Raw genomic sequence first — 263,588 nt, 5'->3', positions numbered from 1 at the left:
AAGCTGTGAACATTGTTGATCATGTACTCCAAGGTCACATTCCCCATGAATATAAGAGTTGGGAAAGTAGTTCTGTATTCCTATAGTAGTTCCCTATTTTCCAGCCATTACCCTGTCCCATCATGTTCAGCAATCTCCTCATGTTAAACCTCCACTGAGTTTGGCTTTGGCACTCGTTGGGCAGGTCTTAAGATGATGTTAACCAAAGTTTTTTCAAATTCCAATCCACTTTCCAGGTGTCGCTGCGTTGAACAACGTGCCTCAAATGCCTAACTGACCAATGATTCATCAGTGAACTTTGGCAGCTAAGATAGATAAGAATTTGATTGAAGAAATGAATGCGGTTTTGGACTGTTTGGCACAAGTCTCTTTGGTTTATGCCTGCCTATGTTTCTGAAAAGTATCACAATTATCTTTGTTGAGGCATATGTTGTTTAAATTTAAGTTGTTTGCCAACTTATTGAAACAAAGTTTGCAGGGAAGCACAAAGTCTCACAGGGAAAGATGAATTACAAGGAATTGCTTCAGAAACTAATTGCTTTCCCAAACACTCTACTTCATTCTTATATTCATGTGGATCTCACCTCATGTGTAAAAGCTACCAAAATAACTAGGAAAAATAGTTGGATTCTAAGCCTTTTTCAAACAACAAAAGCAAAAAATAGTTGGATTCTAAGATGTTCAAAACGATTGGCAATGGCTTACATTTTTACATCCAAATCCAGAATCTAATCCTTCACTAGCTAGCTACACAAACCCACCATCTCAAAAGTGCTTGAAAGAAGAAGATAAACTAAAAAAATTACAAGAAAATATTCAAAATAAAAAACAATGTGACAATCCCAAGTGTAAAAGACATCTCTCCCAATCCCAAGTACGATCAAGAAGGGAAAAGTTTAAATGCAAAAGTTAATAAGGACGACAAAATACATATTAGAGACATGTCGTAATTTTTGATATTAAGTGAATTTTATTTGAGAAGAAGATTTCATTCATAAGCCAAAAAGGCTTACTAAGACCGATACGAATACGTTAGTCTCATTAAAATCTTTTTAGGAAAATCACACAGGACAAACTCAGGGTAGAAAAGAGTGTCACACATATTACTAATAAGAGATTCCAATTCAAAACAATAAAAGACCCTAACAAACAAAGAAAAGAAAACCCCAATTAAAGACCAACACAGTATACCCACGACCGCAAAACATCCAAAGTGTCAAAAGAAGCCTGAGGTGGCGTACTGATGTTAAAGTCTCTATAAATTATTTCCCCAAAAAAATTGACATTAAAAACTATAAAATGAGTTTATTGTTTAAACTCTTATCCACCGTTGGATTTAATCCAATGGCAGTTGCCCAAGAATCTCTTGGTCCCCGTGTACCAGAGAACGGATGATAATATATGCACACGGCGCCGTTTCAAGCCTGTAACACGCCGCCGTTTCAGCCTGTAGAGTAATGCGGTGTGGATGAGTCAGATTCTCCCAAATCAGAATTGAAGCCCCTCACCTCTAACAACTAGCAAACCCTAATTGGCTCCTCCTGTTACTTCAAAATGTCTGAAATTCTTAACATTAGTTTCGTCGATGCGCTCTCTCTACAAGTTATCTTGATCAAAACGCAATTTTTTTTGGGCTCACTATCTCCATTTTTCTGGACCAAAGCGTACTGAATTTGGTAAAGTTTTTAATTTTATTTTCCCTAATTTCGTGCAATTTGCATTATTTTGCATTCTCTGTCAGTTGATATGGTTTAAACTTTCAAGTATGCATTTTCTAATTTATTTTTTGGTAAATTTTGTAAATGATAAAGCACGGGAAGTTTTGCTTTGCTTGTGGATTGTTTTTTGGTTTTGATCGATTTTGCTTGTGGATTGTGAGAATAGATATTTGAATTTTGTTGTTTCCCTCTCTGCACCACTGGCCATTGCATTAGATCAGTGATGTTTTCAACTACTTGAATATGTCAGGAGCAAAGAGAACCACCAAGTCCCGTGTCTGAAATCGGAGATGGAGTTGATAGAATTAGCAACTTACTAAGTGATGTTGTAGAACAAATTTTGTCACATTTGCCCAATAGAGAGGCAGTCAGGACAAGTGTTCTATCAAGCAACTGAGATACAGATCGGCTATGCTTCCTCATCTTGTGTTTGATTATCAGTGTTTCCCATTCACAAGTTTAAGCTTTCTCACTTTGGCTGTCTAGCCACTTGGGATATCGATCGATGGATTCTTCGTCTATCTAGAAACTCTATCAAAGAGCTCATACTTGTAATTTGGGAAGGGGCACTACAGAGTTCCTTCATATTTGTATCCGTTTAGAGTTATTTCGTTGTTTGCTAAAATCTCCGCCAACATTCAAAGGCTTCAGGAATTTGAAAAGCCTTGTTATTGACCATGTTACCCTGGCCCAAGATGTGTTCCACAATCTAATTGCTTGCTGTTCTCTGCTTGAAAAGTTGACTTTGTTAGGGTTCACTTTCACCCATCTCAAGATTGATGCACCAAATCTCCAATTCCTTCATGTCGAAGGTGATTTTGAGGATGTTACTTTGAGAATACCTTAAATCTGGCAGATGTTTGCATTTCTATGGACAATTATGTCGACCAAAGATGGGTTCGCAACAGTTCTAGCAATTTGGTCAAGTTTTTGGTTCACCTGCCTCATATTCAGAGGCTAAAAATTCAGGGATTCTTTTTACAGGTAACGGATTTTCTGGTGTCATACTTTCATTAAATGATCATTTACATGACCATGGAAATTTGAGCATGTTCATTGGGTCTGATGTTTTCTTGATGATACCTAGCGAGCTAAAAATGTAGACCAAAAAGAAAAAGTAGAGAAAGAGATGACTATTCAAAGAATTTTTTCATGATCACAATGATATGAGAATTGGTTATCATACGCAAAGATACATGTGTAAATTACTAAAGACAAATTTTTGAGAACTAGAGGATGCCATGGAAGAAAGAGGGGAGAGGAGATTCACGTTGGTGGGAACTAAAACCCACCTAAAAGGACCAATACACCCCTCATTTTGACAAAAAATAAGTAACATAAGTTAATCCATGACCTTTGCTACAAACGGAAGTGAAGTTAAGGGACCGTAGAGGCCATTTTGAAAAATGCGGCACTAAAGCTAAAGTCGATATAAAGTTCAGGGACCATAGCTCCTAAAAAGCCCGAAGTAAATCAATCCAATTCTAATGCGATCAACTTTGTTGTTTGACAAACTAACTAACTATTATTTTAATGATATTTCAACATGAGACTACTAGTTTGCAAGTCAAAGTTCATTTTCACTAAGTTAGATTTTGTTGGCTGTGTATTTGACGTTTACAAGTCATAAAATAGAGAGCTTTGACTATTTTGAAATAAAAGTTGTGAAGAATGACTATTTTAACTAATTTCTCAAATAGATATAAATTACACTATTAGTAATTCATGCATGTACACGACTAACATGGCATCTAAATTGTTTTGATTGGGGAAACAATACCTGGACTAGAAACGACAAAGAATTGATCAGTTGTTTGCTTGTCTCTACCGGCCATAGATACTTCTTCTAGTCTTATCTTCAATATGATAAATTAAAGAGTAAATTCTACTACACCTCCTCGAATTAGGACCCTAACCGAATTATCTTTAATATGATAAATTTAGCACTTGAATTCATTTAAATGGTCAATTTCACACTATGCCGTTCGATTGTAGCGGATTTCATCCAAAGGTAACTTATATTCGCACGTGAGGCTCATGTGAAACAGAATAGGAGGGCAATATAGTCCTTGATCCCTTTCCCTCCCAATCCTCACTCATCTTCCCTGATTGCTTGGCGCGAAAATGAAAACACAGCAGCCCTATTTAACACAATCGAAGAACCACAAACAATCTAAAAGACAAATCCAACCCATGGGGTATACAAGAGCTTGAGTTTTGAGGAAGACAAAACGGTGAAGAAAGAGAGAGGAAGAGAAAAAGTACCTGAGCTGGCGGTCGTATTTGGTATTGGGTTCAGCCATTGATACCTTTTATTTTCTCTCTGTAACCACACAAGCCATTGATGCTTGGTTTTGGACTATTACCAACAGATTCACACATGAAAATTCATTGCCCCACCATCGCCACTTTGTTCAGTCACAATCGATTACTCCAATGACTAAATTAATTTGGGTAAAAATGGTTTAATGGTTAAAACAGCGTGAAGGTAGGGGGTTCTGGCGCCATTGCTCTGTGGCTTGACATGCATGACATCAGAGATGTTTGACAGGACGATGCCGTTTGGGCAGTTTGGACGACACCACATTTGAAATTGAAACCCCAATGGGCTCTCTCACTCTCTGATCGCAAGCAGCAAACCCTAATTCGCTCCTTTGGTGGGTGGATGCGCTCCTCTTATCTCCATTTCTCTGGACCAAAGCGAAGGGAATATGGTAAGGTTCTTTTTCGCTCTAATTTCGTGCAATTTTCATTCCCAGTCAATTGATAAGGTTTCAACTGAGGCACTTTCTAAATGATTTTTTGATCAATTTTCTAACTGATAAAGTGTGTGAAGATTTTTTATTATTATAAAGAATGTGTTTTTCTCATTGTTAAGTGGAGGGGAATTGGGCAAAACCTCCTCTCCTTTCAAGTCCTTAATATTCACATCACAACAACAACTCATTTGCCTCTGGGAAATTGTACGACTTCTCTACTTCTGGCTAAACTCCACTTGTCTCTGCCCCTGACATGAAGATGGTAGCTCTATTTATTGTGTTGGTTATGGAAAGTAGAGATTTTTTCACATGGTAATCTTCCTTTATGGTAGTGAGCTTGACCCACCACAATCCAATGTTCCAAGTTCCAACTGAAATGGAACTCTACCGTACTAAACTAAGAAAGCTCACAAATTTGTAGTTTGTGTAATAACCATATACTGCGACTTGTTACGTATCTCCATGTGAAATGTGGTTACAATTCCTTAGTTGTGAACTTGTGACAATAGATATTTGAACTTTGTTGCTTGCTATTGATTCGCTCTCTCTACTCCACTATCCATTGCATTAGATCAGTGATGTTTTCAACTACTTGAATATGTCAGAAGCAAAGAAAACCACCCAAGTCCCGTTTGAAATTGGAGATGGAGGTGGACAGATTTAGCAACTTACCAAGTGATGTTATAGAAATTTTTTTGTCATGTTTGCCCATTAGAGGGGCAGTGAGGACAGGTGTTTTATCAACCAAGTGGAGATACAGATCGGCTATGCTTCCTCATCTTGTGTTTGATGATCAGTGTGTCTCAACACGAGAGAATATAACCTTTGTGAACATTGTTGATCATGTACTCCTAGGTCACATTGGCCCCATTCACAAGTTTGAGCTTTCTGGTGGAGATTGTCTAGACAATTGGGATATTGATTGATGGATTCTTCATCTGTCAAGAAACTCTATCAAAGAATTCATACTTAAAAATTGGGGAACTTGCCCCTACAGAATTCCTTCATATTTGTTTTCTTGTCAAGATATGATTCGTTTAGAGTTACTTATATGTGTGCTAAAACCTCCATCAACATTCAAAGGCTTCAGGAATTTGAAAAGCCTTCTTCTTAAGGGTGTTGCCGTGGACCAAGATGTGTTCCAAAATCTAATTGCTTGCTGTCCTCTGCTTGAAAAGTTGACTTTGTCAATTCCCACTTTCACCCATCTCAAGATTGATGCATCAAATCTCCAATTCCTTGACGTCGAAGGTGATTTTGGGGATGTTACTTTTGAGAATACCTTAAATCTGGCTGATGTTCGCGTTTATATCTATCCTCACGGAAGAACATGGGTTTGTGACAATAGCAATTTGGTCAAGTTTTTGGTTCAGCTGCCTCTTGTCCAGAGGCTAAAGATTGGGAGATATTTTTTGCAGGTAACAGATTTTCTGGTGTCATACTTTTATTAAATAATCATTTACATGACCGTGGAAATATGAGCATGTTCATTAGGTCTGATGTTTTCTTGATGATTTCTGGTCTAGATTTTGGTTGTTGGCTCCTTGTCACCAAAGCTTCCTAAACATGCCTATATTTGAAATTTCTTTCCGTAATGGTAAACTTTAATGATCCGGCGGAGGTTTTAACTGTCCTATGCCTCCTGAGAAGCTACCCTGCTGTCCAAGAACTAGAAATTTCTGTGAGTTTTATTCTATCGATGCGTGCAAATTTCTTCTGTTGAATTTAAAATGTCAATCCAATTCTACTCTGAAAATTGTAGTTGAGAGAGCTATTTTACAGTAGGTGATCAACATTCTGATGCCCATATATCTTGTGTAGGTATACCCTGCTCTCGTAGAAGAACAAGATTTTTATGTGAGTTTTATTCTATTAATGCATGTAAATATCTTTTATTGAATTTCAAATGTCAAACCAACTCTACACTGTTTAGAGAGATTCTGATGCATATATATCTTGTGTAGGCCCACCAAGAGGTTCAGGCTGCTTTGTCAGAAGTGAACTCTTTATATGGCAACTGTATTTTCCCATTCACCCAACTGCGACTTGTCAAAATATCCTACATCTTTGATCTCAAAACTGAATTAGATTTCATCAGATTTCTGCTTTTAAATTCTCCTGTGCTCGAGAAGATGATTGTTACACCTGATGATGCCAGTGATTCTCTGGAGCTCATTAAACAGTTTCTCCGGTTAGGGCGTGCCTCAGTGCATTCAGAGATAATCTTCTTGGACCCAGATTCATGAGGGAACTTTAGCAGCTAAGACAGGAGGACTTGCTTGAAGAAATGAATGTGGTTTGAACTGTTGGGAACAAGTCTTTTTGGTATATGCCTGCCTATGTTTCTTAACTGGATGTCGCATGCTTGTAATTCTCTTTGTGGAGGCATATGGTGTTCAAAGTTAACTCGCTTTGGGGATTAGGAATTAGATATATCTGAGTTCATTTGCCAATTTACATCCTTATTGAAACAAAGTTTGCAGGGCAGAACAATGTCTCACATGGAAATAATTAATTAAAGCAAACTTATTGTAACAGTGAAAATACGAGTATATGCTTCGGAAACTAATTGCTTTCCCAAACACTTTCCTCAACTTATATTATATCCATTGGTTTGCATTTTTACGTCCGCATCTAGAAATAATCTCTCATTCACTATACAAACCCACCATCTCAAAAGAGCTTGAAAGAAGATGACGAACTAAAAAATTATTACAAAGAAATTCTTCAAATGTTAGAGTTACTTTGAAGCGGAAAATAATGTAAAACTGCAACTTGTTATGTATCCCCCTGTGAAAATGAAATGTGGTAACAATTCCTTCAGTTGGGAGAATGGATGTTTGAACTTTGTTGCTTACTATCTCTTCCCCCTCTCTATACCACTGGCCAATGCATTAGATCCGTGATGTTTTCAACTACTTGAATTTTTCAGGGGCAAAGAGAACCACCTAAATCCCTTTTAAAATTGGAGATGGAGTTGGACAGAATTAGCAACTTACCAAGTGATGTTATAGCAAAACTTTTGTCACATTTGTGGGTTAGAGAGGCAGTGAGGACAAGTGTTTTATCAAGCAAGTGGAGATACAGATCGGCTATGCTTCCTCATCTTGTGTTTGATGATCAGTGTGTCTCATCACTAGAGCATATAAGCTTTGTGAACATTGTTGACCATGTTCTCCTAGGTCACATTGCCCCAATTCACAAGTTTAAGCTTTCTTCTCTAGGTTGTCTGCCACTTGGGATATTGATCGATGGATTCTTCGTCTATCAAGAAACTCTATCAAAGAGTTCATACTTGAGATTCGGCAAGGGTTCAACTATACAATTCCTTCATGTTTGTTTTCTTTTCAACATATGATGCATTTAGAGTTAATTATTGCATGTGGGAAAATAGGAGAAGTGAGTTGGAATAGCAGCACTCAAAATAAATCATGTGTAAATTATTGCATGTACTCCTTTAGCAAATGATGTCTGACACGTCTTGTTGTCAAGAAGCTAAAAGTCCTATTATTATTATTTTCATTTCCGTTGGTACCCTTAAGCAATTTGGATAACACCCAAGGAAAGACCAAAAGACATGTTTCTTTTTCTCTCATCAAAAGCACACGACAGAGAGAGTAGCCATTTTACTAGTACCAGAAATGAAGGTGGGAGGAGGGATTGACCCCAAAAAATGTAGAGGAAAACTCCAGAAACCATTCTACTAATTTCCGTCATCAAGAATTCTATAGTGAGAGCATTATATATGGCTCTTAGGTGAGATTCTATTTTTCAGCCATTAGAACAAATTGGTTAGGTGTTGGATTAAATTAATTAGCTTGATTTAACGATAAACAAATAAAACCTGGGCTAGCTTCATGTAGAAACTAGGCTCATCTCCATATGGAAAAATTACAGAGGCCAAGAATCAAATTAAGCCCATATAGCAAATTAGGCCCATCTCTTCTACCAAAATTCTCAGACGAGATGTGTCGGTTTGTTTTCTTTCTTATATATTGGGTTCAGAAGAGAAGGGTACAATAGGAAATTAAAATAAGAGCCGATGGTTTTTTAGCTTCTTGAAAACGCTGTCGTTAGTAATTGACGCACGAGTACAAATTACAAAATAATATGCACACAGAATGAGGCGGGAATGATTATGAAGACGCCGTTTGGACCTAGATTAGTACTAGTAATTTGTGACGAGTCATGTTCTCAAAACTCAGGCCTTCATTGCTATTTCCAACTTCACCAGATTTCAAACCCAATTGGTTCTCTCTCACTCTCTCACTCCATAACAAACCCCAATTGACTCCTTTGGTTTTGGATCGCTCCTAAACCAAAGCGAAGTGAATATGGTAAGGCTCTTTTTCTCCCCTAATTTCGTGTAATCTGCATTATTTTCCTTTCCCGGTCAATTGATAAGGGTTCAACTGAGGCATTTTCTAGTTGATAAAGTATGTAGATAGTGTTTTTCTCATTGTTAAGTGAAAGGGAATTAGGCAAATCCACTTCCTTTATGGCATTGTTGTTAAGTTGACACTAGCATTTTTTTCAGTAGTAAAATAGAATGTAAACCTGCAACTTGTTATGTATCCCCCCGTGAAATGTGGTGACAATTCATTCTGTTGTGAGAATAGATATTTGAACTTTGTTGCTTACTATCTCTTCTCCCTCCCTATACCACTGGCCATTGTATTAGATCAGTAATGTTTTCAACTACTTGAATATGTCAGGAGGAAAGAGAAACACCCAACTCCCGTTCGAAATCGGAGATGGAGTTGGATAGAATTAGCAACTTACCAAGTGATGTTATAGCAAAACTTTTGTCACATTTGTGGGTTAGAGAGGCAGTGAGGACAAGTGTTTTATCAAGAAAGTGGAGATACAGATCGGCTATGCTTCCTCATCTTGTGTTTGATCATCAGTGTGTCTCAACACAAGAGCATATAAGCTTTGTGAACATTGTTGATCATGTACTCCTAGGTCACATTGGCCCCATTCACAAGTTTAAGCTTTCTCATGTAGGTGGTGTAGCCACTTGGGATATTGATCGATGGATTCTTCATCTATCAAGAAACTCTATCAAAGAGTTTATACTTGAGATTCGGCAAGGGTTCAACTATACAATTGCTTCATGTTTGTTTTCTTGTCAAGATATGATCCATTTAGAGTTACTTGGATGTGTGCTAAAACCTCCATCAACATTCAAAGGCTTCAGGAATTTGAAAAGCCTTGTTTTTCAGCGTGTTACCTTGGCCCAAGTTGGGTTCCAAAATCTGATTGCTTGCTGTCCTCTGCTTGAAAGGTTGACTTTACTAGACTTCCCTTTCCCCATTCTCAAGATAGATGCTCCAAATCTCCAATTCCTTTATGTTCAAGGTGATTTTGAGGATGTTGTTTTTGAGAATACCTTAAATCTTGTGGATGTTTGCATTGATTCTGAAGTTGGCCGAAGATGGGTTTCTGACAGGTCTAGCAATTTGGTCAAGTTTTTGGTTCACCTGCCTCATATTCAGAAGCTTGATATTGTGGGATTCTCTTTACAGGTAATGGATTTTCTGGTGTCATACTTTCATTAAATAATCATTTAAATGACCGTGGAAATATGAGCATGTTCATTGAGTATGATGTTTCCTCGATGATTTATGTTCTGGATTTTGGCTGTTGGTGCCTTGTCAGCAAAGCTTCCTAAACCATGTCCATATTTGAAATTTCTTTCTATATGGGTAAACTTCAATGATCCGGTGCAAATTCTAACTGTCCTACGCCTCATGAGAAGCTCCCCTACTGTCCAAAAACTTGAAATTTTTGTGAGTGTTCTTGTGTTGTATTTAAAATGTCAAACCAGTTCTACTTTGAAAATTATAGTTTACAGAGCTTTTTTTTAACATTCTGATGCCTATATATTTTGTGTAGGGTGACCGTGGTATCGGAGTACTAGTATGGCCTGTGAGTTTTATTTTATTGATGCATGCAAATTTCTTCCGTTGAATTTAAAATGTCAAACCAACTCTACTCTGAAAATTGTAGTTCAGATTGATTCTGATGCCTATATCTTGTGTAGGCCGACCAAGAGAGTCGGGCTGCTTGGTCTGAAGTGAAATCTTTATATGGCAACCGGGTTTTCCCACTCACCCAACTGCGGCTTGTTAAAATATCCTACATCTATGACTGCAAACCTGAATTAGATTTCATCAGGTTTCTGCTTTTAAATTCTCCTGTGCTTGAGAAGATGATTGTTAAGCCTTCTTCTCCCGATGATTCTTGGGAGCTCGGTGCACAGTTGCTCCGGTTAGGGCGTGCCTCAGTGCATTCAGAGATAATCTACTTGGACCCATGATTCATCAGTGAACTTTGGCAGCTAAGACAAGAGGACTTGAAGAAAATGAATGTGGGTTGGGACTGTTGGGCACAAATCTTTATATTGTATGTCTGCCTATGTTTCTGAACGATGTTATGTTTCATATCGCAATCATCTTTGTGAAGGCATATGTTGTTTAAATTTAAGTCGTTTGGGGATTATGAATTAGATTTATTTGAGCTCGTTTGCCAATTTAATCATTTTTGAAACAAGTTTGCAGGGCAGAACAAAGTCTCACACGGAAAGAACGAATTAAAACAAACTCTTATAGCACTGAACAAATAGAGTATGCTTTAGAAACTAATTGCCCATTCGTCCATGATTTCATCAGATTTGCGCTTCTAGGATAGTGCCTTGGATCAAGAGGAGATATTCCACTTGGAGCCATGATTCATCAATGAATTTGGGTAGCTAAGGTTAGAGGATTTGCTTGCAGAGATGAGCATGGTAAGACGGTTACAAGTCTTTGTGATGAATGTCATGTTGTCATCCAAATCCAGAATGTTTTGTTTAGTACAAGCGAAAGTCTAACTACATGAGAGGGGTTTTCTACTGTGCTACACCATATTGGTCAAATCCAAAATTAATCCTTCATTAGCTATCATAAGAGGTTGAAAGAAGATGATGAACTAAAATACTTCAAGAAATTCTTCAAATTTTAGAGTTGAATTTGAGGATGGATTATTATTATTACTTTTTATTTTTTTTACATTTTATTTTTAAAAAGATAAAATGACCTTCCATTCTTTCTCTGGTAATGATCACAGTTTGACACATATTATGGAATAATTCAGCCAAATTATAAAAAATAAAAAATTATATATATATGTGTGTGTGTCAAATTGTGATTCACATACAAGTAAGAATGACAACTTTAAAATTTCCCTTGACAACATCTTAATTGCTCATGAATTATGTAAATCCTTGCCCTAAACTCCAATCTTTTGGTAGGATTTATAATCCTACTACATTTGGTCCTAGTAGGATTAGACATAATCCAATAAATGTTGTTTTTAAGACACCAAAAATTTTAGCAAGGATTTTGAATTCAAAAATCCTGCTACACGTTGATGTTCAAAAATTGATATACCAAAAATCTAGTAAAATGAATATTTATGACAAGGGAACTTCAGGCAAAATGAAATAGAAGTTTTTTATATGTCCATGATAATATGCACATTATAAAAGGGCGGGAATGAAATGAAGATACGCTATACGGCGCCGTTTCAGCCAGTAGTAAGTAAGTAATGCCGTGTGTGACGAGTCAAATTCTCACAATTCGGATTTGAAGCCCAAATTGGTTCTCTTTCGCTCTCCAATCCCTAGCAAACCCTAATTGGCTCCTCTTCAGAAAAAGGCAAACTTTTTGGCACACCATCTCCATTTTTCTGGACCAAAGCGAAGTGAATATGGTAAGGGTTTGTATTTTTTATTTCCTAATTTCGTGCAATTTACATTCTTTTGCATTCTCAGTCAATTGATAAGGTTTCAAGTAAGGCATTTTCTAATTGATTTTTGGGTCAATTTTATAATTGATAACGTAAGTGAAGTTTTTGCTTTGCTTATGAATTGTGTTTTTCTCGTTGTTAAGTGGAAACTCACACCTTTTCAGTTTCAACTGCGAGTATTGACACTTGCATTTTTGTAGTAAAAAAGAATCTAAAACTGCAAATTGTTACAATTCTTTAGTTGTGAGAATAGGTATTTGAACTTTGTTGCTTACCATTGGCCATTGCATTAGATTAGTGATGTTTTCAACTACTTGAATATGTCAGGAGCAAAGAGAACCACCTAAGTCCCGTTCGAAATCGGAGTCGGAGTTGGATAGAATTAGCAACTTACCAAGTGATGTTCTAGAACAAATTTTGTCACATTTGCCCATTAGAGAGGTAGCAAGGACAAGTGTTTTATCAAGCAAGTGGAGATACAGAACGGCTATGATTCGACATCTTGTGTTTGATAAACAGTGTGTCTCAACTAAAAAACGTATAACCTTTGTGGACATTGTTGATCATGTACTCCTAGGTCACATTGGCCCCATTCATAAGTTTAAGCTTTCTCATCTAGATCGCCTAGCCACTTGGGATATTGATCGATGGATTCTTCATCTATCAAGAAACTCTATCAAAGAGTTTGTACTTGAAATTGAGGAAGTTTGCTGCTACAGTATTCCTTCATATTTGTTTTCTTGTGAAGATATGATACATTTAGAGTTATTCAGTTGTCTGATAAAACCTCCGCCAACATTCAAAGGCTTCAGGAATTTGAAAAGCCTTGTTTTTCAGCGTGTTACCTTGGCCCAAGATGCCTTCCAAAATCTGATAGCTTGCTGTCCTCTGCTTGAAAGGTTGACTTTGAGAGAGTTCAATTTCACCCATCTCAAGATTGATGCACCAAATCTCAAATTCCTTGATGTTGAAGGTGATTTTGAGGATGTTATTTTTCAGAATACCTTAAATCTTGCTGATGTTTGCATTTGTACGGACACCAGTGTTGGCCAAAGATGGGCTTGTGACAGTACTCACAGCATGTTGGTCAAGTTTTTGGTTCACCTGCCTCATATTCAGAGGCTAAAAATTCAGGGATTCTTTTTACAGGTAATGGATTTCTTGGTGTCATACTTTCATTAAATGATCATTTACATGACCTTGGAAATTGGAGCATGTTCATGGAGTCTGAAGTTTTCTTGATGATTTCTGCTCTAGATTTTGGCTCTTGGTGCCTTGTCAGCAGAACTTCCAAAACCATGTCTATATCTGAACTTTCTTTCTATAAGCGTAAACTTTAATGATCTGAGGGAGATTTTAACTGCTCTATGCCTTCTGAGAAGTACCCCTGCTGTCCGAGAACTAGAAATTTCTGTGAGTTTTATTCTATGATGCATGAAAATTTCTACTGTTTAATTTAAAGCTTCAAACCAATTCTATTCTAAAAATTGTAGTTTAGAGAGCTGTTTTTCAGTAGGTGATCAATATTCTGATGCCCATATATCTTGTGTAGGCCGCCGGATCTGCTTTCCAAGAAATTTCTGTGAGTTTTATTCTATTGATGCATGCAAATTTCTTCTGTTGAATTTAAGATGTCAAACCAACTCTACTCTGTTTCGAGAATTTCTGATGCCTATATATCTTGTGTAGGCTGACAGAGAGGGTCATTCTGCTTTGTCAGAAGTGAACTCTTTATATGGCAACTGGATTTTCCCATTCTCCCAACTACGATTTGTCAAAATGTCCGACGTCTCTGATGTCAAAGCTGAATTAGATTTCATTAGATTTCTGCTTTTAAATTCCCCTGTGCTTGAGAAGATTATAATTAAGCCTGCTTATGCTGATGATTCTTGGGAGCTCGTTAAACAGTTGCTCCGATTAGGGCGTGCCTCAGTGCATTCAGAGATAATATTCTTGGACCCATGATTCATCCGTGAATTTTTGCAGCTAAGAAGAGGACTTGCTTGAAGAGATGACTCTGGGTTTGGACTGTTGGGCACAAGTCTTTGTGGTGTGTGTTTAAATTTAAGTCGGTTGGCACTTTACATGAGCTCGTTTGCCGCTTAACATTCTTGTTGAAACAAAGTTTGCAGGGCATAACAAGGTCTCACAGGTAAAGAATGAATTAAAGTAACAAGGCATCTGAAGTGGGTCTACTTCTACTCTATGCGGAGACGAGGAGAATACCTATCACACATGTTGTATGGGCAAGGGGAATTGCTTGCAGAGATGAACATGGATCAAGGCAGTTGGCTTCAACTTACAAGTCTTTGTGACAAATGCCATGTCGTCGTTTATCTGAAAAAACAATGTTTAATTAAAGTCATGTCTTGGACGCTTTCGTAAAATTTCCAACAATCGATTGGCAATGTAGTCCATAGAGAGAAATGGAATACTTTTTTACACCCAAATCCAGAAATTAATCCTTCACTAGCTATACGAACACTGTCTTAAAAGAGCTGGAAACAAGACGATGAACTAAGAAGTTACAATGGTATGGCTAATTACGACTAAAGTCAACCTTTTACTTGCAGCAAATTATATATATATATATATATATATATATTTTAATATTCAGTCAAATTGGTAACGTTGTCGCAGAGGGTTTTTGTTTGATGAAATATCTGTGAAATTTGCTGTGCTTGTGGATTTGGGTGGTTCTCATGGTGGATTGAAATTAGGGAAATGTCAATCCTTTCGAGTTCTTATTTTACTTGAATCAACGTTTACTTTTCTTGAGTTTTTAATCTACCCTCCTCTGCCCCCAATCTGATATATCTGTGAGTATTTTGGCTTGGATCTTAGTGGTAAAAACAAAACATAAAAGTGCTTTATTTTTAAGTGACTGAAATTTGGATATTACTTTTGAATGATCTTGGCAGCAGTGGCCATTGCATTAGATTAATGACTTTTGTTTACCATGTGAATATTTTAGAAGCAGAGGAACCCCTCCTCTGTCCCCAACCTGATATACTGTGAGTATTTTGGCTTGGAAGTGCTTATTTATTTATTTATTAAATTTAAATTGTAAAAACAAAACGTGGAAGTGCTTTTTTTGCAAGTGGCTGAATGAAATTTGGTTATTTCTTTTGAAAGTGAAAAGTTAAACTTTGTTTGCGCTAGCCAAGACATAGATTAAGCACTTTTGTTTACTATGTGAAGCAAAGGAATCCCTCCAAGTTATATGTTCAGAGAGAAATATGGAGGAGTTGGATAGAATTAGCAAATTTTGTCACGTTTACCTATTAAGGAGGCAGTGAAGACTAGTGTCTTTTCAAGCAAGTGGAGGTTCATGTCTGCTATGCTTCCACATCTTGTCTGAACATGGGAATTGGAGAATTTTCATCGAGTCTGCTGCTTTTTGCATCCATTCTGCTCCAGTATTTGGCTGTTGGTGCCTTGCCTGGAAAGCTGCCCAAACCTTGTCTATATCTGAGTTTTCTTTCTATAAACATTTCCTTCGGTGGTCCATGTGAAGTTTTAGCTGCTCAATGCCTTCTGAGAAGCTCCCCAGGTCTACAACAAGAACTGCTCTCAAGTTCACCATTGCTTGAGAGATTGACTATTAAGCCAGCTGCTTCTGTCGTGGATTCTTCGGAACTCTTAAAAAGGTTGATCCGGTTTAGGCGTGCCTCGGTGCTTTCAGAGATAGTCTATTTGGGACCATGATTCATCAATGAATTTCGGCAGGGCTGAAATATATTTTTGGGCGGGTCTTCTTTTTTCCTTTTTTTTTTCCCTGATGCATGTGTGTTTGTTCTTCTGAACGGTGTCCCATACTGGCAGTACCCTTTGTTGAGACAGGTTTTGGCCTTTTTGCATCAAAACTTTTTCACTCTCTCTTGTGCTTTCTTGGCTAAGAAAACGTTCTTACCCTCTTCATTGGCTCAAAACACATAACTTATCCACTCTGTGTGATAATACTATTAACAAAACTCATCATTGAATTGGTGTCACTACCTGCTACCACCACCTCCGCCGCTGCCCGTCATCACCATACTCACACCCCATTACCTCCTTAGCATCAGTAGCCTCACCATACACATCTATCAACTACCATAAGTTGTTTGGGTTTTTAGTTCTAATGGTCCCTAAATTTTGATAAGATTCTCATTTTGGATCCCTCAATTTCCAAAATCGTTCCCATGGTCTTTCAACTTCAGTTTCATTAGGACAAATGGTCCTACCATCAATTTTGTTATCTATTTCGTTAAATGTATGGATAAAATGGTAGTTTTATTAAAATTTCCACCATTTGAATATTCTATTCACCCAAAACAAATAAAACTAAAAAAGATTCTCCTATCCTTGCCACAAAAAGCCACAACCTCTCCAACCCAACCCAACCCCACCTAAACACACAACCCACAACAACAACCAAGCCTTCTTCACCCTCACCATCTCACCCAGTCTCAACCCCTCTTTCACCAGGATGAAATATTCAATTTTGTTTTTTCAATTTTTTTCATCAACAATCGAGGATATGATATTAGACTAAGGGGCAGAAGCCATCGCAGGGAGGGTGGTTATGGGGGTTTGGGTGGGGGTGTGGTTTGTGGGAGCATCATTAGTTGTTGCCGAGGTGGTGAAATAATTGGCTTGGTATCAGGTGGAGGTTGTCCATGGCTTTGTTAGGATTGGAGGAAGGGAGATATATCATTCCTCGACTGGGGGTGGGTTTTAATGGGCTTGGCTTGGGGAGAGTATCGGCTCGGTATCACATTTTTATCCCATATTTCTATACCACATGATGGTATGAGAATGTGTAAGAGAAGATTATTTAGGAGATATATAGATGGGAGAGTTACAGCGGTGGGGGAGTGGGTGTGGGATTTGGGTGCGCCACATGTACCCCAAGAGTGAAGCAATTTCCGATTTCAACTCTTAACAGTACACCGTGTATCATGCACATGCTCAAATTTAACAGAAAAAAATTAACAAAAGACGATATGACCATTTGTCTTAACAAAACTGAAGTTGAAGAACTACGGGAATAATTTTGGAAATTGAGGGACCAAAATACGAATCATGTTAAAAATCAGGGACCTAAAAACCCTTGTTGTATTTATAGTGATAAACCTTAAATTCCATATTTAAATTTCATTGTACTTTTAAATTAGACAAACAAGATGATGATTATACTATCCCGCATATAAAAATAACACCACGCCAGGCCATATTGTTATTATCTAATGATATTATTTTGAAGCAGAATTCCTATGACTTTGACATATAAATAAATAATTGATCATAAGTCATTTTATGTTGCTTTAACTTAATGATACATGTGATTTTGTAGGGGCTCATAACAAAATTCATTTGTCGGCCGGTCTAATAAGTTAATACGGTTTGACTTTGTGTCGCCATGGAAAAGGCTGCTCTTCTCTCTTTTCTAATGATAACCCCAAATCAATACTGGGAAAGGTTGCATTCTCTGCTCCCCTTAATTACTGGGAAGCTTGAATCCCCATGTTGAACTTTCCCTTTATTTTTTTATTTTTTTATTTTATATGTTTTGTTTTGTTAAAACTATATTGAAATTTTTAAAAATGTTTGAAAATGTTAGGTAGCTTCAGTGTTGGCCAAGGTAAACATTGTTAAGAGCAAAGCAAGATTTATGATCTCTTCTCGTTTTGAAGAATTTTTATTTATTCCATGTCGACAACAACCTTCCAAATCGATTTTTCAGTGAAGCAAACTTCTCACGTGTGATTTTGTTGGATTTTTCTTTGTCTTTTTTATGTTGTTGATGAAATAAGGGGAACAAACCCTAAAAAGAAACAACAACTAACTAGTACAGATCAAGCGAGACCTAACAACTCCTAAAAAATCATCCTCCAAAAAATAGCTAATTAACCTAAGCAAGGGCCTCATCCAAATAGCTAACCCCCAAATCCAAGTTAAAGCTCCAATTAGCCATACGATCAGCTACAACATTCTCGATTTTTTAGTGAAGCAAACTTCTGAGCATCCACAGTGAAGGGGTAAATTCGAGTGTAAAGTCACTTTTACATCCCCTTTACATTTACAGGTGTAAATATGTTTTTGCTCGTGGATGAGTGTAAATTGGAGTGTAGGTCTAACCTTTTACGTTGACTTTCTTCATTTTCTTCATTTTTCTCGTGGGTCCCACCAACAAGGGATGTAAAAATAGATGTAAATATACATTTTATTTTACATCCCCATGGTAGTGATGTATATTTAGATCCATTTACATCTCCCCAATGGATACGATTCTGTGACTCGGAGTATATATTTAACATACACCCCCATATACACCCCCCCAGTGTGAATGCTCTCACCTGTGATTTTGTTGGGTTTTTCTTTGTCTTCTTTCAACTACATGGTTTTCCTCATAGATCCACTCAATGGGGTTAGAGAATTATTTAGGGAAGAGTGGGCACAGTCCAATTTGTTTCGGTTTTTTCTCGAAACAGAAAACAACACTAAAAAATCTCTTTGGTTTGGTTCGATTTGGTTTTGACAAAAAATGGCCAGTAATATGTATTCATTATATTTTGAAGGCAAGAGAAGAGGATTAATTAGGATATATTGACCTAATACATGGTACAAAATCCAAACCAAGCTTAAGTAATGGAAATATTATTCACTCCTCCCTTTTCTTTTGAAGTCTTGCCATAATTTTCTTTTCTTTTTTTGCGTTTTTCCTTGTTTGGATTCATTTCAACTCACATTCTCTTTCACGCTCGAGCTGAAAGCTTAAAGTACAAATGAACTCAGACATTAGCATTACTGAAAAACAACCATGTTTCTAGTTTTAATCCACTTTCACAAAACATTACACATACAAAATAAATGATGTAAAAGTTCTTACACCCCATAAAAGAAGAAACCTAGAAAAAGGATTGTTCATTGTTGCTTTGAAGGCAATATTCCGAGCGGTTACAAAGCTTGACCCAAAACACAGAATCGGCAGCCAAAAGAAAAACAACAGAAGAGAAAATGAAGAAAGCAGAGAGAAACCCTTTTCATCCATCAGCCTACCTTGCTAGCTATGCCATTACAGATTTACATAAATACACGGGCAGACAGAAAATGTATATAAATTTGTCAAGGAATGGGACGCTTGCCAGGACGATCGGCAGCCTTGAGGGTTTTGTCGATGAGCTTGCGGGCCTTTTTGCTGCGGATCTCTACCTTCACACTTGAGCTCTTGTCCATCTTTATGTATGGCTTCTTTGAGTTTTTCTTCAGGGCTCGTACTTTTGACTTTATCGACTCCACCAGATTCTCCAACTGGTTCGTCATCTGAATTATAACCCTTATTTATGATTAATAGTTAATTCTAGTGCTCTTTTGATAATGAGTGAGAGATCCCAATGGAGATCTAGAGAAGAAGAGAAGATCTTGTTGTTGGCTTGGAAATTGGAGTTGGATGCGTTTTGTGCTCTTGGGTTTTACTGGTGTTTGCGTTCTGGTACACAACTATAGGTTTATATTGAGTCAAGTTTGGTGGGATTGAGAAGGTCTTGGTTTTAGAGATAATCACCAATTTGCCATTCTTGATTTCTGTTTTTCTTTATTTGTCTCAATGCGGGGAATAGAAAATTCAAACTTGAAACCTCTTTCGTCATTCCTGCTTTTGGATTACTTTTGTTTGTTAGTTTTGATAGTAGTGTGTACTTGAGGCGTACCCCATTTTGGAATTCGTAATTCAACAACATTTTTCTCTCTTCTTTTCTTCACTTTTGTCAACCGAAACAAGGTACACTTTGTTCAACTTCAATACAATTTCCATCCTGTCTTTTGTGTATCATACCCGGTTTTCTAAAATTGAATTCAAGTCTGAAATGAAGGAAAAAAAAATACAATAAGACAAAGTAGCATTTTTTTAATTTTAATTTTATACTTCCTCATTTTCAATGCGTGACATAGTTTGAAACTTATTCTATTTGTTATAATATATATATATATATATATATAAGTCAAAGATTATGAACTGAGACACATATGAGAAGTAAAATAAATTAAATATATATATATATATATTTCAAAATACCCTCATTTGCCATGATTTGATGACGAGTGCAGTCAGAGGATCACAGTAACGTTTTTCTATCAGAATGTGAAAAATCATAAATTTAAATTATACAGGGTGGTTGTCGTGTTATTTAGTCAATCAACTGGGGTTATTTTCGTACTTTGGAGTATGAAACGTTGTAGTCTCCGAGTCTGAGAGAATAGCTCAGCAGCGTAGCGTAGGCACTTAATGTGGCACGCTTTTCGTAGGAAAAAATTAGTTGGTCCATAAAGTCGTCGGAGAACAGTTTTTATCTACAATTAAATTCAATTCAAAACCCTCCACATTCTTTTTATAAAAATAAATAAAATTTCAAATCCTTCCTCAAATTACCACTTTATGGTAGGATGAATGAAGCATTTATACGTGTTAAATCCATGAGACTAGTCAAGGTGGTGTTGAGGTTGTCATGAACTCAAGAATTAGAGAAAGAAAAAAAAATTCGGATTAGAATAGGTTACAGGTTCGATTTGGAGTGTGACGTGCAAATATATATATATATATATATTTTAATAGAATTGTAAAAACATTCGTTCAATATGTCGTTAATTAATCATAATTGTAAAGATTAAACGTCACCAAAATTGCATTGAGTGGGGTTTCTATCTATAAATTCAACTAAATAAATCATACGTGTAGTTTTCGAGTGATTATAATTATTAGACATGGAAGAGAAGATGCATGCTATGACTGGGAAATGATACACGAAAGGGGCCTTTGTTGACCGTGGACTCTAGTTATATAAGTCTGAGGAGCAATCCATTTTCAATCTTGTGCGCATCAACCTGCACGGCACCCTCTTCTTCCTAATGAATGAGAAAGGCTGCCTGCCAGAATTTTGACTACAAAACAAATCCTTGTTTGTATGTTTTAACTTCTGAAGTTGACATTTTGAATTCTCTGCACAAACAAATTTGGCAACTCTTCGTAGTATCAATCCACATTTATACACTGGAGCTTTTGATTAGAAATGATGACAAAAAGGAAGACACAGAGAAAAAATGCTACGAGACTTCATTTACTTACATGAATCACACAGATTTTCGTCGACACAATTTACAAGTCAATCAAATAGTTTGAGTGGGAGTGTGACTACCCAATCTAAAATCGCACGCGTGTTGAAATCATGGGTGTTGTATTGCATATGATTAATTTTTATCTAATAGTAACACCATCACGTGATGTACATGTTACACTAATTCTACTCGTATTATAACAAGTGTGTCCTTTGAGATTAAGGATCAATTGTGTTTCATGAGCGTTGAAAATCAGTTGTTTTTTTGGATAAGTTCTAATCATTAATCCAAAATAATTGGACAAAAATGGCGTGAAATGACATTGTAGGAAAGTTGATGAGAAAATGAGAGGACGCACGTTGTAAGCCAGCGGAGGAAAAGGGAAAACAAACAAGTGCTGTAATCTTGATACATCTTTTGTTTCAGCTATTTACTTACTTTTTCGTGCACAACCTAAATCCACCATACATTCTTTCAAGTTTCGACATTTCCTACGAGCCCTGAACCAACAAACTTTTTTGGGCCGGCACCAACTAACTCTTTCAGGAATTCCTCCAGCGGCTGAAACACCAACCCTGCTTCCAAGTATTACAAGTTTAATTTTAAGTTCAAAATACTTAAAACTACAGCCATGTCAATATGGATAGAAAGCAGTCTGAAATTGGCTAAAATTACAGTGCTCTGTAAAAAGGTTTAATTTGAGAGAACTCTGTAACATGGTGATTGTGCTCTAGAAATTGGCTTAAATTACAGTGCTCAAATCCCTCGTTAAAATTAACCTTCATATGGTCAACAACAACAGCATGGGTGAAACAAACAGTCATCTACATATGACCAAAAGTAAGTGGTACACAAAAAAGTAATGTAGTTCAGTCTTATCCAAGAGATGACTAAAGAACACTTGCCTTGAGAGTGAGATCAAGTATCGCATGTATTTTGAGAATCAGACCACAACATGAGAGTTGCCAGAAGAGCCACAGTTGCAGTTTCAACCCGTAATCGATGTGGGCCAAGACCAACAGAGATAGCACCAGCTTGCATCAATTCATTCACCTCTTTCTCAGTGAAGTCTGAAGCAAGAACATGGAAAAATAGATCCACAACCCTAAGTAGTACTCTCAGTATTGAAAACTAAACTACATTAGCATATATGATATATTTACTGAGTGTACAAGAGGCATAGGATGAACATAATGAGAGACTGAATACTAAGCACCAAACATACTGGAAAATCAGAGCACACAAACAATTGTTGGTGGTTTATTCCAACATAAACCTTAATAGAAATTTGGGTAAATTTTACTCACATTTTGACCCAGACTTTTCTTCTTACCAATTTTGTTAACAATTTGCTGCATACCTTCTAATTGCCTGATATTCAATTGATATTAAAATTCTTATTAATTTTGGTTCGCCAATCAAACCTCCAATTTGTTTCCAAAACCCTTCATCAAGTCAAAGTCATAATTGGCCTAATCAATTTTGCATCAATCTGTCACCCTAAATCTCATTATTTGGGGATAAAAATTCAGGATTTTGGTGCTGTCCAGAAAACTAATTCAAAAGAAGAAAAGTTTCTGAATTTCAAGTTTTATTTATATGCAGGGTGATTGGTATGCAGCAAAAGTAATAAAAAGAAAACATTTACAGGATGCATACTTACCACCTTCAGGTCCAACCACAATCAACCCACTGGACTCCGTTCCTGATGAAGTTAATGCACTAACAAGAGGAGTACCTTCTGCAACTGCCAACAAAGCTAGCTTTGACTCTGCAACCTATGAAACAAAATTGTATATATGTAATTTAAAATAACAATGGAAAGGAAGTAAGTTCATATCCTGAACAGCATGAACATCAATGAGAAAAATATGTCAAAGAGCATATTATTAATGTGGAACTACAACTCTCTGCCGCAAGAAAATTGCATGTAACATTTTAAGTCCAAACGATACTAAAAGAATAACAACAGTTTGTCAGTGACCTATACTATAGAACGGGCCAGAATGCACATCAATAAACCAACCTTTGAAATGAAACAAAATAGGAAGAAAGCACTCACAAGAGGTAAAAGACCATTAATATTCGTTGGAGGATTCAAGATCATTTCATGCAGCCGTTGACCTGTGAAAAATTTGAATTTTATTATTTCGAATCAAAAGTTTTATAGGACATGTCTGTCAGCACTACATGTGTATTAGAATAAGGGTGAAGCTTCTTTTACATTGTTTAGCTGCTGCCATATTGACACGCTGCAACCTGTCCAGTCGATTTTCTGAGACAGTAGGAGACCGTTCTGTCAGCAGAGGAGTTAAACTACTAGCCCCCAGCTCCTAAGACAACAAATACAAAAACAATACAATTAGCAGCAATGGCGGTTATGCACTATTCCTATAGTCATCACAAAAACATGAATTATACCGTGCATTTCTCAACAAGCCAATCAGCTCGACCACCCTTTAAAGTACCTAAACAGGGGCAACATGTTAATATGTGACAACAATATTCCCCTATGCCTTAACAACTCTTACAAAACATTCCCCCCGAAATTGGAAATCTAATGAACTCACCAAAAGCTGCAAATACATGCCATTGTGTGCTCTGTGGAAGAACTGACTTTGGATCTTCCAATGCCAAAAAATCAAGTCCAGAGCGGTCGACGCTCTGTATTAAACCTTGTATCAAACCTCCTTTCCCATTGAAGAGCTCTACCCTTGCATGCATTATGTGGAAAATCATTAAAATACACAAGTGTAATGCAACAAACCCCAATTTCCTAAACAAAATTGAACCTTTCATAGTTTCAAATTCAACCTAATACAATTCCAGTTTGTTCATTTACCATGAAATCAAATTGATGGAGTTGATTAGGAGATAGGTACCTATCGTTTGTGCGCAATCTTAAAACTTTGGTCATGTGCCAGAACTCATCGCCTTGTACGCGAACTATGCCTCCCTGTATAGAGAACAAACAATAAGAGCCTACATTTACTCTGTGAGAGAGAGAGAGAGAGAGAGAGAGAGAGAGAGAGAGTGCCTTGGAAGTAGGGAGAAGCTCGGAGAAGAAGCGAGGGAGGCCACCGCGGGACTGGTTGGAGTAATCTGAAGAAGAAGAAGAAGAGAATGCTCGAGGGCTCAAGTTTCTGATAGAGAGCGACGAAGGATTCAAGCTCCACAGCCTGGCAAAACGAGGTCGTATTGGCGTTAGGGTTTGCATTTCCCACCAATTTCAGAGTGCTTGGAGTTGAGCTGTGCTTTTTCAAAGTTCTCCGCTCTGTTTTGGTGGGTGTTGTCTGGGAAAAGCATGCTATGTTGTTTATAAACGACAATCATATATATCTACGACATAGACGACATAAAAAAAAAAATTTGAATAGTTCGTTTTACTGGTAGTATTAAATTGATTTTGAACCTGACAAGAAACTCAAACGGATCCAATCAGAGAGTTCGTGTAATTACGAACAGATGCCACTCTGTTTTGGTGGGTCCTTGCTTGCTGGTTGAAATCCACATAATTAAGTATTTATAATCAGATAATTTGATTACATAAGAATAATTATGGATATTCTTCTAATACAGAGAGCTTATGAACTAAGGCAAGATAGACTTGTCAATTCGTACAACTTCTTTGGCCACATAAATCATATCTGGCCTTGCTTCAGTTTCCTCTTGGATGCACAACAATGCCAGTGCTAGTAAATCCTTCAGTTGCTTTTGTGCTTGCTCATCTCCCCCGACTTCCTCAAGGATTTTAGGGTCCGCAATTGTCTCTATTTGAATCTGTCCATCAGAAACATTAAGTTTCGGATCTTTAGTAAGTTCCTCATCTCCAGAGTCATCCACAGCTTCTCGTCGCATCAAGAATACAAGTAAAAGCACACCAAAGCTATAAACATCAGTTTTTTCTGAACTTTGACGAGACTTTAGGTAAGTAGGGTCTACGAACCCTGTTGGTCCTCGTGCGAAATTTTCTTGAACATACAATTGGTCAGGAGGAATGGTTATGGAGTCTGAAAAGTCGAAGAGTTTGGGAACATTGTCATCGTCCAATAAAATGCAGCAGGATGATACACCCCTATGAACGATGGGCCTTGGAAAGGCAGTATGTAGGTATGTGAGTGCACTAGCAAGCTGCTTTGCAATACGCAGTCTAGTTTTCCATGGTAATAATTCATTATCCGCTACTAAACTTCCATCAAAGTTGAGACCTCCTTTTCCTGCATTTTCAAACACCAAAGCTGGTCTATCGAACTCTAAGCAGCAGCCTAATAATTTCAAGGAATTCTTATGGGTGCTCATCTGCATTGATATGATAATATCACGAATAGCCCCGTCGACGTTATAATGCTGCTTAATGATAACTATACGGTCGTCTAGAATACCCCTGTAAATGTCGTAGCGTAATCCATCTATCATGCAAGAACGATCAAAGTTGTTGGTACCTCTGTTGAGCTCAGCAGCAGAGTAACAACGAATAGGATGAGATTTTCCATCACAAGAAGCAATTAGATCCTTTAGTAACATGCTTCCATTCTTCAAGAATGATCTCTTTCTTTCCTCCTTTTCCTCCTTTTCCTCCCTTCGCTTTACACATGGAATGATTGAGAACCTAGTATATATATACACACACGAGCGCACACAACGTGCAAAGGAATGAATAAGAAAATGATAAAATGATAAAATGAAAAAAAATTAATCTATCCCAATTCTCAAGAAAAGACAGCATTAGCACCCACACTTTGCTTTCATTTTGTTCTTTAGAACTTTACATGAAATCCAAACAGATCAAATCTCAGCTTTCATATGTTTCTTACAAACTGAGAAACAACAATAATACTCAGTTTTTTGGATGGAAGAAAAAAAAAAATACTTGTCCTGCCGCTTTCGTCATATTCATGGATTACTTCGATTTAATTACAACAAAATTTTGGGCTTCAGCCACACGAAAAACCTTGAAGGAAAGGAAAGCTATATATATATATATATATATATATATTAAAGGATTAAAACCCGGGAAGCAAAAAAACTTACAAGGATTTGGATGCCATTGTTCACACTTGAAATTTCTCCCTTTAGCACCGAGGCCCCTTAGAACAGGACTAAGATTGCCCCAAAGTAAAAAGTAATTTGTTTAATCAAATTGGGAAGATGCATGGCAGGCAGCTGCGCCCAACTGAAGGGTAGACCTGTTGACTTGACTTGACTCCACTCGAGTCTTTTGAGATTTATAACGCGTTTGCTTGGAGCGAAAAATCTACAGTGGGCCAGTGTATGGATGCGCCCAAATTTCAGCATTTAGATCACTTTGAAATTGAATCCCACCAACCTGTACAACCGGTGAAGAAGAAAGAGAAAAAGCAAATTAAAAAAGCTGACAGCCAACATAGGCCATATAAAAAAGACAAAACGCATGTTTATATATATATTATTTATTTTCTCCTCTTCTTTTTTTTGACAGAAATTTATTTCTCTTTTGGGTTGATGTAATGTATACGAATAGTAGACTTTTTTTATTTATTATTTATTAATTTCTCTTTTGGGTTGATGTTTATATTTATATATATGAAAACTTAAAGTAAGAATGTAATTAACTGAAAAAACCAGTAGAACTTAAAAAAAAATTACAATAAACAGAAAAGGTTAAATATATTTAGATTAACATAACAATAATAATAGGCATTAAAAATTTTGTTCCATGTTTTTCTTCCACTAATATTGTTCGCGCTAGAACTAAACAGATAGAATTAGGGCTAAAATTACAGGTGATGTGGATAGTTTTGACAAAAAGAGTCTTCGGGTGTTAGGTGATAGGGGTTGGTTCTAGGATACTTGTGTGTACTCGATAGATTAGGCTCTTAAAAATTTGAAAGTGTGACATTTCACGAAAGATATGGTGATTGTGTAACTTGTACTTGATGATATTGGAGATACCAAATTTTCTAGCACAAAATAGTCCAAATTTTAACAATTCCTCGGTAAGTAGTGGATGGAAGGCACAAAATTGAATTTTCTTGATCTTGTCTTTCAAAATGTTTCTTTAATTAAATTTTTATATTTTTTCTTTAATTTTACATCTCAAAGATTAATCTAATACTTTTATATATCTCTATTTTTAATCCGTCAAACTTAGATTTTTAATAAAAGAAAGTAACATAAGGAGTATAAATGAAATAAAAGAAACATGTAAGGTCTGATTGCAATTACACCGAACCTCATATAGTGTAACTGAAACTGTCCGTTTTATGTATTTGTTGGGAAGAAGATGCACGGAAGCTTCCCCCAATTCCTTGAATAGAAAGAAAATAGGTTGCCTTCCCCTCTATTCCCATGCCGATTGGGGATATCAAGAAAGGACCACACGCATTAGGAAGATAGTCTGAAAGAAGATAAGAGAATTGCTTGAAATGATGACTTCATTTTCCCTAATTTTAGTGTGAGTCATCTTCTTTTTTCCTTGTCCGTTTTTTTTTCCCCCTTACAAATGATGCTTTCAAGAAATGTTTTTTCCTCACAAAACAACTTTTGGGATTCAGCCACATGAAAATTTCGATTGAGAGCCTCTGTCGAAGTCTCTGAGGTTGATTAACACTTTATATAATATTGTCGAGCACACTAATCTATTTAGCATAGGATGCTTGCTTTCGTACACTATCAGAAATCGACACCAAGTAACCCAAAAAATCACGAGGTCAGGGTTTATAATTGAGAGAAAACTGTAAAATTGGTGTAATTATATATGCACTTTGAGGAGGACAAGTAAAAGCACACCAAAGCTATAAACATCAATTTTTTATGTAATGTAACCAGTTGCAAGGTAGTCGGGGTAAGTGTACCCAGATGCCCTTATTTTGTTATCGCCTTTGACATGGGATTGCTTAGGAGGATCACTTATGGAGAATGAAAAGTTGGAGAGTTTGGGAACATAGTCATCATCCAACAAAATGCAGGTGGATCTCAGATTCCTATGAATGATGGGCCTAGAAAAGGCGGTATGGAGATGTGTAAGTGCATTAGCAAGCTGCTTCGCAATATGCAATCTAGTTTTCCATGGTAACAAGGATTGAACTCCATTAGCTGCGCTTAAACTTCCATCATCCCTGAGAACTCCTTTTGCTGCATTTTCATGCACCAGAGAGCTGGTAGAGGGAACTCTAAGCAGCAACCTAATAATTTCAAAGCGTTCTTATGGGAGCTCATCTGCATTGATATCTTAATATCACGAATAGCACGAGACCTAACTTCCTCATTGTCCTTGTCATTCTTACGGATAATGTACTTCCTAATGATAATTGTTCGGTTGTCTAAAACACCCTTGAACATTTGGCAGTCTCCATCATCTTGTATGATGCGAGAAAGATCGAAGTTGTTTGTAGCCCTGACGAGCTCAGCAGCTGAGTAAGTGCGAATAGGATTAGATTTTCCATCACAAGAAGCATTGATATCCTCTAGTAAGATGCTTCCATTATCCAAGAATGATCTTTCTCTTTCCTTCTTGTTCTTGCTCGAACGTGGAAACAATGAGAACCTAATGCATATAGGTAAAACACAAACGCACAAGAATGAATACAAATTGATGAAATGGAAATAATTAATCAAGAAAAATACAGAACATCCACAGTTTGCTTTCATTTTGTTCTTTAGAACTTCACATGAAATCCAAAGACATCACATAAAATTTTGAATTTTTTTTAAATACAAGCAATAATCTTGGTGCCATGGTTATTCTCACCAATGTAACCCATAAAATAAAATAAAAAACAAAAAATAAACAAAAAATAACTTACAAGGCTTTGGATGTCATTGTTTAGCACCCAGGCCCTTAGAACTGGACTCAGATTGCCCTAAGTAAACAATTTTTATTTGTTTTAAAAATACAGTGGGACGCAAAGAAGAACCAACGTTTTACTTATTTATTTGTATGTTTATTAAATACTAGCATGCACATGTGATAGATTTTTATTTTTCATGTGCGGGATTGATTTTATTTATTTATTTTGCATCATGCATGTTCCATCAATTTAGAGGTTTATATGTTATTTTCCGCAATTGAAATAATCTTATAATTAAATCACAAGAAAATGTAGTGTACAAGAAAAATAAAATAAATAAAAATGAAGCGAGGTGGGCATGTGGAGATGAGCAGACAAAGGGACACACGGGTTGGCTCTTGGTTGGAGAGAAAAGAAGGTTGTTGGAGGATAAAATTGGATTGGGTGTAGGATATAAGAATAAGATGGGCAATTATTTTAATTTTTTTTAAAGGGATGGGCTGGGCTATATAGGCTGGGGAAGTTTTACAAAAAATTGGGTTAGGCTTCAGCCCTATCTACGACATGGACAACGTCAAATAAATATAAAAATAAAAATAAAACAACTTGAAAAGCCCATTTTCGTCTTACTGGTATTCAATTGATTTTGAACATGACATGAAACTCAAACGGATCTAATCAAATCAGAAGGCGGTCCTTGCTTGATGGTTGAAATCTACATAATTAAGTATTTATAATCAGATAATTTAATTAATGTTTGAGGGTGGTCAAAATTCACCTAATCTGCAAAGGAGGAATTTCTAGCGGCTGAAGAATTCCTTGGCGGCCGAGAATTCGTAGTAGTGCAAATACTAGCGGCAAGAATTCCTAGGCGGCTAAGAATTCCTAGTGGTGCAATTCCTAACGGCCGAAGAATTCCTAACAGCCGAGAATTCTTAGCATACGAGAATTCCTAGCGGCCGAGGAATTCTAGCGGCCGAGAAATCTTAGCGCCAAGATACCTTCTCAAAAGGTGGGCCGTAATCTTAAATACCTTGGTCGCCACTCTCTTGCAAAAGTTGGGTCGAGGTGGATACTCTCCTTGCGCAAGACCGAGAGCCCTCCCCGCAACACTTGGGCAAGCAAAGTTGGGCGAGGGAGTTGAAGTTCGGCATCGGTATTTCCGCCGAGGGATTTGAAGTTCGGCGAGAGGTTCCTCCGAGGGAGTTGAAGTTCGGCAAGAGGTATTTTCGCTAAGAGAGTTGAAGTTCAGCGGGAGGTATGTCCGCCGAGTTCCCAATATTCTAATATTTTGAGAACTCAAAGATTGTCCAACCTGAGGCCAAGCCCAACATTTAAATATTTGGAATTCTCATACCACCCACCTTGGCAAATGGTCAGCCAACTTTAGAATTCTAAAAACTCAAAGGGCACGAGGTTCCACCAAATGTCAAGATGAAATCTCGGATATCCAAGCCCAAGCCACAGATTCGGGCCTAAGATTTCCAAAGGTTAGTGTGCACATGACGGAGGCCTATCAAGGAAAAAAAATCAAGGAGGTTGATGACGATTCAGAATTTTCCAAAAACAAGATAAAATCAAGCAACCATAATATCTTCGCCGATGTGATCCAGGGATTTAGGGGGCCTCGAAAGGAAAGAAATTTTAAAAGAGTTAACATTTGGCCATTCAATGGCCAGCCCATGGCTCAATGGATGCCCTATATAAACCTCACCAAACGAAGACATCAGACACAACATTAGAAAGACAAACCTATTTTTCATCTCGCACTTTTCTTTTCCTAGACTTAGGATTTTACTTTTCATGCACCTAGTGTAGCGAGTTCTTCCTTTTCTTAGTGTAAGTTTAAATTCTCATTCAATTTATATTTTCTTGTCATTTAAATTCAAGTTTATTTCAATTGTTTTACTTTTCATTGTTATCGCACTTCAATTAAGTTTAATTTCAAGTTCATTTTACTTTATCGATCTTATCACTTTCATTTTCGTTCTTTCTTTATTTATCGCTTTGATTCATTTTATCGCACTTTAATTCTCGTTTTTACGTTATTTATCTTTCACACTTTACTTTACGCATTTGTCTTTAAATTATATTTAAGTTTAAGCACCTTTACTTTACGCACTTGTTCTTCATATTATTACGTTTCACCTTCAATCTTCATCTCCACCCACTTCACATCATTTGGTGACTCACATAAAGCCTTGACCCAGAGGTAGTGAAAGGGGCAAAATGAAAGTAAGGCCGAACAAACAACCATTGTATGAGTACTAAGATAGGTAGGAGAGGCCACGATATCAACCTGAGAGGAAAAATGAACATGCCCCTCTAAGATATGAAGACATTGATTCACCAAACTCGAGCCAGAATAGAAGCACGTGGATCTCGGTGGGCAAGGGCAAAAGCCAAGATGTGGCCTATGTATAAAGACCCCGCCCAATGGACGTTAGTGGTGTTCCAACTTTCAAGGTGCCGAACACTAAGGCGGGCCAATGGTATTGAAGCAAGAGTTCAAAACTCCCCCAGTAGCTTAGAGCAAGACTCAAACGAGAAATGCCCAAATGCAATATGCCACCACCTACAATGCAGAGTTGGAATGGGCGGACAAGAGGTAGGCTCAACTTGACTGACTGGTCGAGAGAAGCTTCGGTTGGAGGAATTGGAGCTAGCCAAGGCCAATGTCGTGGCTTTTAGAGGCGGCTGCGGCCGAGGAAATAAAATACGTTGTGAATGGGTGAATGGCCAAGTCGTGGTAACAACCCCGGAAGAACCAATCTTGGAGTTGGAAGCCCATTTGACTGGGCTTTTGAAGCAAATAACTCCAAGTTTGAAGTTAGTGAGCCAACTAAGATGAGGGTAGATAAACCTTTGAAGGGTGAGAAAACAAGGGTTGCTCGACCAAAAATACATTTGGTCGCCAAGACTCTGATAGTGACCAAGGGGGCTTAGCCCACCGAGGTTAAGAAGAAATGAGAAAACGACCAGAACATGGTCGAAGAAATTAGGGCTGGCCCCATATGAAAGAAAGTGTGCAAAGGCGGAGAAAGACTAAGTCATGGTAGAGGCCGAGGCCGAGGCTAATGGGATAGAACAAAAGACCAAACGTGCGGCTGAAGGAAGACAAAAGGCCGAATATACAACTAAATGGGAAGATAAAGAGCTATTAGAAAACCCTCAGCCCAATTTTGCGTCGGCCAAAGGTTTGATGGCCCAAGATGAAGAATATGGGAATGATGAGTACTTAGAGGAATTTTCGAATTAGGGTATAGAGCATCTTGAAAAGGAACACAAGGAAGAGATGACCAAATTCGAGAACGAACTAAAAGCGGGCAAGGTCAAAGTGAAGTTTGGAGATTTTGACAAAGTGAACGCTATGGTTGTTACACTCCCATTATTTTTCGAAGCTCGGCCGAATCAACCCAATTATATGTATGAAGATGTTTTCGATGAGGTTGAATCCATGGTCCAAATGGAAGGGGCCAAAGAAATTGAGATGACCAAAGAAGTTTCAAAGGAAGAGAGTGTCTAACCTTGCACCGTGGTGCCCAAAGCGGAGGAAAAATTGCCTGAGAATGTGTGCTATAAGATGCCCAATAAGAAAATGTTCTCCCACCTTAAGCCTTTATACATGGGCGCTCATTTTGATGGAGTCTTGGTAAGAAAAGTCCTTGTAGATACCGGGGCTACGGTCAACATCCTTCATACCTCAAACATGAGGAAATTGAAAAAGGGCTTGGATGAATTGATTTTGATCAAACAACGGTCAGTGGGTCTGGGGGATACACCACGACTTCAAAAGGGATCATCATACTCCAAGTTAGAATGGAGCATAAGGTTAGGATAACGGTTTTTTGTTGCAGTGAAGATAACGACCCATTTTAATGCTTTGTTAGACAAAGATTAGATCCACGGAAGCATGTGTGTGCCATTTTCACTTCATCAATTTTTTCAATTTTGGCATAAGGATGGAAGTGTAGAGATTGTTCAGGCTGATGCATGACACTTCATGACTCCCGCCAACGCAATGGAGGCAAAATTTTATGAGAATGATATCGGGCCTCTTTATTTTATGAGGTCAGACATGAACGGCCGACTTACAGGAGTCTCGGCCCAAAAGGTGATAGACATAAGGCACACGATGCCTAAGCAAATGGGGAGCGCCCCACGATAGCTGATTTCTTCTCTCTCAATGAGTGATGCAACCATAGAGGAATAAAAAAGGCAACGGTGAAAGATACTTTGAGACGGCTATATGGTTTTTGGTCCGAAAGAGCAGTCGAGCATTGGTCAACTGTTAAGTGGAATTGGCACCAAATGAGATGGATGATTCGAATGCGGAACTCCAAGATCCTATGTTGAAAATCAACTTTGGGACGAAAGACAACCATCGGCAAATCTACATCAGTGGCCTAATGAAGCCAGAACTTGGGGGCAAGATGGAAAAGCTTTTAAGAGAGTTTAGGATTGCTTCGCTTGGGATTACACTTAGATGTTTGGATTGAGACGTGACTTGGTCAAGCACCGTGTATGAATAACGAAAGATTTCAATCCCTTCAAGTAACCGCCCCGCCGAATGTCGGCGAAGTAGAATTACAAGTAAATGAAGAAATTGTAAAACTTGTGAAAGCCAAATTTATTAGGCCAAATTTACAAGTCATGACTTCGGGGTTTCTGTTGGGAATTTCATAAGATTCTTGGTGCACCAAAGGGGAATTCAAATTGATAAAAATGAGGCTAAGACTATCATTAACACGCCCCATTCAAAAAACAAGGTGTGCGAAGTTTGTTAGGCTAAATTAACTTTCTCCGAAGGTTCATAGCCAACTCTGTGGGAAAAGTTGAGTCATTCTCATCTTTGATAAAACTCAAGGATGAATAGGAATTTTGGTAGGAGGAAACACACCAAAAGTCATTCGACGCCATTAAGGAATATTTGGCCAAGTCTCCAGTGCTCATTCCACTAAAGCAGGGCCGACTCGAAATTGTATATTTCGGCAGCGGAGAACTCCATCGGAAGTTTGTTAGCCCAAGACAAAGATAAAAAGAAAGAGCAAGCAGTATATTACCTCAGCCAAATTCTAACGGCCATCGAGAAAGAATACTCGTCAGAGGAGAAACTTGGCTTAGCCTTGTACTTTACCGCAACCAAGTTGAGGCATTACATTTTGCCCTATGTGTGCATATAATCGCCAAGACTAATTTGAACCAAAATGATTAGGTCCATTTCTCTCCAATCAATGGTCGATTTTTGGAAAGGTTTGGGAAATAACGAAGAGATAGCCCGCCGCAAGGAAATATTGTCATAGTAAAATGAAGATTTTTATTGGAAGAATGGGCATCATAAAAAGATATCTTCCAAAAGTTATCATATATATACATGGGCAAAGTTCACTACAAAGGGGGCCAAGCAATGGCCTAGGCATTCAGTCAATTCAAAATTTAATAATGTGCAAGGCGAACAAATGTCTCAAACTTTAGAAATTGAGAGGTCTCGGGTTTTAATTTGCTTACCTCTACACCAATTCCGAGCTAAGCAAGTCGAGGGGGCAATGTTTGGGGGTGGTCAAAATTCTCCCAATTTTCCGAAGAGGAATTCTTAGGGCCGAAGAATTCCTAAGCGGCCGAGAATTACTAGTGGTGCAATTCCTAGCAGCCGAAAATTCCTAGTGGCCGAAGAATTTCTAGGCTGCAGAAAAATCCTAGCGGCCGATGAATTCCTAGTGGTCAAGAAATCCTAGAGGCCAAGATACCTTCTCAAAAAGGTGGGTCGGGCACTCCTTAAATACCTTGGTCGGTCACTCCTTTTGTAAAAAGTTGGGTCTAGGTGAATTTTCTCCTTGCACACCCGAGCGCCCTCCTTGCAACACTTGGGCAAGCAAAGTTGGGCCGAGGGAGTTGAAGTTCGACAGGAGGTATTTCTCGAAGGAGTTGAAGTTCGGCGGAGGTATTTCCTCGAGGAGTTGAAGTTCAGAGGGAGGTATTTCGCAGAGAGTTTTGAAGTTCGGCAGGAGGTATGTCCGTCGAGTTCCCAATATTCGAATATTTTGAGAACTCAAAGATTGTCCAACATGGGGCCAAGCCCAACATTTAAATATTTGGAGTTCTCATACCACCCACCTTGGCGAATGGTCAACCAACTCTAGAATTCTAAAAACTCAAAAGGCACAAGGTTCCACCAAATGTCAAGATGAAATGTCGGAGATCCAAGCCCAAGCCACAGATTCGGGCCCAAGATTTCCGGAGGTTAGTGTGCACATAACGGAGGCCTAACAAGGAAAAAAATCAAGGAGGTTGATGACGATTCAGAATTTTTCAAAAACGATATAAAATCAAGCAACCACAATATCTCCGCCGACATGATCCATGGATCTAGGAGAGCCTCGAAAGGAAAGAAATTTTAAAAGAGTTGACATTCGGCCATTCAATGGCCAGCCCATGGCCTAATAGATGCCCTATATAAACCTCACCAAACAAAGACATCATACACAACATCAGACAAACAAACCTATTTTTCGTCTCGCACTTTTCTTTTCCTAGACTTAGGGTTTTACTTTTCATGCACCTAGTGTAGCGAGTTCTTCCTTTTCTTAGTGTAAGTTTAAATTCTCGTTCAATTTCTATTTTCTTGTCATTTAAATTCAAGTTTATTTCAATTGCTTTACTTTTCATTGTTATCGCACTTCAATTAAGTTTAATTTCAAACTCATTTTACTTTATCGTTCATATCGCTTTCATTTCGTTCTTGATTTATTTATCGCTTTGATTCATTTTATCGCACTTTAATTCTTGTCTTTACGTTATTTATCTTTTGCACTTTACTTTACACATTTGTCTTTAAATTATATTTAAGTTTAAGCACCTTTACTTTACGCATTTGTTCTTCGTTTCATTACGTTTCAACTTCAATCTTCATCTCCACCCACTCCACATCATTTGGTCGCTCACATAAAGCCTTGACCCTGAGGTAGTGAAAAAACCTAGGTCGTGAGGAGGTTCCTTGCTCAGCCGAACAATCGTTTGATTAAAGTCAGATCTCATATGCAACATATCCATCTACTCACATTCCATTCAAGCCCAAATTCGGGGCTTAGTGGCGGCACACCCCGCACTCAAAAGAAGAAGGAACAAAAGTTTCTTTTGACTACCACCTCGGCCAAAAAGAGGAAAAAAAATAGATAATGATAATTATGGATATTCTTCTAATACAAAGAGCTTAGCATAGCATCAACCCATTGAACAGGTGAAAGACTGAGCTTAGCATAACAAATGCAGCGGATAAGTTAATTAAGCATCATATCTAGCTAAGGCAAGATAGACTTTTCAATTCGTACGAGTTCTTTGGCCACATCAATCATATCTGGCCTTGCTTCACTTTCGTCGTGGATGCACAACAATGCCAATGCTAGGAAATCCTGTAGTTGCTGTTGTGCTTGCTCATCTCCCCCGACTTCCTCAAGGATTTTAGGGTCCGCAATTGTCTCTATTTGAATCTGTCCATCAGAAACATCAAGTTTCGAATCTGCAGTAAGGAGTTCAATTTCTGCTCCCTGTTTTGTCATTGCAGCTCTTCGCGTCAAGAATACAAGTAAAAGCACACCAAAGCTATAAACATCAGTTGTTTCTGAACTTTGACAATACTTTAGGTAAGTAGGGTCCGTGTACCCCGGTGTCCGTGCTGAGAAATTTTCTTCAACATACAATTGGTCAGGAGGAATGGTTATGGAGAATGAAAAGTCGAAGAGTTTGGGAACATAGTCGGCGTCCAATAAAATGCAGCGGGATGTTACTCTCCTATGAACGATGGGCCTTGGAAAGGCAGTATGGAGATATGTAAGTGCACTAGCAAGCTGCTTTGCAATACGCAGTCTAGTTTTCCATGGTAATAATTCATTATCCACTACTAAACTCCCATCATAGGTGAGACCTCCTTTTCCTGCATTTTCAAGCACCAAAGCTGGTGTATCGAGCTCTAAGCAGCAGCCTAATAATTTCAAGGAATTCTTATGGGTGCTCATCTGCATTGATATGATAATATCACGAATAGCCCTGTCGACCCTATGTCTGTACTTCTTAATGATAACTGTTCGGTTATCTAGTATACCCCTGTACATGTCGCAGTGTAAGTCATCTATAATGCAAGAAGGATCGAAGTTGTTAGTAGCTCTGATGAGCTCAGCAGTAGAGTAACAACGAATAGGATTAGATTTTCCATCACAAGAAGCAATGAGATCCTCTAGTAAGATGCTTCCATTCTTCGAGAATGATCTCTTTCTTTCCTCCTTTGTCACACATGGAAGCAATGAGAACCTGATACACACACACACACATATATATATATATAGACATACACAAGAGCACACAAAGAATGGATAAGAAAACGATGAAATGAAAATAATTAATCTATCCCAATTCTAAAGAAAAGACGTAGCATATGCAAGACTATGTGGCACTGTATTGGCATCTCTAGAAACAAAACAAATCGAAGAATTATTTAGTTGCTCAAACAAAAAAACGACTGTCTTCCATCAATACTTCTATTGATGAGTTGTCTGCAATGTTGGATCATTATTAAAATACACTTGGGTTTGTGGTAATGTTGTCTGTATAGGTTAAGTCAATGGACATGTGTCAAAAAATTAGATACTTCTTAGAAGTCATTTTATAAATGGGTAAAGTAATCTTTAAAATTTTAAAAATAAGGTGGGTGAGGAAATAAGACACTTGAGTGGAAATAGCAGCACTATTAATTTATAATTTATTTTCATGCATGTCATTAACTACCTTAATTATAATTAATACTCTGTATTAATAGCATATCAATCACCCATTTATTTTGGTTGGCATGCCCTCTACACATCCCTAAAATAAACAAAAAAAAAATCCTTAAATTATATGTCCAATAAATAATGTACCTATAAAAAAAAGTACAAATATGTATATAATATAGGTACTTTATTTATATAAAAAAAAGGATCCGTTACTTTTGTAATTGAAATTTATGTAAATATTTTATAAATTAAAAATAAGTACATTATTTACACACACACAAAAAAAATTGTCAGAAAATTGGTATGTTGTGTAATTGAAATTTCTGCACATTTTTTATAAATTAAAAATAGGTATACTTACAAAAGATATGTAAAAAATAGGTACGAAAAATAGGTATATTATTCATTAAAAAAAAGGTGGAAAAAATAGTCAAATAATAGGTACATTATTTTATGCTAAAATGAGATAGGTATTTTAATGTTTCTTTATAAATTCAATGGGCCCTAAAGTGACTTTTTTAGATACTGAACATTATTTTTTAAAAGAGAAAAAAACTTACACTAAAAATTCCTAAATTTAAGCCAATTTAAAACACCATTTTCCTATCTAAAATAGACACCATTTGAATACTAATGACATTGAATTGCAGCAAATATGTTCAAAGTATATTCAGCACAATCAATGGAGAAAACAGCAATTACAAATACGTAGGGGTATTTTGGGAATCAGAAAATTACAATAAATTAAATCTTGAGCTTTATAAGGTAACTTGATGAGGTGGATCCTAGTCATGGGTTTTTACTCATTTTGCAGTTAAGGAAAATTCAATTTGAAGGGAGTAAGTCAAATTTACTAAAAGAAAGACAATAATTTTGGGCTTCAGCTGCACGAAAATTTTGACTTACCTAAAAAACCTTGAAGGAAAGAAAGGCTATATATTTTCGTTAAAGGATTAAAACCCGGAAAAAAAAAACTTACAAGGCTTTGAATGGCATTGTTTACACTTGAAATTTCTCTGTCTAGCACCCAGGCCCCTTAAACTCAGATTGCCCCAAAGCAAACAGCAAATTGTTGATATCTCCTCCTTGTATGCTGCAGATTTCGTACTCAAGCACCAGTTTAGCTCGTCAGATTCAGGTTCTTTGAAAATTATATAACAGTTTCCAAGTTTATTGGTCAACGCACTGGTAGGAATAACATGCAGTGGGACCCAAAAACCCAACGTTTTAAATTTATTTTAGAAATATATTTTTTAATTTAAATACAAGATATAGTTTACAAGGAGAAAAAAGTTTCTCACACAGTATACTAATGTGTCATGAGAGTTCAAACCTAATACCACTAGTCTGCTAGTGAATGCCGTAAGAGTTGAATCTAATACCACTAATCTGCCAATAAAGGCTATTTTCCACTTGGCTGCATTTTAAAAATATATATTTTTTCTTTTTGCTTGTCCAAAAACATTTGTTTAATTTTAGGCTTATTTATTGTTTCACCCCCTAAAATTTTCTCACTTTACCACTTTCATCCATTTCTATCCACAAAACCGTTAAGTATACTGACGTGGCATAGACATTCTAGTAATTTTAGCTCCTTATCTTCTCTCTTCTCTCTCCCTATGCCCCTCTCTTCTCTCTCATCCCGAACCCAACCTCTGTCGCACCCCACCCTCCTCCCTCCTCCCTCTTCTCTCTTCTCTTTCTCTTATCTGCCTCTCTCTTCTCTCCCCTCCCCTCCCTAGACCCAACCCCCAACGCACCTCCATTGCATCCCAACCCCTCCCTCCTCTCTAAACTCAAACCCCCAACACACCTCCATCGCATCCCAACCCCTCCCCCCTTCTGCTCTCTCTCTCTCTCTCTCTCTCTCTCTCTCTCAAGAGAAGATGGGAGTGGCTGTTGAGAAGTTTTTATAAAAAAAAAAGAGCAGTGGTGGTTTGGGTGTGTTTAGTAATTCCATGGAGGGTTAGGTTTGGGGGGTAGGTGTTGGGTCTGGTGAGGAGGGGAGAGAAAGAGAGGTAGAGGAAGAGAGAGAAGATGAGGAGCTAAAATTACTAGAATGCCCATGTCACGTCAACACAATTAACAGTTATGTGAATGGAAATGGACGAAAATGGTAAAGTGAGAAAATTTCAGTAATTTTTAGAAATTCAGGGGGCTAAGTGAGAACATTTCAGTTTAAGGGGGGTAAAGTCAGACCGAACGTTTATTCAAGGAGTAAAACAATAAATAAGCCTTAATTTTAATCAAAGTAGGAAGACGCATGGCAGCTGCGCAATTGAAGGGTGACTTGACTCCACTGTCCGCTCAGTGGTTTCAGATTTATAACGTGTTTGCTTGGAGATCAAGGGGCCCATTTGGGGGAGTTGGAATTTCCAAGTTGTAATTATCTAGAAACCACTCATTAATTATTCATTCAAAAAAGTATATATCATCACCCTTTTTCTAGTCATTGTCTTTACCGTGTTCCTTGCTTCCCCCAAAACAATCACCGTTTGACTTGAAAGAAAAATTGCAATTTCAAGAAAACCTCAAATAATGAGAAAAATCTACATGAACTTCCACTGAACTTCTAGGTAGATGCCGGTTCACTAGTAGCACAGTTAACTGAATTAGTTTTATGTGGCTCTTCTACTTTAACACATAGCTAATAAAGCACCTACTAAGAGCATTTCTACCCGTAAGCTCAGCCAGACAAAATGCCTCCTAAGCCTTCCAAAACTGGCTCCAGTGGTCAATTTTTGTCCTGGCAACACATGGGTTCAACCAAGCATGGACAAGGTCCAAGGTAAGATCAGTCCGAACTCCTGCCCACGGGCGATGACGTTAGCCTGACATCAGCAAATGAAAAAATTCTGAAAAATTACCAAAATAATTCATTTGAGAATGAGTATAGTTTTGAAGTTTATTGCTATGGTTAAGTCAACGATGCCATCGAATGATCAATGTCCAGTGGGGCCGACCAAAGCAATGTACATGAAATTACTATTTTCCCTTTTCATTATCAGACACAAAGAAAAACACAATTAGTCAATAACTTACAAAGAAAGAAACAAGAAGAACTTGCCTTGAAATTGCTAGAGCACCAAAAAAATGTACATCACAGCCCCACACAACCAACAGCTTCGGCTGAATAAACAGAGCTGTAGAAAATAGATTCTTTTCATATATACAATTCACGGGTACAGGCCTTATATACAGGCATAGGAGGTAGGTAAATGGTTTACAACGGTAGTGTAGTAATTATATCAAACCTAAATGCTGTAATTACAATACAATAAAGCTATAATTAAGATACAATAACAATGTAACGGAAATACTCCTTGAATAGGCATAACTATGATTGAATGTCATGATTGTGATGGTAACTCCCTAACAAGAGCAAATCCCTCTCCACTGCCTTCCTCATTTCCCCAACTGCCTTCACATCAATCATATCTGCCCTCACTCCTCCCAATGGATGTTACAAATGATAAAATAACAATTTCAAATACAATAAGACAAAGTAACATTTTTTAATCTTAATTTTATACCCCCACTTTCTTTTTATAAAATTTAAAAAAAAAATTCAAGGCCTTCCTCAAATTACCACTTTATGGTACGATGAATAAAACATTTATATGTGTTAAATCCGTGAGACTAGTCAAGGTGGTGTCGAGGTTGTCATGAACTCAAGAATTAGAGAAGAAAAAAATTCGGATTAGAATAGGTTACAGGTTTGATTTGGAGTGTGACATGCAAAAATATATATTTTTAATAAAATTGTAAACATATTCATTTAATAAGTCGTTAATTAATCATAATTGTATAGATTAAACGTCACCAAAATTGCATTGAGTGGAGGTTCTATCTATAAATTCAACTAAATAAATCATACGTGTAGTTTTCGAGTGATTATAATTATTAAACATGGAATAGAAGATGCATGCTATGAGTGGGAAATGATACTCGAAAAGGGCCTTTGTTGACCGTGGACTCTAGTTATTTGAGTCTGAGGAGCAATCTATTTTCAATCATGTGCGCATCAACCTGCACGGCACCCTCTTCTTCCTAATGAATGAGAAAGGCTGCCTGCCAGAATTTGGACTACAAAACAAATCTATATGATATCTCTACCAACGAACCACAGGCTTGTCTTTGTTTCTTGTATGTTTTAACTTCTGAAGTTGACATTTTGAATTCTCTGCCCAAACAAAAACCCAAAACCACTACTCTTCTTAGCCAAATTTTATGACATATGTATAACGTATGGAGCACCCATTAAATCCCCATTCATGCAGTGTAGAGTTTGATAGAAATGACAAGGGAAGAGAAGAGAGAGAGAGAGAGAGAGAGAGAGAGAGAGAGAGAGAGAGCACGACTTCATTGCTTACATGAATCACACATATAGTCTAGTCGATACATTTACAAGTCAATACATAATAATCACTATATGTAGGCCTAAATTTTCTATTTGATTTTAGCTTCAGGATTTGCGTGGAAAGAACTACACCATGTAAAACATCAGATCAGATGCTTTTTGACAAGGCAGCCAAAGTTGATTCTGTATTGTACTATGATATGTTTGAGCGGGAGTGGTGCACGCGTGTTGAAGTCATGGATTAACTTGTATTGCATATGATTAATTTTTATCGTAACACCATCATGTGATGTACATGTTACACTTTTGTTCTACTCGTATTATAATACGTGTGTGATTTGAGATCAAGAATCAGTTGTTTTCTGGATAATTTGGCTGTATGTTTAGAGCAGGTCCAGTAGGACCCAAATTGGAAAGGGCCCCCTGGCGTGTAACACCCGACTCAAATTTATCCCATGTTCTAATTAATTTGGCGAAATTAAGAATTTACAGTGGGATAGGTATTTAGTCATTTTCTTACCGGAAGAATTTGAATTCGGTTGTACCGTTGCGTAGAGCACGGTGAGATGAGTCCGTAGACACGTAGTGGGCTCGAATCAGTTGTAACGAAAGAGATATGATCAAATGAAGCTCGTGGCATAATCGTAAATATTTGGAAAATGGATTTTTGGTTAAAGGCGGATTGCCCCGTCTCTCTCTCACACTCTCTCTCTCCCGCGCGTCTCTCTCTCTCTCATTTGGTTCGGACGGCGGCTTGACGCCACGTTTTGGCGGCCGTGCTCTCGTCCGGCCACCAAACTTGAGGCGGTACCAAAATGGGGCGCCGTCCTCTTCCTACCCCAGCCAGTCTCGCCACCAGTCGGGATTTCTCCGAGGCGAGAGAAAAGCTCCGGTTTTGACAGAAACTTCACGCCGTTCTCCGTCGTCCGGCCACCGATTCCGGCAAGTGAGGTATGGTTTCTCACCTATTTTCCGAGCTCTAGCTGATGGTTGGGTAGGTTTGCATCGATTTTGAGTGTAGATCATCCGATTTTCGATTTAGGGTTCGGCGGTTTTGCGATCGCGATTCGGCCACCTCCGGTCAATTTTTGGGGTATGCCCAAGAACAAAAGTGACTCCAAATTAGGTGTATTACCTAGGGTAGGAGTCTTGGCTCTCGATTTGGAAGTTTTCCGGCATGCGATGTCGCTTTGACCCCACGCCGCCGTGCGTGTGGCGGCAACGTGGGCACCTTTATGCTGAGGCATTTTTGTCCCATTGCGATCCTCTCGATGTCACGAGCGTAGGTATGCTCGGATCTCATTTTGGATACCGTTAGAGTTCCGAGCGGATATCGCATATCGCGTATTTTTCGGGTTCGCTAGGTTTGGACCGTTGGATGGTCCGGAAGTTACAATATGTTGATCTAGGTATTACCAGAGATTGTATAGATTCTACGGTTGTAAAGCGGAGTCCCGGATACTCGAAAATGCCAACCCTAGTGTTAAGTTTATAGAAATTGTCCGGTCGTGCGATCGTGAGCGATCCGACCGTCGATCTGGACCAAACTTGCATGACGTGCATCCTAGAGCTTGTAGAACCTATAGGAACTTTCGGATCGAATCTAGAGGTCGTGGGCCCCGCGGGTCCGTTTGACCAACGGTGGGTAGTTTGACCCTGGGTTGACTGTGAGACCCTTGGGATAGTTCTACCTTCCCAGGAGGGTTAGAATGACCATAGAGACAAGTCCTGATGTTATGGGGATTATGGGGAATTATCGGATGCTAGTTGTTTATTAAGGTGTTTATATTATTAGAATTTAATGTATAAATTAAGTATGGATTTTATAATTGAATGTTAGTTTGCAGTGCTATATGCACTACCCTATGTACCTCCTCGGTGTTGACAGACCCATGCGTGGCGGTGCGTCACGTATGAGGAGATATGATTGTAAGGCTGGTGAGAATGTAGCGGCCTAGCGGTAGAGGTCGCACGCCGTCTTTGGATTAGCCAACATGTTGATGACTCCATCGTGGCCGAGTCGTCCCGGCGTATGAGGAGATATGATTGTGGGGGTGAGAATGTAGCGGCCCGAGGTCGACGCGTCTTTGGATTAGCCGTGTTGCACCCACGTGGCGTGCCCGACGTATGAGGAGATATGATTGTGGAGTGCTGGTGAGAATGTAGCCAGCCCGGAGGTCGCACGTCTTTGGATTAGCGGCGTGTTGATGAGACCATACGTGGCGGGTGCGTCCTGACGTATGAAGGAGATATGATTGTGTGATGGCTGGTGAGAATGTAGCCGGCCCGGCAGTAGTCGCACAGCGTCTTTGGATTAGCGGCGTTGAGACTCACGTGGCGCGTCCCGGCGTATGAGGAGATATGATTGTGTGATGGTGGTGAGAATGTAGCTGAGCTGGTGAGAATGTAGCAAAGCCTGTGATATGATTTTGGCGTAAAGTCTCGTGCTTTAATCCTCTTTGGTAAAAGAGGACATAGTTTAGGAGTGAACCGGCATGGGTGTGATCACCGGTCTCCGCAGGTTCTCGGGTTCCGGAAATTTGGGCTAGTCTGTCATGGCGAGCGAGATGGCTCCAAGGCAAGAGAAGCGGCCGTGTTTCGTGGTGGGTCCCACCCGAGCAAGCCCAAGGGCAACTTCGCTGGTGGAAGCCCGAGTTTTGTGGCGTCGGGCAGATCACATCGACGCAACAAGACAAGAAACATATTTTTTTATGTTGGCGCGTGAATTACACACGCCAACGGCAAAAATTTGATTTCCTCGACGTCGTATTGGCGAATCCAACGTAAAGTGCCACGTGTCGCGACGAGGGCTCGATCTTTTTCCGGAATCTGACGGTCCTCGCTTTTTGGCTAAAAAATTCTGAAAAATTCTGATTTTTTTAAATACCAAAAAATTCTGTATTTTTTCCCTATAAATACCTAACCATTTTATTCACTTTCTACACCAAATCTTCATAAAAACTCATCTCCTTCCAATATTTTTCACTTTCCACACCAAATTTTGTAGTACAAAATTTCATTTGTGCAAAAATACGAATGTCATCGTCCATCGAAGCCGGAGGTCGTGGACAAATGTTCGAAGAGGTCAAAATCTTGGCAACAAGGTTAAAAAAAAAAAAAAAAAATCTGTTTTATTCAATTTAATGTCTTTATATATATATATATATATATATATTTCTTGCATTTCCAATTTCTTTTTTTTAATAGATTAGTCAAGGCAAAACAAAAAAGAGGAAAACCATTACACATGGCTCCTCAAGTGAACAATGCCCGCAATCGCCTGCGTTCCGTGTCAGAAATAATGACACTATTACGTCCTCGAAGGAAAATACTCCCCCACGTCGTGATCCGGTGGAACCGCCTCCACCAATGATGGAGTTGTCCTTGTATTCCATTGTGTCGGACTATGAGGACCAAGAATATTTCAATTGTATGATGAGTGAGTAGGTATTTCAATTGTATGATGAGTGAGATGTGAATTTTATAATAAATATGGACACGTGGTAACCGAAAATTTTATCCAAAAATTTTATTTGAAAATTTTATTCGAAAAATGTTATCTTAAATTTTAAGTGAAAATTTTATAATAAATAGTGACACGTGACAACCGAAAATATAATCTAAAAAGCTTATCAAAATTAATGGTTTAAAGTATAAACAAATAGGAAATAAAGTACAATGAATAGTAATTGCCTTAAACTTGCCCTAGACTTTGCCCTCGAGCAACTCCAGCCTCACCCAAACTGGGCAAAAGGCCCCACAGCACCCTAACTCCCTCCAGCAGAAAGAGCTCGGGCAATGGCTGGGTCCCACCAGCCCGGCAAGCCCAAGGGCAACTTCGCTGCTTCACCGAGGGGCTGCGCGTGACAAAAAAAAAAATTCAAAAAATTATAGAAAATTCAATTTTTTTAAAAAATACCAAAAAATTATGGATATTTTCCCTATAAATACATAACAATTTTATTCACTTTCCCTATAAATACATAACAATTTTATATTTTGTTGCATATATATTTTTTTTTCTTGCCCTTGACTTGCCTTAGACTTTGCCCTCATGGGTGAAACTACAATGCAGGTGATACTATTCACGTGAATAGTTGCAGCCCTTGCTTGCCCTTGCCTTAGACTTAGCCCTTGTGGGTGGAGATGCTCTTAAAGTAAAGACTTAACTGACTTGCTTTCCTTTGGAATTTGCAAACCAGACTTAACTGGCTTACCAGACTTAACAATATATATATATATATATATATTGTTTTAATTCATTTACCATTTTACTTGTTAAAATTTTCTAATTTTGGTCGCAATATGATACTTGTGATAACAGAAGAGGTATTTGGCAAAAACAAAGGAAGAAGAAGATTGAAATCCAGAGAGAATATATTGAGATTTTTCTGTTTGGTTATTCACTGAATGAATATTACAAAGCACAGTTTAGCTTATATACAATTGTAAAGACTGAAGACTTAAGTAACTAACAGCTTAACAAACTAACACGTGAATAGCACGTGGGTATTCTAACTTGAGCTGATGTGTTCATCTATCAACTTGCAGATGTTTCAAAAGGTAGCCTATTCCGTGTGGACTTTTGTTTTAAAGGATATCGAACCCATCACATCCTTCTTAAGTGCTAATCCAGATAGCTTCTAGCTGTGCCCTATTAAATGGTAATCTGCTCTGGGTGTTGTTGCTTGCTTCAACAAGCAAGAAGTTTGAAATTTCAATTTTATTTTCGAAGATTAAATAAACATTAATCCAAAAATGGCGTGATATGACATCGTGGGAAAGTTGCTGAGAAAATGAGAGGACGATGTAAGCCAGAGGAGAGGAAAAGGAAACACAAACAAGTGATGTAATCTTGTTTTTCAAAATGTTTCTTTAATTAAATTTTTATATTTTTTCTTTAATTTTACATCTCAAAGATTAATCTAATACTTTTATATATCTCTATTTTTCATCCGTCCAACTTAGATTTTTAATATAAAAGAAAGTAACATAAGGAGTGTAAATGAAATAAAAGAAACCTGTAAGGTCTGATTGCAATTACACCAAACCTCATATAGTGTAACTGAAATTGTCCGTTTTATGTATTTGTTGGGAAGAAGATGCACGGAAGCTTCCTCCAAGTCCTTGAATAAGATAAAAACAAAGTAGATGTGAGATGAGAGAATTGCTTGAAATGATGACTTCATTTTCCCTCATTTTAGTGTGAGACATCTTCTTTTTTCTTTGTCCAATTTTTTTTCCCAGTTACACATGATGCTTTCAAGAAATGTTTTTTTCCTTACAAACAACTTTCGGGATTCAGCCACATGAAAATTTCGATTGAGAGCCTCTGTCGAAGTCTCTGAGGTTGATTAACACTTTATATAATATTGTCGAGCAGCAATGATATACACGAATCTATTTACCATAGGATGCTTGCTTTCGTACACTATCAGAAATCGACACCAAGTAACTGAAAAAATCACGAGGTCAGGGTTTATAATTGAGTGAAAACTGTGAAATTGGTGTAATTATATATGCACTTTGAGGACAAGACCAAATTGAGAAGATGCATAATGCCAAGGAAAATAGTAATTTGCTGATACTATAAGAAGATGCATGGCCTGATGGGATCCCCGGATAGCATGCTTCTATTCTTTAAGAATGATCTCGCCCTTTCCTCCTCTGTGAATCATGGAATCAATGAGAGCCTGATACGTATTTATACGTATAGGTCATCAAACACAATCACAAAGAATGAAATAAATTGATCACACATGGAGCCATTAATGTTCCTACACCCTACAGATAAGTTGAATTGTGTAGTAAAAACATTTTGAACTTCACAAGTGAAATTCAAACAGATCAAGTCAGAGCGTGGTGCTTTGCTTGAAAACTTTCATAATTTTTCACAATATAACTCAATTATTCAAGTGTATATATTCTTCTAATACAGATAGAATAGCATCAACTCTTCACCATTTGAAGGACTGAGTTTCCAAACTACAATTTGATACGGCATAACAAATGTAATGGATAATTATTTAAGCTAGCTAGCTAAGGGAAGATGGACTTCTCAATTCGAACAAGTTCTTTGGCCACATAAATCATTTTTGGCCTTTCTTCAGTTTGGTTTTGGATGCATGACAGTGCAAGTGCTAAAAAATCCTGCAGTTGCTGTTGTGCATGCCCATCTGCCCCTACCTCCTGTAATATTTTAGGATCCACAATTGTCTGAATTTGAGTCTCGCCATCAGAAACATGAAATTTCGGATTTGCAGTAATGTCCAGTCCTCCTGCTTGAGTGCTATATGCAGCTCTTTGCGTAAGGAGTACAAGGTAGTCGCGGTCAGTGTACCCAGATGCCCTTATTTTGTTATCGCCTTTGACATGGGATTGCTTAGGAGGATCCCTTACGGAGAATGAAAAGTTGGAGAGTTTGGGAACATAGTCATCATCCAACAAAATGCAGGTGGATCTCAGATTCCTATGAAAGATGTGTCTAGAAAAGGTGGTATGGAGATATGTAAGTGCATTAGCAAGCTGCTTCGCAATATGCAATCTAGTTTTCCATGGTAACACGGATTGACCTCCATTAGCCGCGCTTAAAGTTCCATCATCCCTGAGAACTCCTTTTGCTGAATTTTCATGCACCAGAGCTGGTAGAGGGAACTCTAAGCAGCAACCTAATAATTTCAAAGCATTCTTATGGGAGCTCATCTGCATTGATATCACGAATATCACGAATAGCACGAGACCTAACATCATCATTGTCCTTGTCATTCTTACGGATAATGTACTTCCTAATGATAATTGTTCGGTTGTCTAGAACACCCTTGAAAATTTGGCAGTCTCCATCATCTTGTATGATGCGAGAAAGATCGAAGTTGTTGGTAGCCCTGACGAGCTCAGCAGCTGAGTAAGAGCGAATAGGTATCCTCTAGTAAGATGCTTCCGTTATCCAAGAATGATCTCTCTCTTTCCTTGTTGTTCTTGCTCGAACGTGGAAACAATGAGAACCTAATACATACATATATAGGTAAAACACAAACGCACAAGAATGAATAATTACAACCACAGTTGCTTTCATTTTGTTCTTTAGAACTTCACATGAAATCCAAAGATATCACATAAAATTTTGATTTTGAATTTTAATACAAGCAATAGTCTAGGTGCCATGGTTATTCTTACCAGTGTAACCCATAAAATAAAATAAAATAATAAAAAAAACAGAACATAACTTACAAGGCTTTGGATGTCATTGTTTAGCACCCAGGCCCCTTAGAACTGGACTCAGATTGCCCCAAGTAAACAATTTTTATTTGTTTGAGAAATACAATGGGACGCAAAGAAGAACCAATGTTTTACTTATTTATTTATTTATTTATTAAATACTAGTACGCGCATGTGAGAGATTTTTATTTTTTACATGCGGGATCCATTTATTTATTTAGTATCATGCACGCTCCGCCAATTTATAGGTTCTTAGGTATTTTTCGCAATTGCATGTTTTTTTTTAAAAAAAAACCATAATTTCTTAAGTCATAAATCAAAAATTTTGAAATAATCTTATAATTAAATCACAAGAAAAAGAAAAAAGAAAAGAAAAAAAAAGAGCGGTGGGCACGTGAAGATGAGCAGACGAAGGGACACACGCGTTGGCTCTTGGTTGGAGAGAAAGGAAGTCTGAAAAAAAATTGGGTTGGGTTTCAGCCCCATCTACGACATGGACGACATAAAATAAAAACACACTTGAATAGCCTATTTTCGTCTTACAAACTACAAACTGGTAAGCTCTTCTAGATCCACATGCATAGTAAATGTAGTACATAAATTACTTAAGCTAGCTAGCTAAGACAAGATAGACTTGTCAATTCGTACAAGTTCTTTGGCAACATCAATCATATCTGGCCTTGCTTCTGTTTTCTCTTGGATGCACAACAATGCCAGTGCTAGGAAATCCTGCAGTTGCTGTTGTGCTTGTTCATCTCCCCCGACTTCCTTAAGGATTTTAGGGTCGGCTATTGTCTCTATTTGAATCTGTCCATCAGAAACATTAAGTTTCGGATTTTCAGTAAGGCATTCAAGCACATTTCGTGCCTCATTCCAATATGTAGCTCTTCGTCGCATCAAAAATACAAGTGAAAGCACACCAAAGCTATAAACATCAGTTTTTTCTGAACTTATATAATGTTTTTGGTAATAAGGGTCCCCGTACCCTACTGTCCATTTTGCGAAATTTTCTTGAACATACAATTGGTCAGGAGGAATGGTTATGGAGTCTGAAAAGTCGAAGAGTTTGGGAACATAGTCATCGTCCAACAAAATGCAGGTGGGACTCAGATTCCTATGAACGATGGGCCTTGGAAATGCAGTATGGAGGTATGTAAGTGCACTGGCAAGTTGCCTTGCAATACGCAGTCTGGTTTTCCAAGGTAATAATTCATTATCCACTACTAAACTCCCATGATTGTTGAGAAGTCCTTTTCCTGCATTTTCAAACACCAAAGCTGGTCCATCGAACTCTAAGCAGCAGCCTAATAATTTCAAGGAATTCTTATGGGTGCTCATCTGCATTGATATGATAATATCACGAATAGCCTTGTCGACATCATAATGCTTCTTAATGATAACTGTTCGGTCATCTAGAATACCCCTGTACATGTCTCTGTGGAATCCATCTATCACGCAAGAAGGATCAAAGTTGTTGGTAGCTCTGATGAGCTCAGAAGCAGAGTAACAACGAATAGGATGAGATTTTCCATCACAAGAAGCAATTAGATCCTCTAGTAAGATGCTTCCATTCTTCAAGAATGATCTCTTTCTTTCCTCCTTTTCCTCCTTTCGCTTTACACATGGAATGATTGAGAACCTGATATACACAAGAGCGCACACAACGCACAAAGGAATGAATAAGAAATGGATGAAATGAAAATAAATAATCTATCCCAAATCTCAAGAAAAGACATAGCATTAGCACCCAAACTTTGCTTTCATTTTGTTCTTTAGAACTTTACGTGAAATCCAAACAGATCAAATCTCAGCTTTCATATATTTCTTACAAACTGAGAAACAACAATAATACTCAGTTTTATGGATGGAAGAAAAAAAAAATACTTACTAAAATTCTGACTTACTAAAAAAACCTTGAAGGAAAGGAAAGCTATATATTTTTGTTAAACGATTAAAACCAGGGAAAAAAAACTTACAAGGTTTTGGATGCCATTGTTTACACTTGAAATTTCTGTGTTTAGCACACAGGCCCCTTAGAACTGGACTCGGATTGCCCCAAAGTAAACAGTAATTTGTTGATATCTCCTCCCTGTATGCCGCAGATTTCGTGGTCAAGCAACGGTAATTTGTATAATCAAATTGGGAAGATGCATGGCAGCTGCGCCCAACTGAAGGGTAGATCTCTTGACTTGACTTGACTCCACTTGCATGGCACCTGGTGTACCGATACACCCATATTTTTTTAAAAAAATGAAACCTGTTGTTCAAGTTGCGCGGTTCCAGCTTTTCTTCTTTTCTTTGTTGGAGTTCCAAGTTTTTTTTAATATTTAATCTTTGTCCTTTTTTTAAGGAAAGAAACTTTGTCTTATTCAAATTTTTTTTTTTGTCGAAATGTCTTATTTAATTTTAGATAAAGTAATCTTAACCCAACTAACCCAATCAAATTTTAAAACTTTATATAAATCCAATAAACCATTTTTTTTTTATTAACTTGTAACCAAAAATAATAATAACTACAAATTTTTTGGGTATAAAATAATTATGTTGGTTACACAGAAATTTAAAAAAACTAAAAGAACTTAAGAGAAACAAATAGAACGCCACTGCAACTGTTCATAGTCCCATGATGTTGTGGTTTTCCTCTGTTTTTTAAAACTAAAATACTGATTTTAAAACAATACTTTTATAATGAACAAACTTGTAATTTTTTTAATTTTTTTATTTTTAAAGAAACGCTGTGTTTTTTTTTTTGGGATAAAAGAAACATTTATTGTAGACCTATAAACGGGTTGGATTCGGATCAAATATACCTCGATCTAAATCCGAATTCATTTATAATCGAATTATCGGAATCGAATCATATTTGGACTATCGGATTGCACCTATCAATCCATATCCGTTACGCATCGGATTCATATCAAATTTGATTATTATCTGATTTATTTTGTGACGTACAAAAAATCAAAATTTCATTAGTAGTCTCGTTCTTTTATTGTATTTATCTACTTTTTATATCAATCTTTAATATTTTATCAAAAGAATTAGTTTTAAGTGTATCATTGGTGCATGTAAAACTAAAATTACCCATTTATAGATATAAAATATTAATATAAATCCAAGAAAAACTAAATTATAATTCTGCCATTTACAAAGTTAAGGATATGGTTTACAAGATTATGGAGGTCCATGTCCATAATAGTGTAAACGTTATCTTTAATGTTGTAACCCTTGTATTTACAATTACAAGCATAAGGACCAATTGTCCTTCTCCAAGGTCCACTTTGCAATTGCCATTCCACTTTGCAAATGATGACTGACTGATTGGCAATTGCCAAACTATCTTTGAGCATTCCCTAACATTGTAAATTTTATCCATAATCTTGTAATAACAAGGGTATACAATATTAAGGACTCATATTACAACACTTGAAACATAAACATTCCATACAATTGAAACGTCTATCGTTAATCTTGTAGATTACAAGATTCAGATTCGCATTTACAAGTTCTTGCACTGTGATTACAATGTTAAAGTTCACTTTAATCCATAATATTGTAATAGTCTAATTTACAATGAAAATGATGTCGATGACAATATTAAGGTTTGATTTGACCTTAAACAAGTAAAATTGTTTGTTATTCTTTTAAAAACTAGAATTTACAATATTATGACTCATGTTACAGTTTTTGGGACCTTAGAGTTCCATAAGATTGTAAAGGTTATCCCTAAGCTTGTAAAAACAATGGTTTACAACCTTAAGGATTCATATTAAAATGTTTGGCACATGAGTTCTCTAACATTTTAAATTTTACCCATAATCTTGTAATAACAGAGATTTACAACATTAAGGACTCATGTTGCAGTTTTTGGAACCTTAGAGTTCCATACAATTGTAAAGGTTATCCCTAAGCTTGTAAAAACAATGATTTACAACCTTAAGGAATCATATTAAAATGTTTGCCACATGAGAGTTCTCTAACATTTTAAATTTGATCCATAATCTTGTAATAACATATACAATTTCGATTGCATGGCACCTGGCGTACCGATACACCCAAATTAAAGATATCAAAGTCATGAAAATTTCGATTGAAACCTTGTGTCAAAGTCTCTGAGGTTGATTGAGCATAGGATGCTTGCTTTTGTAAACTATCAGAAATCGACACCAAGTAACCCAAAAAATCACAAGGTCAAAATTTTCTAATTTTGGTCGCAAATGATCCTTGTAGATGTTTCAAAAGGTGGCCTATTCCGCGTGGACCCTTGTTTTAAAGGATAACCAAACCATCACATCCTTCTTAAATGCTAATCCGGACAGCTTCTAGCCGAGCTCTATTAAATGCTAATCCGCTCTGGGTGTGGTTGCTGGCTTCAACAAGCAAGAAGTTTGAAATTTAAATTTTATTTTCGAAGATTAAATAAACATTAATCCAAAATAATTGGACAAAAATGGCGTGATATGACATTGTGGGAAAGTTGCTGAGAAAATGAGAGGACGATGTAAGCAAGTGATGTAATCTTGTTCTTCAAAACTTTAATTAAATTTTTATATATTTTCTTTAATTTTACATCTCAAAGATTAATCTAATACTTTTATTTATTATATATCTCTATTTTTCATCCGTCAAACTTAGATTTTTAATAAAAGAAAGTAACATAAGGAGTAAGGTCTGATTGCAATTACACCAAACCTCATATGGTGTAACTGAAATTGTCCTTTTTATGTATTTGTTGGGAAGAAGATGCACGGAAGCTTCCTCCAATTCCTTCGATAGAAAGAAAATAGGTTGCCTTCCCCTCTATTCCCATGCCGATTTGGGATATCAAGAAAGGACCACACGCATTGGGAAGATAGTCAGAAAGAAGATAAAAACAAAGTAGATGTGAGATCAGAGAATTGCTTGAAATGATGACTTCATTTTCCCTGATTTTAGTGTGAGTCATCTTCTTTTTTCTTTGTCCATTTTTTTTTCCCAGTTACACATGATGCTTTCAAGAAATGTTTTTTTCCTTACAAAACAACATGTGGATACTTATTAAAATAAAAATACAAACGTGTAATGTAACGCAACAAATCCCAATTTCCTAAACAAAATTAAACTTTTCATAGTTCCAAATTCAACGCAATCCAATTCCAATTAGTCCAAATAGCATGAAACATTTGAATAGTTCGTTTTACTGGTAGTATTAAATTCATTTTGAACTTGACATGAAACTCAAACGGATCTAATCAGAGGGTAGTTGCTTGCTTGTTGAAATCCACATAATTAAGTATTTATAATCAGATAATTTGATTACATAAGGATAATTATTGTTCTAATACAGAGAGCTTAGCATCGACTCTTTTAACAGGTGAAAGACTGAACTAAGGCAAGATAGACTTGTCAATTCGTACAAGCTCTTTGGCCACATCAATCATATCTGGCCTTGCTTCCGTTTCCTCTTGGATGCACAACAATGCCAGTGCTAGGAAATCCTGCAGTTGCTGTTGTGCTTGCTCATCTCCCCCGACTTCCTCAAGGATTTTAGGGTCTGCAATTGTCTCTATTTGAATCTGTCCATCAGAAACATTAAGTTTTGGATCTCTAGTAAGGTATTCCCACACATTTCCTGCATCATTCCAATATGCAGCTTGTCGTCGCATCAAGAATATAAGTAAAATCACACCAAAGCAATAAACATCAGTTTTTTCGGAAATTTGACAAGACTTTACGTAAGTAGGGTCCAGGTACCCCATTCTCCCTGTTGCGAAATCTTCTTGAACATACAATTGGTCAGGAGGAATGGTTAGGGACAATGAAAAGTCGAAGAGTTTGGGAACGTAGTCATCGTCCAATAAAATGCAGTGGGATGTTATACGCCTATGAATGATGGGCCTTGGAAAGGCAGTATGTAGGTATGTGAGTGCACTAGCAAGCTGCTTTGCAATACGCAGTCTAGTTTTCCATGGTAATAAGTCATTATCCGCTACTAAACTTCCATCAAAGTTGAGACCTCCTTTTCCTGCATTTTCAAACACCAAAGCTGGTCTATCGAACTCTAAGCAGCAGCCTAATAATTTCAAGGAATTCTTATGGGAGCTCATCTGCATTGATATGATAATATCACGAATAGCCCTGTCAGTGTCGACCCCATCTCTGTACTTCTTAATGATAACTGTTCGGTCATCTAGAATACCCCTGTACAGCTCTGCGAAGGGTGATCTATCTATAATGCAAGAAGGATAGTTGTTGGCAGCTCCGATGATCTCAGCAGCAGAGTAACAACGAATAGGATGAGATTTTCCATCACAAGAAGCAATTAGATCCTCTAGTAAGATGCTTCCATTATTCAAGAATGATCTCTTTCTTTTCTCCTTTTCCTCCTTTCGCTTTACACATGGAATGATTGAGAACCTGATATATATGTAGACGCACACAAGAGCGCACACAACGCACACATAAATGAATAAGAAATGGATGAAATGAAAATAAATAATCTATCCCAATTCTCAAGAAACGACATAGCATTAGCACTCACACTTTGCTTTCATTTTGTTCTTTAGAACTTTACATGAAATCCAAACAGTTCAAATCTCAGCTTTCATATATTTCTTAATAATACTCAGTTTTATGGATGGAAGAAACAAAAATACTTGTCCTGCCGCTTTCGTCATATTCATGGATTACTTTGATTTACAACAGAATTTTGGGCTTCAGCCGCATGAAAATTTTGACTTACCAAAAAAACCTTGAAGGAAAGGAAAGCTAAATATTTTTTAGACTTAAAAAAAAAACTTACGAGGCTTTGGATGCCATTGTTTACACTTGAAATTTCTGTGTTTAGCACACAGGCTCCTTAGAACTGGACTCGGATTGCCCCAAAGTAAACAGTAATTTGTTGATATCTCCTTCCCTGTATGCTGCAGATTTCGTGCTCAAGCACCAGTTTAGCTCGTGAGTTTCAGCTTCTCTGAGAATTCTGTAACAGTTTCCAAGTTTATTGATGAGCTTTGCGGGGCCAATGCCTTGTCATGATTGGTAGGAATAACATGCAGTGGGACCTAAAAACCCATCGTTTTAAATTTATTTTAGAAAGATATATACTAAGACGCCATGAGAGCCCAACTGAAGGGTAGACCTGTTGACTTGACTTGACTCCACTTGATTCTTTTTAGATTTATAACGCGTTCGGTGGAGTTGGAATTTCCCAAACAATCACCTTTTGAGTTGAAAGAAAAATTGTAATATCAAGAAAACCTCAAAAGGCCCATTATTAAAACCACTTCCACCCGCGAGCTCAGCCAGGCAAAAGGGCCCCTAAGCTTCCAAAATTGGCTCCAATGGTCGATTCCTGTTCCGGCAACATATGACGTTCACCAAGCCCAAGCAGGGTCCAAGGCAAAATCAGTCTAAGCTTCTGCTCATGGGAGATGACGTCAGCCTGACATCAGTGAATGATTTTTTTTTTTGAAAAATTACCAAAAAAATTCATTTGAGAAAGAGTGTAGTTTTGAAGTTTATTGCTATGGTTAAGTCAACGATGCCATTGCCATCGAATGATCAATGTCCAGTGGGGCCGACCAAAGCAATTTACATGAAATTACTATTTTCCCTTTTCATTATCAGACACAGAAACACACAATTATTCAATAACTTACAAAGAAAAAAACAAGAAATACCAAAAATATGCACAACAGAGCCCCACACAACCAACAGCTTCGGCTGAATAAACAGAGCAAAACGGGAAGGTGCATCGCAAATAAGTTGTCCCATGTCCACTTGACTTTGCATAGTTAATTAGAGAGAATTACTTGGAAATGATAGACTTCTCAATTCTCAGGAGTTCTTTCGCCACATCCATCATATCTGGCCTTACTTCACTTTCTTCTTGGGTGCATAACAATGCCAGTGCTAGGAAATCATGCAAGTGCCGTCGTGCTTGCTCATCACCCCCTACCTCCTCTAAGATTTTAGGGTCCGCAATTGTTTGAATCTGCCCAATATCTGAAGCTTTCACATATGCAATAATTGATTGGTATTCTCCTGCCTCATATGCATCCACAGCCTTTTGTCCCGTTAAGAATACAAGTAAATGCACACCAAAACTATAAACATCAGTTTTTTCTGAAATGTAACCAGACATAATGTAGGAAGGATCAAGGAAACCAACTGTCCCTTTCACGTCATCATCAGCATGTGATTTCATAGGAGGAATGGTTATGGAGAGTTCGAAGTTAGAGAGTTTCGGAGTATAGTCATGGTCCAAGAAAATAGAACTGGGTTTTAGATCCCTATGAATTATGGGTCTGGGAAAGGCGGTATGTAAATATGTGATTGCACTAGCAAGTTGAATTGCAATGCGCAGTCTAGTTTTCCATGGTAATGAGGATTGGTTTTCAGTAGTCGTTAAACCTCCTTGATCGTTGAGAGCTCCTTCTATTGCATATTCATGCACCAAAGCTGGTATAGGGATCTCTAAGCAGCAGCCCAAGAGTTTCAAAACATTCTTATGGTTGCTCATCTGCATCGATATTATAATGTCACGGATGGCCATGGATCTAGCTTCATCCCCAGTCCCCATGAACTTCTTAATGATGATTGATCGGCCGTCTAGGAAACCCCTGAACATTTTGTAACCGCCATAAACATGTATAGAATGATGAAATAATTTGTACTCCGGTGCTGAATAATCTTGTATAATGCGAGAAGGATCGAAGTTGTTGGTTGCCCTGATGACCTCAGCAGCAGAGTAACACCGAATAGGATTAGCTTTGCCATCACAAGAAGCAATGAGATCCTCTAGTAAGATGCTTCCATTATCCAAGAATGATCTCTCTCTTTCCTTCTTGTTATTGCTCAAACATGGAACCAATGGGAAGAACCTGATACAAATATATATACATATAGGAAAAACACAAAAAAGATGAATTAAATTATTATAATGATGAAAATGATTTGTCCACTGGCATAACACCTTCCAGATATTACCCCATTTCCTTTCATTTTTGCTTTTGAATTTGACATGACAGTCTACGAGATCAAATCTACGGATTTATTTCCTCACAAATGAACTTAACGCTTCAGCCTTCATAAATTTTTTGATCTAGCCTTCATTAATTTGATTAGTTTCACTAATATCAAGTATTAGAAGCAAGAATGAAAATAATTATAGGAATATCTCAAATTAGTTCTAAATCAAAATAATCCATATATAAGGATAAGAAATCAGAACTTACAAGGTTTTGGATGGCATTCTTCACTTTTGCTGTGCAGCACCAAGTCCCCTCAGAATCGGAATCAGATTGCTCAAAATAAATTGCAATTTGTTGATTCCTCCGCCTATATCCAGTGCAGATCTCATGTGCAAGCAGCTGTTTATTTCTTTAGTTTCATTTTCTTTTACAGAAATCTTGCATATGAGAAGGAAGACAGGTTTGAAGCCTTATTGGTATGTGTAGAATGGTCAACAATAACATCACATGCGCCGCTCTCATATATTTGACTTATAGGACGACTTACTAACCAAGTTAGCAAACTGCAAGCCATCTAGCCAAGTTGTATATCAACAAACCATTCATTATCCATATTATTTTAATTTATCTTGACCCTTTTCCTAGTCATTATGTTTTCTGTTTTTCATTCCTTCCTCCAAACCCCATACAATCACCATTTGATTTGAACAAAAGCACGCATGAAAGCAATAAAATTTGGGAATCAGATTAAATGTTAAAGCTAGCTACAAATCATCCATGAAAGCAATAACTTACAATTGCCAGAGTTTTGATGGCTTTGTTTTGGCTTTAGTAAACAGTAATTGATCGGTAGATGGATAGGGCTTCCATTTGAGAATGATTACAGTTTTGAAGTTATTGCTATGCTTTGCAAAGTCCACGATGCCATCAAATGAATAGCATATACTGGGGCCTACCAAAGCAATTTACATGAAATTACAATTGGTCAAGAAGAACTTCCCTGGAAATTGCTAGAGCACAAATACTGCCCCCACCCCACCTACCAATTGAAATATAACTTCGGTTGATTTGTAGTTCTGCTATGTAGTTTCTGTGTTTACATATATATATATATATATATATATATATTGCTTCGGCTGAATAAACAGAGCAAATCCATTCAGACTTCATCTCCTCAAATGCCTTCCTCTTTTCCCCAACTGCCTTTCACATAAACCATATCTGCCCTCACACCTTCCAAACGGATATTACAAATGATAACAGGACATTACAAATTTTCTTTTGGGAGGGCACCAACTAACTCTTTCGGGAATTCCTCCAGCGGCTGAAACACTTACCCTACTTCCAAGTACTACATGTTTAATTTTAATTCCATGTCAACATGGTTAGAAGAAGCAGGCTGGAAATTGACTAAAGTTATAGTGCTCTGTAACATTGTTAAATTTGAGAGAACTCTGTAACATGGCCATTTATTCTCTAGAAATTGGCTAAAATTACAGTGCTCAAATCCCTCATTTAAATTAACCTTCAGATGGTCAACAACACCTACATTGGCCAAAAGTAAGTGGTACACAAAACTTAATGTAGTCCTTATCCAAGGGATGACTAAAGAAGACTTGCCTTGAGAGAGAGATCAAGTATCACATGTTTTTTGAGAATCAGACCACAACATGAGAGTTGCCAGAAGAGCCACAGTTGCAGTTTCAACCCGCAATCGATGAGGGCCAAGACCAACAGAGATAGCACCAGCTTGCATCAGTTCATTAACCTCTTTCTCAGTGAAGTCTGAAACAAGAATACAGCAAAATAGATCCACAATCCTAATTAATATTCTCAGTATTGAAAACTGAAATATATTAGCATATAGTTATGAGGCATAGGATGAACATACTAACCACCAAACATACTGGAAAATCAGTACACACAAACAATTGTTGGTAGTTTAGTCCAACATAAACCTCAATAGCATTTGGGTAAACTTTTCTCATAGTTTGATTCAGACTCTTCCTCTTACCAATTTTGTTAACAATTTGCTGCATACCTTCTAATTGCCTGATATTCAATTGATGCTAAAATTCTTATTAATTCTGGTTCGTCAATCAAATTCTTATTAATTTGTTCCCAAAACCCTCCAGCTAGTCAAAATCTAATTGGCCTAATAAATTTTGCATCAATCTGTCACCCGCAATCTTATCATTTGGGGATATAAATGCAGGATTGTGCTGCTGTCTAGCACCATCAACTAATTCAAAAGGCGAAAAGTTTCTGGTTTTTAAGTTTTATTTATATGCTCGGTGATTGGTATGCCGCAAAAGTAAATGAAAGGAAAATATTGCCTGGATGCATACTCACCACCTTCTGGTCCAACCACAATCAACCCACTGGACTCCGTTCCTGATGAAGTTAATGCACTAACAAGAGGAGTACCTTCTGCAACTGCCAAAAAAGCTAGCTTTAAATTAAAAAGTAAGATACACCTTGTCACTGACCTATAATATAGAACAGGCCAGAATAAACGTCAATAAACAACCTCTAAAATAAAACAAAGCGGGAAGAAAAAACTCACAAGAGGTAAAAGACCATTAATATACTTTGGAGGGTTCAAGATCATTTCATGCAGCCGTTGACTCTGAAAATATCCATGGGGAAAAAGCTTTGAAGGTTAATATTTCAAATCAAAATTTTAATAGGACATAAGTCTGTCAGCCCCACAAGTACATTGAGAATGAGGGTTAAGCTTCTTTTACATTGTTTAGCTGCTGCCGTATTGACACGCTCTGCAACCTGTCCAGCCGATTTTCTGAGACAGTAGGAGACCGTTCTGTTAGCAGAGGAGTTAAACTACTAGCCCCTAGCTCCTAAGACAACAAATACAAAAACAATAAAATTAGCAGCAATGGCGGTTAAGCATTATCCTTGTAAAGTCATCACAAAAACATGAATTATACGGTGCATTTCTCAACAAGCCAATCAGCTCGACCACCCTTTAAAGTACCAAAACAGGGGCAACATGTTAATATGTGACAACAATATTCCCCTATGCCTTAACCACTCTTACAAAACATTCCTCCCGGAATTGGAAATCTCAAGAACTCACCAAAAGCTGCAAATACATGCCATTGTGTGCTCTGTGGAAGAACTAACTTTGGATCTTCCAATGCCACAACATCAAGTCCAGAGCTGTCTACACTATGTATTAAACCTTGCATCAACCCTCCTTTCCCATTGAAGAGCTCTACCCTTGCATGCAATATGTGTATAATTATTAAAATAAAAATACAAAAGTGTAATGTAACGCAACAAATCCCAATTTCCTAAACAAAATTGAACCTTTCATAGTTCCAAATTCAATGCAATCCAATTCCAATTAGTCCAGATAGCATGAAACATTTGAATAGTTCGTTTTACTGGTAGTATTAAATTCATTTTGAACTTGACATGAAACTTAAACGGATCTAATCAGAGGGTGGTCCTTGCTTGCTGGTTCAAATCCGCATAATTAAGTATTTATAATCAGATAATTTGATTACATAAGGATAATTATTCTTCTAATACAGAGAGCTTAGCATCGACTCTTTTAACAGGTGAAGGACTGAACTAAGGCAAGATAGACTTGTCAATTCGTACAAGTTCTTTGGCCACATCAATCATATCTGGCCTTGCTTCCGTTTCCTCTTGGATGCACAACAATGCCAGTGCTAGGAAATCCTGCAGTTGCTGTTGTGCTTGCTCATCTCCACCGACTTCCTCAAGGATTTTAGGGTCCGCAATTGTCTCTATTTGAATCTGTCCATCAGAAACATTAAGTTTTGGATCTCTAGTAAGCAGATTCTCGTCGCATCAAGAATATAAGTAAAATCACACCAAAGCAATAAACATCAGTTTTTTCGGAAATTTGACGAGACTTTTCGTAAGTAGGGTCCATGTACCCCACTCTCCCTGTTGCGTAAGCTTCTTGGACATACAATTGGTCAGGAGGACTGGTTATGGACAATGAAAAGTCGAAGAGTTTAGAACCGGACTCAGATTGCCCCAAGTAAACAAATTTGTTTGAGAAATACAGTGGGACACAAAGAAGGACCAACGTTTTACTTATTTATTTATTTGTTTATTAAATACTAGACTTGTCAATTCGTACAAGTTCTTTGGCCACATCAATCATATCTGGCCTTGCTTCAATTTTGGTTTGGATGCACAACAATGCCAGTGCTAGGAAATCCTTCAGTTGCTGTTGTGCTTGCTCATCTCCCACGACTTCCTCAAGGATTTTATGGTCCGCAATTGTCTCTATTTGAATCTGTCCATCAGAAACATTAAGTTTCGGATCTGCAGTAAGTTTCTCACGCCCTGAGTTTCTACCAAAAGCTTCTCGTCGCATCAAGAATACAAGTAAAAGCACACCGAAGCTATAAACATCAGTTTTTTCTGAACTTTGATAAGACTTCATGTAAGTAGGGTCCGCGTACCCCATTGTCCCTCTCACGAAATCTTCTTGAACATACAATTGGTCAGGAGGAATGGTTATGGAGAATGAAAAGTCGAAGAGTTTGGGAGCATAGTCATCGTCCAACAAAATGCAGGTGGGTCTCAGATTCCTATGAATGATGGGCCTTGGAAAGGCAGTATGTAGGTATGTAAGTGCACTAGCAAGCTGCTTTGCAATACGCAGTCTAGTTTTCCATGGTAATAATTCATTATCCGCTACTAAACTTCCATCGAAGTTGAGACCTCCTTTTCCTGCATTTTCAAACACCAAAGCTGGTCTATCGAACTCTAAGCAGCAGCCTAATAATTTCAAGGAATTCTTATGGGGGCTCATCTGCATTGATATGATAATATCACGAATAGCCTCATTATCATTGACCTTATAATGCTTCTTAATGATAACTGTTCGGTCATCTAGAATACCCCGGTACATGTCGTAGTATTCTCCCTCTATGATGCAAGAGCGATCAAAGTTGTTGGTAGCTCTGATGATCTCAGCAGCAGAGTAACAACGAATAGGATGAGATTTTCCATCACAAGAAGCAATTAGATCCTTTAGTAACATGCTTCCATTCTTCAAGAATGATCTCTTTCTTTGCTCCTTTCGGTTTACAAGTGGAATGATTGAGAACCTGATATATATATATATAGACACAAAAAAAAAAAAAAAAAAACGCACACAACGCACAAAGGAATGAATAAGAAATGGATGAAATGAAAATAAATAATGTATCCCAATTCTCAAGAAAAGACATAGCATTAGCACCCACACTTTGCTTTCATTTTGTTCTTTAGAACTTTACATGAAGTCCAAAGAGATCAAATCTCAGCTTTTATATATTTCTTACAAACTGAGAAACAACAATAATACTCAGTTTTACGGATGGAAGAAAAAAAAAATACTTGTCCTGCCGCTTTCGTCATATTCGTGGATTACTTCGATTTAATCACAACAGATTTTTGGGCTTCAGCCGCACAAAAATTTGGACTTACTAAAAAAACCTTGAAGGAAAGGAAAGCTATATATTTTTGTTTAAGGATTAAAGCCCTGGAAAAAAAAACTTACAAGGCTTTGGATGCCATTATTTACACTTGAAATTTCTGTGTTTAGCGCACAGGCCCCTTAGAACTGGACTCGGATTGCCCCAAAGTAAACTGTAATTTGTTGATATTTCCCTCCCTGTACGCTGCAGATTCCGTGCTCAAGCACCAGTTATGCTCGTGAGTTTCAGCTTCTCTGAGAATTCTGTAACAGTTTCCAAGTTTATTGATGAGCTTTGAGGGGTCAACGCCCTCTCATGATTGGTAGGAATAACATGCAGTGGGACCCAAAAACCCAACGTTTTAAATTTATTTTAGAAAGATATTTGTTTCTTTTTGCTTGTCCAAATCTATAATCATTTGTTTAATCAAATTGGGAAGATGCGTGGCAGCTGCGCCTAACTGAAGGGTAGACCTGTTGACTTGACTTGACTCCACTCAAACTCAAGTCTTTTCAGATTTATAACGCGTTTGCTTATAGTCATTCGGGGGAGTTGGAATTTCCAAAAACACTCATTAATTATTCATTCGTACTCTTAAAAAGAATATATCATCACCCTTCCCCAAAACAATCACAAGAAAAATTGCAATATCAAGAAAACCTCCAATAATGAGAAAAATTGCAATATCAAGAAAACTTCCACTGAATTTCTAGGTAGCTGCCGGTTGAATAGTAGCAAGCAAAGTTAAGTGAAATACTTCTTTGTGGCTCTTCTACTTTAACTCATAGCCAAGAAAGCACCTACTAAGAGCACTTCCAGAGCGCTGGGCCAACTTAGGCACGAGGGGGCCGGAGGCCCATTTCGTGCTTCTAGCGGCTAAATGCAGTCATGGCAATGCATGGTGGCTGTTAGGCTAATGTGGGGGATGCAGTGATGCCACATACAAAGTGAAGCAAGCACCTAACCTTCCGAAATGGTTCAGTCATTTTCATTTACCAAATATTTAGTAATTTTTCACAAAATCATTTTTTATTGTATTAAAAAACAAAAACAAAAACTATTTAATAATAAATTGTAATTTTTCATATAATCAGTGGTATTAATATTTGGTGGGTAAGTTAGGGCTTGGTTTGGTAGAAGTCAAAAATGAACCAACCCCTAACCCAACCGAACCCAGAAGGCAGCGACCAGTCGCAGCAGCCACCACCTCCTGTCCACACAGAAGTAGAAGATGATGATGAGAATGTAAAACAACTCAAAGATTGCTCTGTTATCTACCTATCCTTACAGGTAATATTTCCCTATTTTCTATTGAATTTTATATTCCTAAACCCTAAACCCTGAAAATCATGAAAAACCCATCTGATCTGTGGTTTGCAGGATTGCCTTGTTAAGACTGACAGGAATTGGAAATCTTGTCAAGTGGGTATGCATTTTTGTTCTCACTCTTTTTTCTCTTTCAGTTTTCTTTTTCCTGGGTTTTGCTCTTTTTTCATTTGGTGTTCCTGCAGGCTTGTATTTTGGGTTGTTGTTTTAATTAATTAATAATTACCTTCTTCTTCTTCTTCTTTTTTTTTTTTTTTTTTTTTAACTAAATACCTAGCCATATTCTTTACTTCCCACACCAAAACCCCAAATCCTATCAAAATTAATCGTTTATGTATACAAAATTAAAAATAATTTAAAGTGAATAGTAATTGTCATTTGTCATGGTAATGGGGGGAAACACACTTTACCTTTTGCAAGGGATGATACTGTCTATGTGAATAGTAATAGTTATCGCCTCTTTTTGCTCTTTGCCATGACAAATGGGTGGAAATGCTATGGGCTTTCAAAACTAGCTCTAATGGTCAATCTGGCAACACATAGGGTCCACCAAGCCCAGACAAGGTCCAAGGCAAGATCAGTTCAAGTTGGGCGATGATGTTAGCCTGACATCGGTGTACGAAATTTTTTTGAAAAATTACCAAAAAAATTCATTTGAGAATGAGTATAGATTTGAAGTTTATTGCTATGGTTAAGTCAATGAGGCCATCGAATGATCAACGTCCAGTGGGGCCGACCAAAGCAATTTACATGAAATTACTATTTTCCCTTTTCATTATCAGACACCGAAAAACACAATTAGTCAATAACTTACAAAGAAAGAAACAAGAAGAACTTGCCTCGAAATTGCTAGAGCACAAAAAATATGCACAGCACAGCCCCACACAACCAACAGCTTCGGCTGAATAAACAGAGCAAACCATATCTGCCCCCATTTGTGTAGCACCCAAGCCCTTTAGGATTTGATTCAGAAGTTTATTGGTATTCTTAGCAGAGGTCTTTGAGAGTTCCATTGAATTTTCAAAATAAATACAAGATAGGGAACTTTTACAAAATTTCATCAGTAACCCTTCATTACAGGAGGAGGCCATACAGAGAGAGTTTCAACATTAACATTTTTAAGTTTTGACAGAAAAGCTTCTAAGAACTAGCTAGTGTTTTTGCTGAGCCAATATAATCCTCTTCTGAAAACAAATGTAGCGGATAAAGCTAGCTGGGAAACATAGACTTCTCAATTTGTACAAGTTTTTTGGCCACATCGATCATATCTGGCCTTATATCACTTTCTTCTTTGGTGCATAACAATGCCATTGTTAGAAAATCATGCAACTGCTGTTGTGCTCCTTCCCCTACCTCCTCTAAGATTTTAGGATCCACAATTGTCCGAAAGTTGTCTAGCAAAGCATGTGATATCGCATATGTGACAACGTTTCCATATTGATCTCCTTCCGCCTGCTTCATAAACACAGCCTTTTGTCCAGTCAAGAATACAAGTAAAAGCACACCAAAGCCATAAACATCGGTTTTTTCTGAAATTTTACCAGACACTACGTAGGTAGGGTCAAGGTACCCAAATTTCCCTCTGACGTCATCTTCAACATACAATTGCTCAGGAGGAATGGTTATGGAGGATGAGAAGTCGAAGAGTTTGGGAACATAGTCATGGTCCAAGAAAAAACAATCGGCTGTTAGATCCCTATAAACGATGGGCCTGGGAAAGGAGGTATGGAGATATGTAAGTGCACTAGCAAGCTGCCTTGCAATACGCAGTCTAGTTTTCCATGGTAATAATATTAGTAAATTTGGCTTACACCCTTCAAATTCAATTTGCCGTACCTAAAACCCTTCACTTTTTATTCCTATAAATAATACCCAATTTGTATAAGTAAAAACCCATGACTAGGATCCAACTCAGCAAGTTACCTAATTAAGCATAAAATCTGATTTATTGTACTTTTCAGATTCCAAAAATACCCCCAACTAAACCATTATTGCATTTTGTATATTAATGTAGGAATCAATATGGAAACAGTTTTTAATTGGATTGTATATAATGACAGATGTTGAATTTGGAAAGATCTCCAAATGGTTGTAATGGATGTAGGAATTAATTTCGAAACATTTTTAAAAAAATTTAACAATAAATTAAAATTTAGGTAATCGGTTTGTTTAATAAAATGTTTATGTTATTTTCTTTTTATGAATTATACATGACTAATAATCCACTTTATAATTGTTTATGAATAAAACTGTACATACTAACTATGTTGAAAAAATAATGTACCTATTACTTGTTTGTTTTATGAAAAACATAATTTACCTAGTATGAAAAGTGTACATAATTATCTATTCTAAATAATGTACCTATACACATTTACAGGTATATTGTAAAATAATTTACCTGTGGATAAATAATGTACCTATATTTCATATAAATTATTGTGTACCTATTTTTAATTATGAAAAATATATGCAATTACAAAGTAACTGACTTTGTTTTTTTGTTTTTTTGGTAAATAATATACCTATATTTTATATGTATATATTTATATTATATTTTTCATAGGTACATTATTGGATATATAATTTACAGAATTTTTTGTTGTTGTTGTAATTTTAGGGGGCGAGATGTGAGAGGGAATGACAACTAAAAGAAATGGGGTGATTGATATGCTATTAATAGGGAGTATATTAATTACAATTATGGCAGTTAATGAAATGCTTGAAATAAATTATAAATAAAATATGAAGTTTGGTGGCAATAATGTAAAAACATAGAAATACTACGACCTCTTATATCTTACTAGTCATTTAAATTTGAAATTGGGTTTTACACATAGATTTATAGAGTAATGGGTATATGTCTAGGAAATAGAAAATGTAGGGATCTATATTGGACAACCCTTTAATCTTTTAACAAAGATATACAAAACTTTCCTTAACTTCAAGATTTTTTTACTAAGTCAAAATTTTCGTGAGGTTCAATCCCAAAATTCTGTTGTAATCAAAATAATCCATGAATACGACCAAAGCTGTAGGACTAGGAATTTTTTTCTTCCATACATAACTGAGTATTATTAGTGCTTTTCAGTTTGTAACAAATATATGAAAGCTGATATTTGATCTCTTTGGATTTCATGTGAAGTTCTAAAAACCAAAATGAAGGCAAAATGTGTCTTTTCTTGATATGTATACGTGTGTGTCAGGTTCTCATTGCTTCCATGTGTGAGAAAGCATGAAAGAAAGGGATCATTCTTGAAGAATGGAAGCATCTTACTGGAGGATCTCATTGCTTCTTGTGATGGCAAATCTAATCCTATTCGCTCTTACTCAGCTGCTGAGCTCGTCAGGGCTACCAATAACTTCGATACTTCTTGCATCGTATTCATGCAGTATGATGGAGACTACCAAATATTCAGGGGTATTCTAGATGACCAAACAGTTATGATTAAGAAGTACAACAACCACAGGGACAAAAAGGATCAAGCGTCTTGTGCTATTCGTGATATTATCATATCAATTCAGATGAGCGCCCATAAGAATGCTTTGAAATTATTAGGTTGCTGCTTGGAGTTCTCTATACCAGCTCTGGTGCTTGAAAAGCCAGCAAAAGGAGTTCTCCAAGGTGATGGAAGTTTAAGGGGGGATAATGAAGATGAATCCAAGATTAAACCCATAACCATAGGTAACCCGGGAAAAAAAAACACTTACAAGGCTTTGGATGCCATTGTTTACACTTGAAATATCTCTCACACACACTAAAAAAGAATGAGAGTTTCTCACACACATTACTAAGGTGGTATGAGAATTCAAGATTACTAGTTTACAAGTCACGATCCTTTTTCATTTCCCTAGACCCATTATCATTTTAAAAAGATATTTGTTTCTTTTTGCTTGTCCAAATCTATAAACATTTGTTTAATCAAATTGGGAAGATGCATGGCATCTGCGCCCAATTGAAGGGTAGACCTGTTGAGTTGACTTGACTCCACTCGAATCTTTTCAGATTTATAACGCGTTAGCTTGGAGATCATGGGGCCATTCATATCATTCGGGGGAGTTGGAATTTCCAAGTTGTATCTCTAGAAACCACTCATCCCCCTTTAAATGTAGGCTTTTTATCACTCCTTTAGATTTACAAATTGTCATAAATGGTCTTTGAGGGTTTTTTAAGTGTCACGTGGAAGTATAGCTCACATGTCCAATCACATTATAACATGTTGATTAAATAAATAAATAATTTTTTTTAATGAACATCCATTTTTTTCTGCAACTTCTCATCCCCTCCCTCTACTCTGTCTCTCTCCCCCTCTGCCCTCTCTCCACCCTATGCCCCCCTCTCTCCCTCTACTGCAACCAATAAGTCGATATCTTTTAAAGCTGTGACCTATAAGCATTATTTAGTTGAACAGATGTGGAAGAAGTCATCAAGGAGAATGAGATTTTGATAGCAAAATTTGTTGTCTGCAAAGGATTTTTCTTAGTAATAAACTGTTTATTGTATGTTAATCATTTGGCCAGTGAAAAAAAGGATTTTCTAAAGATTCTTTTGCACTGAATGGCTTAATCATTTGGATCAAACAGAACATTACAAATTTTCTCTTGGGAACTATGAATTACAGAAGAAGATTAGAGAGTGGGTTGAATATTCAAATATAGAGAGCTTAACATTAACACTTTAACAACGAGAGACCCAAATGAGCGAAGTGTAGCTCACATTCATTTTGTGCTTGTTAAAAGCCTACTAATTACATGCCAAGGTACAAGTTTTCCCTTTTCATGATCAAACAAAACCATGAAGTACAATCACTTAAAAAGTACTATTTCCCATTGACACTACCCAAAATAGTACAAGTCACTTAGGACATTGTGACATAATCACAAACACCTACCATGCAAGAAACAACACACAAAAAACCCTCAAAATCAATCGTCTTCTTCCTCACCAGATTCACCATCACTATCATGGCTCTCTAAAACAATACCATCACCTTGATACCCACCTCCCAAATCACAAACCCTAATCCACACATCCTCAGGAACCGGCACAACCGACAGCCTCGGCTGCCTAAACAGAGCAAAATCCTTGAGCCCCTTCTCCCCCTTCATCTCCTTTAAGTCCACCGGCCTCCTCATCTCCCCAACCGCCTTCACATCAACCACGCTATCGTCTCCGCCGTCCGAATACCATTCCCGAACAACCGTGACCACGCCAACTACGCGGCGGGCCTTGGCGCCAGAGTGGTAGAAGAAGCATAGGTCACCGAGTTTCATGGACTTGAGGTTCTTCTGGGCTTGCTTGTTTTTGACGCCATCCCACTTGGTTACGCCCCCATTGGCTGCTTGGTCCTCCCACGACCACTCTCCTGGCTCCGTCTTCAGAAGCCAGTAGTGTTTCTCTTCGCCCATCGATGGAAATTTTCTTCTCTGCTTCTTCTTTTTTACTTTTTGGTCAATGTCTGCTTTTCCTTTCTGTTGCAATATTGGGTTTTGTGTTGTGGCTTTTGGCGGGGAAAGTACGTGTTTTAGCGCCACGGGAGTGTTGTCATCTGTCAACTACCATTAAGATTTTCACTCATGTTGGTTACCTGATTTGGGCTAATTGCTTGGACCTTTTTTTTAATTTTGGGCCATAATACTGTCTGATCCAAGTTAGTAAATTCGCCCATAATGTGAATATATTATATACATATGTACATATTTTTTTTAAATACTTTCATTCCTCAGATACTTTAAAAATATGACAACATACACGTTCTTTTAAACTAAACTTACTATACACAAATATACATATATTTTTCACGTTTAATACATGTATTTTGTATCAATTTTTGAATAATAAAAATAAAATTCATGTATATTTTCAGATATTATTGAATAATAACACTATATACATTAAAAAATTTACATAAATAATATAAAATGAGCATTTTTATGTTGTCAGCCACACTAAATTTTTTACATAAATAATATAAAATGATCATTTTTAAGCTAGTGCGCAAGCAAGATGAGACTTGTGAATTCGTACGAGTTCTTTGGTTTGGCGACGTCAATCATATATGGCCTTGCTTCATTTTGGGTTTGGATGCATGACAATGCAAGTGCTAGGAAATCCCGCAATTGTTGTTGTTCTTTCTCAGCTTCCCCGACCTCCTCGAAGATTTTAGGGTCTACAATGTTGTGAATTTGAATTTGGCTATCAGAAACATGAAATTTCAAATTTGCAGTAATTGCAGTTCTTCCCGTCAAGAGTACAAGTAAAAGAACACCAAAACTATAAACATCAGTTTTTTCCGTAATGTAACCAGTTGCCAGGTAGTTGGGGTCAGCATACCCATGTCCATTTCAAGGTATCTTCTTCAACATGGGATTGCTTCGGAGGAATGGTTATGGAGAAAGAAAAGTTGGAGAGTTTTGGAACATAGTCGTCATCCAAAAAAATGCAGCTGGAACTTAGGCCCCTATGAATGATGGGTCTCGAAAAGGCAGGATGGAGATATGTAAGTGCACTAGCAAGCTGCTTTGCAATACGCAGTCTAGTTTTCCATGGTAACAAGGATTGACTTTCGTTATCCCCGCTTAAACTTCCATCATCCCTGAGAACTCCTTTTGCTGCACCTTCATGCACCAGAGCTGGGAGAGAAAACTCTAAGCAGCAACCTAATAATTTCAAGCATTCTTATGTGTGCTCATCTGCATTGATATGACAATATCACGAATAGCCCAAGACCTAGCTTCATCCTTGTCGGGCCAGTCCCTTGTAATGATGTACTTCTTAACGATAATTGTTTGGTCGTCCAGAATACCCCTGAACATCGTGTACGTAGTATAATGAAGCCTCTTCTACAATGCAACAAGGATTGAAGTTGTTGGTAGCCCTAACGAGCTCAGCAGCAGAGTAATAACGAATAGGAGTAGATTTGCCATCACAAGAAGCAACTAATAGCTGACCAGCCTCGTCAGCAATAGTTTGGGGTTAATTATTATTTTATTATTAGTTAGTTGTCATTGAGTTGCTATAAATAGCACCTTCCTCTTGTAATCACTTGAATCAAGAACAGATTCTTATTCTACTTCATTTCTCTTTTATCTTTCTTCTCTGGTTTCTCTCACTCACAAATTCTAGCTTTCTTCCTCTCTCATGGATTCTAACATGGCATCAGAGCCGTGCGGTTGACCTGTTCATCTTCTTTTAGCTCTCGTTCGCTTCCTCCTCCGCTGCTTCGTCAATTGCGCCGACTCAAGATTCTTCGCCGTCATCTCTCTTCGCTTCCGGCTAAGTTCCTTTCTTCGAGACTCGCCTTTTTGCAATCGGTTCATTACTTTCTGCGACAGCTTAATTCTTGGTGTTTCTGGCGCACATTTTGAAACCCTAATTTTTGCATTAATTTGGGATTTTGCTCTCTCTGTATCGACATTGTGTCAAGATTGGTGTGTTTTTTGGTGAAACCTTACCTATGGCTCCAGAAATTAATGTGATGGAATTGCTTCGTAGAGTCTGTGATTTCATGTCCCTCAAATTGGATGAAACCAATTATGTCATTTGGAGCTCGAAAATCCAGCATTTGTTGAAAGGATATCATTTACTAGGGTATATTGATGGTTCTGTGCCTTGCCCTGCTCGAACAGCAGATTCATATCAGACTTGGGTTGACAATGATATGGCCATTTTGAATATGCTCATTGCTACAATTTCAGAGGATGCATATACTGAGATAATGACTTGTACTAATTCTAAGGATGCTTGGGACATCTTACAAGACCGCTATGCTTCTATCTCAGAGGCCAATGTCATGCAACTAAAGACAAACCTTCAAACAATTCAAAAGGGTGTGGATGATATTGAGACCTATCTTTCTAAGATCAAAACTGCAAGACAGAGACTCAGCAGTGCTAAAATACAAGTTTCTGACAAGGATATATTACTAATTACCTTGACTGGTTTACCTGTTGAGTATAATCATTTTAAGTCCCACATTCGAGCTAGACCTATTTCCATTACCCTTGCTGAGTTGAGGTCTCTATTGTTGGCTGAAGAACAAGACATTGCAGCAGCTGCCTCACACTCTAATCCTCCTGTACTTACTGCTATGATGGCTAAATCCACTGCAGTTCCTGTGCATTAGTCGAACCAACAGTCTCTCAACTCTTCTCCTGCTGGAGGACACTGGCATAACAATCAGAGCGGCTATAATGGCTCTTCCAATTAGAATCATGGCTCTTCCCACTGGAATAATAGGGGGCATCACAGTGGTGGCCATAGAAACTATAGAGGTGGTCAGAACAGAAACTACAATGGTGGAAGGTATAATAATAGATTCAATGGAGGACGGTTTAATAATCGAGGCAACTTTAATGATGGTTACATTCCCTTTCAAGACCACAATTCCAACTACAATGGTGCTGGATTTTATCATCAAGGAGGATATAACAGTGGTGGTTTTCCAGCTGGATACAATGCTCAAGGAGGATATCACAGTGGTGGCTTTCAAGGAGGATACAATGGTTCTAGTTTTCAAAGTCCTTGTCCCTCAAATGGTGGTAGAGGATATCAACCAGGCAGCTATACTGGAGGCTACAACAGCTCACCTTTTAATCCACATGGATTCCCTCCTTCAGCACCACCACCTCCACAATACATTGTTCCCCCAAATCCTAGTCAAGGCATTCTTGGCTCTCCAACCACATCTGTCACCTCCCCTCTACAGGCTTGTCAATTGTGCAATGATCCTACACACACAGCAGCCTCTTGTCCTCAATTCCAACATGTGAAGAATCAAGCTCAAGCCTACACTGCATCATCCTCTTTTCAATTTGCTGATCCTAATGTTTGGTTGGCAGACAGTGGAGCTACACACCACGTTACCAATGACCTTGCAAATTTGAACTCAGCCAAGCCTTGCACTTCCAAAGAAGGTATTACTGTGGGTAATGAAGCTAGCTTATCTGTTGTTAATGCTGGTACTGCCTTCCTTAATTGTTGTGGCACTTCCTATAAGTTAGCCAATGTTCTGCATGTTCCCAAAATAGCACAGAATTTACTTTCTGTCTATCAATTTTGTCTTGAAAACAAGTGTCAAATGCTTTTTGATGCATTTTACTTCCTAATTCAGGACAAATTAGGGAGGATCCTATACAAGGGTCTCAGCAGTGATGGACTCTATCCAGTGCCACTAAAGTCAAAGCTGTTTACTTCACAAGGAAGGGCAGTTGCTTATCTTGGAAAAAAAGTGAGCTCTTCATTATGGCATAAGAGGCTTGGTCATCCGCCAATGAGGTGCTTGTTCATATGTTAAATAAATGTCATGAATCTTGTCACGTAGATCATGAGCCTTCTGTTTGTCAGTCCTGTTTAGAAGGAAAGATGAGTAGGTTGCCATTTTCTTTGTCAGAAACTAGGAGTTCAGAAGCTTTTCATCGAATACATTCAGATGTATGGGGTCCAAGTCCATGTCCTTCTATCTCTGGATATAGATATTATGTCATCTTTGTTGATGATTGTACAAGATATACATGGGTTTATCCTTTAATCAATAAATCTGATGTGTTTGGTATCTTTGTCAAGTTTCATGCTTATATTTCCACCTTCTTTAATAAGCATATCAAAATCTTTCAAAGTGATGGTGGTGGCGAGTTTGTGAACACAGCTATGAGAGATTTTTTGGCCAAACATGGGATTCTTCATTACAAATCTTGTCCTCACACCCCTCAGCAGAATGGATTAGCTGAGCGGAAGCATAGGCATCTTATAGACACTGCCTTGACTCTACTGTCCACAGCCTCTATGCCACTGAAATTCTGGTTTCATGTCTGTCTCTACAGCTAATTTTCTTATAAATAGGATGTGTACCAAAGTGTTGAACTGATTCTCCGTACAGCAAGTTATTTGGTGTTTCTCCTCAGTTGCAAGCTTTAAAAGTATTTGGTTGTGCCTGCTATCCCTATCTCAGACCTTATCAACCTCATAAGCTACACTTCAGATCATCTCAATGTGTCTTTGTTGGTTACACCTTTGGATTACAAGGGTTATTTGTGTTTTCACATTTCCACCTCCAGGTTGTACATTTCCAGGCATGTAATCTTTGATGAGAATGTCATCCCTTTTGCTACAATCAAGGCTAACACTATCAATCCTCTCACTATGCCCTTTCCTTCTTCCGTCACTCCTTTATATACTTCTCCAATAAGAGCTCCCTTGCCTCCAACAATTACTGCTTCTCTTCATGATCATGGTGAAAATATTAGTGACAGTGGTGGTACAAGTGGCAATGCAGAAATTGGGATTCATGGAAATGGCGGTGTAAGTGCTAGTGCAGGTAATGGTATTCATGGGGCAAGTGACCATCCAGATAATGGAACTGATGACCATGGTGTTGGTATTGGTAGCAGTGGTGTTGATGAAGGGAATACACACAAAGGAAGTCATGACAATTGTCACAATTTTGTTGACAATGGTATTTCCATACCTATGGAACTTCCATTGACCATTCCACATGCTGATACAAGTAGTAATTCTTTTCATGCAACCACTTCTAATGTGCATCCTATGATTACAAGGTCTAAGGTTGGGGTGTCCAAGAAGAAGAAAGCTTTTGCTGCCTCCAAGAAAGTGTTCTCTGTGATCTCAAGATCCAAGGATGATACAATCCCAGAGCCTAAGACTTACAAACAGGCTCTGCAAAGCCCTGAGTGGTTTGCTGCAATGAAAGAGGAGTTTGATGCCCTGCACAAACAAAAGACATGGTCTTTAGTTCCTTTGCCTTCTCACAGAACAGTGGTAGGATGCAAGTGGGTTTTTAAAGTAAAAAAGAATGCAGATGGATCAGTTGCAAGGTTTAAGGCTCGTTTAGTTGCAAAAGGATACCACCAAGAAGAAGGAATAGATTACACAGAGACCTTTAGTCCTGTTGTCAAGCACACCACAGTTAGATTAATTCTGGCATTGGCTACTCAATTCAAGTGGAAACTGAAACAATTAGATGTCAAAAATGCATTTTTGCATGGTGTACTCATAGAGGAGGTGTATATGGATCAACCACCTGGATTTGTTGACCAAGGCTCTCCTCGAATGGTTTGCAGGTTACATAAGTCATTATACGGTCTCAAACAGGCTCCTAGGGCATGGAATGAGAGATTTTCTACTCATTTGATTCATCTTGGTTTCACTCAGTCTTTTTCAGATCCAGCTCTCTTCATTTACAATAAAGGTTTTGTCTTGATGCTTTTATTGCTCTATGTAGATGATATTATTCTCACAGGAAACAATCCAGCTGCTATTGACAAGTTGATTCTTACTCTCAGTGCTGAATTTGACATGAAGGATCTAGGAAAGTTGTCTTATTTTCTGGGACTACAAATTCAACATACTTCCTCAGGCTTGTTTGTCAATCAGTCTAAATATGCTTCAGAGTTGCTTGCCAAGATGAACATGCAAACTTGTGCCACTGTCCCTACTCCAATGCTACCAGGAACAAAACTTTACAAGAATGATGGTGAGTTGTTGGACACTCCGTCTCTTTATAGAAGTATTGTCGGAGCTCTTCAATATCTTACTTTCAGCAGACCAGACATAGCATATGCAGTTAATTATGCTTGTCAATTCTTGCAACAACCTACGACCACACATCTCATTGCAGTCAAAAGAATTTTGAGATATATACAAGGCACTCTTGACTATGGGATTCAGTTTACTTCAGGATTCCTAGAGTTACAGTGCCTACACAGATGCTGATTAGGCAAGGTGACCCTAATGATCGCAGATCAACATCAGTTATGTAGTCTTTTAGGAGAAATCCCATTTCTTGGGGAGCAAAGAAACAAACGACAGTATCCAGGTCTTCCACAGAGGCAGAGTATCGATCTCTTGCAAATTCAGCGTGTGAGTTGGTTTGGCTCAAACAGTTATTGCAGGAAATCCACATCACTCTTCGTAAACCACCAGTTATCCGGTGCGACAATATTTCTGCTATTGCTCTTGCTCATAATCCAGTCTTTCATAGTAAGACTCGACATATGGAAATTGATGTTCATTTCGTTCGAGAGAGAGTTCAAAGGAAGGAAATGCAAGTCTGTCATCTATCTAGTACTGAGCAACTTGGAGATATTCTGACCAAAAGCTTAGCTGCTCCTCGCCAATATTCACAACAACCTCATGCTTGGTCAACCTCGCATGAGTTTGCAGGGGGGTAATAGCTGACCAGCCTCGTCAGCAATAGTTTGGGGTTAATTATTATTTTATTATTAGTTAGTTGTCATTGAGTTGCTATAAATAGCACCTTCCTCTTGTAATCACTTGAATCAAGAACAGATTCTTATTCTACTTCATTTCTCTTTTATCTTTCTTCTCTGGTTTCTCTCACTCACAAATTCTAGCTTTCTTCCTCTCTCATGGATTCTAACAGCAACAAGATCCTTTAGTAAGATGCTTCCATTCTTCAAGAATGATCTCTCTCTTCCACTTTTTCTCACACATTGGAGCAAAGAGAACCTAATAGATATAGACACACAACACCACACAAACACATAAATAATGAATTTTAAAAAATGATTAAATGATTCTCAAGAAAACATGAAACAAGCACACTTTGCTTTCATTTTATCATTTTGTTCTTCGGAACTTCACATGAAATCCAAAGATTTTTTTATTTTTTATTTTTGTCGAAAAATCCAAAGACATAAAATATCTCTTCAAGCGATAAGCCCTGCAAAGAGATGAAAAACAATAATAATACTTAGTTGCGAGCTTTCTTTTTCATCTTATGTGTGGAAGGATAAATTATTGTATGGTGTTATACTGTATGATCACGTGTCCGTTCAAGTGTTATAATATGGGTAGACGACATAGTTCATATTTTCTATTTTTAGGGTAATAAGTATACACTCATATTATAACACGTGGACAAGTTGTACCACATGCCCATACTTCAGACCACACGTGTGGACGAATTCTTATCCTACCACATCCAGTATATTGTCTCCAATATTCAAGGATTAAGGGCTGCTTTGGGACTATTTCTCTAAGAAGTACTTCTGTTTATAAGCGCTTTTAACAAAAGCAAGGGCAGAACTACAGCCACGACTACGGTGGGCTATAGCCCAGTAGGTTTTGAAGACAAAAATAAACCTATATCTATATGCTCATGTCTAGTTGGTTTAATTATTGTTCACTTCCTTCCACAAGTAGATCATCAAAACCCATATCTATAAACGTGTAAGCAACATGTTAGATTGTTTGCTTCTTTCCACAATACTTTTTTTTCCTTTCTTTTTTCTGTTTTTTTGCTAGACCTCCAGAAGAGGGAAATATTATTTGTTTTAAGTCTATTTTTATTCTTTTTCTCTTTTTTGCGGCGTTTAATAAAATATTCTTTTCTCCCTACCTTTTGGTGGGAAAAGGGTTTTAAAAAGGGCACAATATCTTAATCTAATTATTTATATTTTTGCACTTTGCATTTGTGAAGCTTATTCAATTGATGCGGAAAAAAAAACAGATATATTCCAACTGCAAATATTAGATTTAACATCATAATCAAGCAAGTAAAAGAGCACACAACCTATTCATATATTCATTTTGATAATATGTATTTTTTGTTATTGCATTTAATATGTATTTTTTTCTTTATGATAAAGCTTATTAGAAATTACTTAATGAAACTATGATTTATATGAATTAATTATACTTTTATTTATTAAAAACTGCAGAAACTGTAAATTTTTTAATTAAAATAATAATTAGATTTAAAATTTAAAATTTTAGCTAGCCCACCCGTTAAAAAAATTCTGGTTCCGCCCTTGAACAAAAGCACTTTTATAATAAAAAATTTGAATTTTCATTAAAAAAAAAATCCCAAGCGCTTCCTGGAAAAACACTTGGGATGAAGAAGCACGATCGATGCTTCTCCAGAAAGCGCTTACATGACCCAAAAGCACTTCTAAACTTTTATGTCAAACATTATCAGAAGCACTCCCAAACATGCCTAATTTGCTTACAAAAGAATTTTGGGCTTCAACCATTAAAGTTTTGATTTGGTAAAAATCCCTGAGTTGATTAAAATTTTATATAAATGTTGACAAAATGAAATGATATTTTTAATTTGATTAGCTTGCTTGCTTCCTTTATGCACTATCAAATATCAGCACCCATAAAAGAAATAAATTAAAGGAACATCTCAAATTATATTAAAATCATACCTTACAAGGTGAGCGAAGAAAAAACAAAAGAAAAAAGAGAAAAGAAAACTTACAAGACTTTGGATAACATTGTTCACAATTCAAATGCGTCTCTTTAGCACCTAGGCCCCTTGGAACTCTTAGAAGTACGTTAGAACTGGATTCAGATTGTTCCAAGTAAAACAGTAATTTGTTGATATCTCCTCCCACTACTGTAGATTTCTTCTTGTTTCTTGTTGGAGCTCCTTTTTTCTGTTAAAATGCAGCAGTTTAGCTCTTTATTACTTTCATTTTGTTTGAGAATTACTAGAGTTTCGAATTGATATGTTTTGCAGGGTCAACGCCATATTATGATAAGGTAGGAGGAAGGAATGGCATGCAGTGGGACCTGAAAAACCAACGTTTTATTTATTATTTTTCAAGGATATAAATTTTTTTAATGAACTGGGGAGGAAGTTTCAAGGATATTTGTTTCTTTTGGTTGTCCAAATGTTTAAACATTGGGAAGATGCATGGCACTTTCTAATCCTGACCTAATATATATGAGAAATGCAATTCCTAGTCGTCCAAAGTGATTTGACTCAACACTCGCCTTGTATGAATTTCCACGTTAAATTAATTTAAGAAAATCTGAAAACCACCAAAATCCAACTAAAACCAAGTCCACCCATAATCTAATCATTTATCAACCCCAACGTTAATATAATGCAAATTGTCTAATTTTTCTTTTCATAATGGGCCCATTTGATAGGGACATATAGGCTCCACCATCGGAAAGGCTATAATGAGGAGTTTATTTGAGGAGGTCAATCCCACCATCAATAAATGTGAGAAAATCAATGGACTTAAATATTTTAAATGGTTTGATGGTGAGATTGAACCCCTCAAATAAGCTCCTCACTCTAAACTCCTCATTGTAGATGAAAGGACCTAACCCAAATTCCACTTTGGAATCCGGGTCGAACCCTGTTTCTATCCGACACTTGGTGGGTGTGGGGTCCATATGACCAAACTGCCTTAGAAAACAATAACACAAACTGAAAGACTTCCACTCGTGGTTGCACCTTGTAACTCTAGGCTGCCTACATACCCTCGAGGGATCAAGCCACACATAGTTCTTTCCTCCTGCTCCTCGATCCACCAACTTCACACATCACTGCCTCCTCACAGATGGGGCCGCAATCCTCGCAGCCCTGAGATACTGCTTCTATCCGGCTGCAATCCTCACGTCCGCACCATTTAGAAGTCCCCTAAAGGTTCCAATATGCCTAGGATATAAATCCCAAAGTTTGGTCTCGGTCGAACGGTCGATTACGCACGATCGCAAGATCGAACAATTACTATAAACCTAGCCCTAAGGTTGGCATTTATGGAGTAACCAGAACTCCGTGTTATGATCCGCTGAATCATATACGATCCTGAGATTACCTAGATCAACATATCCGAAAATGACTACGATCCAACAGCTTTGAACGTGCTGAACACGAAAAACACACACTAGGCAGGATCCGTTCGGGGTTCAAACGTTATCCGAATTGGAATCCACGAGTACGCACACGCTAGTGAGGACCAAGGGATTATTCTAGAACCGAGAGTGGTCCCCACCATTTTGCCCACGTGCCGCCACAGCACAGCAGCGTGGTTCCTAAAGCGATAGTGCTTCACGGAAAATCTCCAACTCACGGCTCAAGACTCCTACCCTAGGTGTAACACCCTATTTGGAACCACTTTTGTTCTTGAACCTACCCCAAAACCTGGCCGGGATCTCAACCCGAAATTCGGCCAAACCTTGGGTCCAAGATCGAGTTATCTACGCTAGAAATTTCTGAAATCTTACCCAACCAGCAGTTAGGGCTCGAGAAATAGATGAGTTTCCATACCTGGATCGCCGAAAATGGTGGCCGGATGATGGAGAATGAGCCGGCAAAGGTTTATGAAAAACTGTCCAACACTGCCTATTTCTTGGCTGTTTCCGGCGACTACAAAGGTGGATCGGGGTGACAAAGAGCTGGGGCTGGAAGAGGGAAGTGTTGTGGTTCTAACGGGACTGGTCTTGCTTGAATTGGTGGTCGGAGTTGAGAGAAATCACCTCCGGAAGTCGACTGATCGAGCTCTCTCTCAAAATGCAGAAATTTTGGGTTTAAAAAAACTAAACTTCGAAATATTTACGGTTATGCCACTGAACTTCTTTTGATCACCATTTCTTCGTTACAACTCTGATTTAGTCCACTATGTGTCTACGGACTCGTTTCGACGCATCTAAGCAATGGTGAGATCGAAATTCCCAAATTCCTTGCCGATAAAAAATCAACTTTTAAACCATATGCAATATTTCAGGGGGTATTCTAGTCATTTATTTGAATAAAATAATAGTTAAAAATTAATTAAGGATCGGGTTATTACAGTAGAAACTCCCTCGACCATTGCCCCGAAATTTTTTAGCCCTTAGATAGAATCTGAGTTTTGCCTATTTGAGATAAGGCAGGTCTAGTCTAGCATGTGCAACCTTTAGGGTCGAAAAAGTCCGTAATTGGGTAGGACTTGACTTAAGGCCAATTTTACAGGCCTACCCTCTATTACATAATTACTATAGTACATTAGATAGTTAATTATATGGCGACTAAAATTATTTCAATTTAGCATAGCAAACTTTTTTTACCCAAAAAAAGAAAAAAGAAAAAAGGCAAACTAGCAAACTTTCACTTTAGAAATTCATTCCATTGGTATGTACTATGTTATCTTTGGTCATAAAAAACAATAGAGATATGCGCATTCTTTTGTATATCTAATTTTTTGGGTTTCTTTTTTTTTTTTTTTTTTTCACGAAGGGGGAAGCCATGAATCGGGAAATTTAGGTAAGGAAATCAAGGTATTTGAATCAGATCAACTTACTCCCCAAGTTGATCCCATTCCTGGTTTTGAGAGGGTATTCGAGTATAGATTTTAAGGTGGAAGTTTATCCCTTTCTTGGTTTTGAGAGGGTATCCACATAAATTTTTTTATTCCTTAAGTATTAGTGGATGTGGGGCAAGTTAGAAATTAGAATCATTCCAATAACCATGTGTTAGTAAACATTGAAGAAACATGAACTGGAATCATTCTAATACCCATTCTTAAGCTTATATCAAACCAACAATAATTTACCCCAAATTTTTACAATAGTATAAGGTGCACGCATAAACCTTCGGGTTTGGTTTGTTGCAAGCCGTGTGTAAGTCCTAGGCGCACCTCAATTTTTGGTTATTGTCGAAAATTTGCGAAAAATAAAAATACATAATTGCTATTTTCTAAAAAGAGATGGAATTAATTTGTGTTAATTTTGATCAATAAAGTTTTAAATTTTTCTGATTTGCATTATAATTTTTTTAGTTACCGGATCACTGACCACCTGGCAAGTGTCGATTGTGGTAACGTGAGAAAACAAGTAAAATTAAAATGAGGGACATGGCATGACACAAATTTTGTGTGAAGCCAAATTAAATTATGTAGCTATAGCTTGTTACCCAAAAAAATTTATGTAGCTATCCGCGATACTGCCAAATTAACTGATTTATATAAGCACAACTGCACTGCACAAGCTGAACGCCGGGCGCTGGAGGCAGTTGAACGTTGACTGTATTAAACAATGTTTCTCTAAAGAATGACCAATCAATTGATGCCACATATGTGGAGCGAGAAGAAAAATATGAATTCAAGATAGCAAGAAGCAGGCCAAACATATATATGGATGTGGATGGTTGGCCATTAATGGCTACAACAAACAAGCTCATGTCCAGTGGTGATCGCATAAACCACATGCATCATATTCATATACGTAGCACTCAATCCATTCATACCTTTCATTATTTTTCAACCAATATGACGGAAATGGGGTAGAGTAGAAACCATCCGTGTGTGATTAAAATTTAAATGACTCTTCATGATAATGATCGATTGAGTCAAGCCACCATTAAAAATTTTCAACCAATATTGGAGACGTACATGCAGCAGATGCTTGTTATGTCAATTAGATATGACGGTGTGCAAGGACGGAACTATGAATTTTTCAATGGGTGGGAAGCGAATAAATTAGCTAGCTATGGAAACATAGACTTCTCAATTCGCATGAGTTCCTTCGCCACATCGATCATATCTGGCCGTAATTCACTTCTGTATCGGGTGCATAACAATGCCAGTGCTGTGAAATCATGTAAGTCTTGTCGTGCTTTCTCATCTTCCCCTACCTCCTCAAAGATTTTAGGATCCACAGTTTCCTGAATTTGACCATCACTGGCACTAGCATATGGAATATTTTGTTCGTCTCCTGGGAGATAAAATTTCAGAGCTTCTCTTTGTCCCGTCAAGAATACAAGTAAAAGCATTCCCAAGCCATAAACATCAGTTTTCTCTGAAATGTGGAAATACATCCGGTAGGCAGGGTCCAAGTACCCCAGTGTCCCTCGCACAGTTGTAACATCCCGAGGAATGGTTACAGATAATGAGAAGTTGCTGAGTTTTGGAACAAAGTCATGGTCCAAGAAAATACAGCTCGGTGTTAGACTCCTATGGATGATGGTTCTGGGAAATGCAGTATGGAGATATGTGAGCACATTAGCAAGCTGCTTTGCAATACGCAGTCTAGTTTTCCATGGTAACAAGGATTGATCGTTAGGCCCCAAACCTCCTCGACTGTTGAGAACTCCTTTTGCTGCATTTTCATGCACCAGAGCTGGTACAGGGAACTCTAAGCAACAACCCAAGAGTTTCAAAACATTATTATGGTTGCTCACCTGCATTGAAATGATAATGTCACAAATAGCAAGGGACCTAGCTTCATCCTCATAATTCTCCCACATGAACTTCTTAACGACAATTGACCGGCCATCTAGAAAACCCCTGAACATTTGGTAATTTCTACCACCATCTATCATACAAGAAGGATCGAAGTTGTTGGTTGCCCTGATAAGCTCATCAGCAGAGTAAGTGCGAATAGGATTAGTAAATTTGGCACCACAAGAAGCAATGAGATTCTCTAATAACATGCTTCCATTCTTCAAGAATGATGATCCATTATCAGTATCTCTTTCCACCTTTCTCAAACACGGAAGCAATGAGAGCCTGATATAAGTGTCAACTTAGATAGTTTAAAAAAAAAAAATCAAAATAAAAAAGGAACACAAACACATTAGAATGAAAATAGACTGATGAAATGGAAAGTCAATTTTCCCAGGCAAGAAATTAAGAGCACCCTTCATCTTGCTTTTATACACCATCAAGTATCAATGTATCATCATCACCAAGAAAGAATAAAACTAAAGGAATATCTCAAATCAGGTATGAATTGAAGAAAGCTATATGTAAAGATTGAAACCACCAAACCTAAAAAAACAAAGAAGATTGAAAACATAACTTACAAGAATTGGCATGACATTCTCACTTCTTTCTGGGTAGAACCTGAGCCCCTTAAAAGTGGTAATTCAGATCAAGTATTGGGATGAGAGCAAGCTTGCACTTGAGGAGGAGCAGATCTTTGAAGTTTATTGATGTACTATATAACCCTCATTCATTGACCCATAAACTACGGCAACTGCAGGCCATCCAACCGAAGTTGCGTCTAAAGAAATAACTCATTATTTATATTCATTATAAAAAAAGCATCGCCCTTTTCGTAGTCATTTCCTTTCATTTTCTGTTTCCCTTCCTCCCCCCAAACCCCAATTGCGTATTTTCGTTCTACTTCTATTTTTAAGTAGTGTAATACAGAGAGCTTAAACAGAGAACGAAAATAAAAAGATGACATGGAAATAATTATACATCCTTGCTATATATAACTTGAATACGCCATGTTGAATATAAGCTCACATGAGAGATATAGTCTGCAAGCTTTAATATTTGCTACAAATTAACAGAAAAAAGAGATATAGTCCATTAACCCCACTTAAACTTCTCCTCCACTGGCTTCCTCATTTCCCCAACTGCTTTTCACATCAACCATATCTGCCCTCACTCACTCCTACCAAATGGATGTTACAAATGATAACAGAACATTACAAATTTTCTTTTGGGAACTATGAATTACAGAGGAAGCTTAGATAGTGGGTTGAATATTCAAATATAGAGAGCTTAACATTAACAGTTCAACAGTGACAGAGTCAATTGAGCAAAGTGTAGCTCACATTCATTTTGTGCCTGTTGCAAGCCTACTAATTACATGCCAAGGTACAAGTTTTCCCTTTCCATGATCAAACAAAACCATGAAGGACAATCACTTAAAAAGTACTATTTCCCATTGGCACTACCCAAAATACAAGTCACTTAGAACCTTGTGACATAATCACAAACACCTACCAAAATTAATCGTCTTCTTCATCACCAGATTCACCATCACTATCATTGTTCTCAAAAAGATTACCATCACCTTCATACCCACCTCCCAAATCACAAACCCTAATCCACACATCCTCAGGAACCGGCACAACCGACAGCCTCGGCTGCCTAAACAGAGCAAAACTTTTGAGCCCCTTCTCCCCCTTCATCTCCTTTAAGTCCACTGGCCTCCTCACCTCCCCAACCGCCTTCACATCCACCATCCCATCACCGCCGCCGTCCGAATACCATTCCCGAACAACAGTCACAACGCCGACTACACGGCGGGCCTTGGCGCCGGAGTGATAGAAGAAGCAGAGGTCACCGAGTTTCATGGACTTGAGGTGCTTCTGGGCTTGCTTATTTTTGACGCCATCCCACTTAGTTACGCCTCCGTTGGCTGCTTGGTCCTCCCACGACCACTCTCCTGGCTCTGTCTTCAGAAGCCAATACTGTTTCTCTTCACTCATTGATGGAAATTCTCTTCTCTGCTTCTTTTTTCTTTTTGGGTCAATGGCTCTTCCTTCAAAAAAAAATTAGGGAGAAAGGTATTGCGGGCTGCTATATTTTTTCTTTTCCAAAAATTATTAAAAAATTCCGAGTATTGCCCGTCAGTTTACTATTTCTTTTACAAAAAATAGAAAAACCAGGTATCGCCGCTCGGCTATAGTATTTCTGTTCAAAAAATTAGGAAAAACACAGTATAGCCGGGCGGCTATACTAAAATTAAGGGGAACGGCTGCACTGTTTTAATTTTAAAACAATTTGAAAAATTCCTGATATAGCCGCGCGGCTATACTATTTTTAAACAGTAACCCAGTATAGCCGGACGGCTATACTATTTCTTTACTAAAAATTAAAATACAGAGGATAGCCGCTCGGCTATATTATTTCTTTTTAAAAAAATAGGAAAAAGGGTTGAGCCGGTCGGCTGTACTATTTCTTTTTAATCTTCTTGAGCATCTTATGAAATTAACGTTTGATTACCTTAATTTATGTCTCTGATGTTCATGATGCAATGTGGTCCATTATTCTTGATGGGTTGTAGTTGTTAAGTGTTAATGTAGTTAATTTCCATGATATTAGTCAGTCTGAACAGAGCTGTGTAGTGCTGCGGACACTATGACCTTCATAAATTTGAACTCGACAGAACCAAAACTTGAATCTGGGACAAATGAGCCTGCAGATAGTGAGTTGGATGCTGAGGCAACTACGATTCAGAAATTCCATAGAAGTTACAGCAAAATACGAGGCCTTGTAGATTGTGCTGTTGTGGCTGACGAGCTATGGTTTGTACCTTAAGACTGTTACATTCTTTGCTGTACAGCTAGCCTTCGTTCATCATATTTGTGTAATTGGTCCTTTTAACTTTGAGAAACATAAAGCCGCTTTGCCATGGTTGGCAAGAGCTAGGACAAGGGCTGCTGCCAGTACTTTGGTGATAGGAATCAGACTAGAGAAGGGTTTTTCCAAGGACCAGAAGGCTCAGAAACTAGCCCTGTGGTACTGGCTTGAAGCTGTGCGTTTATATACTTCTAAATTCTGTTTATAGCTCTCTCCTTTGTGCTTTTGTGTTCTTCATCTTCATCCAATGGATGAAAGTAACAGCATTGTACTTTAACTAGAATAGCAAACATGCATTCGTTTTATAGAGTTCCATGTAAATTCAATGAGAAACTGAAAACCAATGAAGTTGCCAATCTTTTCGCAGATTGATCCACGACATCGGTATGGGCTCAATTTGCTATTCTACTACACTGTCTGCTCACATCGCAAGGATGCCCAACCTTTCTTCTACTGGTAAACGTGCAAATCCTTTTTTTAATATATACTATTTGTATTCAATAATATGTGAGAATTGTGTATAATACGTGTGTGTATTATTGAAAGTTTGTAAAAATACGTGCATTATGCATGAAAAATACATGCTATACTATTTCTTTTGAAAAAATTAGGGAAAACCAAGTGTAGCCGAGCGGCTGTCCTATTTATTTTTAAAAAAATTAAGGAGAAAGGTGTATAGCCGGGCGGCTATGCCTTTTTTATAAGTAAAAAAAAAAACGAAAAATTCCTAGATTAGAAAAACCTCCTATACCCGTGCGGCTATACTATTTCTTTTCAAAAAATTAGTTAAAACCCGCGTATCGCCGGGCGGCTATATTATTTCTTTAAAAAAAAAATAAGAAAAATTACGAGTATAGCCGAACGGCTAACCTAGTTCTTCTAAAAAATTAGGAAAACCTAGTTTAGCCGTGCGGCTATACGATTTATGTCCAAAAAATTAGTTAAAACCGTGTATAGCCGCACAGCTATACTAGTTCATTTAAAAACTACGCTTTTCATAACATTAGAAAAAAAAATCCTCGTATAACCGCATGGCTATACAATTTCTTCTTAAAAAAATTAAGAAAAAAGACCCTCCTGGTTGCATTAGTTTATATTTTGTATATATTAATTTCGTATAGCCGCGCGGCTATAAAAATAAAACATGTTCATGTTTTATTCTGCAAACTTTTGGCAAATTAAAAATTAAAATTTCGGTTATTATATAATATTTTGATATAATATATTTAAATTTTTAAATATATTATTTGTAATCAATAATGTGTGTATAATACTTGAAATTTGTGTGTATTATTGAAAAGTTTGTAAAAATATGTGCTAATAGGAAAAACCGAGTATAGCCGATCGGCTATACTATTTCTTTTGAAAAAATTAGGAAAAACCGAGTATAGCCGACCGGCTATACGATTTCCTTTTTAAAAAAAAAATTAGGAGAAAGGAGTATTGCCGGGCGGCTATACTTTTCCTTTTAAAACATTAGGAAAAATTCCGAGTATAGCCGGCCGGCTATACGATTTCTTTTTAAAAAAAATAGAAAAAGGGTTATAGCCGGCGGCTATACTGTTTTTAATAAAAAATAGGAAAAATTCCTGGTATAGCCGCACGGCGATACGATTTAAAAAATTTTAAAAACCCAGTATAGCCGTTCGGCTATACAATTTCTTTTCTAAAAATTAAGAAAACCCAAGTATAGCCGAGCGGCGATACTGTTTCTTTTCTAAAAAGTAGGATAAACCGAGGATAGCCGAACGGCGATACTATTTCTTCTAAAAAAATTAGAAAAAGAAGTAGAGCCGGTCGGCTGTACTATTTCTTTCTTTTAATCTTCTTGAGCATCGTATGAAATTAACATTTGATTACCTTGATTTATGTCTCTGATGTTCATGATGCAATGTGGTCCATTATTCTTGATGGGTTGTAGTTGTTAAGTGTTGATATTAGTCAGTTTGAATGCGGACACTACGACCTTCATAAATTTGAACTCCACAGAACTAAAACTTGAAGCATATGGGACAAACGAGCCTGCAGTTAGTTAGTGGGATGCTGCGGCAACTACGATTCAGAAATTCTATATAGGAGTTACAGCACTAGACGAGGCCTTGCAGATTGTGCTGTTGTGGCGGACGAACTATGATTTGTACCTTAAGTCTATGTTACATTCTTTGCTGTACAACTAGCCTTTGTTCATCACATATGAGTAATTGTTTTAGGTGGTTGGACTTCGCAGCTTTGAAAGGAGGCTCAAAGTCCTTTAACGTTGAGAAACATAAAGCTGCTTTGCCGGTTGGCACGGGCTAGGACAAGGGCTGCTGCCGGTACTTTGGTGATAGGAATCAGACTGACAAATTAACAGCGAAGTCCTTTTTATCTGCAAGCACGAAAGGGTTTTTCTAAGGACCAGAAGGCTCAGAAACTAGCCCTGCAGTACTGGCTTGAAGCTGTGAGTTTATGTACTTCTAAATTCTTGTTCAATTCTGTTTATAGCTCTCTCCTTTGTGTTTTTGTGTTTCTTCATCTTCACCCAATGGATGAAAGTAACAACATTGTACTTTAACTAGAACTGGCAAAATGCATTCATTGTATAGAGTTCCATATCGCAAACACCGTCGGGTTAATTTAACAAGAAACTGAAAATCAATGAACTTACCAATCTCTTCTCAGATTGATCTAAAATTAATATAGAGCTGTGAGGGGAAGAACTAATGCATAATGTATTTACTGATGTTCCTTCACTTTCCATTTCAGAAAGACCTGGAGGGATATGAAGTGACTGTAGAGAACGGAAAGCTTGTTCACAAGACAATCGGGGATGCTTGTTGACACAGTAAAAGGCTCTAAGTGGATGTTTGTGCTCAGCGCACCAAGGGCTTTATGTGTGGGGCAGAAAAGGAAAGGTGCTTTTCATGACTCAAGTTTTCTATCTGGAGGGGCTGCAGTTACAACTGGAAGACTAGTTGCCCACAATGGGGTTTTAAGGTACATTATGCATATGCATTAGTTTTCTCAAATGCTAGAATATAATTCTTTTGCAGTTCCAGTTTTGAGCTAAAATCTCCTAATCTTTTAATTGTTCAGGTATATGGCCATATAGTGGTTACTATCTCGCAACTGAAGACAATTTCAAGGAATTCATTAGCTTCCTGCTGGAGCACCAGTAGACCTAACCCATGTCCAGGTAGTTACATTCAGCTCTGGCCTTCATTTTGCACTTTAACTATGCACACAAGTAGAAAAAAGAAGAAGCTAAATTTGACTTCTCTATATGTGGCCTTTTACAGATGTTTGCAACAGATGATGAGACCGCGTCAATCCAAATTCCTGACAAGTTGTGCTTAGAGCCAGAGATGAATAAGAGCATGGAGTCCAATGGAAAAATCCCTAGATTAGAAAAGCCTACTATAGCCGTGTGGCTATACTCTTTCTTTAAAAAAATTAGGAAAACCTAGTATAGCCGGTCGGCTATACTATTTCGTTCCAAAAAATTAGTTAAAACCGCGTATAGCCGAACAGCTATACTACTTCATTTTTTAAAAACTACACTTTTCAAAACATTAGGAAAAAATCCTCGTATAACCGCATGGCTATGCAATTTCTTCTTAAAAAAATTAAGAAAAATAGACCCTCCTAGTTGCATTAGTTTATATTTTGTAGATATTAATTTCGTATAGCCGCGTGGTTATAACAATAAAATACGTACGTGTTTTATTCTGCAAACTTTTGGCAAATTAAAAATTAAAATTTCGGCTATTATATAATATTTTGATATAATATATTTCAATTTTTAAATATATTATTTGTAATCAATAATATGTGTATAATACTTGAATTTTGTGTGTATTATTGAAAAGTTTGTAAAAATATGTGCTATACTATTTCTTTTGAAAAAATTAGGAAAAACCGAGTATCGCCGAGCGGCTATACTATTTCTTTTAAAAAAAATTACGGAGAAAGGAGTATTGCCGGGTGGCTATATTTTTCTTTTAAAACATTAGGAAAATTCCGAGTCCGGCTATACTATTTCTTTAAAAAAAAAAATAGAAAAACCTTGTATAGCCGTTGGGCTATACAATTAAGAAAAAGAGTATAGCCGGGCGGCCATACTGTTGTTAATAAAAAATAGGGCAAATTCCTGGTATAGCCGCACGGCGATACGATTTGTTTTTATAAAAAATTTAAATACCCAGTATAGCCGTTCGGCTATAAGATTTCTTTGCTAAAAATTAAGAAAAACCAAGTATAGCCGAGCGGCGATACTGTTTCCTCTCTAAAAAGCGGAAAACTGAGTATAGCCGAACGGCGATACTATTTCTTTTTAAAAAAATTAAAAAAAAGTAGAGCCGGTCGGCTGTACTATTTCTTTTTAATCTTCTTGAGCATCCTATGAAATTAACATTTGATTACCTTGATTTATGTCTCTGATGTTCATGATGCAATGTGGTCCATTATTCTTGATGGGTTGTAGTTGTTAAGTGTTAATATAGTTAATTTGCATGATATTAGTCAGTTTGAATGCGGACACTACGACCTTCATAAATTTGAACTCCACAGAACTAAAACTTGAAGCATATGGGACAAACGAGCCTGCAGTTAGTTAGTGGGATGCTGCGGCAACTACGATTCAGAAATTCTATATAGGAGTTACAGCACTAGACGAGGCCTTGCAGATTGTGCTGTTGTGGCGGACGAACTATGGTTTGTACCTTAAGTCTATGTTACATTCTTTGCTGTACAACTAGCCTTTGTTCATCACATATGAGTAATTGTTTTAGGTGGTTGGACTTCGCAGCTTTGAAAGGAGGCTCAAAGTCCTTTAACGTTGAGAAACATAAAGCTGCTTTGCCGGTTGGCACGGGCTAGGACAAGGGCTGCTGCCAGTACTTTGGTGATAGGAATCAGACTGACAAATTAACAGCGAAGTCTTTTTTATCTGCAAGCACGAAAGGTTTTTCTAAGGACCAGAAGGCTCAGAAACTAGCCCTGCAGTTCCGGCTTGAAGCTGTGAGTTTATGTACTTCTAAATTCTTGTTCAATTCTGTTTATAGCTCTCTCCTTTGTGTTTGTGTTTCTTCATCTTCACCCAATGGATGAAAGTAACAACATTGTACTTTAACTAGAACTGGCAAAATGCATTCATTGTATAGAGTTCCATATCGCAAACACCTTCGGGTTAATTTAACAAGAAACTGAAAATCAATGAACTTACCAATCTCTTCTCAGATTGATCTAAAATTAATATAGAGCTGTGAGGGGAAGAACTAATGCATAATGTATTTACTGATGTTCCTTCACTTTCCATTTCAGAAAGACCTGGAGGGATATGAAGTGACTGTAGAGAACGGAAAGCTTGTTCACAAGACAATCGGGGATGCTTGTTGACACAGTAAAAGGCTCTAAGTGGATGTTTGTGCTCAGCGCACCAAGGGCTTTATGTGTGGGGCAGAAAAGGAAAGGTGCTTTTCATGACTCAAGTTTTCTATCTGGAGGGGCTGCAGTTACAACTGGAAGATTAGTTGCCCACAATGGGGTTTTAAGGTACATTATGCATATGCATTAGTTTTCTCAAATGCTAGAATATAATTCTTTTGCAGTTCCAGTTTTGAGCTAAAATCTCCTAATCTTTTAATTGTTCAGGTATATGGCCATATAGTGGTTACTATCTCGCAACTGAAGACAATTTCAAGGAATTCATTAGCTTCCTGCAGGAGCACCAGTAGACCTAACCCATGTCCAGGTAGTTACATTCAGCTCTGGCCTTCATTTTGCACTTTAACTATGCACACAAGTAGAAAAAAAGAAGAAGCTAAATTTGACTTCTCTATATGTGGTCTTTCACAGATGTTTGCAACAGATGATGAGACCGCGTCAATCCAAATTCCTGACAAGTTGTGCTTAGAGCCAGAGATGAATAAGAGCATGGAGTCCAATGGAGAAGCACCTATAATAAATGACCAGTCCAAGTGTTTGTCCTGCAAGTGGGCAACTGGGGTTGGTCCACGTATTGGGTGGGTAAGGGAATACCCATCAGAGCTACGACTCCGAGCGCTTGAGCAAGTCCGCCTATCAGCAGGACCACAACCAAAGCCAATGGTCCGGGTCTCACCTAGGCTTAGCCCAAAGGTGCCCTGTTTCCACTGCATTGATTTCTTGTTTTTGGGTTTTGGAATTATGTTGTAATTTTCTTCAAAGCGCGTCTGTCAGTTGATCCTTGTCTGTTCTTTTTGTATTTTGTCTCACAAAGTTAACAAAAATCTGAAATCCATAAATTTGGAACAAGATTGTTGACTTTAACCGAATTAATTACTAGTTTCTTTTGTAGGCTACTTCGGTAGAGTGGGCCTTCTTACTCACCGGCCTCTGCCTAGAGATTTTGTCGCTTTTGACCAGGCTTCCTCCCCAAGTAAGCCCCAATATGCACTGTTTGGTATGATATTGGCTATTGCTGCTGTACTCATTTGCATCTGGGAGCTCATTTACAAGGGTAAAAAGGAAAGAGTTGTATTCAGGCATTGGGGACGGTTGTGGTGGTTCTATTATCCACATTCCCAGCATAGGCTTTTTGGTACTCTTCCGGACTTTTATGGATTAGATGGGGGAATTTCCCAGTGCATTTGCTCGACTGTTCAATAAGTTTGCTTCCGTCACCTGCCATCTTTCTTATATGCTTAGGTGCTAAAAGATTAAATGAGAATCGAAATGAGATCCGTGATGAACACGGAGATTGAACGAAGACTAATTGAGAGAGTAGACCAAATGAGGGGATGGTTGAACGTATATACCAGAGTAGACATTGGCATTTAAGTCATTTGGTGTTGCGAGTTTTAGATTTCAATTTTAGTTATGTGGCTGGCTGTTTCTGTTGTAGAAGATTGTAGTTTTGATGGATATATGCTGCTTTTCCTTCTATATGGACTGAAGTGATCTTTGCTTTGCTGATAAGTTTTGTCTGTAAAATATTCCTGAATGTTGAAACTTTGTTCTTTAATTAAATAGCATTCATTTTTCTGGACTGTAAGACAAAGAGAAGACCATAAATACTTTCTTCAAGTCCTCAATAGAATCTGTGGAGTGCTGTTGTGCTAAGCTCCACTCATGCCCCGCCAAGGTTAGGAGAAACACTTGTGTGCAACGGGAATAACACTATTTTGCTATCTTCTACCAATTGCCACGAATGATAATTTTTATCCATTTGACATAGTGTGATTGGCCGGACATAGAAAAACAGTGCTATTTTCGTTTCATTTCTGCAAGTAGCCTGTTTTGGGCCCCAGTTTAATATCTTGGGATTTGTTAATTTTGATCAAAGTTATAGTTATAAACTTCTTGGTTTGCATTTGTTTTTTGTTTGTTTTTTTTTTTTGGAGTTACCTGGGGATCACCTCTCACATACACCTGGCTAGTGTCAGTTGTGGCAACGTGTGAAAACAAGTGAAAATAGGGCACATGACATGACACAAATTTTGTCTGAAGCCAAATAAAATTATGTAGCTAGCTGTAGTTATTAGTTCTTTGATAGAAGCATCCTTGGGATACTGCCAAATGAACTGATTTATATAAGCACAGCTGCACAAGCTGAACGCCGGCCACAGCAGGCAGTTGAACGTTGACTAATAAATAATGCCTCTCGAAACAATGACCAATCAATTGATTTCATTGACCCTATAGGATATATCCATACATATATGTGGAGCGAGAAGAAAAATATGAAAGATAGCGAAACGCAGGGCCATGCATATAAATAAATGTATCTATGGATGGCTGGCCATTGATGGCTACAAAAGAGAAGTAGAAATGGCTCTCACCTAGTTGCTGCCGTCTAAACCACAAGTAGCCACATGCATCATATACGTAACACTCAATGCATTCATACCTTTCATTATTTTTCAACCATATGGAAATGAGGTAGAGTAGAGGCCATTAGCGCGTGTGGGATTAAATGACTCTTAATGATGGATTGAGTCATCATGCCACCATTCACACTTTAGCTAATACTTGGAGACGTCTTGCAAATTACGGTTAGATCAGCTAGATGTGACAATGGGCATGGTCCATTGTGTCTGAGTTTGATGAATCACCATTTACATCGAGTGGTTTAGAGTAATTCAGAATATCGCAAATAATAATTATTAACAGTATTTATGACATTCTCTCTCTAAGGAGAAATGAGACGTATGTATATGGACAAGCTAGTTACATTGTGAATCATCCGTAATGTAGTTCAATTTTAAGGATTTTCTTTATAATAAAAAATTCTATAATTACAAAAAGAACCAGTGTAATCAAAATCCATGAAAAATAAAATTCAGCTAAAACATAATGTTTAACCATTTGATTAATCACATTTTTGTTTCCGTTTTATCTAACATACTATGTTTTTTCTTTCATACTTTTGATGACAAAAAAGCTTTCGATCTAGATGATGTTTTACAAAGATAATTTAAAATATAAACGGTCCAATCATTAAAATATATTGTTACATAACCCTAAGAAAGATGCATGCATTTTTCTTACAATAAGGTCGATCTTAAAACTATAAAATATATATGTGTTTTATATAGATTGAGAATCTGAACTCGGTCCAAATCTATGTACATAAAGAGAACTTTTGAAGTGGATTCAAGAAAGTATATGGCAGTACTTTGCACTTTTTATCAGGCAATGTGATGCCAAGTCACAACTTTTGCCCACCAAATCATATTAGGATGGGATCCACTTGGCACATTATAACACAGCATATAACGCTCCACTATGATAATTACCAATACCAAATATATTGCCATGCGTGTGTATATACATAAATATATATTATTCTCTTATTTCAATGTCCCCACGTTATTATTGTGCAGATATTATTGTAAACATTTAAGAAAGTAAAGATATATAATATAAAATACATGGTGCACGATAAGAACGTCCGGAAATAGGAGAATTTCTTCACATAGATTCAGCTTAATTCCAATTATATTTCACCTAAATGAGTAGGCAAAGTAGAAGTAGCAGAACTAAAGTAGATATGGGGAAGCATGCACATACATGATGAAAGTCTTCTGAGAGGAACCTCATCATGATTAATCTTGTCAATGCCCTATGATCAACATACAACTAAAATACAAACCTTCGATTATGCGCGCATGCTACAAACCAATCTAGTAGCTCTCATCTCTAGATTGATTAATGGTCGAGAATATGATTATGTCCCCAAATTTAATTATGTGGATTAAGATATACTCCTTATATATGTACCCACAAACAAGTTTAGTTTGGCTATAACATATTTGGGAAGAAAGAATCATTAGTTTAGAATATATTACATGTGTCACGCTTACGGGTTACATTATCAACCTTTGGTAAAGATAAAATCTATGTAATGATCAGTAAATTAAGGGTTGTTTATTCTTAGTTTTAATTCTCGATCGTCAATATTTTGTAAGAATTATGTAAAGAAAACAAAATGAACCAAGAATTGAAGAACTCTCCACAAAATTCATTCTATTATATATATATCATCTATACACTGGTCTGGTAGTACACAGAAAAACTTCCTAAAGTAGATGATCAGTACAGAAGAACTGCAAAATAAACAAATTGAAAGAAGAGAAAAAAGAAATTATGGGTTGTGCTTCTGTGTATAGATATAATCAATATGAGCCGCAAGCGTTCTTCTCATGAGGCACTCTTCTTCCCCAACTCCCTCACAGCTTTCCTCCACCATGGCCTTTTCTACTTCAACATCCTTCACCTGAAAAAAACAATAACATAAAGATAGCAAAAGATTAGCAAAAACCCAGAAATATTTCATCACAAAGTTACGAGTTTAGTTATAATATGATTTGGGCTGAAATAGCTTAATTAGTTGATTAATTATTAATTACCTCATCTTGAGCTTTCATTGCATTGGCATCAGAAGCTGAAGGCAGCGGCCGAGCTGCGGAGCAGCTTAATGAGAGGAAGAGGATGAGGGCTATGAAGCAGAGGCTGGTGAGCTTGGAAGCCATGTTTTTGCTTTGCACTTTGCAGATTCTAAGACGATGAGCTTTTGTAGTTTGTGAGAATGGGACGCTGTGGAAAACTATACATATATAGGAAGCTGAAGGTCATCACAAGGGCAAATGTAGAATTTTAAATGAATTGGATGATCGCTACAGCCCACTAGTCGTTGACCACTTTGATATCTAGAAGATTATTAGCCGCAATTGATTTAAGCGGATCAAATGTGGAATTGTATTTAAGTAAGTGGATTTTATGTCGTCTCAATTAAATTTTTATTCTTTCTTTCGTGATAACAGGACATTCGAATTTTAGACTTCTTCTTCTAACAAATTGAAGTGATTTATAGTATACACAAGTTTGTATTGCAATTTTTTTTCCCGATCTCGTTAACCTTGCTTTGCTTCGCTTAATAGGCAGGGATGAAGATAGCACTCCCCAACTTTATTCCCCATTTAAGCTTTGTATGATTATATGGTGCGTTTTATGTGATTGTGCGTTACATATACTAAATTATAATTATAATTATAATTTATTTTATTAAGGAAAATAAAATAGTTATCATGGGCCCGATTTGATCCCTGTTCCATAGGGATGGGAATAGTAATTGCAAATTCAGACCCAATTCGCGTCGTTATCATCCCTAATTCATTATCTAAAAACTTTATTTTTTGTCCCCATACTAACCCAATAGCTATTTTTTAAAAAATTAAAAATTAAAAATTATATTGAGTAGACTAATAGCTAATTGTTTTTTCAAATTCTTTTGATTTCTTCAGTAATTTACGCATGGCTAACAAAAGAAGTAATTAATATTGTTAAATTTATTAAATCCCCATGTTCGTAATAGGCATGGCCAGGTTCAGTGCAAATATACCTAGTACGGTGCGGTCAGCTAAGCTTAGCTAAGTGATGCCGTGTTGGCGTAGCACCCTGCATGTGAACATACAAATATTCTCCGCGGGGTGTCACGGTTTAACATTCACGCGTTGACAAAATCTAAAAACACGCAACAATGCCTCTAGAATTTGGATCTTGTCTTGATTTAAACTAATTAAGAAATTATGCCATAATTGGATTAGTCCAAAATTAGCGTACCTGTCCCTCCAATGTCACCTGGATTCTGGAGGAAACTTCCCAGCTGACATTGTTTTGTCACCTCCTGAATGTTTAATTAAATGATTAAAAAGTCTTGAGAGTATTTATCCCACGTTGAAAAATTAAGAGACTTAGCCTGAGTTTATAAGGAGTTATGCTATTTCTACCATTGCCAATTGGTTTTGGAATGAAACCTCAACTTCCTTCATAGTATCAAAGTAAGGGCTAACAGTCACACGTCACATAATATGTGTTGTCCACGTTTTAAGTTTGAAAATTCGTCACACGTGCAGGAGTGTTTAAAAATACACCCCCAATGTTCGGTTTTTAAAAGTCAACATCAACAAATCATAATTTGACACGTATTGATTGATTATCTTAAAAAGTGCAAGTCAAAATGTATGTGCACTATTATGATAACTCTCAGCATGCTCATTTGCTTATGGAATAGAACCCATGAGAAATTATGCGGGGGCCGCGGGGTGGGGGTGTTTAGTCAAATAAAAATTGTCTCCTTATAAAGTGTAGGCAATTTTTGTCAAATAAAAATGTAGACCATTCTTTTGGCATTAACTTTTAGTTGTTGGCTGTTGGTGGGGATTGGGGGTGGCTCGAAAATATAAAGAGAAAAGTAAAGAGTCCATAGGCATGACAATCGGTGGTAATGAAAGAAGCTTCTTTTTGTCATCTTTTCAAGCTTGCAGCAGCCTTTTAGCTTTAGGTGAATCTAAGCTGTTAGATCACTATCCAGACCTCAACATCTTCATGGCCTTTTTATTCTTTCAGAAGCATGGAGGTGAAAATTATAAAAAAATTTGTTTTTTTTGTTTAATACAATCGATATTAGGGGAGGGGAGAATCGAACTTAAGACCTCATTTGCAGGAGTAATTGTTTTTAACCGCTTGAGCTACAAGACCCATGCGAAAATTATAATTTAATTCTGAGCTTGGTGGAAATCACTTTGAATTTTGCTGGCTCACAAAAGCTCACCAATATGGGAGTGAATTATGAACCGTCCTAGTAAACTAGTGCGGAAACCATAAGCATGAGGGCTACATAAGTAATGGTTTTACTAAAATCTTCCAAAAAAAGTCAAAAACAATGAATTAACATTGACTAGACTAATTTCTGATCCATTGTATGAAGAATTCGCTTCTAGTACATTGTTGAAATAAGTAGCAAAACTATCATGCAATGCATAGCATAATTGCATGGAACATGTTGCAGCTATCATTTTCCCAATTTGTATTCTTTGAAATCATGCTTGCTGCATCTTTGTGAGTAAAGCTAATATTAATAAGTTTTCTTTTGTCTCCTAGCTTTTTCCCCAGTCCAATGGATGAGTTACAAAACATACGAATATCCGTCGTATGTTTATCAGTCACTAGAAACATTTTTTTACCCTGAAGCACGTCGCTTCGAAAGCCGAAGAGAAGCCCCCAAACCAACTTCAGCTTCCCATTTGTGAGCAAAACCACAGAATGGAAGTGATTCTTTTCAGCCCCCTGAGAAACAAAAGGCTCTAGCAGAAAAAGATGCAACGTCTGCATGATAGTGTCAACAATGGAAGGGCAGGCAAAAGAAACAAAAATGCTCAAGAACATTCAGGCTAGGGAGAGGTTGGAAAAGTAGTCTACAAGCAAGCCTGTTAGTGGGGAAAACTAGGTGGAAACAGTACAGCATAATACAGCTAATTCTTAGTAAACAAAAAGGAAAATATATATTTGAATATATATTATAGCACTAGAAGTTCAAAGATTGTAATATGAAAAACATATATTTTGGCAACATTAAAAAAAGTTTAAACACAGGCATAAGCAATTTGTAGGATGAAACAACTACCGACTTTCCCCAACATCGCCAAATTCCCCATCTTCTAGCTCATCGTGATCACCACTTCTACGAGAACCATTCCGATGATCTCTTTTATGTCTTCTATGTCTGCTTTCGGTATCTGATTCATGACCAGGTGCCTGCTACGCAATAACAATAGGAAACGAGGTAAAATTTATATCAGTGTTTAAATAATAAATCAAATGAAAGGTCACGATTATTCTCAACATACCCGTCTTGATTTCTTGTGGTCACTGCTAGATCCATGAGATCTTTTCGACCGATCATTCTCATTTCCATTGGCATGATCTTCATCACTATGGTGGCGCTTCCTATGTTTCTTATTATCGTCTTTCCCAGACCTCTTTTTCTCTTTGGAATCATGAATGTCCATTACATCAGCAGTCTCACTGTCTAAACCATCTTTCTTAAGGCGTTCCTCTCTTTCTCTTTCATATTCTACCTCCTTTTCTCTTCTCTGCTTCGTCCTTCTCCTTTCTCTATCATCTCTCTCCTTTTCCTTCTTTTCCTAGAGGGTGTAGAAAATTATAGGAATTCATTGCGTTAAATTCAAGGTCTCATATTAATGGACAAGTAATACATGAGAAGTGACTGAAGTTTGCAAGTATCATTCTTTCAGTTCAAAATAATCATACGTAACCAACAATACAATGGGATACAGCATTAAGTTATTACTCTTTTATTTTAACTTTATTTACTTTCCTTCATTAGTAGCCTGTGCTATTATATAAACTCCTTATTTAAGCTAATAAACATTAATCAACTCAGCAAACCCATATTTAAACTCTTAAAGGTTCTATTAATGAGAACATAATCCTCTCATATCATTACATTGCATCTTGCCATATATTATTATATCATGTAATCACAACCTCCATTTACAATTTTGGGATTCCTTGTGAACACCCTTCTAGAAATAAAAACACTCGTCATAAAGTTATCTAAAAAATGGTTTAGACAACAAAAGTGTGTCTAGTCATGCAAATAATCATACTTCTGAATTCCTAGTGATATGCGGGACAAACATCGTTATAAGTTGTCCAAGTCGCCAAGAAATAGTTCATTTGCATATAAAAATAAAAATAAAACCTAAAAAGTAAAAATCATATATGTATTCATTATTCAGTACAACTATAATCACTCAAAACAACACCAAATGCAAGCTTAACAACGATTCAAACATGAAACATACAAGTACTCTGCATACCAGATGTAAACCCTGCAGGAGTTATATTCCACATTCAAAAGAGAATAATAGCTCATATATCAGAGATAGGAACTGATTTACAAAATTGTGATCCAACTAATTAGTACCTTTTCCTCTTTTCGTTTTCTCTCTTTCTCTTTTGCTTGTTCTTTCAGTTGCATTACATGCTTATCAAATATCTCCTTGCAGAAGCTCTCTTCACCAATAGCACTACACAAGCATCCAAAATAATCAAGCAATAGTCAGTTAGAGAAAAATGTTATTTGTTAAAGTCTAAGAAACCTAAAACAAACTTGTCCGGCACAATATAAATTATTCTGAGCTTGACTTTCAAATTTCAATTCTATGTTCCTTTAAAGTTTTCTTCATTTTCCACAATTTTCTTTTATACCAAAATGTAAGAAATAATGTCAACTTGTCAAGAGCCTACGTGTCTCCACTATTGCCCTAAACATCAGCCAGACAGTAGAGATCTCTCAGATATTAAACTCCAGGCACAAAAAGTGAATGTCAGAGATACTTTAGGAGTCATAAAATCATGCTTCTATGGAACAGAAGTCACTATATAAAATTAAAAGAAAAACAACAAATAACACTATTATGAACATAAAAGATAATTCGAAGGTGATTTAAGTTATTAATAAAATATACCTGCACTCTTGACTACCTTCAAGAAGTGATTTGTAGTCCTCCCACTTAGAAGATGGAGTCATCTCCTGCAAGAAATAATGAATCAGAGAGATGACAAAAATTTAAGCAAAATAGAGAAAAATTATGTTACTGCTAAACCATTAGGAAACTGAGAACATCATAATATCATAAGTTGGCACACAGTGTGCTACACCTTGATAGAAGATAAGAGATGAGAGAAGTCATCTGCAAGACGTTTACGTTTTTTAGCTTCTTTCTCCTCCTTCTCCTTCACTCGTTCCAATAACTCATCAAAAACTAGCTGCAAGGCAGTTAAAAATCACACACATAGTACAATGACAAAGAACTTACTGTAGAAGCTACAGTGTAGGATGAAACCAAACATAAAAATAACCAATCCATAAATGAATTTTATCAACAGATCAGCCCTTTTTCCTTGCCACGTGGAAACTTCCCTCGTGAAGCCACTTACATTCATTAACACTTTAAACATCACATATAAAAAAAATATATATGGTTGCACAAGGGATGTTTTCCTTCCTAGTGTCCTATTCATTGCAACTTCTTGAATGCTTATAAGTTATAACTACCTCATCCCAGAGAGTACTGCACAGTTCATCATCTAACATATATCCGGGCGACTTGACTGGCAAAGACTGGAACTTTGGAACAATGGCATCAATTTAGACTAAGAATGCACATAGTAGCTTCATCATGAGTCATGACTAAGGAATTATATCTGAGGTTGGAAATGGAGTTAATTAGCAGCCTTGTTCTAGCTTCTCGGCAATACTTTCTTTGGATTTTCTGAAAAAATAAGGCATTGTCTGAAGTGTAGGCTTTTCCAAGAGCAACCATTTAGAAATTTTGCCAAAGAAATACTTGTTACCTAAAAATCATATTGTGGCAACAGGTCCAAGGAAGTTTCCATAGTTTTCATGCCAAAAAAATTCAAAATCATTGGACCACAAGATAATTTGTAGGAAATTCATCAAGCTTACTTAAATGATTCTTAAGAGCAATGACCACAAGATCAAAGCTGATGTCCATTAAAGACTTCTAGAAATGCAAATGTCATCATCTTTGTGTGAAGTCTATATGTACCTTTAAGTTGGCATCTGATATGGGTGGAGAGCCAATATCATTTGATATAACAGTTTTGAAGTCTTCAAGCTTCCAGGTTGATGTAAGCATGACCTAAACACAATCTCACATTAGATATCTAACAATAGTATAAAATGGAAACAAGAAAAGTCTGACAAATCAAACCTTTCCCAACTTCACGGCATCCTTGATTCGAGTTTTATCCTCATGATACTGTAGAAAACAGGCAGATTTATCGTTCATAAAATGTATAAAATTTATGTTAAAAATTAAATAAATTAAATAAAATATTGTTACAGGAAAAGAAAGAAGGAAATTCTATTGCAATGTAATTACAGAATCAAATTTTACATAGGGACCCAAAACATGGAAACATGAACACAGTAAATTTATATGGAAGGGGCAACAGATTGTTGGTCTTTGGTTGGACTGCAAAGATAGAGTTATAGACCTATTTAATATAAATCAGAAGTACAAAATGGCAAGGTACAGTTCAAGTACTTGTTTCTGTAGTTCCTCAACAACATCTTCAAACAAATCTTTCGGAGTTGAACCAGAGGTGTTTGATGCAACTGCAAGATATGTAGGTAGGTCTTTAACCTAAAAGGACAAAGGCACAAAAACAGAAGAAAATAAGAAAAACAGGGAGTTAATTACATTAGAGAACAACATGAATCAGCTAAATTAATATTTAAAAGTAAAAATGAAAAAGTTTTCTTAACCTTCATGCAATAATCACGCCAGTGAGATTTAGCCGTAAGAGTGCCTGCAGCGAGATGCTCTTCCATCAATTTGCGGAAGTCATCACGGTTTTTACGTTCTGTCTTTCTCAATTCTTCCTGTGCCCCAAGAAAGCCCCAGATAAAATAAATGTCCGTTTAAAAATAAACACAAAGATCTATATCAACAGAGTCGAACAATAAAGAACCTTCTGTATCCTCCTCTGCTCCTCCTCTTCCTTCTCTAGATCCCGCAGATATTCCTGCGACAACATTTTAAAATAAGCTTCAAAGTCCAGTTTGAAGTATCACTAGCTAAATGAGGAAATTACCTGGAAAATTTCCAAACGATCAATTTTTTCAAGACGTGAACATCTCTCATCAGCCTCTAAACGATCTTGAACTTTTCGCCACTGGCTGCTTGCCTAAGTGAGAAGGTGATTCCAAGATGTATAAGTTTTGATGGCAAAAGAAACCCATGAATACAAAAGAAACATGCTAAAAGAGAACCTTGATGAAGTCACAAGATTCCAAGAATTGCCTGTATTCCATTATATTGTGCTTACGTTCCTCCATTGCCTTTGCTCGTTCCTGACCAAAATCCAGTTTAACAGCAGTAAGAACATATATACTTGAAATCCATGATCTTCAAAGTACCAAATAATAATGGGCATCAAATGCTAATCTAAACTACATCTGCACTAAGTTATTTGTTACCTTCACTATGAGGATGTTATAGTCAAGAAGTTTGGATGAAAGAGAAAAACGTTAAGGTTAAGATTGGAACACCTAATTTATGAGGTCAGTCTATGTAAAGCTCTTATTGTCAGCTAAGAATAGCCATTAAAAATCAAGCTTTAAAATGAGCAAAACTCAATAGATCCGACTTCATATGCACACTGAGAACACCCACAAATGGACAGAAAGTCATGTGGGTCGACTCAAATATAAGGTTATGGAGGTCAACTCAGGTTCAATAGTTAGATCAGGAAAGGATTCCTCAGTAAAATCCCAGCTTAAAGTTGCTCAAATCAATGTACATTTTTGTAACTAAGGGGTGTTAAAATCTGCAACATGCACGGAAATGTTACAAACGGAGGAGAATGTCAAGATATCAGAAATTTACTTTCTTTTGGAGTTCCTCTACATAGTTTTCAAACATATCCCTGCGATCTCTATCTCGTTCAACAGCTCTGAAGCGTTCATCGTGTTCAAATATGCTCTCTACTTTTCTGTACGATAATTTAACCATCCGCATTAACCAACCATTGCATATATTATAAACAGAATATCAAATATTGATATAAGGAAAAACAAACCCCCATCTTGTGGACGATGTTAACTCTGAGCATTCCTGCAAGGATTTCATGACATAAATAAGAAAAGGAAACGAGGAAATTTCTATTCAGAGAAAGAAGAATCTTTCAAGGAGTACATAACTTACTTCCAACATTTTTTTGAATTCTTCCCGTGCCTTTTTCTGTTTGATACGTCTTTCCTCAGCCTCTTGTTTTTTCCTTTGTACCAAGAACTGAAACATAATCTCGATTTTAGTGGTTATTTATAGGCATATTAATATCATCATCAGAAGAAACCACAACGATATAAGTGTATCAAATTGCTAGAAAATTTTCAGCTTTCAAAAACACAAATTATATACTCTAACTGTGATATTAAGAATACCAGACGGCAGTAGTCATGATTTAATGGTAACATCAGTCTGTCAAAGACCAAATGCATGGATCCAATGTTTGAGAGTGGGCTATTTCATGCCAAATTGATGAAGATTAAGACAACACCACATCTCCCTCTCAGAATCCCACTCTCATGAAACCATTATTTGGTATATGCTATAATTTCTTTTATTCGCACAACAAAGTAAAGACTTGCCTCATTAAAAGCTTGCTTCCGCTCTCCAAGTGTTTTCAGAGCACCATATCTTTTGTCATTAATTATCACCCTCATGGCCTGGTAATATTCAGTGTTATATCAGGTACTTTCCCATATAAAACAAATAAATAAAAACAGAGAAGTTATATGACATAACATAATTAAATTACCCGATCCCAAGTCCAATCAGAACCAATATTGGTAGACTCCAGGAGTGCTTTAAATGCATCTTTAGCCTCCTAAAAAAGAAAACATAAGTTAAAATAATAAAGGGTGTGCCAGGACAGTAACAATGAAAGAGACTGCAATGTGTTGAAATTTGAGAAATTAACAACGAAAGATACGCAATGTCTTGAAGTAAGAATTTTAGGTTGTACCAATTTATTTTCATAACTTATGGGTTCCCGATCAACTGGTTTTTCTTCTGATGCAATATCATTAATTTTCTTTCCTGTTACGTCATCCGTAGCTTCCTGCAAGGCCTCGCTATATCAAGTTTCAAGAAAAGCACGTCAAGAATTCAATACCACAACTACAGAAGAAACCTAAAAAATACCTCATTCTCCTGTACTGGAACTCCATCAGCAGAACTAACAAAATCCTGAGCTGATAAATTGTTCGAACTTTCCCTACAAAATGAGCTCAACAAATTTCAGATTTTCAAAATACATACCAAACATACCAGCTGCAATTGCAAATGAAAGCACCTAAAACCAGTTAAATGACAGTACATTGGTTCTGCAACAGTATCGTTGATTGTAACAGCAGCTTCAGCACTTGACACAGCAGAAGATGGTACAACAACAGGTGTGTGAACTCCATTGGGATTTTCTATTACAGGAGAAGCCACAACAGGTGAGGTAGATGATCTTGATGCTGCAGCAGTTTGAACATCACCATCACCAGTGGCAATAACAGGTGCCACAGAAACAGGACTTGATGCTACTTGGGCAGCATTGACTAGCGTATCAGCTTCAGCTACAGGGGGGGAAACGGTGACTGTAGCATGATGATTTACAAGCATTTCTTGTTGCATTTCCTTCACAGGCGCCTTTTCTACAAGCTCTCGAGCCAACTTGAAGAAATATTTGCAAAGATGAATAATAAGAAAATTATAAAAATGGGAAAGATTATAAAAACTTGAGGCATAGATGGGTGGTGCAAACGGGTTGGAACAGTGAAAAACCTTCAGTTCCTCAGGCATAATCCATCTTGATTCTTTTGTGACTTTGTTGTAGTAATACCTGTAGCATTTACATATAGGATGAAGCAAACAAGTACCAACGAGTTTAAAATTGTAAACTTGCATTGATGACTATATTTACAGAACCAATATCAATTACTCACTTTCTTCCATCAGGACTGGTGAATTCCTTCCAGTTAGTTGATGCATCTGCCCTCTGTCCCAGTGAAGAAATTAAATAAGTTGAATTTCTATCTTAAGCAATACTTTTTCCCAAATTAGATTAATAGAGAAAAGTGGAGCTAGTTGTAGGTTGAAAAGTAAAACTGTGACATTTTAGTCCAGCTCCAGAAGCACAAATCGAACAATAAGAATTGTCGAACATAAAAGTAAAGCTAACATTGACAAGTATTACAAACCAAAGTTCTGGCAGAAAATTAGAACATTAATATCACTACAGCACCTGCCTAACAACAATTTTGGCACAATCGATTTTATTCCTATCCAGCACAATGAATTGCTTTGGTGAACTCTCTCTCTCTCTCTCTCTCTCTCTCTCTCTCTCTCTCTCTCTCACACACACACACACACAGAGGCAGCACATGTCTGGGGAAAGAGCCACTGGAGAAGATGAAATTCGAAAATCATATGATCTTAATTCTAACATAGTTCTAGTCACCCACCCTAGCATAAAGGCACGCAGAAAAAATTGCTTAAGATCAATGGAAGAATTTCACCTAAAACTTCCTAATAATAACCATAATTCCCTCCCTTGCCCCTAGAACCCTCACCTAATGCAACTTTACAAAAACTAAACCACCGTGCAACTTACACGAAGGCCCTTCTAACTGGGAATCCCAATAATAATAGCTGCTAAAACTATTCAAAGAATCAAGCGCTGCAACTTTCTTGTCCTCTACGACACTAAAGATTACGCGCAAGCCTTGAAAGATGAACCCCAAACGATATGAGGCAAAACCCTTCAAGCTACAATAAAGTAAAATTTTAAAACTCTCAATTTCTGCCCTAAAATTAGACAAGTTTTAATCGATTATAAAGAGATGAGGTACCTATCAAAGCCAGAAATTTAAAACTGAAAACACAATGCATGTATGTATAGAAGAAAGATGTTTCTGATGTAAGTTACGAGGTCATTTTGTCGAGTTCCTTATAGCAGTGTAAATGCAAAAGTCTCAAATAGTATGCACTAAAGAATTAAACATACAATTTCACCCAAATGTTATCGTAAAATCAAGTAAAACAAATGACAGGATTTACTAACATTCAAGCTATATAGTACGTAGAGCAAGCAGCAAAGACCCACAGCATATCCTACCTCTCAATAGATTGGCACGCCATGTACCTGTAAGCATCTTTAAAGCTATGGAAATCACACAATGCTTAAATGAACAAAGAGAAAACAAACAAAAAAACAAAAATGAAAAAACTCTTAAACGAATTGAAACACAATTAACACTATTTCTAGGATTGATGCAAATAGAAAACAACAGAAAACAAATCTCGTAATACCTTGGAAGTCTTACCAAAAGAGAATACCTTCGAAGTGGATCAAACGTTAAATGATTAAGAATAATATTAGCAGTATGACAAGAAGTAAACATCTCAGTGCATTTCCATAACATGTATATCGAATATATAAACTTAGGTAAGCCAATTACCATGAACTCATTGAAAGTTATGAGATAATGATTGTTGAGAGATTCATTTTGTGTATTTTAACGAATTTACTAATTATGTGTCAATAACCTAACATTCTAAATATTGTCAATTAATTTGAAGAAAAAAGCATCCTGTACATACTAAAGATTCTTCAAGCAAAAGATGTAGGATTTTCCAGTTACCAACACAAATAAACAATGTTTCCAATACAAAAGGTAACTCTTTCCTTATTTCAAACTTAGCACCATAATTGAGCCAATAACACCCCAAAAAAAGTTGTATAAAAATGACTTGTGACTTATCTCAATGTACACAGAAAAGCTATAACTAATGGTCCAACCAGGCTACTGGATAGTGGTAACCTTGCAATGAATGTTACAAATTAGTGGTTGTCTGCCTGAGAGAAACTCCTGTCATGAGCTAATGGACCAAATTTCACCAGACTTGCATAAGATTTGAATGCGGTGTAACAAGATACAAAAAGAGCGGACATTTGAACAACAAGGAACTTGATAAATCAAACCCAATCAGAACACCACCAACCAGGAAACACAGACAAGCTCACAACTCCATGGAAATGAAAACTGTTAAATGATCACTAACAAAGGGGCACCAGGACAAGTAAGTTACATGCATGACTAACCTCCAGTGGTGTCATCAATTCAAAAGGCTTCTCCCAAGTAGATAATCCTGTCCTCCTGTTGTAATAAAATCTGAATAGTTCATACAGCAAAGAACAATATTCGATTAGCACAGGTTATCAGCCATAAAAACTACTAAAGTACGACATTCTAACAAACTGAAGCTTAAGAAACAATTAGGTGGAATAGTAAGAATCACCACCTTCTTCCTTCAGCAGATGTATGCTCTCTCCATTCTGCCACGGTCCCTCCAGCAGGGTTAGGCCGTACACCTGTTTCCTGAAATTTTAAGGGATAATGAATGCTACCAAGAAATCGGCATAGACAGCTGAGGAGCATGAAAATAGGCTCAAAGCTTAAAAAAGAGGCTTCTTACTGGAGCACTGGAAGAGGTTACAGCAGGCCGTTCGCCGGTGTGCTGCAGAGGTGTAACTTGTCCCTCTGATGAAACATTAGGTGCATGCAATTGAGATATAGACTGATACTGGGTGGAGTCATTAAAACTTCTTGGCATTTGACCATAAGAAGAAGGTGCAAACTGCATAAGTGAGACTTATGAATTCAAGGCCTAAAGTAAAATAAAAAGTCAACCAACAGCACTCCTAAGACTTACAGTATATGATGAAGAGAGAGGTGTTCGTGGGCCACCTAAGTTAGGCATGGTGTTATTTGGACCTTGTGAATTAGGCTGAGGTAGGGGCAATTCAGATGCAAAGTTCCTGTTGGGCTGACTAACTGGCAATGGAATGGCCTGTGATGGCAGCATACCATGACCTGCCTGACCAGATCTTGGAGGTAACTGCTGCATTGGTTGCGAAAACTGGGGTTGGTGAGTTGGAGGAGGCAATCTAACATTCATCAACGGAACACCCCTACCAACATGCTGAAAATTTTGAGAAGCCACAGAAATGAACTCCTGCGAATGTGGTGCTGGAACTACTGGCCGGAACTGCAGCATAAAATTAAATTGGAAGGGGACTGTTTTTAGATGTCATTGAAAATATACAGGTGACAAACAAATTCATTAAGAAGGAATGTGTTACTTGAAAAGACATGGGCGGCAAACTTCGAGGAGGATCAACAGAACCAACCATAGGAGGCCGAAGAGGCTATCCAACAAAAAGAAAAAGGAGAAGATAATTAGCAAAGCGTAAGAATATAATTGGCCAGCATCTATTTTTAAATTTTTTTATGGAATCAGAAGCTTTCATACTTTTGAAAGGTAAAATATTTTTGAAGGGAAAAGTCAAATACATGAGAAAGTATAACCATTAAAATAATGGATGGTATGGATCCATAAGAAAGGAAAACACTGCCTCATCACCTTTTTCAAGTGCAAATGGTCTTGCATGTTGCTGGAAAATAGAAAGGTAACCGAAAAATGAACAGCCCTAACATCTAAAAGGTAATAAGCAAGGAGGGAAACCAAAATATTAAATACATTAGAAATAATGAACTTAGTCAATTATTTATACCACAAAGTTCACCGCTTATAAAACCAGAAACAGAAAGAACAAAAAGGAAAGTATTAAATAATTTAAAGATAAAAAAATAAAAAAGTCAACTTAAATTACCAAACCCAGCTTCAGGTCACTGGATGAGAACCTATGAAGATATAAGACAAGCCTTGATGCATGAAGCAAAGACGCCATGAGTTCCTTAATCTATTTGGAATGCAGATAAAAAGTAATAGCCTAAAAGACTCCAGAAAGGTACCCCTTCAGACCAAATTGATGAGAAAAATAAGATTAAAGCAAAACATGTATAGAGCAAATAGAAAAACTAAAAAAAATCTCTAAATATAAGTGATCTACAAGATACAAACATATAAATACAGTTTTCTTTACACATTACCTGTAGACCTGAAAACTGAGGGTTATTGGCCATTTCAGCAAGATATGCCTCTGAAAACAACTGCAAAGTCAACAACCATCATTAGCATCTTACAGATCCAAGAAAGCATGTTAGGATGGAAGCTTTTGTAATCAAGTAGTGTAACATCAAAATTCCATTTAATGGAAAAATAGATTCCATCAACAAACACACGATAATATATGATCTAATCTAGCCTACGAAGCAAATAGAACCTAAATGTTTATGGCATGGAGAGTTGCAGATTTAGAAACATGTTCATAAAACAAGCACAGCAAAGGAGAGGTATTAAGACAACTCAAGCGGCAATGCAAGGAAAAGATGAGACAAGAAAAGGAAGGGTAAGGTGAGGCAGCACCAACTTATAATTTGATTGCTCAAAGTCTTCTATGACGGTTCATATGCGCAACCAAAATTTAAAAGGCATTAAACAAAGGAGTGATCTGCAACCAAGATTGAAGGGATGAAATCTGCAACCAAAACAGAAAACAGAGTAACCCAAAAAATTAAATAATTCATTCTAAGTAGTCAAAATTATGTAAACCATTTCATGTTTTCAGGTTTCTGTTTAGAAATTATAGAACTACTGACAATTACTATTTCTACAGCTTTATATAAACTGATATGAAAAACTAGCCCAAACAGACAGGTTTAAATTCACAGAAAATATATATATATATATATATATATATATACACGATATTTTTCATAAGCCAAAATGTAGGCAGTGACGGTGCCACCACCCAATCCCAAACTAACCCAGAATGTCAACCAAATCAAATTTAAAGCCCTAATTTCATATTTAAGAATCTCAATTGAAGCAAAAGCTGACCTAATTAATTGCATACCACACTGAGGACAATTGAAGTTGAAGATGCATACAATATATATATTGGAAACTGCATTAAAAGTTTGATTCTTTGGACATAGTATTGAAATTTTCGCGTGATAGTGAAAAGGATACTAAGAATTAAGATGAAAATGAGAGAAAAATCGTACCAGCTGAGTGAAGAAGCTGTGACGGTGAAACACGTGAGAACTTGAAGCCTTCAATTTGATTTCGCTGTTTATTTTTTTGTTTTGGGCTGAATTTCGAAGCTTTAATTACACCGGGGCGGTTTATATCGTCGTTAAATTTTAATTAAACCCTTTTTAATAGGACCTTTTATTTGTTTTTTAAGGACATGAACAAAGTGTGTCGTATACTTAACAAGACTTATCACTCTAGTAGACGACCGTTGGGTTTGCCGACCATGAAGAGGGTATGAAATCATGTTTTACCATATGTAGTCAAAATAATTTGGTAATTCACATACAACCTAAAAGAAAGATATGGTAAATACAGGTATTATTGTGAATTTTTTTTCCCTTTTGGAGAATTCAAATGATAAGGTGAATTGTATCTTGATGTATATCAAAAGAATATTCTGCATATGTTGGTTAGGCGCGTTGACTAATGTAGTGTGCATGTTTCCCTGTACTCGAGTTTGATCGATATCCTCCTCATTTCCTTACTTTCTTTAACCTCGATGTATCGTTACTCCTTTCTCTTAAAAGTAAATATTTTAAGGAAAATTTTCATTAGCTAAACAACAATGTGTTGGATGCAATATTGTCAAATGAACAACTTGAATTTTAAAACAAGCTTATCTATGATTTAATTAAATGTAGAAGGGGTTTCGTGTGCAACTTCAAGGAATTTGAGTTGAATGCAAAGACCGGATAGGGTTCTAATTAAATTTGAAATTATTTTTTAATACAATAAAAGTTGATTTTTTTCTTATTTGTTGGGGTTTTGAACTTAAGACCCCTTTTAAAATGAGAATGAAAATTACTGCTGGACCAAGAGATAATTGGTAATTAAAGTTGAAATTCTTGATTAAACTTAAAAAGTTTAAAGTTGAATCACGTAATCTAAAGGATGTCCCCATTTCGTAACTGAAGTGGCATGTGATCGGATCAGTAAAATATAAATTTCAGATTCAAACCTCCTTAAAATTCCGAAAAACAGAGCACCAAAACCCACACAAACGCTAATTGGTTGCACTGATCACCCTTAATCTGTATATTCCAATCAAAATCCAAAACCACAAGCCGATTGGAGCTCCACGTCCCCACTGAGCTTTCACGGGGTCTCATCCTTTTGTCACAATCTTCAGCACCCATGACGGGTGTCCTGAAGGAACCCCCTCCTAGCTTCTCCAACTTTCTAGACCGGCTTCTCTCTGTTTCCAGCGCTCTTTTTATGTCCAGCCACCACACGATGGCCTTTCACATCTCTCACTCTATTCTCCAAGCTCTCCAATGGCTTCTGTTTCTGTTGCTTCACGTTACACCGTTTCTTCATGGCCTCCCAAGACCAACAACAGTAGAGCCGTTGTCTCATCTTTCACCAAAATCCCATTTGGTAAAAAGACCCAGTACTTCTCTTTATCTCCGTCTTCCAATCCCACTTCAAAAAGACGTCGTCTTTCATTTTCCATGAAAAATGATCAAGAAAACGAACCCAGTTCTTCATCTTCTTCGGCTGTTGTAATTACTGAGAAGCCAAGTGATGACAGTGATACCCAGCAGAGTAAATTGCCAGCGGAAGAAGTTGAAACGGGTAAGGAGAGTGGCTCTGAGTCTGAGGAGAAGGAGAGACAGCAAGAAATGGATTGGAAGACAGATGAGGAGTTCAAGAAGTTCATGGGAAATCCCTCTATCGAAGCTGCAATAAAGTTGGAGAAGAAGAGGGCAGATAGGAAGCTCAAGGATCTTGATAGGGAAAGTAGTGGTAACCCACTTGTAGGGCTCTTTAATAAAATTCTGCGTGATAGTTTGACTAGAGAGAAGGAGAGGCTGGAGAAAGCTGAAGAAGCCTTCAAGGCAATTGATCTTAACAAAGTAATTTTCTCCTTTCTGTTTACGTTTTCATGAATGGTTCTTTTCTTTAGAAAAGAAACCTTGCCTGGGATTCATTTTTTATTTGTAGTATAAGTGAAAAAGCAAGCACCTTTGGATGTGATTAAATATACTTGTTTATGCCAGAAGATGACTTGATGTGGAGTATAATTTACTACCTATTCATTTATTATATGGTATCGTTTATATCTTTAGTCATTTTGTAGGGTGCATTTTATTAGTTATGCCAAAAGGCACCAAGCTTTTGCATCTTATTGTGTCTATTTCATGTGGCAGTTAAAAAGTTGTTTTGGATTTGATTCATTTTTTCCCACTGATGTTCGGAGATTTGGAGATGGGGGCATTTTTGTTGGAAATTTGAGGAGACCAATTGAAGAGGTCATGCCCAAATTGGAGCAAAAACTGTCTGACGCGGCGGGAAGGGAGGTTGTGTTATGGTTCATGGAAGAAAACACAAATGACATCAGAAAACAGGTATTTAAACCAGCTCTATGACTATTAATTATAGGCTAACTTGTTTCCTGTATTGATCTTAGCCTGTTGAATTGAGATTGAAATCCTTAGTTTGATGGTCTGTGCTCTAGGAGGTTTAGGAGTTTAAAATTCTGTAACTTTCTTAATGGATTCCCTGTTATTTACTTGCCGAGTACCCTGAGGAGAAATAGAAAATTGTTGTTGTTTCTGATTTTTTACAACGGTTATTCTTTAAGGTCTGTATGGTGCAACCCAAAGCAGAAATTGATCTACAGTTTGAGTCAACCAAGCTGAGCACTCCTTTGGGTTATGTTAGTGCAGTAGCCTTGTGCGTTGCTACTTTCGGAACAATAGCTCTGATGAGTGGCTTCTTCCTCAAACCTGATGCTACATGGGATGACTACCTAGCTGATGTTGTGCCTCTCTTTGGTGGTTTCATATCCATTTTGGGCGTTTCTGAGGTATCTTTTTATGCATTTGACTTGTCCATCATTAATCTAGGCAATTCCTATTATTCTCTGGCACATAATTGTCAAGGATGTAAATCTAACATGAAAAGGATGCTATTTAAATAAGAATTGGATATACCTATTATGAGGAGACTTTGCATTCCTTTGTTCAGATGCGATGGTTATGAGATTATGTATTCCGGATTTCTTTACACGTTGTATGTGATGCAATTTTCTTATCACTTTTTCATTCTGACAAGTTTGTGTTACACAGATAGCCACTAGAGTGACAGCAGCTCGCCATGGTGTCAAACTCAGTCCATCTTTTCTTGTGCCATCCAATTGGACAGGGTGTTTGGGAGTGATGAATAACTATGAATCACTGCTTCCAAATAAGAAAGCTCTTTTTGACATTCCAGTTGCACGCACAGCTAGTGCATATCTTACGTCCCTGGTGCTTACGGTTTCTGCTTTTGTGGCTGATGGAAGCTTTAATGGGGGTGACAATGCATTGTAATTTCTTCACAGACCCTTTCTCCGAAGCATAAAAATTGGTTTTTAAAATGCCTAGAAAAGATCCTCAATCATTCTTTGTGCATACCAATGGTGGTATTTCTCACTTTAAATATAGTTTCAGCAGTATATTGCAATATTTCTTCAACAAAACTCTAGCATCACTGTTTTAAACTTTGTCATACCACACTTAATATTTGGTTTTAACAATCATTCCTTTTTTTGTTGGCAGGTATATAAGGCCTCAGTTCTTCTATAACAATCCCTTGCTTTCCTTTGTCCAATTTGTTATTGGTCCTTATACGGATGACCTTGGAAATGTGCTGCCCTATGCAGTTGAAGGTGTTGGAGTTCCTGTTGATCCCCTTGCTTTTGCTGGACTTCTAGGTGAGTTCCTCAGCCTTCTTAATCCATTTACAGTTTTTACTGTCATCCTTCTCCCCAAACAACCGACTGTGAGTTGGCTGCAAAAGTGGAGGTATGGGGTATAAAAGAATTGTTTTGTACAATTTGCATGCTCTTTTAGCGTTTTAACCTCAATTATTTCCGCCGAACAACTGTGAAATAATTGAACATTTGGTTTTTGAGGGAAAAAGAGGTTGATATGATTACTTTGTGCAGAAATCCTGTATGTGCTTAAATATTAGTATCTAATCTGTATACAAGGTATTGACTAGATTTCTTGGCAGGCATGGTGGTGACTTCTCTGAACTTGTTGCCATGTGGGAGACTCGAAGGAGGCCGCATTGCGCAAGCCATGTTTGGAAGAGGCACTGCTACTCTGCTATCCTTTGCCACATCACTTCTACTTGGCATTGGTGGCCTAAGTGGAAGTGTCCTTTGCTTGGCATGGGGATTATTTGCAACTTTCTTCCGGGGTGGAGACGAAATGCCTGCAAAAGACGAAATCACCCCCTTGGGAGATGACAGGTTTGCTTGGGGTTGTGTTCTTGGCCTCATCTGCTTCCTCACGCTTTTCCCCAACAGCGGAGGGACGTTCTCCAGCTCATTCTTCAGTGCACCATATTTCAGGGGTGATTTGTAAATAGGCCGATAACTGTAATTTGTAAATAGGCTGATAACTGTAATCTGTATTTTGACAGTCTCACTTCTGACTGATAAATAAGGTGAAATGCGAAGAGAAACAGTATATACTTCCCAAGTTATAATGCAAGTTAGGTTTGAATTGTATATATTCAATGTTTCATTTCAGTTACCCTATCCGTTTATGAATTTGAACCCTGATGGTGTTTTTTTTTGGCGCTAATGTCGTGTTTATGTCCAAAACAATATCATTTGAGGTTGAGGGTTTAGCGTTTTGGAATACATGTCGTAAATTCTATCATGTCGCACACCAATCAATACATGTCGTGAATCCATAACATGTACTCAGTGCCCTTTTTCTTGACGAGGGTTTTGAGGGAGGCTTTGTTGGAAGATCGTAGCAATCACAAGCTAATGATAATATGCGGTGCATGCTGTGCTCTTAGACTCGGGTTTTATTCAGTACAATTCAGTTTAGGGTATACGGGTCGACCGCTTTCGTTTCTCGGATGCATGGCCACCGACATCTTTCACAATGTCGTTTACCTACACTCTCCCCGAAATTCTTCAAAATCAGACCAATGGTCAAAACCGGATTGACGGCATTGCATTACAATTCCGGAATGTGGGGCCCTGCGTTAACGTCTACGGGTCTTTAACGAGTGGCGGGTCGGGTCCTTGCTCGGCCCATTTGGATGGGAAGAGGTTTGGGCCAATGATCCAACAACTGGTGAACGACAGACATGGGCTTGTCGCTGAAGAGAAGTGATGTCGTTTTGGAATGTTGTGAAGGATGAGATTGTGTTGCCATTGTCGTTCGATCTCTGCGCAAAGGTCGGCTTGCCGGCTCCGGCGAGCTTTATGCAGTTTCCTTCGGTGCTCCCCGCTGAGGATATTGCCAAGGTGGGTTGTGTGTGTAAGGAGTCGAGAGAGCTTGTTGACGATGAGGAGTTGTGGAAGCAGTTGGTTCTGGATGAGTTTGTTCGTGACTTTTTTTTTTCCTTAAACTTCATGCAAATATATCAATTTTAATAATGATACGAGGCTTTGAAAATAGAAAGATAGTAATTCACAGTCAAACTACATGTCGTAAATTCTACTATATCACACACCATCTATTACACTTGTCTTGTATGTTATAGATGAGACCATGCTACATACCAATTTCAGTTGTGACACATGCCACAGGTTATACAATGTCATACTCATACACCAAAGAATCATTCACAATTATTATGTATGTCATTGGTCAATTTTGTTTTTGTTTGTTTCATTTATTTTTATTTGAAAGATAAGGAGAACTTTCTACGTGACAATATAAAAAACACTCATATTTAATATATATTAGCCCCTTAGTACATACTTATGTGCTAATTGTTTTTTTTTTTTAAAGATAACATGAGTAGTTATATTTTATAAAAATAGAACTTATTATCTTATTTTATTTTTATTTTTATTTTTATTTTGTTAATATTAAAAAATATGAATTTATTATATTATTTCATTTAATTAATAATTTCAATTCTTAATATTTAAATTAACCAAAAGCATTTTCTGCTTTATATATATGGATTGTTAAGTGTTTGTCGCGCGAGTTAAAGTCTGTTTGTTACACAAGTTTTAGATAACATTTATAAAGAAACTAGAAATAAAAAATAGTCTGTGTCCGTGCCAAAATTCATTCTTCTTTCTTCCCACGCCGACTCAAAGCTTCCAATTTCGCAAAGTAGACAGAGAATTCTCTCAACAAAAGCAAAAGCAGCCATGAAACTGAGAGTGAGATCCATAGAAACCAAAGAGACCCTCCGAGTCGAGGTCCCCAATCTCTGCTCTCTCCACCAGCTCAAGCTAACCATCTCCCAATTGATCTCAGCGTCTCCTTCCTCTCTACGCCTCTCCCTCAACCGACGCGACGAGCTCCACGCGTCCTCTCCTGACGACTCGCTTCACTCCCTCGGCCTCACCTCCGGTGATCTTATCTTCTACACCGTCGACCCCTCCTCCCAAACCCTAGCTCCACCTCCGCATTCAATATCACATTCGTCCGTACAATCCCATAACCAAAACCTCACCACTGGTGTGCCTCAAGGTTCAAATTTCCAAAACCCTGAAACCCTAATTGGCGAAGGGTCTGCCGCGGGTGATTTGATTGCTGAAGAACAGAGGTCTCTGGTTTCGAATTCGGAAACCCTAGTGGCTTCTGGTCCTGAAAGCATGGAAATTGATGATGGGTCTGATGGGATAGGGTTGAAAAAGTACTCGGTGCCCTTTTTCTTGAAGAGGGTACTGAGGGAGGAGTTGGGAGAAGACCGTAGCAATCACAAGCTATTGGTGATTGCTGTTCATGCTGCGGTCTTGGAGTCCAGTTTCGTCGGGTTCGATTCCGTTTCGGGTATGGGTTCCAATCGGTTTCATCTCGCTGATGAATGGCCTAGGACAGCTATCACGATGTCGATTTCCTATACTTTGCCTGAGATTCTGAAAAATCGTGGCAATAATGGTAATGGGGTTGAAGGGGTTATGTTGAAATTTCAGAGCTTGGGGCGTTTTGTTAATGTTTATGGGTCTTTGGCCAGTGGTGGTGCTGGGCCTTATCGGGTATGTTTGGACGAACGCAGATTTGGCCCCATCATTGAATCTGTTTGGGAAAACAGAAATGTGAATGAGAGAGATGGGTTAGTCTCAGAAAGAGAGGTTTTTGAGTTTTGGAAGATTGTGAAGGATGGGATCACATTGCCATTGCTGATTGATCTTTGCGCAAAGGCCGGTTTGCCCACCCCACCGAGCCTGATGCGCCTTCCACCGGAGCTCAAAATGAAGATTTTGGAGCCACTATCTGGTGTGGACATTGCCAAAGTGGGTGGTGTTTGTAAGGAGCTGCGAAATCTTGCTAATAATGATGAGTTGTGGAAGAAGAAGTATGCTGAGGAGTTTGGTAGTGGTACTGGAGGAGAAGGAACAATGATTAACTGGAAGCATAAGTTTGCTAGAAATTGGGAGATTGCGGAGCAACAAAGGAAGGCAGTAGGGCATTGGAGATCATATGAGAGGCCTTATTTCAACCGTATCAGGAGGGACCCTAACCCATTGTTTGTACCTCCAGTTACTGGTATAATTGGTGGAGATTATGACCGCTTTCCGGTCTTTGGTGCCCTTAATCCTACTGGACAACCACACCCTATTCTACAACCACCCCGTCGGTTTCCAGCACGCCGTAATTTCTCACCAAATTGCAATCTGGAAGGGTTCCTTGGCTAGTATGATGCCTTGGAACTGAAGCTGCAGGTTCATGTTTCGTATGCATAGTATACATAATAAGCATCTTGGTGGATATCCAGCTAGAATTAAAGACTAAATCATCATCAGTCATAGCTGGTTTTTGTTTCTGTTTATGTGTATATTGTTGTTACTTGTGTTTATGGCCTTTTGGCTTTTGGAGATAATTTAAAGTTGATTTCGTAGTTTTGGTGTGAGTCTGTCTATTCTTGATGTGCATATAAGCTGCTCTACTGCTTTATTGTTTAAGTTTCTTACTAATATCTGTTGGTGCGCCAAGATGGCATGGTTTTCATATATGAAGAGTTTGGGTTAATTCGATACACATGCTGCTTGTTGTTTAGTTCAATTGGCTGGGGAGTTTAAATAAAATAATGCAGATCAGAAAGATGGTGTTGTCAACTGTGTTTGTTTCTACCGTTCGGCTGTCATGGTCATCGATTGATTGGTTTACAACTTCTCATATCAAATTAGTTGCAAAGTAGACATTTCCCTGAACTTCTAATACCACAATATGTTACTCTTGTCCGTTCGCATTGTGTTCAGTGCAAGAGTACTTCAACTTTGCTCGAGTATCGGCACGTTAACAACCTTAAACATCCAAAAGATCGTTCGTCTCCTCCCCTGTAGATTCAAACCTTAATTGGAAAACTTCTACAAATCGAATTGTTTAGGGTGGTTGCACTCTTATCCCAAATTCTGTCACAGGCTCACAGCCCTTAAAGACTATTGAGAGCAACTGCAATTATATGTATAATTTAAGCAAATTGAGGTGCCACAACTTTTCTACCCTTCATGCGACTCCATACTTTTTTTTTCAATTTTTGTGAACTGGGGGCTAGACCCCCCAAAAAAGGAAAATAAAAAAACTAAGTAAAAACATTTGGGGATCTGGCAACCAGCTCAGATCAAGTAAAATAGAGACTATGTAGCCCAGGTCAACCAGGGACTTATTTTATTTGAAATGATTCTATATTTTTATGCACTACTTGTAAGAAGAACTCAAGAGTTGAGATCAAAAGGATGATTATACAATAATTTCTCATCTTTCCTTTTCCATCTTATATCACATACGAACCATACTTTTCCTTTTGCTTTATTTGAAGAAGTTTTTAAAACTCATTCATTTTTTGGACCTATGCAACAAAGAGACGTAAGGAAATGTCTCGGTTCACAACTTCACATCAGACCATGTGCAAATATGACTTGGTTGATAAGGTTTTAAATATGACTTGGTTGACAAGGATTCAACAGCTGCAGTTTCGTGGAAAGTTTGTGCACTTCACCTTCCCCTCTTGTATATATTTTGCTTCTACAACTTTTCCCAAACACACAAATTCCACAAATTACCTTGTCATTTTAGTGTAAACAGAGAAATGGAAAGAGGTCAGAGAGCCTACAAAGGTCACTGCTTGGTCTTACCCTATCCGAGCCAAGGCCATATTAATCCTATGCTCCAATTTGCCAAGCTTTTATCTCACAAAGGAGTTAAAGTCACACTTGTCACTACCCGCTATATCCACAAGACTATGTACGGGTCAGCATCGAGCTGCATAGCGCTGGATCTGGAGACCATCTCCGATGGCTATGATGAAGCCGGGAGAGGAGAAACAAGCATAGATGCCTATTTGGAGAGCTTTTGGAAAGAAGGGTCAAAAACTTTGGCTGAGCTCCTTGAGAAGCTTTCAAGCTCAGGGCCTCCAGTTGATTGTGTTGTTTATGATGCGTTCATGCCTTGGCCTCTGGATGTTGCCAGGAAGTTTGGAATTGCCGGGGCTACTTTCTTCACCCAGTCTTGTGCTGTTAGCAACATCTACTACCATGTCCACAAAGGACTTTTGAAAGTTCCTCTTGCTGATGATCAGTCTCTGATTTCCCTCCCCGGGTTGCCACCACTTGACCCTCTGGACTTGCCATCGTTTGTATACGACTTGGAGTATTGCCCAGCTTTTTACAGAGTGGTTGTGGGTCAGTTCTCCAATGTTGACAAAGCTGATTGGGTCCTCTGCAACACATTTTATGAGTTGGAAGAACAAGTGAGTACATAAGGAAGTTTTTTTTTTTTTTTCTTCTCAACTTTGATATATGATTAATTTTAATAAGCTTCAATGAAACTAATTGGCATTAATTCTTTGCTTAGGTGGTGGATTGGCTGGCTAAGTTTTGGCCACTGAGGACCGTTGGACCAACTATACCATCCAAATACTTAGATGAGCGACTTGAAGATGACAAAGAATACGGTGTCAACCTCTTTAAATCAGACAATGATGCCTGCATCAAATGGTTAAACGAAAGGCCAAAAGGGTCTGTTGCTTATGTATCATTTGGCAGCGCAGCGAAACTTGACGATGAGCAAATGGAGGAGCTGGCTCGGGGTTTGAGGAGGAGCAAAAGTAACTTCTTGTGGGTGGTTAGAGCATCAGAAGCAGCTAAGGTGCCAAAAGGGTTCATCGAGGAGACATCGGAGAAGGGTTTGGTGGTCTCATGGTGCTCCCAAATGGAGGTTTTGGTTCATGAGGCTGTTGGATGCTTCGTTACACATTGTGGTTGGAACTCAACTTTGGAGGCTTTGAGTTTGGGGGTTCCAATGTTGGCAATGCCACAATGGACTGACCAAAGAACCAATGCCAAGTTCATTATGGATGTGTGGAAAATAGGGATCACAGCTCCATCTGATGAGAAGGGGAAGGTGAGACAAGAAGTAGTGGAACATTGTATAAGTGAAATAATGGAGGGAGAGAGAGGGAAAGAAATGAAAATCAACGCCCTCAAATGGAAAAAGTTGGCTAGAAAGGCAGTGGATGAAGGTGGAAGTTCAGACAAAAACATTGATGAGTTCATTTCAAAGCTGATTCAGTGATGATAGCTATGTGTTAGAAAAGCCGACACAAGTAAAAACAGCTTTAAGCACTATGTGTGGTTCCAATAATATTTGTATGCCAAATCTTGTCAACAAGCTGTTGTCAATTTATCAATATTTCTTTTCATCCTAGTAATTGTGCTGCAAAAGTGACGATTTATCGCCTTACTGATGGCAGAATTTCTCTCTCTTCAATTAAAGACCACATTGTTCATATACATCGATACATCATTGATGACATATCAATAGTCCCATCTTGAGAGTCTAGTTTTTGTCATTGTCTTCTCTAAATAAAAAAATAATTAAGAAATTGTGTGATAGAGGAAGAGAGCTGTTCTTCAAATAGAACAATATTGTACTTTAAATTCATGGAGTGATCTATTCGTCCTAGTCTCCAACACTTGTACCTCAAACATTAGTTGGCAAAAAATTTCAACTCTAACTGTTTTAGCAACCATGTTTTTTTTTTCTTGCCAACACCCTTATAAGTCTCAACTTATGTCACAGCCCTTCAATCTTAAAGCCCCAAAAGAGCTTTAATTTGACAAGGAGAGGAAAAGAGAGCAGAAGAAGCTCAAAATCCTGGCAATAATGGTAATGGGGTTGATGGGGTTGTGTTGAAATTTCAGAGCTGTTTGGGAAAACAGAAATGTGAATGAGAGAGATGGGTTAGTCTCAGAAAGGTTTTTGAGTTTTGGAAGATTGTGAAGGATGGGATCACGTTGCCATTGCTGATTGATCTTTGCGCAAAGGCCGGTTTGCCTGCCCCACGGAGCCTCATGCGCCTTCCACCGGAGCTCCAAATGAAGATTTTGGAGCCACAACCTGGTGTGGACATCGCCAAAGTGGGTGGTGTTTGTAAGGAAGCTGCGGAATCTTGCTAATAATGATGGTGTTGTCAACCTTAAACATCCAAAAGACTCCTCGGCTCCTTCAACTGTTTAGGAAGAAAAAAATCCAATTGTTATTTCTCGGTAGCACTCTTATGCTAAATTCTGTCACAGGCTCACAGCCCTTGCCCATCTCTTTGCTCGTACAATACAAGACAGCCTTGCTTTCAAGGATTTATTTTTGTCTTTGGGTTGGTTTGTCTTTGCTGTATTATCCTTTGGATACTCCTTTTTTTTTCTGTGGTGTCAATAAAATTTTGTTTCTTATAAACCAACATGTCTCAATTGTATATGAACTAGGCCTGTAAGTTGTAGCCCAGGTGGGATTGGGATGAGATGGAGGAGGCGTAGAATCTTATTTTTGTGACATTTAGTGATCTGGCAACCCAGATCAGATCAAGAAAAACAGACTATATAGCAGTCCATGCAGCCCAAGAGACCTGGGGTGTGCGAGATTCAATCCAATATGCCCAAATTGATCGGTCTAATCCAATTTTAATTGATTTTGGTAATTTGAAAATTTGGATTGGATCTCTAATTTCCAAAACAGACATGATTGGATCATTATATGGTGAATTTGCTTTTGAGAATCCAATCCAATCTAGTTAGTTTCGAGCTTATTTTATTTGAAATTGAGAAAGTTATGGACATTTTAAATCATTTGATGGAGTTATGTTTAATATATTATAGAATCAAAACAATTTTCTCTAGCATTTCATTTATATTTCATATTGACACATATATTAAAATGTTTAATTAGATTTTAGACATAACGATAAATATTTCATATTTCATTATTATGTTTTTTAATTATGAAAACCGATCATCTAATCTAATATCAATTGGATCGGATATTGGATTTAAACCTCTTGTCCGATCGGATTGGATTGAAAAAAAAATCATAATTCAATATATATTGAATCAAATGCAAATTGGCTAAATTACATTGGTTTCGAAACGATACACACCCATACCCGAGGCTATTTAATTACTTATTTAATATGAAATGATTTTATATTTTTATGCACTACGTATAAGAAGACCTCAAGACCAAAGGCTAATTATATAATAATTTCCCATTTTTCTTTTCCACTTTATATTACACTATAAGGGCGGCTATGAGATTTTAGATGTCACAAGTCTTGAAGAAAATTATATAAAAAGAATTTGACCACATATATTGATAGCAAGTTTAAAACTACTCATCAATACCTATCAAACAAATAATTCAATGAGAAACATAATATTAAGATAAATACCCATGGTTTATCAAATTATTAATTATAATTAACCCAAAAAAAATGTGGATTAGTCAAGAGCTCCTATTATATGAAATTATTCTACATTTTTATGCACTGTGTATGAGAAGACCTCAAAACCAAACGGTGATTTTACAATAATTTCTCATCTTTCCTTTTCACTTTATATTACACTGTAAGGGCGGCTATGAGATTTTAGGTGTCACAAGTCTTGAACAAAATTATATAAAAAGAATTAGACCATATATATTGATAGCAAATTTAAAACTACTCATCAATAGCTAAAGGATTATCAAACAAATAATTCAATGAGGAACATAAAATAAAATAAAATAACATGGTTTATCAAATTATTAATTATAATTAACCCAAAAAAAATGTGGATTAATCAAGAGCTCCTATTATATGAAATTATTCTACATTTTTATGCACTGTGTATAAGAAGACCTCAGAACCAAATAGTAATTATACAATAATTTATCATATTTCTTTTCCACTTTATATTACACTGTAAGGGCGGCTATGAGATTTTAGGTGTCACAAGTCTTGAACAAAATTATATAAAAAGAATTAGACCATATATATTAATAGAAAATTTAAAACTATTCACATCAATAGCTAAAGGATTATCAAACAAATAATTCAATAAGTAACATAAAATTTTATTTTAAAAACGGTTGTTTATCAAATTATTAATTACTAGCCTCTTCACACGCGCTTCCACGCATGCGAGAGACTTTTTTTTTAATTTAAATTTATTTCATAATTAAGACAATATAATATGGGTTACATTCCATAAAAGTAGGAGCCATTATCTAATTTTGTTTTTAATTTTAATTTTTTAAATATGAAAAATGTGAATTTACCATATTATCCTTATTTAATTAATAATTTCAATTCTTAATGTTTGAATTAACCAAAAGAATTTTTTAATATTTTGAATGTTTCACCATTCTCTGTCTTTTGCTTTATATATAGATAATTAACCCCGAAAAAAAAATTTAACCATCAGATTTAGTATTAATCAAGAGCTCCTATTATATGTAATTTTAATGTATTAATATACTATATAGGTTTTTTAGGTTTTAGACATAAAAAAATTTTCACTTTTGAAAAAAGCCAAAGCTTTTTTGAAAAAGACAAAAAAACCACTCAACTTTCAAATCAAAGACATGCAAATGTATTGGATTTCTTAGGAAATCTAAAATTAAATAAATAAGGGCATTTTTGTCCATTTTTGCTTCTTTTAAAATTTTTCTCTCTCCTTTTGCTTTTTTCAAAATGTCCCTTAATATATTATGTGGTATCAACTTAAAAGAAACTGTCTCGCCTTCATATGCAAAGGACCATGTGTAAAGATGAATTAGGAACCTCTAAAAATTAGGGTCATGTAGGGCCCACCTTGCACGCCTCCCATAGTGTTCCAGAACCGTGTAAAGATGAATCAGGAACCCTGGAAAATTGGGGTCGTGGAAGGGCCCACCTTGCACGCCTCGCATAGTTTTCTAGAACTGCAGTATCGTGGACAGTTTGTGCACTTCATTTTCCCCTATATAATTTGCCGCTAACACACAAATTTCACTCACGTTGCCTTCTAATTTCAGAGTAGACAGAGAAATGGAGAAAGGACATACAGCCTACAAAGCTCACTGCTTGGTCTTACCCTTTCCGTGCCAAGGCCATATTAATCCTATGCTCCAATTTGCCAAGCTTTTAGCTCACAAAGGAGTTAAAGTCACACTGGTCACTACCCGCTATACCCACAAGACAATGTACGGGTCAGCATCGAGCTGCATAGCGCTGGATCTGGAGACCATCTCTGATGGCTATGATGAAGCCGGGAGAGGAGAAACAAGCATAGATGCCTATTTGGAGATCTTTCGGGAAGTAGGATCGAAAACTTTGGCTGAGCTCCTTGAGAAGCTTTCAAGCTCAGGGTCCCCAGTTGATTGTGTTATTTATGATGCTTTCATGACTTGGCCTCTGGATATTGCCAGGAAGTTTGGAATAGGTGGGGCTGTTTTCTTCACACAATCTTGTGCTGTTGAAAACATCTACTACCATATCCACGAAGGACTTCTGAAACTTCCTCTTGCTGATGATCAGTCTCGGATTTTGCTTCCCGGGTTGCCACCACTTGAACCTCTGGACTTGCCATCGTTTGTATACGATTTTGGGTCTTACCCGGGTTTTTACCAAGCGTCTTTGGCTCAGTTCTCCAATGTTGACAAAGCTGATTGGATCCTCTTCAACACATTTTATGAGTTGGAAGAACAAGTGAGTACATAAGGAGCCTCTTTTTTTTTTTTTTTACCCATTCTTTTTTCTCAACTGTCATATATGATTAATTTTTGGGCTTCTTATATCTAAATCCAAAATGATTAGCTATCATTGGGTTTAGTCTACGCGTTTTTTATTTTAGATGTAGATCCTTTGACATTTATTACTTCTTTTTTTGTGTTGATTTTACCCTTTTATGTAAATAAAGGAAACACATTGAAAATATAAATTTAATGCATTATTTCCTTGTAATTGCATTTCAGAATTTAAATTTTGAATTATATCCTTGATAAATCGTGTCATCTATAAGTTAGGAATATAAATTACAAGACTACCTATAAATTAGGAAAATAAATTAGAAGGCTACCTATAAGTCATATACAAAAATAGACAATTAAAATTTTATGTAACCTATAAAAATTAGAACATAAATTAAACATTGTCGAAAATATGAAAATAAAAAACAAAAAACATATATACCTATGCAATAGGACACCGTAAACAAATGCATTTTTTCCTTTGTCAAAACATTTAGAGTTCGAAGGAGCATGATTGTAGGTAAAAATGTGATTTTTGGGAAATGTTTGCTATATTTTCCTTTTCTATTCAATGCAAAATGTTGTAAATAGCTAATTATTATGACATGAATGACTATTACCCAATTCAAGTTGTAAGGGGCAACATTGGAACAAAAATAATTTTAAAAATAAATAAATAAAAAGATTACATCAGAAAATATTTAAAAATGAATGTAATCACATGTAGCACAAAATTCAAAGGACTTATATCAAAGTCACCAAATATGAGGATTAAACCCAACTCCTCAATGAAAATTTGAATCTAAATCAACTTTTCTATTAATTTTTATAAGCTTCAATGAAACTAATTGGAATTTATTCTTTGCTTAGGTGGTGGATTGGCTGGCTAAGTTTTGGCCACTGAGGACTGTTGGACCAACTATACCATCCAAGTACTTAGATGAGCGACTTGAAGACGACAAAGAATACGGTGTAAACCTCTTTAAATCAGAAAATGATGCCTGCATCAAATGGCTAAACGAAAGGCCAAAAGGGTCTGTTGCTTATGTATCATTCGGCAGTTTCGCAGAACTTGGCGTTGAGCAAATGGAGGAGCTGGCTCGGGGTTTGAGGAGGAGCAAAAGTAACTTCTTGTGGGTGGTCAGAGCATCAGAAGCAGCTAAGGTGCCAAAAGGATTCGTCGAGGAGACATTGGAGAAAGGTTTGGTGGTCTCATGGTGCCCCCAAATGGAGGTTTTGGCTCATGAGGCTGTTGGATGCTTTGTTACACATTGTGGTTGGAACTCAACTTTGGAGGCTTTGAGTTTGGGGGTTCCAATGTTGGCAATGCCACAATGGACTGACCAAAGAACCAATGCCAAGTTCATTATGGATGTGTGGAAAATAGGGCTCACAGCTCCATCTGATGAGAAAGGGCTTGTGGGACCAGAAGTAGTGGAACACTGCATAAGTGAAATAATGGAGGGAGAGAGAGGGAAAGAAATGAAAATCAACGCCCTCAAATGGAAGGAGTTGGCTAAAAAGGCAGTGGCTGAAGGTGGAAGTTCTGACAAAAACATTGATGAGTTCATTTCAAAGTTGGTTCAGTGATGGCTAGCTATGTGTTAGAAAAGCCACAAAAGTAAAATAAAAACAGCTTTTAAGCACTACGTGTGGTTCCAATAATATTGTATGCCAAATCTTATCAATGGTCGTTGTCATCTTATAAATATTTCTTTTCATCCTGGTATTTGTTTTGGGGTACTTTGCAAAAAGCATTAGGAAGTCAATTGAATTTTAGTAGTGCATTTCATCCCCAAATTGATGGACAATCAGAAAGGACTATCCAGATCTTAGAAGATATGCTAAGAGCTTGTGTTTTGGATTTTCATGAAACTTGGGAAGATCATCTTGCTTTGGCAGAAAATGCATATAACAACATTTTCCAATCCAGCATCGGAATGGCACCATATGAAGCATTCTATGGTAGACCATGTAGATCACCTTTATGTTGGGCATAAGTAAGTGGAACTGTGTTATTAGGACCTGATCTTCTACAAGAAACAACAGAGAAGATCAAAACTATTAAACAACGCTTGTATACATCTCAGTGTCAACAAAAGAATTATGCTGATAAAAGAACAAGGCCATTGAAGTTTAATATTGGAGATCATGTATTCCTTAAATTTTCACCTCGAAAAGGAGTTAAAAGATTTGGAAAGTTAGGAAAATTAGCCCCACGATTTATTGGACCTTTTGAAGTACTATATCGAATTAGGGAGGTAGCTTACAAGCTAGCACCACTACCTCAACTTTCGAATGTTCATAATGTGTTTCATGTCTCTATGCTTCGAAAATATGAACCAGGTCCAACACATGTTTTAGATTGGGGAGAACTAGACATAGATGAGCAATTATCTTTTGAGGAAAGACCAATATGGATATTAGATCATAAAGAACAAGTGTTGCGAACGAAGACTATTCCACTAGTCAAAATTCTTTGGTTATATGGGAATACAGAAGAGGCTATATGGGAATTATAAGTTGAGATGAAAGAAAAATATCCAGAACTTTTTCTTGACTCGGGTACGTTTCAAAATTTCGAAGACGAAATTTCTTTTAAGGAGGATAGATTGTGAAACCCCATATTTTTAAATTAATATATATATATTAATATTTCATAAAATTAAATATTTATAATTATTAGTTTTCAAAACTATATAATTTATAATATATATATTAGTTGTATGGGATATGTAAGTAGGAGGTGTAAGCACAATAGGTATTCATATATATATATATATAATTTTAATTGGAGAGTGCTCACTAAGCACTCTACAAAGCCAACACATAAGGCTATTTGGGGTGGCAGATTATTTTCAAGCCTCCCAAGTAGTCTAGCAACCTATAGACTAGTTATGTGGCACAATATTAAGCTTTCATCTATATCTTTGCCGACTTTAGTTTCCTATAAATAGCACTACCTAAATACTTTTTGCATCAGAGGTTCTTCAAGTTGCTTTAGTTTCCTAAAAAATGTAGACAAAGAAAAAAAAGTGAGAACTAAAGTGTGGTGAGATTTTGGAGAAGCTCAAAGTGTTTGGACTTGTGACTGGGAGTTATACAATAGCTTTAGATTTGAGGTAGGGGTTTTTCTTAGGGAAGCTTTACATAAATTAATATAATTAAATATTGTGAACACTATATTATGCTTGGTAATATTATTTGATTATTACCCTTGATATTGAGTGTTTACAAGTTGTCAATTATCATTATAATTTGATTAATATTGACATGTTCATATGTTATTGATGGTAGTTGGAATTCTTGGGTTGATAAAGAAATTATGGAAAAGAGGGTAATGGGAAGGTTCTTTTGTGTAGTTGAGTCTGACCATTGTAGGGACCAAGTTCAGGCGAGCCCGTGTGCACAGTAGATTAGGAAATTAGCGGTATAATTGTCGATTAGGTGATTTGGGCTTGGAGATCAATGGTGTAGACAAGATTACTAGCAAAAGGGGAATTATGGGATAACTGAGATGGGTGTTAATTTATATAATGGGATATTTGGAATCACAATGGTAAAATGCATGGTATGGGACATGCAGATTTGCTTGCCCTATTATATAGATTAACGGGTTAGGTAGAACTGAAGTTCATTCATGCCTTGCATAAATTTTACGTTATAAATCTCGCTAATTACATAAGACATATGACCCCTACTGGGCATGTAGTGCTCACCCCTTATTGAATTTATTGCAGGTTTTGAATATGAAGTTTAGTTTGTGATGAGGAAACAAGAAGGAGTTTTGGATAATTTTGGATGTTTTGTTAAAAGTCTGTTACTTTCCTGTTATTTTGCTTGTACAATTACAATGTAAAGTATTTTGGTTTAAATAAAAGTTTATGTTCAATCTTCATGTTTCTTAATATTTAAATTTTTTGTTTTAGTTTTTCTTTTACCTCACACTCCCAATTAAAAAATTTGGGGTGTGACAGTTGTCCTCCAACTAAATTTATGTATAAAAAATTGGACTTTTTGGGGCTTTAATTAGTTAACATATACTGGGTTAATATTGAAAATAAGTTAAATATATAGGTTTTATATTTTTTCCTTAAAAAACCACACTTGGCTACAGTCCACTGTAACCCTTAGTGTGGTTTTGCCCATGCGGATGTGCTCTCCATTCTACACCTGAATTCAAATCCTCATCTCCATAGTTTATATTAAATTAAAGTAGAATATCGCTCTTGTATTAATAATTAAAAAAAAATGTTTTATAGTGAATAAACATACCAATTAACAAAACGACGATTGAATGGAAACCTATAGGATTTTGTCGATTGAAGGAAATAATTTCCCATGCTAAAAGAAGTAGAAAACTATTTTTCGGGTCTACAATTTTCTGCTTAGAAACTCAAGAACACAATTATGTGCTTAGAAACTCTTCTTTTAAAAGAAAATGTAAAAAAGTGGTATCTTTAACGTAACCAAATACAATAGCTCATATCAAATTTCATCTAACCCAAGATAATTCTCTGACTTTAATGAATTTTACCAGAAGCTAGGGCTGAACCTCAGTTTTGCAATGAACTCATCAATGTTTTTATCAGAACTTCCACCTTCACACACTGCCTTCCTGGCCAAGTCTCTCCATTTGATTGAATTCCTCTGTATTTCTTTCCCTTTCTCTCCCTCCATTACTTCACGTATACAATGTTCTACTGCTTCTTGTCTCACATCCCCTTTCTCATCACATGGAGCTTTAAGTCCTATTTTCCACACATCCATATTATTAATGTTAAGATTGGGTATATGCCTAAATATCTCTTGTTATTTTTTGGTAGCACTCTTGTGCTAAATTCTGTCACAGGCTCACAGCCCTTGCCCATCTCTTTGCTCATACAATACAAGACAGCCTTGCTTTCAAGGATTTATTTTTGTCATTGGGTTGGTTTGTCTTTGCTGTATTATCCCTCGGATACTTTTTTTTTTTTTTTTTTTTTTTTTCTGTGGTGTCAATAAAATTTTGTTTCTTATAAACCAACATGTCTCATTTGTATATAAACTAGGCCTGTAAGTTGTAGCCCAAGTGGGATTCGGATGAGATGGAGGCGGCGTAGAATCTAATTTTTGTGACATTTAGGGATCTGGATCAGATCAAGAAAAACAGAGACTATGTAGCAGCCCATGCAGCCCAGGAGACTTGGGGTGTGCAAAATTCAATCCAATCAGCCCAAATCAATCGGTCTAATCTAATTTTAATTGGTTTTGATAATTTGGCGAATCAGATTGGATCTCTAATTTCCAAAACATACGTGATTGAATCGGACGACGAATTTGCTTGTGAGAATCCAATCCAATATAGTTAATTTCGAGCTTATTTGTTTGTAATTGAGAAAGTTATGAACATTTTAAATAATTTGATAGAGTTATATGTTTAATATATTATAGAATCAAAACAATTTTCTCTAGCATATCATTCATATATTAGATTTACGTCTATTAAAATGTTTTGATTAGATTAAACATAACGATAAATGTTTCATATTTCATTATTATGTTTTTTTAATTATGAAAACTGATCATCCAATCCAATATCAATTGAATTGGATATTGAATTTAAACCTCTAGTCCGATTGGATTGGATTGAAAAAAAATCATAATTCAATATATATTGGATCGGATGCGAATTGGCTAAATTACATTGGTTTTGAAACGATACACACCCCTACAAGAGACTATTTAATTAGTTATTTAATTTGAAATGATTCTATATATATTTTTAAACACTATGTATAAGAAGACCTCAAGACCAAAGGGTGATTATACAATAATTTCCTATCAAAGGTTTCCAAGAAGGAAATTTTCCACTTTATATTACAATATAAGGGTGGCTATGGGATTTTAGGTGTCACAAGTCTTGAACAAAATTATATAAATAGAATTGGACCATATATATTGATAGCAAATTTGAAACTAGACATCAATTGCTAAAGAATTATCAAACAAATAATTCAACAAGGAACATAAAATAATAATATAAAAAACCCCTGGTTTATCAAATTATTAATTATAATGAACCCCAAAAAAAAAAAAAGTGGCCATCGGATTTAGCATTAATCAAGAGCTCCTATTATATGTAATTTTAATGTATTAATATATTATGTAGTATCAACTTAAAAGAAGCTGTCTCACTTTCATATCAGACGGCTCTTAACATTGGGGTCATGTGCAAGGGCCCACCTTGCACAACTCTAAAGCCGCCTCCCATAATTTTCCTTTTGCTTTATTTGAATAAGTTTGTAAAAATCATTCAGTTTTGGACCTATGCAAACAAAGAGACGTAAGGAATTTTTCTCGGTTCACAACTTCACATATCAGACCATGTATAAAGATGACTTGGATTACAAGGTTTCTAGAACGGCAGTATCGTGGACAGTTTGTGCACTTCATTTTCCTATATAATTTGCCGCTACCATTTTTCCAAAACGCACAAATTCCACTCACATTGCCTTCTAATTTCAGAGAGTAGACAGAGAAATGGAGAAAGGACAGATAGCCTACAAAGCTCACTGCTTGGTCTTACCCTTTCCGGGCCAAGGCCATATTAATCCTATGCTCCAATTTGCCAAGCTTTTAGCTCACAAAGGAGTTAAAGTCACACTGGTCACTACCCGCTATATCCACAAGACAATGTACGGGTCAGCATCGAGCTGCATAGCGCTTGATCTGGAGACCATCTCCGATGGCTACGACGAAGCCGGGAGAGGAGAAACAAGCATAGATGCCTATTTGGAGAGCTTTTGGAAAGTAGGATCGAAAACTTTGGCTGAGCTCCTTGAGAAGCTTTCAAGCTCAGGGTCCCCAGTGGATTGTGTTATTTATGATGCTTTCATGACTTGGCCTCTAGATATTGCCAGGAAGTTTGGAATATCTGGGGCTGTTTTCTTCACACAATCTTGTGCTGTTGAAAACATCTACTACCATATCCACGAAGGACTTCTGAAACTTCCTCTTGCTGATGATCAGTCTCAGATTTCGTTTCCTGGCTTGCCACCACTTGAACCTCTGGACTTGCCGTCGTTTTTATACGATTTTGGGTCTTACCCGGCTTTTTACGAAGTGCTTGTGGGTCAGTTCTCCAATGTTGACAAAGCTGATTGGATCCTCTCCAACACATTCTATGAGTTGGAAGAACAAGTGAGTGCATGAGGAAGCTTTTTTTTTTTTTCATTCTTTTTTCTCAACTGTCATATATGATTAATTTTTATAAGCTTCAATGAAACCAATTGGTATTAATTCTTTGCTTAGGTGGTGGATTGGCTGACTAAGTTTTGGCCACTGAGGACTGTTGGACCAACTATACCATCCAAGTACTTAGATGAGCGACTTGAAGATGACAAAGAATATGGTGTCAACCTCTTTAAATCAGACAATGATGCCTGCATCAAATGGCTAAACGAAAGGCCAAAAGGGTCTGTTGCTTATGTATCGTTTGGCAGTGCCGCGAAACTTGGCATTGAGCAAATGGAGGAGCTGGCTTGGGGTTTGAGGAGGGGCAAAAGTAACTTCTTGTGGGTGGTCAGAGCATCAGAAGCAGCTAAGGTGCCAAAAGGGTTCGTCGAGGAGACATCGGAGAAGGGTTTGGTGGTCTCATGGTGCTCCCAAATGGAGGTTTTGGCTCATGAGGCTGTTGGCTGCTTTGTTACACATTGTGGTTGGAACTCAACTTTGGAGGCTTTGAGTTTGGGGGTTCCAATGTTGGCAATGCCACAATGGACTGACCAAACAACCAATGCCAAGTTCATTATGGATGTGTGGAAAATAGGGCTCACAGCTCCATCTGATGAGAAAGGGATTGTGGGACCAGAAGTAGTGGAACACTGCATAAGTGAAATAATGGAGGGAGAGAGAGGGAAAGAAATGAAAATCAACGCCCTCAAATGGAAGGAGTTGGCTAAAAAGGCAGTGGATGAAGGTGGAAGTTCTGACAAAAACATTGATGAGTTCATTTCAAAGCTGGTTCAGTGATGGCTATGTGTTAGAAAAGCCACATGAGTAAAATAAAAACAGCTTTTAAGCACTACGTGTGGATAATATTGTATCCAAATCTTATCAATGGTCGTTGTCATCTTATAAATATTTCTTTTCATCCTGGTATTTATCTTGCAAAAGTGACGATTTATAGCTTTAGTTATGACAAAAATTCTTTGTCTTTAATTAAAGACTGCACTGTTCGTATACATCAACACATGACTACATATCAATATAGTCCGATCTTAATTAAAAATTAGATTGATGACATATAAATAGTCCCGTCCTTGTTAAAATTTGGACATCCTAGACATAGCGGAATTATTGTGTTAATTGACATTTCATTTTCTTTCAAGTGACACTTGAGGGTATAGTTTTTGTCATTCTCTTCTCTGAATAAAAAATAATTAAGGCAGACATAAGTTTAGTCAAGTTAGCCATAGTGAATGTGCTTCCCACTCTGTACCCGAGTTCGAATCTCCCTCATCGTAATTTATATTAGATTAAAGTAGAATACAGCTTGTATCAATAAAAGTAAAAATAAAATAAGAAAATAAGAAAATTGTGTTTAGAGTTTAGGTTAGACGTGTGAATCTATTGAAAATAGAATGACAAATATTCATTTGCAAAAATTACTTTAGAAATGGACATAGCATTTTGTTTTATAGTGAATAAGTATAAATTAACAAAACAACGATTGAATGGAAACCTATAAGATTTTGTCTATTGAAGGAAATAATTTCCAATGCTAAAATAAGTAGAACACAATTATGTGCTTATTAGAAACTCTTCTTTTAAAAGAAAATGTAAAAAAGTGGTAACTTTAATGTAACCAAATACAATACCTCATATCAAATTTCATATAACCCAAGACAATTCTCTGAATTCAATGAACTTTACCAGAAGCTAGGGCTGAACCTGCAGTTTTGCAATGAACTCATCAATGTTTTTATCAGAACTTCCACCTCTACACACTGCCTGCCTGGCTAAGTCTCTCCCTTTCTCTTCCTCCATTACTTCACTTATACAATGTTCTACTGCTTCTTGTCTTACAACCCCTCTCTCATCACATGGAGCTTTAAGTCCTATTTTCCACACATCCATAATGTACTTGGCATTGGTTTTTTGATCCATCCATTGTGGCAATGCCACCATTGGAACCCCCAAACTCAAGGCCTTCAAAGTTGAGTTTCAACCACAATGTGTAATGAAGCAGCCAGCAGCCTCATGAGCCAGAACCTCCATTTGGGGGCACCATGAAACCACCAAAACCTTCTCCGACGTCTCCTCGACGGATGCTTTTGGCACCTTAGCTGCTTCTGATTCTCTAACCACCCTCAAGAAATTAGTTTTGCTCCTCCTTAGACCCCAAGCCAGGTCCTCCATTTGCGCTCAACTTCAAGTTTTGCTGCACTGCCAAACGATACATAAGCGACAGAGCCTTTTGGCCTGTCATTTAGCCATTTTATGCAGGCACCATTGTCTGGTTTGAATAGGTTGACACCATATTCTTTGTCATCTTCAAGTCTCTTGTCCAAGTAATTGGATGGTATGGTTTGTCCAATTGACCTCACAGGCCAAAACTTAGCCATCCAATCCACTACCTGTGTATTCCAATTAAAACATTAGTTAATTAAATGAAAAGAAAATAATATGATTGGTGTGGAAATATGTCATCTTTCTTTGGCTATATCTACTAGGCTCGCCAAATTAATTGCTTTGGCGAAGAATCTGGCACAAAATATGATGAGCCTAACAGTCCTTTGTTTTTAACTGAAACTTCAAACACTTGTTTTTCAGAATCATAAAATGTGTTGCAAAAAATCCAATCAGCTTTGTCAACAATAGAGGACTGATCCACTGCCATTTTACAGATAGCCCGCTAAGACCTCGAATAGTTTCCAGAGGATGGCAAGTCCGAAGGTTCAAGTGGTGGCAACCCGGGAAGCAAAATGTTAGACTGACCATCATAATCAACAGCAGCAGCAGTACTAAGAGGAAGTTTTAGCAGTCCTTTGTGGACATGGTAGTAAATGTGGTTAACAGCACAAGACTGAGTGAAGAAAACTGCCCCAAATATTCCAAACTTTTTGGCAACATCTGAAGCCCCAGGCATTAATGCATCATAAACAAGACAATCAACTTTGGACCCTGCAGAGCTTGATAGTTTCTCAAGAAGCTGGGACAAGGTTTGTGACCCTACTTGCCAAAATCTCTCCACATAGGCATCTATGCTTTCGGCTTGCGCGCCCCTTCCTTCGTCATATCCATCGGAAATGGTCTCCTGCAGCAGAATATTGCAACTAGATAGTAATCCTGCAGCCTGCATAATTGTGTTGTAGGCAAATTGGGTAGTGACCAGTGTGACTTTGACTCTTTATGAACTAAGCTTAGAGAACTGGAGCAAAGGATTAATATGGCCTTGGCCTTGGCCTTGACTTTCCTCAATTGTATCATATTGAGTGACTATTGAGTAGTGTTAATAGTTTTTGATACACTTTCACTAAAAGGAAGGGACACTTTCATTTTTTTTTTAAATAAAAAAAAACCTAGTATTGGAGACTTATTTTCATCCTCCTTTGATATTTCTTTAACTTGAATTAGCGGCAAAGGTGATGATGTTGACCTTGCGAGTCTTTAGATAAAGGGTCAATGATTTATTTAGCCACCAATTTAATTGAGATTGATAAGAAAATAAAATAAAGTTATAAGGGAAGGGAAAGAGAGGGACTCAAGTCGGAGGGAAGGGTTGGTGGCCGACAAGGGGAGGAAGGGTGCCGCCGCCAGCAGTGGCAAGGAATTTTTAGTTTTTTATTTTTATTTTTAGTTCAAAAAGGGTAAAATTGGATTTTAGAGTTCACAACAACGTGGGAGGGTGTGCTGAGCATTTAGCTGGGTGGCAATAGAGTTCCTTTTTCAGCGAAGCCAATCTCAAACTAACCAGTCATTCCAGCTCAACTACCTCTCCCTCTCTCCTTTTCTCGCCCCTCTCTGTCTCTCTCGTAGTCTCATTCACCACACCATGCCCTTCTCTGCAACTCTCTCACCTCCCACTCTTTCTTACTTCCCTCAAACACAACAATACCAACAACAATTGCATCTTCCTCACACTCTCAATCCCTATCTCAAACCGAAAAGTTTCAGTCTTCAATTTCAATGCGCCCAAGCCTCCAGACGAACCCCTAATTACCCTCAGGTCCTCACTCACTCACTCTCTCTCTCTCTCTCTACAATTCTAATCAATTAACGCTTTGGACTCTTCATTTCACAGGGCGGCGCTGATAATCTGGTTGATGATCCGCGCAACTGGAGCCGTTCGATCAATTCCGAGGTCGACCGGCACTATAATTTCGAAGACGATGATGAAGACGATGAGGATGACGACGATGATGAAGAAGAAGATAGGAGTTTGGATTTATTGGTGAGGTTTGTTCAGAATATGTTCAAGAAGGTCTCCAGGCGAGCCAGGAGGGCCGTACGATCAGTTCTCCCCGTCTCAATTCCCACCAAATTGGTAACCATTGATTATAAATTTGGGTTCCATTTTTCAATTTTTCGAAAGAAAGCTGGGATTTTTATAGCTGAATTGTTGAACTGTTTTTTGTTGGCTTGGCTTATACACAGGTGGGGTTTTCTGTTAATGGGGTGCTCATGCTGGCATTTTTATGGGTCTTGAAGGCATTTCTTGAGGTAATTATATATGCAATCCACATACATGTATACAAACTTCCATTTATTTGGTTATCAATGAGCTGTTATGGGTTTCATATCCATGTGAGTTCATGATCAATTGCATGCTCTTGAGTATTGTTACTGGTTCTTTTAAGGGTCTTTTCCCAGCACGTTTTGGTTCTCAATTCATTGAGCAAATATGTTAGTTTAAACCCCCATTCTGCATACACGGTTGGTAACATTAGCTAGCAGTGTGGCCTATTGTTTTTCTTTTTATCCCCTACCAAGTTTAATTTATCAAATTTGTGTTCTGTTATTTTATGGACTGAAATTTTAAAACTTGAACCATTTGTTGCTTGTGTGATTATTCTTCCTTAACACCAGTTTTGCAAAGTGGCCTTGTTTCTTGATACCACAGGATTTTAGAGTTACTGGACTCAACACAGGCCATGGTTCTTTTCTATGAATAAATCTAAAAAAGAAATAAAGTCGATTAATAGTAAGGGAGAAATAAAATAGTATAAAAACAAGTAGTATCTCTGCTATTGCACTTCATCGGATAGCAGTTTTGCAATGCAAATGATAATACTTGCAGCACTTAGATTCTTTTATCGTCTTTGTGGAAAGCTCGGTTACAGATGGGAAGAGTTAGCTCTTTGTCATAGCTGATTCATCTGGAAAGAAGAACTCAGCAGGCAAAGTGTCCTAGTAATGGTTAACTCTGCTCGGTCTATGGTTAGTAGCCATGCCTGAAGCTGCAGTTGTATAGGCATCGTTTTTTTTTCCTTTCCAAAGCCTTGATCTTTAAGTGAGTTCTACATTCTCTATGTTTAGAAGGCCTTTGACAGATTTGAAATGTTGACAGTTGTTAAAGTATATGGCTTTTCAAATCAGACTGCTCTTATAGTTGGTGATCTTATTGAGGGCTCACTTGTGGTGTCATACTAGGCATAGAAAACAGTATTCACAGTCTTATCTGCGTGTTTGCATCAGGCATGAGTCATATCTGTAATTTATTTTGACTTACACAGCACCTGGATGGCTTCTCCTTATAAAAGCTTGTTATGATCTTTCTCTTTGTCTGTTTTAAATCTAGGTTGTTTGCACCCTTGGAAGTCTAGTGTTTGTAAGCATCTTACTCATCCGTGGGATATGGACTGGAGTAACCTACGTACAAGAAAACCGCAACCAGAAACTCCGCAATTTTGAAGATGAAAGTCGTCCGTGGACTGGCACACAGCCGGCAACCTGATACTTCCACTCAGAGAAGAGAGTTGTTAAACTATAATCTCACACCAGAATAGGAGGAGTATACAATAAACAATAAAGGAGGACTACTTGAAATCAAGGGTGATGAGAAGATAGCATAAAAACCATGGTTCTGGTCTGGAAAGAATTATAAGTATGATGTAACTTCCTGCCTGAAAAGGTACACAAGATATTCTTGTGATTTTGATTTAGCACCATGTATAATAGCATAGCAGGATAAAATTTTGTTTTGGGGAGGTGGGATGATGGTTGGGTTCCCCCTGTATAATACATATAATGTCGACAGAAATCCTGTCAAAAATGAAATTTTCCATTGTGAGCTGCATGTAGGGTCCTGTTTGGTATAGCATATACTCGTCTGATTTCATTATCTTCGATTCTTTTCATTGTTATAAGGATAGTTCAATGCCATCTATATTGACTCTTTTCTCTATTGGCATGTGAATATAATCAGTTAATAAATATTTTACAAGATCATTTCAAGTTCCGATGGATTTCTAATCTCTTAAACGTTCCTTCACAAGTGGGTGACTATCAGCAATTGATGGATAGCTAGAGCAGCCAACGCCGGACCCTAGCATTCTGCTTGAAAGTGATCATCTGGCCACCAAACCAAGGAAATAGTCACTGTTTCATTAGAAATTATATTGCCAATGGTAAATCACATTCCCAAGGGAAGCTTTTCTATTGGGGTAGTAGTTGGGCAGGCCCGGGATTGCTTTGCTTTGGCTACACATTTGTGTCCCTTCCCGCATTATTATCAATTTATCACCATCATACAAAGTATATAGTGTTGGCCACTTGAATTTTTTGAATTATATGCTTTTTTAATTAATAATATGCCATATCTTCTAATAAATCCATACTTTATAATTTTCTTTTTACTTGTATTACCTGAAAAAAAAAAAAAAAAAGAGTTTACGAGAGATTACATATGCAAAACTCCTAATCAATTCAAAAATCGAGTTCGATTCAACTGGATTTGAGTTGAAAGTCATATAATTTGTACTAATAGTACCAACTAACTATTAATTTAGCAATATTTTCATAATGTTGCACCTTTTGTTATAAGTTTTTGTCCAACAAAAAAATTTTGCATTTGAGATTTTCATTCTCGTTCAATTTTTTTGTTTAAAAAAACCATAAACCATAGCATAGTACTCAACTAACCGTAAGCATGTGCCAATTGGTTTTATTTTTTATTTTTTATTTTATTTTTAAAATTAAGAAAAAATAACATGGGTAGTTATCTATATATATAAAGCAAAAGGCAGAAAATGGTGAAACATTCAAAATACTTGAAAATACCCTTGGTTAATGCAAACATTAAGAATTAAAATTATACAAATTTATAAATAAACCAAATCATAAACATGTATTTATAAAAAAAACCCAAGCACTATTTAAACATAGAAACACACCCAAAATCAACCCTAAAGTCAACTTTTTGGGTGTGTTTATAAATGGGTTTTGAGTGTGTGTAATGATGGGTTTTAGGTGTGTTTATATATTTAAATAATGCTTGGATTTTTTTATAATTTCAACTCCTATTTTGGGTATTTTAGTGAAACTCCCTTAAAATTATTAATTAAATGAGGATAATATGGTAAATTCACACTTTAAAAAAAATTAAAATTAAAAGAAAAGTCAAATAATGGATCCTATTTTTACGGTACACAACTACCCATTATCTTTTTAATTATAAAAAAAATTAAATTCTTTTAAAAAGGCCTCTCGGAGGAGCGGAAACGAGTAGAGAGGTTAGTATCTATATATATAAAGCAAAATGCAGAGAATGGTAAAACATTCAAAATACCAGAAAATTTCATTGGTTAATTCAAACATTAAGAATTGAAATTATTAATTAAATGAGGATAATATGGTATATTCACTTTTTTTATATTAAAAAAATAATTTTTAAAACAAAATCAGATAATATGTCATACTTTTGTGGAACATAACTACCCATATTATATTTTCTTAATTCTAAAAAAAAAAATCAATTGTTATATAAAGTAAAAGACAAAGAATGGTGAAACATTTAAAATACCAGAAAATATCCTTGGTTAATTCAAATATTAAGATTGAAATTATTAATTAAATGAGGATAATATGGTAAATTCATATTTTTATATTTAAAAAATTAAAATTAAAAACAAAATCAAATAGGACATATTATCTGATTTTATTTTTAATTTTAATTTTTTAAATATGAAAAATGTGAATTTACCATATTATCCTCATTTAATTAATAATCTCAATTCTTAATGTTTGAATTAACCAAGAATTTTATTTTGAATGTTTCACCATTTATTTACCCTCTTTAAGTAAATTTAAGTTTTAGCCAAAAATTTCACTTTTGGAAAAAGCTTTTCAAAAAGGAAATCCAAAAATAAATAAAATTTTGTCAGACAGATTATACAAGTATTACGGAAATAACCTTACTACTACGGTCCTTCGGCGGCAAAATTTAATTTTTAAAACAAAAAAACACAGAGAAAGACAACTGTGGTTAAAAGAGGTGGTTAAGCCAGGCCAGCATCACATCAGAGACAGCCAACGGTCAATTCTGGGCCGTCCGTTCCCTCCCAATCTTAACCAAACCCTAGACCTCAGTTTAAGTTTTGCATCTGCCACTTCCCATTTCCAGTTATAAATATCTCGCCCCAAGCCCACCCTCAGATCTCATCTCAATCTGAAAAAGAGGGCGTCTTAATAAACGCCTTCGACTTTTCTTCTTCGTGAGAGCCTCTTCTTCTTCTTGTTCTTCTTATTCTCAGAATTCTTCGGTTTTTTCGTCGCGTTTAATCGATCAAAATGAGAGAGTGCATTTCGATCCACATCGGTCAGGCTGGTATACAGGTCGGCAATGCCTGCTGGGAGCTTTACTGCCTTGAGCATGGCATCCAGGTAAACTCTCTATCCATTTCTCTATCGATGCTGTTCGTATATTTACTTGGATTTTTTATCTGTGATTTGTTCTAGTTTTGTTATGTTTCTGTTAGATCTGTAGCTTTTATGCGGTGATTCTTAGTGTTGATCAGATCTGTGATTTTATCTACATTTCATTCAAAATTCAGTTAGATCCGTGTTTTTCATCAATCGATTGAGCCTAGAAATGTGAGTTTTGATTTGCATAAAAAATTAACATTAGCAGTGTTGTAAGAAACCTTGTTTAGCTCGGATCTGTTGCCAGACAGATCAGATCTGCATAATTTCTTAAAATGGATTTCGTACTATTTGTTAATTGTACCAATTTGTTCCTCGCTCGCTCAAATTTTGTAGTGTTTTTTACTTCTAAAGGTTGCATGTTTTGACATTGGATAGATAAGTGTAGATTAATCACGCTGGTTTATAGCTCTCTGCTCAATTAGCTAAAATTTGTTATGGGCTCAGCTTTTATTGTTAATTATAGTGTGAACTGCCAATCTTAAGTTATATAAACGATTGTTATTTATTAGTGTTTATCAGCGTAGTTTTGATTGGATTAGTATGTTAGTTTCTAATTATTTGCCTTCATTTACAGCCTGATGGCCAAATGCCTAGTGACAAGACCGTTGGTGGAGGAGATGATGCCTTCAACACCTTCTTCAGTGAAACCGGAGCTGGCAAGCATGTGCCTCGTGCAGTCTTTGTTGATCTTGAGCCCACTGTCATCGATGAAGTGAGGACTGGAACTTACCGCCAGCTCTTCCACCCTGAGCAGCTCATCAGTGGCAAGGAAGATGCTGCCAACAACTTTGCCCGTGGCCACTACACCATTGGCAAAGAGATCGTTGATCTCTGCTTGGACCGCATCCGTAAGCTTGCTGACAACTGCACTGGGCTTCAAGGTTTCCTTGTGTTCAATGCTGTTGGTGGAGGCACTGGCTCCGGTCTCGGGTCTCTTCTTTTGGAGCGTTTGTCTGTTGACTATGGAAAGAAGTCAAAGCTTGGGTTCACTGTGTATCCCTCTCCACAGGTCTCTACATCTGTGGTTGAGCCCTACAACAGTGTCCTCTCCACCCACTCTCTCCTGGAGCACACAGATGTTGCTGTGCTACTCGACAATGAGGCCATCTATGATATCTGCAGGCGTTCTCTTGACATTGAGCGACCCACCTACACCAACCTCAACCGACTTGTGTCTCAGGTACGGATGACCATCTGGTGCTTAAGTTTGAAGATAATGAATTTAGATCTTATGGATGTATGTGAAATTTCTTGTTATTAAATTGGTTCTCTTTTGTTTTTTCAGGTCATTTCCTCTTTGACTGCCTCTCTGAGGTTTGATGGTGCTCTGAATGTGGATGTGACTGAATTCCAGACCAACTTGGTGCCATACCCCAGAATCCACTTTATGCTTTCCTCGTATGCACCAGTCATCTCTGCTGAGAAGGCTTACCATGAACAACTCTCAGTGGCTGAAATCACTAACAGTGCATTTGAGCCCTCGTCTATGATGGCCAAGTGTGACCCTCGCCACGGCAAATACATGGCTTGCTGCCTCATGTACCGTGGTGATGTTGTGCCCAAGGATGTGAATGCTGCTGTTGCCACCATCAAGACCAAGCGCACCATTCAGTTTGTGGACTGGTGCCCTACTGGATTCAAGTGCGGTATCAACTACCAGCCACCCACTGTTGTCCCAGGAGGTGACCTCGCCAAGGTTCAGAGGGCTGTGTGCATGATCTCCAACTCAACCAGCGTTGCTGAGGTGTTCTCCAGAATTGACCACAAGTTTGATCTGATGTATGCCAAGCGTGCCTTTGTGCACTGGTATGTGGGTGAGGGTATGGAGGAAGGAGAGTTCTCTGAAGCCCGTGAGGATCTCGCTGCCCTTGAGAAGGATTATGAAGAAGTCGGTGCTGAGTCTGCTGAGGGTGAGGATGATGAAGGGGATGATTACTAAGAAGTCAGATTGAAGTTTGAACCATCCTGTGTTGTTATGCTTTGTATGTCTTTTTCTGTCATGTGGTGATGCCTATAAGACTTGTGTGTTAATGGTTTTCATTCTATATGCAATGTGATAATATGGTTAGACTCATCTGATGTTTTGCTATTCCCAGTTCTTGTTTATTATCTTCTTCTCTGAAACCAACCCCCACTCACCCGTGATTAGTGGTCCACTTGTTTAAGGCCAATTGGTGGTCCAACAGGTGTGATCAAGCAAGCATATGTCAAAGCTAGAGCCGTTCTTGGTCTTTTAAGATTAAATTTAAATTTAAATTATTGGTATAAAGAATTGAAATGCTAAAAACCAAAAAACAAAGAGCCAAGAAAGAAATGCGAATGAGAATGTTATCGAATAAAAAAATGACAAATGGAATGGATTATTGTTTATACAAGTGCACGCATGAGGGAGAAAATGCCATTTGAACTCCGGTCTCACGTGTGAGACTAGATACTCACTACTCCACACTTTTTTATTTTTTTTTATACAAAACATATTATACTTTAAACACTACGATGCGAGGGGAATTTGAATTTGGGTGGAAAGTGAAAAGCATATATGCTTTAGCCAATTTGGCTAAGCCATGTATATCACTGCTCCTGACTATTTAGTATACCAAAAATGGTTCAAGTTGGACTAGCAATATTCGCATTGAGTCTTTTCTTCAATAAATTTGAAGGGAGCTTTTTACAAGCACCCATTTAAGTTTAAACACTCACTATTTACTATCTTTAAATCATTTTTTCAAATCTTTTATTACTCTTAAATAATGGGAGCCCAACAACTGCATCGACTTTTCAGCCACAAGACATGGGAGCAGAGTTTTCAATTTTAACATTTAATTACTTCAGGTAATTAATTGTACATAAAATGTGCAAAAAGAAACTTGATTCAGTACATATTAATGTTCGAGACCCATTAGCCCCAGAACAACATCGCAATATACAGAAGAGAAAGTTATTGATAAGTTTGAGATTTATACAGAGAAAGAATAAACAAGAGCCAATAAAATAGTTGACAGAAACCTGTATTTGGATTCTAAGTTATGTGAAAGACTTTGTGCTTCAATTTACACGAGGTGCTATTTGAGAAATCCTTTCGTCTTCCAGAAGTTCATATGGATCAATGTATTGGGGTGGTGATATTGGCGAACTGCTTCCGTCGTGGATAAAAGTTGATCCAAAGTACTGCCCAACAAGATTGGAGGATCAATATCTTACAGTTGATACAATGTAAGGACTCACATCCCCAAACACACCCACACACACACAAGCCAACACTTCCCCAAACAAGTGCCAAGAAACTTGAAAAAATATGCTTCACGGAACAATAACAAAGAACAGAACTCTTGAGGTCAAAAGGTCACAAGATGTTAGGGAATCACTTCCATACGCAAGCTTTTCAGTCATTATCATTATACAATGTGTTCCTTGCAAAACATTTTCTTAATAACTTTCCTACTCGTCTGAAGTATACACAGTTGAAATATGCCTTCCGATATACAATAAGTAATGGTTTCGCCTAACATGCATCTACCTTGCAGAAACCTCAATATTATATAAGCAGCAGTTCTTGACTATATACCAACCATGTTTCAGGTATCAAACAGGTGCATAACATGTCAGACAATAACTTTTGTCTTACATCTTAACAGCTTAAACTTTTGAGAATAGCAGTAAACTAGAAAAGATTTAACATTAGTATCAAATGGAGATTCTAAGTTCGAATCCTTACACTTGTCAACCTCTCAATTTATATTGAATTCTACATGCTGGGCTCTTCAGTCGTAGGGAAAGGGCCCCCTCTCATCCTAACAACTTAAGTTTTAGGGAATAATGGTAAACTAAGAAAAAAAATTAACAATTCTGAAGTGATTGGCATTTGCCAACAATACACAGTGAGATGTGTCTGGATGGTGCAAACATGTATAAAATTATTAACCATCTGAAGGTCAAGGAAGAAAGCTTACCAAGTAGAGAGCAGAGAAGAGTGCTACAGTTATAAGTATTAATGGCCAAAACCCCAAGAAGAATGTTCCTCCAATTGTCAGCAAGAGTCTGGCCCGAGGGATTAGCCCCTAAAAACAGATGAAGAAGTTAATGCTCATTTCCTGGAACTCTTGTGAGTGTATGGTCACATGCACAATGGAATTTAGGACCACTTGAACAAATAAGAGCAGTGAATTATGCTGAAGCTACGTATGAATTTTTGAAAGAGTAAAAACTGAACAACACTCGGTGCTAACTCATCTCATGAACACATAAAAACCAATTCCATTTCATTAAAACTATTGAATTCATTTTAGGATCAACTAATCTAACAGTCACTTCCAAGGAAAACTACGAGCAAATTATTTTATAAACCAATAATGAAATATAAGTGATTCAACCTCAAGGCCTTCACTGTTCAACTGCATGGAGCGCTCCCTTTGATTAGCTAGGCTTTTCTCAATTTCGGTTGAGACCGCATTTCTAGTTGAAAAACCTCTATCTTCTTTTCCCATCTCATCATTGGCTCCATACTCAATCCTCTCTTTTTCCTCAAGCAAAGAAGTAGGAGTCATACCCCTCCTCCTTAATTCCTTCATAAACAGTGACTCCGGAGGTTCTTCACCTGAAAGTTTGAAACATACGTTTAAACTGAGGAACATATGAATGCAACCATTCCCTTCACATCATTTAAGAAAAGCAACTGACCCACTAAATTACTCCCAATTGGGTTGTTTTTTGCTAAGAAATACCACAAAAATTTCCCATTTGTTCTTAATCCATAAAAATTAGTTTTTCAATTTTAACTACCTAGCAATTAACTAACTTTTCCTAGTAAATGTTAAACCGACCACTGATTTTTCATTTATAAACATTAAGGCAACATAAACTTCTTATCACTATAAGAAAGAAAATCAAAATTGGCTCCTTCACTTTTCATACACAATAACAAAACCGATATTCAAAACCACTCCCCCAATCTATCCATGCATGCTAATCAACCAAACCAAACAGCGGATTACTTCCAATTTCCAATTTTTCTTTCTAGTGGTTCAGAATTGGTCGCTACAGAAAACACTCATAAACAAGTCGGAATTGAACTCATAAAGCACAAATCTTTGGTTCATAAACATCCCAAATAAGAACCACAAAACAAAATTGAAAGCAAAAAAAGAGAATTTGAAGAGCTTGCCATTGCTTTTATTGTCGCCTTCTTGAGCTTTGCAGCAGACCCTTAATCTCCTTCTCAAGTAATATCCAGACCCACTATAACTTGACAACCTGATAAAACTTTTCCTGGACTGGATTCCCGAGAAAACCCAGCTGGATTTTCCCGGAAAATTTGACTGGGAAACGGGCATAGGAGAGAGAGAGGACTTCAACATTTGAAGAGAAGCCATCTCAATGAGAAAGTAATTTCATTTCGTTGCCGATAGCTAAACCAAAAAAAAAAGAACTGATTTTTCTTGAGAGCGAAAGCTTTGTTCTAGAGTAGGGGTGAAGAAGCAAGTGGGGACAAGGGGTGCTAGTGTATTTTAGCGGCCGAGAGTTGTTGGTGCCTAACTTGCGCGGGAGATGGCGTGGGCTGCTTCTTGTGGCTGAAACTTGCGGTCAGAGAGAGAGACTGACATTATTCACTATTTTTGTTCCCTCAAGCTATTTATATTCACACGCTTGAGACAATTCCAAGCCATCATTTGATGATTTTTTTAGAGAATATCGTGAATAAATTTAAAATATAATAACTAAGATGTGGGAAAAAATAATGTTATATAAGAACAATAATACTGTGTTTGGAAGACACATATATCATCATCATGTGAAACACGAGTTATATCAAATAAGGACAAAGTGAGACAAATATGTAATAATACTCGTGTGTAAAGTGAATAACGGGAAAGTGTCATTATTTATACCATGTTTACTAATTACATTATTTATTATCTCCTTAACATAGGTGAATTTCTACATATACGTGTTGAGAGTCATTCTGTAATGTGTGTTTACACCATAATCAACTAAGTGTGTCTAGCATCAAAACGACTAGCACTAAGGCAGACACGTCTTCTTCTCTATCAAAGGAAGACACTCTTCCGAAGCAGCAACCACCTGTCGAAACTCCCAATTGCCGAACCTAATCCCCAAGGACACGTGTTATCATCATAACGACTTGCATAAAGTCTCATATCGAAACTTTGTGCAAACCTTCCACTTTCACTTCCCTATAAATAGGGAACAGTGCCCGAATATAAAGGGTAACTATTTTCTCACATTTATTGTTACTCTGCCAAATTTACCATTCATAGCTGACTTAAGTATCGAAAAGCCTTCGGTTGGCACCACACCGGTGTCCGGAGCTTGACGACTGCTTCTCCTACTTTGTCTTTTATAGGCTCTTCCCTTATCGAAGGTCCTCACCTTCTCCCCTATTGAAGACTATCCACTTCTCTCTAAGTTGACCTCCCAAAAATAGCATCAACAATGTGATCAACAAATATCATGTAATTAGCATTATTGATTGTTACTGATAATTGAATAAAAAAGGTGATCATAATGTCAAAAGTACGTTGTATTGTAATATGATAATGTATTCGCCTCACAAATACAAAGGAATCAAATCTAGGTTTGTGTTTCTAGCAATGTCACTTAAGCTAGAGCTAGGAATGGCTTAAGGTTGTTAAATTAGATATTCTCCTCATAAGCCTTTTAATTGTAAAAATAAATTTTAAATTCGAGCTTTAACTTGCATTGAAGCTCCGAAAGAAAATGCATCTAAAAAAGAAAGACTTCGTGGACTAGAAGCCAACACAGGTGGGAAATAATATCATTCCTTTTGGCCTTTTTCTAGCCACATGATATCATCTTACACGCCATGGATTTCTTTCCTGTTATTCCAGGAAAGTGGCAATATATGCGGTCCAACAATTCGTTTATTTTTAATGAAAATGACAAAAATGGGTCTGAATCTGCAACAATGAACACTAATGCATCGTCAGTGATGGCCCCACCTCAATCGTAAATAAATTCATGGTGAATTATTAACTGCTGAAATATTTATATTTACCTTCGTTTCTCGTAATAACCATTTCAACATGGTCGATGTGTTATTGACAGAAAAAAAAAACCATTTCACAAAAGAGTTGAAAGAAGCTTATATTAAATGGGGAGGATATATAGGTCTTTGCGTATAGGCTAAGAGCCTCTCACAATGACTCAAGTTTCTATTATGTTTTGCAAAATGGGTTGGAGTTGGATGTAAGCAAGAGATTTGAGATTCTTTCTTGCTGCAAAAGCAAGTATTACGATACGTTATAATCATCTTATGTTACCAGACAGTCTCGTAAGACTTGTAAGCATGTGAAATTTGTAAAATGATTAGATTTCTTTAGACTTCAATACTTGGAAGCGAAAGCTAGCCGCGGGCTGAGATTACAGTCAAAACTATCCAAAGCATCTCCATAGAAAACCAAAGTAAATTTTGGAAGCTAACATTCTTCAGGAACTTGGGCTTCTTCTCAAGCTCCTTGCTAGACTGCTCATCAATCTTTGTCAAGGGCTGACCAGACTTCACGGCAATGTGGGAGGAGTGGCAGTCAAGAAATGGAGCTTGTCTATTTCTAATCTGGTCAAGGTAGCTGATCATGTTGATAACCTGAGATCGAGGAAAATGGAAAATGAAATGCATAACAGATTGTTTTAGAGGAACTGAGTTTTGATTTCATGTGGCGTCATGGTCATAGGTATAGCAGATGAGATGTTAGCATTTCTATATAAACTTTTTACTTTTATTTTTATAGAACTTTGGGCGAAAAACTAATTGCTTTTAACCTCTTGAGCTACAACAAAACAACACAACACAGGCTTGTCTGCTCAACTCCTCCACTATCCTTGGAAGCAAAGCCTGGGCTCAGGGTGTGAAACCAGTCAAGACATCTAGAACCCAAAATAAGAATTGGCCGGCACCATTCTCTGAGGACTTGAGTTCCTTCTCAAGCTTCTTCTTACCAGACAGCCTATCAGTAATCTTTGTGAAGAAATCACCACACCTAACAGCAAGGTGGGAGGAATGGCAGTCAAGAAATGGAGCTTTTCTATTTCTAATCTGACGAAACTGGCTCATGTTGATGACCTGAGATCGATGTAATAAAAGGAAAATGAAATACATAATAGATTATTTTAGAGAAATTAATTGAGTTTTGATTTCATGCTTATCTGCAAAGTGATTAGGTTTCTTTAGACTTAAGACTTTGTATAGTAAACGAGTATACAACAAAACACAGCTTCTTTGTCTGCTCAACTGCTCCTCCACTATCCTTCAAGCAAAGGCTAGTTGCTGGCTCCGATAATAGACAAAAGTACCGTCCGGACAGAGACAGCCTATCAATAACCTTTGTAAAGACCTCACCACACTTAACAGCAAGGTGGGAGATGTGGCAGTCAAGAACTGGAGATTGTCTAAACAAAAGTTAGGATTTTCTTTTACTAAATACAAAATACAAAGCTTGGAAACACAACCTAGGGTGCTAGTAAATTGCAGATACATCTACTATAGTACTTCCATGGACTCAAAGATTCTATTATTACTTTGTCTTTTTTAATATATTACCTTGAACAAAAAAACAGTTCCTCCTAAGCAATGGTCTTCACCTGGATTGATTGGAACGCCATTGGAGTAGCACGAGAAGGAGTGACATCTGAGACTACCAAGACTGAATCTCCTTCTTTCACCAACCCCTTTGATTTTATGAGATGGATGGTGCTTGAGATGTTAGACTCCATATCATCTGATAGATCAACAAGAAGTGGAATAACTCCCCACTGCAAATTCAGAGACATACGGGTGCTTTCATCATTTGTGAAAGCGAATATGGGAGGGTTTGGTCTGTTGCGTGACAAGAGCGATGCCATGTGTCCATGTTTGGTGTACACAAAGATTGCATCCACAGCAAGGTTGTTAGCTGCACAGAGAGCATACAGGTTGATTAAATGATGGCTGACTTTCACAAGAGACTAATTGAGGAAAAGAGAGGCTTTGGAAGAAAAGTAGAAGTACCCAGTTCAACAGCAGAATTGCATATCTGCTCAGCAATGCGATCAGGCAATGAGACTCCTAGTTGACGTGGAAGGAGAGACCCTTGTCGGTTTTCCTCACGACTCCATGATTCCAATCTACTGCTGGTCATTTGAAGAACAGAAAGAGCCTTTTGTCCAAATAATCCAATTGCTGATTCCCCAGCCAACATCAAGGCGTCTGCATACTGTCGAACAGCTTCAGAAATATCTGCCACCTTTTGAGAAAGTAGTCATTATAAAGACTTTCTCACAGCAAATAACCCGAGAAAACAGGAAATCTTTTTCTTTGATTGGTTTTTCTCTCTTACTGCTCCACATGCTACAAAAATAATCATTATAATTAGAGTAGTTTTAGGAATATGCTATTAGTACCTCAGCACGTGTTGGAGTTGGATACTCAATCATTGACTCAAGAAATTGAGAAGCTACAATAACTGGCTTGTTTAGCTGCCTGCAAACTTTGGTGATTTCTTCTTGGACTGTTGGAATCTGTTCAAGTGGGATTTCAACTCCAAGGTCAACCCGAGCAACCATGATTCCATCAGAAGCCTCTATGATTTCTTCCAACTTCTGAAGGGATTCCAAGCTCTCAATCTTAGCCAAAACTCTTACGGATCTGCAAAGGGGAAATCTCAGTTTTCATATTTTGAATTCCAAATGATTATAGGCTTAGTAGCTAGAGAGGTTGATATAACTATGTGGCTCCTAAAAAGAATGGTAAGGATTTATATCTGGTTGAAAAACTACAGAACTCATTTTGGCATGCCAGATGACTCTGGTAAAATGGAAAAGTAAAGTTACAGGCATTTCATTGTTGAATGATGATATTGCTGAAGCATGTGGAAGTTTCATAACAAAATTGGAAAACGAAAAAGCTAACCAGAGATATTGATACAGTTGAGCTCAGCCCTACCCTCACATGCACTTAGAGCCCAAATAAAGGTGCTGAATTTAGAGTGTAAACTTAAGCAAGTACAAAAGTGCCTTCAACCACATTATGCAAAAAACAACTTAAACAGATAATTTAATCTGGAAATTGCAAAGAATCCATCATATCATGCAAGGAAGAAAGTTTCCATGAAATATTGAACTATATCTGTCTACTTCCTTACGCAGCTGATTTGGTAGAGAGGTAATTCTTCAACTGCCTGACAGATTCAGCATCATTTACGAAGGACATGGCAATAAAATTGACGCCTTCAGAAATTCCAAATTCAATGTCAGACCAATCCTGTAGAACAGACAGAAGTAAACATGAGCATGGAAAGGTATTATAAGAATGTATGTCAGTATAAGTACATAAATAAACAAATAAACAAACTTAAGAAGTCTTCCCCTCCCCCTAGTTAGTGGGTTCTGCAATAGTGCTAAGGTTTGAAGTTTAAGGATTTACATTCATTAATAGGCCAAAGATTTTGAAAAATAAAATGCAAGAATATTTTATGGATACTGACCTTGGTTGACAGAGTAGGGAGCTCATAGTTCCTCTCCACAAGCTTCCCATCTCTCCAAAAGCTGAATTTTGCTCGAGGCAGGAATAAACCGGGGTCTGTGCACTTACAACGCAGGTCACTTCCTAATTTTTCAATGACTTCAAATCGTGCCATTCCGCCGTCAATAACAAGTTCATCACCCACTTTGATACCTGCAAACAATTCACTTGCAAGCCTCAATGAAAAATTCATCCACTACTACAATAAACCTGCCGGTTATACAATTTGCAATAAAGTCACTACCTTCTGAGAAACCTTCATAGTTGGCTTGAACTGTGAATGGAACAGAACCATCAAATTTTTCATTGGTAAATAGCCAGATTGAATCCTCCTGATATTGCAAGAAAAAGAAAAACAAGTCCATCAAATTGACTTCATTTTATTCTGCATTTCCTTCTGATGACAGATCATGCATCATTCTGAGCAAAAATAAAAAGCCTAACTCTCCTACCTAAGAAGCAAAACCAATTAACCAGTGGGGTTTAGTTAATTTTTACCTGAACTTTAAGAGAAGATGGAGCTCCATGATCAACAACATGAATCTGACTGCCTTCAGTATCAATCATGACCGAGACAGAAAACCCCTTTTCCTCATTCAACTTCTTGATTTTCCTAATCACATCGCGGTGCCACTCCCGCGTGTTATGGCACATATTGAGCCTAGCCACATTCATCCCTCCCAAAACCAGTTTCTCCAAATCCTCCAAAGAAGAACAAGCTGGCCCAATTGTGCACACAAGCTTGGTCTTCCTCAACCCCAAAAACCCCTTCTCCCTCAACTCCCTCTCTGACACCGCATCGAGCTCCAAAGTCCTCTCCAAACTTTTCAGATTTCTCACTCTCTCTGATTCCTCCAAACCCACTTGCACTGCCTGCACTCCAGCCCCAACCTTACCCTTGAGTTTCTTTCCAATACAAGACACCCCATGATGCAAAACTGGTACCCCAAAAACTTGTTTCTCTAAATTAACTCTTGGGTTCTTAGCTTTGATATGAAAACATGTATGAATCGAATGGCCAGCCACCGCCATGGATTCCATAAAAAGATTGAACTTGAACTTTTTGATCAATATCAGAAAGACCAAGATGAAAAAAAAAGGCTAATCTTTCTCACTAATAGAATACAGGGTTACGAACAAACCGATTTCTTCGATGAATAATGATGCTTCTTGGATCAAAAACTCCGTCAAGATTTGGACTTTGTTCGGAGTTTACAAGAAGAAGAGGAGGCAGAGAGGGGTTGAGTGACAGAGTGAAATAATATTCGTCAAAAAAGAGAAGAATATGGACCAAAAGGAAACAAATTTACAAAAGAAAAAGGAGAGCAGGTTTTAGAGTTTTCGGCATTAAATATTTTGAACACTGCATTCGAAAAGGGGCGGTAGTAGGTGTCCAAATTTAACGGTCAACTACCCTTTGCCGGTAGGGTAGGGCCGACAGCGTAACTGGATCCATTTGCGGCACGTGAGTTTTCAGACCTGTACGGATTTGCAAGCAACAGCTGTACTGTCACAGATGGTCCCAAAGCACAGAGTGATACAGCCTAATCAAAACCCTTCTTGGATTTTGGAGATCTAAAATCCATTTCCTTCATTTTTTATTACCCAAAAGAAAATTGAAAAGGGATAATCAGAGCCCACCAAACTGAAGGGCCTCAAATGAAAGGGTTTTCTTTTTTTATGTATAAACGTGGACCCAAATGATTGTAAGCTAAAGGGTCCATCTGACATACAATCAACTCAGTCAGACCAATCTTTGTTTAGCTTTAGAACCCAATTTTAAATGTAAATTCAATTGCAAACCCAGGCGGAAATTTAAAAGAAAAATGCCCAAATATACTATAGATGGATCGAGGCAGGCAGCTCAAGGCTTAGAGCTTTTTGATAAGGGGTTGTGTTGAGTTTGGTGTTGAAACTTGAGAAGGGCTTGAAAGGGGGTTTGCGTATTGAGTTAGTGGTAAATTATGAGAAGCAGTGATTTTTATTTATTTATTATTTTTATATATAAGAGATAATCTAAATTAGTGTATCATACGGAAAGGTAAATTGAACTCGGGCACAAAAGACGGGCACCACACTACCTTAATCAACTAGCTTAACTTATACAGAGCAATGGGGGAATGAGATTCTCTTTAGGGTAAGCAACAATCTACCGACTGACCACATTTTTATTTTTTTTGGGTTTTGTATAGAATGTGGTACCAACCTCGAACCCAAGACCACTAGGAGTTAGTGCAAGCACACTTAACCACGAGGGCATGTAGAAGGCGACCACATTTTTCTTTCATTGTCTTGTTATTTTGATTAATGGTGAAGATGATATTTGAATTTTGGATCTCTTCCAACATTAAGAAGAGACGTATCACTAGACTAAATGAGAGTTCGTTTTTTATTCTCTTGCTATTAGATTGGGATTATGCCTTGTCCTTCACGTGTATCACATTTGCTATGTGCTTTAACTGAAATATTGTTGGGTTGATGTCATGTCTCATATCTGTTTCAAGAATAAAGTCATGCTAAATTCGGCAAATCTCCAGCTCAAAGATTGCCAATTTGCCATAAACTGAATGGGGCATTAAATTCTATGTTCCCTTAGCTAGGGAGAGGGACCATATCAAAATCACTTTCAACCAAATTCTATATGTGTTATTGTAGCTACTTATATACCCAAAATCACCATTTGTCACTCCCATATTCAGTAATTCCAGCTGATATCCACACTTGGGGAATCAAAATGTTATGTTCTTTTAGCTAGAGATATTGAACACGTTTTTCCACTTGCCAAATCATTCCATATAGTGTGCTTCCTCTACCTCTTGTGAATAGCAATCTTTTTAAAGATCAATTATTTGTGTTTCTCTTTTGTATGTGTCATGCATGTGTTTGAATGAACATTGGTTATGAAGGGACGTCAAGGAAAACGCGTTCACACCACATATATATGTCCAAGCAAACATGAAATTGAAACGTGTAAGGCACATGGAATTGTGTTGCTTTCATGATTCAAGAGTTAGGTTGTTTGGGCTACATTGGGGAACCCCATTGTTTGTTATGTCCTTCCTAAATGCGAGATTTACTCGTGAGTTATAAGTAGGAGACTATTAGGAGTAAGAAATGGCTTCTGATGTAAGTGAACGACTCAAAGCAAAAGAAATAGTTGTGGGAGCCAAACTAAAACTAAAGCATCTCTCTAGACTTTTCATACAAATTGCGCAAGTATTTTCAGAGCATATTGGCATCTGTCCCCATTATAAAGTGATACTATTGTTAACTTCAATGAGTGGGAGGAGATAAACCAAGCTTACAAAGGGAATTTGCGTAGATAAGTTTACATAATTGTGACACAACTATGTTTTTGTGCGAGGAAATACCAGTCGTTAATGCACGTAAAAACGCAATACGTCAAACTGAAATACATTATTTGGTCTGACAATTAATTGGTTTGACCATTTTTCAGTATTGTCAATTCTTCCAATTGGAGAAGCAAAGAAGAAAAGGATAAAATTAATGATGCCCAAAAGTTGGCGTTAAGTAGGCCTAACCCCGAGCATATTCTCTGCCTCTTTTGCAAAGAGTATATTCCTTGTCCATAAACATTTTGTTAATTATTGGTAGCCCCCAGTTCATGACTTCCCAGGCAAGTAGGTTCCAAAATAAAAGAAAAAAAGAAAAAAACGACACACAAGAAAATATATACAATATCCATGGTGGTGATTTGATTTAACCTTGTTTTGGACGAGCCTGGACGTGGTTATAGTTTTCAATTGCATGGAATCCAAAATCTATGTTTTAATAGTATTAATTGGGAGAGAAGAATAAAGTTTGGATTCAAATCTTATCATATCCCATACTTGATTTATATGACCAAATCTAAAGGCCTGGAAGTGCCTTTAAATATCTTAATTGTAAGTGAAGTGAAATGAAATTAATGTAGAGTAAGGGTATAATAGGAAAGATAAAGAACAAAATTGTTTAAAAAGTATTAAAAAGCAAAAGAGCGGGGAAATCATATCCCTATATAAAATCATATTAATTTGTCCCTAACCTTATAATACTAATTTTCTCTTGATAAAATCGAACCCACAAAATCATTGTATATTATTATGGTCTTTCATTTTATTATTTAAAAATACAAACTCTCTCGTGTGCCCTGCAGACTTAATATTCCTTGCAATATCCACTCCTCCATTTCCTCCCTCATTTACTCACTCCTTCACTGTAACACCCACATATCTTATACCCGCACCCACTCGCACGAGATCCGCTCGGACGATCTGACCCGTTCATACGGTGTGCCCCACAGTTGGACCCACATGATTGCTACACTCGAGTGAGAGCAGAGTAGCTTGGCTCTCGCATTCACATTTCTATATATAGAGGCGCACATACATACAGAACGCCCCTACATATATACAAGAGAAAAGCTTCGTCTAGACAGGGACAAGAGAACCAATTGTCCTTCACTCTATCTATAATCTATATATATTTTCCTTTTCTCTGAAATTTTGGATTTCATTTCCTTTTCTCTGAAATTTTGGTAAAAAAGTTTGGGAATTTGAAGCGCGGGATTGATTTCTGAATTGGGGATTTCTCTGTCTGTTGTTTGATTGCTGAGAGTGTGAGAATGAGGTTGAAGGGCGAGATTCACAATCCTTGCTGCGACGAAGAAGAAGAGAAGGTGGCTGAGGAAAACGGCAGAGAATTGAATTCGATTGTCGGCGTTGGGATTTCTCCGCCTACGAAACTCGTCGTTGGCTATGCCTTGACCTCCAAGAAGAAGAAGAGCTTCTTGCAGCCCAAACTTCTTGGCTTGGCTCGGTATGTTATATAGCACCATCAATCTTTTTACCATTCGACTCTGTCATTGCATATTTTTGTACACACACATACACATATTTGTATCTTTGTGAATTTTGAAGCTTTGTGAGTTTTTTGTTATTGTAGTTTCCTTTTTTGGGCATCCAAAAGGTTTAGTCTTGTTTTCTAGTTTCAGTTTGTATCTCCTGCTTTATGAACAAACAAAAGAAGAAAAAAGAAAACAAGATAAAGAAAGTGGATTTTTGCTGCAGTGGTGTGTGATTGGAGGGTGGGGGTGTGGGATATGGATGTTTTTGTCTATATCGTTTAGCTTTGACAATATTGACCATGGGCAAGTGTTTTTGCTTGGCTTTAGCATACCAGCTTCTCCAGTGGGTATCTAGAATGTTGGTATTTGGTGCCCTTCACTCAGACAATTTTAAATGGGGAATATTCCACCAAATATACTCTTTGGGGTTAGTCCACTCAATCAGGAACCCAAAGTCAATTCTTGGTGCTTGGTTCTGTGTTCCAAAACTTTTAAAACCACTAAAAGATTTTTGCCACTTCTGTCTTACTGAGAATATTTATTTACTTTCTTGTCCCTCGTCTTTTATGTAATTGCGCATAGATGATTTTTGGTGCAAGTGAGGCTTAACTATTTCCCCCTCCCCTTTATAGGTGCGTTTACATTTCTAGTTAGAATGAATTTTTTGTTGCCTAACTGTTTGTGTAGCAGATTAGCTGCACATGTTATAGAGATTTGTTTCTGCAATTGTTGATTATGCTTCACAGACAGACTCTTGACCAGTCAGCAACCATAACCTTGACTTTATAGCTGCTCTTGTTATAGAGATTTGTTTCTGCAATTGTTGAGTATAGCATTGCAAAATTGCACATAAGTCCTTTAATTACTTGATTAATTTCTTTTAACAAACTCAAGTTTTGTGCTTATAATTAAATGGAATTATTCGCCGTCTCCTGTCCTTCTACTTCCCTTTAATGGTTCTTGGCTTTGTTGATTTTTGTCAAACTTTTATTTTATTTTTTGTTTGTAAGTTAAGAAACCAAATAAATTTATTGAAAACTTATTATGAAATATCAATATTGATGGATACGGACAACCTCCAAAGCTCAAGTTTTGAAAATGCTTCAAACTATTTCAGCACACAATTTAGTAACAACTTTCACGGGTGCAGGAATATGGGAATATTCTTCATTGCAATTGATCTAAACAGGCCACTTTCAGATCAAGGCCCCTTTGATGTTGTTTTGCATAAGGTTAGTGGTCATAGATTCTTTTAGACTCTGTCATTTTCACTTTTGATAATTTCACTGTCTTAAAAGATTTTGTTTAAAAGGCTGCCTCTGGTTGCATGATTTGGAATCTTTAATCATGCTATTCGATAAGTCCCTCCCCGCCTGTTTCACTAAATATTTTGCTCATCGTTTATCGACAAATATAGACCACATTACGAATATGTCTGATAAACCTTTGTTCTTTCCAGTTGGCAGGAAAAGAGTGGTCCGAGATTATTGAGGTTTGTCCATGCAAACCCCAATGCTTCTTGTCTTCCTTCTCCTTTGTCTTGTATTGAATATGAACTTGGGGTGTTGCATTTTCTTGCTGTACAACTTGTCAAATGATATAAAAGGTTGCTTTGTGTTAATGCTGGAAACTGAAGTTTGAAATGGTGGTAGTCAGTTAAAACCCAAATATCCTAGCCCAAAAAGTCATTTTTGTCTGACATAATTTGCAGTGGTTTTGCTCTCCTCATCATGAGTCTTGATCATATTTAGATATTGGTGAGCTTGGTTGTAGAAAAAAAAAACATTTGTTCCTTTTTCTTCTTTGCATTTTCTTTCACATAGCTTTTCAGGGTACTATTGTTCGATATTTGGCTTAGATGGTTTATTTTGTTTGCGGAGGTCACGCAGAATCAATAGTCTCTGTCATATGTGTTTGTGTGGCCTTTATTCATAAGACCACCCTCCTACTTGCTATTGTAGGAGACATTAAATAGTGTTTTAAATTGATATATAGGTATTTCTAATCCAATAAGTTGACATTAAAGAATGTTTCAACATTGCAAACTTCTATTCTTTCCCGATATTTATGCCATAGTCAAGTTTGATTTTAGCTTTGGAAATATACTGACAATAGTTTAGAACTTAGTGGCAATGAACTGTATTAGAATCTTATAAATAGTATATTGAAATTAAGTTAAAAAAAATAAAATAATAGAAAAAGAAGTGGGCTGACCTCTATTTTGTACTTAAAAAGAAAATATAAACAAATCTCTTGCTAAAGAATTTGTTCATGTTGAGACACTTGGAAATTATGGAATCTAATAAATTCTTGTTTCCATGTTGGAATGGTAGTGGCAGTGCCGTACATAAAAGGAATATTGAATGACCTAATGAAAGTAGGCTAGGTATGTAATTTCAATAATGTGTTTATCTATTTGCACCCAAAAAATTGATAAGCACACGTATCGTCTCTCCACACTCTTTATTCAAATTCAAAAACTTTAGTTTTGCTCAGAGCACCATCATAATCCCCGAAATCTTCTTGGACCTAGTTCTTTCCAATCTCCAGTTGTCATTGCCACAAATCTGATGCCACTGGTGCTGGCACCATAACAGCCGAATAAGGTCACTGCTTGCTGGCCCCAACAGAGGCGAATGAGCATGGCCAGCATTGGAAAATGGCCTTGAAGTTTTTTTGGGGTCAGATTTAGTGCACTGGCTGGGTCTGGAACATTGGTCGGAGCTGTGTCAGCCAATAAGGCCTACACCAGTGCCATGGTCTTATATACTTCTATTTGTTCTTTATTGAGGTTAAAATAGTAATAAAATTTTCTCAAAAGATAGGTGGGATTAGCATTTTCATAGATGCAGTTATAAGGGCAGTGGTGTCTTTATAAAAATCACAATTCAAAGAGGCTGGCTTTTCATATAGGTATATAGAGAATTTCTCTTATAAGCACAAGAGTATAAGAGAATGTTATATGAGAATGTGCATAGGAACGATCAGATTCTTATGCTTATTAGAAAACCACTTTACTGATTGTGTACATGGACGCATTTAGATCTGAACTGGCAATTGAGTTTGTTGTTTTGCTTGTTGGATGAAGTAACCTGGCATTCAATGTGACTTGTTACTGTCATGTCTTAAATATCACAAGTGTTCCTTTGAAATCTTGTCCTCTCTTGACATGTTTAATGAAAAATGGTAAATTGGAGTTTTCCTGCTCTAGTAATAACCACTGACCCAAATATCTCTCTTTACTCTGTTAGTTACTTGTAATTGGGTGATGCTAAGTTCTGTGATTTCTGTATCATTGGGTGATGCTAAGTTCTCTGATTCAAATATCTCTCTTTACTCTGTTAGTTACTTTGTAATTGTTCAAATCAGTTTGTGGGCTGAAACTCAAAAGCGTAGAATATCCATAGTATATCAGTTTCTGCTATATTGAATGACTAGAACTAAAGCCAAAGTTGAGGATTGCCTCTCTGGTTCAAACAAATAAAGACATGTATGTACCTTTTCAGTGCCAGCCACCACATGCTAAATTTATGTAAGTGTCATTTTGCACACCACATAAACTTTTAGAAGTGCCACTTTGCATTTTGCTCGACCCATTAGCAAGTATGAATTGAAAATAACTTTCTACATCATCCATACATCCAAAACCCAAGCATGCAAGGCAAAGATTTTTTTTGGTTACATACATGATTTTTAAGGAGTATGAATCAACTTCCATTATCGTTTCAATTTCATATGATAAATAGTGGTGGATAGGATTATGGCAAGCACTTCATTTCAAAGAATTTATATGTTTTTTTTAATGCCTTACTACTTTCTGTATAAAGTTTCTAAGCATATCTGCAGCCCTGTGGGACTAGAGCACGGGGGAATTTAAAGACTAGACTCAGGAGGAGTCTAATAATGCATGTAGTAGATTATGAGGAGTTTGAATTATTTGGCAATTATTCTCTGCATTTTGATATACTTTTGTGCAATAGGCGCACTTATGCTGAATCTATTTAGTACTTAAAAAGATATTACAAGTGCCCTAAGTTTGAGACTACGAGCTCTTTTTTGGTCTATCCTTGATTTATGAAAATTCAATCTCATCTTCCCCATTAACCACCTGAGCAATGTCCTGGGAGCTTTTGCTCTGTCCTTGGTGTTTTCTCAACAAGGTTTCATTATTTGGTAACTGAAGTGCAGTGAATTTTACTATGGCCTAACTTTTTTCCCTTTTTCCTTCTGAAGGATTACAGACAAAAACATCCAGAAGTAACTGTCCTTGATCCACCAAATGCAGTACAACATCTACACAACCGCCAGTCCATGCTTCAGGGCGTGGCAGATCTGAATTTGTCTGACTGCCATGGTAATTATTTCCCTTTAATCTTTTATGCAAACTGTAAATTATATATTGGAGTCCCTGACCAATTTTTGTTCTGGCTCTTATAGGCAGGGTTGGTGTTCCAAAGCAGTTGATTGTTACAAAAGATCCATTATCTATTCCTAATGAAGTTGATAAAGCTGGGCTCAAATTGCCGCTGGGTACTGTTACTTTATCTTTCTCTGGCGTGTGCGTGGGGTGTGTTTTCAGGAGCATTACTTTTGCTTTAAGTGTTAGGACACTGTTTCCGCCTCTGAATGAAATGGGTTACATATAATACTAGCTTCTACATACCCAAGTGATTGTCGCACAAGGAATAACTGATATGGCCTATTGATCCTCTGGATCTCCATGGATAATGTTTGCTTTGTAGAATGGTATGTATAGCCATGTTGATTCGCAGGAGGCAGGCTTCTTTCAGCAATTTGGTAGGGGAGATATGTTGTCGACCAATGCAGTCTGATGAATCCTGACTTGGATGTTGATTTCTGTTTATTTTGTAATTCAGTTGCTAAACCGCTACTTGTGGATGGTAGTGCCAAGTCACATGAACTATTTCTTGCTTACGACCAATGCTCACTCTCAGAACTTGAACCTCCGTTGGTTCTGCAGGAGTTTGTAAATCATGGTAATGCATGAGTACCATCATTTCTTTTTCAATCACTTCGTAGTTCTAATAAAACCCTTTTCAACCCTTTCCTGTTCGCCTCATTGTAGGTGGTGTTCTCTTTAAAGTTTATATTGTTGGGGAAGCCATAAAGGTTGTCAGGCGTTTCTCTCTTCCTAATATCAGTAAACGTGAACTAGAAAAACTTGCTGGTGTGTTCCGTTTCCCCAGGGTTTCATGTGCTGCAGCTTCAGCAGATGATGCAGACCTGGACCCCAGCATTGCTGGTAAGATCATTTAACAATATTAAAATTAATATATTGGTGGTTGTGAATAAAGCTGATTCCCTGTTTTCTCAAATGAACTGTTAAGACTTTTCTCAGTGACCAAATGCAGTTTTAGTGATATATTTGTGTTGCAACACAAAACTGCCTTATCCACTGCCTTCTTTAATTTAAAATTGCATGTTTGTTGCAGAACTTCCTGAACGACCTTTGTTAGAGAACCTTGCAAGGCAGCTCCGCCAACGATTGGTGACCTCTCTCTCTCTCTCTCTCTCTCTCTCACACACATAGCACTGATGGTTGTTATGAGTTCCTCCTGACTATACTATGTTACTTTTTCAAGGGCCTCCGGTTATTCAATGTTGATATGATCCGAGAGCACGGAACAAAGGATGTCTTTTATGTCATTGACATCAACTACTTTCCTGGTAAGTTCAATTTGTTTGTATTTAGTCTATTTCTGGTTTATGTCAGTTTAAATACATGTTTTGAAATTCAAATTTGAATCTAAGATCTCTGTCTCTGTCTCTGTGTCTCTGTAGCCTGGTTGAGTACAGAGAATTATATACATCATGGTATTTTGACATCCCTGCCCCTATCTAATGTTAAAAACGAACCCCTTTCAAATGACTATATATGTTTTCCGTTTTTTCTTTTTCTTTTCCTCAATATCTGTGGAGGTTACAGCTTCCTGGCCGCATATAATCGTATATTTCTATTATAATTCAACATGCAACTTCAATTTTCAGGATTTTAATTATTTACATTCCCTTGGGGAAGCCAAACATCCAACAACAGAGTGTAATAATTTTTCTAGCTCTTACAGGGTAACATTTATGTGGGCTTTAGGATATTTCTTAAATACCAACATAGGACAAATAAAAAACGAGCCATAAGTAGTGAACTAAGGAAGAAGGTACATCCAGACCAAAAAAAATAAGGAAGAAAGTGCCAGTTCTTTTAGCCCCTAATAAAAAGTTGGGAGTTTCACTAAAACACCCAAAATAGGGGTTGAAATTATAAAAAAACCCAAGCACTATTTAAACATATAAACACACCCAAAACCCATCATTACACACACTCAAAACCCATTTATAAACACACCCAAAAAGTTGACTTTGGGGTTGATTTCTATGTTTAAATAGTACGGGTTTTTATAAATACATGTCTAGGATTGGGTTTATTTATAAATTCTCATAAAATTACACCATAAATTGAGATTTCTTGTCTTCAAGAATGCTTTTTCAGTAATCGTTGTGTCCTCATCACGTTCATTTAATCTACTGTCCGTTGACAATTGCAAAGTTTCTCTGGTGTTTGGTTGAACGTTTTGGGGAAAAAAATTGCAGGTTATGGCAAAATGCCAGACTATGAACACATATTTACAGATTTCCTGCTAAGCCTTGTTCAGAGCAAGCATAAGAAGAGACCTGCTACTTAATCATTGCCACTACCCACTGTATATGATGTTTCTTGCAAGCAGATGTAGGCCTCCTTGGAACTTGAGGAACGGTCACATCCTGTTTTGACTTCTGTAATTACTGATTGGTACGAAATTCCCTTTGCTTAAGTCTCTCCAATGTACAGAAGGTTCTTGCTAGGCCTATAAAAATTCGAATACATTGTGTTGTTTCTAGGCTGAAAAGTAGCAAATGTCTCCTGTACGTGTAAACTTCCATTTTAAAAATGAAGTCATCACCACCCAATTCATGTGGGGGCGTTAACTGATTCTCTCTTCTCGTAAAGGGGCTTGGTGCCACCCTCTCCCCCTCCTCTGTTTTCACCATTTTCAGTTGGCTTGTGTTTGTAGTTTTTGGGGGGTGTATTCAATTAAGATTTGAAAAGAGTTTTATGTTAATTGATAGAATCTTACATAAATTTTGATAGAAACTACATGTACAATTTTGTTTGATCTTTGAAGTAGAAAGATTCAGATTCGATCGGAGGTCCGTTGATCCAATCTGAACCAATTAAAATTCATCACAAAAATCGTAGTCGAGACAAGAAATGAATGGTTGTACACTAGACTAGCTAAGGGCTGTTCTCGGGGACTGCGGGAGAGATGGAATGGCAGCAAGGCTAGTTTCACACTAGAATTTGACTTGGCAAATTGAAGCATTTTAATGTGTTGTGAAATTATTCTAAATCCGGACACGACTCCCTTATAATCATAAAAACTTATGTCTAACACATTACATTTTTTTCTTATGAATCTCGATGAGTGATCAAACCACAAATTACATCAAACCAAACCCCCACAAAGAGAACCCATTAAAAAAAAAAACAATAAAAGTAAGAAATAAAAATTCATGCGAAACAAGAGTAAAACATAACATAACATGAACTCTCATTGTAATTTGTGGAGTTTTTACGGCTCTTAAAACAATTATATTATGGAATTTGGACTTTGAACCATGGCATTTTAGGTTTACTGTGTTGATTTGGACATTGTGGTGTTTCAGAGTTGGATTTATTTTCTCTTTTTTATTTTCAATAAACATAGTTGAAGATTGGGATTTGGATTGATTTTCACCATTGGGGGTTTGAAGTCTGGATTTTGTCATTTTAAGGTTTGATGCATGAATTTTAGCATTTGAGATTCGAGTTTGGGGAATGGGTTTTTGAAATTTTGAGTTCGGATTTTGGCATTTTAAGGTTTGAGATGTGAATTCTATCATTTGAGATTGGGATTTGGATAATGAATTTTGAATTTTTGTTGTTTTGGATTTGTTTCAAGGTTTTGCAATGTGCAATCTAACATATGAGATTGGAGTTTGGCGAATGGATTTTGACTTTTGGGCATTTGGAGTTTTGATTTTGGATTGTTAGATTTGAGATGTGAGTTAAGTAATTGAGATTGGGGTTTGGAGAATGGATTTTGACATATTTCAAATTTTGAGTTTGGACTTTTGACATTTTAAGGTATGGAATGTGAATTATGTTATTGAGATTGGGGTTTGGAGAATACATTTTGAATTTTTCGAGTTTGGAATTTGGATTATGGCATTTTAAAATTTGGGAGGTGAATTATTGCTTTTGAGATTGCGGTTTGAAGAATGGATTTTAGAATTTTGGATTTCGAGGTTTTTTTTTTTTTTGGGTCGTAATCAATCCAAGTTCATTAAAATCCCAAAAAGGGGAAGGAAACAAATAGATAATACAAGCACAGAGAAGATTATACTAAAATCAGCACAATATACTAGTACGTAGTAAAACAATCTTCCCTGTCACAAAATCAAAACTAAATACAACACAAAGCCATTGTCACCACCAAGGAGACAGAGATTGCACCATTAAGGCCACATAAGAGTGAATACACAACTACTACACGAGACAACACCGCTACACATAGAGACCCATCGATCATCCACCAAGAAGAGAAGCTCCTAAATAACTAGAAACACCTCAGCACCAGAGCAATCTTCCAAAAGTCACAATCTCCAAGACGCCAGAATCTGCCACTGCACCTAAGAGAAAACAACAACCTATCACAACACCCAGGTATATACCAAAGGGCTGACACCCATAATATTTAGAGCATTGGTGCAAGCACCAAAGCAAGAAGGTTTGGGATGTGAACTCAAGCACTTGAGATTGGAGTTTGGAGAATGGATTTTAAATTTTGGGGTTTTGGATTTGGCATTTCAAGTTTGAAATATACAAATAGGGGTTTGAAGATGGATTTTAAAAATTTGGATTTCGAGTTTGAGTTTTTGCATTTTAAGGTTTGGGATGTGAACTCAAGCATTTGAGATTGGGTTGGGGTTTGGAGAATGAATTTTGAATTTTTGGATTTGGCATTTTAAGGGTTGAAATGTGCAATCTAACATATGAGATTGAGATTTAGAGGATGGATTTTGACTTTTTGGGGATTGGAGTTTGGATTTTGGTGTTTAAAGGTTTGAGATATGAATTCTAGCATTTGAGATTGGGGTTTGAAGAATGAATTTTGAAATTTTAGATTTCGAGTTTGGGTTTAAGCATTTTAAGGTTTGGGATGTTAACTCACGCATTTGAGATTAGGGTTTTGGAGAATGGATTTTGAATTTTTAAGGTTTTGGAATGTGCAATCTAACATATGAGATTGGGCTTTAGAGAATGAATTTTGACTTTTTGGGGATTGGAGTTTGGATTTTGGCATTTTAAGGTTTGGGATGTGATGTTTAGCATTTCAGATTGGGATGTAAACTTTAACAGTTGAGATTGGGGTTTGGGATTATAGGGCAAACCCACAAATGCCAAAATACATAAGCTCAAAATGCAAAAAATCTAAACTCCAAACCCTAAAAAGTCAAAACCCATTCTCCAAACCCCAATCTCAAATGCTAAACATCACATCCTAAACCTTAAAATGCCAAAATCTAAACTTCAAACCCTAAAAGTTCCAAATCCATTCTCCAAACCCCAATCTCAAGTGCTAGAATTTACAAACCAAACCTTAAAATGCCATAATAAAAAGCCAAAAACTTCTCCAAACTAAACCTCAAATGCCAGAATTCACATTGCAAACCTTAAAAATGCCAAAATCCAGAACTCAAATTTTCAAAAAATCAAAATTCATTCTCTAAACTCTAATTTGCAATGCTGAAATTCGCATCTTAACCCTAACAATGCCAAATTCCAAATTTCATATGCTGAAAAGTCTAAATCTATTCTTCAAACCCCAATCTCAAATGCAAGATTGCAAATCTAAAACCTAAAACCTAAAACCTAACAAATTCAAAATCCTTTCTCCAAACCCCAATCTCAAATGATAAAATTTGCATACCAACCCTGAAAATGTCAAAATCCAAATTCCAAATTCTAAAGGTCGAAAGTCAAAATCCATTCTCCATACCCCAATACTAAATGTTAGATTGCGCATCCCAAACCTTGAAATACCAAGAATTCTCTTTCTTTATCATCAATCGAATCACTGTTCGAGACCCAGGATTCTATTTTATCATCAATCCAATCACCATTCACGTTTTTTCATTTTCTTATCAATGAATAGATCTCTTTACTTGTATGACTTAGATGTCTCGTATTTCTCGAAAAAGCGATTCGATTGATGGGATTTGGTATGATACTTATGATATCGATGAGATTGATATTCAAATATTTCTTCTTAGAATGTCTTGATTTCCATTATCCAAACCCCAAATATCATATTCTCTGTTCATACTCCAAACCTTAAAATGCTAAATCTCAAACATGAGACCCTAAAGATTCAAAATCCATTCTCCAAACTCCAATCTTAAATACTTCAATTCATATCCAAAATCTTAAAATGCTAAACACAAATTCCAAACCTGATACGCGAAACTCAAAATGGCAAAACACAAGCCTGGAACTCCAAAATCTCAAGATCCTTCTTTAAACCCCAATCTTGAATGCTAGAAATACCATCTGAAACTTTAGCATACCAAAATCCAAACTCCAACCCCCAAAAAGTCCAAATCTATGCGCCAAACCCCAATATGAAGAGATAAAATTGACACCTCAACCCTTAATATACCAAAAGCCAAAAACTCCAAATCCCAGAAAGTCAAAGTTCATTCTCGAAACCTTAATCTTAAATGATATACTTCACATCCCAAACCTTAAAAATGCCAAAATCTAAACTCTAAACCCCAAAAGTCAAAATGGTAAAATCCGAAATCCAGACCCAATCAATTTAGTTTGTACGAAAGGATCCATACATGACAAACGTCCAAACATGTTATTGAAAAAAATAAAAATAAAAATAAAAATAAAAATCCAAAACTAGGTTGAAGGACTTTTTAAAAATAAAACAAAAAATAAAAGCATCTCTTCAATGCAGAAAACATATAATTAGCCTGTTAAAATGCGTTTTTCAAGTAAACAATGATCCGAGCTATTAAGGAACGTGTCATTATCATGTCAACTCATACCACACTTGTATGATAAGACTCAATCCAAATAAATAAATATAAAAAAACTTCTTACCAACGTTGGAAATGTCATTATGCTGTTGTTACAAGCCAATTATGTATTGTCTTACATTTTAATTTTCTTACATGACAATATGTGATTAGCTTAGAATACTACTATTACATTTTAACTTTCTCACATGACAATGTGTGATTAGCTTAGAATACTACCACAACATCCGCTTTGCAATGTAAATACTTTATTATCCCTATGTATCCATATCTCATATGATTAATTCGAGGGATATGAAAGTCATAATTCTCAACATGTCAGGTCCATATCTGACTACAATGATCAGGGACTAATAATGCAAGTGTCAATGTACCATCAAAAGAGATTAGCCACACAGAGAAATGAGATGCGATCAATGTCAATGTACCATCAATTAGTTAATGGGCCAAATCATGCCGGGATCAACTGGGCCAGCATCAAATCCTAAGTAGCCAAATAGGTCCCAAAGTAAACGATGAGTCCTTTAAAAAAAAAAAATAATTACGCCTGAATGTTTTGATTGTTGTAAAAGTTTTTGTATGGAGCCCACGTGTTGGAAGCATTCACATGCATGGTAGAACCGTGCATCCACAGGAAGCCATCCAATTTGTCTATAAATAGACTTGCAAGTGCTAATACAATTCCACTTCCAATATTCAATGATACTTTTCATACTCTAATTATTTTAATATTATTCTTAAGAAGACAGTATTATAAAGTAATAGCATCAAGTAAGCTCCTTGTCGTATGAGTTTGCACAAAATTTCTTTATAAAAAAAATATAAGATAGAAAATACATTTGTATTTTTGTTCTGAAATAAGGATGCCTTATGGGTAATGAAACAAGCAAATGAATGTGAAAGTGACGTTCTTGTGAAGCAAAGGTTTACTTAGGTCACGACTAACTTTTGCAAAGATGCAATGATAATCAAACAAAACCAGTCTGGAACTTCAAAACATTTGGGACTTGGATAGAAAAGATTCTCTAGTTATAATGAAAGTTATTATTTACACAAATACTGTTTGTAGAACTACAAGAGGTTTAATTCGCCTATGGCTATCAGCTACTTTATACAAAAAGATTGGTTGGTGCATATACTACAAGAATAACTGAAAAAGCGTACTTCTTAGGTCTAGCTGTGGCTCACGAATATCTACAAAGTATATATACATATACACGTTATGTACAGTCGACTGATGTGCTTACCAAAAAGGACACCACCTGAAAGAAGCATAATGGCCGTGGTTAGACCAACGAAGGGGCAAACTAAAAAGTTCATCAATTAGGACGTCCAGATAGATGGGTTTTCATCAATTTAAATTATTCCCCGAAATTTATGTATTCTAAACCATGTGAAAACAAACTTGACATGGGCATGAGAGGAAAAATAGCAACATCTTACCCGACATAATTTTGGCACAAATTTTCATGAGATGTTGCTTGGATAATCAACTTTTGAACTTGCAGCTTAAAAGATAAACCATGATCAACTTCTCGACTATCTCCAGAAATCAGTGTACTGTGGTCAACTACATGTTGAATAGAGCTGGATGCTACAGAGGAACAGGCAGAAAAATCACGGCCAGTAAGTTTATTACTCATCCGAGCCATGACAACCACTGCACGCTCATTCAAGACCTCATTAGCATCACCAAGTTGATTAACAGCCTACATGAAAAAACATATAAAATGTGAGTATAACCAACAGCATCATCTGGAAGTATCCCATGCTGAACTTCTCCTATACCTGAAGGAGTTCCCTTTCACGAGCACCTCGTTGTGGTTGGGGAAGCTCTCTATTTTGCGAAGGTTCTTCAGCATCCACAACAGGAGGAACATGGCTATTTCCAAGCATTGACATTTGTGGAACTTCATTGAAGTTGAAGAGACGCCAATTGATGAGAGGATCATGAACAAAGGCCTGAAAACAGGAAAAACTAAGAATTAGCCTCCTTATTAGAGGATTTACATGAGAAATAATTTACTGTTCGATTCAGTAGTACTGCATCAATAGATTACTTCTGTATGTAGGTAAAAGATGGTGTTTGTACAACTCTTGATTAATTCAACCCGCAAGTATTTTTCTGAAAATGTCCCATTAGTGTCCATAGTGGACTTGATACTGTGTAATATGCTTCAACATAGCTTACTGAACAAAACAAACAAAATAATCCACACCTCCATCATAGCCATAACACACTCTTTATTTGTTCGCAGAACTTGCATCACATTTTCACAAGTTGAACGGAAGTTGCCTTCTATACCACTGACCTCCATTGCTTTCACAAGCATTCTAGTCAACCGAAAGGGGACCTGAAAATACATACATACATATAGTGAATATGTCTGGAAACGGTATTTTAAAGATATAGCAAGAGGTACATCGCAATGTAGTATATACCTTCTCAGGGAACTTCTCCCGGTTCATAGAGGCCTCAAAGCAGTCCCCAAAATCGATGTGCAAGATTTTTCCACTGTAAACAATAGAATATGAGATGCTCCAAAGTCAACTAATGATAAGTCGACCTGCTTCCAACGAAATTACCAATCATTACTTACCTATAGCGGTTCAGCATAAGATTGCTTGGGTGGCGATCACCTAATCCAAGAAGGTAACCAACCTGGTACAAAATGAAATAGTCTTTAATTTCATGTAGATATTTTTATGGGAGAAAAAAATAGTAAGTGAGGTGTTTCGTTCCCGCATTACAGCTCTGAACCATATTCCAAGATAAATTGAGTGTTTCACGAGAGAGAGAGAGAGATTGTGTGTGTGTGTGTGTGTGTGTGAACGCATGTGTTTCGCCTTTCATTTAAGGATCATCCAAAAACCAAAAAGCCAAATTGGAATAGTTTGGTCGTCTGGTTATCATCTTGATCATTTCTATGTCTATCGAAAACATCGTCTTCATCTATTTATTCAACTACATTACTAAATGGTTCTAGATTTTGTTGACTTTTTGCAGGGATGATTTTTGAAAGGAAACCTAAAGAATGGTTTGCATTATTAGACCACATTGTGGGGGAGGTCCTACAATGTGGTCTTAACGTTTCTCAAAATGAGGGGATAGGAAAACACATACCATACTCATGACTGCTAAACTTCTGGTATAGTTTGTCCTCCTCTCCAGCCATACCTCAGAAGTACGACTTTTCAGCCAAAGAACCTATCAAAAGAAGTTCTAGACACCTTGATAACAGGTCAAAGCATGCAAACCAATGGATACATAGAAGAATATGCATTTGGTAAGAACCATACCCTTGCAAGGTCGTTTCCCTCTGTATTTTGCAGGGCATACTCAAATACTTCCACTTTAGCTATGAGTGGCAAATGATCATAATCCGGAGCAAAGCTTAGCATATACTTGTGTTCTTGATTCAGAGTGATCTGAAACCATGAAGCATTTATACCACGTTAAATCCATGGGTAAAACTTATCCTTGCAAATCAGCTTACAAAGAAATGGAGTCCATATCCATATATGTGGGCCTCTATGCTTAGAGAAGAATAAAGCTTCCAGAGGACATCAACTAACCTTTCTGGCATCCCTGTACTCCCTAATGAGTTGGTGAAGGGTGTCACAGTTTGGGACCCAACCAATTAGACCACTGTTTGGAGACAAGGGAACGACATCATATCGTTGAATGGAGAGATCTTTTTCCGCAGTATTTCTAGAATTCTCCAGTAGTGTATTCACCAAACCAAAAAGCTAACAAAATCGAACATGTCAGGTTTTATAATTCATTAACATGTGAGGAGAAATAGTGTATACAGATAAAAGAAACACATGATTTGGAACCTCAGTGGTCATTTTTTTAACAATTTCTTAGGTAGAAAGAATAGAGTACCTGCATGACACGTTCATCTTGGCGTAAATCTTCATGTCCCTTCAGCAAGAAAGCATAATCCTCACCATCACTCCCATGAATCGTTAATTTCCTTGGTCGCTGTTTGGATGTTATGACAACAAGCTGGCGAGCAAACGATGCAATTGTTACAACTGGAGATTCTGCAATATAAAATTCAACTATTTATTAACTCAAGTTGAATACAAATACATTCATTAGATTATTGGAAAATGTGTGCTTACCAGCACGGTATGTCCCAGGAACAGCGAGCTCCAAATTACGACATTCCAACAACTCTGGTGAGACAGACTAGCGACCAATGTAAAGAAAAATGTCAGCGCACGTATAATGACAATGCAAGAAGTAAAACATGAAAGAAGCAAAAGATCTCCTCACCTCCAAATCCAGAGTAGTAAGACTCTGCAACTGCTTATCTATTCGTCTAAATACATGATAATAAAGATCCCAAGCCTGCTCAAGACATATTTTAATAATTAGCATCCAGGGTTATGACAAAACTAAAATAAAGCTTTCATGCCATAACACATACGTCTGGACAAAGAAGCAGTTAAAATGCATATAAATCCACGAAGCTTATAGTCATACAGCTGAAAACTGATGAAGAAAGTTCTATCACAAGGAACTTAAAAACGCAAAGGACAAGATGAGGCAAGAGCTGGTGCATAGAAAGTTCTATAATATCCCATGTAAGTGTACTGAGAACTGTGACATGTGCTTGACCCAAAAAAAAAAAAAAAGTGACATGTGCAGGCCCATTTGTTAAGCTCCTGAACAATATTTTCTGGGAAGATAATAACTAGATGTCCCCTTATAATTTATTTTTCAGAATACTACTAGGACTTTTTGAAATTACTATTGGAAGGTATCTCTGTTTTAATTTTTTTTACTTCCAAAACTTAACAAGGTCTTTTTTTATATTTTTTAAAAGTTCATCAAACGGTTAAAGTTCATATGCACAACTATTGACTTTTTGCAAACTAAATAAACTCGAGTTTAAAGGACAAACTTTAAATTTGAGCTAGATTTTCTTTCAATTTTTACAGGAAGTGGTAAACTAAGAGATCAATACCACGTCACATCATGATGTCGTATCTTCCCCTAAACTAAACCCTAGGGGGTTGACGAATATATAACTTATAAGGTCTACACACAAATACAACTGATGCTACAACGTACTAATGCAACGGATGGTAGAATTGCTTCATGTTGACAACTCATGTAATTTATGGCCTAATCAAAGGATATACTCGCCCAAAAAAATGAAATTTAAATGCAGCAGGATCATGAAAATGGAGTAACATGTAAGCTGTTAGAAAAAGTAGGCTCACACAAATACATTTCCTCCACTCCAAGGATGGAATAACAAGAGAGTAAAGGAAAACCATGAATTGGCAAGGATCCTTTCATAGTATTCCAGACAAGGATCCAACCCACAAAAACATAGTGACAGATTGACCATTTATGACCTCTCAGAGTTCGAAGATATTAATGACTTCAAGTCAGAAAGTAAAGAAACAAAAAATTTTGCTATAGAAAACTTTCATACCTGAGTAAGCTCAGCGTCTTTCCCAGTTCTCTTATATTTCATGCAACACTCATAGGCCTCCAGCAATTCATGACGATAGGCCTGAGATCATACCAAGGTGATATATTCAACAATAGAAAAACTGAAGCATGGAGCTCCAACCAAGGCTTGAAGGGTCAAAAAGTGAAACAACAGTGTAATTTTGGAAGATTTTCATGCTCTGATTTGGAAAACTCAGGTTGACTGACACAAGATACTAAAGAATTAATTATGAAATAAAACCCAGAAACAATGCAAATATTCCAGCATGCAGTAAAATCATGGACAACACAAGCAATGAAACAACCTCAATGAATGCTCTCTCTTTTATAGTGGTATTGTTGTTCATAGCCCCCTCCTCAAGCATTTCATGTAATGGCTCCAACACTTTTAGCATTCCCTCAATGTTATGTTCACCAAAATACAAGCGGCTAGCTTCTTCCAGAGCCTCATGCCACATTTCATGCCAAAGTATTGCCACCCTGATTAGTTCCTTTGATACAAGTTGTGCCTGTAGCCAAAAGTAATGTGTCTTGTAAGAGAGGTTTTCTATTGTCAAACAAGGGGAAAAAGCTGAACAAATTGATGGAAATTGAATTTAACTATTATTCCACCTGATCCACAAGCACACCACTATGCTGCCGAACTTTGTCAACCACTTCTTGAGCTGCAGCTCTGCGTAAATTACTTATTGATTTACATGCTACAAGGAGAGGGTACATAAGAGCCTGTGAAAGGAATTGAGTTACTATAGTACATATGAAAGTCTCACTTAGCTAAATTCTTGGCATTCATACGTGCTACAAAACATGTAAAAGGAACTTGAACACTAGATGAAGTCCTATCCAAAGAAAGGTAATTCGTTTCACTCCATGTGGTGAAAGTGGTCTACTCAGATTGAAAGGGGAATGCCAACCAAGAATTGCATAATTACAAGAAAGTATGTAGAGAGATAAGGAAAGAAAGGATAGAAATCAGTAGAAACACATGCTTGTGCTCTATTCATTTAATAAGAAAAAGAAACATTTATTAATCAAAGAGAAAAATTACAAGGATGGACAAGAAGCTCATCAAAATCAGAGTTACAATCATCTAACCAAAAAAATATTACTCAAATTCGAATCTCCTCCATATCAAGATAAACCACCTAAAAGAATTATCCCTAATACACTTTGAAAAACACTCCCAAAGAGAAGCTAAAAGTCTAATTCTACCCAAAGTAAACCCACTTCCTCCACCTTATCATTCCTATCCAACCTTGTCCGTATAGAAGTCAATACTGCACACAGCCAAAGGGAATCGCCATTTTGGTGGCCCTAATACACAATGATTTTACAACATCAACAAATAGACATTTTGAGGCAAACCCATACCACTCCAAACAAATGAATAATCATTTGTTGTGAAGGTATGGCGTCAAAGAATGATGAGAACTCTATCCTGCCCTTTTGCACATAACAAACCATTGTGGAGATACACAAGTATCGGTCTTTTTTGGAGCACATCCTAGTTCAACTGAAAATACTAGTGTAAAACTCACAAATACAACAAAAACGAATGAAACTTCATAATAAATAAAAACGTAACCAAATTCCACCGGTCCATCAATGTCTAGCAATAACAATTTAACAAACCAAATTCACAATCTTGATATTCATACAATACAAGTAATAGATCATAAAAACATACCTGTGGATGACTTTGTCCAATTCGCACCAAAAGTGACTGTATTAGTTCCCTCACAGCACGGTTATTAGAATGTATCCTGGCAATTATTTGAGGCAAAACCACCAGCCATGTGTTAATATTAACATGTGCAAACCCTGTCTGTAGTGCCATTTGGACTTCTGCAGTAGCTCCATGGTTGAACCACAATGTAAGAAGACGAAGAATATCCTGAACCACATAACAGTTTCCACAGAGATCATCAGCAATATCTTGAAATTACAAGATAAATGATATACAGGAAATACACTGCTTCCTAAGAGCAGTGTGCCGACCAATTTCACTATACTGAAATGTGAATAATAAATTTCATTTTAAGCTTTTATCTGGTCATAATAAGATACATAATCATACATCTATTATTATCTTTATAAATAACAACTACTTAAAGTACGCGGGTTCACATTTAAATAACTTCAGCAGATATTAAAATGGAAGCATGGATGACTTTCACATATGATATGAAACACACAGTGCAACTCACATTCAAGAACCTAAATTTGCAGAGCCATTGCAAGACATAGAAACCGAAAAGGTCTTGAAAATTACTAAAGTTCAAACAAAGCAAGTGATTTTGTATAATAGAGAAATTTAAATGATAAAAATCAAATGAAAAAGCTCGGCTCTTCTAATGCAGTACAAAGACAAACTGAACATAATATGCCAAATACTCAAATCTGGCTCAGGCTGAACAGGTAAGACCAGAATGACATTCATGTTGCAAGTCAGGCTCAGTAAAGCAATACTATTTACCTGTAAACTATCATCAACACCTTTAGTATTGGCCGAACATGCTATTGAGTGAAAATATCCAGTGACTGCCGCAACAACGAACTGTGAAGCAACACTTGCATAACCTCTTACAGTATAAAGAGACATCACTGCTGTATTGAACAGCGCCCATGTGTGCCATGCCCTTGCCCATTTATTGGCATATTGAGTTGCATTGCGGAAGGCAGCAAGGATTTCTATACAAAATTAAAAACAATCAACAGAAGATTGATAACATCTGCGGACCAGGAACAAAATAAGCAACAAATACCTTGTATAGAATCATCATCCAATCCAGGAGAAAGAGTCCATTTCCAGGATCCAAGTCTGAGATACACACGGGCAAGAAGTGGAACACTTGGACTACTACAGCTCATCAAGCCAGTTGGAGTATCTGGTTGCATACTGGGTGCACTTGAAAGCTCTATTGCCAAATTCTAAACAATATTGTCATAGCCAAGCAATATTCACAGTAAGAGATTTGCAAAGTACGTAGTTCATAAGTAGTTGAAGCAGAAGTACTTGCTCATTGGTGCTTTTACAAAAAGGGAAATATTTTCTACCTGCAGCCTTGCAAACGCTTCCTTGCGCTTAAGGTCCTCTCCAAGTGACCATTGGTATTCCAAATATGCAAGCATCACTTGTGGAGGCCCATGGTACCGCACACTTTCATGAGATGATTCAGGATCATACTGAACACAATTAAAACAATCTTAAGTAAACAAACAAGATGAGAATACATGCAATGCTAATATCTTTTGATACTTATACACCACCAACCTGTAAGAGTTTGACTAAAGTAGATCTAGCCTGACTAATTCGCCCACTTTTCCGACAAAGGGAAGCAAACTTAAGCCAAGTGTCAACATCTTCTGTAGGAGGTAGAACAAGTGCTCTAACTGCTAAAAGAGCTTGCCATACCTGCATATTCAAGCATGATCCAATTCAGTAAACCAACCATGAATATGTGTATTTGCATGCATAAGTTCTTGAACTGGGGTTAATTCACAATGCTCCTAAGCAAGATTTTACTCCAGATTTGGAATCTTTCAGGACTTTGGTACAGTACACAAGACCTAGTGTTTAAGGTGTAGTCTGCTGGGTTGTCCAGCCCAGGACGAATTTCCTAAGCTTATTAGGTCTAATAATTTTGAAGGATACGAATCCTATTACCAATTGAAGAAGGTTTCATGTACTTGGTAATCAAATTCCAATTAGGATTAGATTTCCTAATTGATGAAGCTCACTATCGTGGCTATATAAGGACATTTGATAAGAATAGTACCTCGTTTTCTTTTTCTTTCTAGTTGTTCATCAAGTCTTGAACCTAGAGGCTTGATATGATATTTTGTTGTACATTATTGATCTAGTGGAGATTCATTGTTGCTGCCCCATGGACATAGGCACAGCTGAACCATCCTAATTCTTGGAGTTCTTTATCTTCTGGCTTATTTTCTTGCGTTTCTTGAGATTTTTTTTTTCCCATTCTTAAACGCTTTCACAACATAGCCCACATAATGTGACCCATCAAGAGGCAAGAAGGGGGGAAATAACTGTGCATAGAATAGAGCTATGCCATAGACCCTCTGATGCAGGGCAGCGGCTATAAGCTGCTGTCCAGCGACCCAAACATACCCAAAATACAGAGAATAGAAGGATAAAGCAGTAGAATCGAAGTTGGAACGAAGATAATTGAGTTCTAGGGCAAAATCCCAACAGAAACTCTATAGACTAACGTCTGAAATTATATTTATCAACAAAAACTAAATACAAGAGTCTCTAAATAGCCTGTTTATACTAGAATACACCAGCCTAGAATTCCTATTCCTAGTTTAATAAGAAATCCTAATTGACAAAGGAAATTAAAACCTAAACAGGAAAATAAACCAAATCCTAGTAAGAATAGGAAAACAAGTAATAAAATAACCTATTAATTTAATATAACTAAAACTTAGCCTTATTGGCTGATGCCCACTTAGATTAGGAAAATCTAATAGATGCTCCTGCATCAACTCCACCGGGTTGGGAAGAATTCTTCCTCGAATTCCAATCGTTTGGTGAAAACCGCCTAGACATAACCTCCTCTTAGATAAGTTGTCCATAGAACTTTGGCCTTGATATTGAACCTTCCCACACCAAAGAAATAGATATTTAGAATATTTGATCCTTCTGGAACAGTACCAGATATCTTCTGCAGCCAAACTCTCAGCCCAAAAACTCTTCACGCTAAAAACCAGTAGTCTAACAAGGTCAATGACGTTCTTGGTAGTTTGAAAATTAAAAGAATCAACCCCAAGAAAATCAGCATACTCATAAGTATCACCTTTGAAGGAATTCAGCTCATCTCCAACAATTCCCCCAAGAATTTCTTGAATTACCTTTCCTTCAAATGTGGGTTGATTGTGTTGCTTCAAAAGTTCAAACCCAGCTTCTTCTTGATTCACTGCCTTCAAGATTACACTAGATTCAGCTTGTTTACTCTCACCAAATACCTTGTCAGAAGCTTTCTCAATTCCCAAACAAACTTCACAATCTTCTTCCAAACAACAGTCAAACACGGGAGGGTCTTCTAAATTTAGGGTATTGTCATCTTCTAATTTATTTGAAGCCCCCTCAACATCCTTCTTAGTAACAAGTGGATACACAAACGCCACCTTCTTGCTCTCAATGTCAAACTCATGGCAGAATCCTTCTTCAAGCGACTGCAAAGTCCACTTTCTCCCATCCTTATAGAATGAATAGGTGTTAGCTTTAGTAGAATGCATCATGTCTTTGTCAAACAACCATGGTCTTCCCAATAAGATATGACATGCGTCTGTGGGAACAACATCACACCAAGCTTCATCCTCAATGGTATTACCAATAGTAAATTTAACCAAACACCTTGAAGTGATTGGTACTTCGCTTCCCTTTCGAAACCATGCAACCTTGTAGGGATTAGGATGCTTCTCAATTGGTAACTTCAATTTTTCTACCGCCTCCTTTGAAATAATGTTTTCACTACTTCCTCCATCAAAAATCACGTTGCACACCTTTTCCCCACAAAGGACTCGTGTTCGGAATATATTATGTCGACGCCAATCCTCTTCCTCAACTTTGGGAGTTGTCATCACTCGTCTTACCAACAAACATTCTCCTTCAACTGGTAAGAGATCAATAACTTCCTCTTCGTTGCCATAAACATCATACGATGGCTCTGGAAAGTTGATCTTATCACTTACCAAATTTATTCTTCTTTGTGGACAAGCGTAAGATTTATGCCCCGCCTCTCCGCAATTGAAACATCGAGCTTGTGAAGTACTTCCAGCCTTGGAATTCTTGACATTAGCACCGTTTGGAGGATGAAATTGTGTTGTTTCCTTCCCCTTTTCACTCTTATTAGCACCCGAGTTCCTACCACCTATTCGGGTACTTGGATTGGCTTCTTCATCGCTGCGAACCCGTGTCTGAGTGGCTGGAAACTGCTCTCTTTCCACCACGACGCGGTAGTCTTCGCTCTGCCATTAAAGCATATTGTCGAGCATCTTCAAGGTTGAACAAACGAACCACCCCCATCTCATCTCGAATTGTCTGATTCAAACCAGAAAGATAACGAGATGTCATCTGTTCATTAGTCTCATTCAAACCAACTCGAATTGAGAGATTATTAAACTCTGATGTATATTCTTCAACAGACATGTCTCGTTGCTTTAAGTTATGAAACTGCTCATATAACTCCATGGTATAATCAGCAGGTAAAAACTGCTTTCGTAACTTGGATTTCATACGATCCCATGTGTTGATCTTCTGCTTCCCCTGCCGAGCACGCTGCTCTTCAACTCTCTTCCACCATTGAAGTGCGGTACTCTTCAATTTAAGCTTTACAAACAACACCTTGCGATCTTCTGCCATAGGCTTCCATTCAAAATAATTCTCTAGACTTGCCTCCCAATCCAAATAATCTTCAACATGCATCTTTCCATAGAAATCAACAACTTCAATTTTAATTCCTCCACCATTCAAATCCAACGCACGAACCAACCGCTCTTCCAATCCACCTCGATGACCACCACCATGGTTTCCAGCTTCATGAAAAAGGTTGTCGACGTCCGTTTCGTCTTCATATTCATCCTCACCACCACCTTCCGGTATGTGTAAGGGTCCGCGGTTGCGTTCCGGAATCTCCATATAGGCATCCGCGCGTTCCTGTCGTTGGAGGGCTTGCACCGCTCTCGACAAGTCTTCCATCATACGCCGCATCTCAGCCATCTCTGTGTGTTGGGCTTGGTTCCCTCGTCCACGACCTCTAGCACGTCCAACCATGGTGTGGAGCAAGGATTAACCTAGGCTCTAATACCAATTTGATGCAGGGCAGCGGCTATAAGCTGCTGTCCAGCGACCCAAACATACCCAAAATACAGAGAATAGAAGGATAAAGCAGTAGAATCGAAGTTGGAACGAAGATAATTGAGTTCTAGGGCAAAATCCCAACAGAAACTCTATAGACTAACGTCTGAAATTATATTTATCAACAAAAACTAAATACAAGAGTCTCTAAATAGCCTGTTTATACTAGAATACACCAGCCTAGAATTCCTATTCCTAGTTTAATAAGAAATCCTAATTGACAAAGGAAATTAAAACCTAAACAGGAAAATAAACCAAATCCTAGTAAGAATAGGAAAACAAGTAATAAAATAACCTATTAATTTAATATAACTAAAACTTAGCCTTATTGGCTGATGCCCACTTAGATTAGGAAAATCTAATAGATGCTCCTGCATCACCCTCTTCTCCTGATAACCCAACCTGATGATATGGAGGCACCAAATGGAACCAAATGGAACAGGCTAGGTCTCTTAGGTTATTATGGAGCAACAGAAATCACACAATTATTTTCCGGTATCTATAGGTATATTATATATACTATAATATGGACATATCGAACCACATAGAAACACGAGATTAAGGGTCGGCAGGTTGACATTGACATCAAAATCTATATCTCCAGAGAAGTAAACTTGATTACTTACAATATAAAGCAAGTAATCAGTAATGATCATAGCTCAATCGAAAAGGTTACAAGAAGAAAGTTTATGTATCCAAATGTTCGCAAAAGTCCCATTGAGCCTTTTATTTATTTTGACAGTTATACAGAAACTAGCTATAAGCCTATATGTATAATTTATAAAGCATGTTTACCTCAACATTACGTTTTGCACCTTGTATCCGCTCATTCCACATATTGCGAATAAGGGCTCGTCGTCCCTCAGCAACAGCGTTCCCCAGAGGAAGTGTGCAATAATCAATGACCTGATCAGAGATCTTTATATTATGATTCATAGTACAAATATATAGGAAGAGGGTTAAAAAAACAATCAATTGACCCTCATGCCTTCCCCTCCCATCCCAAAACAAAAAACAAAAAGCAAAAAACAAAAGAGCAAACCTCCTCAAGTTCTGATAGCTGCTGAACACGGACCATATTGATATATGCACGTTCATAGCTCTCCAAAACCTACACAACAAAGAATGCCAATAATAAAAAAATCTAATAAGAGAAACTATTAAATGCTGAATTCTATTGAAAAAACACCATATTAGGCTGCCGAGTTAATGAAAATAACTAAGACCCCGCATTAGTAACATAACTTTTCCGAAAAAGGACTGTTCAGCTTGTTGTGACCAAGTGTTTCAAACCATAAGATTTTCACGATTGAATGAGAAATTTCTTAGTATTTCTTTCAACCTTTCAGAGAAACATAACCTCGCGATACACCATATCACTCTTATGCTGTAGTCCATATATTGCTTCAACATTCAATACGGTCCTTGCTTTCAAATTCCAACAGAATGCTTCAACATCAGCTTGTGAAACTCGATCACGTGGACTCGTAGACTAGGAAGCTTATAGACGAAGGCAAAAATTTATAAAGATAAAAAATGAAGACTCACCAAAGCAGCAAGCTCTGTTGCCAAGCATTTCCTAGCTCTCTCAACATACTCCCGTGCTTCATCATACTGCATCCAAAAGCAATAGAAAACAAAATGAAACAGGTCATATACAATAACAAACAAAGAACTTCCGCAAAAATGTTCAGGCACCCTATATTAGTTTACACAATACTTATGATATCCTTTAGCTACAACGAAAACTTCATAACTGTTCTCTTTTCTGTAAGTAATATATATATATATATATATATATATATTATAGTATAATATAAACGGACTTGACTGTATAACAAACCTTGTATGTCAAATGCTAAATGACAAATTGAAATCATGACACACACACACACACACACACACACACATATATATATATATATTATAGTATAATATAAATGGATTTGACTGTATAACAAACCTTGTATGTCAAATGCTAAATGACGAATTGAAATCATCACACAATAGGGGAAGAGATAGATTCTGTTTCATTTCAGAAGAGTGGCCTTTTTAACCAGCAAATAGAATATACGTTTATACTAGGAGGTTTTCACATTTATTAAGATAAAATGTATTGACTATTTACTAACAAAACGCATCTGTCAAATGATTTTGGTGTCCTTATGTCTTGTCAGGTTGATTCTTGAAGTACAATTCACAACTTGTTCTTCCCATTATGTTAGGATGAAAGAATATTACACAAAAGAGTAACATGGATATTTCATGATCTTAAAAAGGAAATATAAAACCTTGTTTCATTAAAAAGAATCATATGAGTAGAATTATTATATTAAATTATCAAAAGTACAATAGGACAAAAATGCATTATACCTTTCCTCTTCGAACTAACAAAACAGCTCTAAAGAATGTGCCATTACTGCTTCCATCACCACTAGCAGCAGTGTTCCCCAAACCCCTAAGTTTGGTTTCATCACCATCGTCTAACCGAGACACATATTCTGCCATTTGATCCCACTCCCCCATGTTCCAAGCAGCACTTGCAGCCTGGTACAATCAAATGCATAAATATTATTACGGAAGCAAGCAGGACATCAAGGTGCCCTATTTAATCACAAACCAACCATTGGTGCCATTTCCAATCGAGCAGCCGGCTCAGCTGGGGTCCAATATTCCTTGAACAGGTTGTTAAGCTCCTCCCATCGTGCCAAAGCAGCAAGGCATCGCATCCGACCTACAGAAGCAACCGATACAAAGCATATTCAGAAACTAGTACAAGCAAAAAATGATCCCAGATTACAAAAAATTTAACATCACAATGTAGTTAAACAAATTTGATTGCACATTAACATCTAAAGCAACAACAATAATAAAATAGGGAGTTTCACTAAAACACCCAAAATGGGGGTTGAAATTATAAAAAAAACCCAAGTACTATTTAAACATATAAACACACCCAAAACCCATCATTATACACACTCAAAACCCATTTATAAACACACCCAAAAAGTTGACTTTGGGGTTGATTTTGGGTGTGTTTCTATGTTTAAATAGTGCTTGGGTTTTTTTATAAATACATGTCTAGAATTGGGTTTATTTATAAATTTGTAAATAAAATAAGCAACTCGGACCTAAAGTGGCATCCAAAACAAGATGTGCACTCGATGCTTGGGAGGCTTTTGCGGTGTAGGCCTTGAGAGCATCATCCCATCGTTGCAACTTCTCATACCTAAACAAGTACAACATGACACGAGTGATTTTCTTTTTTTCTTTTTTTTGGGTAAGAAAAACATGTATTCATTGACTTAGAAAATAGTACAAAAATGCAGTGAACTATGAGTGATATTCTTTTCCAATGTCTTTATAAAAATAAGTTGAAATTGAAGTTACTTTCTTTCATTAAATAATGAAAATTGAGTAAGGGCAAGGAGGAGCACAAACCAATTATAAAATTAAATCCAAAAGTACACCGAAAAATAGATAAAAAGGCTCTTGAAATTCACATCGTCAAAGAAACCATAGCAAGAAAATGAATTATTTCAAGGGCATGAAAATTATTGGAGTATATAATACTCAAAATTACCATGACTCTTTTAGTTGAACATCCAAATGTTGTTGGGCATGGGTCAATATTCCAACTGCAGCCTGAGAAACACAAAATTATTAATAAAATGGTCGGGCAATACATGTTCACAGGGATATCAAACCTCAGAATATAGTAGTGAAAGAAGCGGTTTAAAAAAAATTTCTTTTACAGTGAACCTCATGCTGGTGTAACTGGTTGTTTATATGTATAAGTGCTTCAACTACAGCAACAGGGTTGGCATCCATCTTCTTGGAGCGTGCTCCTTCAAACTCCATTTCTTTGTAATGCAAGGCCTTCGCAAACGCACGACACTGACATGTATAGATAAAGTAAACATACATGAAACATGTAAGAGAGATTGCAAAATTCAACACCACCAGTTCCAAACCCACCCACAAACACACCCCAAAAAAACAAAACAACAACCAACCAAAAAATTACCAAAGAAGTAAAGAAAATAAATAATTTTACCTTTTCAGCAAGAGCACCAAGCAGGCGAATGTCTATAGGAAGAGGTTTCTCATCATGTTCCATGAACTCTGCCTTCAGAATCAATTAATCAAACAAAATCAACAAAGTCAGACAATAGAAAGAAAGTTGCTATCTCATGCCAAAGAAATTTGATGCAGTACGACATAGTTTCCTTTCTTTTCTTCTCCATGTTTCCATATAGAACCTCAAGTTGTGTACTTTAGATAATAAATTTCAACAAGCATCAAACCATATGAACAGCTCAGTTCAGCAGCCTTAATTAGATGTACAATGTACCATAGCAATATAGTTCAGCAGGCAGAGATGCTCAAATAACAAGAACAATTTCATTTGCAGCTTCTTATGTTACATCTATTTTAGGAGTAATCCATATGCTCAAAAGACATACCAAATTAAGAAGTGTTGCCAAAATTTCAGGAGGAATATTAGGAGATGAAAATGCCATCTCCAAACTCCGAACTAACTGTTTCTGACTAGTCTCATTTAGCTGTGCCCAACAGCTAACAAAACCCGCTGCAAATAACTCGCGCCCAACAAATGGCTGCAAAATGCAGGAGATCAGAACCCAAACTCCAAAGGAAAGAATGTACACATTAGTATTATATGCAATACCTGCAACTGTGCAAGCCTTGCACAAGTTCGTAGGGCAGGAGAAGGAGACTCCTTGAGAAGCTCAATACTAAAATGTCTCATCCATTCTGCCCAATCTTCTTTGGTACTGCGTTGAGAAGCCTCTCCAGCATTGCGTAACCGACTATCATTAACCTGTATGTAACTTGTACAAGTCAAATAATCAACTTACATCTAAAATAAAATAATAATAATATTATCATAAAAAGAGATGGGAAGGCAAAGCCGATCAGATATAGCCAGATCTATGCATTTTGAACACATACATAAGCAGCATAAAGAAACAGGAACCACTATGCTGACATAGAATAGAAAATAAAAGAATAGGGATTATGTTATAACATGGAAAAGAAAACAAAACCAATATAGTATAACCCTAGCAAATTCTAATAGCAAATAAAAAGAAAAATTGCCATGTTTAACAACCACATTAGATAAACAAGAGTTTAAGAAAAAGGTCCCATAGTAATAACTATACAATATGTGCTGTGTTTGACACCAACCTCTATACTTGCAAAACAGTTGTCACTAGATTAGAAGTGGCTATGCAATATCTGATCTGCTTGACATTTTATTCCTAATATCATTATAGTTACATCTAAATTCCCCAGAAACTGCTAGCCCCAAAAAGACACTGCCTTCGACATGTTCAAATGTCCAAATACCATCTTACATCAAAGTAACGCAGTCATTACCTAGGCTTTTTCCAGGGCACTTGGTCTTCCAACAAATTTTGACTGCTGACAAACATAATAGCATGAAAATTACAGAACGTGTAATCACAGGAGAGATACCTGATGGCTTCGGAGTTGTTTCTGCACATCAGACCCATCATCATAAGGGTCAATCTCCAAATCACTCAAACGGTCAGTGATAACCTCCACTGGAAGTCGCTGACTTAATCTTTGAGCAGCTGTGCTCCCCAAAATTAGTGGTTCTCGTCGCTGCAAACGACCTTCGATTTCCTCGAATTCTTTATGCTGATATGAAATAACCTTGTTTACTTAATATCACCAGAAGTAAGAAACCACAAACAATTTATTTTTAAGGAAAAACATTTGGAAATAAAGGTAGGGGAAGAGGAAGACCCGTAAGCGATGTTTCAACAGAAGTTTGTGTATTGATGGGATAAAAATGGTAAAGTCCTCCCCAAGGGCATGAGCTAGACAACAAAGCGCATCAACAGCATCATTCCGGAGCTCATCATTCTTCCTGTAGTACAAAAGTTCAAACAGTTGAGAGTGTTAGATATGTAACTAAAAATCAAAAGACACATCTCATAAAATACCAGAGTATTTAAGAAGTCAGATCATTCCCCAGCTGAAAGTTATAACATCAAACCAAATAAAAAAATTCTCAAACTATTGATAACCTGTAACCATGACACAACCTCAGAAATATTCAGGAGATACACCAAAATAAGAAACAGCAACTCAGGCATACTGATCCACACGTTAATAGAACAGCACTTTAAAAAAAAGGAAAAGGAAAACATGAAGAAAAAAAAAATTCAAAATCTAGAGCATAACCAAGTTATAGTGATCATCACTGATCTATTAACAGCATACACCATAAAGCACATCCTCAAAAATTTTGGGCAATACAAAAATGGAATCACAGTCACAATGATCTCTAAACTAGAGAGAAATTAAAGTTGAAGTCCTAACTTTAACCATCCATCATTATGATATAAATGATGTCTGAAAAAGTGATAATAAAAATGAAAAGAAATTACAAAAATTAGAACCGGACGGAAGCAAGCTGTCATTAATTGTTCTAAACCAACCAATAAATCTGCAATTGTAGCCAAAAAAGAAAAAGATAGAATGTAGTAGTTACAAACTGCTGAAAATCCATTGACAGAAAAGTTTGAATATCTATAAAGTTTGTCTAAAACTAAAATAGTCAAATAAAATAGAAAACAGGGTGTGTTTAAGCAACTTAGTTACCCGCTGAGGACAATTTTTGACTGAGGTCTAGAAAGACCAACATTTGCACAAGGAGATCAAATCATATAGCTAAGCATGATGGACAAGGCGATGCAAATGTGAAATAACATATACTATTCAAAGCCAAGGAAAAAGGAAACAGACCCATCTAAGACTAGCTTCAAGTGATGCACAAGAGAAGATATGTGACCAGTAACCTGAAAAAGAAAAATAACACATCACAATCAAGATTCAAGATAGAACTGAATTATGTTTTTTTTACTTAAGAAAGGAACACGGGGTGTGATGACAACCTGCACACGAGGGATCAATTTTGTCAAAGTTTTGATAGCAGCACGTCTTATATCCACTGAAGCATCCACTTTAAACAAGCGAATGAGTGCAGGAAGAAGCAGATGCATATGTTCATCCAATGTTCCTACATTTTGAAGCTGAAATGAGTCTTTACAGGTTGGCATATATATACTCCAAACTAATCGCATACAATGCTTTTAGAGCTCTAACAGAGGAAACCATTTTGTTCTTTTGGGACTTAAAAGACCCATACAGCCAGCCTTGGTGCCTTTTGAGCAGAAAGCCCAAAAACCTTTTACTTCTAAATCTCAAAAGATAACAAGCTATTTTTGTGAAATCCATTAATCCAATAGAAAAGGCTACAAGAACAAAGCTAACCGTCATATATACATTTTCTCATTATTTTGGGTTCTATCTTGAAAGAAAGAAAATTTTCCAAGCTGGATTCTCAAATACAGATATTCTACTACGTGAGTGTTAAAAAGAAGATGATATCAAATTATATCTCTTGCCTGTATTTTACATGTAATTCACAAAATACAATTCCTCCTTTCCCTTTACGATTTTTACTGCAATTACTCTTCAATAGATTGCATATTCACATGGCCAATCTCCTTAAATAAACTAAAATTGACTTGAAGAATTTGACTGTCATATTTACTTTCTCATTGTTAATAAACTAATTCAGTCTTGAGCTTGACAGGTATTTTTTCATCAGACATGAATTTCTAATATCAATAGTTGAGACTATTTGCAAAGCTAATTTAAATATCAATATTCATGATAATGAAAAATGAAGGGTACTAACCACCAAACACTTCAAGGGTACAGAGGATGTCAAGAACATAAGTATAATCATTATACCGTTCTGCATCACTTAGAACTTGAATACAACACGGAAGAATATCAGGAAGGTATGTTCGGAATTCATCATTGAGAGCTAAGCAAAGCTGCTCCACTAGATGCAGAACCTGAAAAAGATTACAGAAGAATAGAAATTAATCACACTGGTACATTCAAGCACTAAATATCAATCTCATGATGAGTAATTGGAAACAAAAAGAAAAGGGCAAGCTTACTGGATAGCCAAGTTGAGGACGGCCAGCAGCAGGAAAACTGAAGGTTGACCATAGTTCTGAAATTAGAATGAGTAACTCATGCAGATACTTCCGAACGTGCTGCACAGCACATCAAACCCACATATGATCATCAAGAAATCCTCCACAATCATTACATGTGTTAAAACTTAGAAAGTGTCACGACATCATAATATACCTGACGCACAATAGATACTAGAGTTCCAAGATTCCGTGTTATAAAATCCTTTAAAGCATCATCACATGTACGGACTAGATGGAAGAGATCAGGCAAAACCTACAGGGAAGAAGAGTAAAAACGCACAACTTAAAGCCAGAAACACCAAACACAAAAACAGCAAATACACCAGTATATAAACCGTCAATGAGCTAAATAAAATTCAAGATAAAAATGGACAGTTGAAGAATATTGATAATAAATTTGTTTCTTTCAAAAATAAATAGAAATGGACTTCCCAAAACATGAATAAACTTAACTCATGTTTCGTACAAAAATGGAAGGCAACATATCAAATAGTTCCCAATTATGAAATTTAAGGTTTAACAAGAAAGCGCATGTACACAGTTCACACACATATCTGTTAGTACATGTATGCATGTGTGTGTACCATAAATAAAAGAAAAAAAAATCTAATCACAATTGAAACAATTATATACCAACCTTTGGTAAGTATGGAACACAACCAAGACCCATCGACTAACCTCGCAATGAAAAAAGGACAACGTTAGATGTCAAGAAAAACTACATGAATCAATAATAATAGTAAATAACACCTTTATAAGAAGAGTATATCAAATAAACAGAAATTAAATTTCTTTATGCTAAATACCTTGAATATAAACATAAGGGATCCGACCACCTTTACGTGGTAAGTAGCAAGTGAAGGGTCCCTAAGTATACGCATGAGAGAATTGATTGCAACCTGTAGTCATAACATATGCAACAAGCAAATATGACAACAGTCATTTATCATATTCATATTCATGTACATAATATGTGCGTAGATTTTCAATTTTAGGCATGGCAAAAGTCGTAGATCAGCATAGCCCATTGATTGTGAAGTCAATGCAAACGCAGTCAGCAGCAATGAGGAGCATCGTGCATTTTTATATATATTTATAGGCATAATATAATTCAACAACAAAGGTCATTTAGCAGGTTGATGTGCTACCGTGGAATAATAATCTTCAGATGTTGCAAATGATGGCCACAAGTCCATAGGCAATTCATCCACAGATTGAATGTGTTGACCAGATTCACTGGCATTACGTGTAACATCTCCATGTGGCCCAGGCAAGCATTGCTGATTTCGTTTATGCGCATGAGGGTCTAAAGCACCCATAATTCCAAGAACCTGGAGAAGCCCAAGAGCAGTTTTTAAATAAAAAGTTGGTTACGACTAATAACCATGCAATCTGGTTAATAGGTATACCTTTAGTACTTCGCGTCTTGTAGACCATGCTAATTCACCATTCAGCAACTTCAAGAGTAAGCCAAGTAACAGTGGATACTCATTGTATGGAGTTATTACATACCTGTCAAAATCAAAGAATAAATTTTCCTGACACTTTACAACATGGAATACAGATACATGAATAAGTGGAAAGGGTATACTCTAATGAAAGTGGTTGGCCATGCATAAAGCAATTTCAGGAACTAGAGTCTCAACGCTTGCTCTATTTTAGTCTACCTGTCAAACTTCTCAAACCAGAGTCTTCCCAGCTCACTAGCACATGCAAGACCTAATAGAATAATTAAATATTGTTGGCTCAGACCTCAAGGGCAAGACCGAGGCATGAAGGGAAGTACTACAATATTTAACTATTATTGGCTGGCTTCTAACAGCTTAATATTTGAGATTAGCAGTTACTTGGCATAAAAGCTTTGGTAGCCATGAGATCTTTTGTTTAGATCCCTGCCATAGAAACCTCCCAACTTAAGAACGGAGGAGGCGAGGTTTGCAATAACATTGTATACTAACTCGAATACCACATATTGGCCCCTTTAGTGGTAGGATGAGGCCCACATATTGGCCCCTTCTTAACAGTTCTTCTCTCTCTCTCTCTCTCTCTCTCTCTCTCTCTCTCTGGTCTTCAGAAGGTTTTATATATAAAACTTGAACAATATTAGAAATAAGAAGAACGAGACGTACATCATCCAATTTCTATTAGTTGTGGCTTCATGGATTAATAATAACTCAACATTCTGATCAACATTTTGATCAGTTATACCTACCCTATATTAATTTCTCTTTTACTTTATTAACAAGAAAAATGCAAAAAAGAACCCAGGTTTAACATGAATGACAAATTTGACAATGATGTGCTCATCAAATAAGTTTACCAAGCATAAGCATCTTGAAGTTGTTTCTAACTCACAATAAAAACTGAAAGAAAGAAAAAAAATTAAAAGAACCTACACACAGTACATACCCAGTGCTCTGTACAACTTGACCAAGAGTGGCGACTGCCACTTCCCGTTTTGTCACAGCTGCTCCATCCAATAAAGCATCAACAATCAAAGGCATAAGCTCCGGAATGTATCTTCGCATTGCAAAACCACCCTAGATTTTTAAAAAAACAAACAAACAAAACATAATACAAAATTTAGATTAGTACAGCACCAAAAGATTTTACAACATAATGGGAGTCCAACCGTACATAAGCGACAAAAGCATATATCAGCAACTTTTGGAGACCTTAAAGAATAAAATGAGCCCCTAATAGAACGAATGTGACTGCATGAGCGATCTGCCAGTAGAAAAAAAATTTGTGAAGAACTTCCCAGCCCCCAGAAAAATATCGTAGGCAAGAAAGTCTAAATCATATGCAGCAAAGATTTCCAAAGCAGAGATTTCATTTGCCACTAATACTCCAGAGTAACAAGACACACAGACAATATTGGAGAGAGGTAAAGAAAACTAACGGCCTTGTGTCAAGTTTTGAATAACGTTTTGCAATAAAAAACATATGCTGGTTCAGAAGAACTTATTTTGTGGAAATTTACCCCTTTTTTTGGGCACAGATAGACACCTTGTTTGTCTTTTCCATGCTTTATTTCTCATATTTAATAAAGTTGTCAGTGTCTTATCCCACAAAGAATAAAAAACCCAAGAGAGAGAAGCTAATACGATCTCATGTCCTTCACAAACTATGCATCAGACACCTCAAATCCAACACCAACAAGAGTTCCTTCGTTCCATATAAATAAATAGCACCACGATGGACTAAAGCCAAATATACCCACCACTCTAGCAAGATCCCCAACAGTTACAAGAACTCCACTAATAATGCCATTATTTGCATTGACACCGGTGCCATCATTAAGTCTTGCTACGAGTGCCTGCAAAATCAGACCTTCACTATGAGATAAGGGGAAAGAACACAAATTTACAGGACTAAGATAAACAAAACAAGCCCTGAATGACCTATTACACCTTGTGTATTGGAGCAATATAGGGAAGTATTAGCCGTTCACAATTCCGTATTAAACAACCAAGTAACTTCGCACTTTCTTCCCGGCATTTGGTATCTGCACTGCTGACATAGCAAGAGAAGTCAATATATGACACTTTCCATTCTAGCATTAATTTATGCAACTGTACCTCTTACCAAAAAGAAAAAGAAAAAAGAAAAAGGAAAAAGAAACTATAAGTAACCATAATTCATAGTCCTTTCACATCACCTCTGCCCCAGGTAAGTCAACAACTGTATGAGATGGCGACGAAGTGCTGGAAGGACATAAGCAGGATTTTTTTCTGACAACCTCCCAGCCACAGAAATTGCAAACTCTCGAACGTCAAAATCCTGTAACAATATCATAGTATTTTTACAACCCCATAAACCTTCAATATTACACAAAGGAACAAATAATTTTCACAAACTGAAATTTGTTACAACAAATATTTAAATCAATTTAACAATCTATATTCCAACAAAGACCATACATAAGTTTGCACATTAATATGGTAGATAAAGCAAACAGAAAAAAATATATATATCTAATATCACCTGCATAAACAGCCAAGCTTACATATCCAATATAGCGCAATAATCACGAACAATTTATCTAGTGTGAAAAACACACCTCATCATTTAAAGCAGCAAAAACTGCGCTCAGACTATCAGCCTGCGCCAAAAAATCATCAAAACCACTATTCCCATGCAGAGAGGAAAAGATTGAATGGCGAACAATAACATCAGCATCTGCAACAGCTTCGATGAGAAGCTTTTCCACAATCTGCAAAAAAGGCCAATTTCCAGCTAACAAGCATATACTAATAAGGTGAAAAAATATTTAAGCCGATTATTGAATGAGATTTTGTGACTTAACATGATAAATTACCTTAAAGATATTTGACAAATTATAACTTGTAAAAAGAGCTATCTAAGAGTTTAAAACCTAATGCATATCTTCAATACAATTTTCTATCTGAAATATAGTTATTTTACATTTATTTGGAAAAAGGTACAATCACATACTACTGAGAACAATATGTCCACTAGAACCAAATCTAAAATATATAAAATACAAGGGATTGCATTATAACCAGTTCCTCCAATAAAACAGTTGCCTTCCAATCTGCAAAGACGGAAACAAAGGAAGGTCTCCAAACTCTGATGAATGGGTATGTTTTAAAAGTTGTCATATGACTCGTATCAGCTCATGTGGATTGGAGGTTTATAATCAAAAGGCAGGCCTTTATTGGAAAAATACACAAAGGCCTAAGGTTTTCATGATCTTTCTCATCAATAATTTGAAAATAGAAGAGAAATTAGACAAATATGAGGAAACTGACTGCTGAACATAACAAGAAGCACAAAATTGGTTTCACAGCCTACAAACAACTCAAAAGAATCCACAGTTCGGAATATTTAGCATAATTTATTATGTTCAAAACCATACCTCCTCAACAAGACGTCGTCGCTTTCCTCGATTGGACCTACCCGAAGCATATTGCACACCAGAAAAGGAATTTGCAACTAATCTGCAACAACAGAGGGCAGCATCTTTTCGGACGGCTCCATCATCATCATCCAAATATACAACAACTGATTCTCTTGCAAACTCAAGAAGGTCATGGCCCTAAACCATATATTAACTTATGTGTGAGATTAAAGATGAAACTAGGATTCACAATGGACATTGGTATGCACACAAACCTTGAAATTAAAACGAGCTAGAGTCTGCAAAGCAAGCTGCATGAGGGCTGAACCACCGAGGTCCGAGACTTGCTGAGGCATATTTATTAAATTTCCTCTACCCATGCCAACGGCTGACCTTCCCTGAGGATGATGGGATTTTGAAAGAACCACTGAAATGCAGTCAAGCAACCGATCTTGGATGGTAGGCAGCAAGGATGGAATACTGAAATAACAAAATTGTGCACATCAGTTCGCTTGGATGACTAATCACCAAATTTGTGCAAGGAGAAGCTCTTGAACAACCCAGTGTACCTGGTAGTTATCTGCTCAAGGGCCTCAACAAGCGAAGGGGAAAGGCCAGCAGAGAACATAACATCCAAAAGACCACGAACATGAGGTTCCATAGCAGGCCCCATTGCTTTTGCAATGTTTCCAACACAAGCCAAAGCCTCAAGCGAGGGTCTACCTCTACGTGGAGCAATCTGTAGAACAAATGATAAAATGACAGTCAGAGATACATCCACCATCACAATTATAACCCATAACCTACAGGCTAAATAAATAACACAACAGAGACAAATAAATAACGTGAGGACAATAAGGTGATAAATAAATAAGTTGAGGACCAAGATCAGTCAAGTTGACATACCGCATCACGTAAGTGAGACGTAATTGTCGGCAAATAGTGGACAAGTTCCCCGTCCAAAGCACCAGCCATCTCCCCAAGGGCAACAAAACCACTGGAGCGCTCAGCTGGTATTCGCAAAACAGCAAGAATATGATTCATACATATCTGCGAGAAATAGCACTACCTTACATATCCCGGGTGATAAACAGAAAAGATAAGTGAAACAGAGTTCAACCTGAACATTCTGCCAGCCAGTTACAATTTCATAATAAAGGACAGTTGACAAACCGTTAAGTAGTTTGTGACAAATCGATCGCGCAGAAAATGAGCAATTCGAGGTAGCAACGAAGTTATGCTCAGGCGAACCAGCCTATCGCGGTGCTCAAGATATCTAAGGACAATTTCTGCAACTTCTCTGTACCTTGACATCATAAATTCACCTGTATTCCTGCCCAGATGAAATGAACCTTTTTTAAACCAAGGGAAACATTTGATAGCTGAAGGAGGAGCAGATGATGACTAGGTTAAATAACAAGATAGCACAAAGTAGCATAGCACATGTACATTTTCAGATAGGCACCAGCGCTTCCAGTCTCACTAAATCACATGAATTTTGAATAATTTTACTTGCTCCGACATTGCTACCACGTGTACCCATTTGGGTTTCCCTAGTCTACCATTATCACCATATGTGCTTCACCTAATGGAATACAGTCACTACTACAAGGTCGCATAAAATACATGCAAAAACTTCATTCGAGCAAGCAAGAATCAATCACAAATATTCGCGTAAATGACTGTGATGAGAGAGAATGATACTTATAGTGAATGGCAATCATATTTACACACCCAAAAATATTCTCATCTCTATGAACTCTACCAACCTCAAAAGCTCTCCAACTGCAAGTAAAGAACCATGTATGCTGTGAACAGAAGCATTTTTACCCAACCCATCCTGAGTGGCCTCAAACATACGATAATACCATTGCACACGCCAGCGTGTCTCACGTTTCTCAATAACACCTAGGCAAGCACGCAGAGCTTCCACAGCTCGCTCTCGAATAGGCAACATTGGATCTCTCAAAGCAACCCAAATAGCATCAACAAATTCAGGTACATGAACATTGAACACTGTTGAAGCATTTTCTGCCATTTCCTATAATAACAAAACATAGCGTTACAGACGTATTTCCTGTATTGAAAATTGCTAAGGAAGCAACGGCAAAAGTTCCATGAGAGGATATTCTTTTTAAATTTTTTAAGAAGAGAAGCTCCATCAGATGATATGGCAAGTTTCCTGATGTGCAAATGGAGTACAAAAGCAAAATTGTTGCACTTACTTTCAAGATCAAGACAGCAGCAAAACGTCGATACTCGACTCTATCCCCGCGCAACCACCCGAGAGCAATTTTTATCTAAGAGACCAAGGCTTATCAGATGCTTCACAAACTGCTTCAAATCAGATTATGTTATGTTAAAGGAGTGTAAAAAGAAAAAGGCAACAAACCTGGCGTTCCACTTCATCTGCAGTCATCGCTCCACCTGCTCTGGCTAGATGACCCAGAACTCTACTAGCTAGGACCAAAATATCAGGATCACGCTTTACCTCAAACACAGTCCGTATGTAATTAGCAAACTTTGAAACCTTTGAGGAATTCTCTCCAAATGCCACATCTATCAACTCATCAATAGCTCTTAGAGCTCCTAAGTTCTCTGCAACATCACTGCTATCCAGAAGTGATGAAATCCGATCATACAACTGATCCATGAAACGGGAAAATGCTTCTCCACTGAGGTCACGGGCTTCTTCTTCCAGATGCTTCTTCAAAGCTAATGAAGCCCCCTCCTGCGTAGAACAGAATTATAGAGTTTAAGCAGCTTTAAGTCTTCTTGTATGGCACAAGGATAAATTAAAAAATTTGAAGGTAAACTTCAAAACAATAGGGCTCTCAAGACTACTAGCCTTACTTGAATTAAAGCTAGTGTAGTGATTATCTGAGAAGCTATGGTGAGAAAAAGTTCTCAAATTTACTTAAAATCATAAAATTCACAACTTGCTTTATCCACTAAACCTATTAGTCCACCATTAATTGAAAACCAGAAATTCGCCCTTGCCATTTTTATTTTCCTTCCACTGTCTAGTCAGGAAGTAACAGATTACAGAACCGAGAAAGAGAGAAAAAAATTCCATTTTACCGAGAACCAAACACAAAATACAGAGAACAATTAAAATTCCTCAGATGTGACCGACCTTGGGGTTGCCTCGGGTGCAGAGGTCAGCAAGGACGCGATTGAGCGCGTCGAAACTGCCTCCGCTGGGTCCGGCAGAGGCGGGGCCGCAGAACCTGATGGACTGCCCCGAGACCGCCATCTCGCTGAGGCTCCCCAAACCCTAAACACCCAGCGCCTCTCTCTCTCCGTATCCAATCAGATCTTCAAGGCACCTAAGCTCTCGGGGCCGGACCGGAGACGATGAGAAAAATTACGACAATAAATATAGACGTTGCGCAAATAGTTGCAGAGCAGAATAGAGTAGCGAGCTCTGTAGGATTTTATGCTTTGAATTAACGCAAGCAAAGCAAAAGACAAAGCCTCGGTTTTTGGCTTTGGCTTTGGCTATTGCGGCTGTGTAATTTTCTTGATAGTTCTTGGTTTTGGTGCGCTCGATCATGCTCATTCGTTGCCAACTCAACCCTTTTTTTCTTTTTCTTTTAAATTTCTGCTTACTATAAATGGAAAGGGTAAATCCTATTTCTTATAAGGAAATGTTGATAAATTATAAGGAAATTAGACAGAATGCATTAGGTTAGTTGGCCAATGCATTTGTGCATGTCCTCTTACGCTTGAGTTCCAAGCTCGTATATTAAAATAATTTAAAATATCGCTTTGTTAAAATAAAATAAAAATTATTTACAATTTTCCTCGTTAGAAAACAAAAATTTACGTTCTTTCAGTTTCTTATGAATTTTTATTTGATTAAGACTTTTTTTTTTGGTATTGAAGTGAAACCTCCTGATGAGTTTCCCAAAATGGTAACAACAATTCATATTAATTTACGATCAGCCCGTCTCAACATAAAATAAACATTAATGAGCCACATTTTCAAGGAAAATAATGAATAATGTGGTAGATAAGGTGGATAGCCATATCAATTTAAATTATTTAATATTTTCTTTTCTTTTATGATTTATTAACATACACCCCTATATATGTATATAATTTAGGTACTAATTGTTGCTGTGCTTTATTTCTCAGATATGATGATTTGTGTGTGTCTTGGAACTTTCTCTTCATTGCTGTTTTATTTTTAGGCTTTCTATTTTGAAGGGCTTGAACTTTGATGATCTGTGTCTCTCTTTTTGGCTGTTTATGAGTTGCTTTAAGTTGTGGGTTAAGATAGATTTCCTTTCTTTTTAATTATTTTCAGTTAGCTTAGCACACAAACTCCATGTTTTGCATATCTCATATCATCTCCATGTTTGTTGAATACTATGATGACAATTGTTATTTTGCAGCTTTGCCACCTCTGAGTGTGCTGGAAATTGTTATTTTTACAGCATTGACTTGTATAACTATTAATATGTAGGGTGGTTCACAAGGTTTGGGTCAGAAATTTTTGCATGTTTTTTAGTAATTTTGATCATGTTTTCCCCTTTTTGTATTTTATGTGCAGCTCTTTTGAACTATAAGTTGGGGCAGAGTATTTCTTTTACTTGATCAAACAAGTCTCTTCCAGGAATTGCAGAAAGAAGAAGAAGGTAATGGCTCTAAGCCTAGGATATTTTGAATGGCATGATATTTGTGTTAGTAATAATTGTTAATAGCAGTACAAAGTTCATTTTAGTTAAGTTGAGTTGTTCTGCCAGTGAAAATGAGTCCCAGAAAATTTGCAAACTCAACTTAGCTGAATTGAGTTCTCATGGTATTCAAGTTTCTTCATCGCGTTCAATTCATTCCTTAGTTGGCCTTTTGGGACGAAGTAAAAGAGATTTGGAATCTTGTTTGTTATGAACTTATGTTGATTTTAATCACATAATTTTTTGTTGGGTGCTTTTTATTTTATTTTATGGAGCAGTGGAGTAATTGAAAGAGATAAGGAAAAAGCTAATGAAGAAAGACTGGGATTTTGGGGAAAGATACAGAAGGGCATTGGACTATATCAATTGAATGGAGGATGAAAGGCTTCGAGAGCTTTGTCATATGTGACTGCACCTTCAACCACCATTGAGTTAGAGACATTTACTTTCATTAAACTTTTCAGATGTACTAGAATCGTTTTCAGTAATAAAAATACAATTTAGAGTATTTGTTAATCTTGATGTCTTAAGTTTTGCTTAATCTTGGTATATATATTAATTTTTTATTGCAGAATATACAGGGTAGGGCCTATGATGAGAGTTTTATGTAAGAACCAAAAAGAAAATTAAAAAGAAAAAAATGTGCAATAGTAAAATTGGCTATTAATGGGCCCTTTGACCAACCTTCTCTGTGTTTTTGTTAGGGTGCTGAACTTCTTCTTGTTCCACCAGTTTGTAGGGCTCTCTGCCCTGCAAAACCTTGCATTTCCTTTCCAAACACAGGCATCAATCTTGTAGTTTCTGAATGAAGCTATGAATGGGCCCTTTGACCAATCAGTTTTGTCCTTGCCGCCTCTTGTCGCCGTTCCATAGGCTGGTTTTTATGCTCATTGGCTGCCACCTTGGAAATGCTACACCCTTGTCTGCATGGTTTCTGTATTCTCTGATTGGAACCCAATCCACCATGAACCTACAAGCAAAAATACACCAAGTTTCTCCATTAAAATTACTTCGAATCGTTTTTCTTCTTGTTGATTTTTTAAAGAAGAAAACTTATGTAAGCAAGACTCAAATTAAATACTGATTAGCTCATTTGAAAGATGGCATACACAATTTGGTGAAGGTTCCATAGTATTGAGTAGGTATGGAAGTCCTTTGTTGGATCAAACCACAGATTGACCCTCTCTTCACGGTTGCCAAATCCATCAGCAAACATGTTTGTTTGAATGATATATGGTTTGCCTGCCACATGTCCAAGGAACTCGAAGTCTACTTCGTCACGGTTAGGTTGATCAGATGTCAGCTGCATTAAAATTAATTTCCATTTGATCAAATATATGCTGTTAATTACTCAATAATAAGCAACAACAACAAAAAGCAGAAGAAGAAAACGTTTTCTACTTACATAATAGGCCACAACTGTGCCTGCTGAATCACCTGGTACTAGTTTAATTTGCATGTCAATTTGTCCAAACAAAAACATCTGATTTGAAGCAAAACCAGCTTCTTGAATTTTGAAGGAAAATGAAAAACAAAGGATCGGACTTCAGAAATGTTAAAACTAATTAAAGAATTTTGAATTTTGATCATACCGGATTCTTGGTCGAGCTTCATACTCCTTGTCCTGCCATCAGCTGAAGTGTTTACATTGCTAGGAGACCATGTCACAAAGAAATCCTTGTTGAAGTCCCCTGTTGACACAACGGAACCATCTGTAATTCGAAACGATGTCAAAGTCAGAATAAGCCCAATAAAGATGACAATTCTGTAATTATCACTCATGGTTTAACTCTGGTTTTTTTTTTTTTTTAATAGTGTGTTATGGAGGCATATGATAGCAACATGTTGAAGAGAGCTGTGTATAGGTATTACACTCCATGACGCCTTTAAGGTTATTCTTTCCCTCCTTTTGTAGGGTTGTGCATGCATGAGTTGGATTTCCTTTGTACCCATTTTTTTTTACTACTAGCAAAGCCTCAAGTCATCAACTGCACATATTGAATTAATAATGGAACTCATAGAACATAGTTATAAACTTTGTATATAAATTTTGAAGAGATTCCAAATTCGAATTTCTTATTGCAGAATATACAGGGTAGGGAACCAACGATCCTATGATGAGAGTTTTATGCAAGAACCAAAAAGAAAACTAAAGAAAAAAATGTGCAACAGTAAAATTGGCTATTAAGCATCAAAATGAAAAGTCATGTGAGTATGAGAAGTAAGAAGGGGGCACACTTAGAAGAAACAAAGCTGTCATTAATAGAACCATTAGAAAATGGCGGAAGATTACGAAGTCATTCAACTACTGAACATGGTTCGTTAGCAGACAATAAACACCCTAAAATAACAAATCATCAAACGACTAGTCAAACTAAACTAATTGTTCCTTCATAACTACATTGCATAATGGCGTAATGGAAGAAACATCTTGTTCAGTCATCATGGAGAGGTGACTTGTTTTCTGATTCTGCTCGAGCACCTAACTGGAGTAACAATTTCTTCTTCTCCCTGGCCCTGCAGAAACAAAGCACAAATTATGAGAAACAATAAGATGGTGAATGCCGAAACCAACAAAGCAATTCCCAGCATAGTCACCATGGAAACCTTAAATTCAGTCTCATCAACTGCAAGATCCACTTCTTCTGAAGTTTGAACATTCTCACATGAAGCATCCACTTTTGAGCTTATAGGACTGTGATTAGAGGTGTCAAACGGGTCGTGCCGTGTCGGCCCATCCCATTTAAACTCGTGCTTTTAATGTTTTAGGTCGGGCCGGCTCATTTTAATTATCGGGCCGTGCGTGCCGGCCCATTTAGTAAAATTATTGATCTCGGCCCGGCCCAAAGCCCATGTCCATATTGAAACGGGCTGGGCCGGGCTCGTGCCGTGCCCGTGCTCGTGCTCGTGCCATACTCGGGCCCAAGAACCAATCCATTTAATTTGAATTTTTTTCACTTCATTTTTTTTTTCACTAGATAATTCAAATTATAAACATTAAAAATATAATTAGAGGCAAGAAATGATGAACTATTTGAAAACATTAATCAATCAAACATCCAAACAATATGAAAATGGCAGAGGGCAAAAAGTGTCAAACTCTACAAAGTCCACTTCAACTTTTCATCTTTAAACAACTTATTATTTTATATGTGAAATAATGTATTGCTTTGATTATAAGATAAGCATATATGTCATATGTACTGATTAGATATCAAGTCCAATATTGTTTAATTAATTTGTAGTTGATATGTTTAATTAATTAAGGACCCAAGTAATTTTCCTAAAATGAAAGACATCAAATATATATTTATGATTAAAAAAACATATAAATAATGACATTAGATGTCAAATGATTGCATTTTGACTTTTGAGAAAGAAAAAAATGTTAAGTGGGCCGTGCTTGGGCTCGTGCCGTGCTTGAAGCGTGCTCGGGCCAAGCCCGGCCCATGTCGGGCCATGGGCCCGCCCGGTCCATTGGACTTTATTTTTGATCCCGCAGCCCAAGTTTTCGTGTCGTGCGAGCACGGCCCATTAATATTTGTGCTCGTGCCGTGTCGTGCCTCATTTAAATGGGCCGGGCTGCGTGCCGTCTTGGGCCGGCCCGTCCCCGTTGACACTCTAATCGTGATCCTTGAAAGACTCCACTTCATGACCAAGATGCTCATTTCACTTTCAAGCTCCGGATTCCGAAATTACGATGTCAACTAAATCAAGCATGTGCAGCCAAGTACTACTTCCCGGACATAAAATTATTGTTTCATCAAACCTCTTGGTGTTAACAATGCTTCGACCTCTTGGTCAACTTGTTCTTCATGTTCGGATCAACACGTACTACTTCTACAAGTGCTCTCAATCTGCTCCAATCTCTGGCTGACCCTTTTCTTCCACAACTTGGATTTCAACAGGTGTTTTGGCCCTCTCCATTAACTTTTTCATCATATTCGGATCAAGCATATACTTCTACAGTGTTTGCACCAATCTCTGTCCGACCATTCTCTCCCAAGGCTTCAATGTCAACTACATCAAACTCATACTTCCTTTCCATTTCTTTGTCACTGTGGTCATATTCCTTCAAGAAGCTCAGGTCCTTAAGCACGGAACTATCAATTGCCGGTGAATGAATAACTGAAACAGACAAAAAAGCAACTACCAACAATAGAAGCAAAGCAGTGAACTTTGATTTCCAAAAGAAGCCTGTCTTGGAGGACCATTTTACTTCAAGAGCCTCCTCCTTTGACATGAAAGTGTTGGTGGTGCTAATGTCGCATGGTTCAGACACATTGACCCCCTGCTTTTCCTCTTCTTCCTCTTCTTCATTTTCTTCCGTAGCTTGCCTCTTTTACCACCGCATCGTAACATCTTCCAATTCCTTCGAGAATATTGATGAGTTTCCTCAGTAGTAGGGCTCGTCAATGGGCGAGCCGGGCTTACCCGCCCAAATTTAATGGGCTTAGGCCGGGTCGAGCCGGGCTTTAAAGAGGAAAGAGAAAATATCGGGCCAGGCCGGGCTGGGTTTTTTAGAAAATTCAAAGCCCAAGCCCAAGCCATGAGCCGGGCTTGAGAAAGCCCATCGGGCGGGGGCTAAGCCCAACGGGCTGGGCCGAAACGGACCTACTTCATTCGAAAAAAATCATAAACTTAATCATAAGGGCATTTTAGTCCAAATTTGAGATTAAACTCACTTAATTCCAATATTTTCACATCAAACCAAATTCATAAAACACTCAATAAAGTCACACAACTTAATAAGATTTTCCACAAAAATAATAAAACCAAGTATTATTTTTGAGGTTATTACATAATTAGACCGAAATATGTTTTAAGAAATAATTTTAAAAAATAATAAGTATCAAAAAATATATTTTTTAAAGGATTGTATGAATAAATATGCAAATGTTTGGTGATGTGTTCAAGAAAAGCATTATTATATTTGTTGGTACGATTATGTTTCGTGATATGATTATATTTGGTGATATGATATGTTGTTCATCTTATATATATATATATATATATAATTGTTGTATTAATAATTGACACAAATTAATGTGCTAATCATCCAATTATAAACTAGGAATGGGTAAAGAAAAGTAAATGAAATGAAACAAATTATATATGTGATTTAAGTGATATAATCCTAATCATAAACTCTTATTTATACATAATTATATATGTATGCGGGCCTAACGGGCCGGGCTTTTGTGGGGCCGGACCGGGTTTTCTTAGTCTTAATCGGGCCGGGCCTATGGGTGGGCCGACACCTGCCCAAGCCTAGCCCGCCCAAGGCAGGCCATCTCAAAGCCCATAACGGCCGGGCCGGACTTTTTCAATGGGTCGGGCGGGATCCCATCGGCCCGTGAGCCCGCGGGCCAAATGATGAGGCCTACTCAGTAGTATCAGTGTTCAAGAGCTTCCAGAGATGAAGTTATCCTCAAGTCTCTTGCCCTCTCTTTCCTTACTAAGATAATATTCAATTCTTGGGTTGGGTCTATAATGAAGGAACTGAGGCCTCGGAGAAAGATAATTGGTTTTAGGATCGTAAGGATGAGCAGCGGGATCATCATCAAGGGGTGCTATGACCGGACTGGACTTCGGACAACAAGGTGGAGGACTAATCTTGAAACTCGGAGTTGTGAAAACCAGATGAGGGGCAAGGCCTACCTTCGTGTGCTATGGATCCTCCACCGATGAAACCTTGGAACAGCTCTGGTCCTTGCCATTTTCTTTGTCCTCGGAATCGCGAAAGGTAACCACGGTTGCCCTTCCCATCGAGCTTCGTCGGAGGTTCTCTGCAATTAACAACAATAAAGCAAGAAAAAATCAGAAACATAAACCAAAAGAAGTACAACATATATGAATTTTATGTGCCTTTCTCTCATTTTCTCAGCCATTTTCTTGGCAACCAAACAGAGAAAATCATCACGAAAAAACCCTATTCATGGTTGGTTGACCCCTTCTTACTCCCTTCCTTGGCTACTTAGAAAACACCCTTTAGCGTAAGAGCTCTTGAAGAGGGATGCATCTCGATCCGCCATCGCTACTCAAATTCCTTCGCGGTGGCGGTCTTTGGTAGTCCCTGATGCAGCCGGATAAATGAAGAAGCAGCGATTCATCAAGTTCAATCGAGATCTGTCTTCCGCTTGCAAAGACGAGAATGGAATCCAGATCAGAGTAGATTCAATACAATAGAAGGGCTGAAAGAATGAAGAAATTCGTTGAAAAAACCGACTACTTCAGAGATAGGATGATCACTAGCCCTCTTCTCTTGACCTCTTTCACCGGATTGGATTCCATACGGATTCCCCAGATCTGCCCTTCTACGTCATCTCTTCTGAAAGATTCGGTGCATTGCCAGTTCCATCCCACTCCCATGCACTTCCCTTTTAGAGAACTACTGCTCATGTATTAAATTCAAAAAAGCCTAATCATGTGCCACACTACATTCCCAAGCCTCCATATCCTCAACGGTTGGTTGCGCCCAAGAAAGACACTCATTACAATGAAATCATGGAGATGTTTAAGAAAGTCCAAATAAATCTCCCATTACTTGATGCTATCAAGCAAATTCCTTCCTATGCTTAAAAATCTTTGCACACAAGGGTGCAAGAGAGGTTTCACTTTCTGAGGAAGTTAGCGCGCGTAAAATCCCAACTAAGTGCAAGGATCCAGGAGTTTCACTATTTCTTGTGTCATTGGAGATCATCAATTCGAGAAGGCATTACTCGATCTTGGGGCTAAGCGTAAATTTGATGCCATATTCATTTACGAGCAATTAAGGCTTGGTGAGCTAAAACCGACTTCTATAACACTCGAATTGGTGATTTTCAAGACCCTGGCTCTCGCCTCTCTGCATAGCATTGGCTTGAGATTCACAAATCAATGAAGAGAAATAACTATTGCTACGAGGAAATAGAATGAGACAAGAATCTCTGGAGATCGTCCCTCTCCTGGTCACAGAAGTCAGATTCTACAAAGATCTCTGACGTGTGTAAAAGTAAGTGAAATGAGCCCTTTTGGGGCGAATGAAAGAGTAGCACTTACTCCGGAGTTCTAATTGGATTGGAGACATGGGTTCTACGAGGGGAGCTCTATATCGTATATTTCTTGGCGTGATCTACTACATAAGTAGCTTCATAGCAGCTCCATCTATCACTTGATTGTGAAAGACCCGATTTAGGAGACCCACTATGGCGGTCTCACGCTGCCATCCCGATATCCTATTTGTTTGTAATTTGCGTGCTCCTTCATGCAATCTCACTACCACCTCCACAAGTCCGCCATCAACACCTCATTTCTCTTCCTTCCTATGGAAGATGGGGATCGGTCATTCACGAGCGCATTCCGGTCTCGAAAGCACAAAAAGAGCCATTTCGCACATAGGTGACTCACTTTTTGAGAACTCGACCCTAGCCAAAATAGCGTTGATTCATTTTTCGCCGGCTCGAAGGAGCAGAAAAGTCGACTCCACCATAGAGTGGAAAAGGAAAGTAAGAAATAGCTGCTAGGTGAGATAAACTTTTGAATTGGACAGGCGGCAAAATCGCGTTGGTAGAAATCGCGGTAGAGGCGGATTAAAGGCTCACAGTAGTGAGCTTTCCAACAGTTCGGAAGAATGGATTTGTTTCAACGAGGAATACGGAATCAGTTACCACGTGCAAGTTAAAGCATCCTTGCCATCAAAGAGCACCACAAGGCTTCGCCTTTACATCTCTGTCGGTTTCAGCGAATAAATGTTAAGCCAAAAACCACGATAAATGGGGGCGGGCGTCGATCCATAACCCAACCGGTCACTTTAGATTCCCGATTATTTGGAGGCTACGGGCAAAGAGGTTTTATTGAAGGCTTGCCGCTCTTGCGTTGATTTGCATATGTGAATGTTTGAGATTACCTAAAGGGGTATGTGATGGAACAATTTCATTGCCTTCTGCTGGAAGTTGTGAGAAAGGGGCTCGGCAAGAAGAGATCCCTTCCGCCCTATTGAGAGATGGGGAGGAAGCGAAGCTACTTGTTGAAGCCTCGGTGAGAGAATCAATGGAAAGAAATATCATCGTTTTGACCAAATGGAGCGTTCTTTGTAACTTCTTTTCTAAGAGAATACTAGGATCTTCTTCGATGGGCCCTAGTCCGACATTGGTGGGGAATAGAAGGAAGTTGACTAGTCGGTTGATAGTGAACCATCTCTCAAGAAACAATGCGGAATTTTCACAGCCTCTCAAGAGTTTTGGGCAATTGCGCCTTTGGCGCCATTTCTTCTTGATGAGCCTATTCGTCGCAGAGAAAGCTTTGGCGCTAAGGCGAAGGCTAAGGTTGGACGTCCCTTGGAAGTCAGAATCGTCCCCCAAAGAGCATCCAGTTGGAAAGAAGATACAACGCAAGCGTCGTGAGAATGTAGTTGAGTTATCTAGTGTGCCTGAGGCTATTTCACCATTGGGACTAATAATAGTACCCCCCGAGGCTGTTGTGAAGTCTCTGAACTCTGCCTAGTCAATGTGTTGCAGCAAGGTGTTGTCTAGGGGTAGGTTGGGGTCTTCTAATGGGGGTTTGCTTTGTGAGATCAAGGTTTACATCTTGCTTGAACATCAAAAAGAGGCATTTATTTGGAGCAGAAAGCCAGGAAGGTAAAGGCCGTCCATCGGAAGCTAAGATGGTTCGGCCAAAAGAACATGTGTTAGAACATCTCGAAACGGAACCCAGAGTCTTTATCTACATCTCCGCGGGCCTCGAAACATGAGACTTTATCTGAATCCTACGGGTTTTGCACCTTTATCATAGTGTTTTTGAGGCGTCTTAGTAAGCAAGGTTGGATCAACTCAGCGATACCTTCCGACAGATTCTTATTAGTAGAAGATGACAAAGAATGACTTTTTACCTTGGAGCGGATAAGAAGATTTCATCGAGGTTGGATTGAGGAATGTCTAATGTCATATGAAACAAGTCACTCGAACAACAGAATGGAATAATCGGATTAATCGAACTTTGTTCCTCATGCGAATCACACCTGAAACTAACTAGATTCTTATCTCGAATTCATCGACGAGGAAAACACAAGAGCTCGAGTGCCTTTCCTCCCGAAATCTCCATTTTAATGGTTCCTCAACCTTTGATGATTTCCATAGGTTGGTAAAGGAGGGGTACCCTTCCGTCATTATTCAATCACTTTAGGGTTTAAGGTTTATGTCGATATCTAATGTGGCATGATGTCTTTCGTCGTCAAGTTCAGTCCGTTGGGTCGGTTGAGTTGCAAGGTTCGCTCCCTCGGTCGAGTGGTAGTCGGGAAGCTTTTCTTTATCGGCCATAGTTGGTCGTCATATATTTAAATGAGGATGTCCTTTGCCTTCTACCCGATGCGCGTGGCGATTATTCCTATTAATAGTTACGCTACTAAGATAGTTCCTTCAAAGCCCTACCTCTCAAGCTCGTGACTGCGTAAGGAGGATGGCGGAAGGAGGCGTGTCTCTTTGTAATGTCACTTGAACAACCATGGAGCGGCGTAAAGCTTTTTAATTATCATTACGGCCCGGTTAAGCTACTAAGGACATTTTGAGTGCCCATTGATTGCTTCCCCTGAAGCTGTCAGCTAACTCATTTGGTCGATAACTCCGCTAGGCAAGGGTCATTCGAGTTAGGTTAGTCCCTTTTCGTTTTAAAGCGTGGAGTGCCTTAGGGGATCAAGAAGCACCGTAGCTATTATTCTTGAGTTAGATCTACAGTGTCTTAGAGAAGAATAAAGAAAGAAAGAAAGCAAGGAAAGGACCGTTTCCCCCTCTCCTATGGTCAGTGGATTAATTCCCCCTGGGAGATCTAACTCTAAAAGTCTTACTTGAGTCGTATTTGTGCCCTTTATGAGTATCGTTCGACTCACTGTGAGGAGTCTCACTCTCTTTCGGCATTCCTTCATGGATGTTTAAGTTTACCATTGCTTAGGAATCCCGTACAAACAAGATAAAAAACAACAAATACTAAGAAAATACCACCCCTTTATTACAGCTGGCTCCTTTCCTAGTCCTAGCGTTGGATAAATCAACTTACAATCGTGCTTGTTCCTTTACTGATGAGCCGCGTCGCCCTTTTAATTACATCTATGTCAATCAAACCTTCAAAGGAAGCGGATGAGCAACAGCCATAGTGAGCGTGATGAGGAGACAAAGTCGAGTTAGATATGTAGTCGCTTGGTTGTTCTGATGGTCTCATTCAAGGGAGTGCTATGGGAGATTATTCACGCTTTTGCTTGTAGTCTTGAGCGGTCGGAAGGCAAGCCAAACAAGCCTGAGGCCCAAGGCAAGGCGAGCGTTACTAACCAAGCTGGAGTGGAGCTACTAGTCGTCTTGTCTTCAAGCGAAGGCGAGCAACTAGATAACTAGAGCTAGAAAGAGAGCCAAAGGCGAAGGTGCTCAAGCAAGGCAGCGCAAGCACCCCTCTCGCAGATCAATAAATAAAAGCTTCGCTTAGGGCGACCAGCTTTCGATTAAGCTCAAAATTCCCTTAGGAAAGGTGACCGTATCTTGGTCGCTCCGGGCTCTACGGAACCAGCGTACCTTGGGACACGCGCTACAAAAGGCTTAGGAAGCGGGCTGTCGATGAAGGGACTTAAGTAACTATCTAACTTTGAAGCTATTACACCCAAAGGTGAAACCACGAGCGTGTAACCTGACTTCAAGAATCGAAGAAAAAACAAAAGAAAAAAGAAATTTTAGACTCTAGAAGAGTGAAATGATGAGTGGTGAAGACCAAGAAAATAACGAAAAGAAGGATTAAAACTTTGAAAACGGTCAGTTTGGGGTTATAAAATTTTCTTGGAATTGGAGCTTGAAGATTCTGAGCGTGTCTCCTTTCGGAACCTCTACGGTAGAGATGCTCATTGACATAACGCGAGCGTATATGACCTCTCCCACTACATTTAATGATAACGTTAAACATTTTGGGTAGGGAAGCAGAGAGAAAGAATTGGCGTGTAAAACGAGGCGGCGTGGGTCGACGGTGGGCACTGAGAGAGGCTGGAGAAAGAGGGCCTGGGTTAGAGAAAGAGCAAGAAACAGAGAGGGCGCAAGAAACACAGAGAGAGAGAGGCGGGAATGAGATGAGAGGGAGGTATTATCTAATATATTGAATTATCTATTAGTCAAAACCTCACACCTTAATGGAAATAACTAAATTAAGTAAATAAAAGTTACTAAATAAAACTAATTAATAATCAAAACTAGTTAACTAAACAATTTAGAGACAGAAAGGGAAGACAAAGCTCAAGTGTCTTTAAGCAAGGGTATTCTAGGTATTCAACCTTCAGATTATTGGGCCGCATTTTTGAGTTACGGCAAAGGAAAACAGCATGGGCCGATCCAATGGAGCCCAAAAAACTAAAAGACTAGTCTCAGGTTCTTTTGTTATCATTTTCCAACATCCATTTGGCTGCCGTTGGACGCTTTTTAAAAAAAAATATTTAGGTAAAAATCAATTTAATGATTAGGCATGAGTAAAATTTTATTTCAAATTATATCAAATCCAAAAAAAATGTTATTAAATGACCACATTATTTTTTACTTTTGGGTCTGAAAACAAGGCAATTACTAATTACTAACTATTGGCTCCTAGTAGCTTAATTGGAATTGGATCCGGTCATCCCCCATTGAGGTATAGATAAACACGGACACTCTCTCTCTCTCTCTCTCATTCTCTTCCTCACAAACTGTGATAGAAAACTGCTTTGACATCCACAAGCCTTGGCCTTTCACTTTCCCACTCTGCACTTTGACTACTATTGCTTTGCTTCTCAGGTACTTTCCCCGTCCCTTCCATCACCTTCCTCCTTGCTCTTTCCCATTTTCTATTTTTTCCAGTAACGCCTTTTATTCATTTCTAGATTAGTATAAATTTCCTATCTTTGGTGCCTATGACTGTTGCAGAACTCTTCGGTGCTCACAATTTACTATTTTTGAAGATGGGTTTTGCTTGTGGATCAATAAAGATGTGAAGGGCATTTAAGTAACAATGGCTTGATAAAAAAGATATGAAGAAAATGATTCTCTCTATCTCTCTCTCATCATTATAGGACCACGCCCCTTTTTCCTATAAATGTATATTGTTTTATATATTTAAGGACATGACCACTTCACAATAAAGGAATAGGTAAAAAGACAAACTTTCTTTGGGTGGTTGGTTAGGGAGAGCACTTTTACAGAGGTTTTTTTCTCCCCACGCAGAAAAGAGTCCAAGTGGAAATTCTCATGCAGATTTGCCGTTTTTGGGTCTTTGGGACCATTTTCCTTTTGATCTTTCCTTCCATTTATGGAAAACTATTGTGTTTTATGTATCGCTACCTCATCCTCGTTATGCCACAGCTGCTGTGAACTTGAGGGTGGCAGCGAAGCCTAACTATAACTACACCTTAAACTCTTGCGTTGGAAGGCAGCAATGCCTGCATTATACTCAAGTGGTTTTGAAAAACTCTATTAGGCTGGGGTGTGCTAGGTGTCACGGGTCGCACATAGACAAGTGCTACCGTGACTCCGTTGGGACATCTATACGCTTAAAAGGTAGTCTAAGCGTGGAAGGGCGAGAGCTTAAGAGCTAGAATGGTTGGTGTTGGCCGAGTTGCATTTGTGAAGGGTATTTTGGGTATTTCCGAAGGTTCGGGAGGAACCTGAAGGAACCAAGAATACCGAAATGTTCGTGATGTCGAGGCAGGATCATGTGGTTCACAATTGGAGTTCGTATGAGAGTTATGCCCAATTATGACTCTCGTGTACGGTGATGTTCCTCCTAGCGAAGGCTAAATGCATAAAATGCTATATAGGGGTGACATGGTATCATGCTCTCCACCACCCCTGGTGCTTACACCCTTATGGCACTAAGCGAGTATCCTTATGACATTAGAGGTAGTCATAAGGGCGGACATAAGATTGTTGAAGGATAATCTGTGTCTCAGGGAAAGAATTCCGAGGACGATCTGAATTCTGTGGGCCGTTCGTATTGCACATCATTGTAAAGAGTGAGGTCAACATATGGCATTCGCTATGCCATCGACTAGCGAGGCATTTGACAATACTTGATGGACTTGGCTTGGGTTCGGCCTTGTCCAAGATGGAAGGAAGATATTCGGATGCCGGTACGCATGGGTTGCGACCCCATGCAATGCATAGATGGTTATGTGGGACTTTCGGAATACATATGTCGCCAAGGCTTGGGCGACATGCAAGTATGACAGCTTGCATGTATAGCTTGAGGATGTGGGCTATCATGGACGCTAAATGAATGACCGACAGAAGTGTGGGTAAGCCGATGGTGTGTTGGATCGCTATGTCTTAACTTGGACATGAGCGAGCCATGAGTTAAGCATGCGACGTGGTCGATGCAATTGACGTGTCTTATGCAATGCTTGATGTATGGGCGTCGAGGGTTCGTTGCCGGATGCGGAGTGATTGTATTGTCACATGGTAGTGTGACTCGTTGTCTAGGGGAAGACGACACTTGAAGGGGAACGTCTCGCGGAGTTGTGAGAGTCATGAATATCATGCACGATGGGAGAAGGCTTACTAGGATTCTATGGGATCTAGGCATGCGTGTGTGCTTTGAGTGACGAAATTTGTGTTTCGCTTTCGCGCGCCGCGCTCACTCATCCCGTGACAAGTAGTATCGAGCGAAATCTCTAATGATTGAAGAGGATGTCAAAGAGCTGATCAATTCGGATGGTGGTTCTGCTCAAATGATTCGCACCTTTGATACAAACAGTGAAGCTCTGATCCCAGGACAAGTAGGATTAGAGTTGATCGATTCAGATGGTGGTTTCTGTGTGAGGGATTCGTACCTAGAAGAGATTGGTGATGGAGAAACTTTGATAGCAAGGTAGCAGGTCATTGCCTGTGATGGGTAGTGGACTTGCGAAGTTGGATGAAGAACCCAACGTCACTGTGTTGGAATCAGGTTGTGTGACGATTGATGGAAACCCGTCTTGGTTCTGGATCTTATGGAAGGGTGAAGGTATCCAAAAAGATTGCCTCGAAGTTCTGAGAAGACATCAAGCAGGATGACTCTAAGATGTGGGATGATGGTTGGTTTTGTTGCTCGGTTGCTAGTTTTCTAATCATTACCAAGCGCCCGGAGTAAGCGGGGTTACGACTCGTGGAAGTGATGTTGCTTGTTCGATTAGGATGTGGGGAGGATGGGAGCGAGTTTGGTGAGTGTTGGAAATTGGCTGGCACTCGAACCATGACATACCATTGAAGGTTGTGTAAACTATGTTGGCAACAAGTGTTGGCAGACATTGAAAGACCCTTGTTCAGGGAAGATTTGTGAGGGCGGAAGACCGAAAGAGCTATCTTTGAAGGAAGTAAGTTGCCGACGAACTAGGCTCCATTGAGGGAGTAAGTTGCTGAAGGACTAGGCTTTAAAGAAGAAGTCACTCAAGTGGTTGCTTTTGCAACTGTGGAGAACGTGGGGGTGATGCATAATGTTTGACACAAGGTTGCGAGCTAATATTCGGAATGCTGGAGTGTTCCAAAGGTGGATCCCATAGTCTTCCTTGTGAGGATGGTGGCTAAGGACACAGTACGTCCGCACTTTGTGGGAGGCCGAAGATGGAGTAACTTGAAGGAGGATGTCTTACTTGTTCCCTTGGGGATGTTATGGAAGTATGTTCTACCAAGTTCAAGTTTGGGCGTTGTTAGGTGGCTCTACTCATAGTAGGGATGACATTGAACCTTGGGGAGTTGCAAAGGCCTAAAGTGTTGTAGAGCTTTGCTTCGAAGCACGTTGACGTGAGGGTGCGTCAACGAAATAAGTGGGGGAGACCCACGAAGTTCATTGGAGACAATGGCGCGAAGCTTGGTGAGAGTGTCGAAGATTGGCAATACTCAAATCATCGCATGTCATAAACGGTTGTGTTGAAGTCAGTTGGTGATGAGTGTTGAATGGATGGTGCAAGACCTTTGTTCAGGGAAAGGTTGTGGGAACTCAAGACCGGAATGGTGTAGTCTTGAAGGGAGTAAGTCATTGCTGACGGGCTAGGCTCCATTGAGGGAGTAAGTCAGCTGACGGGCTAGGCTTTAATGAAGGAGTCACTTAAGTGGTTGCTCTTACAATTGTTGAGAACGGGTGGTGAGACACAATGTTTGACACAAGGTTGCTAACTGATTTTCGGAACGAGGAAGTGTTCGAAAGAGGTAGATCCCGGAGTCTCACTTGTGAGCATGGTTTCTAAGGACATGGGGTATGTCCACACTTGATGGCAGACAATGTTGGAGTAACTTGGGTGTTGACAGACTTACTTGTTCCCGTGGGGATGCTATAGAAGTGGTTCTGCCGAGTCCGTTTGGGGTATTGGTAGTCGGTGGTTCTACTTGTAATAGGGGCGATGTCTAACCTTGGTGAATTGTGATAGCCTAAGTGTTGTGGAATTTTGCTGTAGAGGTACCTTGAGGTGAAGGTGTGCCAACGAGATTAGTAGGGAGAACCTCGAATGCCTGGGAAGTATGGCGTCAGGAGCACAAACAAATGGAGGTGCCGCGGAGGACACACGGTTGGCTTTCGAGTCATGCCCGGGCGGGGTGCATCTTTTTAATGTGGAAAATGTGGAAGTACTTGACCAACGAGCTAGGTGTTTGTTCAATGGTTGAGTGCGGCAAGAGACAGAGGTCTCGGCCCAAAAAAGGGAAAGGAATACAACTTTGAAAGAGAAGTTGAGAAGGGATAAGGCAGTGGTGCTTTGTGGTCCTTGGAGCGAAGAAAAGAGGATATTCCTATATGGTGTTGTTATGCAACAATATAGTGGGCATGTCGACGAGGACGTCGCCATTATCGTGGGGGAGAATGTCACGGATCGCACATAAGTGAGTGCTATCGTGATTCCAAAGTTGACAGTCAGTGGGGCACGTCGGCGAGGACGTCCGACACTATCGTGGGGAAAATGTCACGGGTCGCACATAGACAAGTGCTACCGTGACTCAGTTGGGACTATGCGCTTAAGAGGTAGTCTAAGCGTGGAAGGCGAGAGCTTAAGAGTTAGAATGGTTGGTGTTGGTGAGTTGCACTTGTGAAGGGTATTTTGGGTATTTTCGAAGGTTACGGGAGGAACCTGAAGGAACCAAGAATACCAAAATGTTCGTGATGTCAAGACGAGGATCATGACGGTTCACCATTCGGAGTTCGTATGAGGAGTTATGCCCAATTATGACTCCTCGTGCACAGTGATGTTCCTCCTAGCAGAAGGCTAAATGCATAAAATGCTATATAGGGGGTGATATGGTGTCATGCTCTCCACCACCCCTGGTGCTTACACCCTTGTGGCACTAAGCGAGCATCCTTATGACATTGAAGGTAGTCATAAGGGCGGGCATAAGATTGTTGAAGGATAATCTGTGTCTCAGGGAAAGGAATTCAGGACAAGATTTAACACGCTGGGGCCGTTCGTATTGCGCATCGTTGTAAAGAGTGAGGTCAACGTATGGCATTCGCTATGCCAATGGCTAGCGAGGCATTTGACAATACTCGATGGACTTGGCTTAGGTTCGGCCTTGTCCAAGATGGAAGGAAGATATTCGGATGCGATGCGCGCATGAGTTGCGACCCCATGAAATGCATAGATGGTTATGTGTGACATTCGGAATACATATGTCGCCAAGGCTTGAGCGACATGCAAGTATGACTGAGCTTGCGTATATAGCTTGAGGATGTGGGCTATCGTGGACGCGTTAAAGGAATGACCGACAGAAGTGTGGGTAAACCGATGGTGTGTTGGATCGCTATGTCTTGACTTGGACATGAGCGAGCCATAAGTTAAGCATGCGACGTGGTCGATGCAGCTTGACGTGTCTTATGCAACGCTTGATGTATGGGCGTCGAGGATTCGTTGCCGGATGCGGAGTGATTGTATTGTCACATGGTAGTGTGACTCGTTGTCTAGGGAAGACGACACTTGAAGGGGAACCTCTCGCGAAGTTGTGAGAGTCATGAATATCATGCAGTGGGAGAAGGTCGACTTGGATTCGATGGGATCCTAGGCGAGCAGGTGTGCTTTGAGTGGCTAAATTTGTGTTTCGCTTCCGCGCGCCGCACCGCTCGCTCATCCCGTGACATAGGGTTCAGGTGCAACAATGGGTGGTGGTTTGTGACTTGCAACTATGACCCTCATGGCAACTATGTTGGGCAGCGTCCTTATTAATTAAGGAGGCTTAAGCTTAATCTAGATTTGATTAAGCAATTAATGGAATGGATGCCTGCTAATTAATAAGGTGAAAATAAAAAATAATTAAGGTGATATGTGATAATTAAACAAAGCCTCCTTTGATAAAATAAGTGATGGTGCACTAGTACTCCTTGCTTTTAGTCACCAAGTGTGTTTTTATGTTTTGGTTCGTTTTGAGGTTGTCTTGATCAACTTTTTCAACTTTCAAAGTGTACTTTGCTCGTTGATTGGCAAGAAATGAATAATAATGGTTCTACTGTAGTATAGCCGCGGGGCTATACCAATATATTTTATTTGTGAAGTATAGTCGCGCGACTATAATCTTTAAATGTATTTTTTATTTATTTTGAGAGTATAGCCCCCCGGCTATAGAATTTAAGTATTTTTTTAAATTTAAAGCGTACAGCCGACCGGCTATACAAATTTAAATATTTTTTTTCTTTAAGAAGTATAGCCGCCCGGCTATAATCGTGAAATATTTTTTTATTTACGGGGTGTAGCCAAACGGCTGTACGCTTTGAATATATATATATTTATTTAAAAAGTATAGCCAATCGGCTATTTGTTTTTATCTTTTTTAAATTTAAGGAGTATAACGTGGCTATACTCTTTAAATATATTTTCAGAGAAATGCACAACCTCTATATGATTATTGATTTCTAACCTAGAAATAATAATTTGCTACACAATAAGATAGAGAAAAGCAAAAACACTAAAATAAAATTAAATGGTTTTTTGTTTTCTTTAATTTATCAATACTTAGGCAGAGAGCACTCCTTCGGAAGGTTGCCTTGGAACCTTTGTTTGTCTTGGCAATACTCATAAATCATGTGGTGCTTTCTAACCCATTTGAACAACCTTCTCTGTGTTTTTGTTAGGGTGCTGAACTTCTTCTTGTTCCACCAGTTTGTAGGGCTCTCTGCCCTGCAAAACCTTGCATTTCCTTTCCAAACACAGGCATCAATCTTGTAGTTTCTGAATGAAGCTATGAATAGGATAGGCCCTTTGACCAATCAGTTTTGTCCTTGCCGCCTCTTGTCGCCCAGCTGTCGCCGTTCCATAGGAATACCCAAAAATTAAAAAAGCACTGAACTACTAAAAATAACTTGCATCAAACATTATTTTTGAGCTTGCATGGTTCCTTCTCTCTTCGGGCGAGCGATTTCATAGAGTTAGATAGGAACAACATTTACTTTGCAACAAATGGAATTGACCCCTTTAATGTTCACAAACCATGTACAACTCGTGAGATCGGCATCTTCTGCCTCGATAATGAAAGAGTCGAGAGATCCTTTCCAAGCATCCAAGAGTCAATGGGGTCTCGAATGAGTTGGTTTACTCCAAGTTTGGGATAGAGACTAGCTAGATATAACTTATAAGATTGATGAGTATCGTTGAACACACTTTACTCTTAGAAAATACTACTTTAGGCACAAGTTGCAGTTTGTTGTCATTTTGATTTATTTTCTGTTCTTTGATCCCAAGGAGTGACTATACCTTTATTTTCTTTGATTCAAAGGCATAGTAGTTGCAGTGTAGATCATATTCTTATCAATATTTATTCCATGCAATGCCCTTTTTGCAAACCGACCTCTTATTTGTTCATGTTTAATTTCAACTTTCTATCTCACCGACTTCTAACAACCGACCTCTTATTTGAGAGATCCTTTTTGCAAACCGACCTTTTATTTGTTCATGTTCATGTTTAAAATCAAGCTTTGGAAAAGAGAGATTGTTCAATTTTCAATTCTAGGGTGCATATGTGGAATAATGTATAGGAGTGAGCTATAACCTAATTGGTTCCAATCCAAATTCAAATTTATTTTGAAGAATTTGCCAACCGATCCATCTTAGTATAAGAATTCAATTCCATACAAATGAGTATTCAATTCCATACAAATGAGAATTTAGTGGAAGAATTTGATGGTGGTGGTGGCGGCCGGGCCCAATGGGCCTCCCACGTTGTGGGGCCTAATTATGGGCCAACCTTTTTTGTTATAGTTTTTTTTTAAGAGTAATAATCAAAATAATTTCAAGTATTCAAACAAAATAGCATAAAGAGTTGCTTGAGAGATTAGACTTTTTAAAAAAATACAAGTGATACGAGGAAAATAATGAGTTAAATATAGGACTTGAGTGTAAGGGCTTGGCATTCTTTGTCTTTGTGAAAATAATCATTGTTCTTTGTGAGAGAAATCGGTTATGAGAAAGCAGTTTGGCGTTTGGTAAAATTTTTGTTAAAAGTGTTGTTGATGTTGATTTTACGCATAATCAGAAAATGATTGCTGCATAATCATTAAACCCAACACCTCTTCAAAACTGATTCATGCATAATCGAAAATGAAAGCACCTACTTGCTTTCCTTATAGCTTTCTCTCACAGAATTTTTAACAATAAGTGATTTTTTTCGCAGTTTACCAAACGGGTTGGACTTCTCAAAATTTTTAAAAAATCACTTATCACCCCAAATAAGCAATGCCAAACTGACACTAAGAGTAAACGCTTGCTCATAGATCATGATTCATGACAAAGTCCATGTGGGGTATGTTAGTCTACTTCCAAACTTCCTCTTTTGGAAATCCTAGCATGAATTAGCTTTGGGCCTTTGATTGGTACATATTTTTCCCATAATACTAACACAAATGCACATAAAGCCTTCTTCTTCTTTTTTCAATATTTATCGCAACACAAAATAAGTTCAAATTTATTTAGGTAAAAATCAATTTAATGATTAGTCATGAGTAAAATTTGATTTCAAATTGGGTAATTCTATATGAACCCCATTATTTCCTCTTTGCACCCCACATTTTATTTACACCCCACTGAATTTTAATAAAATTTAAAATTACTCACTATACCCCATTTTTCTTTCTAAATTGCCCATATGAACCCCATTCCCTAACCTATTGTGTAAACCCCATTCCCTAACCTATTGTGTAAACCCCATTACATACGTGGGGTGTAGTGAGCAATTTAAATTTTAAATTTAAGTTTTTTAATCCTTAACGGTAATTATGTACAAAGATAAAATAAGTTATTTATGTTTAAAATTAATATGGAATGCGAAAAGCAAATAATGAAGTGTCAATAAAATCTCCCTTTCAAATTATATCAATCCAAAAAAAGTGTTATTAAATTACCATATTATTTTTTACTTTTTGGGTCTGACAACAAGGCAATTACTAATTACTACCTACTGGCTCCTAGTTAGCTTAATTGGAATTGGATCCGGTCATCCCCTATTGAGGTATAGAAAAAGACGGACACTCTCTCTCTTCCTCGGTGTGTGACCTGCTCTGGCATCCACAAGCCTTGCCCTTTTACTTTCCCACACTGCACTTTGACTACTCTGCTTTGCTTCTCAGGTACTTTCCCCTTCCCCTCCATCACCTTCCTCCTTGATCTTTCCCATTTTGTATTTTCTCCAAGAACGCCTTTTATTCATTTCTGGATTAGTATAAATTTCCTATCTTTGGTGTCTATGACTGTTGCAGAGCTCTTTGGTGCTCACATTTTACTATTTTTGAAAGATGGGTTTTGCTTGTGGATCAATAAAGATGGGATTTTTTTGGTTTTAAGTTTCGTGAGTCAAATTTTTTTTTTCAGTATCTTTTTGATTGAGCGGTGTTCTAGGGTTTGATTGTGGCTCTAAAGATGAACTCCTAGTATTTTCATTTTGGCTTAATTATGTACATACCCCATGTGCTTTCAAACTTATCTCAGATTACAACATGTGTTTGCAAACGGCTCAAAGTACCCCAACCTTTTAAAAACCGTCTCACGTTACATACATCAGTTTTTTGATGTTCCGTCACGAGCGTTCTTTCATCCCCCTCAAAATTCCAAAACAGCAGCCCCTCCCTTTGTTATTGTTCATCCGACTTTGGTGTCATCTCCTCCTCCAACCACCCCAAGCGACAACATGAGTATCAAAAGAACCAGCACGTTGTCCTCTACTAGCCTCACATATCAGCCGCTGCCAACCACCATTTGGATCGCCGGAAAAAATAAGAAATTGGCTGGTTTTTACCCAAATTCGGACGATTCCGAGCACCATTTGCTTCAATCCAGGTATGGTTTTTCAACCTCTCGAGCTATTCTTGCTGCTAGTTGTGTTGGTTAGGATAAATTTCTGAGTTTTGAAGGGTAAATAAGCGATGAACAGTAACAAAGGGGAGGGTTATGGAATTTGTTGGGGGAATGAACTGAACGTTCGTAATGGAACGTCAAAAACTGACGGAATGGGTAAGGTGAGACGGTTTTTAAAAAGTTGAGGGGTACTTTGAACCGTTTGCAAACACAAGTGGTAATCTGAGATAAGTTTGAAAGTAAATGGGCATGTACATAATTAAACCTTTCATTTTCATATATATGGCCTGTTAAAAAAATTTGTGCCCCTTAGTCTGATGGGCCCTTGGCTCTTGCCCTGGCCAGGGCTGGCTCCCAAAAATTGATGGGGCCCACTTTTGTTTAGGAATTTAATGATCATACAAATTTCAAGTATCTAAAATAGCATTACAAAAGCCAATGGATATAGCTTAGTTGTTTGAGTTCTTCCATCTCTATTTATGTGGGTAGACCTCCTCTAATCGCTTATTCTAAAAAAAATATTAAAAAGTAGTTTCTTTTAGGTCGAAAAGCATTTAAAAAGAGTTGCCAAAAAGATTTGGGTTTTATTATAGTATAAGTGATATTGGGAGAGATAAATTGAACATACAACTTCAACCTCATTTCAGATGCATCTTGTGTGGTATCCAAATTGGTGATCATGAATCATGACTGAATCCAAAACGTGGCGTTAAGTCGCTAGTATCTTCTTCCAAGATCAGCACATGATTTTCCTTTCGGAAATTCTAACATTAAGTTAGGCTTTTCATTGTTACATGTTTTTTCCCTAATGCAAAATATAACATTTTGAAATATATATTTTTCAATATCTATTTCAATGTAACCGCAGTATTCTAATAAATAAATTCATATGTTTTTTTCCTAATGCAAAATATCATGCTCTTTACACGGCGTATAAAAACACAAAACTCCACTTTGCTTTAGTGATAACAATTGTCTTTAATTAAAAACCGCATTGTCAATATGCACATCAGTGTTGGTGAAAAAGGTTTTGTTGGCGACAATGATACCAACATATTACTCAAGTATTAAAAAAATAATAATTTCAAGTATTCAAAACAAAAATAGCATAAAGAGTTGCTTGAGAGATTCTTTCTAAAACCAAGAATACCTTCCATCCCCATGTAAAAGAGGCAATCCTAATTTTTTTCTTGCTGGTCAAGGAATTCTGAAGAGAGATAAAAAAAAAACCCGACTCAATTTATCTTCTATAAGGCCTTCTTTCTTCCTTAAACTCTACAATCAAATAATAAATCTAATGAATTTCCAATCCTACTAGGAGAAAGACTAGGGGTGTGCAAAATCCAATTCAAACCAATCATACAAGTCAAACAAAGTAGGGTAAATATTCAATTATGCTCATATATAATTCTTCTCCAATATGGAGGTATTTATAGAGAAGTACAACCCTAAATAAAATAGAAAATAAATCCAAATTACAATAGAAAATAAATCTCAATTACAATAGGAAATAAATCTCAATTATAATTGGACTAGATAAATGGTAAGTAACTAAAATCCTAACTAAGTAAGGACTCGCCAACAATACAGACCAAATCACCCTAATTTGAGTTGGATTTGCATACGCATTTGTATGGGATTGGATTCTTATACTAAGCTGGATTGGATGGAAAATTCTTCAAAATAAATTTGGATTTGAATTGGAACCAATGCCCATCCCTAAGATACACATATTACAGAATAGGTTGAGTAATCTTTTTTAAGTTTATTAGTTTTATATTTTGGATTATAGGCAAGTTTCTGACACTTGCAATGTTTGCAAATAGGTAGAAGAAAATATAGGGGTCTAATAGAGGCGGAGCCCATCAATGTAACAGATCCCCCTTTATTAGAGAGATCGTATAAGTTGGTCTCTAAAAATGATCTCCTAGTATTTTCGTTTTCATATATATGGACTGTTAAAAAAATTTGTGCCCCTTGGTCTGATGGGCCCTGAGCTCTTGCCCTGGCCAGGGCCAGCTCCCAAAAATTTATGGGGCCTACTTTTGTTTTGGAATTTAATGATCATATAAATTTAAAGTATCTAAAATAGCATTACAAAAGTCAATGAGTATAGCTCAGTTGTTTGAGTTCTTCAACCTCCATTTATATGGGTAGACCTCCCCTAATCGCTTGTTCTAAAAAAACAAAAAAACAAAAAGGAGTTTCTTTTAGGTCGAAAAGCATTTAAAAAGAGTTGCCAAAAAGATTAGGGTTTTATTATAGTACAAGTGATATTGGGAGAGATAAATTGAACATACGACTTCAACTTCATTTCAGATGCATCATATTGTGTGTTATCCGAAATGGTGATCAAGAATCCAAAACGTGGCGTTAAGTTGCTAGTATCTTCTTCCAAGATCAGTACATGATTTTCCCTTTCGGGAATTCTAACATTAAGTTAGGCTTTTCATTGTTACATGTTTTTTCCCTAATGCAAACAATGATACCAACATAATATTCAAGTATTCAAAAAAAAAATAATTTCAAGTATTTAAAATTTATATATATATATATATATACATATATTATATATATAGCATAAAGAGTTGCTTGAGAGATTCTTTCTAAAACCAAGAATACCTTCCAGTAGTCCACTTCCCCATGTAAAAGGAGCAATCCTAATTTTTTTCTTGTTGTTCAAGGAATTCTGAAGAGAAAAAAAACGCGACCCAATTTATCTTCTACAAGGCCTTCTTTCTTCCTTAAACCCTACAATCAAATAATAAATCCAATGAATTTCCAATCCTACTAGGAGATAGACTAGAGGTGTGCAGAATCCAATTCAAACCAATCATACCGACCAAATCACCCTAATTTGAGTTGGATTTGTATGGGATTGGATTCTTATACTAAGCTGGATTGGATGGCAAATTCTTCAAAATAAATTTGGATTTGGATTGGACCCAATGCACATCCCTAAGATACACAGATTCCCTGATGAATTAGGTTAGCTCACTCCTATGTATTATTCCACATGCACCGTATTTATTGTACATACAGCACAAAAGCTCTAGCATCGGCATCCTATAGTCGCTCTTTTGCAAATCTTGATTTTTCAAATATTGTTAATCAAACAGAGAGAGATGAGTGAGGCTCTATTTTTGGCCTATCAAAATCTGGGTGACTACCTCTCTTTAAGCAGCTGGTTCCCTTGCTTCACGCTCAAGAAACTATTACTTCAACTCAGAGAAAAATCAGATAAGATGAAGAGAAAGCAATATGAAAACCAAACCAGTAGTTGTTTTGAGTACAGCAGCAGCAGCGGGTGGCAGAGAGTACACGAAGATATCATGGAGATGATTGTACGGCGCTTGAGTTTAAGGGATCAAATTCGCACAGGTCTTGCCTGCAAGTCTTGGAATTCAGTTTGTATGCGAGGACACATCCGCGGTGCTCAAGAAGCGCCCTGGTTAGTTCTTCCTCAGGATCCAAATTGCAAGTACTTGTCCTTTACCAACCTTGCCGACGGCAAAGGTCACAAGTTGAGGCTGCCTAAGCCAATTCATGGAAGTCGGTTTTATGGCTCTTCAAGAGGTTGGTTAATTATGATCCAAGAAAAAAGACTGAATTCTAAAATGTTTCTGTTTAACCCGGTTTCAGGAGCCTTATGCCAACTTCCACCATTGGCGACAATTCCATCTTTCAAAAAGTTTGTAGAAACAGAATGGGATTTGTGTGGTACCAGCTTTTTCTTTCATCACATTGTGCTATCCACCTCAGATATTAATAATTCAGAATGTATGGTGGCAGCGATATTTGATAATTTAAAGGTGTTGGTTATGTGTAGACCTGGAGACAAAACATGGAGTGGCTTCCAGGTATTAGATGAAAATGAACATCATTACAAATTATTGTTTTCTAGTACTGGTAAGTTATACTCCTTGGCTATTAGTTATATTAAGAGTGAGCTCATCCGACCTCACACTATAAAATTTGGAGATGTGGAAGTGGAATTGATCTTAGTCTATGATAACGAGGAGTGGATTGCAAGTGACATTGAGTATCATAATGACTACAAAATCAGTTTAAATGGGGAATACGAATCATTCTTGTTTGAATCAACCAACAATGAAGTCTTGGTGATCCATCAAATGAGAGATGTTTTTGAAATTCGCAGAAGCGTGGATGATGAGGATGATCAAGAACTGGAACTGGAACTGGAAGGAGGAAATCATCAAGATGATGATGATGAAGAACACAACATGCAAGAAGAAAATGATGATGAACTCGAGGAGGGCGGCACTGACAATGATTATCAATATTTCAGGACAGCTGGTTTTAAAGTTTACAAGATTCATCCTGAGACTGGTGACTTTCTTAGGGAACAAAGTTTGGGGGATCAAACATTATTTTTGAGCTTTCATGGTTCCTTCTCTCTTCGGGCGAGCGATTTCATAGAGTTAGACAAAAACAACATTTACTTTGCAACAAATGGAATCGACCCCTTTAATGTTCACAAACCATTTACAACTCGTGAGATTGGCATCTTCTGCCTCGATAATGAAAGAGTTGAGAGATCCTTTCCAAGCGTTCAAGAGTCAATGGGGTCTCGAATGAGTTGGTTTACTCCAAGTTTGGGATAGAGACTAGAGACACAAAGAGACACATGTTGCAGTTTGTAATAGCTTTACTGCTAAGAGAGGAAGTGGGTTCTTTGGTATATGTTGGAAATGTTGCTCTTGCATTATGCTTTACTCGCCCTATAAGAAACACAAATTTAAACTCAACTTTGTTTTGTCCTTTGTTTTTTTTTTCTTGTACAAATTATTCCGGTTGCCTAGTTATTGATGCTTGATTACCAATTTCCAGTTCCTTTTTATTATTTTCTTTTTGGAGGTTAATTGGGTTGTTCTTATATAGAGGTTTAAACTTGGGATCCCTAATCTTCAATTGCTCATTGGGAGACATTTGGACTCTGCAGGAGTTGTTTGGGGTCGAATCTACCACATATAAGATAACCCTCACAAGAAAAAGGGTATTCAGTACTTGTTGCTATTTCACGTATGACAAATGTAAACAATTGATTCGTGTCCGACGACTGTGTACTATGTTATGTAGTAGAATGCATAAGATATAGAACGATTATAATAACTTAATCCACGATATCCATGATGATTGTAAGTCAACGTAAAAGACATTACTATATATGAGTTGGACCTTTCAACATTCATTCCCATAAATAAAACTAATACATACTTCAGAAGAATTTGATTTGGGTGGTGTACATATGTTGTACGTATGTTTTGGGTGTTGATATTGTAGTTATGTCCAAAACTACATGGTTCTTCTAGACTTCTATTCACTTATTTTTTCCATGTAAACCTTGAATACTAAAACCTAAATCCAAAACGCTAATTTTTCAAGAAAATGTAGTTATAATTTTTCAATCTCCATTCTGCTGTGAGCAAATTATTGGCTCCTGCCAGTCAAGGGCAGCAACCAGAATAGTGGTTACAATTCACAACCAGCTAGCACTGTCCTCATTGTCAATTCAGTATTGCAACAAATGTGCAGAGCTAGAATCTAGTAACTTTGTTGTAAAATGCAGAAATGGAGAAAAGACAGAGTGAGCTCATCCAACCTCGCACCATAAAATTTGGAGATGCAGAAGTGGAATTGATCTTAGTCTATGATAACGAGGAGCAGATTGGAATTGACGTTGAGTATCATAATGACTACAAAATCAGTTTAAATGGGGAATACAACTCATTCTTGTTTGAATCAACCAACAATGAAGTCTTGGTGATCCATCAAATAGGAGATGTTTTTAAAATTCGCAGAAGCGTGGATGATGAGGATGATCAAGAACTGGAACTGGAACTCGAAGGAGGGAATCATCATCAAGATGATGATGAAGAAGAAGAACACAACATGCAAGAAGAAAATGATGACGAGCTCGAGGAGGGCAACACTGACGATGATCATGAATATTTCAGGACATCTGGTTTTAAAGTTTACAAGATTGATCCTGAGACTGGTGACTTTCTTCAGGAACAAAGTTTGGGGGATCAAACCTTATTTTTGAGCGTGCATGGTTTCTTCTCTCTTCGGGCGAGCCATTTAATAGAGTTAGAAAGGAACAACATTTACTTTGCAACAATTGGATTGGACCCCTTTAATGTTCGCAAACCATTTACATCTCGTGAGATCGGCATCTTCTGCCTCGATAATGAAAGAGTTGAGAGATCCTTTCCAAGCGTCCAAAAGCCAATGGGGTCTCGAATGAGTTGGTTTACTCCAAGTTTGGGATAGAGACTAGCTAGATATAACTTATAAGATAGACGAGTATCTTTGAACACCCTTGTCTCTTAGAAAATAAAACAACTTTCATTGCACAAGTTCCAGTTTGTAGTCATTTTGATTTATTTTCTGTTATTTGATCCCAAGGAGTGATTTCATTATGCCATTTTGTAAATTGTAACTCAAATTTTCCCGTTTTATGTATTTTATTAGAGTTTCAAGTTCTTCTTCTGCTCTAACTCTAAATCAATAATTGGTCAAAGGGCTCCTACATAGCTGCATTCAGAAACTACAATTGATGCCACAAAATAAAATACATTACAACCGCAAAACTCTCAGTGGAATTCTACTCGTTCAGGGTACTTTGTTCCTTAAGTTGTGTGTGGATGCAATGCAATTCAAAATTTTGACTACTGTGAGTTTCTTTGTCTCATAAGTCTTAAGCGATGGATGGAGAGAGATTTGAATTGTTCATAAATAAATAAATGAAGCCAAGTGTTTGAATCTATCTCATATTTCATCCTCCCCAGCTCCTCTTCCCTCATTTTCTGTATCTTCATTCCTGTTTTCTTCCTCCTCTTGCTCTTATACCTGCTTCCTATAATCTCCAGAGCACAATATATATGAGGGTAGGGAATTAGGGATCCCAAGTTGAAACCCACCCCCATGTTAGAATTGAAATACAGAAAATGATCTGGTCCGGTCCTAAAATACACTACACGGAGGCAATAGACAGACAGACAGTCACAGCACCTAGTTTACCTAATGAGAATCAGAAAAAGGCCAAAATTCTAAACAAGTCTCCATCTCTTCCCAATCCCAATCCCACTTTATATACAATTGATACATATTGTTTTGTAAGTTGACACTACTGATAAAGAAAGTATCCAAAGGATAGTACAACAAAGCCATGCCAACCCAAAGAGAAAAATAAGTCAATGGGGTCTCGAATGAGTTGGTTTAGTCCAAGTTTGGGATAGAGACTAGCTAGATATAACTTATCATATTTAAAAATTGGCTATTAAGCATCAACAAATAACCTGCAAAATGAAAAGTCATGTCAATATGAGAAGTAAGAAGGGGGCACACTTAGCAGAAACAAAGCTATCATTAATAGAACCATTAGAAAATGATAGAAGATTACAAAGTCATTCAACTACTGAACATGGTTCGTTAGCAGACAATAAACACCCTAAAATAACAAATCATCAAACGACTAGTCAAACTAAACTAATGGTTCCTTCATAACTACATTGCATAATGGCGCAATGGAAGAAACCATCTTGTTCAGTCATCATGGAGAGGTGACTTGTTTTCTGATTCTGTTCGAGCGCCTAACAGGAGTAACAATTTCTTCTTCTCCCTGCAGAAACAAAGCACAAATTATGAGAAAAAAATAAGATGGTGAATGTGTTAAGTAGGAATGAGCAGTATATTATACTCACATGCTTGATTGGAATTTTCTCATATGTTGTAAAACTTCCATAAGATGGTGAACCCATGGAGGAATCAATTGAAGTCAGGGACTCTCTCCTATGGTTCTTCCTGGGCATCTCCTGGCTTTCAGCTTTATCGAATGCCTTCGGTCCTTTTGTGCGATACGATGAGCTCTTTTGGATGTTGCTCATTTCAGAAGGACATGGCTCTCCGATCCAGTTCCAAGAAGAGGGTATTTCCTGGAAAGTGTGCTCAGTGCTAAATGGCACAGTAGGACTTGCATCCAGTTTCCTAGTCAGCGATGGTTGAACCACAGAGATAGCAGGATTTGAGGCTGTGCTCTTCCTTTTCTTTCCATAAATGAAGGCTGTGGATCCAATTAATGCCGAAACCAACAAAGCAATTCCCAGCATAGTAAGAAGTTTGAACATTCTCACATGAAGCATCCACTTTTGGACTTATAGGACTGTGATCCTTGAAAGACTCTACTTCAGCACCAGTACTCATTTCACTTTCAAGCTCCTGGATTTCAGAAACTACAGTGTTAACCTTTTCTGCCATTGAAATCAATACTATCTCCTCCCTCATGCTTACATTACTTTCTGGCTCGCTGTCTATGTGATCAGCACCAACATTTTCTTCTTGACTCTGCTCAACTTTTGAACTTTCTAGTTCAACTAAATCAGCATGTGCAGCCTGAAGTACTAGTTCCCCAGAAATAAAATTATTGTTTCCTTCTGAAACCTCTTCAATGTTAACAGCTGCTTCAGCCTCTTGGTCAACTTGTTCTTCATGTTCTGGATCAACACGTACTACTTCTACAGTGCTCTCAACTGCTCCAATCTCTGGCTGACCCTTTTCTTCCACAACTTGGATTTCAACTGGTGTTTCAGCCTCTTCATTAACTTTTTCATCATATTCTGGATCAGCATATACTTCTACAGTGTTTTCAGCTGCATCAATCTCTGTCCGACCATTCTCTCCCAAGGCTTCAATGTCAACTACATCAAACTCATATTTCCTTTCCATTCCTTATTGCTAATATTCTTATTGCTAATATTTTTAGATTTTTTTCTCTATCCCTCTTATATTTTCACGATTTTAGCAGTGATCATTCCTTACTCTCAATGTCTCAAACACACACACACACACACCCCTATATATGTATGTAATTGATTAATTGTTGTTGAGTGAGTCCTGTTCTCCAGATTAATTACACACACACCCCTATATATGTATGTAATTTAGGTACTAATTGTTGCTGTGCTTTATTTCTCAGATCTGATGATTTGTGTGTGTCTTGGAACTTTCTCTTCATTGCTGTTTTATTTTTAGGCTTTCTATTTTGAAGGGCTTGAACTTTGATGATCTGTGTCTCTCCTTTTGGCTGTTTATGAGTTGCTTTAAGTTGTGGGTTAAGATAGATTTCCTTTCTTGTTTACTCTTTTCAGTTAGCTTAGCACACAAGCTCCATGTTTTGCGTATCTCATATCATCTCCATGTTTGTTGAATATTATGTTAAAGTAGCATTTCATCAGTATTACTTGATGACAATTGTTATTTTGCAGCTTTGCCACCTCTGAGTGTGCTGGAAATTGTTATTTTTACAGCATTGACTTGTATAAGTATTAATATATAGGGTGGTTCACAAGGTTTGGGTCAGAAATTTTTGCATGTTTTTTAGTAATTTTGATCAAGTTTTCCCCTTTTTGAATTTTATGTGCAGCTCTTTTGAACTATAAGTTGGGGCAGAGTATTTCTTTTACTTGATCAAACAAGTCTCTTCCCGGAATTGCAGAAAGAAGAAGAAAGTAATGGCTCTAAGCCTAGGATATTGTATTGTATTATAACTCTGGGATTTTATATTGAACTTGGTGTTCTAATATAATTACATGGCTGAAAATCTATTTTTCTGCACAAAGTACTGACTTGAATTTTGAATGGCATGATATTTGTGTTAGTAATAATTGTTAGTAGCAGTACAAAGTTCATTTTAGTTAAGTTGAGTTGTTCTGCCAATAAAAATGAGTCCCAGAAAATTTGCAATCAACTCAACTTAGCTGAATTGAGTTCTCATAGTATTCAAGTTTCTTCATCACATTCAATTCATTCCTTAGTTGGCCTTTTGGGACGAAGTAAAAGAGATTTGGAATCTTGTTTGTTATGAACTTATGTTGTTTTCCTGCAGTTTCTTGAAAAGGGGTAATTTGATTTTAATCGCATAATTTTTTTGTTGGGTGAATAATTTTTTTTATGGAGCAATGGAGTCATTGAAAGAGATAAGGAAAAAGCAGATGAAGAAAGACTGGGATTTTGGGGAAAGATACAGGAGAAGGGCATTGGACTATATCAATTGAATGGAGGATGAAAGGCTTCAAGAGCTTTGTCATATGTGACTGCACCTTCAACCACCATTGAGTTAAAGACAATTTACTTTCATTAAACTTCTCAGATGTACTAGAATCGTTTTCAGTAATAAAAATACAATTTATAGTATTTGTTAATCTTGATGTCTTAAGTTTTGCTTAATCTTGGTATATATATATATATATATATAGGGTAGGGTAGGGAATTGAGGATCCTATGATGAAAGTTTTATGTAAGAACCAAAAAGAAAATTAAAAAGGAAAAAATGTGCAACAGTAAAATTGGCTATTAAGCATCAAAATGAAAAATGTATAACAGGAAAATGGGCACACTTAGAAGAAACAAAGCTATCATTAATAGAACCATTAGAAAATGGTGGAAGATTACAAAGTCATTCAACTACTGAACATGGTTCGTTAGCAGACAATAAACACCCTAAAATAACAAATCATCAAACGACTAGTCAAACTAAACTAATGGTTCCTTCATAACTACATTGCATAATGGCGCAATGGAAGAAACATCTTGTTCAGTCATCATGGAGAGGTGGCTTGTTTTCTGATTCTGCTCGAGCGCCTAACAGGAGTAACAATTTCTTCTTCTCCCTGCAGAAACAAAGCACAAATTATGAGAAACAATAAGATGGTGAATGTGTTAAGTAGGAATGAGCAGTATATTATACTCACATGCTTGATTGGAATTTTCTCATATGTTGTAAAACTTCCATAAGATGGTGAACCCATGGAGGAATCAATTGAAGTCAGGGACTCTCTCCTATGGTTCTTCCTGGGCATCTCCTGGCTTTCAGCTTTATCTGATGCCTTCAGTCCTTTTGTGCGATACGATGAGCTCTTTTGGATGTTGCTCATTTCAGAAGGACATGGCTCTCTGATCCAGTTCCAAGAAGAGAGTCTTTCCTGGAAAGTGTGCTCAGTGCTAAATGGCACAGTAGGACTTGCATCCAGTTTCTTAGTCAGCGATGGTTGAACCATAGAGATAGCAGGATTTGAGGCTGTGCTCTTCCTTTTCTTTCCATAAATGAAGGCTGTGGATCCGATTAATGCCGAAACCAACGAAGCAATACCCAGCATAGTCACCATGGACACCTTAAATTCGGTCTCATCAACTGTAAGATCCAATTCTTCTGAAGTTTGAACATTCTCACATGAAGCATCCACTTTTGAGCTTATAGGACCGTGATCCTTGGAAGACTCCACTTCAGCACCAGTACTCATTTCACTTTCAAGCTCCTGGATTCCAGAAACTACAGTGTTAACTTTTTCTGCTAGTGAAATCAATACTATCTCCTCCCTCATGCTTACATTACTTTCTGGCTCGCTGTCTATGTGATCAGCACCAACATTTTCTTCTTGACTCTGCTCAACTTTTGAACTTTCTAGTTCAACTAAATCAGCATGTGCAGCCTGAAGTACTAGTTCCCCAGAAATAAAATTATTGTTTCCTTCTGAAACCTCTTCAATGTTAACAGCTGCTTCAGCCTCTTGGTCAAATTGTTCTTCATGTTCTGGATCAACATGTACTACTTCTACAGTGCTCTCAACCGCTCCAATCTCTGGCTGACCCTTTTCTTCCAAAACTTGGATCTCAACTGGTGTTTCAGCCTCTTCATTAACTTGTTCATCATATTCTGGATCAGCATATACTTCTACAGTGTTTTCAGCTGCACCAATCTCTGTCTGACCATTCTCTCCCAAGGCTTCAATGTCAACTACATCAAACTCATACTTCCTTTCCATTCCTTTGTCACTGTGATCAAACACAAAGTATCCATCAACCCGTACATCCTCCATTAAAGCAGTCAAATTACAATACTGCAAGGGGCCCAAATCGTGTGCACCTCTGAGATGCAAAATCAACTCAGAAATGAAAGAGACAGAATTAGCAGACCAAACCCGAAAATTTCTAGCTAACCCATCAAGACTTGATCTAGCAAATTCAGCCACTTCAGATTGGTCATATTCCTTCAAAAAGCTCAAGTCTTTAAACACAGAACTATCAAGTACCGGTGAATGAATAACTGAAACTGACAAAAAAGCAACTACCAACAATAGAAGCAAAGCAGTGAACTTTGATTTCCAAAAGAAGCCTGTCTTGGAGGACCATTTTACTTCAGCAGCCTCCTCCTTTGACATAAAAGTGTTGGTAGTGCTAATGTCGCATCGTTCAGACACATTGACCCCCTGCTTTTCCTCTTCTTCTTCATTTTCTTCTGGTAGCTGCTGTTCCTCTTTAACCACTGCATCAGAAGTAACATCTTCCAATTCCTTCTGAGAATATTCAGACTGAGTTTCCTCAGTAGTATCAGTGTCCGAAGAGCTTCCAGAGATGAAGTTATCCTCAAGTCTCTTGCCCTCTCTTTCCTTACTCAGATAATATTCAATTCTTGGGTTGGGTCTGTAATGAAGGAACTGAGGCCTCGGAGAAAGATAATTGGTTTTAGGATCATAAGGAGGAGCAGAGGGATCATCATCAAGGAGTGCTATGACCGGACTGGACTTTGGACAACAAGGTGGAGGACTAATCTTGAAACTCGGGTCAAGATTGACCGAGTCAGGTTCCTCAGAGGCATTTACACAAACAGGTTCCTCTGGTTCGTTTTTGGAACACAAGAGCTCCTTTGAACAAATGTCTTTTTGGGTTTTCGGAGTTGTGAAAACCAAATGAGGGGCAAGGCCTACCTTCATGTGCTCTGGATCCTCCACTCTTGGATTCAAACACGAACTTTTCAAATCGGAGAATGAGACCGATGAAACCCGAACTGGCTCGTTCCTCTCCGCCAAGATTTTCTTTCTTGGAGACGTAGTGACCTTGGAAGCCGCTGAAATTGTCGGTGACATGAAATTCTTTGTGCCGTTTGAGCCACTTGGTGAACGGACTCTCATCTGCTTCCAGTTCTGGTCCTTGCCGTTTTCTTTGTCCTCGGAATCGCGAAAGGTAACCACGGTTGCCCTTCCCATCGAGCTTCGTCGTGGGTTCTCTGCAATTAACAACAATAAAGCAAGAACACATCAGAAATGGAAACCCAAAAAAAATCAGACAGCAAAAGAAGTACAACATATCTGAATTTTCTGTGCCCTTCTCTTATTTTCTCAGCCATTTTCTCGGCAACCAAACAGAGAAAATCATCACGACAAAGATAAAAATTCGACTGAAAAAGGAAAATGGAACCTGAAGGACTGTTGGCCGGAGTATTAGGGTTGAAGCTCCTCGGATTTGCATTAATTGAAGGTTTCGCAAATGAGTTCCCATTAAAGCTTCTCCGCATGGGATTGCCGATTTCGGAGTTTCTTACATTGGGGTTTGGTTTGCTTGCGATTGGTGAAGACGACGACTTGTTCGGAGGCATGGCCATGATGAGTTTGCTCTGTTATTTGGTAAAGAAGTAACAAAGGAGATAATTGAAAATCAAATACCAGTTGAGCAAAGAATGGTAAGTTTTGTGCAATCTTGGAGAATTTGATTAAAGAGATTCGGGGCAGTAACGGCTAGTTTTCAAACGAGGAGAGGAGGTTTTGAATTTAAATGGAAGTTATTTGACCGTTGGGGGATTGGAATTTAATAGTCGCAAGGGAGAGAAAGGGGCTTCAAGCCGTTGGATTTTGAATGTAAATAGCCGTTGAGGATCTTCTTTGATTTAGGGTTGGGGGGTTGAAGAAGGGTGTTTGACTTGATTTGACTATGGAATTATTTTAAGGGGGTTTCACTAAAAGGCTTTTTTTCGCTAATAAATAAGAAAGATACGGGAAATTATAAAAGACAATCAAAGAGAAAGATACATTTTGTGCACACCTTTCATATATACACTAAAAATTATAATCAAACTACGATCAAAGCAAAACCACAGTTTTGATGTAGATTGTTGTAATTTTTTACCATAAATTGTATGCCAAAATTAAGCCAACAAATAATCCTCATCCTTGAAGATAAAGTTTAATTAAAACATTGATTCGTATTTTCTCTTTACCAAAAGTAATTTTTTTGCAAGAAGCTGGGAGTCCAAGTGAGTAAGACTCAAGAGTAGTTGCCTCTGCACTTGAGATTATGTGTTCAAATCCCCCACTCACTCGGGTTAAAGAAAGAAAAATAAACTTTTCCAAATTACTAAGGCTATTGGGCTGCATTGTTTCTCCGTACGAATCCAAGCCCAACTTAAAAGCTTATTGGGCCAATAACAAATCCACTTTTCACTTCACCAACAAGCCCATACTGCCAAACAGCATTTCACTTCCCAATCCTTAAACCCTCCCTACTCCCAAGTTTCTTCCCTTTCTTCTATCCACATACTCTGCCACCCGCCATGTCCCTCCTCCGCAGGACCTTCCCTCTCCTACCCCTCCGTTCCAAACCCCTAAACCCTCTCCTATCCCACGCCTTCCTTATTCTCAAACCCTCCTTCTCTAAACCACTTCCCAAACACACCTCCATTTTCTCTTCTTCGTCTTCTTCTTCCTCCTCCACCTCCTCTTCCACCACACCCATTTCCAATCCCAAAACCCCAATTGCCCCGACCCCTCTCCAATGGGTCACCCGAACCGGCTTATGCGGCGAGCTATCCACCGCCGATGTGGGCAGACGGGTCACGCTTTGCGGGTGGGTCGCCCTCCACCGGGTCCACGGCGGCCTCACCTTCCTCAACCTCCGGGACCACACCGGCTCTGTTCAGGTCACCACTCTTCCCGATACGTTTCCCGATGCTCATTCCGCCATTAACGACTTGAGACTCGAGTACGTCGTTGCCGTCGAAGGCGTTATCCGGTCTAGACCGGCTGACTCCGTCAACAAGAAGATGAAAACGGGCTTAATAGAGGTTGCGGCAGAGAGTGTTCAGGTGTTGAATGCTGTGAGGTCTAAGTTGCCATTTTTAGTGACTACTGTAGATGATGCTAAGGATTCTGTTAAGGAGGAGATACGTCTAAGGTAATCTCACACTTCTCAGTGTTACTCTTTAGTGGAAATGACTTGAATTTTCTTTCTTTATTTATTTTCGTCAATAATTTCGTACATGGTATTTGTTGGAACTGTGTTAATTGAAATTACTTAGATACATGTTGATAGATACCGGTGCCTTGATCTACGCCGTCAACAAATGCATTCAAACATGATGTTACGGCATAAAGTTGTGAAATTGATTCGGAGACATCTCGAGGATGTACATGGTTTTGTAGAGGTACCATCTCGGGACTTCTAGATTTTTAAAGTCGTTATGTATTACATTTCCATACTCATTATTTACCTTTTTTTTGTTGGGTTTCAGAAACAAAGGTAGAAAAGTTATGTTTTGTTTTGATTCTGATTTTTGCTCATGGTTATAAGGTAGATTGAGACTCCAATACTCTCTAGATCTACACCGGAAGGTGCCCGAGATTATTTAGTGCCCTCAAGAGTTCAGGTACCTTACAGCTATTTAGCTGGCACTCACTTCAATTATTTTTATTTTTTTGGTGAATCACTCACTTAGTCTGGTCTGCTATACACTACTCAGAAAGCCTGTGAATCCCCCACTTACATTGGATTTTAAGTTTACTTAGCTGGTTACTTCCATTTATCTTGGCTTTTGAGCATATTTGCTCTAATGTGTAATTTGAAGCCAGGAACATTTTATGCATTGCCTCAAAGTCCACAACTGTTCAAGCAAATGTTAATGGTTTCTGGTTTTGATAAGTATTATCAAATAGCAAGGTAAATATATTGTTGTCTTTCTGTCTCATTATTTTCATGGTAGATTTTCTGCTTTCCTTCAATAAGCCTGTTACTTCACATGACCATTTTCCTTAGATGCTATGATAATAAATCAAAGAGTGTGATCGTTATGCAGACTTTCAACTGAAATTGTAAAAGTCCAACTTTGCGTTTCTTTTTGCAGGTGCTTTCGAGATGAAGATCTAAGAGCTGATAGACAACCTGAATTCACACAGCTTGATATGGAGCTTGCTTTCACTCCTTTGGAGGAGATGCTGAAGATTAATGAAGATTTAATTAGAAAGGTTAGTTATTAGTTGGCTCCTATTAATCAAAGAGAGAGGGAAAGGAGTGAGAAAACTTAGCCTTTGAAATATGACATCTCTTTAACATCCATCTGCACATTACTGGGCAATTAGAAATCTATCTGTGCTTTTTGCAGGTTTTTCTAGAGATCAAAGGTGTACATCTCCCAAACCCTTTTCCTAGGCTTACGTATGCTGAAGCAATGAGTCGATATGGTTCAGACAGGCCAGATATTAGATTTGATCTTGAGTTAAAAGATGTAATCATCTTTCCCTTGACTTACATGTTTAGTATTTAATGGATTTCATATTGCAGATAATAGATTATAGACATCCCTGGATGCAGTTCACAGTCTCTTAAAAAAATTTCTGGATACAGTTTAATAACATTATGTTTGCATCTTTAAAAGTTGTTTTATCAACTTCAAAAGATTTATCTGGTATAGTTGAGTTTTCTTATTTTTAGGAATACTGTTTTCTTTTCTTTCTTGTGTGGATCTGTTGTAGACATAGCCAGAAATTCGAAGTATTTCTAGCGTGTATCTTGTTTAAAGATTTCATGTAATAGTCAAAACGTTTGCATGTCGCAACCAAGCTTGAAGTTGTAGTTTTTCTTTTCAGCTTTCCTGATGTAGATAAAAAATAGGTACCGTCCTGTCACACATTAAATAAAGGACTAATGTTACTCCACACAGATTTGGAGTCTAGATTTATATGGAAAAACACCCAATGCTTTGATAAAAGTGTTTTTCCCATAAAACCTCATGTTCCCACACTATGGGTACTGCTCTCTTTTATAGTTTACTTCTAATGACTCTTTCTTCTCCCTAAGCATATAAGTGAAACATTCAGCATTCCAATAAAACCGTTATGACCTTTTTCCGTTATGGCTTGAATACGTTTCCTTGTGCTTTTATAACTGATCAACAGTTCTTTTTTCCCCCTAATTTTTTACATGTTTGTTATGTGAAAGTTTATTTGAAGTTCTTGTTAAATTGAGGTTTCCTTTATTTGAATTTCAGGTATCTGATATATTCTCAGATTCCCCCTTCAGGGTTTTTGCCGATACTTTGCAAAGTGGGGGAGTTCTCAAAGTTTTATGCGTACCTTCAGGTGCTAAAAGCTATTCAAACACGGCTCTAAAGAAGGGTGATCTTTACAATGAAGCAATCAAATCTGGAGCGAAGGGTTTGCCTTTCCTCAAGGTCTTGAATGATGGTGAGAAAGTAATTTTATTTTAATTTGTGATGCTTAAGATATATTTCTATTGCAGTATCTCACTATTGGCGGTTTTCTACCTTTTTTTCTTAGGGGGAGTTGAGGGAATTCCTGCGTTGGTATCTACTATGGATCCAACAAATACCGAGCAGTTTCTGAGTCGTTGCTCTGCCAGACCAGGTGATCTTATCTTGTTTGCAGTGGGTCATCATTCATCAGTTAATAAAACTCTAGATCGACTACGGGTCTATCTGGCACATGAGCTTGGTTTGGTTGATGATGTAAGTGTTACCATCAAATTATAAGGTGAATATTGATCATAATTCTTCTCATTTGCTGACTCTTATTCTTTTTGACTTTATGGCTAATATCTAGTCCAGGCATTCAATTCTGTGGGTGACCGATTTCCCAATGTTTGAATGGAATGATCCTGAGCAAAGGCTGGAGGTATTTCTCTTGTTTGTGTTCCATCTCTTGCAGTTTAACTATGTGATATATGTTTTTTTACATTACAAATTTGTACTAACACTGATTCATAATTGAGTTGTCATCAATGGGAACCTATTATATGGGTGAGATATTAATCCTTGCATATCATCAAGATATCCTGGATTTGTTGTGGTTTGAGCAGTCTGTGGTCACTTGATATATTCCTTTTGCATCTAAAGTAGATGAAAGAAAATTATTGATGACTAAAAGGCATTAATAGGAATCAAATGATACTTGTTAAGTATTGTATTTGATTTTGAAGAAAGGATTTGTGGGCAACTGTTGGAGAACCTCTTGGTAATTTGTAAATCTTTAGTGCATCTTCCATCTCTTCTTGTCTGTACAATGCTGCATATATGCTCAAAATCATTATTGATTTTCAGGCCTTGCACCACCCTTTCACTGCCCCAAATCCTGAAGACATAAAAGATCTTTCTTCTGCTCGTGCTTTAGCTTATGACATGGTTTACAATGGAGTTGAGGTACACCTTTGTTACTTTTCTCCTCTCAGCTTGAAGTCAAATGCATTTGCTAATTCTCTCTACTAGATAATAAATTGATGTGGTGTTTCCTATGGTGCCAACAGATTGGTGGGGGAAGTTTGAGAATATATAAACGTGAGGTGCAGCAAAAAGTTTTGGAAATTGTTGGTATCTCCCCTGAAGAGGTGAGTGCACTTTTACATTGTATTTGGGCCTGTGGAGAGATCTATTATGTCTACTGTTTATCACCATTTACTGTTAATCTTTCTGATGTACTTGCCTTACTGATTCCGTTTCTTATTTTGATGTTTTCAAACTTAAGCTCTAGACCTTAGGCTTCATTATGAGCTCAGTAATATGAACACCTTGTTCTCTCCAATAATGTGGTGGCATTTTATTTGGCCTGCAGGCTGAAGCGAAGTTTGGCTATCTTCTCGAGGCTTTAGACATGGGTGCCCCTCCACATGGTATTGAATTCTATACCTAGGGCATGGCTCTATAACAGCCTAATTACTAGGAGTCCAATTGATAAATTAACTTACAACTATCTTTTAAATGATTATTGTTTTTTTTCTTCTAGAATTAATTGAGTATACTTATAATTTTGATGCAGGGGGGATTGCTTATGGTTTGGATAGATTGATTATGTTGTTGGCGGGTGCTAATTCCATTAGGGATGTCATAGCTTTCCCAAAAACGACAACTGCACAGTGTGCCCTCACACGAACACCATCTCAGGTGGATCCGCAGCAGCTAAAGGATCTATTGTATCAGACTCATTAGTACAATCTTCAATCGGCTTATCCATATCAGAAGATATAGCTACCTATATTTCTGTTCCCTAATTGTTATTGCACTTGATCATTGAGCTTGTGTGGTCTGGACAAGTCAATTTTTGATTTCCCAGGGAACTATATAGTACTGTCTGTTAAAGATATTTATGATAAGTTTTCTTTTTTCTTATTCATAAACCCTATGATACCCGATCTTATTCATGACCCAGAACTGAACAAGAGTTTTTTTGCATTGTATGGGACTATAATTTTTCTTTCTTTGTTTTGGTTTAATGCAAATTATCAGTTGCAATACCAGAAATTCTTCATGTTTATTCCTACTGTGGCTACCACTTGACTTTACAAAGAGTCTAGGGGTTCATACTTCAAACGGAAAGAAAGATAAATACTGTTGGGTTGTTAGACTCATTTCAATCAACTGTTGACAGTCTGACTATGCACACTGACGACTTTCATTAGCATTTCTCGAGAATATTGAAAGCTTGATGATGAAATCAAATTTTTCACATCAGTAGCACTTATGGTCCGGTCGGAATTTCTTCGTTAGAAAATACTTCTGTTCATAAGTGCTTGTACTAAAAGCACATTGACATTTTTATTAATTTCCAAAGTGCTTCATGTACTTTTTAAGTTTTCTGTTCAACGCTTATATAAGTACATGAAGCACTTTTTAAGTTTTCTGTTCAACGCTTATATAAGTACTTTTGATTATTAGAAACAACTTTTAGCAATTCCAATTTCAGAAGCCGTCTCAAATGGACACTTATTAGTCTAGTTATACTTCTCTTCCAAATGTTGAACTAGATTTTTATGTGCTTTGTCTTCGAAAAGGTTATGGTATCTTACTACCGGAGATTGATTATCAATTGCATAGGGTTAACCATTCAAGGGAAAATCTCTTTTTTGAACATGCTTTCTCTAACGTACCTACTTTCATTCTAATTAACAAGATCTAAATGTCGTTTGTATTCAATTTTGTAATCATCATGCATAAATATGGATGCCATGATGGTAAATATCGGTTATACATAATTTCCTTTCGACAGTAATTTTGTGGGTTGTATGCATAATGCATCAGTAACACAACACTTGAATAAATTTGTGGAAAAATAATAATATAACAAGCTCATACTATAATTTTCTTGTTTTTATTCTGTCTAAAAGTTATAGAGCTCATAATTCATTAACTTCTAATTAAGAAAAACCTCCGAACTTTTTACGAGCATACATGATTTAGAAATTATATATGGAACAAAACCTATGTTATGCATATCTAGACCTAATTATGAATCATGATGATATCTCAACCATAATTGATCTAGAAACTGGCCACAAAAACTAAGTTTTCTTTCTCCTTTTTGCTTATATGTATGATTTAACCTAATAGTTATCAGAAAAATGATGTGAGATATATAGGTTTTATATATGTCTACCAAATTACTTATCCTTAATTTATACGTGACTATTGTGATTAATTTGTCATTTGCATACACATCAAGCATGCAATGCAAATGACAAATTAAGCAAATTAGAGTTGGATTTCAAGATTTTCTTGGCGTGTAGTATTCTTGCCGATGCTACTTGTTTGGAATTCCAAATCCAACCTATAACATATTGAACACATTAAAACTAAAGAGACAAAAGGATTACGTACAGGTGATTATGCTATTTGATCATAGATATCTGATATGTTATATTGTCGAACTGGACCTTAAAATTAAAAAGATTTTATTTTCAATAATTCAAATTGATAGTGTGAACCCAAGATAATTTTATGAGAGAAATATAAACATAGCGATTTATTATAATTTTTCTTGTGCATGTATGTATGTGTTGTCTCTCGCATCGATAAATAATAAGAATGGGTGTAACAGGTCAAGGATTCATGAAGTGCATACCATGTATGCTAAGAGAAAAAGATTCCACATTCTCCCAAACTGGTAGATCAGTAACTACATGCAAAGAGGTAAAAATATTGACAACAAATTATATAGTAATTTGTAGACCTATAACCCAAGTAGTTTCCAAGTAATGCTAGATGACTACCTTTTTAGACCAAATGCAATATTAAAGCACGTTATGTGACAAATGAGGTACACTTGCTATAAATTATTATGACTAATATATCGGTAATTGCCAGTACTCATAAGACATATGTCATGGTTCACTCATATGATCCAAAAATATGATTTTTTACCATAAAAGTGAATTTCTATGTATAAACCCTAATATATACCCCTCCCTGATCCTTATCCCAAACAATTTAAACAACCCCAATGCTTATATAAGTGCTTTTGATTATCAGAAACAACATTTAGCCATTTCAATTTCAGAAGCCGTCTCAAATAGACACTTATTAGTCTAGTTTAGTCTAGTTATACTTTGTCTTCCTAATGTTGAAATAGGTTTTTATGTGCTTTGTCTTCGGAAAGGTTATGGTATCTTACTACCAGAGATTGATTACCAATCGCATATAATTAACCATTCCGGGGAAATCTCTGTTTTGAACATGCTTTTTCTAATACATACCTAATTTAATTCTAATTAACAAGATCTAAATGTCGTTCGTATCCAATTTTGTAATCATCATGCATAAATATAGATGCCAAAACAGTAAATATCAGTTCTACATAATTTCCTTCCGACAGTAATTTTGTGGGTTGTATGCATCAGTTACACAACACTTGAATAAATTTGTGGAAAAATAATAATACAACGAGCTCACACTATAATTTTCTTGTTTTTATTCTATATGTCTAAAAGTTATAGAGGTCATAATTCATTAACTTCTAATTGAGAAAAACCTCCGAACTTTTTTACGAGCATACATGATCTAGAAATTATATATGGAACAAAACCTATGTTATGCATACCTAGACCTAATGATGATATCTCAACTATAATTGATCTAGAAACTGGCCACAGAAACTAATTAGATACCCCGGTTTCTTTTCCTTTGAATTGTTTGCGTTCTCCTTTTTGTTTATATGTATTATTTAACCTAATAATTATCAGAAAAATGATGTGAGATGAAGGTTTTATATATGTCTACCCAATATTACTTATCCTTAATTTATACAGAACTATTGTGATTAATTTGTCATTTGCATACACACCAAGCATGCAAATTAAGCAAATTAAAGTTGGATTTCAAGATTTTCTTGGAGTACTCTTGCCAATGTTACTGTTTGGAATTCCAAATCCAACCTATAACATATTGAACACATTAAAACTAAAGAGGTAAAAGGCTTATGTACAGGTGATTATGCTATCTAATCATAGATATCTGGTATATTATATTGTCGAACTATCAATCTGGACCTTAAAATTAAAAAGATTTTATTTCAATAATTCAAATTGATAATGTGGACACAAGATAATTTTATGAGTGAAATATGAATCTAGCGATTTATTATAATTTTTCTTATGCATGCATGTATGTGTTGTCTCTCGCATCGATAAATAATAAGAATAGGTGTAACAGGTCAAGGGTGAATAAAATTCATGAGGTGCATACCATGTATGCTAAAGAGAAAAAGATTCCAAATTCTCCCAAACTGGTATATCAGTAACTACATGCAAAGAGGTAAAAATATTGACAGCAAATTATAGTAATTTGTAGACCTATAACCCAACAAGTTTCCAAGTAATGCTAGATGACTACCTTTTTAGAGCAAAAGCAATATTAAAATACATTATGTGACAGATGAGGTATACTTCCCAAAAATTATTATGGCCAATATATTGGTAATTGCTAGTACTCATAAGACACATATCGTGGTTCACCCATCAGATCCAAAAATATGATTTTTTACCAAAAAAGTGAATTTCTATGTATAAACCCTAATATATACCCCGTCCCCTTCCCTGATCTCTATCTCAAACAATATAAACAACCCCATTTGTCTCAATCTCTGTCTCTTTGCTTAGTGATTAGATTTTAATAATCATCAAAAGAGCTTTCTTTGCTTGATTTTAGCCATGGTGAGGAAGAGCAAAGGTAGGCAAAAGGTGGAGATGGTCAAGATGGCCAATGAGAGCAACCTCCAAGTGACCTTCTCAAAGCGCAGGTCAGGTCTCTTCAAGAAGGCCAGTGAGCTTTGCACTTTGTGTGGTGCTGAGGTGGCCATCATCGTCTTCTCCCCGGGGCGAAAGGTCTTTTCCTTTGGTCACCCCTGCGTGGAGACTCTCATTGATCGGTACCTCTCCCGAAACCCGCCTCATCACCATCACCACCAAAACTCCGGCACAATGCAGCTCATTGAGGCTCACCGCAATGCCAATGTGCGTGAGCTCAACGGTGAGTTGACTCAGATCTCGAATCAACTCGAGGTTGAGAAGAAGCGTGGGGATGAGCTGAACCAGGTGAAGAAGGTGACTCAGGCTCAGTGCTGGTGGGAGGGGCCATTGGAAGGGATGGAGATGTCACAGCTGGAGCAGCTCAAGACCTCTCTTGAGGAGCTGAAGAAGAATGTGGCCAGACAGGCTGATAGGGTTTTGATTCAAAACACAAACCCTAGCCAATTCTTTGTGGGGAGTAGTTCCAGTCATCCCAATGTTGGGTTCAATGGAAATCATGTTATGCCTCCTCATCTTCCCCCCCATGCATGGAATCCTGGATATGGACGCTTCTTCTGAAGATTGATATCTCCAGGATGATGTTGATGATGATGCTGCTGATCTTAATTACTTATTAGCCACAGCCACAGTTTTTACTTTCCATATTTTGTTATCTATATATGTACTTGTTATTGTGTGTTTAATTTCTGTTGTTTGGTATATGGTCATAATCCATATATATGCATGTGTCATGTTTGTTTTACTATTATTTTGTTACCTATATATGTACTTTGTTCACTTCTTTTGCGTATATGAAGACATCCTTGCTAAGGGAATCAATATGTTTACTTATCCTAATTCTTCTAACCCTTCTCTTTTAGACTAACTTATATATTTGATTCACTTTTAACTAAAGGAAATTGGAAACTACCACTTTCTATGTACCTTGAAGCACCCAATATTCTTTGGAGAATAATGCTATAATATAGTACATCAAAATAAAATTTTAAAATTTTAGATACGTAATCAACTCTACTGATCTGATAACATTTTAATCATACGTTTAAATTTCACCTAGTTAACTTTTAACAACTAATACATTATCAGAAAACATTTTTCAAATCATTTGGTGATATTATATATACAAGGACATGCATTTTAGGTTGTTATATACTGTCAATTTACGGGGCGAGACGAGGGTGAGTTGTTAGTGATAACATGAGAAGATTTTCTTTTTCTATACAATCTGGCATGCATGCTATGTTGTTTGAATGTTTATTTGTTCACTGTATGTTACATATTTACATCCGGTATATAAATGGAAATTAGACGTGGGGAGAGAGGGGTTGGGTTGCCACACTGTGATAACATAAGAGATTTATCTTGTTAGACAGTTTGGTGCATGATATGTGAGATTGTTAATTTGGACCAATTATAGGTAAAACTTGATCAATGTATAATACAATTTCACAGTATGGTATATAAATGATAACTAGAGATAGGAGGAAGAATTGCCAGATTGTGATAATATGGGAGATTTTATCTTGCTGGACAGATAGGCATGCTATATATGCTATGTATCAACCTATTAATTTAGACCATGAATAGGTAACTTGTCCAGTGTATGATACAGAATCATAGTTTGGCAACATTATATGCAGGAAATTATGGGCTAGGTGTTTCCGAATTGTAATAGTTGTAACTGAAGAAATTTTCTCTTGCTTGATTGAATCTCTATATCATATTACATAGAAAAATTGTCAATTTGGATAATTCCTAAGTGAAAGCATGTTTTGAATTTATTTGGATGTCATGGGTTAGTATGGGGCTGAGTTTGCCCTACCCCATCCTGATCTCTACCACGTACATACTCTGAAATGACAAAGATTTCACATGTTTTCTCAAACTAATAACATTATAAAAAAATGTCACCTATATTACAGCATGTGAATTAGTAATACCACGTAGGTGTGATCATCACCACAAAAAAAAAAAAATCAATGTCATTAACTTGTCGATAATTCTTTTCTTCATGACACACATCTCATTATAAGGACCACATGGGATCCTATTTGACATTAAAAAAAAAAAAAAATTGGTATCCTTATTAATGTGACTAAAGTATTGAATGGGTTCGGATCCTTTGTTTTGATTTTCTCTGCTATGATCTGCTTTACTTTTGCCCTCCATCTGCCACCTCATTAAAATTTAATCTAACGAATTAAAAGTTATACACATCGATTCCTTAAAACAAAAACCTAATTTACTCATAATGAAAAGAGTTTTTCTATTTAAACCCCATAATTTCTTTGTTCACTCCAATACTTTAATTATTAAACTCTTAAGTTTTATTATTACGTAAACAGACAAAAAAGTCATTTAACTTAATACTTAACCCTAGTACATCTATGCTCATGTTCAGAAGCTTTGATCTCCTTTTCTTCAGGAAGCAATATAGAAGATGGTATTTGAAGTTGCTCTTTTGATATCCTTTCATGGACTATCTAATAAGCAATGATCTCATCTTTGGAAACTACGTCAGTGCTTTGAGAATCAACTTTAGACACTGTTTCAAAGGTTTCTTTGATTTCTTCTTTAGTTTCATGAACATTCAACTCTTCTGGAGCCAATTCAGAAACTTTGAGCTCCCTAGGCTCTTCTTTGTGCAAGATTGTCTCTACTGACCTCACAACAAATAAATCTCCCCCATTTTCATCGACTGTGTCCTTTTTATTTTCTTGGCAACAATGTTTTTATCTCTTTAATTTTCTGTTAGGTGTGTATTTAGGGGTAGTTTGGGAAGATAGTGAGGTATTCTTAGAAATTGTGAAAATTTGAATTAGAAGTTGGGGTGAACTTAGAATATGGGGTGAACAAAGAGAAGTGCGGGGTTTAACTAGAAAAACTCTAATGAAAATGCCCTAACTCTGTTAACGGAAAACTTAACTTGCTGTAGCAATTTGTTTTTGTTTTTCCTTATTCTTTTCTCTGCTTTTTCGTTATGTAGCCGTTCTTCTTTTTTCTTTTTCCTTTTTTGCCTTCTTCCTTTCTCTGCTAATTCACCCTCCTAAACCTTATCTCTCATCAAGCTTTCTTGGCTGAGGAGTCTAAAATATATAAATCTAATAGCATGCCTTTTTGCTTCAAGTCTATGTTAACATTTGTATTCCCTTATTTGACATGGATGTCCAGTGAACCGTTTTTTGAAACCACTTTCACTATCTCAATTGACATATGGGAAGAGAAGTGTTTTTGTTTTTTAATAGGGGGAAAAAGAAAAGATGTTGATGTTCAAATATATGTGATATGCAGAGGTTTTGGAGGAAAGGAAAACTAGTTGATAGGTAAGATTTTGGGGAACGGGTGGGGAACAGAGAAAGGAAGAACGAAAATAAAAAGTACTAGATGACGTTAACTTTCTTGGTAGCAGAGTTAGGGCATTTTTTTCTCTTTTAATTAGAAGTAAATTAGGTTTTTTGTTTTAAGAATGATGTGTCAATTTTCAATCCCTTAGATTAAATTTTTAATGAGGTGGCGTATGGAAGGCAAAAGTAAAGCAGTTCATTGCAAAGAAATTCAAAGCAGAGAATCCAGATCCATATCAAATAGAATACCATATCATTTTAGAGTGAACACCCGTATGGCAGTGATTCTTGTTGACTTACCAAAAGTCATATAGTTTTCTATATTATGTCAATGATCAATAGGTTATTATTTTCATAGTAATTATAAATTAAGTGAGTAGAGATTTATAACTTCCAAAAGATCTTGGATTAATCATATATACGGTACTAGTGTCAATAGGGCATTAAGGCCTCATTGAACAATACAATAATATGCTAACATAAGTGCTATTTAAGTGAATTAATCGCAAATAACCCTATAAATACATATGTTTTATCCCTCCCCAACCATCACAATATTGGACAAGATCAAAACAAAGCTAAGCATTCGGTGTCTATCTATCCCCTCTTCTCGTTAATCATCCTCCAAATTACTACAATGGTGATGAAGATCAAGAAAGCTAGCCAAGGTCGCCAAAAGATTGCAATTGCCAAAATTGAAAAGAGAAGCAATTTACAAGTCACATTCTCAAAACGTCGTTCAGGGCTCTTCAAGAAGGCCAGTGAGCTATGCACGCTTTGTGGGGTTGAGATTGCAATCATAGTCTTCTCTCCTGCCAACAAGCCCTTCTCCTTTGGCCACCCCGAGGTTGACTCCATCGTTGACCGCTTCATTGCTCGGAACCCTAACCCTAATCCCCTAGGCCTAGCATGGTCTACAGACACCACTCAACAGCTTGCTGAGGCTCACAGGAATTCTAATGTTCATGAGCTTAACAAGCAGCTAACCCAGATTGTGAATCAGTTGGAGGCTGAGAGAAAACAAGGAGAAGCACTTGATAAAATGAGCAACGCTAGTCAAAACCAGTGTTGGTGGGAAATGCCAGTTGATGAACTTGGATTGCATGAGCTTCAGATATTGAAGGCCTCAGTTGAGGAGCTCAAGAGGAATGTGAATAAACAAGCCAACAGGATTTTGATGGAGTCTAGTTACCGAAGTGCTGCTGCTAATTATTCTTCATCATCCTTGTCTATGATGAAAAATATTGGTGGTTTAGTTCAACGTGATATCGATGATCATTATCGTTTCGAGAGCAAAAACCCTACTGATCAGATTGAACCAGCCTATAATTTTGGTTATGCTGGCCATGGTCTTTTTTGAGTTTTCCTTGTTTTGATCTTCTTTGATTTCTCATGAAGGGAGTTACAAGCTAGCACCTTGCTACTTAATTATTATTGTCTCTTTCTTTATGGTTTGTAATTATAAATAATCAATAATTAATGGACAATGTTTAACCAGATATTTCACTAAAATTAGGAAATAATACACTCATAATGTTGAAGGAGGACATGCTTTTAAAAGCATAGGGTTCCCTCAATCATTTAAATGGGATGATTATTATAATTAAATCCTTCATAAACACAATTAACTAGTAATTATATCTAAACACAACACAATTAAATCCTTGGTTTTTTCCTCCTGTCTCAAATTTATGTGTTTAATGTGATCGACCATAACGGTAAAAGAGATAAAATGAGGTAAGAAATGAAAGTAGTGGGTTGAAACATAAGTTTTATTTTTATTTTTTTTCGGAGAGAACATAAGTTTTTTTTATTTTTCCTGTTTTTTTTTTCAGTACAAGTCATAGATTACAGGGGATGAAGATTTCTCCCACACACACAACTATGATGTCGTGGAAAAAAAGTTATGTTTTTCATATAAAAATCGACAAAGAGAATTCTCCTTATAAAGTGGATTTTCCAATATATTTATATGCTAACTTCCATAATTAATTTTCACGATTGATCAACCATACGATACGAATCCAAAGTCTCCAAATACTACATCTCCATCCATCGTATCTAGACCATGAAATCACTTCTAAATTAAATGATTTTTTTTCTTCTGGTTTTGCCGAAATTTCTGAACCCGGTTTTTTTCCTTGATAAAACAAGCGGATGTATATGTCTGGTTTTTTTTTTTTTTTCTCTGAAGTGCAACTTGTGGGCTATTAAATCACTGGTTTGGATGTACTTATGGGCCAAGGTTTGCCCACCAAGTTGGCCCAGATCATTTGCTTCAAAAATAATGGACTACTGGGATACATATCACTTCCAAACAGCTAAAAGCAAACCACTTTATTCATGAATGACGTCTCTCCAAGGCGATTATCTTAATTAGGAAAAGAACTTCTATACAATGAGAATGCCACTGTGGCAGTATTTTAAGCCAATAACACACTACTAAGTGAGAGTTTTTTCAGAGAACTTCGACGGATCGAGAGATTAATGCGTGATTAATTTGTGATACCGCAAAAATGACATCTTCAATGTAGGTTGTTTCTCTCCTTAATTTCGAGAAGACATGCCAACTATTACTTTGTTATATCTCAATAACAATCTCAAATATGATTGTAGTATCACAGTGCGCTCACTTACATTTTACAAATAATAATAATAATAATAAAATGACAAGTTACATAGAATTAACATTCAAAATAACACCTTATTGTGATTTGAGAAGTTACGTAACAAGTCGCATAATTATATAAACATACAATCCACAATGGAATTTTTTTTCTCTTGTTGGAGAAGGTCCACACACATTCTTAAAAAATATATAATTATCTTCCATCAAACAAATAAAATTAATATTATCTCAACATAAAATTGCCACCTGAGAATTAGCATCCACATCACTACCCCAAGCCATGCCCCCCAATTTGTTTACGAGTGCAGTAAATACAGCCGAAATGGACATATTTTTTTCCTTTCTTTTTGGTGAAAATGGATGGATTTGTTATGTTCTATCTTTCTGTCTCACTTTTTTTTATGGGAGTTTCACTAAAACACCCAAAATGGGAGCTGAAATTATAACAAAACCCAACACCCAAAACACTTTATAAACACACCCAAAACCATTATTACACACACTCAAAACCCATTTATAAACACACCCAAAAAATATACAATTGTTGACTTGGGTTGATTTTGGGTGTGTTTCTATGTTTAAATAGTGTTTAGGTTTTTTTATAAATACATGTCTAGGATTGAGGTTTATTTATAAATTTGTATTTTTTTATTATCAAATTGTGTCGCATATATTTGTTTAGAAAAATACTTCCCTATAGTCCTTTGTAAATAAGAGCTCATACATTACTATCAATAACAGTGTATATAAAATTTTCTTTTAATATTTTTGATAAATTACTTTTATACATACATCAAACTGTAATTGCGAAAAAGCAAGCAGTATCCATTTATTTATGCTTATGTTACTCCCAAACATAAAAGGCCAGACTAGATCCTTGGCTGAAATGACTGTAAAATTAAATAATAAATAATTCTCTTAAAAAATATATATATATATATTCTGGAAAAATTAACAAGTCTGCACGTGTAACATTTAGCATCCAATGTTTATGCTGCCAGCAAATTGAAAATAAAGTTCCCGTATTATTATAGATCAGATCCGATACTGACAAATATCTGAGGTGGCATCTATCATCGTCACGCGATCAGTGGTAGCCGATTTAAAATCCCAGCCCAGCCTAACCCAGCCCACAGTTTTTTTAAATCAATCATTTCACTTACATTGGACCATCCGTGGGACCCACTTTTGATGTGGTTGGTCAGAATAGCGTCCACCCTCTGTCCTCTCTGGCGCCACATAATTCGGGCACAGCTGTCCGCTGGTTGGAGCCCCGACAGGCCTGCAACGGATCGCCCTGTAGTGCATTATTTCATAACAATTTCCAAAGCTGGCGAGCCCGATTTGGATCCGTACGCCCGAACCCACAAACCGACAAGGGTCCGAATATTTTTTTAGTTTTCTTTTTCCTTTTTTGTTTTTTATAATTTATGACTTGGATGCTGTCTCCGCTGGCAAATTGAAATATACATGGTACGTGCGCATTGTGATCCAGCTCCTCTTACAACCCACGCATGCTCATACGTTATTTAAATGGGGTCCAACTTGTCTGCGGCTGTGTTTGTGTGAGTGTCTGTGAGCCCGCTATGTGAGCGCGACATATGTCTGCTCCGTCATATTTTCATTTAAGTTAGTCTAATTTTCAATATTAATAATAATTTTATAAAATGTTTTATTTGTAAAAGATTTTTTTTTATTTTTACAACATTTATTTATGATTTATTATTCTTATTTTTTAGGCTGGTCACTATAATGTAAGCATTCAAGTAAAATCGTCATTGGAATGTCACCGATATAAAATGTTATAAACTACGTTGTATTTGTCAACAAATGTGTTGCCTTAATAACATGAATAATTAACGTAAGTTTATTGAAGTAATATTAATCTAAATTTATGCAAATTTTTAAAGCTAAACTTCCTTAAAACTTCATCGTTAGTATGAAATTATAAATTAATTTGTGCTTCCCAATAAAGATGCCATAAACATCCAAGGTGATATAATGTTACAATTCTTTCATTTCGTAAGTTAATAAATATTTGTAACATATGCAACCTATACATATTGAATGAGACAACGAAGATATACATCATTTTAAGAAAATACGTTATCATAGGTAACTTGAACAATTATATAAATTTTGCGAATCATATTAATCTACAACTAAGAACTGATGCATACATATAAAGTCTCCAAAACTAGACCCATGAGAAATGGCAATATACATTGACAATGTAGAAGTTAACATATATGTTTTTTTTTCTTTATCAGGCTTATTCTCGTATTCATAGATTTATTCTTTGAAAACCACAGTAGTATTACGAAAACACGTTACTCTTACCAAAATTTTAATAAAATGGTTTTCATCGAGCAATTGTTCTACCTAGATTACATCCCATAAAACTCCTGCTATAATATGGTCTTAACTTTAGTTTGCATAAAATTAGTTTAGTAATTTGTTTTGTAATTACTATAAAAATTTATTTAAATCTTAATAGGAAAATTAAAAGAACAAAAAAGAAAAGAGAGTGCAAATTGAGGTCATTGAGGTCGATCGCAGTATATCTCTACACATATGCAAAGTGCTCTAGCTGTGTTTACAGCCTGTTTCACCTTCATATCTCTATCTTCCTCTTTCAGTCTTCCTACTCTCTCTCTCTCTGCTCCCTTATATTCCTCATCCCACCCAACCCAACCATCAAAACTATCGAACTCCCAAATCAGAACCAGACAAACGCCAAAAAGACTTCAATGGATCCGTGCCCATTTGTACGGATCCTAGTCGGAGACTTGACCGTCAAGTATCCCACGGCATCCAGGCCATCCTCCGCCACCGTCCACCCGTCGTCGTCCCCTTGCTTTTGCAAGATCAAACTCACCAACTTCCCCCACCAATCCTCTACAGTCCCTCTGATCCTAAGCAACGGTCAAAACCTAGATACGACGACCCACGATCACTCCCTTTCCGCCTGCTTCAATTTGAACAAAACCCAAATCGAAAGCTTAGCCTCCAAGCGGCCCTGTTTGAAGCTTTCGATCTACACGGGTGGGGTCGGCGCCACGTGCGGGTTACACAGCGGGAAATTGTTAGGTCGGGTTATAGTGCCGTTGTCGGAGCTGGGTTTGGCGGAGTCCAGACCCGTCGTGTATCAGAACGGGTGGGTCGCCATTGGAGGAGGGAAGAAGAATGGCAGTGGGTCCTCGTCGGCGCAGTTGTTTTTGAGCGTCCGGGCGGAACCCGACCCGAGATTCGTTTTCCAGTTCGACGGCGAGCCCGAGTGTAGCCCGCAGGTTTTTCAAGTGCAAGGGAATGTGAAGCAGCCGGTGTTCACTTGCAAGTTTGGGTTCAGAGATATGCAATCGAGGTTAGTTTATTTCACTTCTTTCACTCTCGTTTACCGTGTTTGGTTGCCGAGAAAATCACTCAATTCCCCTGCTTGAAATTAATTGATTTTTCAAAACGGCAAACAAATCTATCGTCGCGAAGTCAAAATTTTCCCCTTTTACTAATTTCTTTTTTTATTGGATTTGTTTCAACAGGTCAATGTCTTCAGAGCCAGGCACACCGAGAAATTGGCTGCCTTTTGGTGGGGCCCCAAAGGAGCAAAGCGCGAAGGAGCGAAAAGGGTGGTCCATTACGATCCACGACCTGTCCGGCTCGCCGGTGGCGGCGGCTTCCATGGTGACGCCGTTCGTGGCCTCGCCCGGCTCACACTGCGTAAGCCGGTCCAACCCTGGGGCGTGGCTCATCCTCCGACCGAACGAGGGCACGTGGCAACCGTGGGGCCGGCTCGAGTCGTGGCTCGAGCGCGGCGGGTCCGACACGGTCGGCTACAGGTTCGAGCTCCAGAACACGACGCTCGCGAACTCGACCCTCGGCGCGAAAACTGGCGGGAAGTTCTCGATCGACCTGACGTCGAGCCTCACTCCAGCGAACAGCCCTCACAGCAGCTTCGACTTCGGGTCCGGAACCGGGTCGAGACCGGGATCAGGATCAGGGTCGGACTTCGGGTTCGGGTTATTCCCACAGTTGATTCAGAGAGGGTTTGTGATGTCGTCGACGGTGGAGGGCGTCGGAAAGTGTAGCAAGCCGGAGGTGGAGGTCGGGGTGCAGCACGTGACCTGCACGGAGGACGCGGCTGCTTACGTGGCATTGGCAGCGGCGATGGATCTGAGCATGGATGCTTGCCGGCCGTTTTCTCGGAAGCTCCGGAAGGAGCTAAGGCAGCAGTAGATTCGGAAGCCGGGGGTTGTCGTTTCGCGGGGTAGGGTTCGTCGTTTTGTAGTTGGGTGGGCATTGGATTCCTTTTTTTGGCGATTAACTGCCAACACAGCATTTTTTAGCTGCCAATTTTATTATTATTTTTGTATAATTTTTTTCGGATGAGACTGTACAGTGAGGAATGAGTAGGCAGGATTTTAATTTTTAAATCAAATTTTTTTTTCCCTTCTTGTGATTTGTGAATTCTTGTTGGGCTATTTTGTTAATACATGGTTTGAGTTTTTCTTTGAGGAAGAATCCAATGTTGGTGGATATTTATTATAATCCTTTGATGGGGTGGCACAGGTTCAGGTCCAGACTCTGTGTGCCGTGGATCATTATTAAGTACTTGATTATGTGGTTACTAGTACTACTTAGTTGTTGATTATGTGATTAGTACTACTTGATTGTGTATTATTGTGATTAGCACTACTACTTAGAGTTGTGTGTATTATTTGTGGGATTGGTGGCCTTATTGACAACCTCTGGATATTATGCTTGTGACAACTTTTTATTTTATTTTATAGACTTAGGAGTAGTCATGATTTTCTTTCTATAAATTTCATGTTTATAAAGTTAAAAGTGTTAACGTAGTTGGTCTATACGTATAGATTTGTTATAAAAACATAGGTAGAGAATAGTGAAATATTCAAAATGCTACAAAATGTCATTGTTTTTGTTTTTAGTACTACGAAATGTCATAGTTAATTTAAATACTAAGAAATGAAACTATTTATTAAATAAGTAAATTAACTGTATTTCATATTTTTAAAGAAGAAAACTGAAACTGAAAAAGAAAAAGAAATAAGAAAATAAGTTTTATTTTTATGAGACACAACACAACTAGTCATTTTATCTTTTCCTAATTATGAAATAAATAAAAATAATTGACAAAGGGTTTAGTGTTATAAATCAGGTAAAAATTTGATAACATACACATGAAATAAGTCAACGGATTCTAACTAAATGGAAAAAAGGCCTTGATTTGTAAATTAGTAGTCTCAAGTTTGATTCTGGTAGGTGTGTGTGAGAAAATATCTCCATTTTGAACTATCATTTGTACTAAAAAAAAAACATGAAATAAGTTTAGCGTTACTCAAGTAACAACACAAACATAACATGAAAATAAATACTTATAAAATTGAAATTTTATCGAACTTTAACCGAAAAGATTTCATAATAATGGAAGAAAATTATTCTCGAAATGTCTTCCATTTCTTTTTTTTCCCTTTATTTTTCTTAGTCATTATATGTCTTTTGAATTTTTAAGTCCAGCTAATTTAATATAAGAAAAAGGTGGCATCATTATTATCACACATAAATTGCTCATCATTTTCCCCCTTCCCCTAATTGTCGTTATTTTGAAAAATATATTATTTCAGTTGAAAAAAGAGAGCAAATTATTCAATCCAGCTACTAATATTCCAAATGACCCCTAAAACCGGATTTTAGATAATATTCCATCCAGCCCACAGACCTACGAGTTCCAACCCATTGACGACCTTGGGTCGATCCATGGATACCGGGTCAGGTTAAAACCCAACAGACTGGTTCTCCGTATGGGCACAAAGCTGACTTGCTTCTGCTGCGCTTGTTGGAACTTTCATTCTCGAGTCTGATTGATAGCTCGCACAAGTGAAGATGAAGGCGTTGAGTTGGTGGCTGATGCTGGTGGGTTTCCTTCGTTTGGTCTCCGTTTGGTTCGGGTTCTTCGACATTTGGGCTCTCCGTCTCGCTGTCTTCTCTCAATCCCCCAGTACACTTCTCACCTCACTTGATTCTTTTGTTTCAACTTTTACTCAATTTTGAATCAACTTCTACCGATTGTGTCCAGATATAGATCCAAAAGAGCTGAACTTGTTTTCCTATTTCATCCATCAATAAATTCTCTTTCTTTGCAAATGCATAATATGATAGGCTGATTTCACCTTCAGATTAAATGAGATTTCAGATAATATTAAGTGTTACTGTATTTGATGTCAATGTCTTACAGAAGTGCATATCTCATCTTGAGAAATTACCCTAAAACTTGCTTTTTGTAATCAATGGGCATGCTATCCTCCTAGGCCCACTATGCATTTAAAATTTAGAACTTGCTTCTCTGATATCATGAGTTGCTTGTATCAGCATGGCATGCTGGATTGCATCACATTTTAAACTTTCTTTGTGGTTTGTCTTTGCCTTTAGTCCATAACAGTGTGCTTCTAATATAGAATGAAGAATGTACAAAATGGAATTAGTCTATTAGATTTTTCTTTTTCTTTTTAATTTATACTGTTTTTCTGATTTTCATGTTTTGCATTTTTGATTCGTATTTTTATTTCCAGTGACTGAAGTTCATGGAAGGACATTTGGTGTATGGACTCTTCTTACTTGCACACTCTGCTATATTTGTGCTTTTAACCTTGAGAACAAGCCTCTCTACCTAGCTACCTTTCTATCATTTGTCTATGCACTTGGTCATTTCTTGACTGAATACCTAATATATCATACGATGGCCATTGCAAATCTCTCAACTGTCGGCTTCTTTGCAGGTATCAAATCAATTCACTTGGCTTCATTTTGAATCAATAGATGTATTCATCTTTCTCTTTTATATGCTACATGTTTCAAAGCACTTGAATGTGGCTGTTGACTTCTAAGCACCATGGTACAAGAATAAATATACTGAAAGTGAGGCTTCATGCACTATTTGGGACAAAAGAAAAAATCTGTCAATATGATGATGCTTATCAGAAAAATGAAAGAATTAAATTGTCTATAATGCTTATGATGATGCTAGCTTCATCTGAAGCAAAATTATTTTTAAGAGATAGGAAGACTGGAATCTCATAGCATAAGAATTGGAGAACTGTGTCTTCACATGCTATTGCGGAGTAACCCTGTTTAATTGGAATCAAATATATTCATCTTTCAACTGTTCACAAACGATTTGTATGCTATAACATCCGACGACAAATAGTTCTAAGTTTTTCTTTCTAGTGACTAGCTATATATAATCATGGTGAACTTAGGAACCAATAATATTTGTAGTAAAAGAATTCTCTTGTGATCTTGACCAGGCACATCGATAATATGGATGTTGTTGCAGTGGAATGCACATCAACCTCAGCCTTCGTTGAAATCAGAATAAAGTGTCTGGTTGGTTCCTGCCTCAGCTTTCTCCACATATGTTGATGAAGCCCTTTCTTAAACCGTGATTTGTTCTCTGTAATTGTAATTGTAATTTTTGACAGCTGCTATTGCTATTGCACTGAAATTTGGCGTAAAATGTAAAAGTCCAACTCAACACTGGTGACCAGGCAACATTTTGAGTTGCTGACAATTGTTGAAATTAAGGTCCAAATTAGAGAAACAAAGATTGTCAATCCTTCATCATGTAACCATCAATTCAGTGCAATATTTTTTTTGGGTATAAGGGCAATAATGGAAAAATTCGTTTGTTTGAAGCACAAGGGTTTAGCTGGAGTACGACCTGTTGGGTTTCTGGATGAGTTTGAAGTCTTTATCCCAATAGGATGTGAAGTTTGGACCAAATCTGAATTGGGTTCTTGTCAACTCAATGAAAATCATGTACCCTGTGACTCAACTCACAACTAATAAGAAGACACCAATTCAACCACCAAAACCAGATCTGCTGTCCACATCATACTCTATAAGATTCAGAATATGCTCATATTGGTGTAAAAATTGACAGATATTTATGCTAGACAACTCACAATCTCATCTCATCAATTGGGTTTGGCTGTCATGCAGCAATGTCATTTTCAAAACCAAATTAAAATTAAAAACTTAATATACAAGCAACATATAAAGGGCCTAAAACCTAACACAACTTCAATATAAGCATAGAATTTTCTTCGAGAGCTCATCTGTTTCATATGGCGACTGCAATTTTCAGAGCTACAAGTTGCATTTTAGTCCACGATGGCCATGCTTACAAAGTTCGTTTTCTTTTTTGCACACAAGATTAGTCATTAGCCTAATTGATATGCCCAGCTTTACATTGCAGGAAACTTTAGAATGGTTTCAAGCATTTGAATGAATGCCAACATGGGTAGATTTATACCCAGATTTATAACAGACAAGGGTTTAATTTAACATAAGGAATAATAATAGATGCATGCTTTAGCATTATGAAAGGATAATAACACATGTGAGAGTTGCTTAGGAGACTAAACATTTTTCTTAAGCATCAACAGCAAAGCACAAACCATCCAATTAAACTCTCTCCACCAAAACAATTCGTTTTTTTTTCTTTTTCCAATTCATATGACATCCAAAATTTCAACTGGGGTAATCAAACAATTCACTTCTCCTTTTTATGCATCATGAGCTTCTTCCCTAGAGCTTACAATATAAAGAAACAGCACATAAAACGAATACATGAAAAGAAAGATTAGGGTGGAAATAAACAGTACAGTGGAAGGTTGAATTTAGTTTTACAGATTGCACCTGCTGCTGATATAAACTAGCCTACATTTTAACTGCTATATTGATTTTCTAGCCACAGATTAAAATTCACACACACTAACCTAACTGCTTTTCATATCAAAAGCAAAGGCAAGCATGAAAATTGTAAGCACCAGAAGAACCCAAATACCACAATCATCATTCTGCTGCAGCCTCTCCATTCTCATCCCCCTCTGTTTTTATCTCTGGCAATGTATCCAGATCTGTGCGAGCCTCTTTCTCGGCTTCGGCAATATGGGAATCAGAAGAATCAATTGGATCATGCTGAACAACATCCTCCGTCACATTTGTGGGGTCTGAACCTTCATCTGTCCTGCCAGATTCACTGGTACCATTAGACTCTTCATTATGAGAGGTATCTGTGATCTCCTTGATTGTTGGAGAACTAGAACCATTCTCTGTTTCAGCTGTTCCATCAGATCTTAAGATATTTTCTGACACATCGGTCTCTACCTTTTTAGAGGAGTTAGATGATTCTCCCGATACCCCATCTGCGCTCTCAATTTTAGTAGAAATTGTTGAATTTGAGTCAGATTGGTTGTTCTGAGAAGCTGTGTTATTAGCCTGTTCCACAACCAAGGTTTGTATGGTCATGCCCTCTCCAGTAGTCGTCCCATCCAACGTTTCATTTTGAGAGTGAACTGACTCAGATACAGTTTCTGTTACGTTCTGCTGGTACGAATCAGTTGCCCCATTGATTTCTGTTGAGTTATTGCGTGCTTCTGGTAGAGCATTAGACTCTGTTTTCACCGTTGCATTCAAAAGTGAGCTATCCACAGGATTGGACATAGCATCATTAACTTTCTCTTCACTTGCGGTTACATTTAAAGAAGTACCATTTTCAGCCATTACACCATCAACCATTCGTGAATTGTCATTAGATTTTATATCCCTTTCTAGAGCACTAGCTTCTGAGTTCTCATTTGAGTTTTCGGCACTTACTTGGGTATCATGGGTCACTGCACTAGAAGCATCATCCCCTTTGTAATTTTCCTCTCGTGCCTCATGAGCATTGTTGTCATGGGTATCATTATCCTGATCATCCAATGAATTCTCATTTTCTGCTTGATGCTCTCTCTCTTCACTTTCATTCTTATCACCATCCTTCTCATTCCCCTCATCTTCTCTTTCTTTCTCTTCATCTACAATGTCCTCATCGTGATCTGCTTCCCCTTCTTTTTTCTCTTGCTCATTTTCATCTATCTCATCATCTCCAGCTCCTCTTCCCTCATCCTCTATATCTTCGTTCTTGGCTTCTTCCTCCTCTTGCTCTTCTGCCTCATGCTTCGGATCCTCTTCTTCTCGCTCGTCTACTTCATGTTTCTGATCCTCTTCTTCTCTCTCGTCTACTTCATGTTTCTGATCCTCTTCTTCTCGCTCTCCTACTTCATGTTTCTGATCCTCTTCTTCTTGCTCGTCTACTTCATGTTTCTGATCCTCTTCTTCTCGCACTTCTACTAAATGTTTCTCTTCTTCCTCTCCACCTGTTTCTTCTTCCTCCTCTTCCTGTTGTTTCTCATTTTTAATGACTTCCTGGTGAGGAAGGTCTTTCCTCCCAAGTTTCAGAAGCTCACCATCACTCAAATTTTTGATTGAGGATTTTGCATTTTTCTCAGCTAATGCCGCCTTCTTATCATGGGAATGCTTGACCTGATAGATTAACCAAAAGCAGACCCCAAGCAGTAGACAAATCTGCAGAACATGCTTCACCCTGACTCCTTTGGTTTTCTGGTTCCTACTATGAGTCCGCTTGATCATGATGTACTTCCCCTAGAGTACCCTACCCCTATCTTTACTTCTACCTATTTGCAAACATTGCACGTGTCAGAAACCTGCCTATAATCCAAAATATAAAACTAATAAACTAAAAAGATTACTCAACCTATTCAACTCAATCAAATTAAAAGTATTGAACACAAATCAAAGTTTCATCATATAAAAATTTAAAGCTGCATTTTAAAATAGAAGCAAACATTGTCAAAACATATTATGCCCAATTGATTTCTCAACTCTCACTGTGTCCCAAACTGAACGTTCGTTCTCAAATTCGATTAAAATTCATAGAGAAGCCATTGGATTTGAGCATAAGACAGTAACGGCGTTAGAAATTGATCTGTTTTTCCTCATGCTTGGACATAAAAACACCACATTGATCCAAATACACTAAAATCATAACACAAAAGAGAAGAAATTCAGAACTAAGAAAATCCATTTTCTTCCTCATAGTTGTTGCTTTGCTTAAGAAACAAAATCTATTGCCAGAAACTTGGTGGAAAAAAAATGAAGAACAACAATAGTGAAGTTCCCATGGAAATCCTAATTGGATAACGAAGTAAAGCCACAAGCAAACCCTAGAACACCGCTCAATCAGAAAGATACTGAAAAAAAATTGACCCACGAAACTTAAACCTAAAAAATCCCAACTTTATTGATCCACAAGCAAAACCCATCTCCAAAAATAGTAAATTGTGAGCACCAAAGAGCTCTGCAACAGTCATAGACACCAAAGATAGGAAATTTATACTAATCCAGAAATGAATAAAAGGCGTTACCGGAGAAAATAGAAAATGGGAATGAGCAAGGAGGAAAGGTGATGGAGGGGAAGGGGAAAGTACCTGAGAAGCAAAGCAGTAGGAGTCAACGTGCAGAGTGGGAAAGTAAAAGGCCAAGGCTTGTGGATGTCAAAGCAGTTTTCTGTCACAGACTGTGAGGAAGAGATTGCGAGAGAGAGTGTCCGTGTTTTTCTATACCTCAGTGGGGGATGACCGGATCCAAGTCCAATTAAGCTACTAGGAGCCAATAGGTAGTAATTAGTAATTGCCTTGTTTTCAGACCCAAAAGTGAAAAATAATGTGGTCATTTAATAACATTTTTTTTGGATTTGATATAATTTGAAATCAAATTTTACTCATGCCTAATCATTAAATTGATTTTTACCTAAATAAATTTGAAATTATTTTGTGTTGCGATAAATATTTAGAAAAAAAAAAAGGGTCTAATGGCAGCAAAATGGATGTTGGAAAATGATAACAAAAGAACCTGAGACTTGTTTTTGAGTTTTTTGGGCTCCATTGGATCGGCCCATGCTGTTTTCCTTTGCCGAAACTCAAAAATGCGGGCCCAATAATCTAAAGGTTGAATACCCATAATACCCTTGCTTAAAGACACTTGAGTCTTTTACTAAGTTTCCCTTTCCATCTCTAATTTGTTTAGTTAACTAGTTTTGATTATTAATTTAGTTTTATTTAATTAATTTAGTTATCTATCTATCTATCTATTATATAGTAAGCAAAAGGAAGAGAATGGTGAAACATTCAAAAACCCCGAAAATATCCTTTTGTCAAAGAAAAAAAATTAAAAACACACTATTTTAATTAAGAGAGGATGAAATAGTAAAACACCACTGACTTAATAAAAAGAAAAAGAAAAAGAAAAAAAGAGTCGTGCTGTGCTACCACAGGAGAAGGGTGAAGAACGGTTTAACCCACGAACAACGGTTGCCTAGAAAAGAAGAAGAATCAAGAACGCAGAGACAAATTAAAAACAAATTGGAAAACCAACTCAAATCCGCTGCAGTTCATGTCAGTTTTAACACTTCCCACACGACCCAATATCCTCATGCCATTACACAGCAGTTCCTTTCAGTTTTTTTGCTTCAATGAATCTTCTTTCTGCAGAGCATCAAGATGTCAGGGGTACGAATCTCTCTCTCCCTCTAATTTTTGGTTCCTGATGGAATTTTGCTTCAATTTCTGCTCTTTGTTTAATTTTTTTTTTCCTGCGAAGCTTCAATGAGAAAGCATTTAGGTTTGATATGTTTACTATCTCTAATTTTTGATTATATATGACCAATGAAGAGCATTTAGATTTGATGGGTTTGATGTGAATGGTATGAATTAGGGGTGGCATTTTAAACCGAAAAACCGAAAAACCGCAAAAACCAACCGATAATTTAGCACCAATGAAACGAGCATTTGCGGTAGATTTGATGGATTTTTTTCAAAACTTGTGGTTACCGCATATAGCGGATGATGAAGTTGAATTTTACAAGGAAATATAACATATGACAACAAGTAATTAGTTTATTTATACTAATGTTATTTATGCTTCTTCTTATAATAAAATGTACTACACTATGTTGTTTTATTTGTAAATAACATTGGTGCTCAAACTTCTTCAAATCCACTCACCACCAACACTTGAGTTTATAACTTTAGTTTGTAACATTGGTGCATTGCATTTTCCTTTAGTTTGTAACTTTAATTAACTTTGAATTGAATTTTTCTTTTTTGTTGTAACTTTAATTCATTTTGCTTTGCATTTTCCTTTTGGTTTATAACTTTAAAGGATTTGGAATTGGAATGCTTTTTAACTTTAATTGGAATGCTTTAACTTTTAATTTTCTTAGGTTATGAATGCTTGAGAGTTGATGAGATTGTGAATTTATATATGTTTGAGAAATTGAGGTTGTGTATTTATTTATTTAGGTTGTGAATTTATATTTTTGTGAATGCTCTCTCTCTCTCTCATTTTGGTTTTGTTTATAGTTCTCTCTCATTTTGGTTTTGTTTTTGGTTCGCCAAATGGTTTTCTTTATTTTCTGTCAATGACTTTCTTTATTTTCAATGACTTTAGTTTTTCTGTGCAAGGAAGACTGTGAAGATACTCGGCAACAGGTTGGTTGACAATTAAATTCTTCAGTATGTTTTGGATTTCTAATTTTATTTACTCTCGATTTGATTTTGATTTTTAATTATTTTCCCTTCTCCTCAAGTTTGATTGCATTGCATTGATGTTTCTCTTTATCTTTGAAATATGGCCTTGCGGTTTAATTTGATTATGCTAACACTATTCATCCATTCATGCCCTCCGTCTTCTTCCACACAATGAATTCCTCCACCTTTGTTGAAGTTTATCTCTTTTCTTTTGTGTAAGAAGAAACAGGGAAAGACTTCCCCTATCTTAGAGTATCTACAAGATATTTATTATTATTTTTCTTTTTCAATTTTTCAATTTAATTAGTTTAATTCCTCCTTTGTATGCATCTCAGTGTATTTTATGGGATTTGCTGCGTCTGTGTTGTTGGCAAACAGATATCTATTGCA

At 37.3% G+C, this 263,588-nt stretch overlaps 34 protein-coding genes, 1 long non-coding RNA gene and 9 pseudogenes across 66 annotated transcripts; 20 read left to right on the top strand and 24 right to left on the bottom strand.

The window, feature by feature from the left end:
* The first annotated feature begins 3,926 nt into the window (after window positions 1–3,926).
* LOC148916167 (F-box/FBD/LRR-repeat protein At1g13570-like) lies at window positions 3,927–7,043 on the top strand (annotated as a pseudogene). Its single transcript, XR_016128143.1, has 5 exons — window positions 3,927–4,432; window positions 5,083–5,895; window positions 6,004–6,158; window positions 6,299–6,334; window positions 6,442–7,043. The product of XR_016128143.1 is annotated as an F-box/FBD/LRR-repeat protein At1g13570-like (transcript).
* A 2,155-nt stretch (window positions 7,044–9,198) lies between these two features.
* On the top strand, window positions 9,199–10,999 carry LOC148916166 (F-box/FBD/LRR-repeat protein At1g13570-like). Of its 2 annotated transcripts, none has more exons than XM_089055176.1 (3): window positions 9,199–10,003; window positions 10,112–10,275; window positions 10,524–10,999. In XM_089055176.1, exons 1-3 carry the CDS (start codon window positions 9,232–9,234, stop codon window positions 10,797–10,799), a joined length of 1,212 nt encoding a protein of 403 aa, XP_088911302.1. In that variant the 5' UTR covers window positions 9,199–9,231; the 3' UTR covers window positions 10,800–10,999. The 2 variants fall into 2 exon arrangements, with proteins under 2 accessions (XP_088911302.1, XP_088911303.1); XM_089055177.1 differs by having other exon boundaries at window positions 9,199–10,004; window positions 10,113–10,269.
* A 1,084-nt stretch (window positions 11,000–12,083) lies between these two features.
* Window positions 12,084–14,718, top strand: LOC148916165 (F-box/FBD/LRR-repeat protein At1g13570-like). 6 transcript variants are annotated; one of them, XR_016128144.1, is made up of 6 exons: window positions 12,084–12,232; window positions 12,596–13,417; window positions 13,526–13,681; window positions 13,821–13,850; window positions 13,958–14,318; window positions 14,394–14,718. XR_016128144.1 is itself a non-coding variant. In XM_089055170.1 (5 exons), exons 1-5 carry the CDS (start codon window positions 12,230–12,232, stop codon window positions 14,231–14,233), a joined length of 1,287 nt encoding a protein of 428 aa, XP_088911296.1. In that variant the 5' UTR covers window positions 12,084–12,229; the 3' UTR covers window positions 14,234–14,718. The 6 variants fall into 6 exon arrangements, 5 of the variants coding, with proteins under 5 accessions (XP_088911296.1, XP_088911299.1, XP_088911298.1 ...); XM_089055170.1 differs by having other exon boundaries at window positions 13,958–14,718; XM_089055172.1 differs by having other exon boundaries at window positions 12,099–12,232; window positions 12,599–13,417; window positions 13,958–14,718.
* A 4,339-nt stretch (window positions 14,719–19,057) lies between these two features.
* On the bottom strand, window positions 19,058–19,751 carry LOC148916164 (uncharacterized). Its single transcript, XM_089054717.1, has one exon. It carries the CDS (start codon window positions 19,574–19,576, stop codon window positions 19,379–19,381), a length of 198 nt encoding a protein of 65 aa, XP_088910843.1. The 5' UTR covers window positions 19,577–19,751; the 3' UTR covers window positions 19,058–19,378.
* A 1,156-nt stretch (window positions 19,752–20,907) lies between these two features.
* LOC148916163 (uncharacterized) lies at window positions 20,908–24,664 on the bottom strand. Of its 3 annotated transcripts, XR_016127648.1 has the most exons (10): window positions 24,402–24,664; window positions 24,247–24,320; window positions 23,935–24,077; window positions 23,786–23,832; window positions 23,589–23,697; window positions 23,427–23,488; window positions 23,028–23,142; window positions 22,270–22,434; window positions 21,803–21,939; window positions 20,908–21,248 (listed from the first exon to the last, which is right to left on the bottom strand). XR_016127648.1 is itself a non-coding variant. In XM_089053762.1 (9 exons), exons 1-8 carry the CDS (start codon window positions 24,579–24,581, stop codon window positions 22,283–22,285), a joined length of 882 nt encoding a protein of 293 aa, XP_088909888.1. In that variant the 5' UTR covers window positions 24,582–24,664; the 3' UTR covers window positions 21,698–21,939; window positions 22,270–22,282. The 3 variants fall into 3 exon arrangements, 2 of the variants coding, with proteins under 2 accessions (XP_088909888.1, XP_088909887.1); XM_089053762.1 differs by lacking the exon at window positions 20,908–21,248 and having other exon boundaries at window positions 21,698–21,939; XM_089053761.1 differs by lacking the exons at window positions 20,908–21,248; window positions 21,803–21,939 and having other exon boundaries at window positions 21,979–22,434.
* Window positions 24,665–24,864: 200 nt separating this feature from the next.
* LOC148916162 (non-functional pseudokinase ZED1-like) lies at window positions 24,865–26,601 on the bottom strand. The gene is made up of 2 exons (XM_089054332.1): window positions 26,396–26,601; window positions 24,865–25,973 (listed from the first exon to the last, which is right to left on the bottom strand). Exons 1-2 carry the CDS (start codon window positions 26,410–26,412, stop codon window positions 24,956–24,958), a joined length of 1,035 nt encoding a protein of 344 aa, XP_088910458.1. The 5' UTR covers window positions 26,413–26,601; the 3' UTR covers window positions 24,865–24,955.
* A 1,493-nt stretch (window positions 26,602–28,094) lies between these two features.
* On the bottom strand, window positions 28,095–29,165 carry LOC148916161 (non-functional pseudokinase ZED1-like; annotated as a pseudogene).
* Window positions 29,166–36,223: 7,058 nt separating this feature from the next.
* Window positions 36,224–37,788, bottom strand: LOC148916160 (serine/threonine-protein kinase ZRK1 pseudogene; annotated as a pseudogene).
* A 10,509-nt stretch (window positions 37,789–48,297) lies between these two features.
* On the bottom strand, window positions 48,298–49,419 carry LOC148916159 (non-functional pseudokinase ZED1-like; annotated as a pseudogene).
* A 523-nt stretch (window positions 49,420–49,942) lies between these two features.
* LOC148916158 (non-functional pseudokinase ZED1-like) lies at window positions 49,943–51,670 on the bottom strand. Its single transcript, XM_089054733.1, has 2 exons — window positions 51,450–51,670; window positions 49,943–51,112 (listed from the first exon to the last, which is right to left on the bottom strand). Exons 1-2 carry the CDS (start codon window positions 51,464–51,466, stop codon window positions 50,092–50,094), a joined length of 1,038 nt encoding a protein of 345 aa, XP_088910859.1. The 5' UTR covers window positions 51,467–51,670; the 3' UTR covers window positions 49,943–50,091.
* Window positions 51,671–54,723: 3,053 nt separating this feature from the next.
* On the bottom strand, window positions 54,724–56,569 carry LOC148916157 (serine/threonine-protein kinase ZRK1-like). The gene is made up of 2 exons (XM_089055453.1): window positions 56,255–56,569; window positions 54,724–55,869 (listed from the first exon to the last, which is right to left on the bottom strand). The coding sequence occupies exons 1-2, from the start codon at window positions 56,269–56,271 to the stop codon at window positions 54,840–54,842; spliced, it is 1,047 nt and encodes a 348-aa protein (XP_088911579.1). The 5' UTR covers window positions 56,272–56,569; the 3' UTR covers window positions 54,724–54,839.
* Window positions 56,570–56,946: 377 nt separating this feature from the next.
* LOC148916156 (non-functional pseudokinase ZED1-like) lies at window positions 56,947–59,323 on the bottom strand. The gene is made up of 2 exons (XM_089053822.1): window positions 58,692–59,323; window positions 56,947–58,337 (listed from the first exon to the last, which is right to left on the bottom strand). Exons 1-2 carry the CDS (start codon window positions 58,706–58,708, stop codon window positions 57,263–57,265), a joined length of 1,092 nt encoding a protein of 363 aa, XP_088909948.1. The 5' UTR covers window positions 58,709–59,323; the 3' UTR covers window positions 56,947–57,262.
* Window positions 59,324–62,490: 3,167 nt separating this feature from the next.
* Window positions 62,491–64,189, bottom strand: LOC148916155 (non-functional pseudokinase ZED1-like). Its single transcript, XM_089055452.1, has 2 exons — window positions 63,979–64,189; window positions 62,491–63,544 (listed from the first exon to the last, which is right to left on the bottom strand). The coding sequence occupies exons 1-2, from the start codon at window positions 63,993–63,995 to the stop codon at window positions 62,539–62,541; spliced, it is 1,023 nt and encodes a 340-aa protein (XP_088911578.1). The 5' UTR covers window positions 63,996–64,189; the 3' UTR covers window positions 62,491–62,538.
* A 390-nt stretch (window positions 64,190–64,579) lies between these two features.
* On the top strand, window positions 64,580–69,249 carry LOC148916154 (uncharacterized). 2 transcript variants are annotated; one of them, XM_089055484.1, is made up of 3 exons: window positions 64,580–64,871; window positions 64,990–65,185; window positions 65,276–65,523. In XM_089055484.1, exons 2-3 carry the CDS (start codon window positions 65,042–65,044, stop codon window positions 65,438–65,440), a joined length of 309 nt encoding a protein of 102 aa, XP_088911610.1. In that variant the 5' UTR covers window positions 64,580–64,871; window positions 64,990–65,041; the 3' UTR covers window positions 65,441–65,523. The 2 variants fall into 2 exon arrangements, with proteins under 2 accessions (XP_088911610.1, XP_088911611.1); XM_089055485.1 differs by adding an exon at window positions 68,428–69,249 and having other exon boundaries at window positions 64,607–65,185; window positions 65,276–65,321.
* Window positions 69,250–69,862: 613 nt separating this feature from the next.
* LOC148916153 (uncharacterized) lies at window positions 69,863–70,741 on the bottom strand. The gene has a single exon (XM_089053813.1). The coding sequence runs from the start codon at window positions 70,628–70,630 to the stop codon at window positions 70,148–70,150; it is 483 nt and encodes a 160-aa protein (XP_088909939.1). The 5' UTR covers window positions 70,631–70,741; the 3' UTR covers window positions 69,863–70,147.
* A 466-nt stretch (window positions 70,742–71,207) lies between these two features.
* On the bottom strand, window positions 71,208–77,815 carry LOC148916151 (serine/threonine-protein kinase ZRK1 pseudogene; annotated as a pseudogene).
* On the top strand, window positions 73,811–74,779 carry LOC148916152 (uncharacterized). The gene is made up of 2 exons (XR_016128293.1): window positions 73,811–74,137; window positions 74,335–74,779. It is a non-coding gene; the product is annotated as an uncharacterized LOC148916152 (long non-coding RNA).
* A 5,227-nt stretch (window positions 77,816–83,042) lies between the features above and the next one.
* On the bottom strand, window positions 83,043–84,935 carry LOC103335108 (serine/threonine-protein kinase ZRK1-like). Of its 3 annotated transcripts, none has more exons than XM_008238110.3 (2): window positions 84,784–84,935; window positions 83,043–84,487 (listed from the first exon to the last, which is right to left on the bottom strand). In XM_008238110.3, the coding sequence occupies exons 1-2, from the start codon at window positions 84,798–84,800 to the stop codon at window positions 83,467–83,469; spliced, it is 1,038 nt and encodes a 345-aa protein (XP_008236332.1). In that variant the 5' UTR covers window positions 84,801–84,935; the 3' UTR covers window positions 83,043–83,466. The 3 variants fall into 3 exon arrangements, with proteins under 3 accessions (XP_008236332.1, XP_016650682.1, XP_088911715.1); XM_016795196.2 differs by having other exon boundaries at window positions 83,043–84,459; window positions 84,784–84,914; XM_089055589.1 differs by having other exon boundaries at window positions 83,043–84,328; window positions 84,784–84,884.
* Window positions 84,936–85,297: 362 nt separating this feature from the next.
* Window positions 85,298–86,311, bottom strand: LOC148916150 (uncharacterized). Its single transcript, XM_089053850.1, has one exon. The coding sequence runs from the start codon at window positions 86,203–86,205 to the stop codon at window positions 85,723–85,725; it is 483 nt and encodes a 160-aa protein (XP_088909976.1). The 5' UTR covers window positions 86,206–86,311; the 3' UTR covers window positions 85,298–85,722.
* Window positions 86,312–96,528: 10,217 nt separating this feature from the next.
* On the bottom strand, window positions 96,529–97,130 carry LOC148916149 (phytosulfokines-like). The gene is made up of 2 exons (XM_089054762.1): window positions 96,949–97,130; window positions 96,529–96,815 (listed from the first exon to the last, which is right to left on the bottom strand). The coding sequence occupies exons 1-2, from the start codon at window positions 97,069–97,071 to the stop codon at window positions 96,684–96,686; spliced, it is 255 nt and encodes an 84-aa protein (XP_088910888.1). The 5' UTR covers window positions 97,072–97,130; the 3' UTR covers window positions 96,529–96,683.
* A 2,726-nt stretch (window positions 97,131–99,856) lies between these two features.
* LOC103335046 (pre-mRNA-processing protein 40B-like) lies at window positions 99,857–112,102 on the bottom strand. Of its 8 annotated transcripts, none has more exons than XM_089053991.1 (31): window positions 111,963–112,102; window positions 111,326–111,433; window positions 110,946–111,005; window positions 110,416–110,489; window positions 110,135–110,200; window positions 109,705–110,040; window positions 109,468–109,629; window positions 109,294–109,370; window positions 109,094–109,163; window positions 106,935–106,987; window positions 106,774–106,831; window positions 106,319–106,662; window positions 106,144–106,216; window positions 105,965–106,060; window positions 105,758–105,826; window positions 105,588–105,665; window positions 105,142–105,228; window positions 105,017–105,051; window positions 104,824–104,929; window positions 104,208–104,288; window positions 104,030–104,122; window positions 103,907–103,960; window positions 103,701–103,817; window positions 103,480–103,578; window positions 103,144–103,191; window positions 102,979–103,071; window positions 102,068–102,175; window positions 101,875–101,939; window positions 101,331–101,433; window positions 100,228–100,524; window positions 99,857–100,138 (listed from the first exon to the last, which is right to left on the bottom strand). In XM_089053991.1, exons 4-31 carry the CDS (start codon window positions 110,440–110,442, stop codon window positions 100,001–100,003), a joined length of 3,033 nt encoding a protein of 1,010 aa, XP_088910117.1. In that variant the 5' UTR covers window positions 110,443–110,489; window positions 110,946–111,005; window positions 111,326–111,433; window positions 111,963–112,102; the 3' UTR covers window positions 99,857–100,000. The 8 variants fall into 8 exon arrangements, 7 of the variants coding, with proteins under 7 accessions (XP_088910117.1, XP_088910119.1, XP_088910115.1 ...); XM_089053993.1 differs by lacking the exon at window positions 110,416–110,489 and adding an exon at window positions 102,465–102,536; XM_089053989.1 differs by lacking the exon at window positions 110,416–110,489 and having other exon boundaries at window positions 111,322–111,433.
* A 1,027-nt stretch (window positions 112,103–113,129) lies between these two features.
* LOC103335045 (putative zinc metallopeptidase EGY3, chloroplastic) lies at window positions 113,130–116,496 on the top strand. Its single transcript, XM_008238037.2, has 6 exons — window positions 113,130–113,849; window positions 114,144–114,341; window positions 114,578–114,802; window positions 115,065–115,303; window positions 115,536–115,690; window positions 115,993–116,496. Exons 1-6 carry the CDS (start codon window positions 113,268–113,270, stop codon window positions 116,346–116,348), a joined length of 1,755 nt encoding a protein of 584 aa, XP_008236259.2. The 5' UTR covers window positions 113,130–113,267; the 3' UTR covers window positions 116,349–116,496.
* A 190-nt stretch (window positions 116,497–116,686) lies between these two features.
* LOC148916148 (F-box protein SKIP22-like) lies at window positions 116,687–117,379 on the top strand (annotated as a pseudogene).
* Window positions 117,380–117,996: 617 nt separating this feature from the next.
* LOC103335044 (F-box protein SKIP22-like) lies at window positions 117,997–119,808 on the top strand. The gene has a single exon (XM_008238036.3). The coding sequence runs from the start codon at window positions 118,112–118,114 to the stop codon at window positions 119,603–119,605; it is 1,494 nt and encodes a 497-aa protein (XP_008236258.2). The 5' UTR covers window positions 117,997–118,111; the 3' UTR covers window positions 119,606–119,808.
* A 1,138-nt stretch (window positions 119,809–120,946) lies between these two features.
* Window positions 120,947–122,615, top strand: LOC103335043 (mogroside I-E synthase-like). Its single transcript, XM_008238035.3, has 2 exons — window positions 120,947–121,659; window positions 121,764–122,615. Exons 1-2 carry the CDS (start codon window positions 121,000–121,002, stop codon window positions 122,481–122,483), a joined length of 1,380 nt encoding a protein of 459 aa, XP_008236257.2. The 5' UTR covers window positions 120,947–120,999; the 3' UTR covers window positions 122,484–122,615.
* Window positions 122,616–126,217: 3,602 nt separating this feature from the next.
* On the top strand, window positions 126,218–128,679 carry LOC103335041 (mogroside I-E synthase-like). The gene is made up of 2 exons (XM_008238034.3): window positions 126,218–126,909; window positions 127,821–128,679. The coding sequence occupies exons 1-2, from the start codon at window positions 126,250–126,252 to the stop codon at window positions 128,538–128,540; spliced, it is 1,380 nt and encodes a 459-aa protein (XP_008236256.2). The 5' UTR covers window positions 126,218–126,249; the 3' UTR covers window positions 128,541–128,679.
* Window positions 128,680–131,483: 2,804 nt separating this feature from the next.
* Window positions 131,484–137,914, bottom strand: LOC103335107 (mogroside I-E synthase-like; annotated as a pseudogene).
* Window positions 133,432–135,092, top strand: LOC103335040 (mogroside I-E synthase-like). The gene is made up of 2 exons (XM_008238033.3): window positions 133,432–134,132; window positions 134,244–135,092. The coding sequence occupies exons 1-2, from the start codon at window positions 133,473–133,475 to the stop codon at window positions 134,961–134,963; spliced, it is 1,380 nt and encodes a 459-aa protein (XP_008236255.2). The 5' UTR covers window positions 133,432–133,472; the 3' UTR covers window positions 134,964–135,092.
* LOC103335039 (ATP phosphoribosyltransferase regulatory subunit) lies at window positions 137,889–140,277 on the top strand. Its single transcript, XM_008238032.3, has 4 exons — window positions 137,889–138,162; window positions 138,238–138,480; window positions 138,591–138,656; window positions 139,735–140,277. The coding sequence occupies exons 1-4, from the start codon at window positions 137,989–137,991 to the stop codon at window positions 139,888–139,890; spliced, it is 639 nt and encodes a 212-aa protein (XP_008236254.1). The 5' UTR covers window positions 137,889–137,988; the 3' UTR covers window positions 139,891–140,277.
* Window positions 140,278–142,555: 2,278 nt separating this feature from the next.
* Window positions 142,556–144,933, top strand: TUA2 (tubulin alpha-2 chain). The gene is made up of 3 exons (XM_008238030.3): window positions 142,556–142,817; window positions 143,434–144,039; window positions 144,145–144,933. Exons 1-3 carry the CDS (start codon window positions 142,725–142,727, stop codon window positions 144,796–144,798), a joined length of 1,353 nt encoding a protein of 450 aa, XP_008236252.1. The 5' UTR covers window positions 142,556–142,724; the 3' UTR covers window positions 144,799–144,933.
* A 780-nt stretch (window positions 144,934–145,713) lies between these two features.
* Window positions 145,714–148,430, bottom strand: LOC103335037 (tubulin alpha-6 chain). 2 transcript variants are annotated; one of them, XM_089055521.1, is made up of 5 exons: window positions 148,021–148,430; window positions 147,230–147,453; window positions 146,810–146,917; window positions 146,575–146,650; window positions 145,714–146,027 (listed from the first exon to the last, which is right to left on the bottom strand). In XM_089055521.1, the coding sequence occupies exons 1-4, from the start codon at window positions 148,226–148,228 to the stop codon at window positions 146,621–146,623; spliced, it is 570 nt and encodes a 189-aa protein (XP_088911647.1). In that variant the 5' UTR covers window positions 148,229–148,430; the 3' UTR covers window positions 145,714–146,027; window positions 146,575–146,620. The 2 variants fall into 2 exon arrangements, with proteins under 2 accessions (XP_088911647.1, XP_008236251.1); XM_008238029.2 differs by lacking the exon at window positions 146,575–146,650 and having other exon boundaries at window positions 148,021–148,423.
* Window positions 148,431–150,129: 1,699 nt separating this feature from the next.
* Window positions 150,130–154,739, bottom strand: LOC103335036 (pyruvate kinase isozyme A, chloroplastic-like). 7 transcript variants are annotated; one of them, XR_016127856.1, is made up of 9 exons: window positions 153,892–154,739; window positions 153,638–153,725; window positions 153,356–153,546; window positions 153,014–153,132; window positions 152,274–152,517; window positions 151,882–152,116; window positions 151,476–151,786; window positions 150,657–150,957; window positions 150,347–150,480 (listed from the first exon to the last, which is right to left on the bottom strand). XR_016127856.1 is itself a non-coding variant. In XM_089054376.1 (8 exons), the coding sequence occupies exons 1-8, from the start codon at window positions 154,432–154,434 to the stop codon at window positions 150,241–150,243; spliced, it is 1,971 nt and encodes a 656-aa protein (XP_088910502.1). In that variant the 5' UTR covers window positions 154,435–154,739; the 3' UTR covers window positions 150,130–150,240. The 7 variants fall into 7 exon arrangements, 6 of the variants coding, with proteins under 6 accessions (XP_088910502.1, XP_008236248.1, XP_008236246.1 ...); XM_089054376.1 differs by lacking the exon at window positions 150,657–150,957 and having other exon boundaries at window positions 150,130–150,480; XM_008238026.3 differs by lacking the exon at window positions 150,657–150,957 and having other exon boundaries at window positions 150,130–150,480; window positions 151,435–151,786; window positions 153,892–154,736.
* Window positions 154,740–157,795: 3,056 nt separating this feature from the next.
* LOC103335030 (inositol-tetrakisphosphate 1-kinase 4) lies at window positions 157,796–165,227 on the top strand. 4 transcript variants are annotated; one of them, XM_008238020.3, is made up of 10 exons: window positions 157,796–158,211; window positions 159,390–159,471; window positions 159,699–159,731; window positions 162,473–162,593; window positions 162,677–162,769; window positions 163,117–163,236; window positions 163,326–163,502; window positions 163,693–163,748; window positions 163,843–163,927; window positions 164,849–165,227. In XM_008238020.3, the coding sequence occupies exons 1-10, from the start codon at window positions 158,018–158,020 to the stop codon at window positions 164,938–164,940; spliced, it is 1,053 nt and encodes a 350-aa protein (XP_008236242.2). In that variant the 5' UTR covers window positions 157,796–158,017; the 3' UTR covers window positions 164,941–165,227. The 4 variants fall into 4 exon arrangements, with proteins under 4 accessions (XP_008236242.2, XP_088911340.1, XP_088911342.1 ...); XM_089055214.1 differs by lacking the exon at window positions 164,849–165,227 and adding an exon at window positions 164,042–164,371; XM_089055216.1 differs by having other exon boundaries at window positions 157,879–158,211; window positions 159,357–159,471.
* A 5,141-nt stretch (window positions 165,228–170,368) lies between these two features.
* Window positions 170,369–198,257, bottom strand: TOR (target of rapamycin). The gene is made up of 56 exons (XM_089053920.1): window positions 197,813–198,257; window positions 197,069–197,407; window positions 196,902–196,976; window positions 196,446–196,717; window positions 195,850–196,009; window positions 195,583–195,726; window positions 195,246–195,415; window positions 194,952–195,156; window positions 194,695–194,874; window positions 193,876–194,028; window positions 193,474–193,595; window positions 193,226–193,325; window positions 193,036–193,131; window positions 192,222–192,352; window positions 191,222–191,324; window positions 190,961–191,143; window positions 190,619–190,711; window positions 190,450–190,485; window positions 189,967–190,065; window positions 189,771–189,869; window positions 189,500–189,662; window positions 188,691–188,815; window positions 188,542–188,594; window positions 187,537–187,660; window positions 187,243–187,428; window positions 186,431–186,583; window positions 186,207–186,359; window positions 185,798–185,869; window positions 185,503–185,637; window positions 185,324–185,385; window positions 184,872–184,969; window positions 184,365–184,474; window positions 184,114–184,287; window positions 183,289–183,354; window positions 182,783–182,851; window positions 182,536–182,646; window positions 178,135–178,275; window positions 177,918–178,046; window positions 177,626–177,791; window positions 177,337–177,551; window positions 176,548–176,754; window positions 175,473–175,586; window positions 175,166–175,369; window positions 174,841–174,921; window positions 173,670–173,744; window positions 173,516–173,582; window positions 173,274–173,434; window positions 172,961–173,134; window positions 172,685–172,813; window positions 172,509–172,592; window positions 171,985–172,046; window positions 171,827–171,899; window positions 171,604–171,738; window positions 171,173–171,346; window positions 170,828–171,093; window positions 170,369–170,646 (listed from the first exon to the last, which is right to left on the bottom strand). Exons 1-56 carry the CDS (start codon window positions 197,930–197,932, stop codon window positions 170,628–170,630), a joined length of 7,410 nt encoding a protein of 2,469 aa, XP_088910046.1. The 5' UTR covers window positions 197,933–198,257; the 3' UTR covers window positions 170,369–170,627.
* A 1,727-nt stretch (window positions 198,258–199,984) lies between these two features.
* LOC103335032 (putative xyloglucan endotransglucosylase/hydrolase protein 10) lies at window positions 199,985–201,140 on the bottom strand (annotated as a pseudogene). Its single transcript, XR_016128124.1, has 4 exons — window positions 200,951–201,140; window positions 200,764–200,864; window positions 200,468–200,661; window positions 199,985–200,328 (listed from the first exon to the last, which is right to left on the bottom strand). The product of XR_016128124.1 is annotated as a putative xyloglucan endotransglucosylase/hydrolase protein 10 (transcript).
* Window positions 201,141–213,003: 11,863 nt separating this feature from the next.
* LOC103335033 (uncharacterized) lies at window positions 213,004–227,039 on the top strand. Its single transcript, XM_089055067.1, has 3 exons — window positions 213,004–213,197; window positions 223,808–225,243; window positions 226,214–227,039. Exons 1-3 carry the CDS (start codon window positions 213,004–213,006, stop codon window positions 226,915–226,917), a joined length of 2,334 nt encoding a protein of 777 aa, XP_088911193.1. The 3' UTR covers window positions 226,918–227,039.
* Window positions 227,040–228,632: 1,593 nt separating this feature from the next.
* LOC148916147 (uncharacterized) lies at window positions 228,633–229,371 on the bottom strand. The gene has a single exon (XM_089054324.1). The coding sequence runs from the start codon at window positions 229,369–229,371 to the stop codon at window positions 228,634–228,636; it is 738 nt and encodes a 245-aa protein (XP_088910450.1). The 3' UTR covers window position 228,633.
* A 1,670-nt stretch (window positions 229,372–231,041) lies between these two features.
* LOC103335023 (uncharacterized) lies at window positions 231,042–234,261 on the bottom strand. The gene is made up of 3 exons (XM_008238013.2): window positions 233,899–234,261; window positions 231,396–233,707; window positions 231,042–231,314 (listed from the first exon to the last, which is right to left on the bottom strand). The coding sequence occupies exons 1-3, from the start codon at window positions 234,080–234,082 to the stop codon at window positions 231,246–231,248; spliced, it is 2,565 nt and encodes an 854-aa protein (XP_008236235.2). The 5' UTR covers window positions 234,083–234,261; the 3' UTR covers window positions 231,042–231,245.
* A 685-nt stretch (window positions 234,262–234,946) lies between these two features.
* LOC103335022 (tRNA synthetase class II (D, K and N) family protein) lies at window positions 234,947–239,929 on the top strand. Its single transcript, XM_008238011.3, has 13 exons — window positions 234,947–235,647; window positions 235,786–235,897; window positions 236,048–236,119; window positions 236,318–236,409; window positions 236,594–236,714; window positions 236,852–236,974; window positions 237,737–237,932; window positions 238,026–238,213; window positions 238,308–238,379; window positions 238,805–238,903; window positions 239,008–239,088; window positions 239,313–239,370; window positions 239,517–239,929. The coding sequence occupies exons 1-13, from the start codon at window positions 235,028–235,030 to the stop codon at window positions 239,684–239,686; spliced, it is 2,004 nt and encodes a 667-aa protein (XP_008236233.2). The 5' UTR covers window positions 234,947–235,027; the 3' UTR covers window positions 239,687–239,929.
* Window positions 239,930–243,678: 3,749 nt separating this feature from the next.
* LOC103335029 (agamous-like MADS-box protein AGL62) lies at window positions 243,679–244,335 on the top strand. The gene has a single exon (XM_008238019.2). The coding sequence runs from the start codon at window positions 243,679–243,681 to the stop codon at window positions 244,333–244,335; it is 657 nt and encodes a 218-aa protein (XP_008236241.1).
* A 3,411-nt stretch (window positions 244,336–247,746) lies between these two features.
* LOC103335028 (agamous-like MADS-box protein AGL62 pseudogene) lies at window positions 247,747–248,481 on the top strand (annotated as a pseudogene).
* Window positions 248,482–252,423: 3,942 nt separating this feature from the next.
* Window positions 252,424–254,268, top strand: LOC103335027 (uncharacterized). The gene is made up of 2 exons (XM_089054715.1): window positions 252,424–253,114; window positions 253,290–254,268. The coding sequence occupies exons 1-2, from the start codon at window positions 252,501–252,503 to the stop codon at window positions 253,981–253,983; spliced, it is 1,308 nt and encodes a 435-aa protein (XP_088910841.1). The 5' UTR covers window positions 252,424–252,500; the 3' UTR covers window positions 253,984–254,268.
* Window positions 254,269–255,450: 1,182 nt separating this feature from the next.
* Window positions 255,451–257,459, top strand: ERG28 (ergosterol biosynthesis protein). Its single transcript, XM_008238010.3, has 3 exons — window positions 255,451–255,766; window positions 256,338–256,544; window positions 257,073–257,459. The coding sequence occupies exons 1-3, from the start codon at window positions 255,652–255,654 to the stop codon at window positions 257,141–257,143; spliced, it is 393 nt and encodes a 130-aa protein (XP_008236232.2). The 5' UTR covers window positions 255,451–255,651; the 3' UTR covers window positions 257,144–257,459.
* Window positions 257,460–258,393: 934 nt separating this feature from the next.
* Window positions 258,394–261,308, bottom strand: LOC103335020 (myb-like protein X). 2 transcript variants are annotated; one of them, XM_008238008.3, is made up of 2 exons: window positions 261,099–261,308; window positions 258,394–260,285 (listed from the first exon to the last, which is right to left on the bottom strand). In XM_008238008.3, exon 2 carries the CDS (start codon window positions 260,239–260,241, stop codon window positions 258,622–258,624), a length of 1,620 nt encoding a protein of 539 aa, XP_008236230.2. In that variant the 5' UTR covers window positions 260,242–260,285; window positions 261,099–261,308; the 3' UTR covers window positions 258,394–258,621. The 2 variants fall into 2 exon arrangements, with proteins under 2 accessions (XP_008236230.2, XP_008236231.2); XM_008238009.3 differs by having other exon boundaries at window positions 258,394–260,281; window positions 261,099–261,253.
* Between the last annotated feature and the right edge of the window lie 2,280 nt (window positions 261,309–263,588).

This window comes from Prunus mume, linkage group LG6 (genome assembly GCF_029339155.1).
Source record: "Prunus mume cultivar Tortuosa linkage group LG6, ASM2933915v1, whole genome shotgun sequence".
NCBI lineage: Eukaryota > Viridiplantae > Streptophyta > Magnoliopsida > Rosales > Rosaceae > Prunus > Prunus mume.
The sequence above is the reverse complement of the archived record's forward strand: the minus strand, read 5'-3'. Positions and strand labels throughout refer to the sequence as shown.

Coding starts and splice junctions, on each gene's coding strand:
- LOC148916166 (XM_089055176.1), top strand. CDS start 9,232: ATGGAGTTGGATAGAATTAGCAACTTACCAAGTGATGTTATAGCAAAA. Junction 10,004..10,111: donor TATTGTGGGATTCTCTTTAC/AGGTAATGGATT, acceptor GATTTATGTTCT/GGATTTTGGCTGTTGGTGCC. Junction 10,276..10,523: donor AACTTGAAATTTTTGTGAGT/GTTCTTGTGTTG, acceptor TATCTTGTGTAG/GCCGACCAAGAGAGTCGGGC.
- LOC148916165 (XM_089055170.1), top strand. Junction 13,418..13,525: donor TTCAGGGATTCTTTTTACAG/GTAATGGATTTC, acceptor TTTCTGCTCTAG/ATTTTGGCTCTTGGTGCCTT. Junction 13,851..13,957: donor CTGCTTTCCAAGAAATTTCT/GTGAGTTTTATT, acceptor TATCTTGTGTAG/GCTGACAGAGAGGGTCATTC.
- LOC148916164 (XM_089054717.1), bottom strand. CDS start 19,576: ATGACGAACCAGTTGGAGAATCTGGTGGAGTCGATAAAGTCAAAAGTA.
- LOC148916163 (XM_089053762.1), bottom strand. CDS start 24,581: ATGCAAACCCTAACGCCAATACGACCTCGTTTTGCCAGGCTGTGGAGC. Junction 23,698..23,785: donor GGCTTGTTGAGAAATGCACG/GTATAATTCATG, acceptor TTGTTGTCTTAG/GAGCTGGGGGCTAGTAGTTT. Junction 23,489..23,588: donor TATGGCAGCAGCTAAACAAT/GTAAAAGAAGCT, acceptor AATTTTTCACAG/GTCAACGGCTGCATGAAATG.
- LOC148916154 (XM_089055484.1), top strand. CDS start 65,042: ATGAACCAACCCCTAACCCAACCGAACCCAGAAGGCAGCGACCAGTCG. Junction 65,186..65,275: donor TTATCTACCTATCCTTACAG/GTAATATTTCCC, acceptor TGTGGTTTGCAG/GATTGCCTTGTTAAGACTGA.
- LOC148916153 (XM_089053813.1), bottom strand. CDS start 70,630: ATGGGCGAAGAGAAACACTACTGGCTTCTGAAGACGGAGCCAGGAGAG.
- LOC148916150 (XM_089053850.1), bottom strand. CDS start 86,205: ATGAGTGAAGAGAAACAGTATTGGCTTCTGAAGACAGAGCCAGGAGAG.
- LOC148916149 (XM_089054762.1), bottom strand. CDS start 97,071: ATGGCTTCCAAGCTCACCAGCCTCTGCTTCATAGCCCTCATCCTCTTC. Junction 96,816..96,948: donor CAATGAAAGCTCAAGATGAG/GTAATTAATAAT, acceptor TGTTTTTTTCAG/GTGAAGGATGTTGAAGTAGA.
- LOC103335046 (XM_089053993.1), bottom strand. CDS start 110,978: ATGGCCAATAACCCTCAGTTTTCAGGTCTACAG. Junction 106,832..106,934: donor ACCAGTCCTGATGGAAGAAA/GTGAGTAATTGA, acceptor TAAATGCTACAG/GTATTACTACAACAAAGTCA. Junction 103,961..104,029: donor ATCGTTTGGAAATTTTCCAG/GTAATTTCCTCA, acceptor ATGTTGTCGCAG/GAATATCTGCGGGATCTAGA.
- LOC103335045 (XM_008238037.2), top strand. CDS start 113,268: ATGGCTTCTGTTTCTGTTGCTTCACGTTACACCGTTTCTTCATGGCCT. Junction 115,304..115,535: donor AATGGGGGTGACAATGCATT/GTAATTTCTTCA, acceptor TTTTGTTGGCAG/GTATATAAGGCCTCAGTTCT. Junction 115,691..115,992: donor TGCTTTTGCTGGACTTCTAG/GTGAGTTCCTCA, acceptor ATTTCTTGGCAG/GCATGGTGGTGACTTCTCTG.
- LOC103335044 (XM_008238036.3), top strand. CDS start 118,112: ATGAAACTGAGAGTGAGATCCATAGAAACCAAAGAGACCCTCCGAGTC.
- LOC103335043 (XM_008238035.3), top strand. CDS start 121,000: ATGGAAAGAGGTCAGAGAGCCTACAAAGGTCACTGCTTGGTCTTACCC. Junction 121,660..121,763: donor TTTATGAGTTGGAAGAACAA/GTGAGTACATAA, acceptor TTCTTTGCTTAG/GTGGTGGATTGGCTGGCTAA.
- LOC103335041 (XM_008238034.3), top strand. CDS start 126,250: ATGGAGAAAGGACATACAGCCTACAAAGCTCACTGCTTGGTCTTACCC. Junction 126,910..127,820: donor TTTATGAGTTGGAAGAACAA/GTGAGTACATAA, acceptor TTCTTTGCTTAG/GTGGTGGATTGGCTGGCTAA.
- LOC103335040 (XM_008238033.3), top strand. CDS start 133,473: ATGGAGAAAGGACAGATAGCCTACAAAGCTCACTGCTTGGTCTTACCC. Junction 134,133..134,243: donor TCTATGAGTTGGAAGAACAA/GTGAGTGCATGA, acceptor TTCTTTGCTTAG/GTGGTGGATTGGCTGACTAA.
- LOC103335039 (XM_008238032.3), top strand. CDS start 137,989: ATGCCCTTCTCTGCAACTCTCTCACCTCCCACTCTTTCTTACTTCCCT. Junction 138,163..138,237: donor GAACCCCTAATTACCCTCAG/GTCCTCACTCAC, acceptor TTCATTTCACAG/GGCGGCGCTGATAATCTGGT. Junction 138,481..138,590: donor TCTCAATTCCCACCAAATTG/GTAACCATTGAT, acceptor GCTTATACACAG/GTGGGGTTTTCTGTTAATGG.
- TUA2 (XM_008238030.3), top strand. CDS start 142,725: ATGAGAGAGTGCATTTCGATCCACATCGGTCAGGCTGGTATACAGGTC. Junction 142,818..143,433: donor GCCTTGAGCATGGCATCCAG/GTAAACTCTCTA, acceptor CTTCATTTACAG/CCTGATGGCCAAATGCCTAG. Junction 144,040..144,144: donor TCAACCGACTTGTGTCTCAG/GTACGGATGACC, acceptor TTGTTTTTTCAG/GTCATTTCCTCTTTGACTGC.
- LOC103335037 (XM_008238029.2), bottom strand. CDS start 148,228: ATGGCTTCTCTTCAAATGTTGAAGTCCTCTCTCTCTCCTATGCCCGTT. Junction 147,454..148,020: donor AGGCGACAATAAAAGCAATG/GCAAGCTCTTCA, acceptor TCAAACTTTCAG/GTGAAGAACCTCCGGAGTCA. Junction 146,918..147,229: donor TGAACAGTGAAGGCCTTGAG/GTTGAATCACTT, acceptor ATCTGTTTTTAG/GGGCTAATCCCTCGGGCCAG.
- LOC103335036 (XM_089054376.1), bottom strand. CDS start 154,434: ATGGAATCCATGGCGGTGGCTGGCCATTCGATTCATACATGTTTTCAT. Junction 152,518..153,013: donor CTCTCTACCAAATCAGCTGC/GTAAGGAAGTAG, acceptor TCCCCTTTGCAG/ATCCGTAAGAGTTTTGGCTA. Junction 150,481..151,475: donor TGGCGTTCCAATCAATCCAG/GTGAAGACCATT, acceptor CCTCGATCTCAG/GTTATCAACATGATCAGCTA.
- LOC103335030 (XM_089055213.1), top strand. CDS start 158,018: ATGAGGTTGAAGGGCGAGATTCACAATCCTTGCTGCGACGAAGAAGAA. Junction 159,472..159,698: donor TTGATGTTGTTTTGCATAAG/GTTAGTGGTCAT, acceptor TGTTCTTTCCAG/TTGGCAGGAAAAGAGTGGTC. Junction 162,594..162,676: donor GAATTTGTCTGACTGCCATG/GTAATTATTTCC, acceptor TGGCTCTTATAG/GCAGGGTTGGTGTTCCAAAG.
- TOR (XM_089053920.1), bottom strand. CDS start 197,932: ATGGCGGTCTCGGGGCAGTCCATCAGGTTCTGCGGCCCCGCCTCTGCC. Junction 184,288..184,364: donor GATTGGAAATGGCACCAATG/GTTGGTTTGTGA, acceptor TGATTGTACCAG/GCTGCAAGTGCTGCTTGGAA. Junction 177,792..177,917: donor AAGCGTTTGCAAGGCTGCAG/GTAGAAAATATT, acceptor AATATTGTTTAG/AATTTGGCAATAGAGCTTTC.
- LOC103335033 (XM_089055067.1), top strand. CDS start 213,004: ATGATTGAAGAGGATGTCAAAGAGCTGATCAATTCGGATGGTGGTTCT. Junction 213,198..223,807: donor GGAGAAACTTTGATAGCAAG/GTAGCAGGTCAT, acceptor CTCTTTAAGCAG/CTGGTTCCCTTGCTTCACGC. Junction 225,244..226,213: donor TTGGTTTACTCCAAGTTTGG/GATAGAGACTAG, acceptor TGTAAAATGCAG/AAATGGAGAAAAGACAGAGT.
- LOC148916147 (XM_089054324.1), bottom strand. CDS start 229,371: ATGGAAAGGAAATATGAGTTTGATGTAGTTGACATTGAAGCCTTGGGA.
- LOC103335023 (XM_008238013.2), bottom strand. CDS start 234,082: ATGGCCATGCCTCCGAACAAGTCGTCGTCTTCACCAATCGCAAGCAAA. Junction 233,708..233,898: donor TCCGGCCAACAGTCCTTCAG/GTTCCATTTTCC, acceptor TGTTAATTGCAG/AGAACCCACGACGAAGCTCG. Junction 231,315..231,395: donor AGAAAATTCCAATCAAGCAT/GTGAGTATAATA, acceptor TTGTTTCTGCAG/GGAGAAGAAGAAATTGTTAC.
- LOC103335022 (XM_008238011.3), top strand. CDS start 235,028: ATGTCCCTCCTCCGCAGGACCTTCCCTCTCCTACCCCTCCGTTCCAAA. Junction 235,648..235,785: donor AAGGAGGAGATACGTCTAAG/GTAATCTCACAC, acceptor ACATGTTGATAG/ATACCGGTGCCTTGATCTAC. Junction 236,120..236,317: donor TAGTGCCCTCAAGAGTTCAG/GTACCTTACAGC, acceptor TGTAATTTGAAG/CCAGGAACATTTTATGCATT.
- LOC103335029 (XM_008238019.2), top strand. CDS start 243,679: ATGGTGAGGAAGAGCAAAGGTAGGCAAAAGGTGGAGATGGTCAAGATG.
- LOC103335027 (XM_089054715.1), top strand. CDS start 252,501: ATGGATCCGTGCCCATTTGTACGGATCCTAGTCGGAGACTTGACCGTC. Junction 253,115..253,289: donor TTCAGAGATATGCAATCGAG/GTTAGTTTATTT, acceptor TTGTTTCAACAG/GTCAATGTCTTCAGAGCCAG.
- ERG28 (XM_008238010.3), top strand. CDS start 255,652: ATGAAGGCGTTGAGTTGGTGGCTGATGCTGGTGGGTTTCCTTCGTTTG. Junction 255,767..256,337: donor TGTCTTCTCTCAATCCCCCA/GTACACTTCTCA, acceptor TTTTATTTCCAG/TGACTGAAGTTCATGGAAGG. Junction 256,545..257,072: donor AACTGTCGGCTTCTTTGCAG/GTATCAAATCAA, acceptor GATCTTGACCAG/GCACATCGATAATATGGATG.
- LOC103335020 (XM_008238008.3), bottom strand. CDS start 260,241: ATGATCAAGCGGACTCATAGTAGGAACCAGAAAACCAAAGGAGTCAGG.